We start from the raw sequence: 258,094 nt of genomic DNA on the forward strand, positions 1-258,094 counted from the left end.
CAAAATGACTGATCATCATAAGCAATGTAAAAGAAGAAATTTTAACAAGAAGTAAACCATTTTGCTACTTTATTCTGAATGATTTTATGAAAACAGATATATGTTGCTTGATACAAAAATTGAAAGCTGTGATTAACACAAGATTAAGATATTCTTAAAACATGGGTTGAAATGCAAATAATTCCTGATTTAATAAAAAAATGTATTGTTATATTGGAAAATGGAAAATAATAATATAAAGCATAACTGTAGTTCAGATAATCCATTGCTTTCAAATACCAATAAAGTTTATTGTTGAAATTACATTGATACAAAGTTTTGCATCTTCCAGTTTATTGTTGCTAATACAATCCCATACAATTAGGTTGGGTCTTATCTTAAATGTATTTATTACAACATTAAATAAAGTCCATACAGTCTGAAACGAAGAAGTATAAACCAGAATAAATGTAATTATTAAATTCATATCTTACAAACTGAATTGTTAAACTGTTAATTATAAATATTATGATGTTGAAAATGTCTTGCAAGTTTGAGAACTGGAATATATATGAACATATGACTGATCTTTTGAAGCAACAAGTTTCCTATTCTATAGATGTTGATTTCTGCCACTTTTAACCTGATAAAAAAGACAAGCTAAAATTAAAAGTTTTGGTTCTTCAAATGTAATTTGGGTGGTCTATGTTATCAGTTTACTATTTCATTTTTTCAAAAATATACCTTCCTTAGATTTTGCATAGTATTATTCCATATAGTTCACTGCCATTTTCTAACCAGTAAAATAGTGTCAGTAATTTTTACTTAGTATTAAAAGATAAGCCTAATATCTAGTAACAGCAATATTACTTTTTGCAGAGGTTTTGACATCAAAGTTGTAAATCCATTTTCCTAAATCCACCTTAAATATCACTAATATTTATTGTATCACCACCGTTGTTTTCACTGGAATAAATGTATTCTAATTATAATTATGTAAAGTGTTGTATATTCAGCAGACTATCACAATAATGTAACATTGAAAAATGCCAGAATATTCAGATGTCTGTAATTCTTGGGTCGTTTTAATGCTGTTACCTAAAGCTACACTCCAAATATCTTTGGATATGTGTTATATACCCGGTTTTGAATTAAATTGTGTATCTAATACTTGATATCTTCAAGACATAATGAGTGCTCTGCTAAAATATAGCACCTTAGCCGCAAACAGCATCTCCTATGATTATATACCGAGAAAGTGGAGTTTTATCTTTGATTAGTAATCGTACTACGCTTCACACCAAATAATTAGTGAAACCTTTGATTTATAGTGTGTTTCAAACAAAGTAACTGTTTTTATTTAAATAGTGTATATTGTGGAGCGGATAAAATATAGTTATTAGTTAAAAAAATTTCTCGTCATAATCATGTTTAACAAAACCCGTCATAATAAGTATTTTGAAATAAAAGCAGTTTTCTAACGTGCAGCGATTTCGTGACCGCTTTTGAATTACATTGAACCATTACGTTATAATTTAGATGCTCGTGCTTTTGAACCATATTCGTACTTCGCATATAACTTAAAAAAGTTTAAACGAAAATCAACATCAATCATAAAAGTTAACGATTTTAATTTCTAATGAATAGTTTTTTGAAAAATTTGAATTATTAATTATGAAGAGAAAACACGGCGATTGATTATGAATCTTCGGTGGCTAATCAAATGAGAAGTAGTTTAATCAGTGGGTTAGATGGTTCAAAGAACAATAGAATTATCAAGCAGATATCTTGGTTTATATAGCAATGAGTTACGACTAAACAAACAATTATTTCCAACAATAATTTTAAATGTAAATATGATTTTGTGCACGAACAAGAAATCATCCGAATTAGTCTAGAACCCTAATAGTCTATGTAAACACTACGACTAAATAACACGCAATAATAACTGATACATATCAATCTGTTACATCTCTTCTAGTAAGGGATGGGTCTAATTGATTAGATACTGCTCCGAGTTCTGGATTCATTCAAATAACGTTGGGTTTTAAAATGAATTTGAGTTCGTTCAAAAACTTAATATGTAATTGTCGAAATCGTAGCAACAGGTAATCAGGATGGCATAACTTGTATACTTGAATTTTACAAAGTTCTAAGTATATGCTTGAATGATTGAAAATTGATTTCGGACAAGAACATTTTAAAATTTAGAATTTATCTTGTAGAGTGTTAAGTACTCATTTACGATTTCAAAATGAATGCATCATTTTCATAATAGAGTTGAGTTCATTGAAGAATTCAAAACAGCGCATTTTCACTGAGGTTGACTCAAATTTTATGATTAAATTATGTAATATCATACGAAAACTTGATCGTAACAGAAATTGCATTGAAACTTGTGTTTCATTGACATCTACCTAAACTGAAGTCTCGGTTAAAACAGAATTTAATAGAATTTTAAATCTGCACAATGTTTCTGTTGTCCTTTTTATCAGAAGTGCAATAAGATTATTCCATGTTTGCGCCAAGTCTTTATCATGCCTCATTAAGTCTACATCATGCTCTACGAAAAGTGAAACCTACAACAAGAGTAATTCAAATTTGGATCAACTTATCACCGCATTATTTGTGCGTGTTAAGGAATGAATTATAGCTTACATTACATAAATTATATGTCTTCTAGTCTTTAATTGGTAGTGCCCAGTAAAGACACCCATTAGAACTTTAATGCTGCTACGAGCAAGTCCTAAAATATTCCTGGGTTTGACGTGGTGATATTAATAAACAACTTAGCGTGTGTCATTCCAAGAGAACTGGTCCACACTAGGCGAAATCTCTCTTCAGCCCACAGTCCAATTCTATATTTGGCCATCACAAATGATGTACCAACTGCTGCCTCTGGCCCCATAACGCTTTAGCGCTGCCCTCTCGCGCTAGCTCATCTGCCGCTTTATTGTCAGCAACCTCAAAGTGATCTGGCACCCAGATCAGAGAAACTCTGTTATCACAACTCAGTGTGTTTAAAGTTCTTTGATAGTCATTAACCAGACACCGTTTTCACGGCCTGCAGCACCTGGAGAGTGGCTTGTCTGAGAAAATCGTAGTTGTTCAAAATGTTCTTCACCCCTCTCTCAAGAAGGATTTTAGCACCTACGTCAATAGCAAATACTTCCGCGTGGAATACAGTACAATACGTACCCAGGCTGTAGGCTGGCTTAATCCGAAGTATCTGGCAGTATACTCCTGCCCCGACCCCTTTCGGCGTTTTTATGAATCTGTGAACATGCAAATATCTGCCTGAACCAGAGAATTTTCGTTTTCGATCCAGGACTGCCGTTCAGGTAGTACAATCTGGTATCGAGCATTAATCATTGGTAGTAATCTCGTCAAATCTGACGACATTGATAGCACAGTATCAGTGCTTATAGTGTTTTTCGCAGTCCATTGGTAGGGCATGTCGGAGCAATTTTGGACATATTGCTTTAATCTGTAAATGGTAGTTCTGGCCACTTTCTCTATATGCAAATGCAAAGGAGATAGGCCAAACAGAACATCCATTGCTGGAGTAATCCAGCTACTCGTTGAATTCGTTAAAGTTTACTGATAACTGAAGTTTCTATACCAGGCTGCCACTCCATATTTGTTCATAGGAGTTATATCTTAAATGAAAGCTTAAAATGTTCTCTTCAAAATGAAAAATGATAACTTATATGTTACTTGATAAAATCACTTAATTAAGAAATGAGTAAATGTTGGTCACAATTTCAAAATTAAATTGTTTTCAAAATTAATTTATAAATAAATTTAATAATAATTGTACAAAACTACATTTCTCTTTGGATTATAATTTGAAAGTTGTTATTTGATGGGATTAAAACACCAAGCTTATTTCTAGGTAATCATAAAAATTTAAAAGTTACCTAACGCCTTGCTTAAAAATTCATAGATTTTTATGTTCTTTGATGTTGAATGTAACATTTTTGTGTCATGGTAAAAATTTTTAAGCGTGAAATATCGAGAAACAACCATGCAGAAATTGCGGTTTAAAGTCTATGTTTAACACGAAAGCGAATCGAAAACATTGTTGTAACTAAAACCTATAAATGAAAGAAAATGGGGACAAATTTAATTTTTTTTGCAGACCATTCACGTGTTAATTTTTTAAATTTTAATACATGTTTGTAATCTCCATATGAATTGATTATCGAAAAAAAGGTACACATTTTTGTAGGTGATTTAATTTATGATTGCAGATATTATTTAAATTATCACTTCTAAACTAAGTGTATACAGTGGTATTATTGATACGTAAATGTTTACGTCGTGCTCGTGAATATGATTATAGAAGCGAATAGATGAGAAATAAGAGTCAATTTCTAACGATAATTATAGGATTTTGTTGAAAACCTTCCTTTAACCGGTTTTATTTATGCATTTTAATCCTATTAATTCTTGTTGGTTGTAAAATAATCACGAGGGTTGATAATAATTCCCGATTACATACTTAAGTAATAAGCAGTTTAGTTTTAGACATCGATTAATTTTTTAGCAAAACTACAAAGTTAAAGGAGATAATAAAAAAAATGTAATTGACTTGATGGTGATAATTAAGATTTAAACAGAATAAAATTCTTATGGCAGTATGTAGTAAAAACGTTTCGTAGATGATTCCTGTGTCGTTGTACGTTAGGCCTTAACTTTGAGCGTTAAGACCTAACACAGTTCAGTTCGATCGCTTAGTCGTCCTCTGCAGCTCTAACAGTAAGCTTTATAGGCCGGTTACAGATCGTTTATTGCACGTGCGCTTCGCGAAAATAGAAAAAAATTTATAAAAATTTTTGGCGAACAATTTAAAAATAAAAACCATAAAATTATTTTAAATAAATTTTTTAATTATGTGATTTCTTTTCAATGTTTATTTTGATTTATTTTTATAACTGTTGGTGTTTTTGTGTTTTTCGTACTAATATGTAGTGTGAAGTGGGTGTTTTATTCGAAAATTTTCTTGAAATATAACTTTGCAGGATGCGCAGGTCCAAGTTCGTTTTCAGGTATGCTTGAAAAGAAATCTTTGAGATGAATAATTACAATAAATTCGTCGCTAAAAACAATCGGTCGTTATTTAATATTCATGAGAAAATTTCGGTTTATGCACCATCAGACTTTGATTACGTTTTGCAATGATAATTTCTTTGAATAATTTTGATTGTCATTTCAAAATGTTTATTTTCGTTGAATGAAATTGTTTAGATTTCGTTATCTGTTTAATTTATACTTACAATTTCACTTTTTTTTATTTGCCAACTCCGTGGTAAATGCGGTATCGCATAAACGAAACGGCACTGGACAATCATAATCTGTTTTAATTAAGATGAATTACATTGATGTTGACCTTCCCCGGCGCGATTCTAAACACCAAATGCAAAAAAATTTTAATTGGATAATTGGGTTTTATAAATATTTGATGAAATTAAATAAGTAGAACACCTTATCGATTTTAATACAAATTCATGGATCCGTGAAACGAACAAAATGAATTATTAAACTCGAATTTATACCATTCTAATTTAATCAATCGCATTCAATAAAAATTTAAAGTGTATTGACAGCGCGAATTTATGAAATATTATTAATATTTTATAAAAAGTAAACAAATCAGTTAGTTTAATTTAAAATGTGTAGATAAAATTAAATTTCCTTTCACTTAATTTGTTTATTTATAATATTTGTGAAAAATTTAATTATTTTTATATTTATTTATTTTTATTTATTGTTACATAAGTTTATTAGTAACGCTTTTTCGAATGAGGTTGTTGTGGTCTCGTTCTCTTTGCTTTTCCATTCTTATAACATATAGTTATTAAGTTTTAGATTGTACCTATATCAATTGCATATATTCAACGCCTTGATAATAATAATAACATATTCCAGAACGATTACGTATTCAAATACTAAACCGAGTTATATGGTGTTTATGTATGATCTTAGTAAATGGAATGTTGTAGAAACATGCATTTCTCGGTCACCAACTGACTTCGGTGACAAAGTAACACATTTTGAATGTTATAATTAGTTGGAAGAATATTGATTCAAATGTAACACAAGCCCTTGCTACTATGGATTATCAAACGTGTGATATATTTTGTGAGTCTTCTTTGCTATTGTTTAAACAAGACATCAGTGGCGTCTTTTTGTAAATATCTAGTTGGGCATGATGGGAACTATTTTGCTATTACACTTGATAGGTCGTACATACCTCAAGTTCTTGGTTAATACTTTAGCTCTAACTTAAACTAATCTTTCGAGTTATGTTGTGTTAAAACACTGCTTGACGTTTCCTATGACATGTTGCAATCTCCTTCAGAAACAGGTACAAAGCAGACAAATTCGGTTTACTGGGAACAATATAAACATTAGTAACTAATTAATGAATTAATTACTATTTGCTAATTGCCGATAATGTGTATTTTTATGACATTGAAAACATAAGGGCTAACAAGATTTGCAAAAGCTATAAGTTTAGAGGATTCTAATTTGTTGTGAAAAATATTGTTTTTGCAATAACGGGCAATGTCAGATGTAATAGATATTTATCTATAGATATTGGACAAATATGCGTTTATATCTTGATCTTTGAGGAAGCTTGTCAATTGCCCAAACAACTTTTTTCTGCAGACAGAAAACTAGCTGAGAATGGAAGAGTGACACCATACCGTAATTCTTTCGCTATCTCTTTGTCGTATGCTTTTAATTGATGGCTGAGTAAATAAGAACTAAGTACTATGTAAGAAAATTGTTCACAAGAATATTCACAAGACTTCGCGATCAATTCGTTAGTTGTGAAAATCATGTTATGGGACTTTTCGAGATATGTAACAAGTTTATTTGGGAATAAACCTATTAGATATAAATTTATAAAGTCCAAAATGTTTATTATCTGGAAATTCTTTGCCTTGATCGTAAACCAGCGACATAATATCATGATCTAAGAGGGGAGGGAGACAATTGATAGTAAACGAAGATATTCTGAGATAATGCTACCCGGAGGCACCCCAATTTTAATAGATTTTGCATCGCCGTTCATTTGATTGCTGCATTCTTTTATTTCAGAGCGGTCATGGAAATAAGATCTGATAAGATTTAGCACAACGCTAAACTACAGCTAAACAGTTTTATCATATTCAAAACGATCATAAACCCATTCAATCAGTTTCTAAAGAACATATCCAAAGAGCAACTCCATATTGCTTTATAATAAGCTGAGTGACTAAATTTTATGAGTTTTCTTGAGAAGATAAATACTAATTCCATATACATATTTGTTGATGATGCGGGAAAAAAGAAAAAGAAGTGTGATTTTTCGAAATTTTATAGAGATAATCAGATTGTGCTTGATCCATTACTTGAAATGATCTACTGATTGAATATTAGCTCTGTAGAAATATTTGTAAAGAATTCATCAAAGCGTTTAATAACTCAATTATTTAGGTTGAGTTGGGTTGCGTTTGATATTGAAGCACTTTTTCCTTCCAGTTTCTAAGTTTATTATTAACAATTTGACATATAATTTCAAAAATTTCCTTATTGCTTCCAAAATTAGTTTCAAGGTAAATATATTTGTTAATTCTGTTCTTAGTAGGTCGTCCGGACCCGTCTTCCGTTTCAGTTTACATAATTAAAAGAAATACAAATAAACATTACATTACGTTCGAAGTCTTTAGCATTCTGGGTGAAAACGTTCACTCTATTCCGCATAATACTGGCTCAGGTTCTGCTTTAAAAAATTCACGTGTGAGATTACAACATGGAGTTACCGCAATATTCAGTTGTACTCAAAAACTGAGTGAGGTGTCAAATCTGCAGTAATTATTATTATTACACCGATAAATCTTGTATTTTAATTGCCACATTTATGCTTTAAAAGAACATTTGGTAATGAGCTTGTTATATGTAGCAATATTTAGTCTTGCTAATAGTTCTTTGTGAGGTGTAACTAGTCTTCTGCGACCCAATCTCTTGTAGGCAGTATCTCTTCTTCTGTCAGGAGAATGTAGACTTGTGCAAACAGTACCTACTCTTCTGCAAGCAATATTTAGTCTTCTGACAGCAGTAGTTACTCTTTTGCGAGGAGTATCTAGTTCTTTGTTAGCAATATGTAGTTCTTTTCACACTGTCCACATCAATCCACTTCCCAAAAACTAAAACTTGTAACAATTACATATAACCATTCCCCTAGCCACTCATGTTTTAGTTAATTAGGAGTATTACCTATTTATTAGAGCTATTGTGACATATCTCATAGCTACTGAACACTCATTACAATTACAGCTATTAATTGCTGCTATGTGCAATTATTCATAATAATAGAAATAATAATTATTGCTTCTATCTAAATTTTTCTTTGCTAATTAAATTAATAAGATATATATTTCATAAAAATCATAACTATAACAGAACATAAATCACGTACTATTAATATACAATTTCTTTTCATATAATTTAATTTGAATGACTTCTCTAATTTTAATTGCTTTGACATCAATGGCTTCAAAGAAAATGATAAATTCTCCAAAAACAAACCATTTCACCTAATTTAAATGACCGGACAATTAAATTTATTATTTCTTTTTATAGCGTTACAAAATGTTCTCGGACATTTTATAATGGAAATATCGCATAAATCATAACGATTACGAACGGGTCAACGGAGCGGAGGCGCGTTAACACGAATTTCGTGGACGTTCGAATTATTATCGTTATGCTCGTTTTGTAAACATCACAGTAAATACGAAAAAAAAAAAAAAAATTAAAAAATAGGATCTGTTCGATGTACGTATTCGGTGTCAAACGATCGCATCCAGGCCGGCAATCGAGCGTGAAAAACAGAGAAAGAGTTCGTAATAAGTTCTCTTGTATGTGTGTGAGCGTGTGTGATTTAATAGGATTACGAAATAATGGGGTCTACTGTTGATAAAACTATTTAAAAACTCTCTATAATTTAAATTGATGCTTACAAAAAGTAGGTTTAAATTTTTTTAAGAACAAAATAAACTGAAAAAAAATGATTATTTGAGATAAAAGTATTAAAAGCATAGACAGTTTGGCTCTAAGTATTTTTTTAATTTGTTGGAATAAAAAAATGCTTTTGCTAAAAATAGAATATGTACACAATTTTATTGTATCCATCAATAAAATGTCTTATGTAATAACAGCAACAAAGCCTCCCGCCCCGAATGTACAAATTATTCTGTCAACGTCGCCTTTGTCCCCCTTTTTTTTTCGTTGTTGATTCAATTACACGGTCTCGTCGAACCCAATGGGCCGTACAATAATTCCTACTTTCGGTGTTGCGTTACTTACACTATACCCGAAAACGTTTTTATTCATGACGGCATAAATTCATTTCAAAAACGTCTCGTATGATTTCTTCAAAGAAAAAAAATTGCCACCTGGATGTAATGATTAAGTTATTCGTAAAGAATTTCTTTTAACATTTTATTTAGAAACGTTTTTTATCAAAGGTCCACATTTTTATAGGTTATCCTAAAGTTTAAGATATAAATCGTTTCTAGTATTTGTCCCATTTTTTTTTGTATTTGTTTGTTATACCTCGCATTTTTATAGTTTTTGTTAGGTTGTAATAGCTTATAATTGGCTAAATGTTAATGTAAACCGAATTAAATTGCCGTAGGCGGAGTAACGACCGTTACTATTACGAACGGAAACGAGATTCTTGGAATGAAACAACCAAAAATAGGGCAAGTAAACTTAATAAAACTTCGTCCTTGTTAGCCCATTATATAGCAAGTAGGTATTGAAGGAAATACATTATATTTACGGAGAACATTCGTTTTGATCTTCTGAAATTGTAAACAGTAATGACGAAATAGTAATTCATAAATCCGGAATATTTAAACCATCGTTCTGTTATTATTTTCCGAATTTGTATTATGAGTTACCAAGATCTGAAACATTTCAGTTATACTGCAAGCATGGCAGATCTTATATCTAACACTTCTTAGATGTACTTATTTTACTTTTTTTCCATAATTACTTCATTACTGAGTTAAAGCTTTTATAGAGTTCAGGGAAGAAAGTTATGACTCATGGACGTTCTGCATAAGTGCCATATAAACATTGTGAGGAAATTGAGTGTATTGCAGACTATTCTATTAGTCAATTAGTGCTATCAGGATTTTTAAAAGTAATGTCAAATCTACAATAATGGCAAAGTCATCATCTAATTACTCATAGGAACAGAATACTTCAAACTTTAAAAAATCGAATTGAAACGTTGTTTAAGACGATTGAATTTAAAGCAGCTATTAGTAAACAAATTTTAGTTAGAGAACACCTGAAACGAAGAATACCACACACTCAGAGAAGCCAAAGTCATTTGTACTAAGGAAAACGTTTTCGAGAGAGACAACAAAAAGATTTTGCGTCGCAACCTTTTGAAATATTCTTTTTCTTTGCCTATAACCTTTAGCCTCTAAGTCATGTACTCAATTTATTATCAGAAAGTGAATGGTTTGTGAATTAAAATATCTAGTTCTGAAATATATACTTTGCAATCGCGACCGTTCAAGATAAAATGGGGACGAGATATACACAATTTTTGTGTCGGTGCCGTATCACTTCAATGACTTATTTTTATGTGTAGAGATTATTGTGCAGAATGTTTTTTTGTCTAGGCGATAATTTATCAAACCAATAATATTAAAGCAGTTGTTAAAATACAATGCGATCAAGAAAGCCGGTCCGCTAAAAACTACTTTCCCAAGCGCTTGATACCAATACTTACTGCCCTCGACACAGCGGTCACACCCTCCTTCCACTTGATTTAATAGTGGTGGGGAAATGGAAGGAAACTTTTAGTTTAGTAAACATAACCTTAAAAACTGACACGCACAAAATTAAAAATGTTACTCTCGTTAAAGAAAATTCGAAATAAATTCTCTCTGGAGTTAGATTGGTGGATGTAAATTTAAATTATGATGAAAATAATTAAAAAGGATTAATTAATAAAAAGAAAACCCTTTAAACTATTCTTTTGTAATTAATTTATTTCATAAATCAAAAAAAGATCTTTTATTTTATTATAAAAATAAAGGTTTAGAAGTTTTATTTATTATAAAACGAATTCAAAATCTTGACCATTCTTTTCTAAACATAAAGTGATTCTTCTTTTCATATTATCGAAGACCTGTACAAGTTGCTCTGCAGTTATTTGTTGAACATTGTGTCGTATTGCATCTTCCAGTTCTTCTATGGTCTGTAAACGGTTTTTGTAGACAGAATTTTTGAAATGACCGAATAAAAAGAAATCTAGTGGGGTTAGATCGGGGGAGCGAGGTGGCCAACATCCTCTACTGATTACTCAATCATCATGAAATTCATGAAGGAATCTTTTGTTTGTTCATGCAGTTGCATTGTCATGTTGAAAAAACCCTTCTTTCAATTCATCATCATGTAATTATTCAATGGATTCTTGTAACAAAGCACTTTGACAACTTTCCTAATGTCATGACATAAGGTAATTCAGTACATTTTCCAGGCATGTCTCCCTAAATTCTTCTACACAAAGACTTGTTGAATATTTTCATACCACATTTTGATCTTTTACTCTATTTCGAAGATAAGATTTGAAAAGAAACTTTGAAACTTGTCTTCTTCTAAGGTGAACGGTATGATTTAACCTAAAAATAAATCAACGAAATTTATACCAAACCGATTTAAAATAAAATAATTATTTACCTTAGAGAAAAATCACAATCGAATTTTTGTCTTAATAAAGACAGATAATATTAAATAAAACCGCAATAAATTCATAATGAAATATTGAAAACTCCAAACGCCAAAACCAAGAACACGACTCTGAGCTCAGCTGATCGAAACCATTGAAACTAAAAATCGATATCACCTCGTCGACCAATAAGAACGTTGAAAATTAAAAACAAGTAGAAATGGGAGGAAGCTGTGACGAGGAAAGTAAGTATTGGTATCAAGCGCTTGGGAAAGTAGTTTTTAGCGGACCGGCTTTTTTGATCTCTCGGTAGTTGGGGAGACATCAATATTGAATTTCAATTTCTGCCCTATAAAGGTTTAATTGGTTGCTCTACTTGTAATAAAAGCGAAGAGCTCCATTTAATATTTTACATTACCTATTTTAAGGTATTTATCGTTGATTGTGTTTCGTGACTTTCTTGGTTATGTAGGAACTGTTTAACCATTCCAACATCCACTAACACGTCTTAATATTGAAGGCAGCACCAAGACTGATAGTCATCAATCTCTAAAAGTTATATACACATTCCTCTGAACTTGATGTTCTACTTGTAATAAGGAAAGCTAGAAACTTAGGTGAAGTGTATATTAGACACGTGTAAACTTTACGCTTGTTGAATGTTGTTACCTCTTGTTGCCTTTTACTAGGTGTTACTAGTGTCGTGACTTTGTATATTCCAGAATTGGTGGCGTTAGTTTTAGAACTGCCAGTATCTTTAATTAGTACTATAATACTAGACTGCTATACAATTTAGGCTCATATCGTTGCTCCATGGCACATACATGATAATAAACATTTTTTGAAGGCTACGATTACGAAGAATTTAGAAGAGTACGAAAACTTGTCAAGTCAAAAATGAAAGTTGCTCACCAGAGACTTAAGAGATTGTAGTAAGGGTCTAAGACCCTAAAGACTAAAGACTTCATTTGATGCAAAAACGTGTTTTTGATGTGTTTGGTGGAGCTTTTGTTACCAAATTATTTATGAACTGTCTTATTGATTCTAACTAATTCTGAATGACAAAGCAAATAGTTGGGAATGTTTTGTCAAATAGGAACAAGTTCTAATTTTTTTGGTGAGTGATTATAAATTTGTTTGTAATTTAAGTTTGCAAGACTTTAGTATAAATTAGAGCATCTTTATCTCGAACCTTGGAGGTTGTTATAACTAAGTGCTCTAGAATATTGTATTTCCTTGGATTCAATATGTAATGACCTAAAATGTGTGTTAGAAATCTAACCTGGGTCTACTTCTATTTACATTATTCATAAATAATATCCTATTTCTAGAGTTAAATTCCTAAAGTATGATATACACTGATGATTTGACGATATTCAGTAGAGTAGATGCCGAGTTTCAAGATTGCTCTGCAGAATGATCTAAATTTACGTTGTGACTTGTCACATCATTTAAACAACAAATCTAACTCTTTTTTCTTCTTTATTTATTCATCATTCTTTAAAATTTTTGGCGAAAAAGATTTTACGCAGCATCCAAGATTTATTAGTCTGATCACAAAGTTACTTTCAAAAAGTATGAGTCCATCTTCTATAATTAGATGCACCACGAATTTCCAAAGTCCATTTTTCCGATAGAAAATATACCAAAACGCTATTAATTGATACCATGCGTTAATTGATTTAGTGTTGGCTATTAGTATCTTACTAATTCATTTATCTTCTCTCCCAAAAGCGATAAAAGTAGAAGATTGGTGAATAGGTTTATTTATTGGACCCAACCTTTTCTGATTACTTCGCGCGTTAACTGAAATGATTCTCACAAACTGGATAATTAACACAACATTTTAGAGGATGCAATTTAAAAAATTTCTTATCTAAATTGTGGAATTTCACAAATTAAAAAGATATTTCTGACTAATACTAAATTTGGAACCTTATAATAGACTTAGTTCTTGTATTTTTTTGATTGCAGTGGTTTAACTTACACTTAGTAGTATAAATAAATAAACTAAAACACATCTAAAGGTTCATCACTATCAATTTTATGTTCTTTAGCTGATTCATCGCATAAAATTGTTTTAATTGTGGTAACACACATTAACCCAGGCAAACGATTTGTATACTGCATCTCGAATCGTAATTGATTTTCAAAACAGTAAAAGATCATTTTCGTCTTTTGCAGCGAGGTCTCACGTCATTGTACGCTAATAGAGTGCGGTTTCAGCATTGTGCTTATTTGCATTTGGGCAAGTAATAAAACTCTCTTTAAACTCGTTTGTTAACGTTTCGCAGAAAATCGTAATTTGCAATTCTCTAGTTCCGTGCTTTTCGATAAAACCTTGCAACCAACTTATTGAAAGTGTAAGTCCTTTGATGATTTGTAACATTTCGCAAAATATTGTGCTTTAGCTAACATATAGACTGGATATCGAATTTCTTAGTGGTCTTTGTTGAAATAAACACTTCATTCACACCACTAGTTTTCGCTTAAGAACCATAGTAGGTATTAAAGAAAAGATTACTACGTTTCTAAACATTGCATTGATACATAATAATTTAGTAATTTTTGATAAAACAAATTGTTGGTAGTTACTTCTTACTTTGTTATATTAATTTAAACCTAACAGAAAATAAATGTTGGCATTCTGAAATAAGATATAATTATGTAGATTTCAAACGGTATCATGGCTCGTTTGAGGTTTTATTTTATCGACTAATAATATTATTCAACGAACGTGTATTTATAAACCTTTTCACCATTGTGAAAAATGTCAGACTAAGTGACATTTCTTTGCCTTGTCCTCGATTGTCGAAACCATTGCAAACTTATTTACCTACATACATACGTCTATTTGTATTTTCAACACTAAAATAGTATTTTCATTTTCGTCATGTGATTAGGTATCGTCCAAAAATAAATAGTTTATAGTCGTTAACTTAAAGCCTTTTTATATCACCAACCCAACCATAACATTCAATTTCACTTCTTCTTTATCCGACATTTCTATTTCTATTCACTTTTAGTTTCGTTTTCGTCGAGAATTTCTTGAAAGATTCACGTCAAGCATTGAATTCGCTACATTCCCAGGCAATTAGTCTTCAATGACTTATCGTATCTCATTTGCGGTGTTTACAAGAACGGGTCGGAAGTCTACCGAGATCCCGTTATATCTCATTCATTCTTTTCTATACGCCTCAGAGGTCGAGATTAAGTCCGTCGTCGTCGTCCTTTTTCTCGCTGTCGTGGATTTCTTTGAAATGTCGCCAAATGACGTTTCAAATGTCCATCAGAAGTAAATGAGTCGATTTCTTAAAAGAGAATTGATTGAATTATTTTCGGAATTATTTAAATGTGATGTAATCTCGGAATATATCGCCTAGTTGATTTTCTAATTTAATTTTATGCATAACATAATTAATAAACGCCTGGTTCGCCAAAGCGGTTCGTTTATCGTCCACAAATTGGGTTTAGATTGAAAATTTCTAGTTACCGCGCGGCTTAATTGAACATAATTATAAACCATGTCCTGCTAATAAAACCACACTTTAAAACGATTCCCTCAACTTTGATGATGATTACTTTGTAAAAACATTAACAAGTAAAAATATCATAAAACAAAATTTAAGTAAGCAAAAGTGATTCGTTTCGGTTACTTAAGAACAATCGTCGCCCGTTAAATAATTTTTGAGTTTCAAAGTTTTTTTTAATTGAAGTTCTCTCTGGAATTTCGCTTTAAAACGACGACCTCGGCATCCAATTAATACGGTTCGAGACCCAAGAGCGACCATTAGCATGCCGATTACTCCGGATTTCACGGCATTTGACCAAAGGCCAAGATAAAATCGAAAAAGAAGACTACGTCCAAGTCAATATTAATCAAGCTATAACATGCATCAGATCATTTTAAATTGTTTTATTTGATTCTGATTTTTAATCTAACCTAATTAAACAATCAGGTGAAAAAAACGTATATTTATTTAAATAGAATTGTTACATAGAATTAATTTTAGAATCTCCATTTCATTTGGTTTCGTTGCATCTTAACCCAGTTGAATTGTTTGCCGTGTAAATAAACATTCTCTAAAGACATTTCGAAGACGAGATTCCTTTCAAAATGTTTCTCCTCTTTTAACACAAAACGATCATATGAATGAAATTGAAATTTTATTTACCAATTTTATTGCGTCATCGATCTATTTAAACGATGGAGAGAGTAATTCGGTCGATTGCATAGACTAAACGTCGAAATGTGAAAATGTCGAAATTGTGTACAAACACAAAATAAAAATACGTAAAGAAGAGAAAAAAAAACCCGGAAGTTATTTGGGTTTATTTGTAACGAGAACTAAATTTGTAGGCTTTTTTTTTTAATTCGGGTTCTTTGTAACGACTTGTTTTTATCCACTGGTTTATGGGATTGTGAACTATGTTAAGCGATATAAACATCTTTACTTTTGTTTTTTTTTTTATTCTGAAGAAAAATAAAAGTCTTTCATCGTTCGTCGTTTACAGCCAGCGCGCGGCAAACGATAAAGTAACTGTTGACAGGAAGAGTACGAGCAACGTGTGTGGAAATAAAATATGTTTTGTGATTAATTGTCTTTAAAATGTAAAGATAAGTTAAAGTCTTAGTGTTGCCAACAAAAAATTGCAAACGTGAAAATAATTACTATGTATTAATTAGAAACTTCTGTAAGTGTTAAGAGTTATTCAAATATTATAATTTTTCTTGACTTACAGAGTAGATGCTTGAGAATTATGAATGACATAATATAATCAGTAGTGATGGAACAGGTAGTGATTTTGCGACATTCGGCATCCCCTACAGCCGGATATCCGGTTATCCGGCATATCTATCCGGCCAATATGGTTATAATTTCTGGTGCATTTCTGAAGTGATATTGCCACATTATTGCGATATTTGAATAAAAATGAAATTAATAAGAAAGTTGATAAGATATGTCTACTTATTTGGATCCAAGATACAAAATGCTCCAAAATCCTTCAAGAAATTAATTTTAACTTCAAATATTGTTTTCTCAAAAACTAAAAGTTATTTTTCAAATCGTGTTCGTTCATTGGAAAGAGGATACTTTTATTAACATATTGGGAAATTTTCATACTTATATTCCAAAAAAATCGATTTTATACAAATTATTAAAATTTAATCGGTGAAAATTGCAGCATTTGAAAAAATTGTCGATTATTTCAAAAATTTATTTCTCAAGAACTAAAATTGATTTTTCAAAATGGCTTTTTGCATTAAAAAGAGGATACTTTAGTTAATAATTGGTGATATATCCAAAAGGATCCTTCAAGAAATGAATTTTATAACGAATTTTGAAAGTTATCGATGTTCAAGATCGAAAATTGTATCAAATATTGTTTTCTCAAAAACTAAAAGTTATTTTTCAAAACCTGTTGGTTCATTGGAAAGAGGACACTTTTATTAACATTTTGAGAAGTTTTCATGCTCATATTCCACGAAATGGATTTTATACCAATTTATAAAACTTAATCGGCGAAAATAAAAAATTCGTAAAAATTGTAGATTATATCAAAAATTTATTTCTCAAGAACAAAAACTTGATTTTTCAAAACTTGTTGCATTGAAAAGAGGGTACTTTAATTAATAATTGGTGATATTTCCACAAGGATCCTTCAAGAAAGTAATTTTATAGCTAATTTTGAAAGTTATCGATGAAAATTCCAACATCGAAAATTTTATCGAAACTTCAAATATTGTTTTCTTAAAAATTAAAAGTTATTTTTCAAAACGGGTTGGTTCATTGGAGAGAGGACACTTTTATTAACACTTTGGAAAATTTTCATATTCATATTCCAAGAAATGGATTTTATACGAATTTTTAATCCATGTTCCATCACTAATAACCAGTAAGTTGGTATCACCATGTTCTTCAATATCTGATATGGAACAAGTCAATTTTTAATATAGCTGAAGTTTCAACAACCTTCATGTATAAAACTTCTTAAAGATTTTTAATTGTTTGTAGCACTTTGTCATTAATAACATTGAATATTAGAGCTTCTGTAATATATTAAAACCCCTATATTAGAATCATCGTCAATTACTTTTTTGCTTATTCTGTAAACCAAACGAATGAATCAAGATTTGTTTTAGTTCTGGCCATGTTTTATTTGCATCCACCACTTTGCATGCTTTGGCAGGTATATGATCATGAAAATCATTAAGAGACGTTTAGACATGCTGATTTCAATAGATTTTGTTAATGTGTAACTCTTTAAAGTGTTCTTCAGATCTGATTTCTGGCATTTAAAAATGACTTCAAATTCATACCTGCCAAATCTGGAGTAAAATTGGGTTTTATGATCATCACTTCCTTGATCTTGCCTCTATGATGTTCAAAAAAAATGTCAAAAAAGCATTATAAATCACAGTTATATGTTATAAATCACCCTAATTGAAAATTTATATGAAAGCACACGTTATTTATAATTCCCATTACAAGACCCTAAAAAAATACGTGACTGTTTAGAATTCATCAAAAAGATTCATTACACATTCCGAACACAATAGTCCGTTTTCGTACCCAAAACCGTTAGGTACTCGAAAAATGACGAAAAAAAAATCGTTTGGAAGAAGAACCAATTTCGTCGACCGTAAAGACTATTCTTGCAACACAACCTCTTTGTGTTCGGCCCCCAAAATGTCGAGTTACCAAAAGCGGTAACTTTTTATTTTTTTAATCTATTTGTGCACGAAATTTCTAACATAAAATACTCTTTAAAAAGATTACTTTTTATAACCTGATTCGTTTCGAAGACTAATATTGATATTTTTTTCACTACTCATTCGACGTTGTGCAAGATTAAATGAAAAAAAAACAGTTTAATGACCTTGATAGTAAAGAGCATCTCTCATTAACGATTCAACTAGTTTAGGTAGTTGTAGAAAATTTTGTGTAAATAAAATGCACACAGAGAGAAAATAGATTTTAAAATAGATACGACTCGATTTGATTCGATTCTATTCTCTACATTTTGACAGTTGCGCACGTTTATTCCTATATCTTTACTAACATATGGTCGGTTTTTTTGTGTTGGTTTGAAGACTTTAAAGGGGCACATACTCCTACACACACACTTTTTCTTTCATGCTTTATAAGGACTTCCTTTTTAGGATAAAAAAGAAAAGATTTTTGGTACGTTATGTATGTACATTTGCGTGTGTGGTCTACTCTTGATACCAGATTTAAATTGTAAAAAAAAATCATTTTTCTAAAATACTTTCTTAGAGATTCTTTTACTTTTACATGGAATTTTTTTTTGTATTAGGTGACACAATACTTTTCAACTTTTGAAACTCTCGCAAATACAAAAAAACGTAATTTAAATTTAAATTCTTAAGATTGATTGTAATTTGAATCTATTTGAATGAAAATTAATCTAATCTTCGTCCCTTTTCAATTGTATCTTGTTATAAGCTACCTTTAGAACCCTAAAAATCCATTTAAGCACTAAGTTGACAAGGGTGACTTGCTTAAAACTCGATCTTAACCCGTCTTGTTACCGATTAATCTCAACTCAACCCTTCTCCATAATTAAATTTTTTATAAACCAAGGATATGTTTACACTTCTCATTCAATACATTTTTTTTTTCAATCGATCTCTTCAGGGAAAGTTGGCAAATAAAAACGATTTTAGTAAATCAAATGAAGAAATAACAGTAGATGAAATGTAGTAATAAATTTTTATTGCCGTTATGAACATTGTTAGTGGTTCCCAAACGGATATTATTATATTATATGGGGTCTCCCTCTATAAATTGTTTTAAAATGGATTTATATAAGTCGTAATATCGAAAATGATCCCATTGACATCATTTATTCGACAATTATCAATGGTTATTAGAAGTTTTCACGTTGTCCGTTAACGGTAAATCTGGTCGTAATATCATATTATAACGTTTTCTTTCAAGTTAAACCCGATTATTATTGTGACATAACACGAAAACGGATCGAATTGAGACACATCTGGTTCGCATCGTAATATTTTTTTTTGGTTTGCTATTTCTAGATGGATTTTCCCTTTAACATTCCATACACATTTCATATTTTTTATAAAACTATTTTTTTTTAACATAAAGTGTAGAGTAAAATAATTTCTTGTACATTTCTGAGTAAGAGACAAAATAATCTTGTATATCACAGTCACGTATCTTGGGTTCTCACAAGAAGAGAGAGCATTTGCATATCATCAACAGGAAGGAGAAATTAAAGTCACGGCAATGAGCGCGGGGAATTCAAATATTTGCCAGCAACAGAGTGAGTATAACGCCCGAACGACGTCTGCTCAACGCGCTTCTCCGAGAATGTTCAAATATTTGCTTTTCCGCGGTGGTTGTAGTTTAATGTTTGAAGAAATCTCTTTCATTGTTATCATCATCAAAACAATTCAGGAAGAAGGGTGTCGTAAAACAAGCAAGAGAATTTATCATTATGAGAACAAAAAAGGCGAGGAACCTTAAAAAATGTTCAAAAATTAGTTTGTTTAAAAGACCAAATAACGACGTAATCTGTACGGTATGCGAGTATTTTTTTTATATTTTTCTGTTTTTTATTTTTAAATTTTGGTTGCGAGCAATACGACACTTGAGGACGGAAATAGAACTTTGGAAATAAAAAACACACTCGTATATCAATCGGGGAAGGTCTAATAATTTTAAACGTTCAGAAGAAAAAAATCGGAACTTGTAGAGTTTTTATTGAAATAGATTCAAGAAAAAACCTTGAGTTAAGTCAAAACATCTTAAAAACATAAAGATGAAATCTTTATTGAAAAAAAAATTTCTTTCAATATTTTTATCTATAAGAAACAAACATCTTTTTTTATAAAATTGAAATTAAACAATTTATAACTAATTGTAAGTAAACTGTGTTTTGAGTAAATAAAATAGGCGCTGTAGAATTTGTAATTAACAATGCCAATACAAAAAGATGTTAACAAAGTAATCAGCCCCACAGTGAGCCAGTTAAACTCCAATCAACATAACAATAAAGTAACCCAACTCCAAAGCTATGCAATCCCAACCCCAAGGCAGCTCAACAAACTAATTATAATTCAAAGTTGATACGTGGTTGGGTTGGGGTTGCTTCCAACTATAAACCAGTTCAAGCGAACTTTGCTTTGAGTTCAAGCAATTTTCTATTCAACTGAATCTAACATCAAAACAAACAAATCAAACTTCCATGCAAGCTAGACCAACCTCAAAGCCAGCGAATCTAACTATAAAGCAATACAATTAAACTCTAAAGCAAGCCAACCAACCTTAAAAGAAGATGATCACAAAGTATTTCAAGCCCAAAACATGTTATGCAACCTCCAAAATAATTCAACCGGAAAGCAATACAATTGTATAACAAGCCAACTCAACCAATCATAATTCAAAGTTGAACACAGCTAGTCTAAGTCCTGACCTAACTATAAAGTTATTTAGCTTCAAACTAACCTAAAGTAAACAAATGTAATTTTAAGGCAAATCACGTAAAGCCCAAAGCAACTTTACATGATAGCAACCGAATCTAACCCTAACTAACAACACACCAACCTAAGCCAGCTCTAAGCGAGCGTAGTCACAAACCAAATCAAGCTAACCCAACCCGAAACAAAGACAATCATAAAGTAAGTCAAGCCCAAAGCAACTCAAATGCATGGCAATCTAAATGCAAATGTAAATCAAACCAGCCAACTCAACCAATTACTATTCACACTGGACACGTGTCCAATCCAACTGCTAATTGAATAACACAGTAACCCAATCATAGATATGTGGACTCTCTAATTCATGGTCTCCCACATAATATTCAGAAATATTCTGCAAGGTTTGTCACACCCTAAGTTCTATATGCATGCGTTATAAGTGTTTTTAAAAGCACTAATAGAATCCTGTGTCTTTGCATTTACTTTAGTGATGTTTCTCTGGTTTCTGCTATGTGTGTGGAGATGTCTCCTATGTTCTTCTCTTTTGTAGACTTGATACTGTGACCTCTAATGGCACTCATTCTTTTCAAATTTTTCTTTCTATTTTATTTAAAGGGTTCAACTTTGAGCAAGTAGTCAAAAAGTCCAAGCCAGTAAACCTAAAAAGTTGCCATGATGAAACATTTGTGGCACTTACCTACTGTAGATAGACTTATAGATGAGCCAATCCACATTAAACTCAGCAAGTTAAGGTTGGAGAACTGACAACACACTGGTGCTTAGACGATGGCGGTGGAGGGTAAACGTACCGAACTTTAAAAGAAATCTTCTTATTACTCTGGAAATAATATCTCCGGCAAATATAAGCCCTCGCCATTGACGAGAGTCTGTAATTGTCCTACCATCTGTAAGTTGCTGGTAGCATCATGGACACGTCAAACTTCTGATAAAGGAATATGAGTGGATAATCGAGACCATTTAGGAGAGTAAAGAGAGATACGGTATAGGATGGTACTCTTGCAGATACGATTTGAAATGTTTATCAAATTTATTGCTAATTAAGACTATACTTGGTTAACTAAATAAATTGAACATTGTCCATGTTGTTGGTCACCGCATACGTACGCCTCTGCATACTTGTCTTATAAATCGCTATTCCGTTCAATGCAACATAAAAATATATCAATTTTATATATTTTATATGACAAGATTGCTTTGTTTTGGTGACAAATACAATCAATAGATATTATAGGCCTTTAAGATGTCAAGGTAAATGTTAGTCTCGTGTTACAAATATAAATTAAATTTTATTCATAAACTCTTACTTAAATCAAATAAATAGTTCTTATCAAAGTTTATGCTACAGATATCTCTTAAATAGTGTAGGTGATATACATACATTTAAAAGGGAAAGGAACCATATTTATGTAAAATAGATATTTATTAATCCAACACGTATCGTATTACGCATGTTTTTAAACAGGGTCACATTTGACATTGTGTCTTATACCGGAAGCCCTACCTACAATATACCTATACCTATCTCTGTTATAGCTGAAACTCAAATGCGCACTACGCAATCTAGTTTGTAAAGGTCATTAAACCGCCTAATTTTTACTCGATTTGCATCATGTACCGAGAAGAAATTTAGTGAATAGAAAAGCCCCCATAGGTATGCAACGAGGTGCCACCTCTTTTCCTCCTTTTCTTGCACGTAGGTGCCACTGTCGTCGTCTAATCAACTGTTGTGTTGTGCATATCCGTGTAGGCAGGTGCAGACCTAGTTTTGTCAAAATTCCATTTCTAACGGGTTCGAATACTTCTCGAAACATCAAAATGAAATTAAAAAGAAGCAGTAGTTGTAATGAAATATTTCGTTAATTGCCGTTCTTCGGTCATCAATCAGAATGATGCCGATTTCGTAACGGCATATTATTCGGCAGTCAAAACAGTCTCGGAACATTAATTGTGGACGTCCAACGACGTTAGGCTCGATTCGATTCGACCTGGTATTTGTGATTACCGCTCTTTATTTTCTTTCTTTCTTTTCGTTCTTTTTTTTTATTGTTCCTATTTGCTTTTTATTGGCCCCTCTGGCCGCGATGATTTATGTACTTGGGGAGCGACCTCAGCACCGTCCAATATCCTTTACTATGATTGATTGATTGCCTGCATGGATCACACGGGTGTAAGTCATTTTTAAAACTAGTTACCAATTATTATTGCATTTGTCAAGAGAATGTCAACACTTTTAACTTTTTCTTTGATATAAATTAACTTTCTGATTCTTTACGATATATAGATGGTTGAAAAATTTATTCTAATGAAGAGGGAGCTGCGAAAATATTGTAAATATAATAATTAAAAAGACGTTTCGTTTATACTCTAAGAAGATGTATCCAATTAGACTCCATATACAAATTAAAATCGTAAAACAACGCGTGAGGTCTAAAACCCACGGTCCATTTACAAGACCTAATTCCGACATGCATTCAATTCCATAACATATGTTTCCTTCTTTCCATATAAGTACAACTACAACACCAAAGTTAATATTTCTCAAATCAGATTAAACCTTTAATGCAGTTTACGTTTTGAATACTTGTACGTTTTCTTGACAGGCAGAAACGTAGGAGATCGTGATGGATCGTTTTGTACGATTTTCTTTAAGAAAAGAAATCGTTCTTCTTCTCGATGACTCTTTCTTCAACGGTAACAAGGAGCATCTGTCGAATTATCACCTAGCTAGAAATCTATTTGGCCGTTAGCTACCGGCGGCACGGCAATACATTTTGTGGTTGATTGCTAAGAAGTAGGATGTAAGCCTACCATTAGCGGGTATGGGTACAATTGAGATGCGGGCTTGGATTATAATTTAATGAGACGGTATGGTTACGGTCAAACGGAACGTTATGTTATTGGGCGTGTATATAGTATGTTTAATACAAAAATTCCGGGCCACCGGGCGACAAACGGTTTTACAACTTCATAATCTGATGTATTCATTTATTTAAACCGTATAATTTCAAACCAAAATACTCCCAATAACCATCAACCTATATGTATACAGAAGAATGTCTACTTATCTCAACATCATCATCGTTATATTCGTTATAGTTTTGTTGTGGTTCATTTGCGTAATAGAAACGTAAAGCCGTTCTTATTCGTGTAGTTACCAACACAGGAATGTCATCGTTGAGTTTAGGAGGAAAAAGCAAGAGTCTTCTGCTGAAGAGGAGGAGGACTTGTTGGTATCCGGTTGCGACGACTTATCTGCGGTCGACTTATGACTCGAAAATAATGCGAATGGACACACGAGACTCTCCTCTCGTAGCTCTCATCTGCATACGGCAACTAAAGGGACCGTTTCTCTCGTACGTATGTCCGATGTAATATTATGGTCGAAGAACGCGAACTCACGCAACAACTACTGTGAGTCCCCCCGATTCAGTAATAACAACAACAACCGAAGATCCGAAGAAGGAACGCCCGATCCCATTTCAAGTTCTTCTTAATGAAGTCGTCGATCCGTCTCTCTACTTTATTCTCCGTTTTGTAATTGATTTATAATACCGGCAATAAAATTTATGCGTCATTATGGGACCGTAACTTTCCCAACCAATCTTTCTATTGAGAGTTAAGCGTATTGTATTTGGAATGCGCTATCGATTAATAAAATCATTTGTCATTGGATCTAATTTAATTTCATTGTGACTAGAAAATTAAACGAGAATTATTCTTGAATAGAATTGTATTTGTAAGCAATAACAATAAAAATACTAATTTCTAATTAATTTATCTTTGACATTAAAAGATGAAAAAATATACAAAAATCTAACGAAAAAGAACTAAATTATCCCTTTTGTTGTACAATTACAAAACATTAACTCGGTTTCGAGAAACGAAGGAAGCAGATGTCTTGAAAGCACGTCATTGTCAATTCGCCAGCCAATTTATAGTAAAGACGACAACGAAGAGTAACACAACGAAGTGCTCAAGTGTTAAGATTCGATGTCGTGACTCTACAACGTACAATAACCACGAGAAAACCGTAATGAGCAACGTTAAAAGCATAAAGATACACGTGTTACATTATTTTGTTGTCACATTAACACCGATTAACAACCTTTTTTTCAACGATGAGAAATTGATTCAAGAGAAATTGAAAAAATTGATTTGACATGGTGTAATTTCTATGTCAATGTGAGAAGTTAAAGCAGTGCCATGTGGATGTAATTAAATGTATAAATAGAGCGAAAAGTCGTTATTCCCAATTGTAAGAGATGGACACTTTCATTTTTTGAATTTCCGTTTACGGAATGTGAATGTGGCTCGTCGGCGGCCACAACAAACGGTCTTCATCAGCCGTTTTACACTACAATGGTTTGACCGTAATTGACTAGATTTCTATAACTCTAATAAAAGTATTGATAGGCTTTATAGAATTTCGTTTGTGTAGATCTTTTTTTTATAATAATAATAATAATAATAATAAACGCCTTTATTAATACCACTATCATATTACAAAAATGAAGCAAAATAAATATTTTTCAGTGGGGCTTAATCTAACTTCATATTAAATGTAACATAATAAACAAAAAACAAATACATTTAAATTGACATTATGTACAGGGTGTCCCGTTAAGCGTACGGAGCGGCTGTATCTCAACAACGGTAAGGCCTAGAGGTTTGGGAAAAAAATCTTTATAAGCAAAGTGGGCAAGAGAAATAGCTGAAAATTATTTTGAAGTTCGTAATTCGACCGCTAGGGGGCGTAACTGCCATAGAGAAACATAAAATTCCCGCTATCTCAGAAAGTTAGACGATGAGCTATAACTTTGACAACATCATTTAGTAGCTTGGATAATACCGCATCGCTTTTGTTTTGCAATATTTTTCATATCTGTCATAATAAGGGAGGGGGAGGCCAATGCGTTTTCAAATGTTTACATTTTAATATCTCCTGGACCATTCAACCGATTTGAATATTCAGTAAGACCGCTTGGTTTAAAACAAATAAGCTAGAGGGCGTTATCTGCAGCGGTTACATATCTTTGTGATTTTTGAAAAAAAGTTATATGGAACGGTACTATTTACTTCACAGACCGTTAATCACCATAAAATTTGCTAAATATTAGTGAAAACCGCATCTCGATATCTCCATCCATTCTCGAATTATAAAAGAAAATGTTAAAAATTTGTATATCTTAATCGGATCAAGTTACCTTAGGAAACAAATAAGAGATAACAAAAATTTTATTATCTAGAACCTTCTTTCACACTTTATCCAAGCTTAGAACTGCTTCTAAACTACTTTTGAGGCGTGTTGAAAAGCCAACGGATCAATGAAACATCAACAATGATAATAAAACAAAATAAACCGAAACACTTAGAATAACTTAAATTTTTGGCAAAAATAGTTCACTAATGTTCGAAATGTCTTACATAAACCTCGATGCATTTATTTAATCTAGTTTCGACGAAAAAAAAGCGCTGCTAAGTCTCTTCCCTGGACACTTTTTACTGGTATTTAGTGTTTTGTCATATTTTCCCTGGTTATTGGTTTTTCTTGAAAAGTCAGGTCGTTTAGTCTACCCAATAGATAAAGGGGTGAAAGCAATGTGGGTTTTGCTCGAACCAAGAATGCATATTATGCAAGTTTACATCAGCTTGTGGACAGATGCTTCATGCATCCATAGCATTTGTGATAAAAGGTTTGGATTTGCCCAAATCATATTTAAAAGTCAATGGTAATAGTTCAGTCTGTTATCATAATCGGTATCTGTTAAGGCCTGATGTAAAACAACGTGGTGGAGATATTATTCTCTTGAGAACTCTTGTGGACAATTGTTTTCGGAGTTCCCAGATTATGTGGGATCACATTGCGCACCAATTTGATTTACGAATTCATAGAGACGTCTGAATGGGCTACACGTTGCCAGTTTTTCGTAATCGCTAAGTCAATCTTAAAAACACTTCTAGAGAAAAATGTCTTTCTTTGTCGTAATTGCATTGCACATTTTTGCCATGCAGTTGGATCGTATTCGAAACATTGAAAATAAATCATCATACGCTCTATCATACGCTTCTGCGTTAGTAAATGACATGTTTACAGTTACCATGGTAATGTGATTTGTTTTTCTCAATGAGGTAACTGGATCCGATTGATGGCACTCGAGTTTTTAAAATTTTCTTCTATAACTCGAGAACGGGTGGCGATATCGAGATGCGGTTTTCACTAAAATTTAGCAAATTTTAAGGTGACTAAGGGTCTGTAAAGTAAATAGTATCGTTCCATTTAACTTTTCTTCAAAAATCACAAAAATATGTAATCGCTGCAGATAACGTCCTCTAGCTCATTTGTTTTAAAGCAGACGGTCTTACTGAAAATATCTTTAAAAAGAGCATAAAATGCTCTTTCAAACAACACCGAAAACATTCAAATCGGTTGAATGGTCTAGGAGATATTAAAATGTAAACATATGAAAACGCATTGGCCTCCCCCTCCCTTATTATGACAGATATGAGAAATATCGCAAAACAAAAGCGATGCGGTATTATCCAAGCTATTAAATGATGGTGTTAAAGTTATAGCTCATCGTCTAAGTTTCTGAGATAGCGGCAACTTTATGTTTCTCAATGGCAGTTACGCTCCCTAGCGGTCGAATTACGAACTTGAAAATAATTTCCAGCTATTTCTCTTGGTCACTTTGCTTATAAGGATTTTTTTCCCAAACCTCTTGGTCTTACCGTTCTAGAGATACAGCCGCTCCGTACGCTTAACGGGACAGCCTGTATAAGAAAAAATAAAAAATAAATGAATATATGAAATAAATTCAGAGGGCAGATTTGGGTGACAAACCCCATGTCTTCCCAATTGCCCTTCGGCACTGGCCAACTAGCTTTCTTTACTCTATTACCTAGGTGTGACTTCCACGCTAGTTTGCTATCCAGAGTGATACCCAGATATTTAACCTCTTTAGACAAACTCAGTGGGCATTTATCGAACAAGTTTGTCTTGATGTCTATATTTGTTATGAATGTATATATTTATGTAAATAATTGTTTTTGAGGCAATAAACATTATTATTATTATTAAGAAATACCACGAAATTCACAACACAATGGTGTTCTAAAGTTCATTCCCATATTTCTATTTTTATTGTTCTATTAAATTGAATAAACTCTAGTGTGATAAATAAGACACCCAGCTAATAAGGGGGTAAATTGCAAGAAATGGATAAAGGAAATTCTATAAAAAAAACGTATTAGTACCAACTATTTATTTCTGTTCTAAGCTAAAACATGAATTAATGGTTTTATAAAGTGCGTGAGATTACACAATTAAAATCGTAGAATTACAAATTAATATCATAGAATTGGGTTTGATTGAAATAATTTAATTAATTAATTCTTCATTCTATTCATGATTGATGTCAATTCAAATTACGTTTATGTAATTTATGCCTATTCAAATTTTGATAAAAATGTTTTAAAGTTAATCTTGTTAATCGATTGCATAAAGTTTGTCTACCCAATGACATATTACAAGCGACAATCTAGGTCATTGCTATTTTGGCGAGAGCGTAACTAAAAACGATCTGTTTATAAAACCGTTCGCGAAATCACACGATGTAATTTTCGTATATTTCACGATTTCCACATATATTGCCTGGCTTCCGTTACAGACTACAAATTTGAGAACCCTTTTACACACATGATCCGTCAACGTCTTCGACGACCAGATAACTCCCTCCATGCTTTATTCATCAATTTAAAGTGTTAAGTGCACAGATAGCCGAAAACACTTCACGACAACGACGATTTCTAGTGGCATCAATTTAGTGAACAAGAAGAAGAACAAGATGGACGAAGAGAGAAAAAATTAAATAATTTTCTTTCTACTTAGTTATCTGCATGTATTACGCAACAAAGTGCATGTAACCGTCAGTATAAACTCCAACTCTAAACTTCAACCGTTTGATCTCACAAAGTGTTATAAACGGATTTTAGTGGCCAATAAACTGTTTTGTTAGTTTGTCGAGATGCGTCTCAAGACGTTGCTTTCGGAAATCTATTGTGATGTCTTCTTTCTTTTAAACCAGATGGTCTTTTGATCTTAATCACTTTTCTTAAAAGAATAGTTATTGCTCGATTAGTAAAAACAATGTAAAAATTGATTCAATTACTAAAATTTGTTTATTGGTGATTAAATGAAATTTATAAGGACATAAAAAGAAAACAAATGTATTTTATGCAATTCAACGTTAGTAATGTTCAGTAATGAAACGGTAAAATTGCAAAACCACGCGTCTTTGACCATCATGAAAGCTACTATTGTGCCACTAACGTCAATAAATCGGCATCGTGGATGGGAAAAAATCGTTTTTCCTTGACAGTTATTGACGTTGTACGCAGAGGAAAGTCGAGTTTGCAAATTCTAAATTGCAACAAGATATCATCTATACGCACTGATTTACATTTTACGTTTTATCTAGTTACTTCAATCTGGTTTAAGTTACAAAATGTTCGTAAATTTAAACGAAAATCTTTTTTATCTTATTAACTCCATCAGAATTTAAATGAATGTATTAATATCGTCTTTAAAATAAGACAATTTCGTTTATTTATTTATTTTTTCTTTTTATAATTAGTTGACTAATAGTTCTATTGATAACATATTTTACGACCGTTTTAAAATCTCTCTTTTGCGATAAACGTAAAATTCAATCAAAACAACCGTTAGCCATTTCAGAAAACAGTACACGCATTGATAAAGTCTTTGTATGCTTTCAAAAATTTTTTATTACCAATTAAAATTTAGGTTTAAATAAAAAAAGGAAAATTGTCGCGACCTATTTACATAAGAAGGATTTTTATGCATAAAACCGTGCTGCATTCAATAATACTAATATAGTTATGAATGGAGTTTATCTTATTATACGGGTCAATTAACGTGCTGACTGTAAACTATTTAACAATGCTATGAATATGACGATACTACGGTTTATTAGAAATGAAATTATATTAGCGGTGGAATATAAGAATAAAGGAGAAAGAGGAGATGTGTTTTAGATATTTTATACAAAACGATCTCGCGGTGTTTACATTTACAAAGCAATTTACTATCTGCTATCTAAATTTGTAGTTGATTTCATTTCGAACTAATTTCAACACGCTATGATTATAAACTTAATTGTTTTAAGCGAATAAATTTTAATTGCTTGGTTGTAAAATTGAAATTAGTTCTTAGAAATGTGTACATAATTCTTATTTTATGATATATAACGGTTTAGAAAATTTAAAATTAATAACTTAATGACACAATAAACTAATATTTATGAGTTGTAAACGTTTTTTTGAGTAAAAAATCATGAAATGTGATGTCCGATTATAATGAATCCATCTTTATGGTAACTATTATTGTTTTCGTTTTGAACTTGCACTGAAGCAATAATTTCTTCGGCGGTTAAGGTTCCTCTTCAAATTACGTCTTCATGAATACATCCAATTCTTCAAATTTGTTGTCTAATATTATATTAGTTAAATCAACTGCATTCTCGTCACGTATACGTAAACTTATGTCTCTTTAGTAACATAAAGAAGAGTTGGTGTTTTTTTATTCTTGAACACACTCGGCAACTAATAACACAAAAATACAAAAAAAAAGCAATTACAAACTTTGAAGCAATTTACGCCTTTATTGTGTTCAAAATGGTCAATTATAAACGACATTTAGGTTGGAATTTATTTATTACCTTCACTATAAACTTTTTTCACTGTATTAAAACTTTTAGAACGATCTTGAATAATGATCTTTAAATTTCACTTTCCATTTTGTAACCAATTAAGAATCTATTCACTTCAATATACAACTCAATAATTAAATGCTAATGCATCTGAATAAAGTGCGATAATTGTTCCTTTTATTGATCATTTTCTAACCTTAACGATTAAAGTGTATTAAAAATAGAATACTATTTTAAAGTTCATTTATCATGTGCCTTTTTAAATTATTTGACTGACATTTAAAAAGATTTCCACACATTATTTTTGTTTAATCAGATAAAGAATGTAATAATAAATACAAACACAAAAGTAATTTGATTACATTATGCATAAAATTTTTTTTTATTTATTGTTAAAGGCAACAATAGAAAGTTTAGATTTTTTTTAAGAGATAATAAAAATGTATACAATACCCAATAGAATCTAATCGAATGAAATAATAAGCATAAAATAATAAAAGAAAAAAAATCTTGCGAAGTCAACGACCTAAAATTAAAGTTGAGAGCTGAAATGTTGAAGGGAAAAATGTCAGAGGAAATGTCAGGTTGGTATTATTATTCTAAAAAAAAATAAAAATAGCTAAAACCAGTGAACGTTGCGAAAAATGAAAGAAAGCTTTTAGATGGTTGTTTTGTTCTACCTTTTTTTCGTTTCGTTCTTAGGCGATTGCATTTTTATTTTTCCAGTTTTATTACTTGCCCTTTTGCGAAGATGCGGGCCCACTTTAAAACCATCACGAATACTTACCTTGCAGAACTTTCTTTCATTCTACTACGCCTCATATCGTTTTATTGAGATTGCTCGATGCCGTTCGATGTACTTGTAACGCAGAATTTCGCATTAAGGTAGCTCTAAACTGCATTAACATCACCAAGTATGTTGCCATTGAGGTTAAAGTCTACAACAAAAAATCTAAGTATGGTATTCCAAATTAGCAACTATAACATATTACTTTTCCGCCTTTGTGATTAAATTACCACTTTATCATTTGTTTATAAAACAGAATTCCTTGATAGGAATAAAAAGAACATGCTAATTAAACAGCAATTAGAAATTCTAATCAGTTATATCTATAAATCACATTCTTGGCGCCACACCGTAACCATTTCTTTTGCCCCGAGCCGTGAATGAGTACACGCATAGTGCGAATTATATCTATGTAGAACCGTTGTAATGCGTTTCTCGACCGGTAATCCATCACGTACGTAGATTACCCCGACCAGAGAAGCAACAACAGGCACGTATGAACCTCGGCATGCAACCCACCAAGTAACGCAATTAATAATTTTCGATCGAACATCGACAATGAGGCGGTATCTATTCATCTTCAAGATGAAACGATGAGAAAAAGAGAGAGATACGATGATTGACAATCTCGCGCAAACTGTATATGATCTCATTTGCCATTATTGTTTTGTACACGCAATCGGAATTTTAATTAACTATGAGAATTGAATGCACATTCATTATTATTATTATCATCTTTTGTATTATACTTATTTTAAAATATTATAATGTTATATTGTTTTAACACTTTGAAACGACAGGTATTGAATGCCGATTTTTGGTTTAATGAGTCTGCGTTATCGCTGTATCAAGAAAATCTAAAGGAGTTTTACGTTTTACGTCGCGTTTTATGTGAAGGAAGTAAAATATAAGATAAAAGTATGGAGATAACTTTTATAGTACTTCTACCAGAGATAGTGACATTTTGCCAAAACTATCTTAACTTGCATAGAAGCACAATAGTAACATATCAGAAGCTTCTGTTATGTTTCTCTAAAAAACTTCCTATATCTAGCACCAGAAAATTAATTTAGAATATATTGGATACCTATACTAAACAGTATTGTAGTTACTAGAAAATATTGCTTCATGCTAAAACTGGCATAAACTTGTTTCCATGCTAGAAGCTTTCGATATGCTTTTACTGCTTAATAACAAGATGTCTCATGTACTATGTAATAAGTACATATTCTGAAAAGCAAGCTAATAACCAGTAAAATGCACGAGTATCACATTTTGTCAGAGCTATCTTAAATTATTTAGAAGCAAGGTAACATACCAGCAGCTACTAATATATTTCTATGTGATGTTTTTAATGTGTAATACGTGTTTTTAGTCGAATTTGGGCTTCAAGTATTTCCCGGATAATATTGAACCGCCCGGGATGATATTGAGGGATATCGAGAACGATTTGAGATATTCTAGGAATGATATTGGGGATGCTCGAGAGATGTACTTGGATGACGGGACGAAGTACTTGGAAAGGTGCTTATGTGTACTAAGAATGACACTCAAGGGTGCCTAGGACAACAACTCAGAAACAATATTCAGGGATGTTTGGGACGATGCAGAAAGGCGTCTGATATCATGACATGTGTGTGATAACAAATAAAGTACTGATGGGATATCAGGGTTGATATTACATTGAGGAAGAAGGTTCATCCAGAAAACACCAACGTCATCAAACATACAACTATAAATAACAGGGGGCTCTGTTAAAGTGTGATGTTCTAACTGTTCTCGAAGTATGCCACAATAAAGAGATTTTTAATAAAAAAGCAGTGTTGCTCTGCGAGGGTAAAGTTGTATACCCTCGCAGAACTCAACATGAATGACTTTATGACGAATATTGTGATTCCAAAAAAATGTTGTATACTTACACTTGAAATAAGTTTTCTATTAATATCCGTATATTGATTCAAATTCATAACAGGCGGATTTTTATCAATAGCCGTCAAAAACATATGAACTTCCTGTCTTGTTCTTGTATCTACAGCTGCTAAATTTACATTAAGTAATCGTTCCCGAAATCCAGGTCCCATTTTAGCGGAGGCATGATAAGCTTCATTACAAATAATAAACAACAAACTCAAGCAGTAAAAAGCAATAAGAAATAAACCAGCTTCTTTAAACGATAACCCATGGTCCAAAATTTCTGTTAAACACCCATAACTAGCAACGATTGTGGTTAAAAGTATTAATATGCAGTACATTCCGTACATTCCGCTGTAAGCTTTTCCTAATTGTTGCATCATATGGGATAAATCGACCCACAAGTCTCTGTACTCTGCTAATTTACTAGCTGGATCGTTAGATTCTAACGCGTAATGAAGATTTTGAGCTAAATCTTTAGCCACGCGGCCTTTAGCCGTACAGTTTATAAACCATAACGAACACAGACAATTCAACATTGCCAAAATGTGGTAATAACCGAAGGTGTGCCATAATTGCATGTCCGGTTGCAGATAATACTGGGCGACCATTAATGCTATTCCTAAAGCCCAAGAAAATATGCACAAGCTCCATGTTATTAACGATAAGTTATGAAAAATAATCGCGGTACCCGTTATTCGGTAATATTTTAATTGGAATCTCGTCCACATATTTTTAAACTTTGCCACCTCATTGCCGTTAGTCCACGCAGCTATCGGTAATAAGAAATGAGGCACCAGGATGCTTAAGAAAATTATACCGTAGAGATATTCGTCGAAACGTTTACCTTTTTGAAGAATTAATAGGAGACGTTCTTTAAAAACTATGGTTACAAATACAGTTTCAGCGGCAAATATAACATATGCGTAGATTGCAGTTCCTGAAAACCACCTAAAATTAAAGAAAAAAGTTAAATTACTTTAATGAACCGTTTTAGAAAATTCGTAATTCATATTTATTTATATAATCCGATTAAGAGATTATTCTTGATCTTGATTACCCTCGGTATTATTCGTTTTGCTACAAATCCAGTAACATATGTGACTTAAACCTTATAAATGCGAAGGTTTAAATTTTAAACTCCTCTTTGCACGTCGAATATTATTAACAACAATACAACTTAACAATACAAAACCCACCTAAATGTGGTATTTCCTTTTCCAGATCTTTCAATAGGCATCACCCCCATAATTTGAAACAAAACCAACAAACTCTTAGTCGTCTGATAAAAATTATCGAATTGATCTAGCAATTCCGGATCTTCATCGGTACTTCTCCTCCCATCTAACCCGGCATCCGAAAGACGTTTCGCTTTAATATTATCATCGGCAAGTCGCTGATGCGGATTTTTCGCCCGACGTTCGTGTTCGTAGTCGAAGTAGTCGTCCATTATTACCCCACGTCCTTAACAGCGGGGAGTGAATTTTAACAATGCACCACGACTCAAATTGAAATATACACTATATGAAGGAAGTTTGCGTGACTAAAGCTCGTTAGTAAAGGCGACGAATTGTAATGGGCGATTATGAATTGATTAACATGGTGCTGTATAACCGATAGGGACATTTATCAAAATGTCTTTGAAAGAGAAGGGGGTAATTGGTAACTATGGGTAGGGTTATAATTGTTTTATTAGGAAAAAAGGGTTGTTCATGTATTAAAGTTGGGTATTTTTAAAAATTGTGGGAAAACATATTACAAAAAAAATGTCTATCAATCACAATACCCTTATAATGTACATTCACAAGCTCATAAGCAACTGCACTTATTCAAATTGTTTTTTTTCTCTTGTGTCTTTTTCTTTCTAATAGTTTCGTCTACAGTTTTTATTTCCAGCTACCAAAGTGCATCAATGCCATTTCTTACTACTTTCTTTGTTTAGTCTGATTTTCATTTTGTTAGTCCAGCTACTTTTTATGTTGATTGCTGTTTGTCGTTTAATAGTCGCCTTTTCATTGTTTCTTCCTACTGCCAAAATAGCTGTATCATCAGCAAAAGTGGCAATGATAATGTTTTCTAATTGGGGTATATCGTATATCTATAAGAGTTACTGGCAGCAATGATATCAGTCTGTAAGATGTTCATGCAGAGGTTCTCCTGGTTTGAGTACAATTTGGGAAGATATCTTATGCTGAAAACATTCCAGATTTTTTTACTGTTGCCATTTCTAAGATCTGGTGCTTTTTTACTCTGTTTCGCGTGGCCAACACGATGATTTACTGGTTTATAAGTATTTATTTTCATTGATTGGTTCTATTAACACCTTTCCCTTGGTTGTGATTAATCTTGATCCTCAGTGTGTTTTGCATTAAAATTTCCACCCACTATAAATATATTACCTTGTTAGCTCAGAAAGTGTAGAAAGTACTCTCACTGATAAGTTTTTGCTTTCACGCTGACAAATGTAGCTTGACTCTTCAGTCATATGTTCTAGTTCTTGATATTTTTCCTTACTATTTTACTATTGTTCTGGAAATTAAAACTAGTCTTATAGACTAACTATTAATTTTTATCTCAAATGTTAAAACTGTATACTTGCTGACTTGAGTCTATCCATTGATGTCTTCTAGAACAAGATTTTCTTCTTTTCAGTAAAACTTTTCAGCAAATCTAATGCCTTGAGGCACTATTGCTTTTATCTCTTCTAAGTACGAGTGTCGTCTGGTTTTACTTTGAATATACTGTCCGAGATGTACGATGTTAATATTTTTACATATCATTACATATTACTTCTGGAGTATTTAGATTGTGTAACAAGCCTTTGTGCTAAACTTTTTTGAAAGGCTTGCACGGGATCTAGGAAGACTTCTTGTCTAAGGCCCGTTCGATGGTGTTGGTCATTCCATGTATTTCGTTTATTGTTAACTGATTTTGCCTGATGTGTGACATTTTTGTAATTGTAAATAATTACTTTCCATATTTTTATTTTCTACTTTTAGCTTGAACCCAAGCACTGTATAATATCTGTTCATTATTTGATCTTACATGATTTTCATGAAATGAGACAATGTTTTGTTGTAAGCTTCATTTTCCGTAGTTATTTTATTTTGATGTAGTAGCACAAAAAAGAAATTGTCTTTTTGATGAAACATTCTTACTTTCACAATCAGTATCTTATACAGGGTGTCTCAGCGAGACCGGTCATTAGACGTTTCTGGGGTTCTGGCCAAAATAAAAATTTGAGAATTCAGACTTAAGTATTATCAATTACGATCTCTTCGTCTAAAATATTTTCAGCTTTCTTGCACTTCCGGTTATACCGGAAGTCGCCACCAACTTTATTTTTTTAAATGGAACATCCTGTATATTTTTACATATTTGGATTTGTCTGTTTTCAAGGTTTATAAATAACTTTACTTTTTGCAATTTGATTCAGTCGTTCTCGAGTTATTCGAATTTTTCTAGAAAAATCTGCTCCAGCAGACATTTGTTCAAAAAATCAGAAAACACTCAATTTTTGGGATATCAATTGAGGATTGAGAACACGCTTAAGCAACATGATGGAATATGTTTTGGTGCCGAGAACTGCGGTCTAGAACGTTTGATCACTTTACTATGGCACGTTAACTTTTCAAAATTTGGAAGTACCATAACTTCATTTTTTTAAATGGCACCCCCCATATTTTATTTTTTAGTCGTCTTCGGTGTCTCATTCTACATCTTTCATATCTCATATGGCCCATACCTAATATTAATAGTTTGGGAGATAATTAGGGTTTTTTGAAAAATGCACACATATCATATGGATATTTAGCCTAGTGTGCCATGAAAAACAAGCCTTCTCAATGAGTTCTTGTCAAAGACTCACTTGTTTACGTCACTTGATGCATGCGAGCTAATCATTATCTGTTATGTCCCTTAATATTAGTACTGAAACGAGTTAAAATCGATAACAATAACGAAAGTAATATTTACACAAATCAAGAAATTCTTAATTTATTTTTTTTGCATGAAAAGCGCGGCAAAGTTCGTAGTATGATTCCCAGATCTTCTTTGGCAGCTCGAATTGAGGTGTTTGGACTGGGCTTGAAATAAGCCAAGGTATACACCTCTTCCGTTGCATTATCTACTACATTTTTTGGTCAGTTTAACATGTGATTAATTCGTCCAAAATGCAAAAAATTTGCTTCTATTTCTCTAAATTTACCTTTTGTCATCGGAGATAAATGTGACAAAAAATAAATTATGGATTTCTTCATTTGTATAAACATTATTTATGTTATTAATATCGATTTTAACTGGTATTAGACTCACAAGCATCAAACAGCCTAAATTATACTTTGACGTTTATCAATAAGTCATTAAACATTTGTTTTCCATGGCACACTAGGTTAATATCCATATGATGTGTGAGCATTTTTCAAAAAACCCTAATTATTTCTCAAACTATTAGTGTTAGGCATAGGACATATGGAATATAAAAGATGTAAAATGAGACGCCGAAGACGACTAAGTAATAAAATATGGGGGGTGCCATTTAAAAAAATGAAGTTATGGTGCTTCCAAATTTCGAAAAGTTAACGTGTCATAGTAAAGACACCAAACGATCTAGACAGCCGTTCTCGGCACCAAAACATACTCCATCATGTTGTTTAAGCATGTTCTGAATCCTAAATTGATATCTCAAAAATTGAGTGTTCTATGATTTTTTGAACAAATGTCCGCTGGAGCAAATTTTTCTACAAAAATTCGAATAACTCGAGAATTGCTGGTTCAAATTGCAAAAAGTAAAGTTATTTATAAACCTTCAAAACAGACAAATCCAAATATGTAAAAATACACAGGTGTTCCATTTAAAAAAATAAAGTAGGCGGGGATTTCCGGTATAACCGGAAGTGCTAGAAATCTGAAAATATTTTAGATGAAGAGAACGAAATTGATAATACTTAAGTCTGCATTCTCAAATTTTTTGTTTGGCCAGAACCCCAGAAACGTCTAATGACCGGTCTCGTTGAGACACCTGTATACCAACAATGAATAAAAATCAGTTTAGTTTCAATTGAACAAATACATCTATATTTTAGAAGAGCATTTATTATTCCTTAAATTTTGAATAAGAAATGTAACAACTAAATTAAAGAAATGACTTAATAGTTTTCAAACATAATTATACGGGTTTTACGCTTAAACGGTAAAGTTTTTAGCCATAGGGGACAAATTTACATTTCCAATTTGGAATTCCGCCTTTGCAATTTATAACATTTCAGTCAATCATGTCTGGAAGTAGCAAGAAAGGGGCACCTTGGGGTCAGTTGGTTGTCTAAAGTTGTAAAATGATCTTAAACACACCTTGCGGTAGAGTAACGCAAGTTTTAGCTGGAGGCAACTTAACAGGTTAGTTTCGGTTCTAGTTGGAGTTAAATTGAATATTACACCTCGCAGGTTTAAATAATTCGAAACATACCATTTACAATGTATTCTTAAGATCTCCTTAAATCATAATGTTAAACATTTAATGTCAAAAATTATTTTCTTGTGAATGATTTATGCACGATAAAACGTATGAACGTTTCTCCGTAGATACTAAAAATTCTTCGAAAATTTTCTTTATGCTTATTGATTATTAATTTTCATTTTTTTTATTGCAGGGTTCTTATAGCTTTTATCCTGTTAAATGTTTGCCTCTCCAACGATTCACAATCACCAACCCGCGCTAAATTAACGACAAAGAGAAAATACCCATCGAAAGTAAGTATACAACGTTGAAACCGCTAAAGTTATTTCATTCTTTCTTGGTATATTGTCTCGATAAATCGGTTTTTCGACATCTGATAGATCGGCAAGTTCCGCCCAATCCATTGTCACCGTATCTTCAGGTCTATTGTTCCACAAAAATCAAACACAAGAGACCGGGGTTGAACCAAACCCGCCATATACGGACATTCGATTAAATTACTTATTTTCGGCTCCCCTTTTCTTCTTATTTGACCCGTTGTTAAGAAGGGAACGCGGATATAATAAATTTTGAGGAAGTAAATAAAAGAGAAAAATGAAATGAAAAGATGAGTGTATGTATAGAAGAGGCGGGATAGGATAAATCAAATTATTTAATACAGGTTATTAAATGAGGTGTCGATCAAAACGTATTATTACTACTAGAAATGGGCTGGGGAGATATTTTTTTCTAGCAGAGATCGATAAAGAACTTGTTTATTCAGTTAATAGTACACGATCTATTAAATTTTCTTTTCGGTCAAGGTTATGGTCTACAACCTCCAGCAACATCACCTAAAATACAAACATAGAAGAAGTTTAAAGTTAAGGTCAAGTTCACTTTTATTTTGCACAAAAAAAGAAGTCTTATTTAATCTCACGAACTGCTGTTTGTAGTAGTGTAGTATGTAAATGACTTAGTAGACCACCAGATATCAAAACCGTACTAGATCACGAATCCCAACGTTCTTAGTTCGAAGAAATCGTATATCTTTTCCTCGATATCTCGTAACTCGGGATATCAGTCGTGTTCAGCCCAAGCTCTTGTGCTCGCGTGAGCTTTAAAGCTTCTTAAATCGAAAATATGACGTCGCGTCGGTATCGAAAATGTAAAACCTACCGCAACGGTAACGTTTTTTCTGTACCGTACCTATAGTAGAAAGAGATTAATGGTTTCGCTTTAAACGCAAGACGACGACGACGTTACGCGAAATGTGCTGAGTAACTTCGGTTACGGAAAGAACCGTTTGTTGTCCTTAAATGAAGAACAAACGCGGGTATTGTTTTGTCGAGACGATTTTTTTTAACTCCTTTAATTTTATTCTTAGTTCATGTTGTTACAATAATAACTGTTATATTCTTCCGTCTGTCGACAGGTCTACGAGATGTACAAGGAAAGACTACTTAAGACGAAAGTCCCGAAAGTTGCCGGCGTTTGGTCGGCTTGGAGCCAGTGGTCTTCGTGTTCGAGAACTTGCGGAGGTGGAATTATGTATCAAATTAGGAATTGCGTATCGAAACCAGATTCATCACCCAATTTAATTAATACTACGATAATTAGTGGTGATAGTAAAGAAAAGTAAGTAGTTGAGACTTCTTATTATGAAATTTATTACACTATACCAAAGATTGCAAAAGTCGATAAATCCCATTTGTGAACATTTTTATTCCTCGAGTCTTAGTTTCTAAACAAATGAATTCCAAAAACCTTGGACAAAATGAAAAGTATTGCAAGTGACGAAAGATAACAAAAACATAATAATTTTTGCTTAAAGGTAACCTCTCAGGAAAGGAATTTGAGGTTATTGGTAAACTGCAGTAATGCTATTGATCTGCCACAGGACATCATGACTACTTTTATGTAAGAGCTTTCAATGCCTTTTGTTGAGGATGTCTTGTAGAAGTGTTATGACTGTTCGTTTTTAATGTTACCGATAACGGAGGAAGATGTAATGCCTGATTTGTTGAACTATTCTAACAAACGTACAGCTGGGGAAAATCGGATCCCATTCTACTTAGTTAAGAAACGTAATTATTTATTACAAAAAACAACTCCTCGGAACAATGAAGTTCACCATAGTTGTACTAGTTTAGAAGACAGATCACCAGAATGTTAATTATAGCCCCATTTCCTTGTGGATCCATTGTTACTTATTAACTTGATCGTTTTTACATACTTCTTAAGTAACACCCTTGATACTGAAGACAGGTGGAGTGGCATACACGTATTTCTTCAGAGCATTGGATGTACTAAGTCATGACTTGCTATCGAAGAGGGTAACCTTCTTCTATACCTCTCCTAGTTGTGTTGGGGTTAAGTCTTACTTTTCGGGTTGTCGATGCTTTGGGAATTATAATGGTTACCTACCTCAAAGATCTAATCTGTGGTTATATCTGTTCAATTTGTTTATTAATCACCTCTTATCATGTAGTACAATGTTAACCCGTTCTGTATGTATAACCGACAACAAATATATCAATACGTCTGGAATAATTTTTGCATAAAGTGTCCACACTAATTACATACAAGACAATTAGTTGTTCAATCTATTGAACGGATTAGAGCAGCTAATTTCTTCATGTCTGTAATCAATACAATGTTACTACTTACAATGCTTTTACTACTTAGACTAATGATTAAATAGGTTTAAACTTACTTGCAATCAGGTCCAATTGTCTTTACAGTTTTATAACAGTAGTTTATGTGTTCAAGTCCTATAATTTTCCACTTCTTTATCAGATTCTGATTATGATATCACATAAGAGCAGTTGTTTTGGTCTGATTGTTCCTAAATATTCCAAATTGCTGTCAATATACTTTAATAACTTGTTATATTTTCCAATACCCTCGAATTACTCCAATACCTTTCGATAATTCTCAGTGGCTGCCATTTGCTTCCAATCCTTGCTCAACATTACATGTTACTCCCAATACTTCCACTTGCACTCAATTGCTCCGAAAGGTTCCGAATTGATCCTGAATAGTTCTCAATTCCTTTCAATATCTTTTAATTGGCTGCTTAATTGGTCTTAATACTTACCTCTAAAACCTAACCAGCGGCGCTCATCACTTCTCAAGTGCTACTAAAAGAGATTAAGACGTCATGTGACACTTAACATCTCCTAGAAATGATTTTCTATAGTTCCCAAAACCTGTAAATAGTTTCAAGTTGTATCCAATATCTTTTAATCAACACTTAGTCACTTTCAATTCCTGCTTAATAGCCTTCTATGGCTTCTAATGGCTCTAAGTGACACCCAATACAATTCATTAACATGAACCTGTCTTCTTACAACATCTTTCATTTAATCTTAATGGATCTTATTCTCGAAATTGTGCGCAAAATCTTTTCACTGATTTTTAATATTTCCCATTAATTACTTCATATGGTTCCCTGTTGTTCCAATTACCTTTCAATAACTTTCAATAAATTCTAGCTCTTTTTGGAACGAAGAGCAACTTAATGCCTAGTTTCAGTACACTGAAAAAAGAAATACCATTCTATTTTTTCTAATACCATACCAATCTCTAAACTGTTAGGAAAATTTTATGTACATATGGCTTGTCAGTTTAATATCATATTTGAATGAATCAGTTGACGTAAGCGCATTGGACACAATTAATACAAATGCGCTCGGTAAATATTCCACAACTATACAACAACAAATTGCAAACAATTTTACTTAAATTCCATGCAATTTTAATGTAATAGCATGCAATTCTATATAATACTATAACATTCCATATAACTACTACAAAACCCACAAAATTTTATTATATTGTTATTATTATTGGTCAATTACTCACACTATCTACTCAATTGCTCCCAATATTCGAATGACTCCTAATATTTTTTAATGACTCCGAATGCTCTCAACAAAACTTAATTTTCTCTTAATGGTATTCTGGTTTCAATAAATTTCAATGACTTCCAAATGCTCCATGATTGTTTCTACTATCTCAACAATTATCTCTTCACAACTCTTGCAAATGTTGAGTAATACTTGGGTTGGTAGCTAATGCGAGGGATATATTATAGTCTAGTGCAGCTACACTGCTGCCTTAAACGTTTAATTAGGTTGATGTTAAAGTGTAATTTCTCCTCAATAAGCAAAAATTGTTATCATTACTCAAATTCTCAACTTATATCGAATTATAACTTCAAATCTTGGAAAAGCTAAGTATCACATAATATTTCTTATTTCAAATTTACACGAAAACATATTTTTGATATAACAATTAGTCACTTAACTAAAATTAACTTCAAAGTGGTTTCATTTGCAACGTATGGGATAGTAAATTGCAAGGAAGAAAATATTTTCGTTAATGTTTCAATAAAAGTCTTAAGTGTAAAATGTGTGTGACCTTAGTGGGCAACGCGGAAGCCATAAACGTTGATCTTTAGGCAGTTTTAAAATTACCGTATGACATAACGTTGTCGACGTATGGCGGCGATTATCGTCGCAAAATCACCGATGCGGTATATCAAGCGTAATTTGTGATTAGCCATCATCGAAGCGTGACCATTATTTGTAATATAATTCGTAGCACGAGTTCGTAGCGACGTTGGGTTATTCGTCATCATCCCGTTGTGATTTATCCAATTTTAGCGAAAGTCCACTTATAAAATTACTTTTCATAGAATCCGTTTCGTTTTGAAAAAGTAGACGTTTCGGAAAATAAGATATACGTCTTCAGGAAATGACCCGGGTATGTTCTTAAATCAAAATCCTGATCAGTTAATGCAAGTAAATGAGTAGAAGATCGTTCGCGAGACATGAAACAACCCATTACCACAATTTATGTTGTTCTGGTCCGTCCAATTTCCTTGCCAATCTATCATCCCACTCGATAATTCAAGTAGCCAGGAGCGAAAGATCAATAGCCGATGTTGCCGATTACTGTTGCCGGAGGCCGCGTCCGAGAGAGGAGACCAGCGAAAAGCACAACAAAAACAAATAGGCGACCATTTCGCTCTCTGCCCGTTCGGTTCTATTGTCAGCAAACGCGGCATGCAGCCGATTAAATTGCATAATAACACACTGTTACCATAGAAGAGCGTACAGCACACTCGTACGGTCGTTCGTAATGGGCAATTACCAGTTCAAAAAATCCAACTACTCTTCTTCCTCTTTTGCCATCCTTTTCAGCGGTTGGCTTTCAGACTAATGGCGCTTTCGGTTCACATTTTGCTCTAGCTATATTTGTAACCACGTTTGAGATTGGCCGCTATTTAAAGTGCGTGCACTTTACGAGTTCTCCTTAAATGGCATTTTGTTGTGACAAGTGTGAACAAGTAACCAATTGGTGTTAATAGATTCTCACCTCTAAGAAATTACTTAACAAATTTCTTCCTTTCTGCACAACAAAAAAAAATCTGTAATCGTCGAATAATAAAATTACGACTTTTTCTTTTTTCTTTTTCTAATGAAGTGATCAAGAGAACTGAAAAAGTCTAAAAGCAAGTCACCTCTTAATTAAGCCCTAAAGAAGATAGACGGCGCATTGAAAACCGAAAGAAGATGAAGAAGTCGTCCGTCTCGACGTTGTTCATGACCATCTCCGTCGTGTGTCTCTATTCCCCTAAGTCCTAGCGGAAATATTCAACGATCAATGGGCTCTGTCAATACACAGAGACAAGCGGTAACGAATAAAGGGGCGCTCTCGGTTTAAATCAAAAAACCAAACTGAATACGCCTGGCCCATTATACATCGTCTGTTCCGTTCAATGGAACCGTCTCTATTCCTTAGAGAACAGAAGAATCCCTGAATTGATTAGGCGCCCCTTGTTCGACCGGGGTCTCCCCGTTATTGTACGTTGGGTTAATTTAAATTTCAAAATTTCACAGCATAAATGGATACATAAGTCTTTAAACCTGTCGTTTAAAACGTACTATCGAAAATCGAAAATGTCTAAAGTGAACGTTTATCCTGTCAGGTATGGCGTGTAATTGGGAGCTTTTAACAGTGTTTAAAAACAGGTTATGTCATTTTGGTTGTATAAGCTAAAATTGGAAAAATTTTAGAAAATTAGTATATTATTTAGAATAATTTTAGATAATTTTATGTTATTAACAAAGAACTTATTTTAAAAGTAGACTTTGTTAAAAAATTTTGACACTAAACTTCAAATGAACTAACTTTTTCTCGTTATGTCGTTATTATTAATATAGTAAAAAGTTAATACGAATGTTTCTAGTTGTAGGTCTAGTGGTAGTTCTAGTTTTAATTGTTATTCAGTTGTATATTTTTATTGAACTAAAAGTAGAACTAACACTACGCCTAGAACTAGAAACATTCTGGTTTAGCCGCCTCAAGAGGCGTACGGCTAAACCTGAATGTTTCTAGTTCTAGGTGCAGTGTTAGTTCTAATGATAGTGTTAATTCTAGTTTTAGTTGTTATTAGATTGTTGTATATTTTTCATTAATTTTATATTATGAACCTTAATAGTAGTTGCTTACCTATACGTGACGTCACGAACGGACCTTCGACCGGTGCAAATTATAACGTTTGGCTATAACGGACACTCTCTTCATCGTATTAGTCCGTTATATCGAATATAAATAATGTTTGTAATAAAGAAAAAAGAAAGTAATTTTAAAAAAAGAAATAATAGTAATAATTCACTCTCCATGTATCCTCGATGATTCTTTCTCTGACAAGTCGAGATTTAGTTCCGTCTCATTAGAGTTCTTGAAAAGAAAGCTCTTTCGTTGATTAATGCACGTGATACAGACCGCGAGTAATTTTTCGACATCGAGATATTAACCCTTCTTGTCTCGGTTTTTATTATTTTTTATCCGGGATTCATCGCTCCTCATTGAAAACCAATTTATGAGAGACCTTAATGGTTGGCCCCGGTACAACGATAAGGGATCTGAATTATCCTCCGTGTTAACTTTCAAATTAATCTGGTGGGGTGCGCCTTTGGCGTACGACCCAACCTGACGAGAGATGTGCCGAGGCCAGCCATTTCCTGGTTTACCTTCACGAGTTTATCTCCTATTTATTTTAACCTCCGATTGTCCTATTATTTTTGCCATCGCTTGGAAAATTGATCGGACGGCGCCGCCGGAACGTTGGCTCAAGTCTTTAACCAAGCGTTAAAATTAATTAAGGATCCTATTAAAACCCCCTTAGATGTCTCTTAGATAGAGCGAATTCTGTGGATATCTCGGTAAATTTCTATTAAATTAGATTAGATTCATTAGATAGTTTAGATATTGCAATTAAACTGCAGCTGTTGCAATACTTAATCGATTGATGGCGGAGAATTTCTTGACTTGTATTTGAAATTCTTAATTTTTTTTGGTGGTAATTTGTTCTGGAAGGCATTTGTAATATTTAAGGCCGTTAGAGGTCCTTCTAAAGGTAAGGAGAGCTCGTGCACGCGGTGTCACGCGGAATTTTCAAAGCCGGAAATGACGCTATCTCACGCCCTGACCACTTCAGTGCTCCGGAACAATGCGGCACTAAATCAACGCGACGTCAAATACACCCTACACAGGCCGTTTGCTTAGTTCGTGGACAGTCGATTCTCTTTGGTACCGTGTATTTGAAACCGGCCGCAGCAATGTCATCTCTTCGGTTCTTCTTGGAATGTATCATCTTCTTTCTAAACCGAGATCATCCAGCGCTTGTTACATTGTCTTTTGATTTAACTTTGAACACAAAAAAAAACTTTAATAATAGATTATTTCCGATTGTTTCGAATCTTTGGTTGTTAGGAAATAGAACAATAGTAGTAATTACATTATTTTTTGTTTGTTTTTATTTTAGATTCGCCTATAAACATAGAAAACGACGTCACGAAAAAGTGAAGAAATTAAATCATTGTGTTGGTCTTTACAAAAGAATTCATTTATGCAACAATCAAGTAAGTATAAAAATAAAAAAGTTTAAATTTATAAGTTTAAAATATCCATTAAATTATTTCATCTCGTTAACTTGATTTACTTCTTAACTTCACCGCCTATTTGAAATACAAACTCGTAAAATACGTTAACGGTGCCATATCTCACGGTTTTCTTCTCGTTCTTTTCGTTCCGCGAGGTAAAGCTTTAATAATATAAGAAAGAAAACGATGGTTCCAATCGACCATCGTGGAGATGTCGCTCTCTCGGTCCACATTTTATCTCGTTGATCTGTTAAAGAAGCCAGACCTGAGCCTCCACAAGTCGTTTGCTACCTGTGTTTAATCTGGTTCCATCATCTTAACTTTCTAATAGCCCCCGTTTAACACTATGACGGTCTCTCCTCGCGATTAATTCACCGATTAAGCTATTAATTAATTGTTGGGCTTCGTTGTTTTATGAACGGTGGGCGCGCTCGTTAATTCTTGAGCAACGAACAAATAATAATTTATGGATGATCGTAACTTAAAAGTTCTAAATTTATGATAATTTAGAAAGAATTTTTTAATTTAATTTATTAACACTCATTATAACTTTTATAGGAATGTCCATTTCATAGAGATTTTCGAGCAGAACAATGCGCGAGTTTTAATCATAGACCCTTTAAGGGAATCCCCTACATCTGGGAACCATATATAAAAGGTAAGAATTAAGAATAATTTATATGAAACACTTTTAATTAAAAAAAACACCCAATTCAACTTCTAATACGTCATTTGGGTTGCATACTTGTGAAAATTAAAAGATTAGAATTTATACTCGATTTCTATTTATATCTAACATCCTTTAAGTTTCTTTGATATATTGGTTTAAGCTGAAATAACGTCAATTCAAGCAAAAATATTGATCTCTTAATGTCTGTCGTTATGGTGGCACTGAGATTTCCTGAATGACCTGGATTAATGTTAAAATAATCACAAGAATCTATTTCTTGTTGTTGTCTTTTAGTGACGTTTGTGGATGGGAAAGATTAACATTTTTAAATGATTTGTTGCATAATACATTTTCTGATTACTCAAGTTAAGAAACATAAAAAATATGTCGTTTCAAATTTCAACATTATTACAAATCAAAAGTTTATTGAGGATGAAAGAAAATGAGTGGGAAATCCAAGAACTGGAGGTGCTTTATTCCTATAAATCTTCGGTTTAGGTGATATATTGAGAAGTTCAAATATTTTATTTCTTTCAATTCTTATTAAGGTTTATGGTTTTAATAGTATCTACATAGTATTTTGTATCTTTGAATTTTTTCAGCACAGCAAATTAGAATTTGATGTTATGTCTAAATCAATCGGTGTTCAAGTAATGATTACTAATAAAAATTTCTTTGAGAGTTCTCATCAACTTTAGTTTTTAGCAGACGCGTATAGTAATTCCTCTATACATACCTCTAGTTCTAGAATGACTTTGTAATTGTTATCGTAACATATCTCTAATTTATAAAGTTAATTCTAAGGTTGCAACCAAAATTTTAACATTGTGGGACATTCTTTGCTTCTACAAAAATATTCTAGCATTCTTTACCATCTAATCGAGGAGATATGATGTAGAGTCCTATGAGGTGGCCAAGACTGCCGGCCCATACAGTCACGAAATATCATTGCTGGGCAATACAAGGTCGGGTTCTATCCTGATCCTTCAATGCCCATAGTTTGCAATTACGAGAATTAACACGTTAAGCTCAGGGTGGCATCAATGCCTCACCACGTTTTTAAGAAGCCCTAAGATGGCGAAGTTTAATTTGGTTGAAGAGAATGCCAGGTGCGAAAAGTGATCAATATTATTTCGATATTTCCTTATAGCAGTTTTATTACATATTTACATAAAAAATAGTCAATGTTCATATTCCATTGGTTTTTCAATACCTCCACGATGTCTTACTTTGGTAATAACTGCATTTGGTTATAAATCATTATTAAATTACGTTTATCATCTCATCTCACCATAACTGCTTCTGTCTCCGATTACTGAGTAAATATTTCTTGCTCTTTTTCTTTTTATCAACAACTTCTTTAAAGTTCAACTGACGATTTGATTGCAAGCTATCAACTAAATGTGTTTTTCTTTGTAACTCTTCTTTTTTACCCCTTCCTTCAGATTTGACGTTCGCATCTGCTAATGGTAGAGTTACCATACCAATTTCTATCCATTACAGCGTATTGTGTTGAGGTTGCTTAGGATCACTATACTGTTCTTGGTTGTATTGACAAATTGAAACTGTATGAAGTAATACTAAATCTAGCAAGTCATTTAGGTTCGCTAGAATATCGATACCGTATTCTATCAGTTCTTGGCTCTATCGTCCATCAAGGCTCTTTTATATGCTTTTCCTTTTTTGAAGCTGCTTAGTTACAAAATTTTTTAGCTGTTTGACCATAGGTGCTTCTGACGCAAGAGAGACCGGTGGCACGATTTTGATTTTGTATTTTAGTTACGTTTGTAATGCCTTAGATGGTAGCTTGAAATTTATTTTAAATTAATCTTTGGGATTTATGAAGTGTGATGTACTAACAATTTGATGTAGGGTATCGCAATAACTAATATATTCCTATAGAAGAAAACAGAAAACTACAAGGGAAATCCTTTTTTGTATTAATCATGAATCATTAAACTGTAAACAAACTAATAGTTTTTAATAGATATCAACAAAACCCAACAATTGTTATATTGGTCAATAGTTGTTATCTTCTCGAGATAAGCTCAGAAAAGTAGTCTTATAGATACTTTTCAACACTTCTTTAATGCTTCCAAAGGATATACCAGAAATCAAAGCGAACGATGCAGTGGGCATCTCATACTGAACACATCAAATCATGACTTGTCATGACTTGAATTTGGTAAAAATCGATATCTGCAATCGTTCAATGAAGATACCCTTTAAAACACAAACTTTCTTTTGAAAGACATGGACACGGTTAATCACGAATTCGGATAATCAAGTCTCTGAAAACATTGAATCTTTTTTATCTCCAAAACTCATCATGATTAGAATTTCGATTCTTTCAGTGTCAATAAGTTTTCTTGTTCAAAATGTTGACAAAATAACACCCTGCACAAAGAGTAAACATCTCAAAACTATTCATTTTATTATTTTTACATAATAATAAAACGTTGTAAATGAAAGAAATGGATTCTATTTAAAATATGGTTTATTTTGGCCAGGATGTGACGTAACATATTTGTTGAATGTTAATAATTTTAATTATCTAAGAGAAAATTTCACAATTTTGATACAATCTTAAAACTATCACATTACTAACGTACACTGCGTAACATTTGATATAACATTTGACCAAATTAGGACGTCACAGCTGCGATTTCTAACACTTACAGATTTCACGAATACAAATAAATAATGGTATTAATTTAAAACAAACATCAATTGTCACATGAAGTGTAATTCTGTTTTAATTTCTGTTTCATGCCAGAGGCTAATGCAATTTCTTAACTTTAAATAACTTCAGTAACCCCTTATTGCAAAAGTAAGAGGAAATCTTTTTCCTTGAATTTTCTGTTTAGAAGTAAAACACGTCTACATATTTATTAATAATTCTCGCAGTTTTTTCATCATCATTGAAATTAAATAGAAATTATAATTAGCTCTTTCGTCTCAGGTTTCTTCTTTATTGAATATCACGACCCATAATTTTTATCTTACGTTGTATTGTGAAAACGTTTGAATTACAAGACAACTCGAATGATTTGTTTCAATTTAGAGATTATAATATGCGCAGCATAATGAGAACAGATTTCAATGAAGAACTAATAAAGTCCGGCTCTAACGAAGGAGTCAAGTCAGTTTAAATAATTATGAAATTGTGTTTTTAATATACATATGTGTATTTAACCGATTACTATACATTTTCTAGATTTTCTGGGTTATTTTCGGAAATTCCATCAATTTGATAATCCAAACTGCTTATTTTCCCAAATTAATCCGGATTTTTGACGTTCTACTGTAAATAAATACTTACAAATATATAAAGGACCACCATTGCTCATAATAATATGAAATTTAGTATTTATAATGACCCGCTAATGTTTTGCAAAAGCACGTCGCAGCTTCACATCAGAAATGTGCATTTTTTGCCACTTAGAATACAAAGCTTCCAATATTTACCTTAATAGAGGATCATACCACATCTGATTTTTTCGATTTTAATGAAAGCATTGTTAAAAATCGCGGCCAACAAAAAAAAAACATAATTTTATTTACACCACCTTATTCACGTAGTGTTTTCACGCCAAATATTTCCAGACGACAATTTTTAAATAATAAATTAATGTTTGTAATAAGGAATAAATCCAATTATACCACATAAACCCTTTATAATTAAAATTTAATACACGAACTTGAATACCCTTGAATATCCAAAGAATGTACTGAAAAGATAATGTAAATTTAGCCGGATTTTTCGGGTTGACGAGTTGATTTTCGTTGATGAAGTTCTCTTTATAACTTCAGCACAAAAGTTTTTAGTTCTTAATGAAGTTCTCATTAATCGCATAAGTAGTATAGAGCAACACATAATACTCGTTATTCAATAAATTTGTAGAAGACCAGTTTAGACCAAAAACAATTTTACAGTTTAATTTATCAAAGTCACATTGACTCACTGAAATTACATCCCATGCTTAGGACATTGTTAATTTCAAATCAATATGAGCGAATAAATTTTGTATATGCAGCTGAGCTATATTTGTGAAGGCTGGATGAATGATTGACGGCGTTCTAAAGCTTTATAAATCGATTATATCGACTAATCTCACATTAATCACTTCGAGGATTTCTATATTACAGAATTTAATTGTCTCAAAATGTTCTTTCACTATAATCAAAATCTATACTAATTTTGTTTTATTCTTTTTTTTGTAGAAGGAGACGAATGCGCTTTAAATTGTTTAGCAATTGGTGGTGGATTTTATGCAACTTTTAACCAAACCGTAATCGATGGAACTTCGTGCTTTAAACCAACGACAAACACAGGTAAATCGGCTCCATTAGGAACAAGAGGGGTTTGCGTCGAAGGACATTGTAAGGTAAGATATAATTTTTAAATTTAAATTTTTGATTTATTATTTCTTTTTTTATTCAACAATTTCCATAAAAAAAAAACAAGATCAATACAACATAAAACTTTCTTGTATTTTAAAGAAAAAAAAATCTATGTGACTTTCACAAAACAAATGTAATAAAAAAGAGATGTTTTTCTAAAAAGAATTTATTATCGTTTAAATGCGGTCGTGTATCTTGTTGTAAGATCGGTTTTATCTGACTTATGCCATCTAACCGAAGAAACACCTACATCTTTCTTTTCTACTTGTCGCGAGGGCGGAATCTTTGTGTATCATCAATAGGAGAAGTAAGGGAAATCGGCGTCTTTTTCTATTGATAAGTTACATTTGGTGAGGAGTAAGCAACAAGTAAACCGGGCGGTTCGGCGTCGTGTGGGCGTTTGAAACATCAAAACAGATCTCGTCTGTTATACGTTTTTAACTGGAAGAACTAAAACTAGAAACCCAAAGACCTACATTCTAGAAATAATGTATTTATCAAAAAATGTATAAAACTGGAATTTTTAATTTTATAATTTAAAGATATTTCCGTTATTTTCGTCAACATCTTTGCTTACCTTTTTAAGCTACTTTGTTTAATCACTGTCAACGTCTTAAGTTGGTTTTGAACGTGTCGAGTTCAAAGGGACGCTCTCAAAGTGCGAAATCAGTTTTGCGACGACATGTCCTCAGTTTTGAACAAGATTCTATTTTTGTACGGGATATTTTTGATGTGTTGATTAATTCGAAATTGTTGAGAGACGCATTTTAAGTATAAATTTGAATCAAATTAAAGCTCTACCTAAAATAGTACCTTTAAAGTGGATTAAATTAATTTGCATCCGAATTTATATTCGTAATAATAAATCCTGAGCTTAAAGGTGAAGTAATGATTTTTTTGATTTTCTCCTTATCGAGTCCGAGAGAAATTTTTTTCTGTTACTCAACCGAACGCCATCCATTACACACAACCATAACTCTAATCATAATTCTATTAAATAGTCCCATATTTTACGGTACTTAAACTATTTACGGCCATTCCGATAATGTCGCCGAGTCGTATTTCGATATCGTTTCGTTTAAAACCGAACAATTTTTAAGCCTTGACATAGTCTTTTGTATGCAAACAAATTTTGCCACATAACATAAATAATGTTAAATAAAAATAATAACTTATTAGTTGAGAATATTGTATAATACTTTCAAGGAGAGACTTCCGATTGTCAAATTCAGAAAAATTTTAAACTTTTCCACTTACATATCATAAATTAAATTCTTTTAAAGTTCATTAAAAACATACTAATTTATTCTGATACAACATTTCCCCATTTCATTTTGGTCATCATTATGTTAATGCCATGGGTTCTACAGATCGTGTTGATATGGTTCTAAGCACACTCAACTTGTTTCAAAAAATGTCAAAAAGGTTTTTTTTTCTATATTATGCATAGCACAATTGTATAACACCTAGTAAATACATACTAATTAGTTACTTATTTTTAACACCAAATTAAACTAGATAATGTTTTGCAGCTTTTTCCAGCGGTTCACTTTGCTTTACCCATAATATAGATAAATATTGTCATATTTTTACCGTTTTAAGACCAAAACAAAAACGATACGCGGAACACACGTTTAGGGTATTATTGTTTTTGTTATAATTCCACACTATTGCTCGCGTTTGAATCGACTAGGGCACTAGGTCACTAAATCGAACGGCTTCATCCTCTGAAGGCGACGCAGGACATACTCGTTGTCGAGAAGCTGGATGGCCTCGATGTTGGGATGATCGTAGATTTTCTTCTCATGTTTAGATGCGAATGATGCAATTTGTGATGACACCGATGCTACTTCCAAGTCGCGATGGAGGTCGGTATTTCTTATATACCAGGGTGCATTCTCTTTGCACCTTAGTCTTTGTTCTGGAATCTTTGAATCAGACTTGCATTTGTCTTGCAGGTACAATCCCACAGTTGGATTCCGTATGTCCATTTTGGTTTTAACACTTGCTTGTATATTAACAACTTGTTACTTAGTCATTTTTTGCCAATAAGCCAATATAGATGTCTAAATTTGATCACGTTTTTTTTTTGACGTGAGCTTTCCATTTGAGTTTGGCATCCAGCGTCATACCAAGATATATTGCGGTTTCGGCGTAAGGGACTGCATTACCATTTAGGTGTACTGGGGCATAGTTTACTTTCTTATAAGTAAAGTTTATGTATGCCGTTTTATTTGTATTTTGTTTTATTAGCCATCGTTTGGTCCAGTTTTTTTATTGAATTTAAGGCCAATTGTAACTTATTTGCTGCAATTACTTCATTTTCTGCAACAGCCAAGATCAGTGTGTCATCTGTAAATGTAGCTGTTAAAGTTTCTGGTACCTGAGGAACGTCGAATGTGTAGAGTAAGTACAATGTTGGGCCAAGGTCACTTCCTTGGGGAACTCCGGCTTGTATTTCATGTAATGGTGAATAAACGTTTTCGTATTTTACTATAAAATGTCGATCAGAAAGATACGATTTTAATAGTTGACTATACGTTGATTGTAGTATTTGGTCTAGTTTGTAATTTAAGCCATCTAACCAGACTTTGTCGATAGCTTGTACAGAGTGTCCCAATTTCGATGTCCGCATAGGCTATCTCCGAAACTAAAAGAGATAGAAAAAAGTAGCTTACATGTCATGATCTCGTTTTTCGAGAAAATGCTAATGCCGAAAACTCCGAACAGCTATCGTCTTTTGTTTTCGCCGTATCGGCAAAAACTGCAAATTTTGCGAAAACGACAATCGCGAATATCTCACTTATTATCAAAGATGGAGTATTATAAATAAAACATTATATGGGCAACTTTTTACGAAGAATTCAGTGGCGTAGGTAGAATTTTTTTCCTATCTTTTATTTTCGAGATTTTAGACGTAACTTTATTTTTTTAAATAGAAACCATAGTTGGCTATGACCTAAAATAATTTGTTATTTTCTTCTGATAACAAATATATATAGTTTGTGGGGTATATTTCTTATAGTTATTGATTAACAAAAATTCATTTTGTTTGATCTAAAACTAATGTATGTATTTAAAAGTTAATGTTGCTTTGGTGATAACCATACATACTATGATGGAACATAATGTATCAAATAATTGCCAAAGTTTGTATTTAAAAATTCGATAACAAGTCTGGCATTATGTGCTGGTACGATGCACCAGCATGTTAAGTGTCAAAGTATAACAAAACTGAATAAAACTTTACAATGAATTTCGAAAATTATGAAAAATGTAACATGATGGAACGCTATATGTTATCAGATAAGAATGCCACGTTAGCCGCGGAATTCTATTTCACAAGGTATCCGGAAAGAAGACAACCGCACGTAAGAACCTTCAGCAGATTAGCAGAAAATTTAATAGATTTTTGGTCCTTCCCCAAACCACGTGCAAAAACATACCAAAATGACCTGCAAGAGGATGAAGTCAATGTGTTGGCTTCAATTGCGATAAATCCTTCAACATCTTGCAGAGAAATTAAACAAGACGTCTGACCCAACAGCCGCTGCTCCCGAATATGAAAGAAAAATAAGTATAAACCATACAAAGCGGAGCTTACTCATTATTTACGTGCCGGAGATGTCAATCTAAGATTAGAATTTTGTAGATGATATTTAGAAATATTAAATAATCTGCTGTTTGTGCAAAATGTCATCTGGACCGATGAAGTCTCTGAGTGTTCAAAGAAGATTAGGGTTCAATGTATGGTGTGCGCTTTTAGATAATAGATATTTGGCATATAGTATCTACCATAAAAACTTAAACTCACGTAAATACCTCTATATATTAAGGCAGCACATTGAGCCTTTGGTCGACAATTTGCCATTAAATATGTCTCAAATGATATATTTTCAATATGACGGAGCACCAGCACCTAATGCCAGAGTTGTTAGTGAATTTTTAAATACTGCTACAAACTTTGGCAATAATTGGAAACAATGTTTTCCATCATGGTATGGTTATCACCATAACAGCATTAACTTTTAAATACATACAATAGTTTTAGATAGAATAAAATGAATTTTTGTTAATTATTCAATAACTATAAGAAATATACCCGACAAACTATATATATTTGTTATCAGAAGAAAATAACAAATTATTTTAGGTCATAGCCAACTATGGTTTCCATTTAAAAAAATAAAGTTAGGTCTAAAATCTCGAAAATAAAAGATGGAAAAATAATTCTACCTACGTCACTGAATTCTTCGTAAAAAGTTGCCCATATAATGTTTTAGTTATAATACTTCATCTTTGATAATAAGTGAGATATTCGCGATTGTCGTTTTTGCAAAATTTTCAGTTTTTGCCGATAAGGCGAAAACAAAAGACGATAGCTGTTCGGAGTTTTCGGCATTAGCATTTTCTCGAAAAACGAGATCACGACATGTAAGCTACTTTTTTTCTATCTCTTTTAGTTTCGGAGATAGCCTATGCGGACATCGAAATTGGGACACCTGTACAATATCCAAAAATACGACGAAGCAGACTTTATTTTCTTCCATTGCTATTTCGATAGTATTCGTTATTCTATGCACTTGGTCTATTGTTGCCTGTTTATTCCGAAACCCAAATTGATGTGTTGGTATTAGGGTTTTTTCTTCTATGACAGGTTTTAGTCTTTTTAATAGTAATTTTTCAAACAGTTTTGATAGTAAGAGTAATATGAGATTGGCCTATATGATGTAACATCTGTGGGGGGTTTACCAGGTTTTGGTATCATTATTATTTCAGCAACTTTCCATATGCTTGGGAAGTATTTCTGTTTAAAAGCAGCATTAATTATGTGTAATAGTTTTGTAATCGCCCGTTTTAGCCTACTGATTTCTTTATATTTAGTTTTTATATTTCATAATACAGTTTTTTCATTCTTACACTTGGTATATTACTCTGCTGACCACTTTGAATTATGCTAGGGACACTATTAAGCTTAGTTGTTGGACTGTCTGATGTAAAAGTTTCTTTCAGAGACTCAGCAAATAAATTAACTTTTTCTGAATTGCTCTTAGCCCAATTTCCATTATTATTTCGAATTGGAGGTGTATGTGTTTTTGGAACTTTAAGCTTTCTTGTTGCCTTCCACAGAGAATAATCAGTACTGGCATCGTCAGTAAGGTCTTTTAAGTAATTTTGAATATTATTATCTTATTAATTTAGTTTTATCACTAGGAATTCTATTGATTTGCCATTTCTTTCTTGTTTTCCGGATTTCTGCAATTTCTCTCTAATGAATTTACGATACATATTAGATTTAGGTTTTGGTGTTAAAATTGGTGTTGAGGCCCAGGCTGCGTTTTGTATGTCTTTTAAGAACTTTTCTACTTCGTGTTTTGTGTCTTCGTTTGTTTTCATAAAGCATTAAGATGAATTTTATTATCTAATGTTTGTTGAAATAGATTCCAATTAGTTAGTTAATAATTGCACTTCCATGTCGAGCCGCATTACTCGGGTGAATTGTGTGATAAATATTGTAATGGTTGATGTTTATATACGATTCTCGTTAAAGTGAGTTTCGGAGATAACACATATATCAATATTGTTTTCTTTAAGTATTATTGGTAGTGTGTTTTGATGCTGTCGAAGACCATTTTTAGACATTTTGATGTCTTTTTTGAATCGCTCCTTGGTTTAAATTGCTTTCAACGAAATCTAGACGTGCATATAATGTTTTTATTGTTTCTTCTTGTTGAAGTATTTTTTCTTGTATTAGATCTAAAAAAAAAGTCAGTTGTCTAAAAAGGTATACAACTTTTTATTAAGCTACTATTAACGGACAATAAAAAATTATATATCCGAAATAGCCACTTTAACCAAGAAATTTCAATTAGTAAAGACTAGAAAAGAAAAATCAGCTTGTTACCACAATTATCTTTCCACAACTGTTCCAAAGCAAAAGATTAAATATAATTACAAACTTTGTCTAAATCGATGAAATTTATTTTGGCAAAAAACTTTATAAATCATAATTTTTTATCGCGATCTACTTGATTAATACGAATACATTTTTACATCAAATTTGTCTTGAATCCCGCTCTAAAATTAATATTTTACCGAAATTATCTGTGAACTGCATTTCAAGTCACACGTATCACATTTATCACACCAACCCCTTACCGCCATACCTTGCATATTAAAAGACGGGATTAAAAGGATCGTTTTTTTTCTCCTTTCAAGTGGCTCCGCCCGTCAATAATATTTCAACAACTCAAACGGTTTTATACGGTACGTGACCGCCTAATATTCGAGCCGGACTAACACCAAAAGCAACCTACTTATCGCGATATTACCGCAACAATGGGAGAATATATTTTCCTTGGTTAAGAAAGTCTCGGTGTGTACCTTTATAAACACGATGGGTATTTACGGTGGTTTTCTGTGTGGCAGATGCTCCTTATACTCTAAAGCGTACATTATAGGTACCCTTTAGGTGCGAACAACAAGCTCTTATAGGTCGCTACGTCGTATAACGACCGCACGAGATCATATGTGGAGATTGGAGAGTCCCTATTGTGCTTATATCGAACGTGTGGATCACCCGCTATGGTAATTGGAATGGGAATTCTAGATGCGGGATCATGATCATTTCGCAAGTGTAGTAGTACGCATGCTGCTGTATCGCACCGATTTGAGCTTTCGGTCTCCTATTGTTTTATAATGCGACACGACACTACAATGATAATAACGATGGTTTAAAGATTTTCTAATAGAATCAAAAAAAAGTAGGACACCATTTATGCCTACAAAAAATAAATATTTATGGTTAAGAAACATTGTAATAACAAAATTACCAGTTAACATGATACAACTAACAAATATTTAAAAATAATAAATCATAATCAAAGAGTTATTACGGAAACGTTGCTGATTAGTTTATAATTTCTATGTTAGTATTATTGCAGATGATTAACTTGATGAACAGCTGTCACTAATAATACGAGTTTTACAGTATAATTATTAAATGACGACTGCAATAAATTCTTGCTAATCGCGGATTAAACTAATCACCACATCTATTTAATCACTGACCAACCCAAAATTATAATTTTTTTAAATTTATTCTACCGTATGATTGACATAACGAAACTGAAGTAACTTTCAATTAGAGTATCGATTAATGCGTGGAAAATGAGGAATGAAACAGATTAAAAAATTGAGTCGGGATACGGTTGTAGATCGGTTACATCTCTTAACGACGTCCAACAACGTCTTCCTTGTGGCTGTAGAAACCATAGAATCGTTCGCTTTTGCACCTAATTACCCAGCAGACTTCCGCAAATGTTAACACACACCCGTATCGCTTTCAATTACAGCTCAATTAACGTCAGGAATCGTCTTCTATCTTGCATTGGACGTTAATAATCTTGTAAAATGAGCTTAACGAAAATATAATTTATGTATGAGAAAAAAATTTGACGAGGAAAGTTATCCATAAAAGTAATCACATAAAGTAGATATAATTTTTTAGGTGAAGACATTTTTTATTGTTAAATTTTGAAAGTTTGTTTTACGATGTAGTTACTGACTGGCCACATTTGGTCAGGCTCGTGCTCGTTTGTAATGCGAGTTTACGATGAACGTGGGACTCTGAAATTTTCCAACATTTTATAATACATACGTTGGCATTAATCTTTATTATCTTCTTTTTCCTTTGCTGCAGAATGGCCCATAAACGTAAATTAATAACCAGTTTAAACGATAACTGAGCTCAGTGCACTTTTAAAACATTTCAATTTTCTAAAATGCATCGTACGTTCCAACACGTTTACACCATTTCAATGTTTATTTCAATCAAGCATATTTGGCACTTTTACAAAGAAAATCATCGTTTTGTTAACACATAATAAGATCAAAGGAATATATAATTTTCAATTTTTATTATGAAATTAATTTTATTTATATTATTGAGTAAGATGTTTGTTGACTAATCTTATTAATGCAAAACTAATCGTTAATTAATACTAAAATAGGAATGACTTTGAAGATATTTAATGGTCTCATTTGCTTTCGAGGCACTCTTCAAGATCGCGTACTTCACCAGTATCTTTACGCCGATCAATCACTATTTCGCGATGAATTAAACATCTATTACATTGAAATTTGTTTATCGATTAAAAAACAAATATGTTTAAAAAAAGTTAAAAATTTAATATAATGAAAGTTTACACTTTTTCTGTGTGAGGCGTCATGAACACGAAACCCGGAGAGAAATTATCACGGTCGGATCTATCTTCATTGAAGACTGGTGATTGACGGAGGCACGTCTTACAATAAGAATCAGATAAGATTACCTACAGCGGGTATTTCACAAGCAAAATAAAAACAGGTTAGGCAACAACCAATAAATCTAGAGGGATAATAGATATCATCTGAAAATTGAATTAAAGTGATTATTTTTAAATCAATTTACACAAATTTTTAATAAAGATAGAAATCTTGTTTTGATTAATATATTTATATTAATATATTTTAAAAATAAGTAATAAGAGATAAATTCTTCACTTGCAACATTTTTATTTAGCTTGGAACATGTTTCGGAAGCTCTCCCCATCATCAGCCGAAAAGTCGATTAAGACTATAAACGAAAAAAAGTTATGGTGTTTTGAACATGAAATTCCAAAGAAAAAATTTTAAAAAGTTTTTGTCAATTGCGGCTTCTTCTTTTGCTGATGGTGGGATAAAAATTTGCAAGTAAAGAAGTTGTCTTTTGTTACCTAATTTTATATGAAATATCTTACGTACTTATATTTTACTATGTTGTATCTGCATTAACTAAATAAACTTAATTAATTGAATTTATCATCTGAATAGTATATTAATTCAGAATATCCAGTAAAATATTATGTACTTTCTGAACTTAAAGAATCTGGATAATAATTTTGATGACAACATAATGAACCCAGTTGAACCCAGAACAATAGCTGAATTAGCCGTTTACATGATTACCAATTCAAGTATTGGGCCAGATTTGTTACTGGAATCACAGCATACTGAAACCAAAACTGTATTCATATCATCCCAGTTGAAATCCAATACTGGATATGATTTTTATTAGATTGATCTGAAGAGAATTCATTTATTGACCTAGATTTCTGTCTATACTTACTACAATGTACGGTAGTGATTGAACGGATGGTGATTTTGCGAAAAGCCGGATACCGGATATTCGACATACCCTTCAGCCAGATTTAACTAACGAAGCAACTCTAAAAAGAGGATAATAATAATAATTGGTGATATTTCCACAAGGATCTTTCAAGAAGTGAATTTTATAGCGAATTTTGAAAGTTATCGATGAAAATTACAACATCGAAAATTGTATCAAAACTTCAAATATTGTTTTCTCAAAAACTAAAAGTTATTTTTCAAATTGTGTTGGTTCATTGGAAAGAGGACACTCTTATTAACACTTTGGGAAATTTTCAAACTCATATTCCAAGAAATGGATTCTATACGAATTTTTAGAATCTAATCGGCGGAAATTGCAAAATTCGAAAAAATTGTCGATTATTTCAAAAATTTATTTCTCAAAAACTAAAAGTGATTTTTCAAAACTGCTATTTGCATTAAAAAGAGGATACTTTAATTAATAATTGGTAATATTTCCACAAGGATCCTTTAAGAAATTAATTTTATAGCGAATTTTAAAAATTATCGATGAAAATTGCAACATCAAAAATTTTATCAAAACTTCAAATATTGTTTTCTCAAAAACTAAATGTTATTTTTCAAAACGTGTTGGTTCATTGCAAAGAGGACACTTTTATTAACACATTGGAAAATTTTCATACTCATATTCCGAGAACTAGATTTTATACGAATTTTTAAATTTTAATCGGCGAAAATTGCAAAATTCGAAAAAATTGTCGATCATTTTAAAAATTTTTTTCTCAAGAACTGAAAGTGATTTTTCAAAACGGCTTTTTGCATTAAAAAGAGGATACTTTAATTAATAATACAAGCGAAGAGAAGAAAACTAGACGAAACTGCAACAAGAGATTTTATATATCGTATTGGGATTGTTACAATGAGGTTGCTAATGATAAATTAAGTTGTATTCAATGAAAAAAGTCTTATTGGGGTTGAACTTGATTATTATCTGCACTGTCCAACACCTAAAAGAGATACTAATTTCTGTGAATGGTGGAGTACTGAGTAATAGGTTTTTAATATCCGGCCAAAGCCGGATTTAAAAAAGAAAACGGATAAGCCGGATACCGGATAGTTGCCGGACATCCCTTCCACCATTAGTGTACGGTATTCAGAGTATTCTAGTGGAAATCTGCAATCTGTAAGAAATACTAAATGAGATCTCACTGTATTAAAATATTAGAGTCGTCAGGCGATTTTTAGAAGATTGGGTCTAGAAATATTTGCAGCAGATTTGCTGACAATAGCAGTAATTGAAAGAACAATGCTGCATCATATAGCTAAATATCATATTCCATACAGAGTCCATATAGAAGACTCAAGACTCAGCTACTTGTCGATCAGTGAAGCAATTATTGTGATTTTATGATCATAAAACGTGCTTGACGGTTTCAAGCAACCTCAGTGACGAGAAGTATGTGGGGAGAAACATAGAAGAATGATGAGGATTAAGTGTGCATTCTCTCCCCTTCCAATAATAACAAAACAGGCAGTTCAACAGTTTTTCTTCTTTTAGCGCTACAGCCCGGGGTGGGCCTTGGCTTCCTCCACTCTCCTCTTCCAATCTATCCGATCTTCAGCGACCCTCCTCCAATTTCCGATCTTCAAATCATTGTTCTTTTTTCGTTGCTGTTTAGTTTTCGTAACTGTTTTTGTTTCTACAGACTGAGGTTGTTGGCCTCACGCCCCTAATAGTCAAGAAGACCATTTCTCCCGCTTTCGTTCGCCCTGATCTAACTTTCTATGCAGGTTGTTTACTATATCTCCAGCAAGGTTGCTCAGATAGTAAATATTTCTAATAGTCTTTCGCAGTTCTTTTCGCTTGGTGTTCGTTATTTGGCTTCCTCATATTGGACTTTTTGCTTTTAAGTCCACCCCAGATCACTACCAATATTTGCCTATTTCCTGGATATCTCCTTCTTCAATAGTTTCTATGATGTATACAATTAAGCCTGCTTCATCGCCGAAATTGATCGACTTGTCTTTTGGAAAACATCAGTTCCTTTCTGTCATTTCTAGTATTCTATTAGACTGGTGTGATTTGAAATAAGTTACACTTATCATCATTACAGATCTCTTCATTGTTGGCAAATTTCAATAGTTCTTCCGATATCTTACTAATTCCGTTAGCGTTCAATTCCGTTTAGTTTAATTTTCGTAGGGACTAATGGAGGTTTATCAGGATTATCATTTAGGCATTCCTTGTTTGAGTTCTTTCATCATTTTAGATTTTATCCTTTTTTTCAGATTTTTGCTTCGCTACCTTTTTTTAGCTCTTTTTGATTTTCTTAAGTTAACTTCTGGTCGATTCTGGGTGTGGATCGTTTTCCGTGATTCGAGTTATAAAATCTAGTATAAACGGTGTGGACAACTCAACTTTTTGATAAGCATCTACAGGTCTTACGTCAGATCTACGAAGCAAATTGTTCATATTACACATGCTACAGATCTTGCTTTTGCAAATTCTTGGTTAGAATATACAAACGAAGCTAACCAACTAGGTATTCCATAGAAACAAGTCTTCAACCTTCTTGCATTTAAATATCCTACGAACTTAGATAATCCTAAACTGAACTCTTTCTACAAGTTCACTTAATTCCATTTAAATATGCAACTTATGATAATAATTATAACTTTATACTGTCACTGTGAAAACGAGAATCTAACATTGTAATTGTAAAGTATTTAATGAAGTTTCAGTACATCGTAATGTATCGATTGGAATCCACAATTTTATTGAAAAAAAGATAAAGTGTTATTGTAAGATCGTATTTTTATCTACTTGTGTATACAAAACCCGTTTAGCAAATGTCTAATATGAGAGCCGCCGACACGGTAATTTCCATAAGAACGGGCGTCGGAACACTTTATCGGCGAATTCTAATCGAAGCAATAGAATAAATTCATTCGCGTATTCAGATGCAAATGCTGCATGCGTTCGGAATTGCGGCGCCCCCCAGAAATGAGGACCGACCGAAGGACGAAGCCGGGTGATTTAAAGGATCCACAACGGAACGGAGAAGGATTTACTAGCGACAAGTTAGAAAAATGCCGCGCTTATAGGAGCCGTTTCCTTATTGGAGGAAGCGCATGTAAAACGTTTTGTGTTTCGCTTTCAAATGTGTACCGGTGGCGTCTACTTGGTATGCATTGACGGTATTCCATCAAGACCAACCGCAGATTTTTTTTCAACCTATATCATTGTGTGCTGTTTTCTTCTTTGTTATTTTACCAACACAAAATGAAAATAAACAGCAGATGTTGTCAATTATTTTTGGATGCAATCGTCAATGAATGTAATATTAGCACGAATTTTATTTTATTTATTTTTTAATTGATGTATCTTCTTGAGTCAAGGCAGAACCTGTTAAGTGAGTTCAAATTCGCATCAATAGCTCGATACATACGCATTTACATCTATATCGGAGCAATTACGTTGGGCTTTAATGTTCGCAATTGAAACGAACGTGGGGGCTATATGCCTGAGGCTCTCCTCGCAAAATGAAAAAGGCCGATCGAGAACTAAATGGTAAACACTTCACGAACTGCACACACTAACAAAACCGAGTGCCTTCAAACAGCAGGTAATTGTAGACGTAATTGCAAATTGATGGTTGTTACGTTATCCAGATAATCAGGTGCGGTTGATAATGACTGCTTTTTTTTATTCAACTTGCCCTGATCTTTTATAAGGAGTACATTTAAACTTTTATAAGTGCAAGGACAAACATGTTAGATAATTTAATGTAATTGAATTAATGGTCTTGAACGTAATAATAAATTATTGTTGAAGAGATAGAATTGCAGAGGCGCCAAAGGTCTTTGTTGCACATTTAAAACCCGTTCTAGTAACGATAATAATCTCTCGCGGTCACGATGATGATAAAACTGATCTCGAATTGGTCTAACAGCTATATTCTATATCAGCGTGCGTTGTCGTCGTTGTCCAAAAGCGACGGCCGGCCTATATCGTTCAATAGAAAATTATTGCTTGCGCGCCTAGTTTATAATCGCTTTTATATTAGACTGACGCAAGTCGATAAATCTTTCTAGTCTCGCTACTACCACTACCCGAAAATTGCAACCGACCACTCGAGAGATGATGTGGAGATGTCCAGTGGCGAGATCTCTCGTCCCGGATGGATTTAAAACGCGCGTGAGCCAAAGACGTGATTTATGTTGCATATGAGCTCACGCTATAGGGAACCTTGAAGACGGCCCAAGTCAATGAAATTAAAATTGAAACGACTTCTAAAAGTCAATAGAATGATCTATGGGGTGATGTAAATAAAAGTTTAAATAAAAATGTGAAATTCTTTGAAAAATCACCCTAAGCTCATTTTTATGATATAATTTTAAATTAAAGATGACAAATTCTACTTTATGATAAGCTATTACAATAAAGAGGGTTTTATAAGAAAAAATACGATCATGTTTGATTAAATTTCTTAATAAAATACCAATTATAATTAAAAATTAATTCACCAAACACTCAACATTCAATTAAACCAATTAATTCCTCCAATTAACTCAAACGATCCCATTAGCTAATGAGCTAAAAACAGTAAAATTTTCAATTCAATTAATTAGATGTATTTTTTTATTATTTCTTTTCTAATATACATTTTTAGGTCGTTGAGTCTGAAGAATATACAAGTAGAACCGTTCGTAGTGGAGGATTTTATTCCGTAGGCCCAAATTTACTTCTAAAATCCAAACAAGATCAGGTATATAATTTTTTATTTTTATACGGTTATGGTTTTGAATTACAAAATCTTATTGCATGCTTTTAGACATCGGTAAATAAGTAATAAGTACTTAAAACGTTTCTATTTACATAGAAATCTTTATCTCAATTTGATCTTGTTCTCTTTGAACAATTTCCCGTCGACAACAAGTTGAAATCACATGTTATTCCGACCTCCCGTGTTTCGCCTATCGGTTTACTTACTCTTTACAAAGTGATTACTTTAAGTAGCCGGTAATTTTCGTGCTCGTTCTACTCTCCACACACACAAATTTGCATACGCACGAGAAACTAGCGAAAAAAATCTTTTTCGCAATGGTTTTTCTCGTAACTATAAAGAACGTTTAGTTTTGGTCTAGTTTAGTGTATTTCTTTGTTTTCTTTTTTTTTTTTTTTTTCGTTTGATGTCGTTCCAAAACGGAAAGAAAACGTTCATTCGGACAACGACGTCTCTATATTTTGAATAGAATATCAAAAGCTTTGCTCTCAAATATTTGCCCCTCATAAAAAAGAAGTGTTGTTAGGATGATGATGATGATATTCAACGGGTTTGTTTGAACTTTTTTTTTGTTATCTGGACGGCCTCAAAAAATTAATTCTCGAGGACGTTTTGTCGTCGCACATATTTGTCGATTACGAAAGATAACGTGAAAGAAAAGTGATAAAGTGTTGCACGATTTTTGTTTGAAAAATGTTTAAAAGAAATCCAGGTTCTTTTTTAGATAAACAAATAATTGATTACACGATTAATTGGAATTCTAATTGCGCGATGAAAGATTTTCATTGATTTAAAATTGGTTAAACTCCTCCTATATTTATTTACGAAATCGCTGTAGATCACAACATTTCACGTGTGCGTTTGAGAATTTGTTTGGTAATAGGTGTAATCGCTCTAAATATTTTCGAATTAAGTCGATAATTTTGGTTTGGTGATTTCTGAAAAGTGTTTTAAAAATAACACTTAATCGTTTTTTATTAAAATATCAACGTCAACTAAATTAAATTTGATTTAAAAACCAAAATTAGAATTTTGAGAATCTTGAGACACGAAAAGTCATTTAATACGTCTTTTCTTATTTAGTTTTACATTCATTATGGCAAACTTAACTAAAATTAGACATCAAAGAATTATTATAAGCGATTTGAACCGAAATATTTTATCCTACTTTAATTTTTTCGATTTTTTTTCATAACTTAACCTAATTTAGTTATAATTTCGTCTTATTCTAAGAAAATAACTATTTAACACGCTCTCACAAGATGACATGGTTTATTAATTCGATAATTGCCTTCTAAACTACTCTAAGATCTTAAAGTAGAGTTGAGTGTTGTATTTTTAGTGCAGGATTAACTAGGTTACTGCACTATGTGTATTTTAACAGATAACAATAAATTTAAAGAAGAAAATAAAAGTCGAATCTGAATGGTTAATAATTTTAAAAAGGATTAAGTTAAAACCGTTTTAAACATTGATATATGTACAGAAAAACGCGATATAACGGACCTCGTTAAAAGGAGTTCGGATATAACGGACAAAATATTTTTAAGTCATACTATTAACATTATTTAATATATCAATATATTTAAATACAGATATTAGCGCTCATAAATGGAATCTAACTATTCCCCGAGTTGTCTATATGATGTATAAATTAAGGACGGTAGTTCTAGTTTTAATTGTTATTTAACGCTAGATTGTTGTATATTTTTATTGAAGGAAAAGTAGAACTAACACTAGACCTAGAACTAGAATCGTTCGGGTTTAGCCGTACGTCTCTTAAGACGCCTAATCCATAATGAGTTACATTTCTGAAGTAGAGTAGTAGATCATTTATAGTTATGAAGTAGAATTCTCATTTAATAGATGTCTGAAGACGCGCGGCTAAACCCGAATGATTCTAGTTCTAGGTCTAGTGTTAGTTCTAGTTTTACACTAGCACTATCACTAAAACTAACACAAGACCTAGAACTAGAATCATTCGGGTTAAGCCGTCGCGAAAGACGTGCGGCTAAATCCGAATGTTTCTAGTTCCAGGTCTAGTGTTAGTTCCAGTTTTACACTAACACTATCACTAGAACTAACACAAGACCTAGAACTAGAATCATTCGGGTTTAGCCGTCTTAAAAGACGTGCGGCTAAATCCGAATGTTTCTAGTTCTCGGTCTAGTGTTAGTTCTAGTTTTGCACTATTACTAGAACTAACACAAGACCTAGAACTAGAATCATTCGGGTTTAGCCGTCTTGAGAGACGTACGGCTAAACCCGAATGGTTCTAGTTCTAGGTCTAGTGTTAGTTCAAGTTTTAGTTGTTATTAAATATTCTATGAGTCTAGTGTTATTATTATTAATATTCTATATTATTAATTGTAAATATTCTTTTTTATTATTGCATATTGCGTTTGTGTTTTTTTAGATGAATATTTCAGCGTTCACAATAAAATTAGCCACGGGGCATTAACTTGTGTGACGTAAATTTATACTGCGTGCCAAGAAAAATAAAATCGGTAGTCGATAAATTAGCGCAGAACGTAAACTACACCGCTTTGCAGTTAAAATAGTTGAATTATTAAGGTAAACTATATTATAAAATAGTTTCGCGCTACAACATTTCGTTAGTTTCGCACCGTGGCGGAAAGATTTAGAATCGTTTTCCGACTTGTTAACTCGAATATATTGTATATCGTTTTATAAACACATTTTAAATTTTCTAAATTTAACTTGTCATCATAACTTTTATCTTTTCCCCTTTTATTTTGAGTTTCACCATCATCGTAAAAATTTAAATCGAACGGAAACAAAATGAATAAAAAAATGTTTTTACAGAAATATAAAAGTGTAAGCTGTCTGTCAAAAAGTACGCAGAGCATGAATTGCAAGGGACGGTAAAATTCAGGGGTAATTCTCTCGTTGACTGAGGTGACGTTATCTGACGGTCAAATCTGCAAGAGAAACGACAACGAGGACGAGAACGTACGAATGAATGGCTAAATTCGTCGTCGTCCTGCGGATGTTGTGGGTACGATGGAGATGGGAAATGGTAGGAAGGTCACGACAACCAACGTGGCAAGGTTGCATTCGTTCGCTAAAACGAAACGGATGCTTTAAGTGCAGTAAATACTTCGTCAGTCTTTAAGACTTTGATAAGTTAATTTTGGTACAGGCGATTTTCTTTTTACTTATAAAGTATACTATAAATAAATCAAAAAAATTAACATTATACAAAAAATATTACAATAAAACTGAAATAACATTTACAACATTCAATTTAAGTCGAAATGAAAGTATACGATTTCAATTATAGCACTAATAAATGCCATGGATAATGCGCTGCACGACATAAACGATGCATATTAAAGAGCATATTTCATATTTTAGATTTGCAATTATTTTCATGTTCCATAATTTTATGATTGTTTATGAACATTAACAAAAGTATTACTAATACAATATCAAAATAACATAATTGGAAATCAGAGATAGGAAACCATCACAATTCCTGAGCCACCTCCAAACAGTGAAAATACCGTGATGCTTGACAATTAACGATTTCGACGTTCACAAAGGCGATCTTACAAAAGACATTGAATAAGTTATTGGATTTGGCAGACGCAGTTGTCGATTCCTATAACTGATTTTACAACGGATGACATCAATCAGCACTAAATAAAACTCATAGTTATCTTTAAGCAAATGGCAGAAAGCAGTGCACTTCATAAAACTCGATGGAATAGGCCTGGAGCAGTTCCAAATCGTGGTTGTAATAAACTGTGAAGAATTAAGTTGATACCATTTTGCCATAATTTGGGCGTAGTTTTTGACTATTTCTTTTCGTAATCTATGATGATGCTCCATCATTGCATGTAATTCCTAAAAAATGATAAGGGTAGAGACCGTAGAGGGTAGCGAAAACTGAATTCTAGAATTGTTCCACATAAATGCACTACATTGCATATGCAGGATTTCTAACAATGCCTTCACGGAAAGAGAATTTATTTCGTTATACCGAAAACCGCGATAACGACACCTTTTGTGTGTTACTAGTTTCTTTTGACCTTCCTAGTATCACAAACTTGTCAATTCCTAAGAGATGAGGTGCTGTAAAGACTAGATTTGGTCTACGATGTAGATATCCCGCTCGTTTTCAAAACTCTACATATACTGGATAGAGTCGAGAATTCTGGCATTCAACAATTGCAAACACGTTCTAACCGAAGCAATACGTTAACATATTCAGTGACTAATTTTTCACCTGCAGCTTTATGCGATACTTGCTGAGATTTTTGATTCAAGCTGTGCTGAAAGAAGTTGTACTCCAGGCACTTCTTAATGACGAATAGCAATGAAATCCACTAGACAACACTGCTGGCTTATCCATTCCCAAGTTGCAGCTTCTTGTGACACTTTGGACTTCGTAATCGATTCCGTTTTAAAACAAAAAAATGTTGGAATTTAGCTGCCATTTGGTTTTTTTTAATTAAGCCAGAAAGACAGTCTACAGGAACCGGATACAGAATTATCTCCAGTATTGTAATGAGTACTTCAGCACCCACTGGTGATTTTAATTTTCTAAATAAAAGGTTCGTACAGATCCACATTGACAAGCAAAGAAACACTGCCGATATACAACGATCAACATTCCCGTTGAGTCCAAGTAATTAGAACATCCATAATTGTATGATTAAAGTAGTAATTGGCGGTTAGATTTAGAGACAAGTAGAAACTAAAAATCTAGCTTTTTACTCGGTACTAATTGGGAATATAACAAATTCTTAAATTTCGAATACATTATCTTATATTCTTATATCATATATTTTTTGCGATTTGCTAACTAAATGAATGTAATTTCACACTTGGTTGTAAAATCTGTGAGTAATTCTAAAGTGTGTGCAACAAATAGTTCTTGTCAAATTTAGAGTATGATCAGTGCAAATTCAGACCAGTTTTCGTGCAGTTTAGAGGTTATTGGATATAGTTTCAGTCGTTTTTACAAATCTGGAGTTTCGTCCGTATAATTTCAGGCATTCTTGTAATTAGAGTTTGTTCAATATTGTTGCGATCCAGATTCTGGTAATGGTATTCTTGACATTTTCTTACAGTCTGATATCTGAACATCACAATTCCTAACTCAACTTAATAATCTGCGCTTTGACCAGTATAATTCCAGACTTTTTCTTCAAACCTAAAGCTTATTCAGTGTAATTTCAAACATCTCTTACAGTTTAGAGTTTGGCCATCATAATTACAGATATTTTTTGTAGTTTTGCCAGCGTTATAAATTTGTTGCAAGAGTTATTAAGAATTTTTTTTTAAAACTTACATATATTTTTATCACGAAAATTTCGTGTGTATTATAACTCACTTCTACACTAAACTGTTCTTGGCAAACTATCATCAACATGGTTTTTTCCTACATTTTCTACATTTCTTTTAATAATGACGTCGATAATAATAACGCTTTTATTTTTATTGCAAAATACTCAACGGTGCACGCAATTCGTTAAGTTAATTACCGTAATATTTGCATTTTCGCGGATTATTTGGAAGAAAGTTAGATTTTCCGCCTCATTTACGTAGTTTTCCAAATTAACAAACACAACTCAAAGTTAAAAATACAACTCGCGAACGAAGTGCTGAAATCAAGTAGTTAACGCCATTCAATTAAGAAAGAATTACAATTTTATGTTAACTGGATTTGCTAACTCAACTCAGTTATTATAATAGTGTCTTGGCGAGATAACATCATGACTTCGTACTGAAAGAATTATTGAGGTCCAGCAAATCTTTAACCAATGTTTCACAACAATGTTTCAAATCATCAAAGTGGAGTTTTTGCAAAATTAGGTCACAGACCAGAATCTACTTTTAGAATCAATAATTGACCTCTACAAAAAAAATTCGGCTATTCTATAGAAATTTGCTACATCTTGGAAAATTTTTTCAAGGAGGTTCATGTAAATGAATTTTCAATCTTCTTTTTGTGTTTTTCTAACTGAACCTTTAAATTCTTCTGAATACTCAGATTTTTCAGCGAAATCAACATTGTTATATTAATAAGAATATAACAAACTTCATATCGAAATGGTTTACAATCAATTTGAAGCGTTGAATAATTTTGGTGTATGAGTCATAATGATATGTTGTCATTTATGTATATTCGGTGAGTACTTTTTTTTTTATTTTGAAATTTCGATATCTCTCTATACGGAATGGAGAGAACATTAACCGCCATCCGTTCCGGTCTTTATCCTGTTTTTATTAACATCGCCAAACAGGGGGCCTCAACAGCTGATAAATCGACGTCGAAGCTCGTCATTTTTCAAAATATATACCCTCGATTTTTCATTCGATTTATAACGTTAATAAACGCGAGCCGTGGAACGATTCATAATTTCACACTTCCATACCTTATACATACATAAGAATTCTCCTTTTTTTATTGTTTGATTTGTTATTGTTGATTTACATATTACATTTTATAATCAATGAATGAACCGTTTAAGTATAAATAGAGGAAAAACAATTTAATTCATTGATTCTTAGTTTAGTTGCAATTAGAATATAATTTATGTTTATTTTATGACTTTTACTTTTTTTTGTAATTTTTTTAATTTTAATGTTTATCTATCGGTTAACTCTTGGAATACATTAACTGGAATCCCCATGACGGTCATTTGCAATAAATCTAAACGTCCGACATAATCGCCATCCGTCCTTCCATGTTCAGCAGACAGACGCCAGTGTATGCTAAACGAAAGCGACCAACCGCTCTATCCGTACCAAAAACCAACAGTAAACGTGTCGTAACTTTTACTATGTTAATTTAGGTTGGGTTTTCTTGTCCCAATTTTTCTAATTCTTTATTTTCAACGTTTGAAAAAATCATTTTAAACAAATTATAATAAACATATATGAATGTGCGTCTGAAGATGCACGGCTAAACCCGAAACTTCTAGTTCTAGTTCGTTCTAACGTGGTTCGTTATATAGAGGTTTTACTGTAATAGACATTATAAAAAGTAAAACTTCTCAAGAAATAAGAATTTCTTATTGAAACTTTGAAGATATTGATATATAAAAATAACTTTGGACCATATGGTAATAATAAATTATTTCTTTTTAAATTCTTATTAAATTGTTTTGACATTGGTTTTTGAATCGATCACAAATCTAAAGACCATTAGAAACGCGGTCTCGAAAAAGAATTCGTAATCCACTTAACTCATATCTTTTAACTGCAGAATTTAATTAAACCACTTGTGTGAGTTCTGACCGAGAGGAAATAAAGCTGTGAACGTCATGTTAGTTTTTTTTTAAATCTTCACTTCTTAATTCTCTTAATTCTTTTTAGTGACCCTTCGTGTTTATACAAATTCTTGTACTATTTTACTTTTATTTTATTTTTGGTTGAACCAAAAACGAAGAGGTGCGCTTTGAGATCATAAATATGTAAATCGTTTATTGCCCAGGCGATCATAACGAAAAAAAAATAGTCTCTTATAAGTCCTCCGTGACGAATCGGAAGCAGATGAGACAATTTACTCTCATTGGAATACTTAAAGAGATTAAATAGAGAAGACCAGTTTAAATTCATTACACATTACCCAACATGTTTTAACTAAGAAATTACCACGAAAAATAAGATGTTAAATCTCGTTGTACTAATAAAGAATATCCTAAGAGGATGATGTTTTCAAAATTTAAAGAAGATGTAAAACAAGAAAAGTTGACGTGAACGAAGATGACTAAGTTGGGTCATTTCTAAATTGTATGGCATAACAGTTTTTTTTCTTTCACAAATTACCTCGGATCTAAAAACCGAAACGGGAATAAAAAGATAAACGCTTAATTTGCATTTATGGTCCAGATAGCGGATAAAAAGCTGTGGAGAGCTAAGGCTCTTCGTGGAGGACCCTCGTGACTTTATTAACATAATGTCTTTTAGAGTTAGAGCATGCGATGCGGTGAACCCATTATGTATTATTACTTTACTTTGTGAATTTATGTTTAAAATCAATGATTTTACAGTTCAACACGATTCCGTTTCAGATTTTTGGTTGTTAATAACGAAGAATATTCGACTTAATGAATACTTAATGATTTCTTAACTTTTTTTAATTTTTAGGTTAGGTTAAGTACTACTTATGACATAACCTATAATTAACCTAACCTCAAATTTTTTTTTAAATAAGTAAAAATAAATAGATGTTCAAATATATTACAAGAAAAGTGTTTAAAAATTGAAAATATTTGTGGTGCACGTATGGGAAAAACAGTTTTATTTTATGAATAATGCATAGAACCCAACCGAATCGAAACTATTTCAGCTTGTTTCAGCCTAACCTATTTTCCTTTAATTTACTTTCAGAACAAAAAAAGTTCGATTTTATTGGAAAAAGCTACTATATGCATGCGATAACCCAAATTTGAAATAAACGTGGGTGTATACAACTTCCGAATCGAAAACGGTTAACTCTTTGTAATCAAGATCTTGTAACGAAAACTTAATTGAATGTAAAACCAACTGAGACAACATCTGATAGAGTATTGTTGTATTGTGAGCACGACGCAACAGCAACAGCAGCGGTGCCTCAATATTAATTGTTTCGATCGTATAATGCAGATAGAAAACAACAATCTCAAAGTACTTACTGCGAACGTAGTATTCTTTTTTGCTCTTTTCCTCTCCCTCTCTCTCATTTCAAAGACAAACCCTAATTTTCATCTGTATTAAAACGAAATCGAACAATTTAAAAGTTTACCACAAAGAAAACGAAATACATTGAAATTGATAACCACAAAATAAAATAAATGAAATTAAAAATAATCAAAGAAAGGAGTTATTGGTTTTAGGATTCAAATGACTTTAGACTTTTTAAGTTTTTCCTTTTCTGGAAAGATTAAGGATGTATGGAGATTTTATGCGATTTGAAGAAATTTTGTTAAACTCCTAAATGCAGTTTGGAATCCGATCTGATATAGATACGATGCTGTCTTAATGAACTCTTGACTCTATACAGATTTAATTTTATAAAAATATGATCGTAACTTGATGCAGAAATGCTAGTTTGTTAGAGAGTTGGCGTGGTGTGATAAAGATTTAAAATAGAGATAATGGGGCATAATATATCTTTCAAGTTACAAGGTGCAATGGAGATTTGATGCAGACCTTAAAATTTTGTTGCACATTTAACAAGGACTTTGTAGAGATTTTATGAAATCTTTTTATGCACTCAAAAATGTAGTTTTGACGCAAATATTATAAAGACTTGATTTGATATATATGGAGTTGTCTCGATGTAGATTTGAAGAAGACTTGATATAGGAATAAAAGAGTTTAAGGAAGTCTTAATGGAGACTTAATGTAGTGCTTAAGTCAAAATTCATGATGGAGAGGTAATACACTCCAAGATGCAGTATTAACGCAGTGTTGATGGAAACTTGATTCTGTACAAACTTCATGGTGAAGACTCGATTCAGAGATGAACATATGATGCCAGTTTAACGGGCATGATAAAGATTTTGTGCAATCTTGAAAACGTCGCTTTAAGGCACAACTAGATTTTCTATATCACTTCTTTTATAAATTTTTTGAAAAATACTGAAAATATTTAAAATCAGTTTCAACTTTTCTCAAATTAAATTTTTATAATAATTTGGCTATATTGTTGGTTTTATCAATTGTATTCTGAAGCAAGGTAGTATTCAAAGTGTAACTAAACAGACGTCCCAAATTTCCACTTTAACAACAAAAAAAAGGTAACTTTAAAATAAAATGTCTATAACAACATAATGATCTCACTGGAATTTACGGAATTTACGCAGCTATAAATCATGATAGATTATTGTTATTTAACCACAACTAAGATAAATTACTTTTTCATCTGTAAAAATGTAATCAAACGTAACATCTACATTTCAACAACAAACTATAGACTGTACAAATAGGAACTAAACTACTGAAATTATCGGGTGTTATTCCGAGAGAAATGATTTATCACGTCTAAAACTATGCGCTCACTTTGTTCTTTCTAAAGCTTACAACATACCTAAATATACTTGCATGTTGAGTATATATACAGAGTCACAATCCGATAAAGACTATATTTTTGGTCGTGTTTTTCTTCATATAAACACGGCCTTATCTCGAAACGAAATAAATTGTGTAGATAAAGAAACAAACATGAGGAAACATAGGTGTATGTTTTTTATAATTATCAATAACATCATTAATTAATTCGTAAAATTATCAAAAATTTCAAAAACATTTCTATTCGGGACATATTGGTTGTTAACTCAAGTTCAAAAAAACATGCAGTCATTTTCAGCTTTAAATAATGGTATCCCAAAGAAACTTTAAATCTCTCAATATTGTAGTTATGTTAAGTTTTATATAATTTCAGCTACTCATTTAGAAAAATTAAGCATTTCTATTGCAAAATTAATCATTACAAATATGATAGTGGGATTATTATTTAATGAACGAGCGAAAGGTGTGGTCCAATGATTTTCTAGCAACTTTGACTGAAATCTAAATTCGTTGCAATCGAATCTGACCAACACTGGTTTTATCTCCAGTGCTTTGAAGAACTTTATTAAGCTATATCCAAAGGATGATTGTTGTCTTAATAATATTTCTTCTATACAATAACGCGCCTAAATGTGTTATACATTCTGATCTCCTTAGACCTTATTTACCTAGACTCGCTCTAGAATCTTCTAGAAATTTTGGTCCACAATGCGTTTGCTTAAAGCTAAATAGATGTGAACAGAATATCTTTGTATTAATTGCATGTGGCCATTAGATCGAAAAGTAATAACTAGTGCTTTCCTATAGTCTTCTAGCATGTATTCGAGTTATGTCAAGACTAATACCCTAGTATTTCTTCTTGGGAACCTCTCGTGAGAAGAAGATCGCAAAAAAACATGATGATTGGTATTTACAATGACATGTGGAGTCAAAACCTCCAATTACAGTATTCTACAATAATTCCAAAGTCCTTATCATCATTATCTTGTGCACTTTGAATGTTTATAAAAGCGTGAATTAAAACATTTTCCTACTAGCTAGAACTCTGCTTGTTCCTGTTAGCTAATCCGCTGCTTTTTTGTTATCCACGTTGGTAGTTATTCATCAACGATAGTTACAAAGTCTTCACCATTACACTCCAGCACACTTTGGATACTTACTTTAATATGATGGGAATATAAACACTTTAGCTTTTCGTGTTATCTTATCTACAACTTCATTTTCAAGACTTTAAATGAAATCATGTATAAAACTACCTAACTAATTTTTACCTATTTTTCTTGGCATCTAATAAGACATGTCTGGCTGCATAGATTTGCCATCTACATTGCTTTTTTTGCTTTACTTAAGTGTGAATGCTGTGTTCTACATTTAAGGATACAAAGTTCAGTTGGGTCATTACTTTTGATCGAGTTCAGAGATTCATTGTCAGAAGGGTGCACCTTTTTAGCATCTTTTTGAAAATGACTATTTAATCTTAAATCCACCACAAATTCACTGCCATTAAACTCAAACTCATGTTGTTCTGCTGGAGACAACCCTTGATCTAAAATTAAATAACATTTAATTCATAACAATGAAAAGATATTTAGTGTCTTTGATCATAATTATGTTTACAACTTTCTTCAATGTTGAAAAAACAACATGCAAAAATTTCAAATCATACTTTCAGATGTTGGTGCATCAGGATATGTTTGTTTCTGAAAGTTTGTTTTCAGCAGCTTCGACAAAAAATTCGAACGTCGAGATATATTGAGATGCTACTAATATAAATTGGGTTCTATTTCTCTGTAGATAGCGTAATTACTTTGCGCTATCAAAAAAATCTTGCAAAAATTAATTATTCTTAATTACCACATCTTTTAGCAAAAGTTTTCCGTTATTTTCTGATACTTTCCAAGAAATTTATGCTCAGATTAAGCATAAGATATTTAGGAAGCAAACATTGGTGGAGGAGATTGAGCAGAAAATGAGCAACTTTTTAATTAAAGTGAAAGCTTCCTTTTATTCAGTAGCTATGTATAAGTGTTGATATCTATTTCATTAAAAAAAAACAAAATGTTAAAAAAATATTTTGTTGAAACACTTTCGATACTCAAATTTCAAATTCTTATGATGTAACTTTCCTTTTAATAAAGATTAATCATCTTAACGGAATTTAATCAATAATAAGCAGTTTGCGTTTTCTAAATCGATTAATAAAAATGAAATTGAGGTTTATAAGGATGTCTTAATTTCAAAAAGTATTGGATTTCAGAGAGAACGTTTCGACTACAAAATTGCGCAAAATCGGGAGTAATTCAAAACTCTCAAAAAAATGAAACCATCGATATCTCTCCGGGTTGACGCGGTGTCCTTTTAGAAGAGAATAGTGTAGTTACTATAAACTCGTAGGTAGATTGAGATCGCGCGTATGTGCATGTAGTACCTATAGACTAGAGTAACGGAGGCGCCTCTGCCACCTCACATTTTCGATCTACAAACTGTGTGTGGTGTGTGCTATCGTCTCTCGTTCGTTCGTCGTAACCAAAGTGTGTTGTATTCCGACATAGTAGTAGTCTCTCTCAGTTCTGCCCGAGTCTCTGTTCAGATCGGTCACTTTGGCCTCGCGGAAAAACCAAGTTTTTCAAAAATTATAACGAACAATTTTCCAAACATACAAGTTTTCGATTATTTCAAAATCTCCAATTTCAAACTCTATCTAAAATCCTATCCTTAAAAAAATCTTTTTTAAATTTTCAAAATCTCTCTTAATTTATTTTTTTTAATGATCTCAAAATGACTTAAAACTTAAAAAAAATAAACTTGGTGCATCTCCTTTTGATTGAAAATTTGAACTTAAAAGACTAAAATAAAATGTTGCCGTCTGTAATCTTCATTTTATTGGTAAGTTTCACCAATAAGTTGCTTTCGATTGTCGATTTTGAATGATGTGAGTTTGATTTGAATGATTTTTGCTAGTGTTATTATTTATTTTTTCTTATTAAAAAAATCGAGATGAGTCAGGTGTTTAAATTTAATTTAAATAAATCTGAAATTCCTATATATAAAAAAGAAAGAATTATACGATTTCGAATGGGTTATAAAAATAAATTTGGACAAGAAAAATTGGCGTAATATTTTTTCTTAGTTGAAAATGTTGACGGTTCTTTTGACTTGATTTTAATAAATCTTCTTTAGTGAGCTTTTGTCCTGTCATAACTACTGGAAAAAATCAGTAATTTATTGGGTATTTTGAAAATAATTAACGTTTTATTTACGATTATTTAAGTAAATTATTTTTTTTTAAGTTTTTTGTAAGAAAATTTTTTATGGTTATTCTAGCATCATCGTGTATTTTTATAGCTTAAGTGTTTATGAGGTTTCTTTCAACGGTTCCAATTAAAAACGAATGTAAATTTTTATTTACAACCTATTTGACAATCTATTTCAAAACCCTAAAAATAATTTCTTGCCGAATTTTATCTTTACAAAATTTTGAAGCCTAGAAATGCAAATATTTTAGCACACTTTCAAAATTTCTAATTCTTACATTGATTTTTAAATAATATTTACGATTTAATAGAACAATATTCAGGTCATATTTTATAGAAGAAGATACTTTTTTGTTATTGCCCTTATATTGAGGTCACATTTGTGTAATTTAGCTATGTTGTTTAAAACAAGAGGAAGTGGATTAATTTCTATGATGTTATGAGTATTCATATTGACTTTCTCCACATTCTTTAATAATCTTTTTGAGTTTCATATTTATAATTGGATGCTCATTATCACCAACCCAACCTTTTATCGGCTGCTTAGTCTTATAATAAGGTTTTCCTTTAGATTTTGTTCTTTTTTACTTATAATTTATTAATATTCTGTAAGTAAAATGGGTTTTCTTGAATTTATGGTCCCAATTGTCAGAGATCTTGCGAATTATATTTTATATTTAGGTTCGAGCGTCGAATTCGAAGATAGTACTATAGAAGAATTATTTATGGATTATTATTTTTGCTTTTCGAAAATCTTTATCGTATTATTACCCAATACCATTTCTTTTCTCTCTGAAAATTTATTAATCATTAAAAACCCCGGAATTATCGATTTCCTGATAAGTTCTTATGGAATCTAATCGTAAAATTTAAGACATTTTTAACATTTATATGTTTGGACTTAACCGAATTTCTCTTCTCTTTAATTTTGTGAAGAATCAGTTTCATGGAAACTGTTTATGTAAAATTTTTTTTGCGGTTTTGGATTCATAATACAGGTGTTACATTTCAAAAGTTATGTCCTTGAGCACATCCTTGAACAATCTTCTTTGTACATGCCATTTTACAATACTTAAGCATTTTGCGTATCATTGTTTAACTTTGGCGATGTCTTCACTAATTATGTTTTTGAAGAGTAGATATTAAGAAGGATACCTTACACCATATATTAGCATATCATGTATTATACCATGTTAATGCTAACATGGAGGTAACATTCAAAGTTGATCACTTTGTTCCACACCATTATTGTTGTGGAAAAACTAATTTATTTTAAAGACCCTATTATTCTCTGCCTTGCATGGGCGCAAGATACGACTTCCTTAAGATTGTGCAATTATATTTCATGGATTTTGGACGTTCTTGTAATAAGATTGATCCTGAACAGAACCAACCTCACACCACTAATGTGTCACCCACTGGCTGAAACATAGTCGCAAAGGTGCAACTCCACATTGTAGATTATATTCAACATATTTCGATCAAGGCAGCAACAAACGAATTTCTTAATAAATACTGTTTGATACAGAAAATGTTGTTACATAGGGAATCTTGTATTCATCCTTTTGCATTATATGTATATGTTATAGAAACATTTGAATCATTATGACGATGGTTAAACCTAATCCTGTTTCCTGATTCCGACCACTAACTAGGTTTCTCATAAACTCTTCTTCTTGTCGAGTTCATTAAGGTTAGCTACAACATCGACCAATCGTTCTACTTCCTGCATTGCTCTTAGCAGTGATTATGAATTTAGGTTAGTCCAATCCCTCACATTCTTTAGCCACGAAAACTGTCTCCTTTACCTACCATTATAAGTTTCAGGAATGCATATCTTCTGCCTCTATAATTGCAACCCAGGCTCTTAATACCAATGTTCCATTCGCAATATTTTCAGAATTCTACGCATTATCAACATTCCAAAGGCTCCTCTCCCAGCATCCAAGATTCAGTTTCATCAGAAGGATCGAATAGAATGTGATAGTGTGGGGTTTGTTAGTAAGTTCTTAATTCTGAGGAATGTGCTGCTTACATTTTTTATGCGACATCATACTTCTACTTCCGGATTCAAATTCCTTGTTATCCAGCATACCAGGTATCTGAGTTTGTCAACTTGTTTTATTCGTTTGTTATAGATAGTTATTATCTATTGTTTAGATAGATATTTAATTTTTTATTTTTAAGCTCAAAAATTGCTCTTTAGAATGATGTATATTAATCGTTGGGTTGGGTTATAAAAATATGGAGAAAAACAACATTGAGTTAAAACTAACATTTTTGCTCAAAATAAAAATGTCAAAAAAAGGTGGAAACTTAAAAATTCGTGGATCATTTGTTTATGGAAATAGAAAAATGAGACTAATTTTGTATTAATGCTCAAAGTTTTCTCTTTAAAATGATATATAATAATCGGTGGGTTGATTATGGAAATGTGGAGAAAAAAAATATTGAGCAAAAGTGTTATTTTTGAATAAAATAAAAATGTCTAAAATGGTAGAAATTTAACAATTCGTAGAATCTTTGTTTATGGAAATAAAGAGTTGAGATTTATTTTATATTAAAGCTCAAAGTTTTCTCTTTAAAATGATGCATAATAATCATTGGGTTGCATTATAAAAATATGGAGAAAAAATGTTGAATTAAAACTTACATTATGCTAAAAATAAAATTGTTAAAAAAGGTAAAAATATAAATATTTGTGGAATCTTTGTTTATATAAATAAAGAAATGAGATTTATTTTAAATTAAACCTCAAAGTTTTCTCTTTAAAATGATGTATAATAATCGTTGGGTTGCATTATAAAAATGTGGAGAAAAAATATATTGAGTTAAAACTAACATTTATGCTAAAAATAAAAACGTTAAAAAAAAGGGGAAATTTAAAAATTCGTGGAGGGTTTGTTTAGGCAAATAGAGAAATGAGACTTATTTTATATTAAAGCTCAAAGTTTTCTCTTTAAAATGATGTATAATAAACGTTGGGTTGAGTTATAAAAAAATGGAGAAAAAAAAATTGAAGTAAAACTGTTATTTTTTCTTAAAATATAAAATGTCAAAAAAGGTGGATATTTAAAACTTCATGGAGGCTTTATTCATATAAATAAAAAAATGAAATTTATTTTAAATTAAAGCTTAAAGTTTTCTCTTTAAAATGATGTATAACAATCGTTGGGTTGCATTATAACAATGTGGAGAAAAAATATATTGAGTTAAAACTAACATTTATGCTAAAAATAAAAACGTAAGAAAAAGGGGAAATTTAAAAATTCGTGGAGGGTTTATTTAGGAAAATAGAGAAATGAGACTTATTTTATATTAAAGCTCAAAGTTTTCTCTTTAAAATGATATACAATAATCGTTGGGTTGAGTTATAAAAAAATAGAGAAAAAAAAATTGAAGTAAAAGTGTTATTTTTTCTTAAAATATAAAATGTCAAAAAAGGTGGAAATTTAAAACTTCGTGGAGGCTTTGTTTATGGAAATAAAAAAATGAAAATTATCTTGCCGAACTTCCTTAAGTTATTAGTTAAAACCTTGATTTTAATTGCCTCGTGTTACTCATCGTATTACATATAGAGAAAGCAAATCAATTTGATTTCAATTTTACAAAATTTTTATATTGAAATCGAAAAAAAAGTATCAATTTGATTATATAAATAGATAATATTAGCTGAATATAAACTGTTTGTAATAAATCGAGCGAATCAAAAGTATGTTTTTCTTAATAGCTCAAAGGCCGAATCGTTTTAATTAATCCAGAAAACGAAAACAAACAAATTGCCTCGTCCGGATTATGTACTACTAAACATGAAAACTTATCGTCCAATTAAACATTTAATCGTTAGTGATTGACACGAAATCGAATACACATACACAGAACACAGCATCGAATATGCAAATTTAATTATCCATTTACACGTTACACCATAGCCAATGATATTATGTTTATTATTAGTATTACTATATGGTACATGTTACTGCATAATTACTAAAGCAGATGCATGCTATAACCATTATCCACTATCTTTGCGAACAATGACAATTGATTGACAGAATAAACATTGAGTTTAGCCAAAAATTTAATGAAACTAAATTTAACAGCATATCGTTTTAAGACTTTTTTAATCGATTAGTTATAACTATAAAAGCAAGGTGTTTGAATCCCCGCGGTTTTATCACTCTTAATTAATACTTTTATTAAACGTTTTCCAAGAATGTTAATGGTTTATTTATGCAAATGTTAAGATAATTACTAATACTTGTTTTTGTTATGTTCAAACAACTTATAACTCCTTTTTAAATTTTAAACGAAACAGATTTTTTTTTAAATTAAGAATATCCAAGTTTCAAATTAAATATAAAAAAATAAGAATAGGTAAAGGATTTTTTCTCTTTATAATAAGCTGTCGAAGACAGCATCTTGGCATGGAAAACACATTTCTAACGTGTCGTCCAACAGATTCTGACAAACCGGAACGTCGCGTCGTTCTTGAAGCTCGAAAGATGTTATTGCATCACATTCTTCTCTTACTCCACTACTCTAGTAGTGGAATAGTATAGTATATAACGTGGGTTCTCAAAATGATTCTTATGGTGGCGCCAAACGTTTCAACGCTCAAGAGAAATATAAACGAAAAGACGACTTCTAAATAAAATTTATAGTTAGTATGTTGATCGTTTCTCAAAACTAAATTTCCTCGTTTTGTAAACCGAAATGACACAGTTTGGAGGTTTTGCTGAGCGACGAGTAATTTTAAGGAATAATTTGAATTGTTTACGATGAAATTACTCGAATTTATAAATGTTTTAAATTTAGATAATGACTTTCTAAATCCGGGTGAGCATAACACTAGTTTCTAATGCAAAGTTATACGAGCGTTGACAGGGTTTTATTTTTAGTTGCGTTCGCGAAGATTTTGATTAATTATTTTTTAGCTTGTGGGTTTTGTAAAGAAAATTATTTGAAATTATTTTTAGGATTTTGAAATAGATTGTAAAATAGGTTATAAGTTTATGCTAATTTTTAATTAAAACTGTTGAAAGAAAAATAATAAACACATACTATTCCTCAAGTCGCTCTATTCCATGTTCATAGATAAAGTTGGGGTATTCCCCGAGTTGTTTATACGATGCATAAATCAAGGACGGTAGTTCTAGTGTTAATTGTTATTCAGAACTAGATTTTTATTGAATGAAAAGTAAAACTAACACTAAACCTAGAACTAGAATCATTCGGGTTTAGCCGTACGTCTCTTAAGACGGCTAAACTCGAATGATTCTAGTTCTAGGTCTAGTGTTACTTCTTATGCTAGTGTTAGTTCTAGGATTCGGCTTTAGCCGTCGGTGTTCATCAGTAGAATTAGTGGTGGAGTATATTGGTAAGTGCTAACTATCTTGTGACCTCACCTAATGAAAACGTAAGTGGTAGAGTAGAGCAGTTGGTTGTAGTAGAGTAGAGTAGTATAGTACTGTGATAAAGTTACTTAAAAGTACGCTAGTTACTCTACCACTAATTCTACTGATGAAAACCAGGCATAAGAGACGCACCACTAAACTGTACTACTAATAATTTTTCATATTTTTTTCACAACTTTTTAAAATAACTGCCATTATAATATTTATTATGACTAGATTAATACTGTAACAAATTTAAACATATTTTTCACTTTTCTTTTAATACATGTTAACATTTTATTTGCAAAAAAGAAAAACCTTGTCAATCTGTTCTTTTCGTTTTACTTTTCCATCGTTTGTATAAATTAAATCGACAAACATCACTTGACGAAACATCTATCGTTTACTTTTACGCGAACAAATATTTGCTAAGATTCGCGTACATCCAGTTAATTCCCGCCTTGTATACACACGCACGTTAACTAAAGATAACGATTGGTCAACTAAATGTATCTAATAATGTAACTAAAATCGCAAACAACAATCAACCAGATGGTAAATTTCAAAAAAAAAAAAACACTATTCACGCCAGCAAACACGTCCCAGTGATTTATACATTAGAAAATAACTTGGTACGTAATGGGGCCACCACACAATGAATTATTTTCTTTAACCGTGAAAATTACATAATTAACGACTTGTCCTTTTTTTCTTGTTGAAACGAGATTAAAAACGACCAGAATGAGATAGAAAATTTCTACTCAGGTCGAGATAAACGGTCATTAATCTAATTAGGTCTGGGCGCAGGCAAAGTGATTATCATCGGGGCAACACGTAAAAACACGTGTGTGTGTTTAGATTTTATAGTAAAACAAAGAAAAAACATAACAAACTCAAAAAACTTCTCATTCATGAATCAAAAAAGAATAACACAAATTAATTGAAAAATAGTAATGATCTTTTTGTTTAAATTAAGTAATAAAGAAAAGATGTGTCCTCTCTTGTTCTTTTAACAATCAGAACAAATGAAGACCAACACGGTTCCGTTTTACAGCTGACATAAACGCAAACAACACCGAGCACAAGACAATATTAATTAACCATTCAAAGATCAAAGTGAAATTTCTTTTATTTAATTACTAAATGTTTAATGAGTTAAATTTTAGCCATAATAAATATTGATGAGTTACCAGAATCAGCTCCTCGGGAGGTACGTTATTTTGGATTGAGTTGTTACTCTTCACAACCAATATGAACTCAGCAATATGGTGTTCAGAATTTTAAGAAGGAAATCTAATACAAACAAGATAGCTGGAATTACAGCTTTGATAAGCTTAATGATTGAAACGATTCAAAAATCAAACAAGACCAACAAGATTGAGATGCTACAACCTAACTCTGATTTGCAGGATGATGTCAGGCAAAATAGATATCCCGCAAAGAAATGTATGAACTGAAGAGAAAACATAGATGTAGGAATAGATTAACACAACTAGAACTACTGGAAACTATGAATATCTCAGAACCATCATTAGTAATGATAGTGAGATATATCAAAAGATACGCGATACAATACCAAAAGTAAGTGGAATCTATTATCGAAAAAAAATCTCTTCGTAGATAAGAATAAACTAAACACTAAATCAAAATTACATCTATACAAAACTATCCATACATCCACACATCTACGAGTCAGAAACTTGGATAATATTATACAGACAGAAATCAAAAGTAGAAATAGCAGAGGTGAAGTATCTGCGACAAATAATAGGAAAACCCAGAAGAGACAGCTTACGACACAAGAACCACAGAGAACCTCGATGCTCTTGTAAAGGAGATAGAAGAGAAATAGCTGAAATGGCACGGGTACCTTATTCGAATTTATGTCTGAAAGAATACCAAAGAAAATGTTCACAATAAAACCAGAAGAAATAAGAACATGAGGTAGATCAAGAATACAGTGGCAAAAAGTAATAGAGATTTTGAAAAGGGGGAAAAGTGTCGCCGAAGTACAAAGAATGGCCAAACATAGGAACATCTACAGGAGATGGATTCGAAACGCAAAGCATAAAGTTGAATAATATGCATAAATATGCAATTTTACAAATATGTTGAAAAATAAAAACTAAAACATTCAATTTTGGTGCAATACTGGTGTGAAATCTGGGCGAGATGATTATTCTCGGTTCTGGACGCTTTAGGTTTGAGGTATTTTATGACAGATTTATTATTATCATCGATTAGATGATTCGTAATATCACAGCAGGTTTGTGCTGCTCGTCTTAGGTTGTGTTTTATGGACTAAGGGTTATTACTTCGCTAGATGATTAACTTTCTGAGAATTTGTCAGTTTATAGGTGTATGCGAAAATTGCAAGGATACATTTCAGTTCTTTTTTAATATTTCGGATTTCGTGTCGTATGGAATTGTCGGCAATCATTAGGGATTATAGCCTGCATTTCCTGTTTGTGTTTTTGTTTCATTATTTGTGGGTTGCTGATACATTATAATAAGCTGCAATGTTTACACTCTGGAATAATAGTTATGTAGGTAGGTAACAGTTATAGTACTGTTAAGAAAACTCTGGAGAGTTCATCCTCTCTAAATTTATAGTTTATGATTTTGGAAATGATCCCGTTGTGCGAAAATAAGGTTGGAGTAGAGGAGGCAAGAATGAAAGAAATTTAATTGAAATTTTATATTTCATAATAAACACATACATTTTGTCATCGTAGTTAGTTACGTGTTTGAGTTATCGTGTTTACATAGATACATACGAACATATATACACAGCGATATAAACTCAAACAGACAAGGGTTGCCCTCAAGAAGGTCGAATTTTATCAAAATTACAATACTTTTATCGTTTACATCCGATATACTTAAAAGAAATAATTATTGTGTAGGATTATTATTCGTTAGCAATTTTTGAAGAAATGCACTCCAAATATAAGAGTTTAAATTTTTTAGAACTTTAGAGAAGGATTTTAATGATAGTCTCCATTAAAAAAAAACTTACCTAAATTGATTACATTAGCTGCTTTTTTGGCAAATTCAGATTTTTGCGCTTACAAGTGTCTTCTTATTCGAAAGCATTCACACAACATAAGAGTCATATATGCTGTAATACCATGTAAGTGTAAGCCTACATCTCGGACCTTCTTTGGCAAAAAAGAAGTCATGTCCAGTACTCTTGAGTTTAATGCTTCTACGAGTTCTACTGACGATAACCAGTTATCTGCTATAATGTTTCTGTCGGTGTTTTAAATTGTGTTCTTTTATGTGTTGTGTTCAAACTTTCTTTCCTCAACTCTCTTTGTATCTGAGTCTGCACAGGATCATGCACAAAGTTATCGAAAGCTACAAAAACAGAATCCAAATGTCTAAATTAATAGCCAGTTGCTCACTGGATCTAAAATATATTGTTATTTCTAATGGAACATTCTGTATATTATTAGATAATTTCATTGTCCACCCTACAACTTGCTTAAAATGCTACAATTTGCAACCTCTGCCTTCGGTCTGTTATCTAATTTCTTGCGTAAGGTAGCAAGGTGGATGGGCATAACCGGATCGCACTGTCTATAACTTCAGCTTGTAAAAATGACGAAAAATATACCTTGATGGACATGTACCACTTGTTGCAGAACATATCGCGTCGGTGCAGGTAACAATTTTTTGTACTTTATTTATCTGGCGTATATTAGCAATATAAATTTGCTCAAAAACGAAATCACAGATGTTGTTCGTCGACGGTACATTTTAGAGAACCCTCATATATTTCTTTTATTTAAAATATTATAATAGGATGTTTTATTCAAATGAGAAATGCTTATCGCAAAACTAAAATTGGCTAAACAAAACAGACATACAAGGTTCCTCTGGTTTCAGTTTATCTTTTTACCTGAATATCGGATGAGTTTTGCCCGAAGTTATCTAACAGGTCTTTACTTATACTCGAAGGAGACAGAAACCGCGCAACATTATCTTATCTATGGACCCAGAAGACAGCTTCGAAACGAGCAAAAAAAGACGAGAAGAGAGAGTCGTGCTCTTGCAAACTCCTCGTGAGATACAGTCGAGAATTCAATTGACGTTTTACGAATAACGTCCAAAGTTAAGATAAACAATTTTCAAAGTTATAAAATAAAACGAAACCGATCCAATTTAAGAATTCCTTTAACCTCAACAAGATAACTTTAAATTGTTGAATCGTTTTTCAAATTAAATGACACGCGACCCGTCATCGACTCTTCATTTTTATAGTTAACCGGTTAGTTAGTGTGTTTATTAAGCGACGACACGTTTATTACTTAACGCTGAGTTCTTCTTCTTCGGTTAGCGGTGTGGTCTTTATGTGAACAATTTGCGATGTTTCAAAGTTGTCTCTTCATTAACTAAACGAAAAACATCGTTGTTGATTATTATGGCTATTGTAACACGTTTCTCATTACTTCTTGTTGTTGATAATGATAAAACGGATCGTCCCTTAACTTTCCTATTATGACTACTAATTAGACTGAAAATGCACAGCTGGGAACCGTCACACCATAACGCAAATCGAACGTTTACTCGTCATTACCAAGAGCTACACGACGGTGATGATGTATTATCTACAAGAATAGACGACGAGACGTTGTCATGATTGTCGTGAATTAACTGTTTTTAGAGTTTTCGTGACAACCAATTAACCTTTTGGTACACAAAAAGGAAGTTGTAATAGAATTTAATAAAGAAAAAAAATTCTCGTGAGAAAATACTCGAATGTAATACAATTTCATTCAAACATAATTTTAATTTTTGTACATCTAATAATTTATTGATCTGATTAGCGTTTTATAACATAATAATGGCAGCTATAGCTATAAAAGCAAAAAGAAAAGTACTTAGAGAAGCAGACAGCGTCGATTTACTTCTCTTAGAACATGGACGCAATAAAACGGACGCACTCAATTAGAGCGATTTACTGCTGTATTAATTGCACCTGGCTCTAATGAATGCGATGCCTCATTTGCAATTGTAACCGTGTTCGTTTTGCATAAATCACTCTAAGAGCTTGAATACAACCACAACTCAACACAATCCAAATTACAACAACAAGAAATTTACTGTAAATGATGGAAAAATTTGCATACATTTCCTAAAAGTTATGTCGACAACACGTACTGAGAATAAGGTTAAATTTCAATAAAACTCATTAAACATGTTAATAATAATCGTTCTCCTCACATTTTTGTAATTTTGATCGTGTGGGAAATCGTATAATTTTGAATACTTTCTCACCATTTCATTAAGTTTTTCAATAGATGTCATTTTGAGTTGAGAAGGCAACAACTTCGAGCAGCACCGGTGATTTAAAACGTGTACTTAGCGACTATAAATACTTCGTTGGAGTTTTACATGCATAGCAAAATTACACTGCGACATTTTTGTAGTAGATTTATTTCTCTAATATCCGTTTCGCTACGACAGAATTCTTCCGAAATTCGTTGCGGTTACAAATTCTTCCTTTTGGTGTTTAGAAGTCTTTTGATTTTTTTAATTTTACATTACTAACTTTTTATACTGCTTTTATTGACGTTCTAGCTCTATTTTTTTTCTCTCTTCTCGCCATATGTTTTGACTAAGCGTCAAAAAGAATACTTCATACATTTCAACTACTTTAAACGGAATATTTTTATTAGAACCCATTATGTTTGTCAAAGAAGTCATAGGTACTTCTTTCTCGATTTGTGTTCTTCTGCAACGTTTGTTTTGCATTATGCATGGTGGTCTATACACTTTGTCCCAGCTACGCCTAAATATGCTTCTAGGTTGTAGAGTGCAGTCAAAGTAGTTTTTCACGTACCACTTTTAGGTTCATAACCCAGATATGCAAGAAAACAGGTTAATTTTCAAAGTTAAGGTGTTATGATGTAGTAAATTTTCTAACTTGAAGTATTAACACCTCTTTCTTCTTTATTTAAACCACCTCGCTTATTTATATATACGTTTTTGTCAAAGACCTAATAAACATAACTTTTGATCAAGCCTCAAAATAATAAAACTATTTTGGTGGGAGTTACAAACTGTGTAAGTTAGTCTTAAAGGATTGATTGATTACAAAAAGAAAAGTAATTGTTAGCACAATTATTTACGAAATTCTTAATGTGATTCTGAAAGAAATTCTTAAGTCAATTTACGTTAACACTAGAAGTTGATTTTCTCACCAGATAAATATCTAATAAAAAGGCTCGTTTCTCGCGCGATTATGTAAACGATTATGCCAAGAAAATTCCTTAGTATAGCTAATAAGAACTCATTTCGTACAGTTTATAATAAAAGGGAAGAGTAATTAGTTTTGGAAAAACTTCTCGATGACAGAATGAAATAACCACGGCGATAACTTTTACAATTTACGTTTCACGAAACGTCTAAATGTTTTGAAATCCATTATCAAATGTCTATTTACATTCGCGCATTATTACGTTTATGTTATCTTTTAATTGTAACTAAAAAAAAAACGCAATTTCCTTTTCCGATGAAAACGATAACGATCTTTACAAAAAACAATCTCCTTAAATTTTTATTTTTTTTATGATAAAAAGAAAAAATTACAAGACTTATCCGGCTGGTTGTGTCCTTTTATTAGGGCGGTGAAAGCCGGTTTTGAGTAATTTTTTGTATTATTATTTTTTATTATCCATCCGAAAATCGGCAAAGATAAAGACCGATAAAGTTCCTTTTAAAGAATCAAAAGGTCGGATCTCTCCGATCTTTAACGATGATTTCGACAGCGAACTTAATGGCTGTTATTTGATGGGATTAACTTCGCACCGTTACCGGGAGGGCGGTCTTTACGCCTTCTTCTTCTCAAAATACGGATATTATTAGATTTTTTTGTTGAGAAGTAACGACCGAGAAAAAGTCAACCTTTAATGTTGATAACACCCTTGCAAATCGACATTAATAAATATTATTAAAACCACTTAAAGTAACTTTTTTAATACCAAGAATATTTTAAGTGGCCTTTATATTCAAACTTAAGTTAACTAGTACAGTAATCTTGTTAGAAACTGAAATTGTACAATTGTGATATAATCATTTCGAATACCGGTATAGGAAATTTACATCCCCTCACCCCCTGCGGCGATAATGGTAAACGGCGCGACAATAAGTCCTTCGGTTGAAATGTCCGTAATTTTCACTCAATTTGAAAATCAATTCGCATCGCGATACGCTTTGTTTGGTGGTGGCAAATTGCCGGTTGTCCGATCGAAGAATCCATAACCGTTCCGTGTAGACGACTATCCAGTTAGTTCTCTGGCATAATAAGCTGTAATTTTCTACTATTTCGTTTCTTCAAAGAACGTTTTTCCTTTTTTGACAAGTTAGATAAGAACTCTACTGACGTCAAAGAAAATTGCTATTTCAATTATCACAACAAGATACAAAAAATTTAATTTGTCACTTGCAACTTCCGTATTCAAACTAAACTTTATTAGATATATCATAAAATAGGGAAACAATTATCGGTTTAATAACAAATACGTTAATAATAATTAATCAAAATAAATGTCGTCATGGATCATTAATCATTTTCCTGTAACGTTGCATATTAGGCAAATTTCTTTCTGCAGTATACTAAATTACATCTCACCGCTACTTTTATTCATCATCTTATATAGCAATTAATTTTCTTTCATCTATAAAGTCTTCGCGGAGGAAAGTGTTGAATAGGTCATGGCTACGTGATGTATGCTCTTTAGACGACGGCGCCAAAGTCAAAATAACATTAGTTCCATAGTTTGACCAAACAGGATTCCCACTCGAGTCGTAAATCATGAGGTGCGAAAACCGTTAAACGACGCAAACGACTCACGTTTAATTTTCGAATAATTAAAATTTTCCGTGCTACCAATTTTAGTTTTTATTAAACCATCCGTTTATTAGAAAAGTTTTTAATAGTTCAATGTTGATGTATCTTCTCACTTTAGTGACCCCTGCAATAAATCTCAATGAGGCTTAAATTGGAACCGGGAAGAGAATTATGAAGAAATTAGTTGATTAGAACCAATAGATATAAAAATTTATGGATGAAAAAATGTACCGCAAGATCCAAACTGATTGTGATTTATTTCATTGGATTTGTAACATTATTTTTTTTGTTACGTTGGTACACAGGATTTATTTAGAAAATTTATGTACTTGAACAAATTTCCGCTTATATAGCTTAGACGTGATGTTGGAATAGAAAGAATTTGACCACTTTAGTAACCTTATTGGCAACAGCAGTTCTAGTAAGTGTCAATTAATGAACGAACATAAAAATCTTGTTAGTTCAATTTTATAAATCAGAATGAAATACTCAAACAGTTAGGGGATATTGAAAATGAGAAAGGAACTTAAATAATATAGAAATTACTTAATGTGATTAATAACACTAACGAATGAAGATTTTATTCATTAGTAATAAGGAACACATTTAGTTAATTTATGCAAGATATTGATTCTGGAGTGGTGAACAGAAAATCTTTAGGCAGTCCATCATAGGCTGTTCTAAGGTAATCTTCTATATCATGTTTCACAATTTGATTTTCACCGCATTCGCCGAAGTGTGTCAATGTCTTGCCCCATTTATGCAGAAAGTGAACATGAAGTGCTCGTTTCCGCCTTTTATCCATATCCAACCTAACATCTTCCAATCTATCATCTATTTCCTTAGTTTCTCACACTCCCACAATGAATACTCCATCGAAGTCATCGATGTCTAAACCTTAAACTTATTTTTCCTTTTTTCTCCTTAATCATCCATTTTCTTCAATTCTAACATTATCTGAATTTTCTAAACATTTTAACTGCTTCAATAACAAGTTTTGGTCGAGAAATTAGAATTGATTAGAATAGATCAGCAAAAAGTAATTTTGAACCTAACTCAAAAAAACCAGTTGTTTGAATAAATTGGGCAAATTTACCAGAAATATATATCATTTCTAAAATACTCAAATTTGTTACTACAAAGTAAATTTTAAATCAAGACTCAACTCAGTATTTATTCACTGACAATCTAGGTGGGGGCGAAGTAAACAGAATATTTTTCTTGCAAACGATTAAAAGCCATAAATACAGGAAATAACGAGATACTTTTCATGCTGGGTGTGGTATAATGGAGTAACACATTTCTGCACTGAATTGACTTAGTTTAATAAAGTATACCTAAAGTAGATTTGAGTTCCCTGTTTTAATACGCTTATGAGATCTCATGTTGCTCCATCTATAGTATTGTTACATGTTACGTGTATTTTCGGAAATTTTGTTTATATTGATAGTATTAGTTGCGTTATGTGTAGATTTGATACTCCTACACCGAACCTGATCCCAATTAATTATGAAAGTATTGTTTCCAAACATGTATTACGCCTTGTTTACGGCTCATAAAAGTCGTAAATAAAGCTCATAAATATTGAAACAAGGATGCGATAAACAAAGAACTAGCAGATCCTTTCGCAATAACACGTGGATTAAAACCGGTGGATGGGCAAGCCTTAATTCAATTCCACCTAACGCTTAAATTATTGATCGTAAGACAAATTATTAAAAAAATTGCTGATCAACAAAACAGGCTGCATATGCAGACGATGTAAACATTATGAGTTATTAGAAATCAGGACTAGAAAATGCATACTCTCAACAGAATGGACACGACAAAAGATTGGAGATAAGCATAGGAAAAACAAAGGTATCGTATTATGCAGGGATGGCACGGAAGATGCAGAACTAAACAAAGGAATAATAAAAGCAATTGAAGCTTACTTCGCTTACTTCGACATCGACAAACAAAGATGTATTTTCAATAATGTCACCCTCTCGAAATTTATCACAATACAAAAGCTGAAGTAGGTGAGAAATGCACGAACGGCAGAGACCTGTGGAAAAGTCATGGAAATAGTGGAAAGATGCAGTAAGCGATGACGCACGGGAACTGTTAGGCTTTTTAGGGTTGGAAGGGACCAGCTTCGGGCAGGGGAAGTGGAGGCAAAGGTTAAAGGAGATCAGGACCTGACTTTCTCATTTTTGTACAACATAGCAGAAATCAACGAAAATGAAGTAGAAGAACATTGGAACAAAATAGAATTAGCAACTATGTAATAGAGAAACAAATAGAGCGCAAAAGGTAATGGTTTGATAGGGAGTGTGAAGAAGCAATCAACATGCTGCATAGAAAATAAGTGCAACAAAGAACATGAGAAAGGAAAGAAGAATTCGAAGAGGCGAGGAAAAAAGCTGATATATGTTGGTAGCTTTAGCAAGTTATGATTTTCTTTAGAAACACCTAAAATAACATTTACATCTAGAATTAGTGTATTCCATAAGCTTTTGTATGGACATTACTAGTCGAAATATTTTTAACTATACTTGCACACATTTCTGATATTTTGTACTTCCAAACGCTCCCTTACATGATTAACATGTTTTTACTTTGTGCTTTTTTCTGGTCTCAACTAGACTTCCTACTGAAGTCTTCGAAAGTCTTCTATTATTCACTTTATGTACTGTAATTAATATACTGTAACAAACATACATTAAACATCATCTGTTTATTATAATCTAACTTCAAAGCTGAAAATTTAAAATAAAACATTTTTTTTTATTTCCTAAAAAATATAGTTTACATGTTTTTTCTATCACATCTACTTTTTTAAACATAATCATTAATAAACTGTGATTAAGATCGACAGCACAGTAGCGAACAAGTTTCAAAGAGTTAACGATTTTTTTTGTTGTTGTTAGTTCTGGTTCGTGAGCGCCCGCAGGTCGCGGTATTACATTGGTAATAAATACTAATAAATATATTAGGACTGAGATCAATAACTGTTGATTGGCCTGTTAGATACACGCACTACGGCCACACGCACGCAACAAAAAACGAAAACCCAGAAGAAGAAAAAGGTATAGAAAAACCAGTTTGAGTACGTTTGTTAAATTTAAAACTGTATACAGAGTGGTCGATCAATCTGTTTCTTCTATGCAGTCTAGGTTCGTGTCCATCTCAACTTTCAATCTGAAAAGCTATTTGCAAAGACTTTCAAATCGTACATCTTAAGCTCGTTTTTTCTGGTCTTTGAAATAAAAAAGGTTGAACAATAAGCGAAGAAATAAATTTATGGAAGGTCGTCGTAAATTGAATTGTAAAGAAGTATTGATATATGTGTATGTAAAATAGATAAAGTATACGTACTTACATTCCGTTTGTGACAATACAAATTAGCCAGCACCCAAAGAATTCTTAGGATTGTTTTCCTGTTTAAAACCAGTTTTTTTAATAAATTTAATACATTATCCTAACGAGTGTTTTTTGCAAAATAAATCGATAAATCATCCTTCAATTTGCTTACATTTTCTTAGCGTCCATAAAAGAGTAGATAATTATAAAAAGAGATGATTTAACACGTTTTAACACATTACTTAAATATTATGAGTTACGATGAATTACGATTTCCTATTTAAATTTAGTTTTTGAGTTTCATAACCGATCTTGACCTTCATTTCTATCTCAAATATTTTTTGACGTAAACTAAAAATTTTAATATTAGTCTCGGGCCATGTGCTCCATATTTTTAAAGGCTCAAGGCGAACTGAAATTTATCTTCAGTACGAATTTCCGTCTAAATTTAGATTCGGTTCATTCAGTAAGTGAACAAAAATAGAAAGGATTCGCGAAATATTTGAAATAAACCGTCAAAATCTTGACGAAGCAAATAAATCTTCGGAAATAAAATACTTTTTAATGTAAATATAAAAGAACAAAGAACACTTTTCTTTCAAACCTCTTCTTTGATTTCTTCGTCTTCGATTTTATTATTAGGTAATATCACCTCGGGAGTTTTTCTTCGGATTATCTTATGAATGGATCTATCCACTTTCACTCCGACATATGTTACCTGTCCAGATCTCTTAAATTGATGCATTCTTTAGGACCTTGAATTTTATTATAAATTTATTATTCAAGAATTTTGTATTTGCTAATACACCTTATAGATTTCGGATGTGTGAACTTAATGACAAACGCAAATTAATTCGCTAAAGTTAACACGTCGCGATCGATCGTTTCTCTTGTACATTTTATAAGAGTTTAATCGATCCGGACATGCGTTAATTGCCGGGTTATACGAGAGAAAGATAAGATCTCCCGTTTTCAACGGCAAAGTGTGCGGGTGAAAAGAAACGAAACGTAACGCGAAAAGAAGTGCTCTAGTTCGCTAGGAATGCAACAGCGCAAGAGCTAAAATTAAACTCTCTCAGCGGCATCGGTCCTTTTGATCTCAATCTTTCCTTTTAAGATGATACTCTTTAAAAAAAGATAATTACTCTATTTGAATAGATTGATATTTTTGCGTAAAACTGGAAAGAAATTATTTAAAACAAATAAATTTGGCATTTTTTTGATGGATTCAATCCATAAAATTTAAATTTATTATTAAAATAGTAGTTTCTAGTAGCGCTTAAAGTTAAAATAAAGCAGTTTGATCGTTTGTTAAACAAAAAGTAGCGATAATTTAGGTTAAGTGCAAGTAAAATTTTGTTAATCCTCGTTCTATTGACCTAGAGCCTAAAATACAGCGTAAACATCCTCCTAAATAAATTCGCTTTACTAAACCACTTTTGTTATTGATTTGTATACATCAACTATAACCTAAAAAAAATTTATTTCCCACTCTAAAATCAATAAATTTCCAGAATTTCAATTTTCATCTAACATCTGCTCCTAATCTTTTTTAAACCATCCTTTTTATTTGTTTCCTGTTTCATGCACCTGTTTGAAACCCACACATAGATAACGATTTTGCTTTCCTTCTTGATATCTCACATTCTATTGAGTCTACCGGAGACTTTCTTGAACGGTAACGTTCTTATTTACATAAGTAGGCGATTTTAAATACATGAAGTATTTTTAATTAATTTCTTTGAGTTTAGCTTATTATTTTTCTTTTTTTTCCAGACTATATCTTCAAATGGAATAATAGGTGCTTTAGATGAATCCCAAGAAGAATGTGCAGCTTGTTCAAAAGGGAATTGCAAAAACGTTTCTGGTCTATATACAAGACCAGATTTAACTGACGGCTACAATTTTGTAGCTCAAATTCCCCCGGGAGCTTGCAGAATTCTAGTTCAGCAATTAAAACCCACCAGAAATATTATCGGTATGTCACCAACAGTAATCAATTAATTACACTTTTATTGTTTAACTAAATTTTATTTATTACTAATTCTTATGGCGAAATCTCAATAAATTTTCAATTTTACTGTTTTATCATTTTATGGTCGTTACATAATTTTTGTCCATAATTTTTTCATTTCCATCTCGTTAGAATCCGAAAAGTCATTCGTCATAGTCACAGTCATATAGAAATGTAAATGAACCACCTTCGGCTACAATCGGAACGTAAATCTTGTAATTTTGACACTTTTACGCGCTCAACTAAGGTCATTATATCATCAGTAGTCTCACTTCGAAATGATCTAACTGTTAAAGTTTACTTTTATAATTCAAACAACCCATTGTGTTGGTTGAATGCTTTTTATTAATATTTATAAGGTTAAGTTTAATATGTAAACACTTTTTGCATAGAATTTTTGACAAATATTAAGTTAGTTGTTTAGTCACAGTAGAAGATACTGTGACTAAACACTAAGATAATAGCATGTGATTATCTGGAGTTAGCATGGTGAAACTGCAAAAACGTCTTGGTGTAACATATCATCAGAACTTTATAACAAAACAACGATATTATTTTCAAAATATCGTGAAAAAACGGTATTATGTGTACTCTTGTGCAATAAAACCTTTTTTATGTATCTTGAACAATTTTCTTTCAATTAACCCTTCAAATCATGGTCTGCATTCTGCCCCATCATGTACAAACTATCTTTTTGAATCTTTTTAGGTACACTGCATCTAATTCTAAGATGTGCCCTTAAATACCATTAACAACATTATGTGTACTCTTAAGCAATAAAACCTTTTTGATGTATCTTGAACCGTTTTCTTACAACTAACCCTTCTAATCATGGAATGTATTCTGCCCCACCTTGTAGAAACTATCTTTTTGAATCTTTTTAGGTACACTGCATCTAATTCTAAGATGTGCCCTTAAATACCATTAACAACATTATGTGTACTCTTAAGCAATAAAACCTTTTTTATGTATCTTGAACCGTGTTCTTACAATTAACCCTTCTAATCATGGAATGTATTCTGCCCCACCTTGTAGAAACTATCTTTTTGAAGCTTTTTAAGTGTACTCCATCTAATTCTAAGATTTGACCTTACACTCTTGCCATTTTGGAAGACGGCAATAATTTCCATGATATTAATAAATTAATAATATTTGCAAACCTCAAGGTCAAGGTATTCTGATACTTGATTATAAAAGCATATCCAACTTGTGTTTATTTTATTGACATTATTAAACTTAATAGAAAATAACAAAATGTTTAAATTTTTTAGCACTGAGACACATAAACGGAACTTCGATTCTAAATGGAGACTGGATGTTCGCAAATAGTAAAACAACGGAAGGAGCTGGTACAAAATTCAACTACAGGAAACAGGATGCGACCTCCCTAGAGACAATAACATCACCCGGACCCACGAACGTCCCGGTGGAAATAATGGTGGGTCCCGAATAGTATTTTTAGGTTAATTTATATTTTACGAACCACGGTGCCCGGGTAATGTATAAAAGAGGGGATGTGGAAAAGGAAACAGTTAGGACCCCTCGAGGCTATTGTATTTTCAACTGGGTTTCCATTCGGAGGACATAAATTTTAACCTTTTTACAATTTTAATCCAATTTACTAATTAGAAATTTTTATTTCAGATTGTAGCGTATCAACAAAATCCGGGTATTAAATACGGATATTCGGTGCCGCCGGAAACTGATGAACAAATCGCCCCACCATTAATCCAACAAATGTCAAACGATATCGGTCTTGAACCGAGACGTTTGGATGTTAACCATCATCAGAAAGACGAAGGTAAACCGACTACTCATCGGAGAATTCGTCCACGAAGACGTTTTGCTTGGAAAATAACCGGATTAGGACCGTGTACAAAAACTTGCGGTGGCGGAGTTCAAACCCCTATTTTAACTTGCGTAAGAGAAATATCCCAAACCCCAGTCCTCCAAAAACGTTGCAACCACTTAGAACGACCTCCAACCATCCCAGTTTCGTGTAACACACAAAAGTGCCCAGAAATAAATTGGGGCGGACATTGGGGGCCGTGTACTGGTTCTTGTGGGGAAGGTGTACAAAATTACCTTTTGAAATGTATGGAGGAGGAACCCCAAACCGGACGAATGCTGACTGTTGATGATGGAAGATGTCCACAACCGAAACCAACAGCATCTAGTCGATCTTGTACATTACCGAGTTGTGAAAATAGTATTTTAAATGCACTTCCACAAACTGTTGAGGTTGACAATAGAAAAAGTTATCATAAGTGGCATGTTAGTCCATGGAGTCAGGTAAGAAATGTATTTATAAAAAATAATTTCAAAGTCAAAACAAAATTTTTACCTAAAATTCCAAGAAATTTTTCTTTCTCTCTTTAGTGTTCTGTTACTTGCGGAACAGGTCATCGTACAAGAGAAGTTTCATGTCCTTCAACGCAATGTCGTCCCGATTTACGTCCAACACACGCAGAACATTGCGATGAAGGTCCTTGTCCCGATCCAACCGGAAAACCATCAAATTGGCTCCTAAGCGAATGGTCTCAATGTTCAGAAACTTGCGGTACCGGAAATCAAACGCGACGAGCTCATTGTTACCGCGATAATTGTAACGATGATGACGGAACTAAACCAGAAACTGTTCGAGCTTGTTCATCGGATAAAGAATGTTCAGGACGATGGTTTACTGGACCTTGGGGTCCTTGCTCCGATACATGCGATGGACAAGGAAGGGAAATTCGGGAGGTTCTTTGTGTTATTAAGGTTAAAGGGCAGACGAGATTGGGGGTTGAGATGATGTGTCCTGGTCATAATCGACCGGAAAGTGAAAGGTCATGTCGGGGACATTGTAACCCGACGTGGTATTCAGGGGAGTGGAGCGTTTGCGATGGAAATTGTCCGGAGGGGAGTCAAAGTAGGGAGGTTAGATGTTTTGATGTTAACGGGAGGTATTCGGCCGCTTGTAATGTAGAAGAAATGCCGAATTCAAGGAGGGATTGTGTCTGTAATAAAAAAGAGGATCATCGGGATCATAGGTATAAACCTGTTCAAGATGAACCACCTGTAGATAGTAAGTAAATACAATCTTCTTAAAAAATAATAAAGATTTGAATTTTATTGTAAATTGATCTCACATTTTCGAATATAGTCTGAAAGAAACTTATTACAAAATTAATAATCTTCTTTATTTCTTAATTGCAATCAATTTACCTACGGTATGCAAAAAGAGAAATTAGCTACACCTTTTTGTGTAATTCAACACAGTCGTTCGTTTAATTATATTCAAAACAACGATTCTTTTGTGCGTCTTAAATAATTCGTATCCCTTCTCGTAAATCGTGACGCGCAGAAAATTTGACGATTCAATCATCTTTCTTCTCTTTGATGGTAATTTAAAAGTGACATTCTCAATGATTAAGCTATTTAGAGTTCGATTATCCTACTTTAAAGCTTAGCAATAATAGAATATGTTCAGTAAAATCAGCGATGCGTTCATAACCCTTACTCGATTCAAACTGATTTAATAACAGTCCTTCATTACGGTAACAGTTATTTGTTATTTTTACTCGGGTTTATGACAATGTTTAACTATTTAAAATAGACTTATTTTTTTACATCAAAAATGATGGCAGATTTCATATAAATTCTAAATATCAGGAAAACTACTACAGTTAGATATATGACATACCTATCATTAATTAAAGATAACTTGATGGGCAATTCAACCAGCACACAATATACAGGCTGTTCCATTTAAAAAACTTATGAAAAAGCCATTTGAAAAACAACTAAAGTAACTAAACTTTATGAACACGCTGTATAGTGTATCTAATATCTTTGGATACTATCATATACCTACTGGCTTTGACTATTATCTGAAAAAATGTCGTTTTTACATAGTTTTTAAAAAGATCCTGCAATGGACACATTTTGGAAAAACAATTGCATATCTCTGGAACTATGAACGCTTTGAGTTAGTAACATATACGGTTGTATAAACAAATTTAATTGTATTCATAACATGCTGAAATATACAGGATGTTCCATTTAAAAAAATCTACATACTTTCCTAAATGGAACACCCTGTATAAGTGAAAATAATTTTGCGTAATATAAAATGGTGAGTAAAACAGCTTTTGTATAAAACATTTTTTTCTTTCTCAAACGGTTTAGCAACTATTGTCCGCCGGTATACTAATAACTCATCCTGTATACTGTTTTGTTCTTGTTTGATATTTTATTATCATTTTCTTTTTGATTTTTTCCCATGTTTTTGTGGCAATTTTTCTTAAAACACAATTATAGAGGTGTAATCAAACTTTGGCTATTTAAATATTAATAAAATTAAATATGTAAATTCATTAATATATTCATTATCACATTATTTTTAAAAGAATTCAAGACAATCTTTTTAGAAAATTATTTTTTTTAACAGGAAATTGTGTGGACAAAGTAAAAACTTGTCACTTGGCTGTACAAGCAAGGCTTTGCCGTTACGATTACTACACAACCCACTGTTGCGTATCCTGTAATAAGGCTGGACAAGATCTACAACAGTAAATTGTCAAAAAAAATCGGTTTTTGGTTTGAGAAAAAAGTGTTGGATCAGTAGAAGAAAGAAAACGCTGTGATTGGTTCTTTTTTTTGTAAGAAGTTTTCTTTAAACTTTTAAGACAGGTAAGTTGAGTAAAAACAGTTAAGTTTAAAGAAAGAGGGTGTATTAAAAAAAAACGGTTTTGAAAAGGGGACGAAAAGGAAAAATTACGAAAGCGAAAACGAATAAGCAATAATTAAACAAAATAATACCTTTTTTTATGGAGATATGCATGATTAACAACTAATAATAATTTTAGATGATTAATACAAAAATAAATTAAAATAATTCGCGCACCTTCCCCTTTTTTATAAATTTACTCGTAAATAGTGTAAATCGCTTTGTAAATTTCTCTCGATAATAAAAAAATATACGTAAATGGAGTGGTTATAAAAATCATTTCTCTCAATACTCAAAGATCGCGCCATCTAATGAGTACATACAGAAAAGTGATTTTATAGTGATTCTTTGTAAAAGAGGAATTTACAAAAAATTTTAGATGTCTGTGATTGTCTTATACTATTAACATTTCACTTACTTAAACTAGGTTTATTTTTTTTATAGTCGAATAGCTCTAATTTTTAATGATTAAAGCTAGAAAAATAATAATTGTTAGCTTCCCCCTTGATAATAATTAAATTAAATAAATAAATCAAAATCAGTCGCTAAAACTACCATTAGACTAATGTAATAGATCAATTTCTATGTAGGGCTTGTCAATTATTGTTATTATTACCTTGTATTTAACTAATTATTACCTTATAATTAATAATTTACAATTTGTATTGAATAATCATTACGCGTATTTAATTAATTAATTGTAACTTTTTGCACTGCCATTCTGAGTTAGAATCGAAAGAAAAAAAAAGTACCCAAAGAAACGTTTTTATTTTTTGAGTTTTAGCAATTTTTTTAAGTATTGTGTTGAATAAAATAAAATCTAGAAAAAAATGAATTAAAATAAACCCGACAAGATTCTTTTTGTTATCTTATCGGGTTTGTTTTAAACGTTTTTGGATGTTATAAAATATTAATATGTGCTACTTTTAACGATAATGTCATGAATAAAAGTATTACTAGGCTTCCGTTTTCTGTATTTATTAGTTATAAAAAAAAATATTAAAAAACGTCGATGATTAAATGAAAATAATAATAAAAACGATGTGGATGTTTTGTTTAAAAATTTTATTGAAAAATTCCTCCTTATAAATTGTTAAGGTATGATTCATACCTTAAATTTAATTGATTTTCTTTTAATTTTTTAAGTTTGTAATACTGATACAATAAAAATTGATTGATTGTTCATTTCGTTAGTCATCAAATAAATTAAATTTTTTTTATCACAATGTTTTTTCTTTTGTGGTTATCTTTTCCTTTTTATCACTCATCTCCACTTAAAGTTTTCCTTTCCTCCTCATTTTCAACAGGATGTTGATCCAAAAAAATTAAACTTTTTGGTCTATTGACTCCGATTAATTCCAAAGGTAAACCTTTTTTTGAATTATCCTGGAAGAGGAGAGGACTTTGCAATAAAAAAAATTAAACACAAATTAAAATAATGTTGAGACTCGTTAATTAGAATCATTTATTTACAATACTTCGTATTTGTTTGTAAGCCGAAATAAAAGATGTTATCAGCGACCAACAGCAAATTATACAAGCTGCAACAGTTGCGGAATTTCTTGTTGTTGAGCTGGTTAATTGTTTATAAGGATCCGTGTAATAACCCAAACACAATGCGGCTATGCAAAAAGTATAAGTGATAATTCCAATCAAATTGTGTGTAAATTTAAGTATTACTGGCCGAATATAACCAGAAAATGTGTTTGAAAATGCACCCAGTAATCCCAAAATAAGAGATAAAGAAAGAAAAATCAATGCCATAAGTCCTAAAAAAAATTTTAATTTATTTAAGTTAAACAAATTATTTTTAATATTTATTTACCAATTATGCCATGATCAGATTCAAAGTGCCCGGTTAATTTAGTTCTATTTATTTCAATAGATATTCCAGTAATAATACAAACAGTCCCGATTGCTATTAAAACACCATGTATCCAATATCGAGATTTTTTCTCTAAATCTTGTGACCAAACATTATCTCCAGCGAAAAGTATTAACGATTCTGCTAAGAAGAAAACCTGCCAAAAAATCAGATAATCAAATTAATAATACATCATATCTCACTGAAATCAATATAGATTAGAAATGATTACTCACTGTAAATGAGTAATCGATTAATAATTAACAGAAAAATATTAAAAATAATCATTCCTATTAATATAATTACACCTAAAATTATAATACAGTAAAACCTCGATGTAACGGATTAATATGAAAATGGGAGTGTTTAGTTTTAGTTCAATGAAAAATATACAACAATCTAACGCTAAATAAAAACTAGAAATAGCAGTAGCATTAGAACTAACACTAGACATAGAACTAGAAACATTCGAGATTAGTACTTAAGACGGCTAAACTCGAATGATTCTAGTTCTACGTCTAGTGTTAGTTCTACTTTTTGTTCAATAAAAATATATAACAATCTACTGATGAATCACAATTAAAACTAGAACTAACACTAGACTTACGATTAGAACTAGAAAGTCACAGGTTTAGCCGTGCGTCTTCAGACGCACGTCTAGTGTGAATAACACTGAATAACAACTAAAACTAGAACTAACACTAGCATTAGAACTCATACTAGATCTAAAACTATCATGAATGATAACATTATTATCAACTGCATCGTTGCAGTAGTTATCGTAGTTTTACTATATTAATATTAAGTGATTATCGATATTTACACACTAAATCAATGAGATTTTAAGATAAAATACTAAGATTCTATAATCCATAAAAAATTATGTACATCCAAAAGCAATCCTAAAACCGTTTCTTTTGCAATTTTAAATTTTAAACGTCAATTAAACGTCAAACGTCAAATACAGCTGATTTTAACAATGCTAACATCTTAATTATTAATTTTATTAAGAACTTAATTAATATTAATTTATGGATTTCTTTAAAGATTTAAATAACAAAAAAATTCTATATCGCTTGGTCAAATATTAAAAGGTATAAAACATTTATTATTAAATTGACGTCTAACCTAAAATATATTTTAATAATTTTGACATTTAAAACGTCAAAAAATACAAATCTTAACTTTCTACTTCATTACGTTTCCATGAATTTTTATTTTTAATCTTAATCAAGATAAAATTGTTAAAATAACCAACAAAAATGACTTACACCGATTGTACAGAAAATAATGTGCCCAATAAGTTGATTATGAAAAACAATATTATAATCAATTGGTATCCAAATGGTGAATATAACCACGACGGCTAAAGCTTGATGAAAAAGTGTGTTTAAAATCCATCGTCCACGTTGAACTGGTGCCGACCAAGTGCTACTATTCATTTTTTACCATCAAAATAATAATTGTGGTTTTGAATAAGTTTTGTATTGAGTCGAACGTATTTCTACCGATTACTTGTTTATTCTGAATCTCAAAAAGGTATTTTAATGAATCTTATCTAACGCGTAATGATAATCTATTTGTTCTGATAAAAAAAAGATAAGGTAACAATATCAATGAAAATAAAAATATTGAAATTCCCTCCTTTCTTTTCGCAACCAATTTCAGATCGGTTCCCACCAACTTAAAAATAATTATACACAAACATCCCTAGATTTCACACAGAAAAGAAAGTAATAACACCGGTTGGTACATCAAAATTAAAACAGCGCTTGCGTAATAGGTTTGTTTAGCAGAATGCTAATGACTGCCTAATTTCTTTCTAAATTCCCCCGATAACGAATTTCTTCAATCTTAAAAATTCTCTACCGATTTAAGTTATAAACGCTCCAAGGTAAGTTTCAAATATGGCGATAATGTCCGTTCAGTTGTTTTTAACAACAGCAAAAATAAGGTTATGTAAAGACAAAGTTTGACGATTTCTTTGAGTTAGGTTAAGGGGCTAAAACCTTTTCTTCAACATTCTAATACGATGGCGGACCAACAGCAATTCTTTTTAAAATGGAACGATTTCCAAAGCAATATGGTTACTTCTTTTCGGCATTTACGAGATGAAAAAAGTTTCACCGATGTTACTTTAGCTTGCGAGGGGCAAACTTGTAAAGCTCATAAAATGGTACTATCCGCATGCAGCCCGTATTTTAAAAGCTTATTAGAGGTAAAAATCGTTAAAATTTAATAATTATAGTTAGTTTTGTTAATGTTATTTTCTTTCAAGGAAAATCCTTCAAAACATCCGATAATAATCCTTAAAGATGTTGCTTACAGTCATTTACAAGCAATTTTAGAATTTATGTACGCTGGTGAAGTGAACGTAAGTCAAGAACAATTACCTGCCTTCTTAAAAACAGCAGATCGACTAAAAGTGAAAGGGTTAGCAGAGGCTCCTCCAGCAATAAAACATGAATAGTTTTCACAATTTGACTGTTTAAAGCTTTTTTCTTTATAAAAAATGTACTTTAAATTTAAATCTTACAATGAAATTAGGTTTGCATATTTTCCATATCGAATTACTTGATCATTTATTTTTTTCTTTTCTTTTAGTGATGGTTTAATTATTTAAAGTTTAACTTGTTACCAATAGTTTGTTTTCCACCCAATTTTTTTAATTTCCTTCTCATTGTTTTTTTTTGTTTTGGCTCATTTACACTATGTAATTAATTTTGATTAATTTAAATTTAAAACTAATTAATATTTGTAGCATTTAGAGAAATTATTAACAATTCGTTTTCTTTTTATATTTTTGTAAAAAATTAAGATGGATATTTTATATAGATAATAATGAGAATAAATAATTGTTATTATACATTTTTATACTTGATGATAAAATGAAAATAGTAATTAATTGAAAAAAAAAATGTTTATTTTTCAAATTGTTAATTTAGGGTTTAATTTCTGTGTTTTTTTTTCAGTTATTTTGCATTTAATTAAAATTAATTTTGTCACAAAGAAACAAATTAAAAAAATACAATACTCTAAGGAATGAAATATATTTCTTGTGGAATATAATAATTATATTAGATATTATTAAAATAAAGAATATTTCTATTTAAATTTAATTTGTTAAAATAACCTTAACAGTTATTGTTTCTTTGGAAACATTTATTTGATATAATTCCAGAGAGGCGGGTAGGATTTATGATAGAATGTTTGGAAATTATACAGTATCCTTCCTGCTTGACCTTAATTCAGTTCGTGAAACTTCAAAATTGTTGAAAACGCCTTGATTTTATTGATTAAGATTCAAACTCAAAAAAGACCCACTCTAAGCTCTACTCATTAGAGATAAATCTATAAACATCTAGGATAATTTTACGAAAAGTGAATCTTCGTCACCAAATATTGATCTAAAACCAAATGAAAGGAGAATTCTACGAGCAATGCGAAGGGGTAGCCATGGGATCATCTCTGTCACCTGTAATCGCCAATTTTTACATGAAGATGTTTGAAGAGGAAACTGAAGCTATGGCTCCGTTATGTCGATGACACTATCGTGATCTGGTAACACGGAAAAGAGCAACTCCACAAATGTCTAGATCACCTAAACTCACAGCACCACATGATAAAATTTACCATGGAAACGGAAACTACAAAACAGTTACCATTCTTGGATGTGTTGGTCACTAGGAAGACAGATGGGGGCATGGAACTATATATCAGAAGAGGTCCGTGATTCAAGCCTTATTCCAGCGGGCAGAGAGGATATGTGATAAAGAAAACGTAAAGAAAGAAGACAGTTTTTTACAAGATATACTGCAGAAGAACGGCTATACGATAAGGGATATCCAACAAGCCACCAAACCACGCAAATAGAGGAAAGATTCGATAAGTACTACGAAAAGTACTACGAAAAAATACTACCAGCCGGTTTTATCTGCCTTCCTATCGTGCAGTTGCGGGAAGTATTATGTTGGCCAAACTGGACGTAACGTCGAAAACTGGACTGAATAAAATCCAACAATCTGCAGTCGCGGAGCATTGCCACAAAGGAGGACGCACCATGGAGTTCGACAAAACTAAAGTGCTAGCAAGAACCGGACATTACTTCCAAAGAATGACGAGAGAGGGGATAGAGATTCATCGGCATGGGAATAACATGAATAGAAAGGACGGCTGGAAACTCAGCCGCACATGGAAGATCTCCACCTGGATTTGACAAAAGCAACTTAGTTGACAATTAGACACTAATTAGTTATTAATTATCTTTTTATGTATTTATAGCTAACATTTTTACCGATTTCGTCACTTCGAACTTGTTTCTGAAGAAGGTTGCAACATGGCATTCGAAACGTCAAACACTTTTTCAAAAAACGCACGGCTTAACCCGAAAGTTTCTGGTGATAGTGCTGTAGTTTTAGTCTAAGTAAGGGTTAGTTCGACAACTTTAAAAATCATCATAGCCTTCACAATTTGAAATTCTGCTTCAGCCGATCATGGGGCAGCAAAGTTGCATCCAGAATCCCTAAAAAGGATAATTCAAGATGGATATTATGTCCAGCAGTAAGTATTCATGAACAGTAGCGCCGTGAATTGAAAAAATTCACATTGAATGGTTGCTGGAGAAAAATCTGGCAAAATGTTGTCACATCAGAGAAGGATGATGAAAATTTGCAGAAAGACATTCAGACTACAGTACCTTCAGAACGGTCGTTACAAGGAGATGGTTTTAATGACCATCATCCAACTATCAGATATTGAAGAGCTACTTGAGTCACATGATTCTGCACCGACAGATGAAGAGCTGCAGATTTAGTAACTGATGGTAATCATGAATGCAATGACAGTGATGAAAATAACGAAAACACGTTTCCAGCTTTGTTACTTTTCAAAACAATTAATAAATATTTAGAAATGGAAGAAAGACTAACACATATGTTGATAGAAAAGGATCCTATAACACAAAAAAAGTGAAAGGCACCGTGAGATCCACAGTGCCTTAGCAACGTAGAAGCTGTTGCAACAGAGACTCAAATCTGGCCAAATGTTGTCACATCAGAGAAGGATTATGAGAACTTGCAGAATGACATCAAGGCTACAATACCTTTAGGACGGTCGTTACAAGGAGATTTTAGTGACCATCGTTCAACTGTTAGATATTGAAGATCTACTTCAGTCACATGATTCTGAACTAAAAGAAGAAGATCTGGTAGATTTAGTAACTAATGAATGCAGTGATAGTGATGAAAGTAACGAAAACACTTTTCCAGCTATGTTACTTCTTGTCAGATATTGAAGAGCTGCTTGAATCACGTGATTCTGCACTGAAAGATGAAGTGCTGACAGATGTAGTAACTGATGATAATTATAAATGCAGTGATATTGTTAAAGACATAACGTGGGATCTGTAATGCCTTAACACCATACAACCTTTTGCAACAAAATGAAACAAAACAACGCAGTCACACATTTTTTTATCTTAAGCGCGGGCCACACTAGCCTGTTTGCTAGCCGCAACCAATCAGCAGCAGGCAGTAGCATGCTGCAAGCAGCGGAGGGCAACCCGGTCGCACTGTCTGCTTCTACTCGCCATTTCGTTTAGTCGCTTTCAGCAACCATGTTGTCTGTGGGTCCACGTAAACAATTAATTAAGCATTTGTTAAGGGTTGGTTAACAGAACAGACATTAAACATAAACAAAGGACCACGTGTTGGTTTACTCGCAGCTAATGCGCTGCTTGAGTGGTTAGAAAGCGCTGTTCTAGTCGCCGCTGCTTGACTACCAAAATAGAACATGTACAATTTCACCCAGCTGACAGATACTTGCCGCGCCGGCTGGCGGCAAATTTTATGCTCACACCAAGTTGATTGATGGCTGACAGTAGCGGCTTCCACAACTCGCGGCTGGCAGGCAGCCTAGTCAATCCCAAATTTATGAACTCAACAATGCAGCTGAGAACTAAATATGACCTACTTTTTAACTATTTATACAATGGATTACAGACAACAGTAGATGCTTTGTAAAGTATAAGGCTTTAACGGCTTATTATTAAAAAATAATGAGAAACTTTTAAATCACCTGTGCTGCTATTAAAGCGTTGCTTGACGTGTCGGATGACATGTTACATTTTTCTTCAAAAACAAGTTCAAGAATGCGAAGTTTTAGGCATACACTGTAAATTGGATAAGCGAACTGATTTATATGAAATGATGATGAAGATTATGTTCTAACATACAATTTCTCATAACTACTTACACATTTGGTGTTATATGATGCTTATTATCTCCATCTTATTTCGAAACGAACGTCATATTCAATATTAATAGGAAAAACACAGTGGTACTAACGAAACTAAATTTGACTACCGTCAAAACGAAATTAATTCTAAAAAATAAGGAATGAGAGATATTAAAACAAACAATAATGTTAATTTAATTAAGCCAAATGTATTTTTTGTATACTTAATTAGCATAATTTACAAAAAAGTATAAGAAATTTTTTTATTCCTTAACTAGGTCTTGAAACAAAAAAAATCTTGCTTTCAACACATCATTTTTAGGTATATTTTGCAGCAACTCGATCAAAAGTGACAAATTACAGTAATATAACCTAACTCATCCAAAAAAAAATTTAAATGCCAATAAATAACAATTTTTATCCCTTTACAATAACTCAGTACATTTTTATTCTTCTCCAGCCCCCAGCTTTTTAGCCATCCCCTCCTTCTGTTTCTTATTCTTTTTTGAAGCTTGTTCAAGATCAATTGGAGCAGGTTTAACAAATGGAATAACATCCCTATACATTTCTGGCATAAATTCTTTCAAACAATCCGGTACTTTCACCCCATCTTCACCTTGGTGTACCTCCAATATAGCGCAAATAACCCTCGTTGTCGCACACATTGTTGCGTTTAACATATGAACGTAATCTGTAGCAGCGTTCATTTTTTTTGTTTGTCCATACCGGACTAAAAGCCTTCGCGATTGATATTCTAAACAATTGCTGCAAGAAACCAATTCTCGGAACGCCCCTGATCCTGGAAACCAAGCTTCTAAATCTAATTTTTTCGCAGCTGCGTGATTTAACGCGCCAGAAACGATATTAACTATGCGATAAGGTATTCCTAAAGCTTGATAAAAATCTTCGGCGTTTTGAATCATTTCATCCATCATTTCCCAAGATTTATTATTAAAAGGTGATGTGATACAGAATTGTTCAACTTTTTCAAATTGATGGACACGGAAAATACCACGTGTATCTCTACCATGGCTACCAACTTCTTGACGGAAACATGTTGATATTCCAGCATAACGGATTGGAAGGGAACTTTCTGGTAGCCATTCATCGCGATGGAATGCAGCAATTGGTTGCTCAGAAGTGGCTATTAAATATTTTTCTTCAATTTCTTTATCTTCAGCACGTTCACCTTTGCCAATCACTTTATAGAGTTCTTCATCAAATTGTGAAAGTTGGGCTACTTCTTGCATAATCTCTTTTCGCATAAAGAATGGAGTGTAAAGTGGTTTATAATTTTTTAAATGCAATTTTCTTAATGCAAATTGAATTATTGCATATTCTAAAAAGACAGCTGGACCAGTTAAATAATAACCTCTACCTCCGGAAACAACAGCCCCCCTTTCTCCATCCATTCCATCAATCATACAAATCAAATCAACATGAGAATACTTTTTCTTTATTGTGCAATCACCAAAGGTCCTCTCAACTTTATTTTCATCTTCATCATTACTAACAGGAACAGATTCATGTAAATGATTTCCAACTTCCCTTAAAGCCGAATTCCTTTCTTTTTCTACTTCCAAAAGATCCTTTTCATTTTTACTAATAGCATCATCAATTAATCCTCTAACCTTTTTTATTTGAGACACCGTTAACGGTTTTAAAAGATCACCCGTTAAACTTTCTAATTGTTCAACAACGTTTTTAGGCACTTCTTCATTAGGATCACCTTGAGGCTCCTTCTTTTTCATTTTTTCACCGGTTTCTTTACTACATACATTTTTTAACTTATTCCAATTATCCGCTTTATGTCTTAATTGTCTCCATTGGGTGTCTTTTTCAACCACCGTATTCACCAGGCCGATATCTTTAAACCGTTTCGTTTGATTCGTACGGATTTTATCGGGATCTCCTCCTTTATCGGAACGGAATAAATCTAAATCCAATACCATTTTGAAATTTTCTTAGTTACACAGATGTAAATGCTGATGTAAGAAATGCGGCACTTTACACGTTGAATGACGAATCGATCGATTTATAGGTTAGGATGGTGCATTGTCAAAGGTGAAGTATTAAGGTCTATTCTTATATTGTGATGGAACGATATGAGTGAGATGGATAGGTTGGGTTTATGGGGAAGTGAAGGAGATGGAATTAGTGTAATTTGACGTTTGGTGTGTTTTATATCTATTATGTTGAAAACAGCTATTTGTGGTTATGAAAGGTATTTAAAATAATTTGGAAGAAATGAATTAATTTGAAAAATTATGAATTTGAAAAGTTTATGAAAATGTTTATAAAAAAATTTAATGATAGTGTCATCTATTGGTAGTAAGGTATTACATGATGCTGCCATCTTTGTTTTAAAACTGAAAATAAATGTGCCATTTAACGAGATAAGTTCGCGTTGTTCAGCGCCAGTCGATTGTGGAATAGTAGACCAGCTGACTGGAATTGTCATAAATACACCAAAAAAAAATGTCCCGGTCTCGTTCCAGTAGGGATTCGTCGCGATGGCAATTGTAAGGGCCCCCGGCTTGTCGATCAGCGTCAGACGAACTGTCTAGCGTCGATCGAGACCCGTTCCTGGCCCCAATTTCGGCAAGAGATGGACGAACAGCCATGGATGGGATGGGAGACGCAGTGTTGAACAATGGCAGCTGTGACAGTTTGCCATTCGAGCCGGAGAACCGTCTCGAGGAAATACAAGACACCATCAGGTACACATTCGCTATCTTTAGATAACACAACAATAACATAATCAATTAATTATCTAATTATTTTGGTAGTGAAACCAGTAAAGTTAAGATCAACAGTATCCTTAAAGAAGTTGATACACTTACTCCAGTTGAGAAACTCTTATTATATTTTAAATTACCAACGGAAAAAAGTCTTGTTGATCCATTAAAGCAGCCCACCAATCCATTAGGAAGTCGTGTTGAGATTAATCTTACCATACAGTGGATTAAAACTCATCTTGAAGAGGATCCTGATATTTCATTGCAAAAGAAAAATGTTTATGATGAATACACGTAAGATTTAAATCATTACATCATCAAGACTTAATACTATATGCTGCTTTATTTAATTTTTAGATCATATTGTAGTGAAAATCAGATTAAACCACTTTCGACAGCCGATTTTGGTAAGGTAATGAAACAGGTCTATCCTAGGGTTAAACCAAGAAGGTTAGGAACAAGGGGAAACTCACAATATTGCTATTCTGGACTTAGGACAAGAATTAAGTTGGGAACGCCTGGTCTTCCTGATCTATCTCAAAAACCACAAGTAATAAGATTATTTGATCTCTAAAAAAATGATTTTATGACATCCATTTTTTGTTTTAGTCGACCGAATTTACAATATGGAACGATTCGGATGTCTTTGCGGCCGTGTGGTGTATCATTAAGGAATGGTCAGAAACAAAACTCGGGTCCAAGTTTAATTCATGGTTCAATTTGGCACACTTTCTCGTCAAGAATCATTCAATTGGAGCCGGGACGAATGCTGCCTCTGTGATCATATCTGCCATTCAAAATGAGCAGAACGGTAAAACATTTTGTAGCAAAATTTTTGGGTTCTATTGATTTTATATGATTTATAATTAAATTTTTATTCATTTCCCTATAAATTAAGGGTAAAAGTTGGATTTAGTTCCACATTTTTAATTAATTAACGCCCAAATTAAAATTAAATTTGTTTTTATTGTTATTTATTAATTTATTCTTGGTCAAATAAGTTCAAAAAAAACTCGAACATTTCTTTCGTCAATGGCGTCAAAGGCCTTGCTGTGACGTCATTGGAGGAATTGACATTTCTATATTTTTATTTATATACGTAAATCAACATAAACTCTCTATTTCTTGAGTTTAATAACACATGTTTAGTGTTTAAATTTATAAATATTATTATATTTATATCTAAAGTTACGATAAAAATGTTATAATTGTAGTAATAATTGTTGGTTTAGAAAATAGATGGCGGCACGATACTTTATTTTTATCGAATTTTCTTTAAGTAAATTAAGACAGTAATTGTTGAGAAAGTTAAAACGCCTTCGTTAAACATTAAGTTAAATTGACTATTAACGATGGTACAAATTATTTAAGGCCCTTCACCACCTAACAATAATATACTATATTTTTCCTCCAATGACGTCACATTTCCCACCTTACCCCGCCAATGTCAATTTGTTCGAGTTGGATAACCTTGGGGAGTTTAAGTGTGAAATTGAGCAAAGCACTTCAGCGCAAAGTGTTTTTGTGCATAATTTAGATCTTAGAGAATAGTAATTTATGTATTTTTATATATAGGTGATTTAACAAATGCTGTGAATAGTAACAGACACAAGGAAGCGATAAGAAAACTTCAACAGAAATGCGAGGGAAAAGAGCAAAAGCGGAAATTACAAGTAAATATTTTAAAAGATTTATTATGTATCATACTAAATTAATTGATTTAGGTTCAGCAAGTAAAACAAGAACCAAAATCGCGTTCAAAAAAACCAAAAGTAGTTTTGCCGTCGTCAACGTCAACAAGTCGAGGTTCATCGCCATCGTCATCGTCGTCATCGGCTGAAAACAAGCTGCAAAGTCCGCAATTGCAAGGTCCGAAACAAGTCTGTGATATAGATTTCCGGAACGGCGCGGCCGCAACTCAACAACAGGATGCGACGCCACCGCTCCTGGCGGCCGTTTCGTTTCACAGGCCGCCGGCGGCTGTTGAAGGTAAAGTAGCAATACCGCGCCTTCCAACCGCGTCAAAACAACAACAATTACAATCCCCGCCCGATTCAACGGCGCCACGTTCCAAGAACATGAAGTACAAACACATCCAGCCGAAATGTGATATGAGCACGTACAACCTGCAGCAGACAACCACTGTTAACGTCGCGCGTGGTTCTGCTGCGAACCACCGATCTCAAGAAACTTTAGGAGGTAAGTTAAATAGTAGAAAGTTAAAGAAAAGGGAGGAAACGGTCACCGCAAGTTTCCTTGAAGATGACACGACGGAATTGTTATCACGGCAACGATTAATTAGTGTGGGAAATTTGGATAAGGACGCGTTGGATGAATATTTAGGAAAAAATAATAGTCAAGAAACGGAAGAAGAAATAATGCATTATTATGAAAATTCAAGGTTCGAAGATACAAATAAAACAATACAATTATCACAATTAAGATCACTTTTGGAGCAATCAACAACTGTACAAGATAATAATGCAAATTTAAAAAGTAGTTTAAAGCAAGACGCTCCGGTTGTTTTACCGAATTTTCAAGCGAGTTTGGGTCGACGTCGAGTTAGTTTTGATCCGCAATATCCCGAAGAGGTCCCCCCAAGTCCGAATACGCGTACTAAAAATTATTCTTTTACGCCAATATCACCTGGATCAAAATCTCCAAAATCCTCAAGTGCAACTCCAAGTCCTTTTGTTAGTCCAAGAAATACACCTTTACCAAGAGCAAGAGGCAATTCTCATCCTTATCTTTTAACTAATTCACTTTCCAAAAAACGAAAAAATGTTAAAGAATTCGACGTCACTCAAGTTAATATAAATATGCCAATGTCAGCCCCTCCAAGTCCAAAAGTTGCGTTTTCACATAACACACAACCTACATTTACTTATAATGTATCAACAAATGTTCAAAATGATCAATTATCAGCTGAAGTTAGTAGTTTATTTGATAGTTTACCACCAGCTACAGATCCAATTTTAATGAGATCACAATCTGTTCCAGTGAATGTAGCTCAAAATTTTAATACAATTCCGTTTTATGATTATAATTTTCACGAACAACTACAAACAACAACAAATCAACTAACTTCAGATCAATTAACCTCAGAACAACTTACAAAAGAATTATCAACAAGTGAGCATACTTTTGGGCCTGTTGATAATATTTTAACAAATTCGATTGATTTAAATTCCTTGAAAATAAATCCGTCGCGTTCAGTTCCAAGTACTCCAATTCCCGTTCAACAACCAGAACATATAATAACAAATGCGGAAGTAAATTCATATTCATCGAGATCGTATCCATCGACACCGATGACAAATGAAACGTTTCAATATGGTGGGAAAACTAAGGATTATTTATTAAACGGGCAACCGATTAAAGATAAAAAACCGGATGAGGATATTGCTGGGTTGCCTTTAATAGATATGGAGGGGTTGGAAATTGGTCATGGATTGCAAGGATTAGATGCGATCGACAATAAAGAGGACGGTTTTTTTGTGCAATTGGATGGAACGGTAACCGGTTTTACGGTTAAACAAAACGAGGAAGACTTTGAGGGTATCGATGGTGATTATTTTAAAGGTGTTACTGATGGATAATGAAAAAAAAGTTCTTTTTTGTTTTGACTAATTGATAAGGATAATGATGGTAAAAAACGTGATAGACTTAAAAATCATGATGAGGGTTGTAATTTTTCTTCTTTTTGTTTTAAGATGGGAAGTTTTATTAATTTTTACTTTCTTATTAATTTGTGTTTGAAAAATTTTAATGATTTTGTAAAATATGAGTTGGGCAAATTTCTAAAATTAAGGTTCAACAATTTTTTCAATTTAAGTTGAGAAAGTTTCAACTTTTTTGCAGGGAAAAAATTGATCTTTTTCATTTAAAAATTGTTACTAAAAAATAATATTCGATTTATAGTAAAACCACAACAATCGATGCAAGTCTACAACGACTGCAATAAATTAATCAAAAGTCGCCATAAAAGTAGTATTTTTGGGAAAGTTTTGAATTTTATGGGAAACATTTTTTAGAAACCTTGTTATGATAAAAAATTAAATAGGAATGGAAGTTCCTATAAATTTTCTAAGGAGAAAAGTAATAAAATAACAGTTATATGTATCAAGGCAATAAAGCTAAACTATTTTATAGACGAATGTGCTGATGCAGCTGCCAAAAGGTATAACATGGGGCATTAAAGTCAATACCAAACTGATCCATTTAAAAAGCAGATCGTTTTAAAACTTTGTCTTTAACGTAATAAACTCTTTAAATAGATTAAGTATCGTTAAACCGTTAAATAGTACCGTTAAATTTTGCTAATGATTTTAGCATGTATTTGAAAATGCTTATTTTTATAGAAAATGGGCGATTGTGGTATTTAATCCATTTAGAGGCTTTAATGCAACAATGCATAATTGCAATGGAAAATATAACATCTTTAAAGATAAAAAGTTAGATGCATAATTTGGGTTTTCGCTACAAGCACTATCTTTTTAATTTCTTACGAAATATTTTCAATTTGTTTGGAAAAATGCTATTATTAGCTATTTTTTTCAATGATTTTTATTAATTTAATACTTACAAGTAACCGGTTTAGGAAATCTCTTTATAGTTTTTGAAATTTAAAATATGTAACCAATAGAATAAGGAGAAATACAGCTAAAGTTAATCGTTCATGATGGTTGTTATACTCTGTCATTGTTTATGTTCATCATTCTTTGATTTCTAGTAATAAAGCAACATATCACAGAAAATTTAGACAACGATTAAACAACACGCGAATTTAGAACACAATTAGAAATTGTTTAATGACTTTAGTAGCTTATAGTAGATCATGATTCAAATCGTTACATGCTTTCAATGATGATTTTAAATTACCAAACCAGTTAGCTACTGGATAGCTGAAAGTTTTAAAAAAAATTGACTCTTGAAAGTTGTTCATCAAACCGACTTGTTTAATTGTAGCGTTGTTGTTCAAAATTCGTCTGGTTCGAAGTTGTATCCATACGAAACTATTTTTTTATCTACTTCCTGTATAAAAATCGTTCTTGAGTTAAGGGTTAAACTAAATATTAAGTTTTAATATCAATACATTTTTTGATTTTTTCAATCTATTAAAATCAATATACTTGAACTTTTTTATCTTTTCAAATTTAATAATAAATTTAATAACTTTACTGCGATGCGATGTGACATCAATGAGAATAAAATATACGATCGAATTCAAATATTTTTTATTTCGCATCAAAAATTATACTTTAAGAACATCATTTCGTAATTTATAATCTTAGATGATATAGTTTGAAGCTTATTCTTTGTCTATATGCTCGACTGGCAAAAACTCTGTTTTGGTTCGATTTGAAAAATTCATTTTCAGTTCGATCAAAGCAACTGATAAATTTTCCAGAGATAAAGGACGACTTAAATACTGTTTCAACCCGTGATCTATTTACAAAGGTAGAAATTGATAATAAAAATTCTTTGTAAAATCCAATCTGGTCCAATATAAAACCACATATTTGTTTATTCCACTTATGTTTAAATTATCAATTTTTATTCTATTTAGCTGAGGAGTCTTTTTTATTCTATTCACTTCATTCATCTTTTTGTTCTGATCGTATCTCCACACTGCATTCTCATCATGTGCATGATTGAATTTTGGTGTCCTAAATACCACTTTTAAAAAATCTATAAATGACCTCGGTTTCGCAACTTCCCTCAAAGAGGTTTCTTGTTATACCGTCGTATACAGTCGTAGTCTTGTTGTTTGTCAAAATAGATGCGATAATATTGACCATAATGTGAACAAGTAAATTGTTTATAAAACCGTCTTCAAAAACTTTCTAAAATACTTTAACGGAGTACCAAGTTTATCTAGTTTTGTAAACTTTTATGTCACAATTAGTTTAAATTAACTATAAGTAAGTTATTAATTAAAAAAATTAATTCAAACCTGATTTCTTTGTTTTCTTTTCAGTTAAACTAAGCGGGATTAATAGAGAACAATTAGCTATTAATAAAATTTAATTTTTTATAGCTTCAAAAATTCCAATGACTCCAAGTGATATCATATATCGTTATTGTTAGTTACCTTTATTTGGGATTAATGATGGGTGGGTAAAATAGCTGTATTTGTTAAATTGTAATACGGAGCTATAATTACGAATTTGTTATTAAATTAATTTGGTAATCAAGATTTATTTAGTTTTTTTAAAATTATTTTGAGTCTGTTTATTACGAACCCGGGTTATAACGTTCAATTGGATATAAAGTATGTTCTTTTTCGGTCCCCTTGCTTATAGTATAAGAAGATTCGAACGTCATAAGCATATAAAACTCTTACTTTTAGTGGATAACCATGCTGCTGGCTACCGTAAAATCTATTAAAAAAATTGATTAAAGAGTCGGATGATGGGGAAAATTTTGTATTGTGTTTGTTGGCGCAAGTTTGGAATACAATTGGTCAAGAAATAATTAGAAATTGCTTCAGACCTTAGTTATATACATTTTGAATTTGATTTTTGAACACGAATTTATTGGTTTGATTGATTAACCGTACCTTATTAAACATGATATTTTATTATAACGTACTTCCTGACACAACCTACGCATTTTTAGATCCCGTGAGGGTATTTTATAACCAGAGTCGACTGTATATACATATTCGCACATACAAAGTATATGTGTAAAATAAGAAGTATTGTAATCATATAAAAAAATCGATTTTTATGAAACATTTTGAATATTTTTGTTCTTATATCTGCTTGTATGTGTAAACACGATAACTTAAAAAAGGAATTAACTGCGTTGGTTAACTTCATGGCTATTACACCAAAACTATAGATATGTATTAGTCTTTTGAGTGCAACCAGCCAACCCGAAATACTACTTTACTTGAATACATCTTGAATCATTTTCATACAAACTTCTTTTAAATAGAATGCCCATATTTTATGGGCATTTATACATACAAAGAATGTACTGGAAATCGCAGTACTGGCAGTGGCTTCTGGTACAGCAAAGAACTGTTTAGTTTCCTTATATGGAAATTGTCAAATCCAACGCAAAATGGCCTTACCGATTGTAATTACACCATTCATTACGATATGGTCTTAACTGACTCAAGATTGAAATAAAACTGGCATTTATCGACGAAAACTATAACAATTTTATTATTTGTTTGGTACATTATATTACAAATGGATAATTCCTATAAAATATGTTTCCTATAAAAGTCAGTTACTAAAAAATAATATCAAATTTGATACTTTGATGTTGATCAAAAAATATTTACTAAACTAATTTGAGATTTATCATTAAAACACTAAAGATTGAAGGTTTTACTATAAATTAAAAAATTTCCCATCTTTAAATTAATAAATAATGTATATTATAAAAAAAAGTAATATTTAATAACTTGGTTTGTTAAAAAATTGCGGGCTGTGCTTTTCTTTTCAAAATTAAGAACCTAGTGAGATAAATAAGGAAAAAAATCTTTGATGATTGTAATAAGAGTTAAAAAATGCAGAGATAAAGTGAGAAAGTGTGGGCAATATCATGGAAAAGTGAGTTAAGTCGTTTTTTTTTGTAATGATTTAGTATTTCAAATTGAAATTGAAGCAGCTGAATGAGAACTACATCACTTCTTTACGATATTGAACTTTTTAATTCATTTTTTTTTTTAAATAAAATTAATTTCTTTCAAAACAATCGTTAATAGAATAAAAAATTAGAACGAAAAAAAAAAAGAATAGAATTGAAAGAAAAGAATAATTATTGTTATTATTTGTTATTTCTGTTAGAAAAAAAAATCTATTTTATATATGTGTATAACTTTTATCATTTTTATTTCGCGGAATTTTCAAAAAAAAAAACTCTTCCACTTAATTTTTATTATTATTAGTTATTATTAATCTTTAGCCTTTAAGTGTTATATATCTATTCATCGGTGATATTTGAGTTTAAAAAAAGTGAAATTTCAATATAAACGTTTTAGGAAGAAAAATTTAAAATTTTTAACTATTTTAAAATCAAATTTCTTTTTTAAAATTTTAATTTATTATTTTCAAGCAAAATTTTTTCGTAGTTAGTGAATATCTGTGATAAATCAAAATTTGATAATATTTATATGGCACTAAAAAAGAGAAAAAACGTTTTTTGATAGAATTTCTAAAATTAAAAATGAAATCAACAATTACTACGATATAATAGATACTTTATTGTGTTTATCAATATTTCTTTTCATTTAATAATTAAAAAATAATCTTTTTTTCCATTTAAATCCCACATTTTTTTGATTATTTTCGGCGCTGTATATATTTTTTATTTTTAGTCTTGCTGATTCTATGTGCTGTGTTGTTGTTAGATCTGGATATATTTTTTTTTCAATAAGTCTTTCAATTAAAAAAGTTACTCCAATATATTTATTATTAATAAAAAACAACACCGCTTTCGATCGTAAGGTGTATATATTTTTTTTTTAAATAAATGTCTATTAAAATAAATATATTAAAGTAAGTTATCCAAAACCCTCTTTACCCAACATTTATTTCTGTTTTAATCCAGTTCTAACAACTTTTAGTAAGTAAATAACCAATTTTAGGACCACTTTGAGAACACATTTCATTTTTTTGATTGATAATAAAAAAATGGTTTTAAGAAATAACTTAAAAGTGGTCTAAGCACTGAATGTTTAGGGTTATGTAAATAAAAATAAAAAAAAAAATAAGTAAGAGGTGAATTTATTTGTAATTTAAAAAGAAAAGTAAAAAAATCAGCTACTTAATAAATAAATTCATCTCATAAACAAAAAAAATTAATAATTTTTTATAAATATATGTACATGTATAAATAAGATCCCTGCCTAATACCCGTGCCTAGCTTGTTAATGAAGAAGAAAAAAACAGTAAATTTAAATCACAGCTAAAAAAACCGTAGATGTTTGAGGAAAAAAATCTTTACGTACATCAAAATACGTTTTTAAAATTAAATTTTAATGCGGTGTTTATTTTTTTTATTTAAAACTTCTTTTTTATAAATCATCACGTACTGCTTGAAGCGCTATATTGTTTGTTATTTTACTATGAAATTTTTAAGCTATTATTTCCAATTTTAGTAGTCGTTTTATAAAATTTAAAAAAATCAAAAAAATAATTTGTATCTGATAATAATTTGTTGTGTGTAATCAAAGGCATCTTCTTATCGATTCTGTTTTAACTTGATCTCGCTTTATATTTTTTAATTATTATCTTATTATTATTTTGTAATTTGTAATCATCACAAAAGAATTTACAAACAAAAAAAAATAATAATAAACGAAAATACGAATCAAATTTGTATCTGTTAAAGTAAGTTTATTAATTATTATTAATTTTTAACACTTAAGTTTTTTTTTTAATCTATGTGCTAACAATTTTCTTCTTTTTTTAAAAGGAGGAAATTAAAAAAAAATAATCCCCTTAAGTTATTCGTTATTTTGTTTATAAAATGTACTCAGATTTGAAGAGAAAGAAATGTTTATAAAATATTGTGTAACGTAGAGAAAAAGAAAACATATCTAAAAAGCAAAAAATCTTTTTTGCATTTAATAAATATTTTATTGATAGGATCAAATTTTTTTGGTAATCTAAAGTTTAATTTGATTTTTTATGTTGTAAAAAAAATATTAATGGAACGGAAAAGTCTGAACCGTAAGTCTATAATAATGTATAGAGATCGAAACGTACTGATTTAAGCAAGAAGATAAAAAGGGGAACTGTTGCAAGCTGTGAAGTACAAATTAAATAACTCGAGAAAAAAACATAGGGAAAAAAATTAATTAAAAAAAAAATTAAAAGTAAGCAAACAAAGTGAAAAAAAGAGAATGTGAAAAATGTAATGATGATGAAAAAAAATTTGAAGAAAAAAATGATTGTTTGTGAACTGGTTGATTATATGATTAGGGTTTTTTAGTTAGTTGTATGCTAACGAATGATGTCTTGACGTATGCGTTAAATGTATGATACATTCAAGTGAAATATATATTCAAGTACATTGTTAAATTATTTTTGTTTTATTTTAATCATCATGTTACATTATCAAATAAAAAGTTCATCCAAATGATTATAAGTTCTGATTGGAAAACCGTTTTATTCCATTCTAGCCAGAAACATTTACAAGAGTTTTGAGTAACTAAGAATTATTTATGATGACTTAAAAAAAGTGATTGTGTAAAAGGAAGTCGGATATAATTTTTGACAAGAACTAAAAGTCGTTTTCTTTAATTGAATATTAATAAGTATGTTGCTTTTTAGACTATATTAATTCAAAATTCTTGGATTATTTTATACTGGACGAGCAAATATAAATATAAACCAAAAAGACCAACAAAAGGGCTTATCAGAAGTTATACTCTAGCCTGACTCAAATACTAACTATATTTATTGTAAATTACCATACTATGGATCAATTGCAACTGAGTTTACAACTGAATGTCCTATACACATATGTAAAATGTTATTGCAGAAAATTCCTAATTCATTATTTATGTCTTGATTCAAGAACTAGCCATGTTACAGGAACGCTCAAGCTAACGAATAGGAAAGAATTGCCAAGTGAAATAAAAAAAGTCCTCGGAGACTTGTATGAGGTTGTGTAGAAATAATGAGCAAGATACCAAATATTACATTGAGTTATATAAAATATATTCTTCAGGCAGACTAATATGGCTGTGTAAGCTCTTCTTTTCAGCTTATGGAAATTTGCATGATCAATACCTACATTCTGTATAAATTAGAAAATTTAATTAGAAACATTTCAAGTGTAATTTTCACTTCTTGTTGTATGCTGTATACAAAGGTGAGGAAAGATGCCATCATGGCAAACAAGATCTGGCGCAGGCATTGGGCCTACGTAGCAATAATCAGACCCATGGTCGCCTAGGCCTCATTGGTTTGGTGGCCAAAAACAAAACATAAGACAGTACAGCAACAGCTGGCACAAATCCAGCGGTTAGCATGTCTTAACATAACGGATGCAATGAGATCCTGTCCGACTAGGGTGTTTTGGATGCCCTACTCGGTCTCACACCGCTCCGTTTATATACACAAAAGGAGGCAGCTTCAAGTGCCTTATCACTGAAAATAGTTTCTTCATTCAAGTTGATGCAGAGCAAGCTCAGAGGACACATCGAGATCCTCAAGGACCCATGTCTAAATCACCTGATTGAAATTAAAACTGACCTTATACCGACAGAATACAATTTCAACCAGCCGTATAAGGTCATATTTAGAAGCAGGGATGATTGGGCGAAGGGAGAGCCTCAACTAAAAAGAGGAGCCCTAGCCTGGTACACTGATGCTTCAAAGACAGTTAGATCCGGAGTAGGTATGGGAATCAGTGGACCAAACAGCCATTAAACTGCCCCTCAGCTCGGACATAACAATTATCCAAACAGAAGTTGAGGGCAATGACAACCTGGCTGTGGACTACAAAAAAGCCACCTAAAACAAATAACCTCTTCCACATTGGACAAGCTGAAGATCAAACTTGCCGACTTTGCAACGACGAGTCAGAAATAGCCGTCTAAGACACAAAATTTTCGTCTAAAACCGACATAAAGGTTCAAGACCTCAGGGCAATACTAAGGTTCATCAAGGACCTACATTTACCCTAAACCTTTGGAGTGCTAAAGTTACAATAGATGTTATAGGTCGCGGTAACGAGAGGGGCCGCTCCCCTCAGCTCGGCAGCAATAATAATAATGCTGTATACAACAAATTCAAGATTTACTAAGTTTTTTCGATCTCTTACAAATATTGTTATGAAATTTGGGCCAATCGTCCGTGAACGAATCCAAAAAACCTTTAAAAAAAATTTTGAACCGCACTGTATTGTGAATTTTAATTAATGATGTATTGACCTTCGATCACTATCTTTATCTTTAAACGAAGACAAGACAATCCTGATTCTTGCAGTATTTCCCCAGTTCAATGACAACTTAACACCGCATCGGTTCATACTTATGATACTTATTTAAGAAACTACGTTTAGGAAAATGTTTAAAATAAAAACAGTTTTAACATTTTTAAGTGTTGCAATAACAATAAACTATGTGTTGTGTTGTTCTACGTTTAACAATACCGAAATGAATACGATTTTAGAAGATAAGTCATTTTACAAATTAATTCTAAGTGGATGTATTGAACGAATTGCATTTTATCAAGATGATATACCAAGAAAAATCTCTCAAATTCACATAACGAATCAAAATGTTCCTGCTTTAAAAAAAGATTCGGTTAGAAATATGTCCAAATTGAAAGTGTTTACTATAAAAAATTCTGGATTATCGCGTATTTACCCGGCGATGTTTCGCAACGTTCCAAGGATCGAAAAGGTCAAATTTTATGAAAATAAATTGACGGAAATTCCAAGTGGAGTCTTCGATGGATTTACGTTTAAAGAAATTTCTTTGCATAACAATAAAATTAATCTAATCGAAACAAACGCTTTTTCATCGATGGAAAATTTACAATCGTTAAATTTATCTCATAACGACTTAGATGCAATGAGTCGTAATTGGTTTTATAATCTTCCAAATTTAACAACAGTTGATTTTAGTTATAACAAAATAAGAACAATACCAACAAAAATCTTTATTCACGCACGAAAAGTTAAATATATTTATTTAGATTATAACGATATTTCTGAAATACAAAGAATCGCTTTCGAAGGATTGCCGAATTTAAAATATTTGGGATTAAAACATAACTTATTGAAGAGAATTAACGAGAATGCTTTTCATTCGAAATTTCAATACGTCGATACGTTATGTATAAATTCAAACCGATTTTCGTATTTACCTGAAACGTTGTTGCAAAAAATTAGTGTAAAAACGATTAATTTGGATGGAAATCCTTGGGAATGTAGTTGTTATAGAAAAATTATTAAATACCTTGGCGATAATGAGGGAAGAATCGTTCCTTCTGAAGAATGTAAAAATTATGATGTTCCTGTTTGCATCGTTCCTACTATTCCAACAGACTCTTGCGATGAAGTAGAACAAGATGATGTCGTTCGAGATTTTTATAAACAAGTGGAGTTTTTAAAGAAGACTGATTGTGTTCGATTTTTAGAAATATTGTAATTGATTGTGTTCTATTTAGAATGAATATGAAATTATTTATCGGTACAAAACGAATAATTATTTGTGCTGTTCATAATAAATATTTGGAATTTTAATAAAAAAATTTACAGGTTTTTTTTAATCCATTAAATTGTATGCTTTTTTAAAATTTTAAACACGTTAGTTATATTCTTTGCATTCTATTCATAATTGGTTTTTATGTACATTTTTGCCATATAAATGATAAAACTAAGATATATCAACCTATTCCAGAGATACTGGGCATGGGAGTTTTAAGTGAAACACTTGTATAGTTTTGTAATTTTAAACTCTTGCATTTTTGAACTGTTTAAATATAATCTAAGAACCCTGCTACTATTTAATGGCGTATTAATTGAAAAAGAAACAGAAATAAGCTGATGTGTGTTCCAGACAGGACGTCGCGCCTTTATTGTACTTCAATAAACAAAAAAAGGCGCGACGTCCTGTCTGGAACACACACCAGGGCCATCTTTTCCGTGTGGATGTAAAGAATAATTAACCGTGGAAGTTAAAAAATTAGAAAAAGGACCGGAAAAATTTTGTAACATTTTTATTTTTAATTTTTATTGAAATACAAAATAAATATGCGTCTCACTTTATTGAAATATTATTTTTCCTGTCGAAGCTATATTATATTTTTTATGTAATAATTTTTGTATTTGCTAAATTTTTTTAATATAATTTTTTTTAAATTATTTTTTTCTCAAATTTTCTTTAAAATTCCATGACTAATAACTCGCTATTACTTTTTTTTTTATTAATTAATTATTAATTATCATACTGAATCCGTAACAACTGCGTTTTTTTTAATTATTTATTTCCATTTAAAATATTCGAAGGCATTCTAGGTACTAATTAATAATAAAATACTATTATAATAACACTATTTACAAATAACGGATTTTTTTTTGCTTTTTTAATGTTTACATGTTTATTTATTATTTATTTTATTTATTTATAGAAAGTAGGCGGTTAATTATTAATACTTAATTAATTACCAATAATTATTTTAATTCAACTAGAATTATTATTAAATAACAATTTAAGATATTTACCGAAAATTTGGCTTTTAATATTTACATATTTTATTGTTTTTTTTAGTTAATAAGAAATATTTTAATACAAAAGTATTTCTTAATAACTTTAAATCTAAAAAAAAATCTATATTATTTCTTAATCTATATCAAATAGATGAGGATTTTATTATTATTTGATATTTTGTCGAATTTTAAAAATTTGATTTACACATTTTAATTAATTACATTTTGATATGCTTTTAGAACTAAATAAATCACAAAAATCAGTGTAAATCAAAATCTTAAATTAAATATCTATCATGAGATAGATAAAGAGAATATCACAAAACTTTTTTAGGTTATCTTTTCGTTTTCTTTTTTCTATTCGCATATTATTATATTAGGAAGGGAATTTTTTTTCTTAAATATAAATATTTACAAGCGTATCTACAAAAAATCATTACCAAGGGGGAAGAAGTTTCTATTTTAGTCTCTAGTCACTAAAAATTTACTTATTACTTGATTTAAAAGTTTAAAAGTGGTGTGTGGCCCCTCGTGACCTAATTTTATACCTAAAAATCTTTTTTGTTTCTTAATATTTCTTTCAATTCGTATAAATTAGCTGAGAGATGTGCGCTGAGATTTTTTTTGTTAATATTTTGTTTAGTTAATATAGTTTTGTTTAGTTAATTTTTTTTGAACGTGTAATAGGAGGAAGATCTCAAAAATTGTTATAGATTCAAAAAACTAAAAGCGACTACCGAATTCCGCAATAATTGACACTTTGGGTTGTTTGTTTTTTTAATTTCATTAAAATTCAAAAATAAAAATAATTCAACCAATATAAAATTTAAAAAAAAATCGAGTTATAAATAAAACATTCACTAATTAACAATTTCTTCTAAATTTCTTTTCTAATTATTGTTTTGTTGCTTTTTAAAATCGTTAATTTTCTTATTTTACAAGCGACTACAGTATACGGAATCTCTAAGTTTCTTTTTAAAAATGATTGTACAGCGGTATTTTTTATGTTTTTTACCATTTTTATGATATAATTGACATCATATCTCCTGTTTTTTTTTTGTTTTTTTGAAATCATCTCTTTTAAATATGAGTTACATCTTATAACAATATTCTTTAACAATATTTTATACAATTAATATGCGATTTATTTACAAAAAATTACAAATACATGATTAATCTAATCGATTTTTTTAAATCTTATTTACAATAATTTTTTATATTTAAATTCTTCATTTTTTTTGAGAAGGTCATTTGTTAAATAATAATGGTTTTGTTTTAGTATTAAAGCATTATTATCTAACTAAAGGCTCAATTTCATAATTTCTTAAATTTGATATTTTAACTTTTTCTAAAGGTGAGGTTTGATTAGTTTAATTTATTATAGTAATATTTTTCTTAATACAGTAGAACGTCAAAAAGTTTTTGTCCCAATTCTAGGTTTGTATTCACATTTAAGACCAGACGACATCGGGCGTTTGAATATCATTAAGATATTTGGAATTTTCAATGAATTTGTGGCTTACCTAGAAAAGTAGTTTAGGAAATATACGTGAATAAGCCCCTTTCTTTAAGTGCACGGCAGCAACACTCGACATTCGCAGGACACAATTCTGCCATGCCAAAGAATGATTACGCGGCATGCCGCGCGAGGACGGCCAGACACAACACAATGTTTGGACACACCCCTAACGACTAATTAGTTTGTCCTGCTGACTTTAGAGCCAGGTCCAAATGAAAATTTCAACTCAAGACATGGAATAAGAGAATTGACTATTCAATGGGAGGGTTTATCTTCGGACAGTATAGCCGCAGAATCTTTCAAGAGCAAATTTTTTAATTTTGCGTGGAATAGTGGCTTTGCTGGTATCTCTCAATTGGAATAAGTTAGAATACTTTGGTTTGAAAGTCCTTAGCTTGCCGCCGAAAAAAAGCTACTCCTGGTTTTAAAGTAAGTAAGAAATGAATTATAGCAATAGTTTTTGCAAACGCTAGTGATGACCAAGTATTGCCCTTCGTTATTGGATAGTATTAGTGGATAGTGACTTATAGAGCACAGAAAAGTGCCTGGATTCTAAATTGTGATGATGATTTCCAGCTGTCCTTTCATCTTGTCGGTGGTCTTCTGGTATTCGAGCACCTACCGATTTTGCCTAGCACTACATACTTATATATTACTTATTCTAACCTGCTTTTATTCATCCTCTTCAGATAATCGTTATCCTCTTCTTCTTTATCTCCCCCATCTCACCACATATAGTAGACCACATTGTTCTCTAATATATGTATTTCTTATCCAGTCCAAGATATTAGAACTGACTTACTTGTTCGATGGGTCTACCCCAAGTGTAACAATTGGATCTTTGGCGATTGTCATGACTTTTGTTTTGTCGATGGATAATCATGTTTAGTTATTGGCTTAGTTTATAGAGTTTAAAGAGCTGTGTTTGCCGATCACCTTCCGTTTCTGTCATGACTTCTCCATTACGTCTACGTACCATATCATACTGACTTTATCGTTTTCTGACTTATCTCGTGATTTTCCGAATTTCGCAATCATTCGGAAATTACAGCGTTGAAGAGACCCTATGCAGCTTTAAAGATTTAAACGCTGCGAGGATGTCATTAGAAACACCAGAATTTACGAAAAAATGTGTAACATGATGCCAAAACTTTAGCTTCCAATATTTTTGAATAATCCTGGTTCAAAAACTAGATCATACTTTACAGATTACATTGCCGTTCGGTTTTTTTAATTTCTGATAAGCAGAACGTTTGCAATCGTGGTCACTGCAAAACACTATTTTTTGAAAATGAGTGGTTAAGTTGTACTTTAGCAATAAGCGATGACATCGCGTTGCAAAAATTATAAATTTCCTTCTCGAAGTCCTTCTTCATATGAACGAAGCAGATATACACGGATTTAACTTTTTTAGCGATTCACTTGATATAGCAGCAAAACAACGTCTTATAACCGAAATAGTAGCAAATGATGTTACTTTAGGAAGGCAAGTCGATTTGGATGTTGATAATGAAGATTACTTTCTTGGAGTCACATGATAAGGAGCTTGCTTTGGCTGAGCTTATTAAAATGCAGTAACAAAATGACGTTGAAGAAGATGATGTTGGACTAGCATAATCGGAAAAAGCCCTAACCATTGAAAAATTGACAGAAACTCTTAATTGCATACAAAATGCTATAAGGATAGAAGAGAAGAATAAGTGAAAAGAAAACGAATATCTGAGTATTTTCCATATTTACTTCTGTGCTCCGTATATGTTGTGGTCTACGTTATCGGTAAATTTAATCTAGTGAATTCTTTTAATGGTCTTGATTCGTAGGTTAACCTGATTTCTTGTTTCCACATTTATAATGCGTTGGTCTTCTGTTGGGAGCTATTGCAGGTTAGATAGCTTTTCCAATTTATGCCTACGAGTGCAGTTACTTCTTCAGTAGCAGAACAGAGTTCTGGCTTCGCAAGCAGCAAGCTGTATACAAGTTTTAACAAAGTAAAGAGGATCTTGGACATGACAATTGTTATGACTAGGGCACGGAACTTTTGTAACGGAACGATACGATTTACCCCCACCACTTGTTCTCCTAGAAAACAAGGTGGTGGCGTCAAGTCAACTCACCTCATCGGTTGTTGTTGACGACCGACAATCGGTTTATTACACGTCAGTGTCAACTGTCAGTACGATTTGAAAATATTTAAAAAAAATATATTTTATAACTTTAATTCAAAAAAACATGATCCGATTTGTAATATCAATCACAAATCGGATACGGATATAAAAAAATTACTGTTAACGCATATTGAAACAACCATCCCTAGATTTTCTTCTGTAAATGACGTTCTAGTTGACGTTAAAATGAGTTTGTACCTAGAAAATAATCTTTCAACATCACAAATAGAGCATAAATAAAATACTGAGCTATTGAACCATATTTTTCCTTAAGAGTTAAAGGTATATTGTTTTCGGCAATTTGTTGAATAATTCTCAAATCCGAACAACAATTTTACCACAAAGGGAAACTAAAAACAATTCTTAAAAAAAACAATAATACGAACTCAAACAGAACTCCAACTTCCAATTAAAGGTAACTAAAGAAAGATAAATAGCAAATTTGACGAAATTATGCGGATGAAAAGCGTCGAATACTGCACATTTGGACAACAGTGAAATCGTACTGACAGTTGACAATGTTGACATTGATGCGCAATAAAAAACCGATCGTCGGTCGTCAATAACAACCGATCATTTTCTAGGAGAACAAGTGGAGGGGGTAAATCGTATCGTACCGTTACAAAAGTTCCGGGCCCTAGTTATGACAGTTCCTCTTCACATGCTGAAGTGTTCACGTCGTTGGAGACAATAATGTCTAAATACAAAACGCAGATAGTTCAATGTTCACGCACTCAAAAATTAATGATTTTTTGAAATAATTAAGTGGATGGACTGGATTTTTGACATTCTACTATAATTTTACGAATAATGAGTAACTCAAAGTATTCTAAAATTTGAAGAAATTTTAAATTTCTTTTGAGGAAATTTATGTTTAAATTATAAATTTATCAATGACTTTTTAATGTAATAATTATAAAATCGAGCCTAATAACCATATTCAAAACCTCAATTAGAATGTATTCACTTTACCATTTCTCTTAAACCTATACAAGAAATCGACGAGAACGAGAAAAATCCAAAATGAAAAAATCAAATTTAACACTCTCCTACACTTTTCTCTAACAGTGACCGTAAGTCACTATTCAACGACTTCTAATCAGCTATTTTGTTCCTCTTTGGCGACTAAAACGTCTAAGTGGGACTCGCTTGGAGTCTTTCTTAGTTTAGCCGCCGCCGCAGCTGCCGCCGCCTGCTCCTCTTCTTCACGATATTCTTCACTCTCTCTATGCACTAGCACGTGAACAACCGTCTCACTTTGTTGTCTAAGGAGCGGCGGTTTGGGATTCGGTGATTCCGGTGACGCCTCCGTCACTAAAATACTCACATCCGGTTGAGTAGGTTCTGATTCCGGTCTTCTTAAAGATTTCGTTTTGAACGAACTCCTCTTCCTGCGGATAATGCTCCCTCGAATCTTTTTGGAATCTTCCGCCATCGATGGATGAAGAGTGGGTGCCGATATGGGGATGAGTTTTTTGGGCGCCGGCGGTGACGGTTCGTTGTCGTCGACGACGGCGTCCTGGTGTCTGAGAAAGAAGGGAAAGTTGTAGAGGCTCTTCCTGCGGATGGTGTTGGTGGCGGCTGCCGCCGAATGTAAAATTGGCGTTGTTGGGGCGTCCGGAGTCGCAGCGCTAACTTTGACGCTAACGCAGCCGCCATCGGCGGACTCGCGCCTCGCGTCCAAATCCTCAGGGTCCATGTTGGTCGCGCTGGACAGAAGCAGCAGCGGGAGGTTCAGCCATGGGCCGCCCAATTCGCTTAAGTCCGACGCGTCCGAGGCCCTGGAGGACTTTCGAGATGAGGCACGACTCCCTCGATGCACGTGCAGGAAGGCCGACAGCCTTCCCTTCCAATCTCCCGGCGAAGAAGTTTGAGTTTGACCATCTTCTAACTCTAGGGCTTCGCGTTCTTTCTCACGTTTACGCCTATAAAGAAAATCCAATTAAAATTTTATTTTCAATTCTTCAATTTTTGTTGTGTGTTACATTATTTATCGTTTACTATTTAATATCTAACCAGTAGAAACGGTTGTGAGGGAATTTAACAAGTGTAAAAATTGAGTCTTAATTATGACATAATGGTGAGTGTGGTAAATGGTAAGTAATGGTTAAAATTTAAATTGTTGATTAACTTTGATGGATATTTGCGATTCAAATCATTTTAACTCTCAATAGTAAATTAAAAAATCACTTTTTATAATTAAATTGCAAACATCCATTCGAAATTAATTAATTAATTAGCGTTTAACTGATATTATAATGTCTACAACTGCTTGAAGAAGCATTCAGCTGCTTGCTCTGCCCAAAAATCATAGATAATAATAGTTGAAATGAGAAATTGTTTCATTGCGGTGCTGTTGTTGCGTTCGCAGCCATAAAAAATTGAGAAGGAGCTTATCTACGTTTAACTTTAGCTGGTTTTGTTAATCCTACCTAAAGTGTCCGTAGATGATTGGCTCAGAAAAAGTGAAAGGTCATTTTTAGAGGGCGTCTTCACAAAACGAAAGAGAATAAATAATTCTCTTCATTTTTCTCGGGTGCACTAAATGTAATTTTTTTGCGCTCGATCTTACTCAACCTAACTTACATTTTACCAATTTACTGTCTTTTTTTTTAATTACTTACTTTACATAATTCCTGTATGTCCTTTGAATTAATCTCGCCGCTTTATCTTGTCGTTTCCATATTCGCGTTGACGAAACAATTTCGAGTTCTTTCCTTGTTGGAAACTGCTTTTTGAATTTTATATCCATTTGTTCTTGAAGCTTAAAATTTTATGATACAAAAACATTAAGAAAACAACAATAATTGATACATACCTGTCTAAAAGTATCCGTTTCCTCAACATGCCCCAAAACATGTTTAACCAAAGCGTGTAAAATATCTAAACAATGTATCCGATTTCCTTTCGCAATCGGCAAATTAAAACTGACCAACGCAACCGTATTTGGCTTTGAAATACCTAAAGGTGGATCTAAAGATGCTATGAAATCGGATAATTGCGAGAATCGGATGAATTGGGTTGCGTGAGGATCGTATCTAAAAAAATGTTAAAACAAAATTTGTATTTAATTAATTAAAATTCTTACTTTGACCATCTAATATAAAACATTTCTAAATCGTCTTCAACAATTCCAATTTCTTCTTCTTGATGCGCTTGGTTAAAATTTTCCAAAATAATCGCAATATACATATTAATAACAATCATATAATTGATAATAATAAAACTGGTGAAATAAATAATCGCCAGAAGTGGATAACCGCAATCACCATTACTTTGTCCTCGATAATGTCGATCACAATCGGGTGGTTCCACCATTAAACTTTCCAAGACATCGTTCCATCCAGCCGAGGTAATCAATCGAAATAATAAATGCATAGATCGTGCGAACGTTTGGAAGTTAACCATATCATCTAGGGCTCCTTGTTGGCGTACGTGTCCAAATAGAAACATGCCGATGATCGCGTAGATGAAAGTGATAAGAGCGAGTAAGGCGCCTATATTGAATAAAGCCGGAAGAGACACGACAAGCGCGAAGAGTAGTTTTCGGATACCTTTCGCCGCCTGAAAGAAGTAAGCATGATCTTTCTGCTTGATAATGACTAAGCTACGATATGGTACCTTAATGAGACGCAAAATGCGACCGATACGGAAGACGCGGACCACGCGAAGAAGCGTTGGAGAAACTGGGAAGTCGATCATTATGTCTTCCATCAGGATACCTAGGATCGATGCTAGGACTAAAAGGAAATCGAACACGTTCCAAGGAACCGTAAAGTAATGATATCTTAAACCAATTATTTTTACTATTGCTTCTATAAAAGAAAAGAAGAAAATATGTTTAATTTTAGAAGAAATAGGTTGATGAAGTAGAGAGAAGAAAATAGAGATTTTAAACGTCAAAAAATTATAACTTTGATAACCTCAATTTAAATTATCAAAAAAAGATTAAATACATCGAAGTAAAGCTACTAATAGACTGTGGATATAAATATTATGTTTATGTACATTATATTAATATTATTGTTACATTAATTTAAATGAATGACGAAAAGTAAGTATGTTAAATTATCGTATGAATACTTAGGTTTTTACATTGTCTGATATTTCAAAACGAATGAAATGCTAAATATGTGTTGCTAAACTGTCCACTGTCTGATGATCTTTTTGGTTTTCAATCCATTTCGACTATCTCAAATTAATAATTTCTATCACTTATTAATGCCAAAAGTATAGGCGGTCGATAACTGGTACAGAAATTACATAGGCGGTATTTTTTTATTTTATTTTTGGCACTCTGTTCAGAGTTCTACTTGGTAGCAGAACCACAGAATAACCAGAAAAGATACTGCCCCCAGTGTCCCGCACTGTTTTATCCCGTCCAAACTCTGTGTGGCGACGTCATGTTTTAGAAGGAGCACCTTGTTGTTATTGGTGTGCATTTAGCTCCCTCGACGGTCTGGCATCGTCGCTCTAGTCGCTTCTCTCAAAAAAAGCGATGTTGTATTTAGTCGAGGTCAAAAAGTGAGCTTGTATGTCAGAAATGTTATACAGGTTGTATCAAAAATAAATGCACTCATTCAAAGTAGTAAAAGAGGTGACATGAGTTGGCCCTACCTAATGTTATTGTAGATAAGATCAATAAAAAAAAACAAGAATTAACAATACTAATTCACATATGTCTTTAAATTTACTACATTTATTTATGTTACACCTGTGTATGTTTGATAATACATCATTGGTCCTCACTAATGATGGAACGGATAGTGATTTTGCGAAAAGCCTGATATTCGGCATCCCCTTCAGCCGGATATCCGGTTATCCGGCATATCTATCCGGCCATTATGGTCATTGCGATATTTGAAGAAAACTGAAATTAATAAGAAAGCGGATAAGATATGTCAACTTATTTGGATCCAAGATACAAAATGAACTTTTTTGATGCTGATTTAACTAACGAAACAACTCTAAAAAGAGGATACTTTAATTAATAATTGGCGATATTTCCACACGAAATCTTTGGAAAATTGCAACATCGATAATTCTATCAAAACTTCAAATATTGTTTTCTCAAAAACTAACAGTTATTTTTCAAAACGTGTTGGTTCATTGGAAAGAGGACACTTTTATTAACACTTTGAGAAATTTTCATACTCATATTCCAAGAAATGGATTTTATACGTATTTTTAAAACTTAATCGGCGAAAATTGCAAAATTTGAAAAAATTGTCCACCATTTCAAAAATTTATTTTTCAAAAACTAACAGCGATTTTTCAAAACGGCTTGTTGCATTAAAAAGAGAACACTTTAATTAATAGTTGGTGATATTTCCAGAAGGATCCTTCAATAAATGAATTTTATAGCGAATTTTGAAAATTCTCGATGAAAATTGCAACATCGAAAATTTTATCAAAACTTCAAATATTGTTTTCTCAGAAACTAAAAATTATTTTTCAAAACCGGTTGGTTCATTGGAAAGAGGACACTTTTATTAACACTTTGGGAAATTTTCATACTTATATTCAAATTGATTTTATACGAATTTTTAAAACTTACTCGGCGAAAATTGCAAAATACGACAAAATTGTCGATCATTTCAAAAATTTATTTCTCAAAAACTAAAAGCGATTTTTCAAAACGGCTTGCTGCATTAAAAAGAGGATACTTTAATTAATAATTGGTGATATTTCCACAAGGATCCTTCAAGAAATTAATTTTATAGCGAATTTTGAAAATTATTGATGAAAATTGCAACATCGAAAATTTTATCAAAACTTCAAATATTGTTTTCTCAAAAACTAAAAGTTATTTTTCAAAACGGGTTGGTTCATTGGAAAGAGGACACTTTCATTAACACTTTGGGAAATTGTCATACTGATATTCCAAAAAATTGATTTTATACGAATTTTTAAAACTTAATCGGCGAAAATTGCAAAATACGACAAAATTGTCGATCATTTCAAAAATTTATTTCTCAAAAACTAAAAGCGATTTTTCAAAACGGCTCGCTGTATTAAAAAGAGGATACTTTAATTAATAATTGGTGATATTTCCACAAGGATCCTTCAAGAAATTAATTTTATAGCGAATTTTGAAAATTATTGATGAAAATTGCAACATCGAAAATTTTATCAAAACTTCAAATATTGTTTTCTCAAAAACTAAAAGTTCTTTTTCAAAACGGGTTGGTTCATTGGAAAGAGGACACTTTTATTAACACTTTGGGAAATTGTCATACTGATATTCCAAAAAATTGATTTTATACGAATTTTTAAAACTTAATCGGCGAAAATTGCAAAATACGACAAAATTGTCGATCATTTCAAAAATTTATTTCTCAAAAACTAAAAGCGAGTTTTCAAAACGGCTTGCTGCATTAAAAAGAGGATACTTTAATTAATAATTGGTGATATTTCCACAAGGATCCTTCAAGAAATTAATTTTATAGCGAATTTTGAAAATTATTGATGAAAATTGCAACATCGAAAATTTTATCAAAACTTCAAATATTGTTTTCTCAAAAACTAAAAGTTGTTTTTCAAAACGGGCTGGTTCATTGGAAAGAGGACACTGTTATTAACACTTTGGGACATTTTCATACTCGTATTCCAAAAAATTGATTTTATACGAATTTTTAAAACTTAATCGGCGAAAATTGCAAAATACGACAAAATTGTCGATCATTTCAAAAATTTATTTCTCAAATAATAAAAGCGATTTTTCAAAACGGCTTGCTGCATTAAAAAGAGGATACTTTAATTAATAATTGGTGATATTTCCACAAGGATCCTTCAAGAAATTAATTTTATAGCGAATTTTGAAAATTATTGATGAAAATTGCAACATCGAAAATTTTGTCAAAACTTCAAATATTGTTTTCTCAAAAACTAAAAGTTGTTTTTCAAAACGGGCTGGTTCATTGGAAAGAGGACACTGTTATTAACACTTTGGGACATTTTCATACTCATATTCCAAAAAATTGATTTTATACGAATTTTTAAAACTTAATCGGCGAAAATTGCAAAATTCACTTAGGAGCACATCATTAGAGTGCTCCTGAGAGCTTTGCTCTTCACCACTGTAAGGTCGTCTGCACGCCTACGAAAGTTTTTTCAAACATGCAACTTCATGGTTTTGATGTTTGGACAATCGAGAGTTGTTTTAGTCAAACAATAATCTATTTGTAATATAATTAAGTGTGCACGAAGTAATTTGGTGTGATCAAATTTGTTGTGTCTGAGAGAACTTTACTAAGAAAAAAGATGCATTTCATGATTTTTGTAAATGGAGGTTAACGTTGTTATTTCTTAACGTTTAAAAATAGTTTAGTGTAGTTTAAATATTGTTATACTTACCCAATCCAAATACAGTGGTGAAAAAAGCATTACTAACTTCGAGAACAAAGAAAATGGCATGCGGTTGATCATAGTGTTCAATGCCCATGGTGAGCATGTTTAAAAAGATCAAAACGAAAATGGCGATTTCGAAACGTCTGGAATTCGAGAGATCGTAAAACATAGCTAAAAATTGATTCATCGGTCTCTTAATGACTTTTTGAGGCTTTTTTCGTCCAAGTTTCTTCATTGCGGTGTAATAATGTTTTTGGCTTTCAGTTAAAAACATTTCTAAAACTCCACCCTCATACTACAAACATACAAAAATTAGCAAATAAATAAATAAAAAAAATTCTAATCACACCTTTTTTTTGAGCATATTAAAATTGTCGATAATAACTCCAATGAATAAATTAAGGGTAAAAAACGATCCGCAAACTATGAAAATAACGAAGTAAATGTATGCGTACAAATTGGCTTCTCTTTGAGGTTGGAGGTCAACACCTCGTGCGTCTACAGCATCAGCCATAACCTCCATCCAACCTTCAAATGTCGCGACTTGGAATAGAGCTAAGTAAGCTATTCCAACGTGATCAAAAGAAATTTTTGAATTGACCCATGTATAATTCTTATAATGGCATTCGTCTTTTGTGTCAACTTCCTAAAATTGAAAATTTTTGATGAAATAAATGAGACAAAATTTGAAAGCTTACTGTTATTGGTAACATAGCACCATCGGCATCAATACATTTAAAAAATTTTCCACTAAAAAACTGCACTCCCATTATAGAAAAAATCAACCAAAATACAAGGCACACGAGTAACACGTTAAAGATACTAGGTATTGCGTACATAAGTGCGTTTACGACGATTCTCATTCCCTGCCATCGACTTATTGCTCGTAAAGGTCTCAAAGCTCTCAATGTTCTTAAAGAACGCAAAACTCTCAAGTTTTCGTTTTCTTCGATTAACAAACTAAATAATGACACCTAAAAGATTAATATTTTTGTTGTTGTATTTTAATCGATACTTTTATACTTACAAAAACTATAAGAAAATCAAGTAACGTCCAAAAACTTGTAAAATATCGATGAAAACCTAAAGCAAGCCATTTTAAACCCATTTCAATAATAAAAATAATAGAAAACACTAAGTTAGTCCAATACAAAACGCTTTTCAAGTTTGGATTATCATCCAAATGGATGTCTTCGAAACACAAAGTGACACTTGATGCAAAAATTAAAACTAATATGAACCACTCAAAAGCTGGGGTATCCACAACGGAAACAACGGCCGTTCGCATTTTGGTCCATTGTTGCCCGATATTCGTTTCGATACATTTATCCAAAAACGGACATTTGTCATAACATTGCGGTGGAAAACAATTTGGGGGTACTTTAGGTTTTTTCTTTTTCCCAAAACCGGGAAAACTTCCCATACCATCTACGTATTGACCCTTTGAATTTCTTCTACCACCAACGGTGAGCTCGTCTACATAAGAAACTAATGTTTGCCATGGTCTATCTTCATCGCGTGGATTTTTTTCTTTTTGATTTTTCGAATCTTTATTCTCTGGGCATAATGCGGATTCTTCTTCGTTTTCTGTATCCGCGGAAATTGTTCGGTTAAAATTTTTTAATTCTACACTTTCCATTGAGGTTTCATCTAATTACAAAAAGAAATGTATTAGGTTAATAGTCATTTTTAATTTTTATTATTGACCTTTACTATCACATGTTGTTCCCAAAGCTGATGATAATTGAGGAAGAATTTTTTTTTGAATTTTTGGATCTTCAACAGCAACCGGAACATTATTGTCATCTGAGTTTCCATTTATTAACGTTGAGTGCCTTTTATTAGGTAGTTGTGTTTCTGCTGGTTTTTCAAGAATAACTTCCTAAACGTTAAAATAGAAATAAAATTATTATTAGAATTGAATGATTCTGATGGGGTTTACTTGATAATCAGGTGGATCATAACTAATTATTGAAATCGGTCTATTCATAGCCTCTTGATAGCTTCTTTTGTCCCTTGGAAAAGCGACGATGGTTTGTTGTACAGCTTTAGGAGTAATGCCTTAAAATGATAATAATAAATTTTTGTTGGAAAAGAAAATATTATTACCTTTTTTAGCAAATGCTTCCTCTTCAGCATGTCTTTGCATAACTTCTCTAACGATTTGTTCCAACCTGGAATTATTTTCGTTTTGCTGTTGTTCCTGCACTCGACCGAGTTTCTTTTTCCTGACGATGTCCCGTATCCGATCGAAGCTTTGAGCCAGTTTGGATTCATCACCAACTTCCTATTACGAACGGTACAAGTTTTGCTATACACCCAATACATATTATGTTTTGACGCACAAAATAAAAAATAAGGAATAATTATTTTTAAGTAACTATTACTAATATACTTTTTGTTTAATTATTTTATAAATAAACGAATACACGAATTGTTTTATAACTAGAATACAAAAATATAACAAAACATGCTTTTGTATTTTTTTCAAGCAAAAAGCTAGAATACCGAAAGATCCAAAATTATTGTAATTTATTTTAAATGGGTTTAAAAATATAATAATAAATAACATAAACATTACAGGGTTACTCAAAAAGTTATGACTAAACAAGTTTTCTTTAATGGAACATCCTGTATATTATTCCATATTGCGGTATATTTCTCAAACATTCAATACGATTGGGGAAGAAATTGACTTTTAATTTTTTTAATAATTGTTAATTATTACACTTAACCTCGGCTAATCACAAAGAATCTGATAGATCTATTAATCAAGTTGGGGTGGATATGGTATTGTAGCGTCTCGGTCGCAAGCGACCTTGGCTTATATTAAAACAGAAAATCCATGGGTTTGTTTAATTAAGCCGAGATTGTTTGCAGCCGATGCGCTATAATTAACATCATATCAACCCGACATTTGTCAATATATAGCAGCGCCTCGGCCGCAACCAACCTCGGCTTAATTAGCTGAATTCATAAATTCTACTCTAATATTAGCCGAGAACGCTTGCGGCTAAACCTCTACAATTTGGGTTGATATAGCAATTGTAGAACCACGGCCGCAAATGACCTTGAATTCTTTGCGATCAGCCGAGGTTGCTTGGGGTTGAGCCTCTACAATTTGGATTGATGTATTAATTATAGAGCCACGGCCACAAATGACCTCGGCTGCTCGTAAAGAATCTAAGATGCCGTCTTATAAAGCAGTTGCGATGTATTAATCAATTTGAGGTGGATTAATTGCATTAATTATAGCGACCTCGGCTTATATTAGGATAGAGAGTCCATGACTTCAATTGATTAAGACGAGATCGCTTGTGGTCGATGCGTTACAATTCATATCATATCACTTTGAGACTTTTTTTGATGTTTTGTTCAAATAAACTTTTCTAAAAATAGATTTTTTAAAACCTCGATTAATTTTTGAGTTGATCACATAGTTTTTAGTGTTGATTTCAAATTTTCTATCCTAGGTTATATATAAAACTAAAAAAATAAAACTTGTAGTACCTATTTATTTAGAATTCTTAGACAAGTTTAATGTGATTTAACGATTTTCACCATTAAACTTGTTTATTTAATGGTGAAAATCGTTAACAGAATACTTATACTCATTTTAAGGATAAACAATTGTCAAAAAAATCGATATAAATCGGGGTTCTAATAAACCTTTATGGAATTATTATATGTAAATAAAATCGTAAGCTTTTCAACGAAAAAATTTTCTATTTTGCATTAATCATAGAATGGTATTTATTTAAATTCTGACCTTAACCGTAACGATCAATAAGGATAAAGTGGGGCTTTATATGCGTTAAGAATCAAGGAGGACGCTGAAATACGAATCTACAACTTCATAAATTCTGTCCTCGGCGCTCTACCAATTAAACCACATCTAATCCCTTGTAATATTGGGCTATTTAAGGATACATGGAATATATGACGATGTTAAGAGAATCAACGTCAATGGAATCCAGGCTTTTGCAGCGCGGTTATGAATAGATAAAGATGAAAAGATTAATATTAATGCATACGAGTCAAGTCAAAGCGGAATAAAGCTGAGCTTTATATGCATCTAAAAACAGATACGTAATGCTATGATCTCAGTTATACTATAGCGTTTTAAAATATAGCCTTATTCATCTTTAATTTTACCATCATACATCTAAGATTATTACAACAACGTTGAAGCATTTTCGAATGTTCATTGTTGATCACCAATATGCGTGGAATCAATTTCGAATTACGATAAATAGTAGTATGCTTAAAAAATAAGACCGTAAACGATTTAATGATACAAGTAAACGGATAAAAAGACGAAATTTTTTTCGCTTGCTATAAACTGAAGGGTTGGACCAAATACATCATCAATTCTTTCAAGTGTTATGGGCGAATAGCCAAGACAGAAACGCAAATATTATTGAAAGGATACAAAATCAATCTGCGGGAATCCACGTCGTGTACTTTTCTAAAATGAAAGTATTGAAAGAAAATTCGTTGGTCCTGATTTAAATGAATTTAATTTATTACGTAGCTTATCATACTTAAACGATAAAAAAGGATTCTTACCATACTATTACAAGAACTTTTAAAACAAAATTAACAAATTTAATTCCCTTGCAGAAAGTAATTAAATTTCATTTTGTGTAAAGGGATGTAAAGGGCCGTCCGGATAAATTCAATATTAAAATGATTCCGGGAAGAGAATGAATATTTGATATAAATTTGTTTATTTATCGTTGATTCATCGCGTATATACACAGCGATATTATGGAAAAGTCCAATTTCAATATAGTTTGCAAAATAAATTGCTCAAAATACGGGATATTTAGCTGCAAATGTTGCGTTGCAAATCGATTGTAAATGTCATAGCAGAGAACGTTGTAAAGCAAAGGGGAAATGTAAGATACCTGGAAAAGCCTTTTTGAGAGCTGAAGTTATAAAAGCAGTAGTTTATTTATTCTACTAGGAGCGGCCGGAAAGGGAGTCTTATTCAGTTTGTACAGAAGTCCTCTGTTCTGCGTGGACTTAATTGTCTTCCCACCATTAAAGAATACTGTGATGTATTGTCATTTTTTGTAGTGTGCAGCTTGCAATTTGAAATCAGCGTTGAATTTAATGTTCTCGTAGTTTCGTCATAGTCATAACTGATCTTCGGAAATCATGGTTATAGTTTGATTGATTTGATCGACATTGAATATCAATAATGGTAAAAGTTCAGAAGACACTTGAAATCCAGAAACAAAGATTTTTTGGCAGTCAAAATGTTTTTATCCACATAATCAATTAGATATGTTATTGAAAAACTCAATCTATAATTAAATTAATTTTTGTAATATACCTAAGTATTTGAAATAAATTGTTTTAAATAATTTTTGATAATTATTTAAATTCCAGTGAAATTTGATGTTGTGGTTTAAATTATTTATCGTTCCTTTAACGATCTATTATTGCAATTATGTTAATGATTTCGATGAAATTAATTTTAATACTTTAATCAGCATTAAATTATATATATTTTCAGCTTTATAGGATTACGCATTTAAAAGTTATTGAGTTTTGACCAACAAAACAGCGTTGTGCTCCAGTGTTTGCCGTCAGAACCAGAAGTGGAAACTATAACGTTCAGCGTTCTGTATTTAAATAAAACCAGAAAATGAAAAGAGACAGTTGTACATGCATTCACTACTGATATAATCCTATAAAATACATTAAAACAAAACGAATAGATTAATATTATTATCAAATTTGTCAAACATAAAAACTAATTTAATGAACATTTTATCATCACAATTATTTTGAATCTTTCGGTAAAAAAATAGCTCTACATAATATACAAACAAGCTCTTTGTTTTAGCTATTTACTATAAATACATCTTAATTAGAATACATTTTATAAAAAAAATCAAAAAACGTGTCCGTACAAAATACTTATAAAAAATGAGTTAAGTAATAAAAAAGAACAAGGTACTATAACGTTGTCTACCACCGCAGGGGACGTAATGCATCGAAATTGTAGTGTGGCAGCACCAGGCGCGGTTGTAAAAACTTTTAAAGCCCCCAGAGAATAAACCATGTCTACTTTTTAGCATTTTTATTATTTACTCTACTAAACTGTCTCCCATAGGATCGAAAACTGTAGGTCGAAGGGATAAAAGGGGGTGGTTTTTAACGAGGCTTTTCGCAACTTTTTTTTGTGTTATTTCGTTAAAAACCGCTGGTTAAAATTTATCGTCGCAGGGGAAAGCTTTGAAAATTTACACCTAAACTCTCCGCGCCTCGAGCTTTGATTTACCTTATCACTGCGTATGTTATGAAAGATGAGACGATGAAAACGTGGAACTAGAAACGGGTACCGAAAAGGGGCTCAAAAAGTTTTAACATTAATACTCATCCCAATGAGAGTTTTTAACGGCGTAACTTCGTTAATATTAATTGGAAGCAAAATTGAATTCAACGTTGTAGAGAATTAAAGTTTAAACGAGAGTGGTAACTAGTTAATTTTATATTTTGCATGCGAACTGTTAACTTATTCAAATTATCAAAATAAAAAATCATGCAAAACAAAATTGTTCATGCAATGCTTTTTCATTCACATTCAAACTTGTTAACGCATATTCTAGTTTACACAACGTTGAACATAGGTGACACAAGTCCGTGAGGTCCCATTTACAAAAAAACAGATTAAAAATGGAAAGACGTCAAAAAAGACAATTTGTTAGGGCTCATTTTTTGTTGTGATTTAGATTTTTTTGCCACGCCACGTAGACAACAACACAATAATTATAATGATTTATACGCATTACTTTTTGTGTGGTCTCATCATGCAATTCTGTTTGTACCTCCTTCCTGGTCTTCAGTTCTTCTGAATTGAAACTATTGAGCAACAAGGCTAAGAACAAATTCAGTACCATGAAATTGCCCATTACTAAGGTAGGTAAGAAAACTGCTAAACAAACTCCAGGACTCTAAAATAAATGTTTTATAATTTTTTTCTGATAATAATAAATATTTTTTGATATACTTCGTGTGCTTCTGCTCTCATACAATCCCATAACGGTTCAATCCATTCACCACAAAGTATACGAAAAATCATCATGAACGAATGAAAAAAATCTGTAAAGTTCCATCTAAAAAGAATCAAAAATAGTAACAAAATAAATATTGAAACAAAATCATGCACCTTGGTACATCGTCTGGATAAAATTTGTCTGGTGAATAGTCCTTTGAAAATAATTGCATCCCAATAACGGCGAAAATATAAATAACAATGACTAGTACAAAAGTTAGATTTCCTAAAGCTCCTATTGTACTTATTATGATACTTAAAAGCACTTTCATCGTAATCCACGATTGTGCCAATTTTAAAACCCGTAACTACAACAATATCGTGATTAAATCCTTAAACGGGCAAATTATTTAAAAGAACTACCAGTCTTAAGCCTCTTAAAACAGACAATCCGTCCACTAACTCGAAAATCAGATCGAGCAAACTCGCCGAGACTATTATCAGATCGAAAATATTCCAGCCGCACTCGAAAAATTCCTTACTGAGTGCCATGAGTTTTAGACAACATTCGAATGTAAAAATGGAAGTAAAAACCTTTAAAAAATAACTATTTAGTACCCCAATTAATTTTTTTATCTTATTACCTTATTGCCTATATCTAAAGCACGTAATACAGATTCACTCATACCATGATGTTCCATAGCCAGAAACATAGTATTTAAAACAATGCACACCGTAATTGTTAATTCAAACAAAGGATCTTTCACAATACCATACAAGGCTTGTTGAAATTGCAACCATCCAGCGTAATCGATACAACATTGTTCACAACCACTACAATTTCTATCTGGGATGTCATCTAATCACAACAAAATTAACTCTTTTCACTTTTCATTAAAACAAAAAATCAATTTTCTTTAACTTACCAATTACAACGATGTGCGATAAATAATCAGGTCGAATTGTGTACATGTTGTGTTGTTTCTTCTTACAACTACCTATACCGTTACACTTAATCACTTTAATGTCTTTCGGACTTAAAGATAAAGTCACTGGTGTCACTTCAACTCGTCGCACTATTTGTGTGGTAGACATTTGCGTGGCGATTGTTGTGTTTACGTCTTCAGAGGTAACATCGCCGTCTTCGTGATCGTCGACTACACCGGAATCGTCCAATGAAGATTCACGGTTGTTACCTTCGCTGTTACTACTCGTTTGTCTACTTGATGGACCCAAACGATTTGGAGCTAAAATAAAAGTTATAATAAAAATTAATCGAATGGAAATAATAGTTATGTTATTTTTTTTATATGATAGTAATTACCTACAGGGAATTTCACTTAAGATGTAATATACAAAAATATATTTCCATAAAAATCAGGGTGTACCTATTTACTTTGTCCCACATAAAATGTAACATGTCAATAATAATCGTCTTAACAGACGTGCGGCTAAACTCAAATGTTTCTAGGTTTAATGTTAGTTCTAGTGACAGTGTAAGTGTAAAAGTAGAACTAACACTATACCTACAACTGGAATCATTCGGGTTTAGCCGCATGTCTTTAAAGACGGCTAAACCCGAATGATTCCAGTTGTAGGTATAGTGTTAGTTTTACATAGTAACAGTGCTAGTGTAAAACTAGAACTAACACTAGACCTAGAAATAGAAAGTTTCGGGGTTAGCCGTGCGTCTTCAGAGTGTTAGTTCTAGTTTTAATTGTTATTCAGCGATAGATTGTTGTATATTTTTATTGAAGTAGTTGAAAGGAAAGTACGAAAAGTAGAATTAACACTATACCTAGAACCAGAAACATTCGGGTTTAGCCTAAACTTTTTCTTATTACATGATTTCAAATACAAATAAAAACACGAGTTTATAATTGCTTAAAAAAATAGAATTGACTTCTAATTTTATAATATTATAATGAAAATTTATTATTATTAGTTGGGGAAATTGTAGTTCATAATTGGAAATTGTCCCAGAATGATTATTATTTACTTCGCTGACGTTTAATTGAGCATAAATGTAGATGAGTATTTACCGTAAACACACCGGAACTGATAAATTGCTGTAAACACCTCGTTCGAAGTGCACATAAACTAATTTAAACATAGAAATTAAACGTAGCTATCGAACATTAAAATTAACGACCGATAATTTATACGATTGAATAATGATTTATTTCTCCTTTAGAAATCTGTACTTGTAACAATACAATTTTCTATTATCTCGAAATACAATAAGTCGATACGGTGTGCAACAATTTGTTCTTTAAATGGAGAATTGTCCGTGCGGAAGACCGATTGAAATTCAACTGATGGTCGATTTATTTCTGGCAAAGAGCCGAAAATCTAGAATCGTTTGCCGTTTCGTTCTTGTCCTTTGATGTTTCTGATAGCGAGGTTTTCGGTGGTTGGGTCTCAATGGTGACCGTCTGACGTTTTTGTTAAGATTTAAACGAAACACATTTCAATTTTTTTTTCTATTAAAATATTAAAAAGTGTTTCGAAAAATACAACCCGTAAAAGTAACTAATCTAATAAAAACTTGGTTGAATAGGAGCTAAAATATTGATACGTTTACGTCAGTTAAAAAGAGGTCGCAAAAAATGTTTACGAGCGTTTAACAATTTATTGAAAACTCGCTTACCTCACAAATTTTATTACAAAGCCAAAAACATTTATTTACAAATTTTTAGCCCAATTTTTTCACCAAAGAAAATTAAATAATAAAGGGAATTTATTGTTTCAAATTAGATATATGTTCTTTCATCGATTTATATTTAAATTTGTTTTAACCAGATCAACCCATTTTCAAAACAACGTAATTTAATGTTTATTTAAACCGAAATCTTACGTTTTACTCAAGCTGATCATTGATTGTTTATTTATTTTACTTATACAAATACTTAAGTATCTATTCAAAAAAATAAATTCTTTTATTCTTATTTCTTTTTGACTACGTACTATTTGTAAGTATTTATTTTTTCAAACCTCTAAAAATAAGATGATTCTACACCTGCGATTCCTAATTAATTTTACCCGTGGACCCCGAATATACTTTAATGTTTGTCTATACCATAAAAGTATAGTAGGTAGACAATATGGTACTAATAGTAAAGTAGACATATTTCGGAAACCCCCAAAGACATTCTAAAACAGCTTAAAAATCGGAAAAGCCCGAGATACCAAAGAAATGCTGAAATATGGAGGAGAAACCTTAGAAAATGAGATATTAAAACGCTTCGGAAGTATCATAACCGAGAAGAAAATACCACATGAATGGAAAAGCAGCATAACGATCGCAAGATTCAAAAAGGGCCCAAAAATAATCCCTGATAATTATCGAGGAATAACAGTTCTTATTAGCACGCTCAAAGCATTCACAAAAACAATCCTAGGAGAATTGTATAAAACTATACAGATTTGCGTAGAATAATAAAATGGATAATACTTATGTCCATCTTGTTTGCTATACAAGTCATTGTTGATTCTGAAGACAACTTGCTAAGACTACTCATAACGCCTAACTACTTACAAGCCAAATGGCCAGTAACATCCAAAGAACTGGTAAGATGCAAACTGAAGGATCATAACATCATTAAATAAATGAAGCAGATTAAATATGTGGGAGCTGATATCAAGCTATGGGGATCTATATAGTGAAGTCCAAGAACATACAAGGAAAGCATACAGAATGTCAGGCCGCTTAAGATACTGTGATAATATCGTCTTTCGAAAATGAATAAAAATACTTTAATTAAATACAATAAATAAATAACAATCTTTAATAGAAAATAGAAAAAATACTTTACAATCAAAATTATTGAAACGAAAAAAAAAGTCTAACACGAGACTCTACAAAAAAAAATAACGAAAGTAAACGATCTCAGGGTTTGTTTTCTAGGGCTCATGTAAACGAAACACAGTTGCTCATGTTTTAAAAAAAAACATTTAAGTTAATCTATAACTTTCAGCTCTAAAACTTCTTAAATAAATTGATTCTGATAATTGAAATAATCAAAGTGATCTGAAATAATTGATTTTGATTCGCTCTGGATTACACACGAGGTAAGTGAGTTATTTTTTTAGAAATGGTATATCGAAAATAAAAATAAAATCTTAACTTCTTTGGTTTTACAGATGTTGGTGGAATTGATTGAAATCTTGATTCCTCCCTGGTTTGAACTGCTCCTTTTTCCCCCTTGGTGGAATGTGCTGGTACCCCCTTGGTGGCTTTCCGGAAAAACTATTCCGATGTCTTCTTTCCCAGGTTGGTTATCGTACTCTTCTTAATTAATTTTATCTTCTTTTCTTCTCCCTCAATTGTGAATTTCTTTGGTTATGTTTTTTCTTCAGAAATTTATCTTCGTAGGATTTCACGAGCGTTTTCAAATAGATGTTTACTCAATGATGATCAGGAAGCGAATCTTAGCGTCCTCGTTCTTCATTTTTCACCCTTCTTTCAGCAAAAATCGACAAAAACTTCTCTTTTTTGTCCATCACCCTCTTTGATACCACAAGAAAAAGTGTAAAAATTTGTATTTCTGAGCGCCATCTCTTATTGACATTTGGTTTTTCTTCCAAATTTTCAAAAATTACTTTTTAAATAAACTATATTTATTGAAATCCTTCAATGTCTGAATACTCTGAATTATGTCATTCCCCTTTGACACAATTTTTCACATTAATTCTTCTTTAATTCCAAAATTTATATTCCGTTTCTTTCAAAATCTTCACATTTTTAATTTTCAACATTTCGGTTTTAAACTGATTAAAATCACTTGAATCTGATGTAATTCATTATAAGCTTTATGTTTTTAGGTATTTCAAGAAGTTTTTTTGGCTGTAATCACTAATCACCCATAAATTGAATACTTTAGATTTGGAGGTTATGTTTCGTTTTTTTTGTCGCCTCTTTTTTTAACTAAATACAAGAATATTTCTTAATCTACGACGGAAATACGAACGGATTTATCATTGATTAAAACATCTTTACAAATAACGACGAAATCAATGAGAACTATAACAAACTTTTATGAAATTTTTCAACGATCAGCTTTAACTATCCTCGGTATATCAACTTTGATATCAATACGTGAGTTGTTCTTTATATTTTAATTATAATATTAATTTGAACGATTTGAAGAAGTACTAATAAACTCTCTAGGGTCTCGATTTACAAGGATTTTTGTACGGAATGTCATTATTTCCTCTTTATTGTAAATTTATTTCTTATAACAAAACTATTGTTTATTAATTAATTAATAAAATTATGAGTGGAACCCAATATTATTACAATACATTATATGGACGAGCAAACACTTTAAAGTGGAAAGCAACATAAGAATCTGCAAATCAGCAAGAAGACTTATAATAACATACGCGGCTTAAACAAGACCAGACACCTCCAAGACACAGCAAATGTTGCGAACAGTCAAGATGAAAATCGTGATAGATGACGATAGACTTGCAAAAAGTGTTTTCTGTTTCTATTATGACCCTTATTCCTTGATCTATCTTGTATTCTTTTTGTTTGGTGATTTTTCATTTGTACCTTCTTTTCTTTTGTGTATTTATGGCTGCCTTTAAGTTTAGAACACATATTTATTTAGCCGAGAGAGATTTAGCCGACATTGCCTGCGGGCTAGGCGTTGTAATGTAGCGTCTCGGTCGGAAGCGACCTCCGCTTAGTTTGAACTGAAAAGTGAATGCACTACCATTCATAGTATAATGAAAGACAAGATAAGTCATAATTTAGCACCTCAGCGTATCAAAAAGAACAGCCGAACCATCGATACGTATCGATATACCACGGCTAAGCTTCCGTTGGGGAGTGCATGATTTTGCTTGATTAACCCCAGATATTTATATTCATGCCATATTAATACAATATTGGACAAGGCATAATACAGCGCCTCGGCCACAAGCGACCTGTGTAATAACATCCTAAGATGTTTTTCTTATTCTAGTTAAGCAGAAGCTTGCATATCGACGCTTTTCGATACAATATTGACAACCATATTGTAGCGCCATGGCTGCAAGCTTCTAAAGAAGCTCGGCATAGCTTCTTCTTAACAATCATAGTGAGATTTTGTATTGTGCAGAAATCCAACAATCTTCTTCCATTATCGTTTCTTGTTTTCTTTCCATATCTGCCTTGTATACGTCCGTGTTTCAATTCTCCATCTTCTCTGCCCATTCATTCATCTACCATCTCTTCATCGTTTATTTTTAATTTTTTTCAATTTTTAGAATTAGGCCCCCACTTATAATTATAAATAAAAAATAAAATAATGATCTTACCCAATGTATTTGATGGTCTTAAAGTATCCGGACATTTTGGATCGGCGAGTTGAACATGTTTCGGTACTGGATTTGCCGCCAAAGGAAGAGCTTGAGGCCTCGATGAGACTCGGCTTTTCGGCGAAGGACTAGGACTCGGTGTAACACTTCGACTTCTCGCTTTAGGCGACGACTTAGCACTACTATCTTTTCCTTCTTCTTGTTTGGACATATTTCCCGATGGAGTTGGATGAATGCCGCTGCGTTGTCGTTTTCTTCGACGCGTTTTCTTTCTTGTATACGACGAAAGTAAAACGCCCTTACGAGCGTCGATTTTCTTTAATTTATGCTTTGAAAGTTTTTTTACTTGGATACACGTTGGATCGAAACTAAACGTTGAATCTTCGCGGTGATCTACTAATTCCTTTTTTCTTTCCTGCAAGAGAAATTAGGTGATATAAATAATGTAACTTATAATGTGAGATGATGAGATGAAGGAGATACCTCTTGTGTAATTTCCGCTTCTTCTTCGTAACTAAGCGCGACTACGGCTAACATTAAGTTGATTAAGTAAAATGAACCAAAAAATACGACAACTGTGAAAAATGATACACTTATTGGGCCACAAGATGAAAGAACCTAAAATAAAATTAGTCAAAAATTTGTAGGATATATTTTTGCATGTTTTTGTTACCATGTTATACACGTTTTCCCAATAATCTAAAGTAATTAATTGAAAAGTGGTTAGCATAGACCACAAAAAATTATCAAAGCTGGTGTATCCATGATTGGGATTTTCCCCAACACATAAGCAAATATGAGTTAATGGGCAATGTCTTGAACCAGTAACGTTCCCGCATAATAACGGTTCGTCTGTTTCGTTTTTCACGAGCCAGTTCTCTGGATTTCTTGTCCAACTAAAAGCACCGGAAAATAATACCAAAAAATTAAAATTAAATTATAAACTTACTTGTGCCATGATTCATGGGTGATGTTATCATCATATAACCTAAGCACACATTTATTCCTGAGTTCTCCTTTGTAGACTTGAAGGGCAAACAGGGCGAACACCATCAAACAGAAGATTGTCAATGTCATTACTTCGGCTAATTGCTTGAAAGAGTGTAACAAAGCGTTGATGATCGTTTTTAAACCTAAAAAAATGTGAAATCTAAGAAAGTATTTTTGGAAAAACAAGATTGATATGCGGCTATCATCTTCTGAGATCCATTTCACATTTTCTCTTATCTGTGGAAAAATATGATCCGTCAGGGACGGTGTTAAGGAAGGTGTATTTCCTTTGGGGGAAAGGTGAAATACGAGATGGTGACGGTACAATCTCGGATTCTTGCCGTGAGCCAAAGATGTCAATATGTCCTGGTTGGATAAGGAGTTGAGCGAGGTCGCGTTATTGAAAATTTATTAAAGAAGGATTTCTCTAACGTCAAGTACCGGTTCGTTTCACCGTAGAAAGAGAATCAATCAAATATGTTGGCAGAACAAACAAAAAATAAACAAATAATCTAGTTTATTAGTTACTTAAGGTAAATAATAAAAATATAGTCTTCTAATCATCACAATGTTTGAACAAAAGATATTACAAATAAAATCATATTGATACATAAAAAGATTTTTTATATAAAAAACATTTTACCCAACTACAATCAAGAAGAAAGAAAAAAGAATTGAACCATACCTTTCATAAACTTATACTCCCAAGAACCCTTTAATACTCTTTGAAAGATCCCGCTTTATGTTTGTACCTCGTTAGTAAATGTAAACAAGATGGAACGCTTTTGATCTAAATTCTAAACGTCGTGTTGCCGTCGTGCTAAAGACGAACATTCAAACTAGATATTGTTAAATAGGACAATTTAAATGATTAATATTAATCATTTTTATACAAGATTTGACTGTAATAAAGTTTTTTTTAACATTACATGACAGCTTTACATAAATTCACACAGAGCGCAAAACGATGTCAGAGAAAATCTAATTTAAATTCAAATTGTAGCACCAGAGCAAGCCGAGCGAAAGGAACCTCGGGTCCCTTCAAACATAGTCTCCATTTCCTGTTTATTTCAACGTTTCGGGGGCGACACTTTGAATGCCAATTGCCCTTTAAAATAAACCGTCTGTTCTTTTTAAATGGACAAACAAAAAAAAATTTACCATTTAATTCTAATTTTATTGAAATGGTTTTATGGCGGTTTAAGAATATAATATATTTTTAGCGTTGGCTATTGGGGTCAGCTCACAAGAACACAAATTGTGTGGACAGAATTATTGACTTTATGTAAATAGAGGGCCCCGTGGTGTGCGATATACGCTCTCGGCAATCCAATACCTTGTTGCCCTTTGGAAAATATCGCGGACGCGTATAGCATTTGTGCCCTTTCGCTGTGTTAGATAAAGATTGGTGAATATAATATAAAAATATGGTTTGTTGGAAACGTACCAGGCAGTATGGATATCGTTTTCAGAGCGCGCAACACACGAAACGTCCTCAATCCGGCTAAATTACCCACTTCCATACCAATCGTTGCGTAACCACTCGTTATTACAACAAAATCTAACCAATTCCAAGGATTTCTTAAGTATGTGTACTTGTTTAGGATGAACCCTTTGGCTATTCCTTTGATGATCATTTCAGCCGTGTATATGGCTAAAAAAATATATCTGAAATTAAAAGAAAAATATCATTAAAAGATGCACGATATTAATAGTAATCAAGATCGTAACACAAAGGATCCTCGACATCAAACGCGATTCTATCTCAACGACGGAAAGTCTTGGTGATTTAGTTATCTTAATTCCTTCGGTTAATGTCTGGTAGGGACTTTTGAGGGATTTGCTTTGTGAAAATGTAGGTTAATACTTAGGGGATGAGTTCTGTTGGAATGTTAAAGGAAGAGATTAGTGATAAAATTGAAAACTTTGATAATACAAATGTTCAAAAAGTTGGGTTCTAACAAAAACGATTAAAAGTCACTTATGTTTAAGCAAAAAACTCCTAAAATAGGAAATTAAAAGAAACTTGCGAATCGATCTCCCCTCTCGATATCCCATCGTAATTAGATCGCATTGCTGAAACTGTGTTACCGGGCTGGAGGACTTCCTGTCGTTATAGGAAATTCGGTTGAGCGATAGCCCAATAGGGATCACCGTCACATCTGTCAAATTACCAAGGCAGTAATTGATATCGACCGCCAATAAGGGGTCGTGCTTAGGTAATACGAGTACTGTGTCATACCAGAAACGCACTAATAATCCGGTGTATCGCCCTTCCTACTGCTCTCTAGAAATTATGACCTCTAAGACTCAAAGGGGTTCCAAATCTCCAAGGAGGAAACTTCCAAGATATAGCGAATACTAGAGAGATTCTATAAATTTATTAACTAATTTATTATTATAGAACATTTTAGAGAGAGTCTTGGTCTTAAAGTTATTGTGTTCTTGTATACGGTTATAGACCGCATTAAAGAGTTAGATTTATTATAAAAGATTACCAAAATTATGGACAAATTTTATTTTTATCTACTTTTATCTTGATCTAAATTATTAACTTGATAAACGTATCGAAATGAGATCTAGGAAACCTTACGTTGGGTTAAAATCCTGAGTGGAAGTAAGGATACACGTAGCAAGAAAAAGAGGTTTGAGGGACCAAAAACTTTTTAACGAGGAATTTGTTTATTCGTGGGTTGTACTCCAATCTTAGAGAATAATAATAACCGGAAGAATGGCTTATTTAAAAGAAACTTTTTCCTATAAATACGTTTTACTCTATTTTCTATCTTATTTATTTATTTTTAACGTTAAATCGACGCTTGCTCATTAAATTATGCTTAACATTATTAATGTTAGTATATAATTTATCTGCCATAATTATAATTTATAATAATCCAAACAATTTTGGTTATGATTACAAAATTTCGTTGATTAAATCTAGCCCCTATTTCAACTTCCTTATTATTCACAGAGTATACTTTTATAAATTTACTGACTTTAGCTAGCAGTCAAAACCTGTGTAAATTACATAGCAGTCAAAATCTTGCTCGTCATTATTAGTGGAGGAACGGATATCCGGCAATTATCCGGTATCAGGCCGGATTTTAAAAAATGGCCGGATAGGCAGGATACTGGATAGTTACCAAATATCAGGCTTTGGCCGGATATTAAACACCTATTACTTAGTACTCCACCATTCATAGGAATTAGTATCTCTTTTAGGTGTCGGACACTGCAGATAATAATCAAGTTCAACCCCAATAGGACTTTTTTCATTGAATATAACATTATTTATATCAGGTTTATCATTAGCAACCTCATTGTAACAATCCCAATACGATATATAAAATCTCTTGTTGCAGTTTCGTCTAGTTTTCTTCTCTTCGGTTATAATTCATCATCCTATTCATTACTAACAGAACTGTCGCTGTTATCACTTTCGATTCTTAATTAAAGTATCCTCTTTTTAATGCAACAAACCGTTTTGAAAAATCACCTTCAGTTCTTGAGAAATACATTTTTGAAATGATCGACAATTTTTTCGAATTTTGCAATTTTCGCACATTAAGTTTTAAAAATTTGTATAAAACCCAGTTCTTGGAATATGAGTATGAAAATTTCCCAAAATGTTAATAAAAGTGTCTTCTTTCCAATGAACCAACACGTATTGAAAAATAACCTTTAGTTTTTGAGAAAAAAATATTTGAAGTTTCGATAAAATTTACGATGTTGCAATTTTCATCGATAACTTTCAAAATTTGCTATAAAATTAATTTCTTGAAGGATCCTTGTGGAAATATCACCAATTATTAATTAAAGTATCCTCTTTTTAATGCAACAAGCCGTTTTGAAAAATCACTTTCAGTTTATGAGAAATAAATTTTTGAAATGATCGACAATTTTTTCGAATTTTGTAATTTTCGCCGATTAAGTTTTAAAAATTCGTATAAAATCCATTTCTTGGAATATGAGTATGAAAATTTCTCAAAGTGTTAATAAAAGTGTATTCTTTCCAATGAACCAACACGTTTTGAAAAATAACCTTTAGTTTTTGAGAAAACAATATTTGAAGTTTCGATAAAATTTTCGATTTTGCAATTTTCATCTATAATTTTCAAAATTCGTTATAAAATTAATTTCTTGAAGGATCCTTGTGTAAATATCACCAATTATTAATTAAAGTATCCTCTTTTTAATGCAAAAAGCCGTTTTGAAAAATCACTTTCAGTTCTTGAGAAATAAATTATTGAAATGATCGACAATTTTTTCGAATTTTGCAATTTTCGCAGATTAAGTTTTAAAAATTTGTATAAAACCCAGTTCTTGGAATATGAGCATGAAAATTTCCCAAAGTGGTAATAAAAGTGTCTTCTTTCCAATGAACCAACCCGTTTTGAAAAATAACTTTTAGTTTTTGAGGAAACAATATTTGAAGTTTCGATAAAATTTTCGATTTTGCAATTTTCATCGATAATTTTCAAAATTCGTTATAAAATTAATTTCTTTAAGGATCCTTGTGGAAATATCGCCAATTATTAATTAAAGTATCCTCTTTCAGCATCAAAAAAGTTCATTTTGTATGTTGAATCAAAATAAGTTGACATATCTTATCAGCTTTCTTATTAATTTCATTTTTATTCAAATATCGTAATAATGTGGCAATGTAGAGTATCACTTCAGAAATGTACCAGAAGTTATAACCATAATGGCCGAAAAACGCATTTTATAACAAGTATTTCTGAAGTACTGAGCGAAGGCAAACAAACATGAACTAAACAAAATAACCAACAAAATGAAAGATACGATAAGAAACAAAAATAAATTAAGATATAATCTAAGAATAGAGAATATAACTGAAACCATAACGATCTTAGGGCAAATAGCGAGAATATGTAGAAGAAGGAAATAAACTTTATAAAACATATAGTAATGGAAGAAGAATGGCCAACTTCTATGAAAGAATTTTTGTGAACAATCATTGTATAATACTAAAGATAAGAGTTACTTAAAAAAGCTACACTTGTAAAAATACAAAAAAGTATTAAGAATATCTAGAGATATCATTCAAGAAACAGAACAATTTCATAGAATGCAAATCAAAAGAAAACTCCTCCATGAAAATTTTAGATAATAGAACCACAAACAACATACGAGATGGAAATATAGACCAAAATAAATAAAAATATAGGAAATATAGATAATATAACGAGAAGAATCAGATATTTATTATTAATTAGCAGGCAAATAAAACAATCAACAAAATAAGAAGAAAATAATAACGATTATCTATATGGTAAACCATATTGTATCACTTAACGACAAAATGTATGCCTTTTTAACTTTTATGAACAGAATTTAAACAACAAATGAGGTGCTAAAATTGCCCCAAACTCAATATAAGTACACAAATAACCACTTAATTTTGCACTAAATCACCAAGACATAATGCTACAAAGAAAAAGAACAAAACGCCAACCCTACGGCGGTGTTGATTAGTGCCCGTAGCTGGATAATTGCGGGTTTGCGGTATGTTCGCGTGCATCCTAGAACTTCCTGCGGATGTGAACTTTCCACGTACACGCCATCATCGTTGTGTTCCCCGAGTTGAGAGATAAAAATAACCGTGTCTAGTCAATGAAGAACGCGTGTAAGTTGGTAGACAAACGGGTTTTTGGAATCCGGAACTACCCGGAGATATAATCAATTTCGTTTTATCAATTACCTTCTCGTAAAGCTCACCTTTATTTATATGTATACCCGTATAAGTTAATAAACTCGCTTAATAGCGCATAAAGCTATTAGTACAACAATTAAATGACGCTTAACTTTTATGGTATCATCCATATATTTTACTACCAGTAATAACACTTAGGTAAGTAAAGTGGTATTAAGTGAAATGAGATTTTACTCATATGTCTGTGTCGAATGATGAATTTGTGAAGATAGTAAAAGATGAATTTTATTGAACAATGCTAGTGTTATAACCGGAACGTGTAATTTGCATAAATCGAAGCTCACCAGATGTGCTGCACATGGAATCGAATCGAATACTCGAATGTTCGCTACGTTGCAATTTTCTTTTTATTATCGACTTGTAGATTCAGTTTTATGGAACTAACCTTATATCCCCAGTTCCGATAACCGCATGAAAATTGATACTTTTCCTCTAAAACTAAAAGCTTTGCCGGTTTCAACTCGTTTTCATCTCAAAATCGATTACTTTTCCTTCATCATCAATAACTAGAATCTCAAATTCTACACACGATGCTAACTTGTTGTTTGTAGTTGACATGATGAAAGAAAATACAGACAGGAATTTCAGAATGTACAGACATATCACGTGTGACGTTTGCTGAAAGGATGAAACAAGAGGAGGTCCTGAAATGAGGACGTCGACGTCGTCAGGCCGGACTGAAAGTTTCTGATGGCGTTATTACAAAGAAGAGACGCTCGATGAAGAAGGGGTTGGAGTTTTATTTCGGCGTAAGAAAAGGGGGGGAACCAACACAACGCAAATGATTCACAGCCACCCGTCCCCGTAGGGTGTCTCCCGGTTGTAATGAACGACCAACTTGAAAAGTTTCCTCGAAAAATCCCTCCCCTTTCCAACGTCAAATTACGGAAACTTTAATTCATTGGTAATTCCAGGGTTTGGATTACCTTCGAAAGACTGTAAATCTAGACTGGATAACGACGTTTACGGCTAGTTACAGATTCTCTCTTTATTACTTTGCCAACCGGTAGACAGAGAGAGAAAGAGATACGTAGAGAATTGATTGTGCTTCGGCACGAGAAGGAAATTATCGTTGCGACGACTTCGGCGATTAATATCAAATGCGGTGTGTTAATTTCGAGGTTTAATTGGATTAAGTTTGGCGTAAAGTGTAAACGGATCGGTTTTAATTAATACTGGTGGTATTAAAACCATCAGGGAAACAAGGAGATTTTTCACGTTGATGACTTTAACTCGTCCGTGCTTTCCGGAGTGTGCTCTAGAAAATCTTTTCTAAAGGGAAGAAAAATCGATTTAAAATTCGTTTTCCGCAGTGTCAACTCTTTTGAAACTACTCCGCAGTGCGAATTTCACCCCGTGTTTGTTTTAGTGGTACTGTGAAAACGGTCCACAAACTGCTACCGTAAAATACTATTATCTATGTAGGTATCTATCTATGTACCAGATAGAGAGTAATTTCAACTTGCCCGAAGGCTCCACTCTACTACGTTATCCGTCATTTTCTCCGAATTACGAGACGATTTGTTTTTATGGTTCGCATGGAAATAAAATTTATTGGTTTCGAACTACACCTTATGGCTAAAAGATCTACTTTATTCAAAATGACTCATAAACGTCCGCAATAAACATAAATGTAGATAATGAAGAACACTTTTATTACATATATTTGGATGGTAAATATAAAATTAAAACATACTCTGCTTCTTCAATTGTTTCTGTCATGGCAAGGAAGACGCAATTGAGCAAAATGGTGGCCATGACGATATAGTCAAAATATTGATTGGTCGATAGGTAGATGCATGCTTTGCGTGTGCGACTCCACGGGCTGAACAGGAAAAACGAATTGGTCGCCGTAAACCTGTGGATGTAGTTCTTCCTGAATCTCTTCGAGACTACGCAGAACGTCTGAAAAGAAAGAAAAAAAGTTTTATTTGTAAATTAGAAGCTAATACTTAGGTATATGGGGAGGGAGTCTTTGTTATAGCCAAAAGTCTGTTAAACGAAAAAAATTTTAATTTGCACTTTAAACTGTTTGAATGACTACTACAATTTCACACTTTGAAAATGCTCAATTTGTTCTATTCGTGTTTTGTAGTGTTGGTAGTTTGAGACTTAAAGTTCATAATATAAAATAAAGATCATGATCGAATTTAGCGTGTCTCTTAAGACGGCTAAACCCGTGTGAATGTTTCTAGTTCTAGATCTAGTATTAGTTTTATTGCAAGTGTGAGTTCTAGCTTCAGTTATCATTCTGCGTTAGATTGTTGTATATTTTTCATTGAACTAAAACTAGAACTAATACTAGAGCTAGAACTAGATATATTCGGATTTAGCCTTGCGTTTCTTAAGACGCTAAATCGAATGTTTCTAGTTGTAGGTCTAGTGTTAGTTCTACCTTATAAATATACACGAATCTAATGCTGAATAACAATTAAAACTAAAACTACCATCCTTGATTTATACATGGTATAGACAAAAAAACAAGCCAGACAAAAAATTTTGTAACGAACGCAAAACAAATCACTGTCGCAATAAAAAACAAAATCAACGAGACGACGTATATTGATTATACGCTAACATTATACAGAGGTTTATTATTTTTATTTAGCCATCCGGAAAACGTCGCTGGAATTAATTTTGGAAACGGCAGGATTACGTGGGGGCTTAATTAACTTTCCGACCTTTTAAATGTCAGTGGTTTAAAAACGTTCCGACATTAAAATTTCCGTGTTTTATTCACTTTTTTGCAAATTTCGTAATTACAAAAATCACGTTGCAAGTATAATTGCAAAACAATCAAATTATATCGATGCTATTTCATAAATTGTTCAAGTTGTATTTAACAATAGTCTCTTAATGAGACGAGATCTTGGTGGAAGTGCGGAGACACCAAGTGCACAATAAGTGACGTTGGAATATGGTGTTTCCGGGAGACACTTGAACTCGAGGCAGGAGCAGTGCTTCTCACTGTGTGCGAGTGTGTTGGAAAAGCGAATTCTCCAACTATTGACCTCTTTCCGCGAATAGCGATGGGATATCACGCGGAACGTCAAAGCTGCACAGGTACCCAGGTATGCTTCCATTCATTTCAACGTTGATTGTAAGGACGTCGTCCGCAAAAGCTTTTCCAACAAACGAACTAGATATTCCCGCCTGCTGCCAACCGGAGCAGATGAAATTTCTTTCGAAGGATTTTCAAACACAACCACTTTACTCATAAATTTAATTTACATCCACTAGACATAACAAAATCAAATACAAGGCTCATTTAGTTATGCTACTTAAAAGAAATTGAGATTACTATTTAGCTAAATTGAAAATATAGTACCAGAATGGTGCATCACGTGAACGTTTTATGACGTTTATTGGTTGGTCGGTGTGCCTTGACCCCGCACATGCATATGTATAGAAAATTAATAAATAAATAGGACGTATCGATTTTTATATCACCCAACAAAACGTCGGTTTTTGTAAGTAGGACCTGTATTATTCTTGGCGTGTTGTGCATGATGCCGACCAAAGTTTTAGTGGAGTTTGGAAAAAAAATAAATGGAGTAGGGAAAATTACAAAAAGAATAATCTATTTTTAGTAAATAAAATATCAATGCAAAATGAACGAGAAACACCCATTGCATAAATATTCTATAAAAAGTTGACCATGAGCTTATTTATACTGAATAAGGAATACTGTTAAGTAAAATGTATGGGATTTTTCTAATAAGGTATTTTGTAAGCAACTTACAACAATTTTTGACATGTTAACTTCAGTCTAATTGATCAACTTCATAATCGGACAAAAACTTGATGTAAACTATGACACTACTAACTTGATGTAATATAAACTCTTAAAGAAATTTGGCGTAATTTGTAGAATTTGAACATAAATTTGAGTAAAATATTGCAGCGAAATGATTATGTCATGACTTTTCGTCAAACTTTTAGGAAAAACTATGTTCAAAACAATTATAGTTAGTATTTACTTGCTTAACATACTCGTAACATTTTATAAGATTATTCTTATATATGGTCAGGCTAGGTTGTGGAGATAGTTAAGGCTATGTGCATGGAAATATCGGTCTGCAAAGTTGTTATGGGCAATGGACGCTGTAGAATGTGTTAATCAGTTTTGGCAGAATATGTTATTAATTAATTGCAACCGATCCGCCACTAGCAACCTCAATTTAATTATTATGTTAATGTGTTAATAATGTAATTATATTTTAATTATGCGTACCTCTGAGATCACACTAATTAATATAAACTCTTAGGTACTCTTGGACTCTCTAGATATTAATTATAGACTTGGAAGCGACGACGGCTCATTCAAGCGAAGTCATAGAATCTCTCTAAGTATGGATGTATATGGTATTTATGGCTCTTCCAATAGCGATCCCATGTCTTAATCATACAAAGTCATAGGTTCGTAGCAGTTAGATAAGCTGAGACTAGTTGCAGCCTAAGCGCTGCATCTTTGGATTTATGTGGTATTAATTGAATAGACTTTACTATCTATTAATCAAGTTTGAGAGAACATGGTGGCAATTAGCGATCTCGGCTTAATCATGCGAAGTCATAGGTTCTCAGTCAAAAGATAAGCTAAGACTATTTAGGCTACAACGTCTCGATTGCAACCTCGGCTTGATCAGGCGAAGTTATAGAATCTCCGTTCTAACTTTGACTTGACTAACTTTAAGATTATATGGCAATCATTGTAAAACCTCAGTTGTAAACACCCTTGGCTTAATCCTACTAAATCAAATAATCCACACCATCAGTTTAGACAAGGTTGCTTGCGATAGTACACCTCGGTCTTAATCCGGTTTGTGTGGATATGGTATCTCGGCTGCAAAGAACTTCGGCTTGATCAGGAAACGTTATAGAATCTTCACCATTAGTTTAGCCAAGATCACTCGCTGTTGACCATCTTGGGCCATATGGTGTTAATTGTGTAACCTTGGACGTTATAGATTCATAACCATTTAGCCAAGACGCTATAACACGTGTTGATCAGGTTTGAGAGATGATGGTCCTCAGCTTAATCATACGTAGTCACAGGTTCTCAGCGGTAAGATAAGCCGAGACTACAAGCAGCCAGAGTGTGTTGACCACCTTTGAGGTCATGTGATACTAATTATAAAGTCTCAGCCGCATACAACTTCGGGTAAATCATTGAATGGCTTCACCTTTTGTTTAGGCGACGTCGCTTAAGACCGAAACGTTGTAAAATATGTTGTTTAATTTAATATCGGATTTAACTCAAAAGCTCAAACTAATGGAATACAGAGTATGTATAAAAATTATTCTTGTTTATCCAAAAAATCATAATCAATTACTGTATTCGTTTGATGTTCTGAAGTTACTCCGAGCTGCTTGACATCGCGTTAGTGTTATAGTAGGGCTTGAAATCTTTCTTGCCCTCTCAAGCATCAACTAAAATCCTGGCACGTCAAGCTCCTGGTACTCGCATGGAGTACTATATCTATTGGAAAATTGGATACACAGAAAATTTGTTCTGTCATGTTCTTTTATTTGTAACGTTATTAGTGTTGTCATCAATTAAAAAGATTTTTACGCACCCTACCCTAAAATACGTGCATTATAGGATTTTTTCCAACAACTCCGGAGTGACAAATCCTGGTTCTTCATGCTCTTAAACCAAATACAGTAAATAACTTATTCAATCAAACCTATCTTTGATTTTTATGTAGCTGAGCATCGAAAACGTATATTCAAATAGTTAATAATAAAAACCTTAAATTTGTTTTAAATATTTTTATTCTATTTGTAGTTGAATTTATTGACTCACTGCTAAAGTGCGCTCCAAAGTGCTTTTAGAATGTTCGACTGGATACCGTCGGCGCAAAATTATTCGATCAATATGCGTTTTATGCTTCATATGTTTTAGGTAAACGTCATCTCCCATCTCAAAAAAATACGCTGCTTGGTCAATAATCATACAGCTTTTATTGAATACTAAAATGTATGAAACACTGGATAAATCAAAATCCACTTGACTTATCACAACACTTCTAGTAAACAATCATATGCAACAATTCCTTTGAATATTATTCCATCTCTACGTGAAATTGATTAGTGAGAGAATATCAAAGCTGTAATTCATCGATTGATCTCGAAATTGAAGGACGATCTGTAAGTACGGTCCAATGTGATACCGCAATTACGACGTCGCATACGTCGTAAAGCCCTAATTGCCGCAACGCATGCATTATGCATAGGTTACACTGCGCCAAAGCTCACATACAGAGAAACCGAACGTTTACGTAACACCAGAACAGAAGCGACAACAAACTAAATGGTCATTTCCTTTGTTGTCGATGCGTGTATTTCGTCTGACATCTATCAACAAGTTCAACGTAACATGTAAATTCAGGAAGGTTAATAAAGTTGCCTTCGGATGAGAGATGTTGTCGTTTGATTTGATTGATGGCCGTTAAGTTAATTTTAACGTCGATAGATTATGGACGATTATGATTGATTGCTATTGGTGTCAATATTTGGGAAGATGGTCAAGTTTCAAAATACACCGTATTGGTTGTTGAACAAAAATGAAATAAATGTCGAGAAGATTTGATTTGCGATGTTATAACGATTAGATTCATCAATTTCTCATTATAAGATATACAAAGGGGCGTTGAAAAATTTCGAACCGTGAGAAATTAGGTCAGACATTTCCTGGTATACACACAATGAGAAAAATAAAAATGATAATAATTTAGAACCACCCGTTGGGTCGTTTGTTTTAGTGACGCGCCAGTGACTTTATCTTTATTTTCCCAGAGACTGTGTAATTAAGGGAAAATAGAGGCGGAAAAACGGGGCATTTTACGTTTAATGACCGTGTGGCCAAAGTTATTTAAAACAAAAGTTAAAAAAAAAAGGAATTTTCGGGAACATATTTTACTTTCATTACGAGAATTTTTACTTTTATAAGACAAAAATACCTGCAAATTTCTTATTAATACAGATGTTGATATTTATCTTAATTTACTATTGCAATATTATCATTTCGTTTTCGTTCTTAGAGTTCTTAACGAATCAGAAACCTACAATGAAGAAGATAACGAAAACGAAGTAGAACGTTACATTTTAAATAGTATAGAATTAAACTTCTAATCACCTTCTAATGATAAAAAATGTTATAAATGTCAAAATTTCTAATGAGTATTATCATGTCTCCTATACGAGAATATGTATTTGATATCATAAGTCACCACAAAGTGTGGTATTATAAGAATCAATACAAAACTTTGGATTTACTCGCAAGAATGAAGGATACAGTGGCAATTAAGCGAGGGAAGATAGAAAAGTAAGGGGCATACAAATAAGGAGAAGAGTAAAGTAATATCAATTAAGTTGTAAACTTAACCTCACTTATAAACTTTCTTACAATCCTGAAAATAAGGCTATGCAAGCTTGAAAGTTCGACAACATAATAAAGGCTATTTATAGAACTGATTTCGTCTTAGTTTCTTAAACTTTGGAGTGTTGCACTCGTTGCGTGTGAACAGTTGCAAATTATTAAAACAGTGTTTAGAGTACCGGAACCAAGGTGGCTTCTAACCTTGTTTTTAGTAGAAAGTTCCTCTGCGAAGGCTTCAGACACAAAGTTTTCTTAAAACTATAATATAATATCAAATGGAAGCATAATAAGGGAGCGACAATATTTTATTAAACTCATGTCACTTGTAATCAATGTTAACTTAATGCAAAATTATCAAGTAATGTTAAAATGATTTTATTTGAGAAATTAAACTTTGTCAAAATTTGTTGATGAAAACTGTAGCATGGTGACCAAATAATACAAGGATATCATAATTTCAATAATACAAATGTACTAATTAATCTCACTGCTGATGTCAAAATAAATCATTCTATATGTTTAACATACGACAATCTCGGGTTGAAGTTGTCACCAAGGTTCCAGACACAATATGATCTTTCCAACTCTATACTATTAACAGAATAAGTTGAGGAATAATCACGATATTTACCTGTAAAATACACAATATGACACTTGTCTACATGCACTTGTAACTTATTCACGTTGCAAGAGTCAGATTGTCAATTTTAATCATTCTGTAGAACAGCCATTCCAGATTCAGCATCAATTCTGCTACATATCATCAAATTATGAATTATGAGAAAAGTACACTTTAGTGCCTTAAGCCACACCTGAAGACATTTCATGTTCTATTGAATAAAAACCAATATAGAACATGTAATTATGCAATTACCAAGGTGAAAACAAACCGTTTTCATCTTTCCAAACAAAATGTGATGACATCCAGTTGCCTCCCATCGACATAGCCAGAAATATGCTTCACGAACACAATCAAATTACTTAAAGTTGAGTGGTTCCACATAAAACCATGTTACATGGGAAAGGTCAATGGCCCAATTGATCGAAATATTCGAGCATATACAACATATTCTTAAAGCTTGCTGATATTGGAAAGAATGAGTGATATTTGTTTGTGACATTCCATAATATTAGAGTCTCTCCATCTGTTTGATGATTACGCCCGGTGGGTCTGGGCAGGTTACTTATAAGCACTAATTTTGGCAGTTTGTCATCTGGAATTCTACGGGCGTGGTTGCGCCAAAATCTCTTGCGTTGTCTTCTCGGTCTCGACATTTGGTCATTAATTAGATTGTCTTCAGGATCTTTATTTGTTCTAGTCTTAACATGCTCTTAGATTTATAGGTGTGGCACGTATTTCAATGCTATAAGTCATTATTGGGCTGATGCAGATCTTATATATTACTATCCATGAATTTGTTCAACCAAAGAGTATCTCGTATGACAGACGCATTGTTAATTTGACTTCCCAAATCCTTTGCGGGATCGTAATAGCTTGAAATGTGCACACCCAAGTAGGAAAATTCTATGACTTGTTTGCTGGGGGTGTTGTTAACTACCAGCTTACATCTTATTGGCTCCTTTGCAAACCATGAGTTTAGTTTTTGAAGTAGTTCAGGTAGTTCAAATAGTATGTTCAGGACTTCGTCCGTTTGAACCTGTGTTTCTGAGCCTATCCTCAGAAATACGTCAAGTTATTAAGGTTTTAGATAGAAAATCATGTTTATTTTAATATTACGCGCAAAAAAGACAATTTCTATGTTAACTATTTTATTGAACTTATAGGTACTAAAAGAAATATAGTGATGAAATAAAAACGTGCTATAAAACTTAAAAATGCCTGTTGGATTATAGTTAAAATGTGTTTTTCTATTTGGAATTTTTGTTTGTGCTACTAGTTTTGAATAATTGAATAATCTAATATTACTTAAGATGACCCTGGAGAAAACGCTTGCTTTTATGGAATGTTTTCGTCTATGATTATGGTTGATAGTGTAGCAAAACCAATACCTGGACCGAGTTAATTTCAAGAATGTTGGGACGATGGCGTAGAAGATCACAGCTGAGAATCCGAATTTGAAATCAGCTGCAAAGTATGAATAATTTTAATGCAAACAAATTTGTTATACACGGTGATTTATTAGCTCACCATCAAACTTTGACATATGATAGCTAATCCAATTACCAAAAAAAAATTTTAATGAACATATGTCCTATTTCAATTATTTACAAAATTATAACACTGTAATATGTCAGTTTGCTGTAAGGTTTAATTATTACATACAAGAAGAAACTGTATAAATTATACATGTAATAATACATATGTTACTGCGTAGTCCTTCACGGATGGAGAAGTATGTGTTGCTGTGGTCGGTCTGAGATTTCATCCGTTCTTCCTGTTGGTTTTGCCCCTGTTGCGTTGGATTGGGTTGGGTTGGGTTGAAAAAAAAAGTGGAGATAAACCGGCAGTTATGCCTAAATACAGAAGAAAGAGGAAGAAGAAGAAAAAAGTTGTTAAATTATACAGTTATATATGTGCAGGCTGTATCTGAATGATGTTCCCAAAGAGGGTGATTCTTTAGCCAATTTTAAGGGTACTCTCTTATATGATGTGAGCGACTTCGACTCCTTTTTACTTAAAGTTAAATGGTTCCACATAAAACCATGTTACATGGGAAAGGTCAATGGCCCAATTGATCGAAATATTCAAGCATATACAACATATTCTTAAAGCTTGCTGATATTGGAAAGAATGGGTGATATTTGTTTGTGACATTCCATAATATTAGAGTCTCATGATAGACGCGTTGTTAATTTGACTTCCCAAATCCTTTGCGGGATCGTGATAGCTTGAAATGTGCACACCCAAGTAGGAAAATTCTATGACTTGTTTGCTGGGGGTGTTATTGACTACCAGCTTACATCTTATTGGCTCCTTTGCAAACCATGAGTTTAGTTTTTGAAGTAGTTCAGATAGTTCAAATAGTATGTTCAGGACTTCGTCCGTTTGAACCTGTGTTTCTGAGCCTATCCTCAGAAATACGTCAAGTTATTAAGGTTTTAGATAGAAAGTCATGTTTATTTTAATATTATGCGCAAAAAAGACAATTTCTATATTAACTATTTTATTGAACTTATAGGTACTAAAAGAACTATAGTCATGGAATAGAAATTTGCTATAAAATTTAAAAATGCCTGTTGGATTATAGTTAAAATGTATTTTTCTATTTGGAATTTTTGTTTGTGCTACTAGTTTTGAAACAGCCATATCTTTAATAAAAAGGAGAATTCTCTTATCACTGCAGTTTTCATCTTCGGTTGAAACTACAAACTAAAAGTTTAAGAAACAATCTTACATCTCCAGAACAACACGTGCTCTTAACATCGCTTCTTTCCCGACTTGCTTGTACTTTTCTTTTAAAGCTATCTTAAACTTAAGAATAACTTTTAAAATTATTGTTTCATTTTAAACTTTTAATTTGTGGAAATATGTTTGTAATGATGAGAGGGTTTTCTTGTTATTTAGTATTACATTTACTCAACATGGTACATTTGAAAGAAATATTTAGGCAACGCGTCCGTAGGGAAATTCCAAACCGAAGTAGCCGATGGGATTGTAACAAATACGATATATTGCCAAAGAGCTCGGTTTGTTTTTCTCGCTGGACGAACGACCTTAGAAGTCCTTGCGAAAAAGATACAGGTAGAAAAATTAAGGTTAAAGCTGAGTTTAAAGCTTTTGATCCCTACAAGATTTTGGTTAAAACAGTCTACGAGAGACTACGATTTAGTCGGATTTTCGCCTTTTTTTTCACCATTTTTTTCTTTAGTTTGTTTTTTAACGTTCCGCTAGAAAGTAGTACATGCAAATTTACTTTAAAACTACGCCAGAGGCAGCGTTGAAATGCACTTTCAAAAATAACTTCTGCAGCACAACTGTTGCTGTTTCATCTCGTGAATTCACGGATAAATTTTAATAAGATTAGATTATTTAAGTTTCAACATCAACAACAAAAATGTCTAGAATATTTTTTTTTATAATTTTTTTGTTAATTATTTAAACTTATCATGCCTTAACATAAACTCCGTGGATGTCAAAACGTGGGTTACAAACATTTAAATTATAAATGAAGGCAATTAGCAAGTAGGCACGAGCCGCCGGTTAATGACTAGCACAGGAAAGAGGCCGAACCTAAAACTCGCAGGCTTTAAAGCCTCTCACGGTATCGAGCTTTTAGAGGGGGGAATGTCGGAAATAGCCCCACGAACGACCAACGACTTTTACGAGCTTAAAACGGTTCAATATAAATAATCGACTTGCTGTCTATTTATTATAAAATTATACACAAAAAATTATTATTTTTGATATCAACTCACTCATCTTTTTAATGTAAATCTGATAGAGAATTAAGTGAGATTATCACGTAACACCATTAATTTTCACATCAGAGTTTAATCGATCTACGTTAATCAATGCCATTTAGTAGCGCTAGTTAATACTCAAGGGTATCAAGGCTACTTACTCTGAGTTTGACCCGTAATTATTGAGTTGTGTTAGTTTGGCAAACGTGCGCAATAACGCAAGATTTGATTAATATCGGTCTCGACAATGCTTGTGTTGGACAATGTATTATTATGTGTATGTGTTCGTGTATACACACACATCATACTATAGCGCGAGATAAATTTTCCTGGTTACGATTATCGATGTTTACGGAAGATGAATCGTTTGGTTGTAACCCTCTGTCTCTAGGTCGTATCCAACTATTCGTATCTCTTGGTCACATAACGTTTTGTTATTTATTACAGAAAGAGATATGAAAGAGAGAGAGAGAAGGTGAGTTCCGACGTTGCAGATCCATTGATTCAGCTTGGTTGGTTTGTGAATTATGGACAGCTTCCGGTTTTAGGGTTATGATAAAGGTTTTGGGTTAACTAGAAATTCAAAATTTAGTGGTTATTGAAAATTTATTATTAACGGGATGGGAATTGAAACGTTTGTTATTCAAAAACGTTGCAGATTATATGCAATGACCTATATTTTAGAAAAAAAAAACAAAGTTATAAATCAATTAGATGGAACAAAAGTGCCGCAGTCATTTTATTATTACACTCAATTGTTAAAAGACCAATTTTCTAATATCCTTTCGCTTATAAACAAAATAATAAACGGTTCCATTTCAAAATAATAACTGTTAACAGTTTCTAAAGAAAACCAATTTTGTTTTAAGTAAATATTTAATAAACGAAACCGCAAAAAGTTGGTTTATTTTTTTACAATTCTTTTTAAGAAAAAATTTTAACGGATGAAAAGAAAATTTTACTTTGTCAGAGAAGAAATAAAAAAAAAGTGTTTCCATCGATTTGTAAACGATAAACAGAAATGAGCTGGAAATGGCGGTTGAGGTCAAAGGGAATCATTAATCACGATCAACTTCTAATGTATCTGATATCGCGACGTTTTTGAGGGATGAAATAAAAAAAGAAAGAAGGAAAAATGAATATTTCAAAGCTTGTGTTGACACTCTTAAAGGTATCATTTATGAGGAGGTAAATCATTTTAGACCCCTTTCATAATCACGATTTTGAGCGAATAATATTTTATACTTATAATATAACATACCATTATTTTCTACAATCTTTATATAAAAGTTTCTCAGGCAAATTTCAACTTAATACAAATTTATGATTTCCAGATATTCCAGAAAATTGTTAGTTAAAGCAAATTTTTAAACATCCTGTACATGACAAATTAAGCAGTTTCGGACCCATGATTTAAAAACTTTTTATGTTGAAACATAACATTGAATGAAGTGTTGAAAATTGGCTATAAACAATAACACTCTGTGTAAACGTTATAAAATTTAGTTAAAAGTATACTTTAAAGTTGCAACACTACATCACAATAATAAATTAATATTAAGTGCATTTAAACGCATATTTTTAACACTTTATAATGTTTTAAAATCATGTATTTAGCTTTCTACAACGCTAGGTAAACTCGCGTAGCATACTTTATGCTACACCCAACACTTATCTTGAGCACAAACTTCAATTCCAAATTATGATTTGGATTCATTATCTCAATATTTCTTGTAACTAACGATAAACTATTGAAATGTAAAAATGCGGTAAAATCTCATCCTTTTTATTATCACATTGATATTCAGCATACTAAACGCCACAAAACTAAAGCAAATTTATTCAAAAAGTTTTTGTCGTTTGTCTGTGTTATTCTTGTATTGAATTCCAGTCTGTGGTTTTTAATTACCATATCTCCCAATTCAAATTTCATTCAATTCTTAATTAATAATAGTGGCAAAATATACCATTTTATAGATATTATAACGTCGGCGTTGAATAAATCTATTATATCAACACAATGTACTATACAAAGCTCTTAAAATACAATTAGGCACGTTCAACCAACGGAGAAATCTTTTGGTGGATAAATTTCATGTACTCCTTTGGTGAAACGTGACCTCTCCACTTTACATCCTGTTCGCCGGTATTTCATCTCATTTTCCCTTCGGTATCGTTTCAAAACGAAAGAAAAAACACGGTGTTTCCATTTATTTTTTTTTGCTGCTCTGACGGTTTAACATTAATAATTCATTTCAATCAGAGAGACGAAGAAACGGGATGATAAACTGAAATTTTAAATGTTTCTTTTAAAACGAATCTGTAGGTAAAGTCATTAATTAAGCGATTAGGATTTAATACTTATTTATTATAATTGACTTTTTCTGTGAAATTATTGAAAACATGTAACAACGTATGTACAAGGAAAGATATGTTCGGTTGATTAAGAATAGATCACGGGGGATTTACCGGAGCAACACTACGAGGGTTTATATTTCGCACGAGCAATTTTCGAATCACCTCAATTATTCACAAGGTCAGGGCCTTTGGTGTCTTCTACGCCATTTGTAAAGGTTTTAGTACCTACTCTGCTTCGGAGTTAAAGTTAAAATAAACCTCGACACCGATTCTAAGTTTAATTTGAAATATTTTTAAGTAAATCAAGGTTGGGATATAAGTTTTAAGAAAAGATAAATAAAAATTGAAATTGAATTAGTTCAAACAAGAATATTGTTTATACCTCGTCGATTTATCGCCGTTTATAACACAAGCTAACACCCAAAACCATACGTTCTCATAAACAACTCGTATTTTTCGCATTTTTTTGTTTCCTAGGCATTGATAGCGACGTCCATTTAGCTTTGTACAAAACGGACGTTTTACTAAATGGTTCGAGAAGAGTTATTTCCCGCTCGGGAGTTACATATTGATCAATTTTTCCGAAAAATTATTGCCTATAAATCTACGTACACAGGATTTTTTGATGCAAAATATCATGCATGACAAATTTAATTGTACAATTAACTATTTTATTTACATTGATTTTTTCGTTTCAAAACAATTACGAAAAAAAATGAATGTATTTTTGTGTAATTGCTGTTATTATCAACTTATTTATTTATTTTTGTTTCTAAAATATAATGTTTGTCCGTTATTGTTGGGTTTTAAACTAAACACAAAGTACTCGAAACGCATAACAAAACATACAAAGCCGGTAATATTTGTTTCAGGAAATTAATACTCCGCGCGCAATTTCCTTTGTTCCATATTTAATGTGTACTCATGCATATATTAACGCGTCGCCATTCGATTTTTCCACACTTACAGTTAACTTTTTTATTATTTCATGCACTGTTCTGTTGATTTTCCATATCATTTTTAATTAACTCGATCCAAATTTTGAATTTTATTAATATTTTCTCATTAATTTCACCAAAATTAATGTTATTCTAATCGATGAACGAAGGCGCGGTTCAAATTGGGCTATTTACACAGCGTTTACTACAAATGAAAAGTGTTGATTTTTGGTATTTTTGCGGATGATATAAATTTTCAGGCAGTTTTTTTTCTATCTCCCCGGTTTTTCCTGTATTCCTCGATATACACCGGTAGATATGTTGAATATAGGCTTCAGGGTAGAGTTATGTAAAGTTTTAATTCACTTTATTTTCAGTAGTGAGGTATGATTTTTTTCCCATAAACCAATACATTCTTCTATGGATGAGTCCCAGTAGGAGCTTTTTAATCCAGATATCCTTTCCCCACTTTAAATGATTAGCTAAATGGATCCCCAACTATATTTTTATTTTAATAGGGAGTGGAACACCATCCATGCTAACAAACAAAAAAGCTGTCGTACATTAACTCTTTGGATAGAAGATTTCTCTCGCAACTTTCAACTTTTCTCAAATGATGCAAGTAAATCATTTGACATGTAGGAATGGAACCTTCACAGAAGATAATATCAGATTATTACAGAATTTGAGAAATAAAGCTAAGGCGAGCTGCTCATTGGGATTATTACAAACAATTAAGGAATTATACAACACTTGCGTTACGTAATGCAAAGAAAGCCTATTTTGAATATCTGCAGTCTCAGACCAGTGGTGGTAAATTGTGGAGTGCCATTCCATCTATTAATGCTGTGTGAAATAATAAAAGGCATATACCAATCACATTAATGAATACTTCTGAAATTAATGCTGCTTTTCTTGATGGTGTCCCCATCATAAATAATGATGACAATGGTGAAGATGAACTTATTGATAATTACAATAATACCGTATTTGACAATATGGGTATGAACTTTAGGCTGGCATTCGTTGATGAAGACACGGTACGAAAAATAATACTAAGTATAAAAAGCAAATCTGTTGGGTCGGATGGCATTTCCATTGACATAATTGGGATGACACTTTCTTGTATACTTCCTTACATCACACATATAATGAACAGTTGCATAGAGTTTAATTACCAAAAAATTCTTCGCCAACAGCTTATAAAGATCTGCGTCCTATAAGTCTACTACCTGCTCTCAGTAAAATATTGGAAAAGATTATTAACCTTAATAATATTCTGCCTGATTGTCAATCAGGGTTCATCCCTGGCCGAAGCTGTACAACTGCTTTATTACATGTTACGGATGACCTTATAAGAGCAAAAGATGACAATGATCTCAGCATATTGGTTCTTTTGGACTTTAGCAAAGCGTTTGATACTGTCAACCATCGTGTATTGTTGGTAGTTCTTCGAGATGTTGGTTGTGATGAGTCGTTTATTGAGATGATGTATTGCTACTTAACCAATTCTAGACAATGTGTGAAGTTGAATGGTGAGTATTCTGATTTTTCAGATGTGACAAGGGGTGTTCCCCAGGGTTCCGTATTAGAACCATTACTTTTTTTATATCGATACGTTCTTGCTACCCAAGCGTTTTAAATTTTCTGATGTTCACCAATACGTCGATGATACTCAAGTATCCTTTAGTTTTCCTAGAGACCAGTTAGGCACAGCAGTAGCTAGTATTAACGAGGATCTGCTTCGTCTGTCAGATTACGCAACAAAGCATTCATTAATTTTGAATCCAGAAAAGTTTGGTTTTGGTGTTTGGTAAAGATAGAGTAATAGAATCTGTGAGTCAAAATGTTGATATTACACTTGGTGGCATGAGTATCCCGATTGTGTCGCAGGCCAAAAACAAGCAATTCTTTCAGATACCGCAATTATATTTCTAAAATAATTGGTATAGCTTATCAAAATTAAAAATTGTTGTACTATTTTAAAGATATTTTTGGTGTCAAATTGAAAACAACTCTATGTGAGGCTGTGGTACTTTCGTTGTTTAACTACTGTAGTCCGGTTTACGGGCCATGTCTTGAAGCGGTTGATATTGGTAGGGTGTAAAGGGAGCAGAACGCTTGCTTGCGATTTATTTTTAATATACGAAAATTTGACCATATTTCCCATAAATTGAAGGAATTGAAATGGTTTAGCACCCGTGATCGTTTCGTTTTGCAGTCCTTAACATTGTTTCATAGAGTAGTAGTTTTCACAGATAGTACATTCATAGTATTAATATTCGTAGAAAAAATCTCATCACATTGCCTTCCCATAATACAACTTTATTTAGGAGATCGTTTACGTATAATATATATTCCATGTACAACTCTCTCCCTCAAGATGTTAAGAATAAAAATATTGAAAGGTTTAAGGGTGTCCTATACAGATATATTTTTAACAACAATGCGAGGTGATAGTGACTTTTCTTTCTTATCGTTCGGTCAAATGTTTAATTTCAGTTTTTTTTTGTTTTTATTATGCTTTAGTTTGTTTGTGGATTGTTAGGATAGGTAGAATAGGCATTCAAATTGCTTGTATTTTAACATGATTTAAGGGTTCGGTTTAAAAGCAGGGAATGTCTTACGGGACATTCATCAGAACCGCCCGTTGAGGTTCTGCAAATACATAACTGTACTGCAACTAGCATTAATATGTATTTGTTGTGTAATACGTTATGTTGGAGAATAAAGACATTTATTATTATTATTATTATTATTTCTGACGTAAAATCGCGGGAGCAAGCGTTTTATCTACATAAAGAAATAAAGGCGCGACGTCTAGTCTGGAACACACACCAGCACCATTTTTTCCGATTAGACAGAACCCCTCTCTCCCTGTATGATGCAATTATTTGACATATTTTGGTTTATTTTGGTTTTCGTTTAGTTTTCTATCACGACTTTAGACAAAGATTTTCCTGGCTTAGCTTTTACGTTTACTGAAATGCATTATTTTTCGTTTTTATTAATTCTGATGGCAAAAAGGGTGTTCTCTTTGGTTGTAATAAAATTTTGACAATCTCCTCGTTATGTTTTAAAAGAAGCCATCAAAAACACTCGTTTTGAAACGGTAACGGTCGAGACAAACGCGACGCACCCCGTTCTCATAAATAAGCCTCAGTAATTTCCTGCAAAATGCCATCGTAGCCGTCGGGGAAGCGCTCTGGTAACAGCAGGTTCGAACACGCTAATGGATAATGTCAAACCTCGCCGTATTCACAAAGTGTGTAAAACGGACGATTCCAAAAAGTACTTGAACTGAAAATTTATGAACACACAAACTTTTAATTTGTTTCTGAACTTTTTTTATCGAGTTGAAATATCTTTTTTTATTTCCGCTTTTCTTTAAAACAGAAAATAAATGAACTTGTGGTTTAGGGTTGTTAATTTTCTCTTCTACTGTAATAATTTTATTGGTTTTATTTTGGGGGGAGAGAAAATGAATGGTTTAGAATTGACCAGGGGGGCCGTCGCAGGTGTTGGTCTGCAATGCGGCTCGGAGTCGCGACGTTTCGCGTGACGCTGATGTCGACCCCTGATTAGTGCGGTGCCCTGCGACAGAGTCAACCCTTTGTACCTCCCACAATAGTGTCCCACACACACAGAAAATCGCCTACCTCTAATTTTCACAAATAAAAACAAATCGGCTCAGTGAAATAGTTATACATAAAAACGTTTATTGTGTATTTGAATTTAATATGAAGGTGTTTCACTTTTATTTTTAATTATAAAAATAAATTGATGGAAAATACTTGCAATTAGTTAGGATTTAAAAATTAAATCGGAGTGGTTTTACATGGAAATTATGATTAATGGTGTTCTAAAGCGAAAATTGCATGTGAATTGATCATCAGAAATAAAAAAATAAAGTTAGCTTATTTCCTTCTTAATTTGATGTTACATAGAAGCCTAAACTTCAAAAACGATCTTAAAATTGATGTTAACGGTTATGTTTTAGTTTTACATTAGTTGATTGAAACCGGGTTTTACATGCGAAATGAAAATTAAGATGTAAACGTTGAAACGAACTTTTAATCCTGTTTAAATCCAGCTATATCTCAACGGAATAGTTGTAAATTCCTGCCACATAAAAGATTACTACACCACATAAACTATTCCATCACAAATACATTTAAAAAAAGTATACAAAAAAATCCTTCCAAACACGTTCATGTCAAGAAACTACTTCTTGGTGAATCCTTCTTCGGGGTACGAACTGAATTATTCAGGGTACCTATACCGAGTAAAATCAGGTCCGATTTAATGTTTATGATAAAGGTTATAGAGTTGGTTGGAAAGGTTATAAGTTTGATAGAAATCGATTTATAAATTTTTTAAATAAACGTAATGAAATTATTAATAAAAGGTAATTTCACGACGAAAAACACAAAACTAGAATTGTAATAATGGTGTATAATGGTGGACGATGGTAATAAACTCATAAATAGAGATATTGTAGTGGAATTATTCAAGACAATAATTATTTTAATCAATACGATGGTTTGTAGTATACCTAATAATTCAAAAGGTAATGTGGGATCGTTTAAAATTATTATATTATAAGGTAAAATATATAAAAATGAGGATTGATTGCGATATTAACGATCGATTTAAAAACATTTACTACGATTTGAAACTTAAATGTAAAGTTTTTAACAATTTGGAGTTAAAATCAATCATTTGATTGAGGCGTTTAATAACAAAAAACTCCTATTCCAAGTATCGAAAAAAGTAAGCTGAAGTAGAGGTTTTATGCTTTGAATATCCCTTTTCGCATTTTGTTTGATCGCAAATACTTGTTTTCAAAAATACGCTTTTCTTCTAAGAAATGAAGTACTGCTAAATAATGAAGTGGAATTATTTATTACGGCTATCCAACAATCTGCATAGGCTAATAGTACAGATATTACTTCAAGAATCGAAGGTATAACTGCCTGAGCAAATGATTGTCAAACGAATATCTCAAAGCCCGATTTCGAGAATCTTACCTAGGAGGAAGATGAAATCAACAAGTTAATTACAAGAGAAAGTTTAAAAAATTGTAAAACATGTCTATCTTATTAATGCATCTTTTGGATCAAAATTCTGAACTGATTATGATTCTTAAACCTGAAAAACCACAAAATGAAATTCCATCCTACAGGCTAATCTTTACTCCCTATAATTTAAAAACTATTGGATGTTCGGGAATCGCTGGAAGAAAAATTTATTCTTTTATATTCTTAGATATAGCTCAAGCATTTGATTATAATTAAACAAGCTCTTACACAGTCAGTTTTCACAATTGCTGAAGTCTTATATTTCAGATCAAGCCTTCAGGGTTAATCAGGAAAACGTTTTTTCTTAACTTTTAGCAAATTAAAGCAAGAGTACCACAAGGTAATGTACTAAGACCAGTCCTTTACTTTCTATATACTAGTCACATTTCCTACGATACTGCTATAATGGCTGTGGATTAACATCACAAAGAAGCAGCAATAAATTTGCATTAGTTAACAAAATAAGCAACTGAACCAAGCCATGGAGAACCAAATTAAATGAGTCTTATTAAATAAATCTACATCTGCATATCTACAACATCCAAGTACCATATGTATAACACTAAATGCTAAACTGTATTGGACAAAACATATAAAAAAAAAGAAATTCTCACTTTAGAAGTAATCCAACGATACCAAAACTAAGTGTAAAGGAGCATTATCAGTGCTCTTTAATATTGCAGAAATACTGACCTAAATAGGGACATGGAAATGAACACTATTAGTCAGGGTACTTCATCACGTTAATGTCGAAGCCATCGAAATTGTTGACAATAAGAATCTGATCTGTCCGTGGAAAAATCTAATCATAAGCATCCTTTAAAAGTTGTTATTAATAATTTTTTATGTCAAATAATTTGGGTTAATAAAAAATAGATATTTACGTATTTTGGCTTATAACGATACGTCAACCAATTTCAAATTATACAAGGGGGTTTACTTTTGAAGTAGATTTTTAAGATTTTAAAATTTAATTTAAAATTTTTAAGTTATTTGCTTATAAGTAAAAATTCAGTGATAAATCATTATGCGCGCTTACAAGGACGAAATTGAACTTTACGCATTGGGTTTGGCCAACATAGTATTCCCACACTTGTATAACTTCTACGCCATTTAAAGGAGACTTTATATTTTACTTTTGGCAGTTGGTTCTGGAACTTAACATCCGTTTGCTGAAAATGCCTATTTTTATGGCGATCTAATCATCTCAAAAACTGAAATATAGAAGTTCCATAAAAATTTAGTAACTAAATTATGTTTTTAATTCAAGCCACAATGAAAAAGTGGCATCATAATATGAAATGTTTCGTCTTGTAGTTGAAAATAGTCTAATTGATACTGCACCAGAAAATATAAGATGCGGCAGGAAACCAAAGAAAATTGTACGAAATAAGTAGAAAAAATGTGTGCCAGAAGAACTAAGCTATGATAAATCTAATAAATATTGGCCAAGATGATGTTGCTTTAATAAAACAATAATAGTACTAAATAAATTTGATATTTGCAATAAACACAATAACTAATTGACCAGTTTTGGGTTGCTATGGTATTTTTGTTATAACGCAGCCATACCTCTGCTTAATTAAACGATATCGTCTTAAGTTTAGTTGAAGAAACGTATAGACCACTTTTGGAGTGATATCCAACAAGTTATATGTATCTCACATTCTCCATCCTATATTTAATCAAGATGTAGCAATATGTGTTAAGCAGTTTTAGGTTGATATAGCATTAATTGTAGCGCCTCGGCCCCAAGCGACTTCGGCTTAAATGAGCCAGGCTATATATTCTCCGTTGTATGTTCAAGACGCTGTAATATGTTGTGGTTTTAAGTTGACATTGGTATTTCTAGCAATTACAGCTTTCAATTTAATTTACAACTTTGAATAAAATTACAAAATAAAAACTTAAAATGTAGTTCCTTAGTATTCCAACCCAACCATCCAGCAAATTATCATGGCTGTCTTTATTTCAAAGAGTAGGTTGCTCTTTCAAATAAGATCCCAATTTAATCCTCCAAATAATCTCATAAGAAATTCAATAAAGATTATTTGAGTTTTGTGCTCTATATTGTTTTTAATTTTCGATAAGGTCAAAATATCCTTATTGACATATCGCTGTTATAGACTTAATTTTTTGCATAGATAGAAAATAAGTAATTACTTACTTTGTATGAGTTAAATTAGAATCCAAATTGTTGCTCCATATTTTATGATATTTATCAAGTCATAACGGTTAAAAATCTTAAACTACATATCTCAAAACTTAATTTCCTGTTCTTGTTCGACACGGTATAACTTTCCCAACTTCCGTACCTTATCCCTAACTGTGAAGATATCAAGTTACCTAATTTACTTACACCACCTGCAACAATTTCCTCGATTTGCTTTAAGTATTACTAGTGGTGTTATCGTATTCGTTCCCAATGACGAACTTTAATATTTGCATATTATGTAGGACCAATCGTAATATTCATGGTTAGGTACTACTTTTGTAATGCAGTTGGCGTAGTAACGTTATAAATAATGGGGGAAACGTGGCGAATAAATACGCGGTTGTTCGTTGTTCGTGCGGCGGGTAACGATCAACAGAGGGGTATTAATTTAAACCATGGTGGATGTCATTTTAGTTGGAAAACCAACCGCATTGCTGCGAACTCTAGCTTCAACGGCTTGGTAATCGTGGCTGCTAGAAAATTTTGGTGCATTGCGAAAATATCATATTTAATTAAAATTTGTAATGAAACATTTATCTTAGCGTATTTTTTTCTTGTTAAATTTGAAAGTATATTTTATGTATAGATATAGAGGTTCACATCGATTTTCATCCCCGTCGCTTCATTCGGCGTTGTTTTGAATTATTTCCGGTAATATGGGCTCAGTAGTCCGGGTATACACGGGTGGCGTCAGTGGCGTACTAGAGGAAGCATCTTTTATTCACCGACTACACGCTTCCTGGCCAATTGCAACATTTTAATCAGACGGGAGACTCAAAACTTGGATCCTTTCCATAAACCTACGTTTTCCTTTTAGTTTGTTCATATCCCTATTCTTTCAAATCTCTTAGAAAATATGCAAATCGACGAATAACATTACTTTCAGCATCTTTTGTAAATACAAGTTGCTTCATTATGGAAAAAGCTTATCTTTGAGAATTCTTGGTGACTAAGAAAAAAAATTCAATTTACTTAATAAGCAGATTATGTTAAATAAACTTGGAGATAGGATCGATGGTAAACCCTATGGAACAAACCGTGTAGGTAAACAAACACCTTTAACACTTGTTTACCTTGTTCCGGGATCCGCTTTAGTCACAACTTACCCTCCTGAATTCTACCGTTTGAAAACAATTCTACGATCAATACCCTAACGTACGCATTTTTAACATCACATCATTTTAATCTCACCAAAAATGTCAAATACAATACCGTTACTTACACCACCATTCATAAATAACATCCTCCTGTCATCACTTTAACCCCAGAAGTAATTCCCAAAAGCAGCTTGTAAACACCTTTGCAGTCGTGGAACGCAGTGTTCTGTGGTGTTGTTGCGGAAATTCCCGGAGAATTTCCGAAAACGTTTATTCGCACAGTTGAGACGGGAACTTTGTGGCCGTTGTGAAAGGAGAAGGCGTTGTGTTAAAATGCCAAACGGACCGTGGAGCCACAGCGCACGTAGGTTTGAATAATTAAGAAAGGCGTGAATTGTTAACGACCCTGAAGGTGCCTCCGGATGACTTATGACCGAGAAACCGGTTTGGGGGGATTTTCTTGGGTAACGATGGATTTCGTAGGCCGGATGCCAACTGTTATATACATAATGGAGAGGTTAACGTGCTTAAGTGAAGTGGTTTTCAAGAAAATGGAGTAGAGGCGAAACATACACCAAATGGAATTTGTAGGCGAGTTGGTTAACATAAATAACGTTTAATAAAATAAGTTTTTGATGAAATAGCACATCTGGTAACATTTTTAATTAATAATTTTGTTATCCAGAAACTTTCAGAAACTATAATCTGTTTTTTATTTAAATCAATTGTCAAAGTGTCGTCAAGTTGGTATTGAAAGTAAAAGCGCATGTCGTGACTTTTACTTTAATTGTGTGCCACCACTGTCTATCAAATTTGTTAAGCTTGATTAAAAAACAATTTTCATATAATTTTTTTGCTGCTAAATCTACCATAAAAATGTTAAGACAGGGGGAACGGGATGTCAACTGTCTAAACGCGAAAAGAACTCTATAATTAGGTATTGTGAAGAAGTACAGACGGAGACACCAAATACGAATTTAAAATATATATGTGATAAAGCTTTACGTGATGAATTAATTAATCTGTCGTGTCAAGGAGACTTGGCAAAAAGCTCTTGGTCATTACACTCCGGAGATGTGGGCAAATAGTGTTCGCCACTGTGAAGAACTAATTAAAAAAGATTGGACAACATTAATGGGAAATTCATTAATAATTGATTTACCTCCTGTCATCATCTAACTAGCGGAAGTCTCAGATTCTTCCAGTAATTCTGATTTTTAAACAATATTCAAATTTTAATTATAGCACTTAATTATGTTATCTTAATATATTGCTCACGAGTTTTAATTTCAAAACGTAGATATTAGCCAAGTGACGAGAGATTAGTGGCTTCGTCTTTAAAGTGACAATCAGTGACAACTTCGTTTAGAATATAAACAACCTTACTTATTATTTAGTGGAAAATATTATAAAGCATGACCATAGAACATGGTATCTAGGGTGGTACAGACCGTTTTTTTATAAAAATTTGGCAATGACAATTGATTTAAATAAAAAACAGATTATAGTTTAAGTGACAAAGTTGGGAAAAGGTTTGATAACATATATATTAGTACTATAAAATTCATCATGTCAATATATCTGAATTCCACTAACCTTTGGCATTCATTATTCTATCTCTTCTCATCGTTGGCTGTCATTGCATTTCTTTTTATGCGAATACACCTACACTATATACGTCTCTAACATTGAAATATTTTATCAATTTCAAAATGGGAATGAGAAAACGTTTCTTATTTCAGTGTTTATTCCAGACTTTCATATTTCAGGATTTATTTACTATTGCTTTCCTCGAAAATACAGTACTTTGAAGTATTCAAATATAAATGTAGTTAAGTGTTAGATTAAACAAAACATGAAATAAGTGGTGAAAAACCGGCGCATCCACCAAAAAACACATCATCGTCAATAACTTCTCGTAGTGGAGTCTTCCAAGCGGATAATACAAAGGAATGGGTGTGTACAAAAGCCTAAACCTCTTGTATTGGATGGTATCCGATAGATCCACATCGGTTTTGTACGGTAGAGAGGGTATAGAGTACACGCTTCGAGAGGATTCCATGTAACTATAGACAAGAACCAAAGGAGGGGATAATTTCATGAGCTTGAACCGGAAAGATCTACTATGAGGAGAATTTCAGTACCCGTTTCAAGAGGTTTGTTAATTTTATGAATGTAAACAATGATCAGAAACTACGTCATTACATCAAGAGTCGTTTAAAACCGGATGTGAGGCATTTTTATGGATACTAAAACATAAATGTTGGTGGATTAACCGTGAAAAAAATAAAAATAGACTAAAGACTGAACACCATTGTGTTAGTAGCGTTTTAGTATTTTCATGTTATATTCACATAGAGAATAATTTATGACGTGTTAATATTAATACAAAGCGGCATTTTTAAACTTTCACATTTTCAACTAATTACACAACAACAACTGGAAAATTGTTTTTAATTAAATATACAGAGTGATATTACGCGAAAATTTACATTTTATGAAAATTATGGTAAGGCATATACAAATTATACAACGTGAAGAAGCACAAATTAAATGAAAGCATTTATTTCAAATTTATAAATAGAGGTCTACAAAAATGTTATAAAAATTTCAAAAACTAGGAATTTAGCCGCAGGGACATAAAAGTGTGAAAAAGTGAATATGGTCCAGGTGCAGTAATCCTCTGCATTTTTGGGAATAGGAAAGATTAAATATTTATAAAGGGGGATTTTAGCGCAATGAACCTAAGCATTAAGGCATTCAAGTTGAGTTGTTGCGTTTAAATTTTTCTATTTCGTAGTGTTCATGTAAATTAAGCTTAAAGCTTTGTTTTAATATTACTACCAAAATTGCAATTATCGTTATGTTTGATTCTTGTTTAGCCACGTTGTATGTGCGTTTAGCCATGTGCCACGTTGAAATTTCTAAGCACCACTTTAATCCAATAATCTAAATTTTATTCTTATCATTAAAAAGCTTTTTTTCTGAACAGTATTAGCATTTTTATGCAGATATCTTGTACTTTATATTAATTACAAAACATCAAGTCATCTTCAGCATCACTGCAGTTTGACGTATTAGCATAAAGCGCTATATCACAAAGAGTATATATTGTGGCAAATGAGCTTTCATTCAAGAAGACAGTTTAGCTCATCCTTTACAAGAGTATATATCTTCTAGGAACAATAGTTGTTTATTTTCGGGCCATAAGAATGCAGCTACTTTATAAACAATATGGTTAAAATTTTATGTCAAAAACATTACCCAAACAATGACGAATAATCATTTGGTCATCAGTAGTAGTTTCTTCATCCTATTACTGGAATTAGCTTTTTTTCAAAATGTGCATGTTAAATGAAATGATATTATCTACCTCAAACAGTAAATGGGTAAAAACGTGAAACGCACTCTTGTCTTACTGTCGTGTCTAACTTCTGACAGTTAAAACACGAGTGGCTACTTCTTCTAGTACGACTGTTTTTTTAAAGTGTTTGTTAAAGTGAGGTTCAGAACATGAACAATACAAATAATACGCGAAGACTGTTTCAACGCTTTTTTTGATGTTAGAGCTTTGATCAGCAATAAAAAATCAGTTTTTCAAGTACAATATCTTATAAATGTAAGATTACTTTCTCTTCTAACGTGTGAAGCATGTTGGTACCTGCTTTTTTTAATACATTTTGGTCATAGAAGAAGGATAATGGGAAAGTAAAAGTGGCGAGTGAGGAAGAAATAAAGAAGCAGCGATTTGACAATCAAACTCACAAATAAATTAGTAACTATGAGCCTTTGGGTAATGCATCGAACTCAAAATGGCAGGGGCAGGCTGAAACGCAGGATATTCATGCTAATGTAGAAAACAGCCATCTAGATGATTATTTTCCTATTCCCAGGTTATCGTAGATATCTACAACCAGACGTGATTTTTTCTTACCGTGAAACCAAAGAAAAGCAGAATATCAATAGCAGAAGTACTTCAAACTTACTTGAATGGAAAATAGAATGGGCAAAAGCCACCGGCTACTTCAAACTTGATAAAAGTTATTTTGATTGCATGGCTGAAACGGTAAAAGCTGCAAATTGAAGTGGGCGCCAAAATATTTGCAACAATGAAGTCGAAAGAAGAAATATTAATTTTAACGCTATGATTCCAGAAGAAAAGCTTTTGCCAATCAACCAGGTTATCAACATCATCACATGTACCACAACCACATTTTTATCAAGAACTATATCGTTCACATTCTATACAAACAACAATTTCTACTCCTACTTTAATACCTTCCTACCAATTATTGCACGAATTTACGATTTACCTCGTCCCTGTGACAATTCCTCCTTCTTTTGAGAGTGCTCTTCGTAAGGAAGTTTATTAAATAGATGATGAAATTCTGCAAGTTTAACATTTAAGTCCGATTCTTAAGCAGCAGATCAATTTCTAACAATAACTAGGTAAGATGGTTTCGGGAGCTTTTGGGGTGTAATCCTATTGGCCACATCGCCTGTTACCACTAACGGCTGCATTGAAACCGTTACTCGCGGTTTCAATATGGCACTAAACCATTCACGGAATTAAATCTCGTTTGGTATTCAACCCAACCAGAATGTACACCCGGTGATATGTGGGTGAGGTGGTACAACTGTAACATAACATAACCTTCCATTCCTGCAACAGTTGGAAGACCCACTCTTGCATCATCAGTATAATACCCAATTTGCAAAATTTCGTCGATTTTTCGCCCATTGTGTTTGTTTAGGAAATTATTGGAAGAAAACTGAGAAATTTGCTACATCTAGCTCAGACACTACAAGTCTCTTTTTAGCACATAAATAAAAGATTATTTTAATTTACAAATTAATGTTTCTAAGTTTATATTGAAATCCAACTTTATACTCGATTTACTTTTCCATTTATTTTGTGGTCTTGATGTACAAATAACCATTTACTGAGTGGTATAAAAAAGAACGTGAAAGATTTGAAAAGCGCCATTTAAAACCCGTCCCTGTTTTTAAAAGCCTTCGTTTAACAGCCTCGTTTTCATCGGTCACGATTATAAACCGAGCATAATTTCAACGTCATTGCGGTTCAACCGTAATGATCGTCGGTTTTGGTATCCGACAAACCATGCCATTTTGACCGTAACAATAACGGTTATCCATTAAACATCAGGTAAAGGTTTTAGAGTTACGAGTATTCGAAAACCATTTTAAAACCCCTTTATTTGACCATGTTGAAACATTTTATTGTCATTTTTTGTTGCCGTTTTATTACAAGTGTTTTTAATCAATTCTTTCTTTGAATAAAAAACGTTTAAGCTAAGAATAAAGATAGGTAAAGAAAGCTATTATTAATAGTACCCTTTAATTAACGATTAACGTAGCCAACCGAGAATAGAATGGAAGGAAATCCAGCGGGTAAAAGAAGGGGTTAACTTTTCACGTCCGGTTTGACGAATTAGTCGTAAGCACGTAAAGTGCCCTGCTTGCTGCTTTCGAGGTTTGGGTTTGTGGAAGTTTTCGACGCTCGATAGTGGTGACGGTGATTTGCATACTTGTTTTAACTAGTATACTATGAGGGGCCATGGCCAACCAACTTCAAACTAAATTCGATTCGTATGCCGACGAAAATCCCTTTTATGGAGAGAAAGAGAGAAACTTTACGGTGTAAGCTTCAGGAAGTTTTGTGGTAATTGTTCGAATACGAACTAGTTTTCCTATATTATGATTCTTGTGAAACTAACACTAGGAGAATTAAATTGTATGTTACCTGAATTTACAACTATAGTTATATAGGTATAAAGAAAGGAAATTAACATTCAAATTGAAGTTAAAATTGGATTTTAAAATGAATTCACATTTACATTTAAGCTAAAAAGCAAAAATCGCATGTAAAACAGATTTTGTGTAAATAATCATTGATAGGATTTGGATTATACATGTTCCGGGTAGATTTCTCGGAATACAATTCATATTCGCGTTCCAAATACCAACAAAAGGCGAGTATCACATCAAAGCCATAGAATAATGAGACACCAGTCGTCGGTTGTTCTACCCATTGTTTCTGGCATTTATCAAATTTAATACAGTACACCGTTTTCCATACTAGAGATAGACAGTAAGTCAACTTCGTTTATTATACGTGTGGTAGCACCGATGTTTTGTCGCAAAGAAATCAATTTTATAAAGCATATTTAACATTAACACGATGTGTTATTTTGAAACGAAAATTTTGGTGGAAAAAATGTTCGTGGGTATAAGGGAGATATTTACGACCGTACGAAATGACTTATAACCAGATCGTATATATTTTATGACCTAAACATTGGGAAGGAATTGTTTGATAGTTACTGAACAGAAAAAAAAATACGACTTTCGTCTGAGTCTATTAAAGTCTATGAAAAGAATATTAAAAATAAAATAGCAGGTTAAATATCGGTCGTTAAATGTGCTAATGGATTTTTATGCAACAAAAAGAGTAAGGATTAAAAAAATTCCTAAATCAGTCTACAAATTTCGCAACGTGTGAGTAATTATTTGTGTGTAAACGATTTTTCGTTATATTACCCAAAATACGTATCTTATGGATTACTCTCATTAAAATAGTATACAAATTGAGAGGTATTTCAAAACATTATCTGTATACAAATAGGTTGAATATTTTTCAACTGTATAAAAATATCGTGAATTTAGAAATTGATTTACATAACATACATTTTTTTCGGGCTAAATACTCGGTGTTTATTTGGTTGCTAAAAATATGTATTTTTCAATTTTGATGACCAAAATTATATTTTTTTTGTTGGAAACTATGGAAATATAAAGCCGCGGATAAGCTTTTATCGGGGGCAAAGCAAAAAAGTGTTATATCTGGTGTAATGTATCAAAATGTAATACCTATGTTATAAAGCTGAACATTATTTTTATATTCACTTCGATGCGTTGCTCCCAAAATCGACCACCTTACATTTGTATGTAATAGGAGTGAACACATTCCTTGCACAGTTGTGCGAAACGTTATGTATTCAACGCTCTACTTTTAATAAAATTTAGAGATTTTAGAGAAAATTTATAACCTAATATGATTGTATACAGGGCGATTCTCAACATATACGCATAAACTTGTGGATTTATTCCTCATGACAAATAATGAGTAATAGGTGGAAAAAAATTGTAGCAAAAGTTTTGTAGTTTCCTAGGTATCGATGAAATTTACTTTCAAATCAAGAATATATATTAGATTTTAAAATGACATCAAAGCAAGTGTTCCAAGTTGTTTCCAATATTTTCTATACATAATTGGGCGTTTGTATCTGATTTCGCAATCCTTGCTCACTATTAACTTCCTCAGTATCCACTTCCTCAGCTGCAATGTTAAATGCCTGTGTTAACCACTGTATGTCATCCTCAGTATCAGCCAAGAGATTTTTAAAAGATCCTGCTCTTATGTTATGTCCAGTGTTTATAATTCAATCCCAATGAAATTAAGTTGGGGGAGTGAGCAGCGTTTCAGGCATAAACTTAAGGACTACTTGCTGGTTCGGCAGGTGACAGCAGCGGGTTGACCTTTTCAAATATTTTGTAGGGGAATAAGTGTCATAAACAACTATTCCTTTGTTTTTTTCTTTTTTTTTTCAATAATGTTTAGTTATTTATTGGCCCTGTATTTCATTTGAGCTTGTTTTTGCAAACAAAAATATTGAAGATATTTTAAAAATTGATATATGACCTTGCAAATAACTGTAACGTTTTAAAGATTTCGCTTGTCTCAAGTTAAAAGGAACATATTATAAATTAAATCATTATTTCAACTATTCTGGACCGAAAGCCATAATTAATGTTCTCACTGTGTGAGCAAGTCGGCTTGGCATATTTAACGGCGAATTTCCGGTTATGAATACCTTTTTATTCTGCTACCTAACACAATGTGAACGCTATAAATAGAAATTCGTTTGCCTCACGTTAAACGGAGCACCTATATAAAAAAAGCATGGTTGCTTACCACTTCATCATCATCCTGAATAATGGGGCAAGCGCAGAAGCTACTTTATACCGTATGCTTTACTACCATGATAATATTTACACTTGCCTGTGGCATAATGTCAAGGGGAATATGTAAAAATGCGTTTAAGTGAGAATAATTTTTTTGATTATAACAAGTAATCCAACATAAAGAAAATTCACCGTAACTAAAATTATCCTCAAAATTCTTATATCTACATATTTATGTTTAATTTATGTTTTCATTATTTTTTAACTTTTGAAGAACCTATTATATAGTTTAATAATTCACTGATGGTTAATGTATGACGCTAGTAATAGTACATTTGAAACAATAACCATTTGTGAATATAATAGGTATAGAAATGCACACCCCTATTGAATGATTCATTGGTATCCAGTATTGTTCAATATATCAAATAGCTCAAAGGCATTACACCTGTATTAGAAACTCGATCAATTCGATCAAAACGAATTAATCTCACCTTATCAGTATGCGATTTGTTTCTTATCATTAAAAGAAATCATTAAAACAAAATTTAATTGTTCATAGTGTTAATTATTAAAATATATACATCGTCCATAATTTTTCCATGCACTGTATAATTGCAGAAAAAAAGAGAATTGGAATATCTCTTTGATTACAGTAAAACAGGGGAATAAAAATTTATCGTTTTTTAATATCCTTCTGTTTTATTTCTTTTTTATTCACCGATAATTTATAATTACATTTCCTTTAATGTCACATTTCCAGTTTGAATAATAATCCGAACGTTGATTAATTTTCTATTCAATTTGTAAATTAATAAATATCCGTAATTAAAGGACCTAAACTAGTGAACATTAATTGAATTGATTGTATATTTTATGATTCATTGGTTGACAATGCTTTTAAAAATTTTGCCTATAACCCGAAAACGTGCAAACGCAACGTAGCATTTCAATATATGTCGAAAAGAATGTGTTTCATCAAACACCATTAAAAAGTACTACGACTAATAAATGGGATAATAAAACAGTTTGAACCCCTGAAAATATCGATGACAACAATTTTCAATTAAGTTCTTGGATTATCCATTCAAAATACGGGTTGTGTGATATCTTAACCCGATTCGGTAGATTACGTTTGTCCGACAGGAAAATCCATTTAGGCATAATGGTCAGGAGAGGCAAGAACCAAACATGATTTGCATGATATTTTTTTGTCCTGCAAAGCTTTTATAGTAGTTTTCAGTTCTTGGTACAACAGTATGATATGCTTTTGCTCATATCTCTTAATTAATTCCATTATATGTTCAAATTTAGTTTGTTGTCTTTTGTTCATACAACTTATTTCCTTATCTGGAAATGATGACTTGCTCAAAATCTTTTTATTTGTTATTTCAAAAGTATTAAAGTTGATGATCCTACTGATTCACTATACATATAGCACTAACATCTCAAGCACAGATACTAATACTATAGAAGTATTCTTATATTTGTGCTACCGCGTAAAGTATTGAGTGGTCTAACTGTGCAGTATAAAAACAACACCTTGCCTAACTCTAAATTTTACACTGGCTGAAACACAATATGTTTACATTGATAGAACTTGTAGAAAGTAAACACAACAGCAGATCGTTTTTAAGACAAAGTCAAAAACGAAAAAGCGACTGTAATTAATACCTCTCCTAATGCGTTGGCCCATTTTGTTTACATTTCTAACCCGAGTTAAGCGCAACCCGTTCAAGCATGTAAACCTATTTAGACCAATCTGAGGCAACGAACGGGCGGCACGAGATGTTTACAAGCCTGTCATGATGATTAAGTGCTGCATTTCTTGAAGATTTCTATAATAGATTCGTTCTACACTCTTTGGCGAAGATCTCCAAACTACAGCCCAATGTTCAGTGCTACGAAAACTATTACTACAAATTAATTGTGAACCTTAATTTGAATTGGATTCAGAATTCAGGAATTTAAATTGAAATTTGCATCCAAAAAGTGTAAGCTTTATAGAGTTTTAAACGAATTTTTTTTTATACAATTTTAAATTACTGTCTTAAAATGTTTTTTAATTAAATAATTCACAACATTTTATCTCAAAGACTTTTATTTCTTGACCTTTCGTATATTTCCACAAAGATATCTTAATTAATTAACGTCATTTCAATTAAATTTATATTTTTTTGTTGATGTTTTCAATTATATTATTTTTACTTAAACTATAATAGCAATATAGTCTTTTACTGCAATTATCGACCATCTTAAATTTGGCAGGAAATAAAACAAACAAATTTTTCTTTTAGCATATTAGACACGTTTGAATACCCCTTTAAAGGGAAGGCTTTGGCTTTCATAAAGTTAAAATGTTCTTTACATAATTAAAGAAAATATGTATTTATGTAAGCAGATATATTCAACATTTAACACTTTGATGATTTTGTTATAATTACTTACCTCATCATAAATAAAATTATCAATTTCTTCCAAAGGTCTACCATAAAGTTTCGGCGGAAATGGTTCGTATTTAGCCGGCAATCTAGATCCATCTTCAACGCTCAATTTCCGCCTTGGTTGAAACCCGTATTCGCGCACCAGTTGCACGGTTTTCCGCTCTAACCTCTCCAATGACTCCTTCGTGAAGGGCTTCACCTGCGCCTTAACTCTACCACTCGGCGGTGGCGGTGGCAGCAAAGGTGGTGAAACCGGGGGCGCGGTTACCGGAACGGAATTTCTTTTTACCCCAGGGTCAAAACCCTCTGGGGGTGCAGTTTCTGACGCGCACGGTGGATACGATACCGGCCTTCGAGGACGGCCTAAACCGGTCGCCCCAACACGAACGTCTTCCTCTTCGTCAACACCAACCATCACGTTTTAACTATTTTTTTTTCTTGATTTGGTTCGAAGATATATATATTTTTTTAATTTTAGAGATTACTTTATTTATTGTTATTTCTAGAAATGTGTTGAAATAAAGATTAGAGGTAGGGTCGCGATGGCCGAAAAGGTTTCGCGAACGCGTACAACCGTCATGTCGCGTGTTCGTCGGGTAACTGGATGTCGTGACCTGGCGGCGGCGGCGGCGTCGGTGGCGACGGCGTCGTCGGGAGTTTGTTGCGTCGCTGCCGTGTGCGGCTCAGCGTATCGCCGCCGATTCTGCGATCGATGTCCATTTTATAATTTTTCTTAGCTTTTATTATAATAGAACCTCTCAAAAGCGTTTTCTTATTTTCCAAACTCGGAATTCAATTCTGATCGTTGTACCCCTCAGTCCAACTCCCGACGCCTTCGCCACAATTGTTACGAGCCGCTGTCGACTCGCGACCACATCAAAGGCGACAATTTCGTTTTATAACTGTGTGACCTCAAAATAACCTTTCGTTAAATAAAAATAAATTTTAAATTTTATTACATAATAAGTATATCATTATAATTTATTTTTCTTTTCCTTGATTATAAGTTGAATTTACTATGTAATGTTAAAAGTGTTTCAACCATAGATATTACCTAAATAACATAAAATAACATCCACACGTTCCATAAATAGAAATTGGCTAAGGGTACACCTACAGGTGCTCGCATACAGAAGGTCCTGGCAAAAGATGGCAACACTGATCTCGGCCAGCTATGCAAAAAAGATGGACAATATACTAAGGATGCTAAGGAATCATTGGAGCTCCTATTGAGCACAGATTTCCCTGTCCCAAAAGTGTCCCCTAATGCAGCCGCAGATTCCAAAGTCTTAGATATCACCTGTCTGAAAAAATTCACATTCAGTAAGGTGAACTATTTCTAATTTGAAGAATTTAAAATCTGGATGAGATGGAATTTAGCCTATTTTTCTGCAAAAGGCATAGAACAGCTACACCCAGTACTAACACAGTATTAACACCTACAGCTAAAGCTATAGCTACCTATACCTAGATTATGGAGAAAAGTAACGGTAGTCATAAGTTTCACCTAATTAATGCAAAAAGCCTTACAACATATTATCACCTGGTGCGGAAATAATAGGCTCAGCATCTATTCGAAGAAATTAGAAATACTCTAATTCCATTGAAGGTAGTGCTATGAACCTCAAAAGAGAGGTCAAATATTTAGAGGTAAAACGAGATAGTAAATTAATCTGAAATTGCCAAGATAAGGAAAAAGGCGATCATGGCTAACCTGATCTGCCGCAGACTCCTTCAAAAGAACTGTGGTCTTAAACCACGAATGTATCACTGGGCCTATGTGGAAATAATTAGACCCATGGTGCTATTAAAAACGAATTTAAGAGCGAGGAACTTAGTGGTGTTTACAGAATAGATTATCCGGACTGTAATAGTACATTAAAAAACAAGTTTCGTAAGACACGTTTGAAATGCACGAATTCAAGTTGAAAAACGAGTGGCGAAGCCACGAGTTTTTTAATGAATGAGTGCTTTAAGTCTTATGAAACGTGTTTTTATGTTTTTTTTTTGTAATTCTCGTTTTTATCCTTTTTTTTTTCTCAAAAATAAAATAAATTTTGACAATGTAGGGAAATAGGTATGTAGCAGTTGGTAACAACGTAACACTTGAAAATAGAAATTTGAATGACAAATAGAAACTGTCAAAACACAAAACGTATTCACCTGATAAAAATGTTTCATGTACACCTCCCAAAATAAGAGAAATTGCTGAGTTCAATGTCCTCATTATTGTGGACCTTGTATTCGATGATAAGAACGTGTTTAAAGACAAACATTGCCACATTGACAACCAGAAAAATTAATGACCCAATGTCACCAACTTGAACTGATTCCATAAAATGTTACTAAAATCTCATTACAGCATCGGATGCTGCAAAGAGTGTCATTACAGCACCCGTTTGAGTACTGTAATAGCTTTCATTACCGTCGCGAATTACAAAAAAGAACTTACATCGGCCAAACGGGACATAATATTAACACTAGATTTAAGGAACATATTTTCACAAATACCTCAGCAGTCCACAAACATATCAATAAATTTAATCATAATATTAAGTTCGATAATGTAAACTGATAAAGAACATTAATAAGTCCAAAGAGATGGATCTCTATGAAGAATTCTACATTAATATTCTTAACAAAAAAGATCATCAATGACACTCTACATTACAACGTCTTCAGACATTTTACTATGTTCATTTAAATTCACGCTTTTATGTTTTTTAAATTTTTGAATGATACAATTTCATGGAGATTTCTTTATTATCTTATCTTCCGATCATGCGCTAAACTGTACTTGTACGCCATGCGGTTCTTTACATTCAGTTTGTCTTTAACTTTGTTAATTTTTGAAATTTAAACTTTAGAGATGGTTCCTATATTCTATACTTTTTCTCGTTATCGTTTTTAGAATTTTTTCTTTCAACCATTACGATGAACCTCGAATCAAAGATCGCAAGACTACTCTTAAATGGTTTGGTGACCAAAACAAATCACAAGATAGCGCGTCAACAGCGGACACAAATCCAGTCTTAATACAAAGGGTGCAATGCATCTTGTGCTCTTAAAGCCCTACTCGGTCCCACACCACTTCATTTGTGTATACAAAAGGAGGCAACTTTGAATGCCTTATCACTGTAGACAAGCTCTTCACTTAGGCCGATTCAGGGTAATCTCAAAGGATGTCTAAACCACTTGATTCAAACTAAAACAGATCATATACCGACAGAATATAATTTCGATCAGTCATATAAGGTCATGTTTAGAGTAATGAAAAGGCGGACAAGTTGGCGAAAGAGGCAGCATGGACACAGACAGGCGAGGAGTATGATAACCCCATCACCGGATCTAGATTTAGAAGCTTTGAATAGGATAAGTTACAATAGATCTAAATAACCCCACTTTGAATTTGATCGATATAACAATGGACCATATGTTCAATAAATATTGAGAATTGATTTTTGTGCAAAAAATATTTATATATAAAATATTGAATGGCTGTTTTGAGCTACCTATAATGTTGCTAAATAAGAATTCAAAAGATTAGCAACCAAGGGATCCTCATTTTAGTAACTTCTAAGTACTTCGAAGCCAGAATGTTCTCTCCAAATCGTAGTCTTTCAAGACTTTAAACATCCTGTTGATCATCATGCTATACTCGTGCTCCGTCTTATATGAATCAAATCTTTTCGAAATATAGGTCACTTTGGATACTTGGAATGAGTTCATTTTTTAAAATATTGGTGTTGAGAGAGAAATCTCGAAATGGGGATTTTCAATTCTCAAATACATGAATTCTATTTATTATTATTCGTCGCTCGCTTCCCCTCTCGTGGGATGAGCCATCACGCGGATTTTATACACATTTGTTCGTTCCAGACATATACAGTACCCCCTAGCGCCCTCGCTCTTCTATTCCAACGTTTCTAAACCTCAGCGTGTTTATGTTTTCGAAATAATTACAATAATTCAAAATGACAACTTTACTTAGAATAATTATCTCTATAAATTAGTTTTAGTCCAATTTAATCCTTCATAATCCATTTTTGTTATTTTTAATAAAATAAATGATATGCTGAAATTGTTTACAAACAATCACTTGTTTACTAACATTCGGTGTATATTAATGAGATAGATCAAAACGGGTTTCGAGAAGCGAAGCAAACAACATTGTCGAATCGGTGGGTGTGCTCATCCGAATTAAAGTGAATATCGTTGACCAAACCACATTAACATCAAATTCTTGTATGTCAATCGTTCCCATTGTTGATACGATAATGATAGCAAAAAAGTCTTTCGGTTGATTCCGAGCTGTTTGTTGCTCAAGTTCGTCTAATCAATGTTCTTGAGCTATGTTGAAAAGATTATGTAAAGAAATCAATATTTTAATGAATTACCTAACTTAGAAGACGTCAAAGAAGTAAAGTAATTAAGTTTTATCCAAGCAAATTAACTTAATTTAATCAAAGCAACATAAAAGATTTATTATGTATATATTCCGTTGTGAAATTTCAAAGTGCAACAAGTGTGGACAAATATTATCTCCTAGTAAGCCAGCTAGTTTCGGTAAGCACCGCAATGATCCCCTCAAAGTTACACACGAAATTGTTACCCATTTCCCGCTATATTACACCGTTTCAAAGACACAACGAAGAATACTTCAAAATTAAATTACTCTTTTCTTCGAAATGAGAAACGATTTAAATAAAATTGATATTTCTGTTTTTTTAAGTATTAGCAAACAACGAATGCATCAAGTTGCAAAAAAAAATTATAAGAGTACTTCACTTTGCCATCTTTTAGCTTTGAGAACCGATATTTGTGAATTTTTTACGACCGAGAGCGTTGAATTTAAAAACGTTGCGGGCACCATGCAGCAGATTCTTATGAAAAGTTCCGGGTGAGATATTTACATAATTCATACCTGTTCGTGCTCATAAATGTCTTTCATACATCCGCGTATTGCCACAAAAGTGTCTTTCGTTATTTATTGTGGTGCATTTTTACATAGAAATATTTTCCGGAAATAATAAACTACTCACACTTTAAATCGGATTATGTTTTAAAATATCAACAACTAGATACTTCGCATATAAGCCTTTCCATCGATTAAATTAGATAACACTCGCAGCAATACCTTGTTAAGCAAATATGAACAAACTTGTTTAAGCTTAATGTTCCTGACGGTAACTTTAAGTTCTACAACTTCAACAGCTGTTCAATACAAACTCAATTGCGATAATCAGATTAGTTAATTTAACAATTTAAAATTTTTAAAATAGTTAATTTCCATTTAGGTTTGAAAATTACATTTTGATAAAACCGATGAGAGTGAAATGTCAGTATTATACAAGGCATATAACAAGGTTAAAACCAATAACTGTCAATATTTTGTGCGCCCCAATACTCTGCCCAACATTTTGTAATCTGTTTAGTTATTGGCAAATTTTAAACTTCCATCAATTGATTTAATGTATGGTAATAATTGGACGAATTGATCTAGAAATAAGAGAATTCTAGAGAGTGCAACATTGAGGACGTAGGACTATTAATAAACCAGAATAAAATCGAATATATGAAGATGTCAAGAAGAGGAACGGATGTTGAGGAAGAATTTGGAGTCGGGGAAAGTAGATTTAAGACGACGGATGAGTTTATATAAATACTTGGGACCACTTAACGAGAATAATTCAGTAAGTAATGTAATAAAGGCAAGAATAGGAAAGGGCAATAAAGCTTATTTTTCAAACAAAAAACTCATGTGTTCGAATATACTAGAGGAAAAACTCGTAAAAGATAGTTGGACAATGTCAAGGATGACTTGAGGACGATGGGAGTAAGAGACGGGAATGGCGTATAATTGTTGAGAAGGCCAAAACCCACCAAGGGTTGCAGAGCCAAAGGAGGAAGAAGAAGAAGATTACATAATTTAATTGCTGATAATTGCTGACGTCATACAAAATTATTTATTAAATATCACCTCATCGTTAGTCTTCTAAAAAGAGTACGGAATTCTCCTTTATGTAATTTTGATCTATAATTCCAGTATTTCCTTTTTGTTTTTCATAGTCATTAGACATCGATGAAGAGCAGACATTCATTTTCATTTTCATTAATGCATCGCACTGTGTCACTCAACTAAGTTAAACCTGTTAAAAAGCGAATTAAAATTTAGCACTACTTCAGATGTCTCGGTTATAACCATGGTTTTCTAAATGCGAGAGACCTGAGAAGACTTTTTAAACAATACAACGATACTACAAGCTGGAAGTTCTTTCCAGCGTAGACTGCCTTTAAGGCCTCCCAACTATTGATTGTTTTAAGTGGCTTTTTTGTAGTCCACAGCCGGGTTGGGGCCCAATAAAGTGCGTTTTCGCTGCCTCTTTGGAAAGCTTGTCCGCCTTTTCATTGCCCTTAATGTATTTATGACCAGGAACCCACCATAGAGTAATATCATTACCCCTAGCAAGTTCTCTCAGGTTAATGGGACACTCTCTGATCAGAGCGGAGTCACACGTGTACCTGAATTGCCTTCAGGGCAATTCAAAACGGTGCAGAAGTTTATGGCAAGAAGTTCTGTTTGAAAAATGGTTATGTCCGAGCTGAGAGGCAATTTGGTCTACTAATGTCCATAGCTACTCCGGATCCAACTGTCTTTGAAGCATCGGTGTACCAGACAAGGGCTCCTCTTTTAAAGTGTTTAATTAGTTATTCACGATTTCTTAGTTACCTTACTCGCTAAAAATATCTTGTTTTTATGATTATTTTGAGAGTGATTTAAATTTTTTTTAAATAATCTTCCGACTAGCTATGTATAGCAAGAAGGGTACAAACCCGCTTATGGTGTGTAAATGTTAACCTGTTTGTGTTTATCGATCTGTAAAACGTCTGCGGCTACCATTGCGTCATTGTACGTCATAAAAGGTGGCACGTCGCGTTTTATCGGAAGGTCGAGGCCAGTTTATGATGTAGACGTGAAGGAATAAGACCTGAATTTTTTTTACCCTTTCTTTATGGGTGAAGTGACCAAAAATGTATGTGCAATCAATAGGAGAAAAATGTATTCCTTGCTATTAAAGATATCAAAAGTTGTTTATTTCTTCTTTTTTAATCCAAACATTGTTATTATTTTGTAATACAAATAATAATAAAGTTTTTAAAATTGATTTACATCTCGTTAGTGCCATCTAGTTTTAACAAGAAAACTCTGTAATATTAACGTTTTTCATTGATAGATGGCGCATAAATCGAATTGATTTTTACAATTACAAATTTTAAACAATTTATAATAAACTAATTTAATCCAAGTCGAAATAATGATGTTGATGTTAAATTAATTGATTGTTCTTTGGATTATCTACAATAACGTACGTGTATTTAAATTTGATTAGCCGAAATCAATATATAAAATCTGAAATGGTCTACACTCAATATTTTTGTTGTTTGCTATGATGCCTATAATCATAGTAGACTGACAAATAAAGAATTGAGTATGTTTATGTACACAATATCAACTGACAACGTTACAATATTCCCAGAGAATTAACTTCATTATTTTATCAAATATCAGACTGATTATCTATATGATCATTACATTATTATTACACTGTACATAATGACTTGAAAACCCTAACGATTCATTGTAAAATTTGTTTTTAATTAAATTGCTGTCATCGGCACCTTAAAAAAACTTTCTTAGAATTCTTAGGTTTGTGGTTGACGTTTTAATACCCCATATTAAATTGAATTGTAAATTGGTTATTTCAGAATAATGTAAACCGATTTATGATGAAAATAGTCGAAATCAATAGGATAGATAGATGGTGGTGTCGGCGATGCGCGCCTTGAAACCGACGCCACAGACGCCAGATCGATACGATAAACGGCTCACTACGATTGGTCGGACAAAATCAATAGAGGTAGACCGATTTTATCGATTTTCTTTCGCCAATCCGTGCAGCGGGGCACACACCAGCCTCCGGCGTAACCGTCGCACCAGTACCTCGCGTGAACTCCACGCGGACGCAAAAAAATCAGTTTCAAAAGAAAAACGAAAACATTTTCAAAATTACATAGTTGTCATCAACTCCAGCAAACTATACTTTGTAAGTAATATACTAGAATTAGATTATTCATATTATTTTAATCCTATTTCTCTTTTTATAACTTGAATCAAGCCGTATCGATTTTTATTGTATTACATTATAAAACTTGAAAACGAATTCGATTAAGTTTTACTGATGTTTTGTTGTGATACGTTAAGATGGCGCTGATAAATGTACAGTTAGTGTTTTGTTTATATGAACTTGCTGCATGGAAAAAAGATATTTTCCATTCAGCTTGGTGCAAAACAGTCTCTGGAGAGTCTATTAGGTGGGTGCGAAATTATAAAATATTGTTCTCACCAGTGCGAAATTAGCTACATGGTTCAACATCACTACTCATTATTAGAATTGCCAGAACAAGTTAAAACAAGCTCAACAACTCATTCCCGCTTAGTTTGTGGTAATATTAGTTAAATATTAGTTAGTATTTTGATTTAAAGCTGTAATTTCTTTGGAGATGATCAACGATATACAAAGTTTAGAGTTCTTGTAAACAAATTTGCTTTAGATATTTATTTTCAATAGTATTAGAATTTAATATATTCCACAATAAATACCATATGAACTCAAAAGTTATCAATTATTTACCTCGGCCAGACATATGCCAAAAAATATATGACTTCGTCTGATTTTGGTGGAAATATATGATACTATTTGATTAAGCTGTGGTCGCCCTCGGCTAAATTTGAAACGAATTATCTATAACTTTGTTTGATTGTGGTAGAAATATATGATTTCGCTAGATTTACGGTCGTAAGTATGACTTCTTCTAATTATGGTAGAAATATATGATTCTGTTTGATTAAGTCGTGGTGACTTACGGCCAAAGCTCAGCAAAGATGCAGAACACACTGCAACACCTTTGCTAACTTGAGATGGAGAATCTAAGACTACGTTTAATGTGGTCGAAGTATATGTTTTCACCAGATTGCGCCGAGGTTGCATGTGATCGAGGCTCCTTAATTAATACCATATGAACCCAAAAGGAATCAACACATTGCAACGCCTAGGCTGTAAGCGATCTTGGCTAAAATGGACTAAAGCGTCTGTGGCATGTTCTGATTAAGGTAAAAATATATAATTTCACCTGATTAAGCAGAGGTCACTTACGACCGAGGTTCTACAATCCGGAAAACTTGTAAAGATATTAAAAACACTTCGGAGTCTTATCCAAACGTTTCGATCAGATTTATCGACGAATCAAGTGAGTTTGTCAATGATATACAGTGTGTCCCAGGATAGATGTTACAAGAGGTATAATGACTTAAAAATTTTTGAATTTTATTTTAAGGCTGAGGAATTAAGCCCTGCTTGGTATGGAGAGAATTTTAAGTATATTTTCATATTTTGAAAATCAACTCGGCCTTAATAGTGAAGCGAAAACTATTTTGAATTCAGGTAAAGTACGCTTTTTGTTCATGATATGGCAAAATATCATTAAGAAAAGTTGTTCAGAATGAGAAATTAAGGCACTATGCTAATTTAGAAAGATCTACCTACATTAATTAAACCACCATATTTTATATTAGATCAGAGTGAAGAAAAAAAAAACAATGAAAAATGCCATAAAAAAAAATGACTTAAGTAGTCGCAAGTATTGACAAATAAATTGTATTATCCTTCAGTTTTAGTTCACATTTCAATTACTATACAATATTTATGTTATTTCACTAAAATGTGATGGTTCAACCAAAGTAGGTAGATCTTTCCGAAATTTAGCATAGTGCCATAATGTCTCATTCTGAACAACTTTTCTTAATGATATTTTGCCATATCATGAACAAAAAGCTTACTTTACCTGAACTCAAAATAGTTTTCGGTTCACTATCAAGGCCGAGTTGATTTTCAAAATATGAAAATGTAGTTAAAATTCTCTCCACACAAAGCAGGGCTTAATTCCTCAGCCTTAAAATAAAATTCAAAAATTTTTAAGTCATTATACCTCTTGTACCATCTATCCTGGGACACACTGTATATACCGAATACTGGGATCCCGCCCGATGTTTGAGCAGTATTGAAGACTGGTATTGTCACCAACAGGGCAATATTGCCAGTTCCGCGCTTGTAGCTGCGTCTGATTGTGGTCGAAATATATGATTTCACCGGATAGAGCCGAGGTTGCATGTGACCAAGGCTCCTTAATTAATACCATATGAACCCAAAATGAATCAAGGAATCAGTCTAGGCTGCAAGCGATCTCGGCTAAAATGGTCTGAAGAGTCTATGACATTTTCATTTGACCGAGGTTCTACAATCCGGAAAACATTTAAATTTATCATATTTTGCTCTCTTTGGCTCACAACTGCACTACTTTTTCTTTGATTTCTCGATGGAACTAAAATACGTAAACTACCACACCACTTTGAAATTCTTAGTGGCGATTACAAGATTCTCTGCTATACTGTAATGCCAGTGTTATTTTGATTAAATTGTTTTATTTGGTCATTTATTTGTAGGCTATAGCTGTGTATTGTTATGCAGCATCTAACGTTCTTCATTGTCAATCTTACCAAATCTGCCTGTTTTCTAGAGATGTTCATACTATATAAAGCATCATATAGCTTGGCTCGTATGATGCTGTCATAAGCGGACTTGAAGTCAATGAACATATGGAAAGTGTCGATGTTGTGTTTTCCATGATTTGGCGTGGAACATATCTTTGGTTCACTGCATGCAATTTTTTTTCACTTATTTTGAAATCCATCTGATTTAGCCGGTGCTTTATTCGTCTTCTGTGTCAGAATTTCTATCTATTATAATCTTAGATTCTTCAGGAAACAGTTAAATTTTATTAAATAACAAATTATTTTCCGAATTCACGTAGATTTACATAGGTCCTAACCTTTTTTTATTCTATTTCAGAAAATGGATCCAACAACGGAAAATTATCAATTAAAATGGCATTCTTTTGGCACACATCTCTACACATGCATAGCAAATCATTATAACAGTGATTCATTTGCTGATGTAATACTTCTAACTATAGATGGCCATCAAATTCTTTCCCACCGGTTAGTTCTTTCGACTTGCAGCCAATATTTTCATCAAGTTTTGAAACTTCATTACAAAATCTCAACAACCCTTCCATTAATGATAGTCCTTCCGCCGGAAATAAGTTATAAAACCATGAAAATTTTAATTCAATACATGTACACCGGGGAAACAACAGTTTCAAAAAATGTTTTGGAAAATGTTCTCCGTGGTGGTGATTTGCTCAAAATTCAAGGATTATGGCGACCTCGTGACGAATCCGCGGATAAAAGATTGGTTAAGGTTCATCAAAAAGTTGATGAACAATTAAAAAAGAGTCCGGGTAAAGAAAAAATACAAGAAGTACGGCAACAGGAAGTGATTAAAAGGGCTGATAAAGTGATCGTCAGCGAACAAATTAATGAAAAACCTACGGAAGTTAATGGAAAACGTGAAAAAGGTAAAGAAATCTCGGTTATCCAAACAAAACCTGGCACAGCTACCATAAAATCGACGATGAATGACGAAAATAAATCGGTTTCTGATATCAGCGAAACTGAAAAGGATAAAATGCAAGTTTTAGTGATTAAAGAAGAACCGTTGGATTGGAATGAAGAATGTGAAATGGAATTAGTTGAAGAAGAAGATGTTTACAATTCTGAAATAACAATTAAACCAGAAATTGTACTTGAAGATAATGAAGATCAAAGTGAAACCTCAAAACCAGCGACAACAGACGATGAAGAACTGTATTCGCCACTAATGTGCGAATTATGTTCGGAAACATTCACAATTCCAGCTGAATGGGTTAAACATATCCAAGGACATACTGATATGATGCCAGCTAAAAGAAAACGAAGAGGAAGTCCTAGTAATGTAAGAATATTACTCAATTGTAACACGTTATTTATTTAGTTATTTTTTTAAGGATGATGATTCAGGAACATTTCCTCCATTACATTGCGATATGTGCCAAAAATATTTTCCGACACCCGCCGAATGGGTACATCATATTCAAAATACACACACCGAATTCGAATTGAGATTATCAAATAAAACCTTACCGTTGAAACAGGTTAAAGTACCGAAACAGGTTGGTTCAACGTTGAAAATATGTACACTATGTAACAAAAAGTTTCCATCGCACGCTTCCATGATAATCCATAAACGAACACACACTGGTGAAAGACCATATATGTGCGAATATTGCTGCAAAGGATTCAACGTTAAAAGTAATCTTTTAAGACATCTAAGAACTTTACATGATCGTATTGTTAATTCGAATGATGTTGAAACCAATGTTGTTGATCAAGAAGCAGGAAGTAGTGAGGGTGGAGTTAAAAGTGAAGGAGAGTCGTCTTAATTTCTCTTTAATATTAAAAATGTATATAGATAAGAAGGGAGGGAAAATTTTTGATTTGTAACTTTTTTTGATGAAATAAATTAACTATTTTAAAATAAAACTGTTTTATCTCTTTCTTTTTTATTCTTTTGGCATAAAAGAGCATTATATAGTTCGATTTTGTGACGTCTGCAAATAGTTCTCTTATTATTTAATCATTTTACTTCAGTTTAGTTCACAATGTTGGATGAAAGCAAGAATGGTAAAAACTAAAAGGAGTGCAATCCAGAAAAATGACAAAGTGTGAAATAGTAGTTGCCTACCTAAGCGTGACGTCACTAACGGGCCGTCAAGCTGCACACCTGTTCCTGAGAGGTAGCAGTCCTCTTAGTTTCTACCGTCCTTGGGATGAAGGTTAATTTAGATATTTAAAAAAATCTTTAACCTGTTAATATTATATATTTATTTTAAATACATATTAGGGATATACCAAAAATCTATAACATAAAACTCTTTAAATAGCGAATTTTGCTTATTATTCGTTTATTTATGATTGAAAAGAGTATTAAAACCAAATAAACCAATAATTCTCAAAAAGCGGAAAGTTTTTACCCAAGTCAATATCTTATTCTAAAGATTTGTATATCCAATAACAATATATTGATTGAAAATTAAAAAAAATAATAAATGTAAGTATTAAGCGAATTTTAAAAATCATAAAAACCAAGCAGATTTTAATATAAAAAGGAAGCAGTAAAAGAATTATTTGTTTTCTTCAAAAACCAAACTAATCTTAAAAAACGACAATTATAATTTTGAATACTTTCAGATAAATTAGATTATTAAACAAAATACATTGATAAACCTCTGCTCATATTATCTTTAACTTTTAATCGATCTTGAAGCCGTTCCAAATTATTCATATCAATAAATCTTTCAGTTTCAATATAAACTTTAGCGCGTGCTGCAGCTAAATGAGCATAATAAGTGGGAGTTGGATAACTAACAGAGCGATTACATCGAGCGAATAAATGACATAAATAAAACGTTAACTGTTGAATTTCATCCTCAGTCATATCGGCGTCATCCCAAAGTGGAAAATATTTCGTTGGTTTTGCAACTCCTTGAATACTAGCGTGACTAACCAGATAAAAATCGAAATTAGTTGGGCGAGTAATAACTGTATCAACGCAAGTCCCAGCGGGAACGTTGCAGTTCCTATCCTCAGAATCTCTTGAATCCATTGGAAATAGGCGGGTGTGGTGCCTTTTTTGAACAATAAAAAATGAAATTTGCGGTTTGAAATTAGGATTTAATTTAGTGCAAGCGCTACGAATAGCTCTTAATTCCGATGACAGTACTTCGTTGAATTGTCCATCAGAAACACCATCTCTAAAAAATATAATACGATGTGGTTCGGCTTTGTTGCAATTTCTAAAATGTCTCAATTGTTCCATTACAATAGCTTCTAAATCTTTGATAATTTCCAATTTCGGTTCTTGTAAACGCCAACTGAAAATGTATTTAAATCCGTGTCGGTCATAGGAACAAGTTACAGCAGCTACACTGGGAATATTTTGAGCATCTGGACTTGGATGTGTTACGTCCGCTCCCATTATAACAACTGGTTTCTGGAAAACGGTCGGACGAAAATCTCTACTCAAAATATGGTTTGTTCCGTTCAATTTCGCATTAATTTTTAATAAGATGTTATCAGTGGTTGATGGACTCAATCTTCCTACAGTTCTACCTCGAACGCATTGCGTTAATGTACCAACAGCTATTTCTGCCGCTTGTTTTACGCATGAATATGCTGTTTTTGAATTATCTGGTACAACAACAACTGTTAAATCATATTTCGTTTTGTTTAAATAATCGGCAAGTTGTTGTTTCATTCGTTCTACGTTACGCTCTTCTTGCATTACTAGAAAATCACGACCTCTATCTCTTGTTGCAGGTGGAAATTCTACACCAACTTTTCTACCACTACTGATTAACTGTAAAAAAGAAAGATTTGTACATATATAATAAATGTGGTGGGCAAATGCGGCTTGATGAGCCGAATGGGAAGGGACAGTATATTATACCTAATATAAAATTTATTCAAAAATTATTATTTTACGATATTTAGCTATGTAGCTTTTTGCGATATTCATCAAGTTATTATTATAGTATAATAAAAAAGCACATAATGAGGGCTATTATTCACTAAAGTTAAGTTAATAATTAACCTGAGTGAATAATAGCTGTGAGTAGAATACTATACTTTCTCCATGACTACTATTGAAATTGATTCCATAAATTTATTTTTTTAAATAAGCTTTCGAATAAAGTTTAAACGTCAATGTGACACAAATTCAATGTTACCAACTGTAATCAACTTCACAACAATTTGTCAAAATTAAATGTCAATTTTATGAAACGTCATGTTTTTTTAAGAAAATTAATTAATTTATGCTTAAATCATACGAAAAAGGGAATTTGTTTACGTTTTTTTAATGTCAAACTTCTCCTAAATAAATTACATTAAATTGACGTTTTTTGAAATTTTGACGTTTCAAATAATTATTAATCTGTCAAGTTTATTACCCGTGAATAATGATTATTGACGATAAAGATGTTTTCGTGACGAATTGGAGGATACAAAGGTAAATAATTGCCTTATTTGCAAAAGTACCATCGCAATCTATAAAATAAGTCAATTAAGCAGACATTGTGAAGCATCCGCAGTTTTCCAAGTTCAAAATTGCGAAAAGAAAAATTAATGTCGTTAAAAAATTGTCTCCAGAAACAACAAGGCCTCTTAGCTTCATGTAGTAACGAAGATAACAGGAAAATTGAAGCTAATTTTATTATATCTTGGATTAGAATATTGCCCATGAAAAATGCCGGAATGTTGAAGGATAACTTATTAAAAAAAATTAGTAGACGTAATTAAGAAAATTAACATTCTGAAAACAGCTAATGAAAAATTGCAAAAACTGATTACCCAAAGTCCAACATCACTTCGTACAACAGAGCGTCGTATTTCAGTAATAAATAAAACTATTGAAAATAATTTGAAATATGATTTAAATAACTGTACTGCATTCAAAATATTCCACAATTAGCGATTTTTGTCTGCCACGTTTCTGAAGAAATACATATATATAACACATATATAAATACTATATAAAAAAAGAATGCTAGATCTTGTAACTCTTACAATTAGAGAAACAACTCGCGGTATCAATAATCTATTGACAAACTTGTAAGCGTTGCGACTGATGGAGCTCTTGCAATGTTACGAAAAAACGAGGACTTATTGGTCTTTTGAAAAGTGATCGAAAAATTCCTAAGACTGTACCAGTTCATTGTATAATTCATCGTGAACATATAAGTAATTATTTAAAATTTGAAAACGTGTGGAATATTGTTTTGAAAATAATAAACTTTATTGGTGTAAATGCAAAAAGTCATCGTCAGTTCAAGAATTTTTTTAGAAGAACTGAAAGAGGAAGGGGAATGATATATCATTTTACTGTATTGTAACATGGTTATCAGTTTATAATGTTTTGAACCGATTCAATGAATTACTCACTCCCATTTGTATATTTTTAAAAGAACAATAAAGGCAATGTCTAGAACTGGAAGACAAAAACTGGCTTCAAGATTTAACGTTTCTGACTGACACCATGCAGCACTTACAAACTCTCAATTTAGCTTTGCAAGGAAAATACAAAAAATACTAAGTATATTGTCTCCAACTGTATTTAAATTTCTTTTTCAAAATAATCTGAAGTCAAAAACATTTAAACATTTTCCTCTTTTAAAAGCACGTTTTTTTTAATATTACGGAAAATAAAATTAATGAATATCAAGAAAAAATTGAAGAGTTGAAAACTAATTTTAAAACCAGATTTCAAGATTTAAGAAATTTCATTTTATTTTTGGTCAACCCATTTACAATTGATATAATTCAAAATGGTTTTTGAATTTCTGATAGAGTGTTATATCCAACATAGTAGAAGTACTAGAAATAAAGGAAGATTATAAATTCAGCACAAATCTCTTTCCCTGCCCGACTTTTGGAAACTGGTGCCAGAAACAAAACATCCTAATTTAAAAAAAGCAGCTTGTCGACTATTTACATTTTTGGTACAACATATTTTTGTGGGAGTTTATACTCACACATGAAGTTAGTTAAAACAAAATATCGCTTACAATTAACTAATCAACATCTAAAAGAATTCTTGCGAACCGCCTTGATAAATTGTACGCTGGATTTTAAAAAATTATCAAAGGAAAATTGACTGAGTTTATAATTATTAAATTCAATAAATATTCCCTTAACTATTGAATCTAATTTTATTAGAAATATGACATGGCTTGCAAAAGAAATGTATAAGGCTCTTGTTGATCTCACCTCTGCCCACCCCTGATATATGAGTTTTCAAATTAAATACTTACACCTCGTTCTAATTCTTCCATTTTTCTTCCATCAGTTCGCCTATCCAATGAAATAATCGTCCATGACCCGATTTTAGCACCACTTTGAAATGGTATTCCGTTCCAAGCACCTCTGCTAACTCGAACGATTCTATTTGAACCATACTCTAATGTAGGAGCTTCAAGAACTCTGGCTTGGATTTCTTCTGGTTTCCCAGAAACGGTGATGCCAAATTCCTTAACTTCCGGACTCTCATTGAACCTGGCGTTGTTCATTGAATTTTGTATCTTCTTCAAACGCTCTGGAGCGCTGGTTGCTGCGTGCTTAATCATCGCACGCGTTTGCATTTCTGTCATTTTTTTATTGACCGCTTGACCTCTCAAAATTGTACATAGTTCTGCAGGAATCAAAATTTTTTTGGTTTTTGCCCCAACCCATAAGGTCGGCCATTTATTGTATTTTATTCTATATCTTTTTTCCTTAGCGTAATATTGTTCAACAGATTGCTCAACACCATGATCATCTTTGAATCTAGCTCGACAGGCTGGTTCATCAATGTTATTTATTCTAAATACACGTTTAGATCCAGGGACATTGGGGATTTCATACTGTACTTTTAATTGCTTCAGATGTTTTCCTATAGGGTCTAAAGTCCAACTTTGCAAATAATCACCTGGATTACCTCCTTGTGCAACCTCCTGCATAAAATCTATTACGTTCATTGCCATAGGAAAAGCTTTATGGGCAACATCCAAGTTTAAAAATGGTTTCCAACCAAGTACGGCAGATTGATAAAAACCATTAAATAATTCTGTACCATCACCCAATATTATTGGAGCTCCAATTGGAGTGTTGAAAAATGATCTACCTGCAGGGATACAATGCAAAGCTGGCCCGCTACGTAAAATTACATCAATACATTGAAGAGCTTGCATTGGTTTATCACCAATGTTAGTTTTACCAACCATGTCAAAATAAGTGTTTAAAATTGATAGGTCAATATAAGCTACTGGTTTTATTGTTACTTTATATTCACGATCACGATCATCTTCTCTAATCTAAAAAAAATGCTTTCAAATGCGATTTTTTTTTCATTAATAATATAATTACCGTTACGGTTCCAGACAATTCATTCGAACATAATTCCTTAGCACTGTAAAGATTTTTCGATCCGTCAAAAGCTGGATAACGTTGTGGATAATAGGCGGCACGAAAAGCAGCCATTACCTCCCTGAAAAGCTTTTTAGGGCGATCTGGAGTGATGTCAACATCATAATGGATAGCTCTCGTTACTTTGCCCAAATTTAATGGGAAATGATTTGTTAGAACATTGATCTTTTTACGAACTTTGTCCATAGTCCCACCTTTACGATAATTCGACTTTTGTTGTGGTAGAATTAATGGAACAGATCCCCCTGTAATTTCAAACATAATAAAAATAACACCACTAGTAATTTTAGTTACAACAAAAGAAAAAAAAACTTCAATTTTGAAATGAAGTTGAATTATACTAATTGTCAAAACATTTTCCATTCTTGTTACCTCCATGTTTAATTGCAATCATTCCCCGATCAGACCTTGCGGAATCACCGGCTCCAATTTCTGGTCTTGGAGACTGTGTTTGTTGTCCAGCAACCCCAGATGGGGATCTAACTTGTACGGGTATTTGAGGTTGCCCAACACTAGGTTGTTGAACACCACCTCTTTGTGATTGACCATCACCTCTTCCAAAACCTCTTGGTTGTTGACCACCACCATGTTGCTGCTGTCCATCTCTTTGTTGTTGTCTACCACCTCCTCTTCCACCTCTGCCACCCCTTTGCTGTCCGCCACCTCTTTGCATTTCATCTCCACCTCTAGATAGTACATCTGGAGTTCTTTCACGAGATTCTGAAGGTGTTGAAAATGGAGTGCTGCGATCACTACTACCTGAAGAATCTTAAATATATATTTAAAAATATAATAAGATTTGTAATTGATAAAATCGAATTTCTTTGTCTTACATTGTTGTTGCACTGCTGGAGGAGTTTGCGGTTGTGGTGCTCCTCTTGGAGGACCCCATACGCCTATTATTTAATAGAAATAGGTATTAAAAACAAAAATAATACCGAACGCAAGCAAATCCCAAGCAACATCAATTCACATAACGTGTCCCAGACATAAACATAGTGCTTTTGAGCTAACCAATTTTCGCAGTCTTAAAAGGACTATCTAGTACCTAAAATGAAGGTATCCCCATTTTTTTTATTCCAATGTTCTTCAGAACTTTAACTCATACCCGCCAATGTCTCATTTTTAGCACGCATATTATTGAATTGTGGCGGGTAATGGGTTAAGTAATGAAATAAATCAGATAGTGCAGAACAAGATTCCACCACTGTCGAAACTAACCAAGATATAAATATAAATGTGGATATTAATATATAAGCAATGATAATAAATAATCGCGCCCAAAGGCTTCCATCTTCGATGTGAACATTTGAAGGAAGTTCTATAATATAGGAGTTCCTTCAATAATGACTAATATGTATATTATATTGGCATTAGTCATCAGAAATTGTTACTCTAAAAGCGTTTCTTAGATAACTTTTTATGAGATGATGGATAATTTGAGATACAACATATTTGAAAGGTGTTCTCTGAGTACTTGTAGTGAGGAGTACACGCAAATGTGACTTCTAAGCATAAAGGAAGTTCAATAATAGGAGTTCCTTCAATAATGACTAATATGTATATTACATTGGCATTAGTCATCAGAAATTGTTACTCTAAAAGCGTTTCTTAGATAATTTTTTATGAGCTGATGGGTAATTTGAGTTACAACTTAGTTGAAAGATGTTTTCTGAGTACTTGTAGTAAGGAGTACAAGCAAAGGTGATTTCTGAGCATAAATATGAAAAGTGTTATAGAAATAGTGGCTCACACAGCTTTTTTATGGTGCTGTACAACACCTTCCAATCCCATAACGCTTTCGTTTATTGCAGGAATACCATAAACTATGTCAGTGTATTTTTCTAGTGCAGATTTACTTTTCTATGTTATCATAGATATCACCAAGTATATCTTTTACCGCGAGGTAATTGTATAAAAAATAAACTCCTTACAAAATTTTGAACCTTGTTTAATATCACCAAAAGTAACCTTAGACGTATATGGTGTCCTTTGTTACATTTATGTTTTATTTTATTAATACTATTCATAATCTCTAGCGCACTAGGAATATTTCCAATGTATATCTGAACTAGAATTTTTTTAAATCTAGGTTAATTGATATGGAATGGTTCAAGCCCATATATCTCTGGCCCCCATGAATAAGCAAATAAGTCATCAAATTTGCACAAACGAAATATTCCTATATTATTAACAATATGCATTTTGATGTTAATGCAAATAGCAATATCCTATCTTATTATTACATACTTCAGTTGTAAAAGTAAATAATAATAATAAAGTTCTTATAATACTTTTACTATTTTGGCTCTTTTGTAAAAGTTAATAAAAGCGACTTATTGCTTATTCCTTGGGGCTAAGAATAAAGAATAAATTTGGATGATGTTATGATATTGGAAATGGATGAGTGTAATAATCACTAAAACTGTTAAAGTGATGATCAGATGTGTTAGAGGCCAAATGTGATTTATAAGTTTTTCCCAGCTAGTTATATATAGCTATATATCATAAGACAGTACCAGCTTGTTGTATAAATTGCGGACGTTGTACAAATTGTGGACGTTGTTGTAAAAAAACACGTTGAGCGCCTAACAAGATAAAAAACATTTTTAACAAGATACTAAACAATTATTGACATTTATACAAAAATAACCTTGTTGAGGTTGTAAAAACTGAGAGGGATGCTGTTGCGGATACTGTTGTGGAAATGGTTGAACTTGTTCAAAAAGAGAAAAACATATTTCTTGATCATTTCTATGTTAATTTTTTTAATAAATTACTTACTTGGTGGTGGTTGAAACTGAGTTTGTAAACCTTAACAAAAAAAAACAAAATTAATTTTCTTCACAGCACAATTTCTAAAATAAAAATCTACCTGGTGGTGGACCTGGCTGGCGTTGCGGCTCACCTCTTCCAGCTTGTCCCCTCCCACCTTGCTGTTCGTAACCTTAAGCAAAAGTATTCAAAATGTTAAAAAAAAATATGGGTGTAAAGTTATAAATTTGAGAAATGATAGTATATTTTAAATGTATTCAGTTTTTGACTCCATCCAGAAAACGTCTTTGGATGGCATGATTCTTAGGATATATTATATCTTTATTATTATATATCTACTTGTTATTTACATTGACTATAGAGTGGGGTTTGAGTTGTATGATAATTTGTATCCTCTTGCTTAAACCAAATCCCTACTGGGAATACAATAAAGTTAAAATTATTTTAAACCTCCACCACTCTCATTTTTGCATTTAAATCAATGGTTAACTACACACATAAAAGAAGAAGTATATTCAATAATACTAATAGAAGATACAACACCTCTTCCACCTCCTCTGCCTTCTCCTCTACCTCCTCTTTGACTGCCACCTCTACCACCTCTTTGACCTCCCTGTTGTTGAAATTCTGGTTGAGTGAACGATTGAGGTTGCTGCTGCTGACGTGGCGGTTGTTGTTGTTGCTGCTGCTGACGTGGCTGTTGTTGCTGCTGCTGACGTGGCTGTTGTTGTTGCTGCTCACGTGGCTGTTCTTGTTGCTGCTGCTGCTGTGGACGTGGTTGTTGTTGTTGCTGCTGCTGACGTGGCTGTGATTGTTGTTGCTGCTGCTGCTGTTGTTGCTGCTGTGATTGTTGAGAAGGGCCAGGTTTAGATTCAGCATCCCCCGAGGGTTTTCCTTTTAAAAACAAAATATTTATACGTAAAAATTAATCATTTCAAAATAAAAATGAAGAGATTTATTGTATTTAGGTTATTCTGCAATTTTATAAAGAAAAATGAACATAAAATGTAAAATTTGTTATGATATTGTAGTGTATATTACGTCAGCGTCGCGACAGTCGGGCGCGAGAAGCAGATGGGAGGTGGCCTCTTAAAAAAGAACAGGTTAAAACACGTTCGCAAAGAGTTGCTTTACAACCGTTATAGAGAACGGATGCACACTAAATAATGTACTAAACAGATTGTTATTTTCTTTTAAAACTTGTATAATTGCTAATAGAGTGATTAAACCATAACATAACAGTGTTTAATGTAAACCCACAATACCACAGATATGTTCTACACACAGTCATTTCATAAAAACGTTTGCTATTGCACTTCTTCCATGTTGTGACAGCTTATTTTAGCCACATTAAATAGTAAATATTTAATAACAAATTAAATATTCTTTGCAACTATTCTTTAGTATACTATAGGCACACTATAACACCGTAAAAGAAAATCAAAGGTTAGATAAGGAAATTGAAAGGAAAAAGCTAGATTATTCATTGCAATGTTTATCAGTTCGCAAATATCATATACAACCAGGATTACCCGAAAAATGACCAACATTCTTCGCCGAAATTCATTAACTGTGTAACTACTTAAAAGAGTAACTATATTAAAAACTCACCTTTTCCTCTTTTTTTACCCATCTCTTTGTCAAAGTGAGCACAAAATTTGATAAATACACAAGCTTTTGTGAAATGTTTATTCTTAAATCGCAATTACCTTATCAACATGAAACAAAATGGTAGGAAAAGCATAAAACAGCTGTTTATATAGCGAAGTTAACGCCCCTCGCCGGATAAATATAGTACTAACATATGTTGGTGGGATAATTCTAAAATGATTTTAAAATAAAGTTATCTTTTTCTAGAGCAAATTATATATACATAATAATTTTGCTTAAAAATTTAAAGGAATTAATCGTTTTTATAATAATAATATTGCTTGATATAAAATCTACTTTAGAACGCATGTTATTTATGCTACTTGTAAACAGATGGATCTGTAAGTACAGTATGCAAAATCAGTTGTAGAAATTTCAAATATTTTTGTTTAAGGTTTAAATGCTATGATCAGTTAAATTTACATAAGCGTGAAGTTAGCCCCTACCTTTTTATTTGCCTTCTTCTATTCACCTTCTTTTTGACCGTGTAATAAACGGAATTATTTTTTATTTCTACAGTGAACTCTAGAACTCTTTGGGGGGTTATCAGAACTACGATCAGTGTTTTGAAATTTTGAAGAAGGGGTGTCAAGTTTACACATAAAGATGACAGCTCCAATAGTACGGCAACGTTCAAAGAATGAGTATAGGAAAAATGCTGAAGAAAGCGATGCAATTGAGTCCAACAGAAAGAAGAAGTAGAAATCTGGTACCAGGGGACTTGGAGGATCACAAATCGTGAAGATTTGAAATCGGAAGGCGGAAAACGCTATAAACCGAAATGATATACAGGGAGTATCTGAATGACTACAACAAACTTCACGGATGATTCTTTAGTAAATTTTAACGGTACTTTAATATATGAACCCCTTGAAGTTTGTTGTAGTCATTCAGATACACCTATATATAAAATCAAGATTTCGGACTCCTGCCGCTGAAAAACATCACCATATCATCACCAAACTTCCACCGCGTTTGAACGTAGGTATAAGATTATGTTATTATGTCAAATTCTTACTTATCCAGTCGATATTTTTATATTGAGTTTAGAGTTTCCAGTAGTTAACATCCTTATTTTGGCATTTTTTGCCATTCCAAACCGTTTTCGTTTGTAATCAGACTTATGAATGACTTTCTAACAGTATACCGACTTTTAAAACCAAGTTTTTAATGTAATTTCGCACCGTTGAAGGTTAACACGAACATCAAAGACCTGTTCAAGACTGTTGTAGAGAGTGCCACACCACTTACGGTAGGATCCTTAGGGATTTGATGACGTAGGAATGAATGATTTCTTCTTGTTAGCTTCGATCGATTTACATTTTGTAGTGCTTGGTTAATTTCACCTGTCTTTTTATAATTCCGCACTAGGCATTGTGTAGTAGAAATAGTGAAGCGCAGCACGCTTCACTATTTTTACGATTTCAAGCAAAGATTTACGAAATTTTATTATTTTTCTTTGTTCATTTGACAGATCAGCTAACTTTTTACCCATTTCGAATTTTCTACCTCTTCCTCTTCCTCTGCCTTGAAAATTCATTTCAATTATAGGTTTGTTCCAACCAGCGGTTTGACTCGTCGTGGACTCGTCAAATGCAATCGCACAGTTAAGTAATGCAATGAAATCCGCTGAAATGTGACATTACTTGACATGTGCGATTCATGCGATTGCATTTGACGAGTAACGGACGAGTCCGACCGCTTTTTGGAACAAACCTTATCTGTACATCAAATAATTCTAATAATATATAATTATTGTTGACTAACACTTTTGCCAATAAAATGACATTTAAACATTACTATTCTTAAGCCAACTTATCTCGAAAAACAAGTTTAGACCACAAGATTTAAAGTTTTTTTTGCAATTTTATTAAATAAACCTTTAAAAATAATTTGATTTAGAAATAAAAACGAAAACATACGGTACACCAACGTATAGTTTCGCTAGATTATATTAGATGGCCCTATTATATTTTAAATTTAATCCGAGCGATAGGTAATAACAACAATGATTTAAGCATTTTAAACGTTATGAACCCTTACTAACCCACAAATTACAAGTAAAATAACTGGCACTAATTTTAATGTGTCTATTTCAAAAGAAATGTTTTCTACTATATCATAACAAGTGTTGTTCAAAAACAAAACATTAAGTAAAATCGGCAAATAAAAATAATATTTACATAAATATATAATGCAGAAAAATGTGCCTATTCCAGGGCTAAAGTGTCTAAACCCCCTCCAAATAAACCCTGCCCCCACTCTACTACCATTTTCCAGCATTTCCTCGCTCGAAAAGCCTTCGCTTAGTTCTGTGCAAAATCCTGCAGGAGTGATATGCTGCAGTGCGGCACTCCAAATATATCCACGATCGAAAACGTTTAGTATAAAAAATAAAGGTAAGGGAATAATCCAATTAGACTGAACGTAAAATAGCTAAAAAAATGATCATTTTTCTTTTCAAAGTGAAATCTAGTTCGACGTCCGACAGGAATCACCACCTGTTGAAACTTTGAAATGAGCAGTACGAATAACACCAGTTCGTTATCGAGGTCTTCGTCGATAAGATCCTCGTCTAGGAGATCGGTCGCGTCGACGTCTTCGAAGATATCGTACGGTTCTTCGACGGAAAGTGCCGGCATGCCGAAAAGTCCGACCTCCTTTTATCAGAATCGGGGTAAAAATTCGGATTTTTATCCGAGTTCGCCGAAATCTCCGAGCTTCCACGTTAGCGGACCCCAACAGTTTGATTTTAAAACGCCGAAATCCCCCGTTCGTTCGCCTCGAAGCCAAAATGATAACGCGAAAAAAGAAGAAAATTATTTTGATTTTGATTTAAAATCGCCACCGAAACCGATTCCGACTAAAAATTTATATCGCCAGCAAGCTTACCAGTCCTCAAAAACGGACTCCTCCGGATCCGCGAAGTCAAGTCTTGAGTATACGTCCACGAAAAAGCATCCCAATCTCGATTACCAAGATATTGAGTACAAAGTTTGTAACAGTCTCGATTCGGATTCTCATCATAGTTCCGATTTTTATACCAGTGGTTACGATACGGATTTAATTAAAAGAAGTCGACATTCGTCGATTAAAGATAAAAAGTCGAAACGTTCCTCGATTAATATTCGTACGAATCCTGGTTACGACGAACGATACTCTTCCACTAGGTCAATCAATGCCGCCGCCGAGAGCTGCAGAAGTGCAAGCGATGACAAAAAAGAAAAAAAATCGTTACAAAGATGCCGTAAGTCGACTTCCGATCTAACTGATATGACTGACGACGGCGGACACACAACAGTTACTTCGTTGAGCAGACCATCATCACCCCGACGGAAAAGCTCGATTAAGGGAGGTTTAGCTTATTTGGCATCGAGGCGAGGATCGAGAGATTCGGTCGCTTCAAATATGTCTAATGTATCGAATGAGGATATTGGACCTTTAAATTTTCAAAATACTGCGAGAGGAAGACAGAGAAGAACTTCGAATTTTTTGGAATTACCAGGTAATTTTTAAATCTCAAACTATAGATTTGAAAGTTTAGTTATTAATGACCATTTCTATGAAATGCTGTAAGTTTGGAGAACAACATATCAGGATCATGAAAAAAATAAGTATTGTATAAACAAGTCTTAATTTAACAAAACCATTTATATGGTAACTGTTAGAGATCATATTAATAGTTAAATATAAGTTATCTTTATATCTTACATCATTTTTAGACCATTGGAGACTACGGCATTACATTTGAATATCTATTGTTAATTAAGACATAATGATGTCTCTTTACTGGGATGTAAGTTTCACCATATATTTGTTTTGGTAAATAAAAATGAAAGATGCCGCGAAATAATAATCGTTAATAGAATGTAGATGCGACGCATAATATCATGATGATTGAGAACACTTCTACTTGAATTTATCCACTACAACCTGTCTGGTGGGACGATTATCACGACTGCAAATTGGAATAAGTCCTCTTAGAGAAAATCTTGGAAAAAGAAAAAACTTGTAGCAAGTTGCGACGAATAAATATGTTATCCCTTGGCGCTTTGACTTGACAGATCATGAAAAATATTCTACCTTCGTTATATGCCTTAATTTAAATTTTATTAAATTCACTTTGGAAATGTTTCATTAAAGTCCGTTCGCTTATTTAATATAACAGTATATTATAGCCTGTAATGAGTTGTAGCTAAATCAGCTTAATAGTTTCCAGAATGAAACAATACACTCCTGTAAAATAGATCCATTAAAGGATAGCGGAACTCGTATTTGTTCAAAGTTACAATAGCGGTAATCTCCTACTCAACTTATCTATTTCCATTCAAAAACATAATTACAAAAACCCTCTTAATTACTTACATCAAATTCAAAACAATCAATATGAATACCACGTTATATAATAATTTTATTAAGTTGTGTAAATTTTCTCCATTAAGTCTACGTAAACAAATCCCATTGTTATGCAAACGGGTTAAATCCATTATATGCCTTAGGTATACGGATGCATATTCAGGTATTTGAGTTGTCTAATGAATAGAATATGGATATAGTATATGAATATTAATTGTATTACGCAACGTCATTGTTATTATTATTATTATTATTAGTTATTGTTGTTGCTATTTAGCTTACCGAAAACTTGTTGACCTGAATTTAATATTATATTTTATCTGAACAGGTGGTCTACATGATTGAACATGAATTAAATAAACAGGTATGATGTAATCAAATTTATTGTAGTCGGTATGAATAATCGACATGAATAAACAAAACTGAAAACATGCCAATCAATACGGTATGCTGACGTTATTAAATTTGAAAACTAAAAATATGTTGCTTGCTATCTATTATACGTTTTTCTATCGGTTAATCTAAGCTGGTTTTGAATAAGCCCGATAGCATTCAATAGGGTTGTATTCGACGGAATTTTGTGATTTTCAACGAAATACCACTAGGTATACATTTCGAAGTCCCACTCTGATTAATTCCAAAATACACGTTTGGAATAACGTGCACAATATCATTTATCTTCTCTATCACCTGTATTCGCGCCGCATGTGTTGCTAGCTGATAATGATTTTCAATTTCGATATTAAACCGAAATTCCAAAAACAGAAATAATTTCAATTTATTTTTTATTTCAGTGCCAGACCATATAAGACCGAGAGTGTGTTCATTACCGGAAAAACCGTACAACCCCCGTTTAAGCGACGATTTGTATAGGCTTCGCACATTCAGCATAACGAACAAAGGAGGCGTTGTGAATTGCGGCGATTCGATTATCAATAGAAGGTCCAGGTCGAACACAAGCGTCAATTCGACCACCAGCAAGTAAGTTTGAATCGACACTTTACGTTTCGAGATTTGGACACGGGTTTTATTTGACGCGACGGTAGCGAAGTTTTGTGCGACCTTATAAAATTTTACAGCCGTTGGAAAAAATTAGGTACTCCTCGAATTCTTGAAATCTGAAACTTGAAAAGTTTTTATTACTTAAATCCGTAAAAAGTTCTTATAGCGCTCAAGTGGAAAATAGGTATTGAGATGTTTATATTTTATTAAGTTTTGGGAGTTCAGAACATTAAAATTCAATTTTCGTGGAAAGAACTCTGATAGATCTATCCATTTCTTAGACTGTTCTTAAATTCTACTGTTACGATTTATTTTAATGTTTTAGTATTGAATTGAGAGAAACAATTTCAAAAAATGTCTTTTGACAATCTGACTAACAAACATGTAACTAAAATATCAGAACTTATTTCTAACTTATTATTACCAAAGCTTATTATTTCCGTAGATAATGTATGCAACGATTTTATCAGCTTATTAAAATCCGCCCACTCATCCCACATAATACAGAATACGTAACACTTGAACACTGAACAATTAAGGTAACACTTTTCCCACTACGTGAAACAAATAGTGCTACAATGGCGTGATATTGCCGTTCTCGATAAGGGTAAATGCGTTTCGCATTTCTACTTTGAAGAGCGCGCCGCAGCAAAGCGATTAGTATACAACGAGTCCTTTAACGTTAATAAATCAAAAATAAAAGTAATAAAAAAATGATAGAGATTAGTGGTGGAACCGATATCCTGCAACTATCCGGCCATTTTTTTTAAATCCGGCCGGATACCGGATAGTTACTAAGTATCCGACTTTGACCGGATATTAAAAACCTATTACTTACTACTCCACCATTCATAGGAATTAATATCTCTTTTAGGTGTTGGACACTACAGATAATAATCAAGTTCAACCCCAATAGAACTTTTTTCATTGAATACAACTTTATTTGTATCACGTTTGTCATTAGCAACCTCATTGTAATACGATATATAAAATCTCTTGTTGCAGTTTCGTCTAGTTTCCTTCTCTTCGCTTGTAATTCATCATCAAATTCATTACTAACAGAACTGTCTCTGTTATCACTTTCGATTGTTAATTAAAGTATCCTCTTTTTAATTCAAAAAGCCGTTTTGAAAAATCACCTATAGTTCTTGAGAAATAAATTTTTGAAATAATCGACAATTTTTTCGAATTTTGTAATTTTCGCCGATTAAATTCTAATAATTCGCATAAAATCGATTTCATGGAATATAAGTATGAAAATTTCCCAAAGTGTTAATAAAAGTGTCCTCTTTCCAATGAACCAACACGATTTGAAAAATAACTTTTAGTTTTTGGGAAAACAATATTTGAAGTTTTGATAAAATTTTCGATATTGCAATTTTCATCGATAACTTTCAAAATTCGCTATAAAATTCATTCTTGAAGGATCCTTGTGGAAATATCGCCAATTATTAATTAAAGTATCCTCTTTTTAGAGTTGCTTCATTAGTTAAATTAGCATCAAAAAAGTTCATTTTGTATCTTGGATCCAAATAAGTTGTACATATCTTATCAGCTTTCTTATTCATTCCTTTTTTATTCAAATATCGCAATAATGTGGTAATGTAGGGTATCACTTCAGAAATGCACCAGAAATTATAACCATAATGGCCGGGTAGATATGCCGAATAACCGGATATCCGGCCGAAGAAGAGCCGGCTTATCGCAAAATCACTATTCGTTCCATCACTAATAGAGATATGCTACAAATCGTTGATTTGCTCTATGCTGCTGAACGTCGGTTTGGGGCAAGTTGGAAAGCCAGTTTACTAAGCTATTCGCGATGTGGTCATAAATATCCACATCAAACATTTTGCTAAAATCCAACATCACTGAATACCTCATTGAGCTCTCTAACTCTTAATGTGTTATGGCACAAATTCTTATCTATACTTTACTGAGCAGATCTGTTTGTTTTTTAACGGCCCCATAATTGACTCCTCACCACAGTAACATATCTTCCTCGGCTACTTCTTGTCGAATGTTATTTTGTAGAGCAGTTCAATAATCTTGGTCATCAAAAAAAATTCTCTCATCTATTTTCTAATATTGGTATTTTGACTTCTTTCCATGCTTTCCAAAATTGTGGATTTTGAATTGTAATTTTTTAATTTTTCCAACGTCCCTTGTCTACTTATGTCTTCTCCAGCACCACTATTAGTTGTTAAAATTATTTCCTGGTCCATGGGTTGAATAATCGATGTGATATTTTTCGGCAAAATCATACAATTACGTTATCTTTAACGTAATATATTTTCAAATGGATGAGAAGGTGCGTTATATTAAAGCAGTTTTACATCATCTGGTAGCTTTTTTTCCTGAAATTTCCTGACTAAAGGTATAAATTCTTTGAAAATTCAATCTTGTGTTTTGCTGTGATCTACACCTTTTAAGAATTATAGTTCAAAACGGGAAGATTATTCATTATGTTTCCTAAAACTCTAGGTTTACGAGATTTTTCCAACGGTGACTGGTCTATGGGCTTAATCAGCGTTAACACAAAGCTAATATTCTTTCTTTGCCGATTTTTCTTCTGGTTCTCGATTTATTCATACCTAAAGGTTTGTGTGTTTTCAGGTAAGCACGCCATAACAGACCAGTTTCGTCGACATTATAAACCTGGGATTACAATAACATTTTATGATTCATTGTACTAATTTTTGTCAAAACGCTCAATTTCCAGAAGCTTTTAATTCTATGTGTTTTACAGATCCATCAATTACGTTTACATGATTTGCTAATTTAACATTGAACCTCACAAAAGATTTGTGTTAAGATGTCAAGAAACATTTCTTGTTTATTTTCTTGGATTAAAGTCAATTTATAACACAACCTCGATTGTAATGCACTACAAATTAGTATAAATGGAATTGTCCGATATGTTTATCGTAAATTAACCTAAAACTTACCGTTACAAACTTGGAAGTGATCTATAATAGGATTGATTCAATTTGCAAATAGGAGGATCCTAGCTTAATAGCACAACAGTATGATGATTTTAGTAGGAGGCTATTCTCGGAATTAGCAATTCTAGTTGTAGTAGCCTGAGCCACAAGTCCGGATGCTTCGGACTCTGCACACCTCGAAACTCATGAATACGGTAACGTTACGGAGAAACGTTATTCTACTTAAATTGATTTTCGAAGCAAATTAATCCTTTATTATCTCACCGTCTCGTCGTCTTCCCCCAAGAGTAATTTGTTACTTTACAAGGAGTAAACATCCGCCTTTCCGAAATCCTTCAAGTTGAACGATGAAGGTGAACCGAAACTTTCGAAGCTCCGGATCGATCGTAGAATTTGTGTAAATAGAATTTTGATACTACAATGCTTTATTTATTTTAAATAATGATGATTATTCACGTATTGTATGTTCAGTTTTAAATTTAATATTATCAGAGTTCTTTAATTAAATAATCAATAAAATAATACACGGTCTTGTTTTTATAAATAAATTTAATAACAAAATATACTAGTAATTTTCAACATGAAACCCAATTTAAAAATTTATTTCGTAATCTATCAAAAAAGAAACGTCAGATTAAATTACATATACTGGGAATATTTTATAAAGTATTTAAACTTCATCGATCATAAATTAAGGGAGTGAAAACTTCCCCGAAGTCACGGAGACCGAAATCCTCCAGGAATTAATTGGGATTAATGTTACCTCGCAGACAATACCTTTCCCTGATATTGCAAACCGGAAGGGGTTTGAAATTCTAAAGCCTAGGCTTCTAACTGCGCCGGTGACATTCTCAAATAATGAATAAATCCCCCAGTGGTATTTTATTACATTTCCCCCTTCTCATTATTCCATCAAAATAAACAAAAAAATACAACAAAACAAAAAAATAAATCTGTTATTCGCCAGCATTGGAAAGCTTAGTGTCAGATCATCATCATATTTTAATACTTCACTTCGTGTTAAAAAAGAAAACAAAATAAAAGAATTTCATTTGAAAGATAAAGAAATCCAAATTTAAATCTAAGTAGTAAAAGTTGTTCACGAACACTTTTCGTACTCGTATTTCCTTTTGCAAAAGGAAAAAACGTTGACCGACTATGATGGAAAACTAGTGGAAGATTAAAAAAGGGTTTTTGTAGGAATTCATTTCGTACAAAAGCCACCTGTTACACCCCGAACAAGAACTCAAGAATTCTCACCTGTTCGTATTCGCCATGGTTACCCTCAAGGAAAAAAAAAGTAAAAGAAACGAAAAGAAATAAAAATGAGAGAAAACTCACTCGGTCCGCCGACGTAGACGTCGAATTGATCCAGATTTGCTGCTGTCATAGAGACCCTTACTTTTAACAAAACAGGATGGAAAATTACTTTTAGATTTTTCAAAGATTTATACTCAAATTAGATAAAAAAGAAATAAATGAAAAACTTTCTTTTGTATCCTAATAAAGTAACACTTTTTGACCTTCTTTTGTAATCTACGTCACTTGAAGTTTGGGTCGATTGCGGGGCGAAAGCCCATCGCGGGCTTGTGCCAAGTCCCCAAAAACTCAACTAACTAACTCTAGAAAACGAGTAAAAGATCAAAGTTTCTAAAACGCTGATACCCGAGACCATTATGTGACAATTTAAAACCGCCCGTTAAAACGTTTCGAGTGCAGCAGAGCAGCGGACCGAGCTTCTCTTATTAAAATTATCACCTCTCTCATTTCTTCATATAAAAAGAGAAAAAAATCCTTCGATGAATTTACCCGATTTAACCCTGTTTTTTTTTTACTTAATTCCTCCGATCGTTGAGGCGAATCTGAATTTTTAGCGTATTTACTCTTGGGAATTAGGAATTTATAATAAGATTCTTTTATGAAAAAAACATTGTAATTTAGTTAGATATAAACATCGCTATTTTGCTTATTATACAATGTATAATAAAAAGCTGCACTACAATTTTCAATATCACACATAGGATTATGGATCAACTGTACTGCTTTAGGTGTTTAGCACTCGTTTTTCGTGAAAATCGTAACCCGTACTCATTTTTCAACATCATACACAGCTACCAAAGTTTTAATCTCCTCTACTTGCTTTAAAACGTGGAGCATTTTTTGTCGGCAACAAGCTAGCTAATCATTTTCGTGGCAGAGCTTACTTATTTATCCCAGTTCCGTCATAGTTATAAACGTTCAGTTTAAAACTATCAGTGTGAGAAAAGCCATCATTGGCCAAAAAAAGAAAAAAATGTGATCTTGAAAGATTCTGCCCCAAGACTGTCCGAAGAAATACCCTTCTCTTGAATATTCAATTCCCTTATCCCATGTCTTGACTTAAAATTTTTTAACCAGCCGGTATTAAAAGGGCTTTTTCGTATATCAAGGATCCTGACACGGGTTTACCAAAACTATATCTGTCTTGATATCTGACTTGTCTTCTGCAGTCTGTTGTTTTCCTTCGTTCAGATCCATCATCTGAATATAGCTTAGATTCAAAATTCAAAAAAGCTTTGTCTTGTTTCCGGTATTGTAACCTTTCCTACTTCGTACATTTTCGCAAGGTGCGTTTTATGACGTTCTACTCTATTTGTTTCCAATCAATATTACTAACTTAAGTAGAAGAGAGGAGAAAGTATTTAGACATCCAACTCATTCTATACCCCTCCGTTCGCTGATTTCTAATCCTAATCTAGGTCTAATTGGATGGACCATTTTGAAATCCTTCAACTAGTGTTTCCAGTTCAGTACAATAGAAGATGAGATGACAGGATGGTATCCTGCGCCCCTTGATTTTCCTAACAATAATGGACTGGAGAATGAAATGAACAATAGATAATATATCAAGTATGAACTTGTAAGGTTTTGCAAAATTGAAAGATTTAGAATCTGCAGATGACGTTTTCCTAATAATATGTACAACAAAACAAATACAATACAAATCAAGAAAATTAAAAGAGGCAGCAAATAAGATTGATTTCAATATAAATACACAAAAATCTAAACTACTTAGCAAAGAAACTAATCAAGGACAAGAGATAATACTACAAGGCAGGAATATAGAGCAAAGATAGGATGAGAAACGTAGGTGGATGGTCTGTGGGTGGGGTAAGAGAGTGTTTGGAAGGGACATCAGAAAGAGAAAGATTATGTTTGATGGGTTGGTAAGGAGTGCAATGATGTATGGAGCGGAGATTTGAGGATGGAGGAGGCAGGATATTCTGGAGGACGTACAGAATCGGTACTGAAGGTGGATTCTGGGTTTGGCAAGGGAAACACCTGGGTATATTGTGAGGATGAATTGAGGGTGGAGGCGAGCAGAAGAGCAGTTAAATCAGAAGAAATGATAGATAGAAAATCATACTGCAGGATCCTGGGGGAGTGTTGGAAGGAAGTTAGGGAGTGGAAGATTAGATATGGTAAAGGAGAGAGGAGGGAATGTTACAAAAGTATGGGTTATTCGGAGGCAGATAAATAACAGAAGAAGGGAAGGGGTGGACATATGGGGGGAGGTAAACGACAGGGATAGGGACTTTTTCAGCAGTCTTTATACGCTTACCATCACATCTTCATAGTTGTAATATAAGTCGGTGAAGATTGATGTAATAGAAATCATTATGTAATTTCGTTTTTGAGCTTGGCCACGTTATATTTGCATCATGTAGATTAGATCCTGTCTTCCACCAAAGCTTATTCTATGGTATTGTAACAGTTGAAAGCAGTAGGCTCGCCCATATGGTAGTGCACATCGATTATACAGGATTACTATTTCTCTTGGTTAATCAGCGTCAGCCAAGTATTTGGCATAGCAAATATTGTGTGTTCAAATCTTTCAAAAATATTGATCGGTGTGGATTTGCAGAAAAATTAACATAACAATCATTTCCATAGGCAGATATTAGGCCAAGTCTCATTGAGTTTTCGTTAACATATACAATATTTGGTTAAGATATCAATATAGACAATTTTTCCACTCATTCAATAAGACGCTGATAGTATTCTTTTTATTGAAATATTGCTCGAATTTGCCAGCATCCATAAATAACAATGGCAAGGTCTCTTGGACTAGGCTCTTCGGAGTTGTGTTTTTTGATACAGTTCTAAGTTAGACTTCATAAATATAATAGTTGCTGATAGGTGCCGTAAGGTTTGCCATAACAGGTAGTTAGGTTAAGAAGGTGTATTAATTGATTTTTACATCAACTATATCATGTAAGTGACAGTCACCTTAGTTAATGTATTTTTTAAAAGAAGCACTCAATTTACTTTTAGATGAGATTAGCCTACACTCTAAACTTGTTTGTTGAGGGCTTAGCCTTGGTTAAGGTATCTGCACAGTGTTTATAAAAGGTAACATAATAAACTGGTTACCCTTGAATTTCCTTTTTTATGCAGGCTGCCACTTGTAGGCATCGTAATTTCAATTATGTCACATAACTCAATAAAAGCCACTAACTGAAATAAAAAAGTGATTTAGAAATGGAACTGTTCATCTTAAATTTCTTTATAACTTCAAAATAAATTTAATATAACTTTCTTATAATTTGAACTGATTTTGTTTTTCAACTAACACTTTTTTAAAAAAATCGTTAACGAATCGTAACCAAACAAACGATCAATCTGGGCCGTAGAATTTGATGATCGTCTTGACGAGACGGTTAAGTTTTCATCAGAGGCGACCATTCAATGGAACGAACGTCTCTCTTCACCTTGCTGTCCCATCATCGAACTTGAAACAAAGACAAGCTTACCTCAATACGACCCATTATGTTCCTCGGTAACGACGACGCCAGCGACAACGACGTCAGTTTCTCTTCGTTTCTCTGCTATTAGGAACTTCAGACGACGCGACGTCAGTTACTCTTCAGTTTTGATCCCTTAGGATTTTAGAGGTATGTTCGCTTGATGTGAACGTCAATAATACAAATTGCTTATAAATATATGATATGTATGAATAACACCACACTTTTATTTTCCATCCATTAAGGAATTAAATAAAAAATACAACGTGGCAACAAAAATGTTGGTACGAATGAAGTTATAATGTAATTAGAATGGATTGATATGAGAAAACACTCCACTTTTGTATTGAAAGGTATATATGGGTTATTTTTCAACATTCCCGCGTAACCTGTCAATAAAATCAAACGAACCCATTAGTAAATGAACATCATTTATCTCATTTTACAATCAATCAATTTATAGATTACAGAGAGTGTTTTAGTTTCCTATTAATTGATGTTTCTTTTAATTTAAATTAATATTTTCCCAAATAATATTTTTAATATAATTACAGACTTAATTTTGTTTAGTGTTATGATTATTAACACGAATTTAAGTTTTGTTTTTATTTTAAACTACCGTCATAAAGTTTATTATGATAACCGTGCCACTAGAAGCGCCCCCCATTTCCATTAACCTCGAAACCCTTCACTTACCGTTTTAAATTAAGGGAAAACCTTGTATATTTCCACCTCTGACGTCTTTCTCCAGAACGGAGGCGGCTCCGGTGCTCGTTACCACGCTTACGGGCTTATACCATGATTTATATTTTTCATTCGACAAATTACTTAATGGCCTCATGATCATAGTTCTTAATTTTTAAACCTGTTAACAAATTTTTGTTATGTTTTTTAGAAATCATTTTTTAATTTCAATCAGCTTTGAAGCAAATTCAACATCAATATTGATGTATCAAAAACTTTTTCCTTTTGATGACGTAAAGGTATTGAAAAATTGTGAGAGGCAATATTTACCGTTTAACCGATGGAAAGCGATGAGGGAGAAAGAGCGAGAAAATCTTCATCCTGTTAGGGGGCAAATTGGCACACCACTCGCTGTTTGCACAGTTCTCCGGTTTGTTTGATTAACCGCCGAAGATATATATATATATGTATATCTATATATTCGCGTCGGAATAAATTGGATATACCATGAGCCGTTGTCCTATGCGGCAGTTGCTTCTACGATATGCCCTTTTGATAACAAAATCAATAAACGCCCTATATATATACTATCTAGTAGCACTCGGTAAAGTACATCTATAGTAAATTCGGATGCATTAGAAATAATAGGGAGAATATAAGGGCTATATTCTATTCATACGGGGAATATTTGCAATGTTTTGTTCGATTCAGAGAAAATTGAAAGCACTAAAAACACAAAGAAGAACAAGTTTTTGTATGAAAGCTGGGATAATTAAAGAATAGCAAATAAGGATTCTAAGAATTCTTTCAAAGAAAAGTAGTGTAATGAGATAGAACTTGAATAGCTAGAGGTTTTATTAGAAAGAGGATCTTATTTGGATCTTTTCCAAGAAATACGGAAAAAGACTTAAAAAGTTTCTTTCATGGTAGTAAAAATAAAGCATTCTCAAAATTTAAATGCTTAATTAGGGTTTCTATCCTTTACGCTCTTATCTATGAGAGAATGATTTAGATGACGTTACTCGTGAAAAAAGAAATTATCCCATAAGTTGTTGATTAACACAGAAGTAAAACGTCAAAATAACGTTGGGCGTTTAAATTTCATTCAGATGTTTGGGATTTTCAATTAATTTTAAACGTCGGATGTCGCCTAACGTTGAATCTGAATGCACCCTAGCGATAAATAATAGTTAGGGGACCCCTATTTTATGTCGGCGTTTTTCGCAGCGCGTTGCATTATTTCTATTACGGCAGCGTTCACAAGAAAGACATTAGAAATGAAACGTACATTTGAAAGATGACGTTTTCAATTTTGCATGCAAGCTACATTCAAATAGATCCAAATGAAGGAAAACAATAGGGACTCCAAAAGACGAATGTATAGAACCCCCTTTATTTTAATGAACAATTAGGCGATCTTGCTGTCTTTCTTGCTGCCACCACCGCATGGTTAAAATTTAACTCAAAACATGTGATGAGGTATTCACAGGGAGAGTTTATCTTCGGACTGCAGAACCTTTCAAGATCAAATTTTTGAGTTTTGTGTCCAATAGTGACTTTGCGATAGATTACGTTTCCAACTGTGGCCACATCGGGAAAAGTTGTAAAGCTCTGCCTCGTAAATTCTCATCTTGCTGACGAAAAAAAGCTTCTCCAGATACTAGCCGATTCATGGTACTTATTTATTATAAAAAAATCTAAAAAAAGGATTAAACAATAAAAAGCTTTGGTCTAATAATAAAGAAATTGGACAAGAAAAAAATGAAAATGAATCCTTCACCATCAAGAAATAGTGAAATGAGCATTGAATTGGAATTTTGCCAGGAGAATGAAGTAAATTTGAATGTCACTCAAGCAACCTAAACATTAAAGCATGTGTCATTTCAGGAGATAATAATTTGAGTCAATATTGAATATCGGGTTTTCTAATTCTAGCCATTCGTGGAAGATGCTGTATTAGTATTCCTACAGATACTACAGTCTGGTCAACTGGTCGACTGGAAGGACAATTAGAATTAGGTTCTGAAGACCAGTGTCTCGTTGTAAGGCTGAGGAATGGGAACTCCTGGGTGGTGCGAAGTCGGTAGGATTGTCTATGTCCGGATAATAAAAAGTCATGTCATTAATAAAGAAAAGAATGTGAAGCGGCACTAGATTAGAACCTCGACGCTAAGTCTAAGTAATAGCTCAAATGAGACTTGAGTAGATTGATAGACGAATCATTATAATTTATGAAGTACCAACGATCAACTGGGAAACCACAAATCTTGAAATACCCTGGTATTATTCTGTACTTAAACTTAAACAATTTAACTTACATCCTAGCCCATCGATAATCCTTCAGAAACCCATGGTTCCAAGTCCTAAACAGCTTGTATAATTTCTTAATTCGTAATTCATGCTATAATCATTACAACATATCTTCCTCGGCTAATTTTTCTCGAATGTTGTGTTGTACAGCAAGAACTTTTAATCCTTCTGAATCAATGTCTATATCTTCATCACCAAATAAATTCTTCAACCTATTTCCTAATGTTTGGACTTTGACTTCTTTCCATGTAATCGCGAAATTTAAAATTGTGGGTTTTAATTTGGATTTTTTTAAATTTTCTAACGAGCAATAAATATTTTACATCATCTGGTCATATTGCAAACTTCTCTTCCTGGAATTTCATAACTGCAAGAATAAAGTTGTTAAAAAACATATCTTTGAAAATATTCGCTGTGAAGTACGCTTTTTGACACATAACGCCTTTTAAAACTTTAGGTTTACGAGATTTTCCAACGATGACTGGCGTCAATTTATACGATCCTTCGGTGTTAGCACAAAGGCTGATATTCTTTCTTTCCGATTTTTCTGCCTGAAGGCTTATGTATTTTCAAGTAAAGCACGTTCTAACAGTCCAGTTCGACCGCACTAGAAATCTGGAATTGCAATAACATTTCATGATTTATCCATCGAATTATTTTTTGTCAAAAAGGTTCAATTTCCTCTTTCAGTGTACTTGAAGCTTCGCCCTGAATTTGCTTTAAATGCGACACATTTAAGTTCAACTACTCGAACCGGAACCACGCAAGAACAACATTGGCAAGTGAAGTTTCACATTTGTCTTTGTTTTTCTTAAGTCTGAAAAAATTTGATTTTGTTTGCAATATTACTCGCATATTCCAAAAACAGACACTCAAGACTCTAAAACTCCAGAACTTTTATACTCGAAACAGATATAAAATTAATAAAACGATTTAATTGAAAAAATGGTGGAATTATTAACGGATGGATAAATTTTAATCAATCTTTTTCAAACAAATAATCCCCAAATATAACTTTTTGACCCCCAACGGGATCAATACGTCCCGGATTTCGACATGGGTAAAGAATGCGTTTACAAACTGGCATTCAAATCAAAATTCGTATTAAATGTGCGATCACAAAAATACTCCTATCCTTCTCACACATACAGATATATCCGAGGCAATTTTGCGGAAGTAACAAGTTCTAACGGACGACTGCCTTTCGGATATTAAACGTCAAGTGAAATTTAGTTGCACTTTTTGTAATGTCTTTTTCAATACTTTTCCTCGTTCAGTTTAATTTTTTTATTTCAGGGCTACTTTCTTTTGTAACGTCAATGAAATCATTCTTTTTTGTAGTTTACTTTTTAGCTTTCATTACATAAATTACATTTGAAAAAAAAAATGTGATTGATAACCCGAGAGTCATTTTTCAAAAACACAACTCACACGATACACTTCCGAGTAACTTCCGGTTTATGGTAACCTGGCCCAGAAAATACACAATAACTCCCACAACTCGGTAGGTTACCATTATCATTATTGATCCATCCCAAATAAATTGCGAAAACGAAGTTTTTTTTAATTTAACGTTATTTGAGTTAGCAAGTTCTTGTTTTGAATCCCTGATGAATTTCCTCCTTAATCCTAAGTGCCGTAAGCGTTGTTATGTAAAATTTATGCTAAAGCATTTGGAGTACGTACTAAATAGGACCGAATACGGTTAAATTTTAATTAGAATGTTTGCTAACATGTGTATATTTTACGATATAAAATAATAATTATATCATTGAGATTTTCTCTTTTCCTATTAATTGATATAAAAACATTTCCTTGCAATAATTTAGTGTATTCACTGAAAACAAAGATCTAATTGAGAAGCAAACGCTCAATTTGCGAAAACAATAGTTTAGAAACCGCTCGGAAACGGCAGATATTGGGGATTTTAGTTACTGGGGCAACGTGTAATTAGCTTTTGCGAGGTGATTTCGCGTGTCTCACCCCGTGGAAAATTAGTTGAACGTTAACCTCTCGGAAAATTGCAATTCGAAATGCGAACAATTCTTGAAACTGAATAAACCATTCGTCAAAGACAGATTTGAAATTAAAGAAAACAACTTTGTTGGAATAACTTGATAAAGTGTATACTTGCGATTGGAAAATTTTTATACGAATAAAAAGTTGGAGATAGTTATATCTACATGTTCCCGTGAGAACTTATAAAGAAGATACGCTGTTTCTGGAAAAGAGATGATAAGGACATTCCATCGTTCATTCCTGAAGCAGATGTTTTACTTAGAATTAAGTTTAATTTCTTTTAGTAAATTCTTTTCCATTGTTAGGAATTAGAATTAGTTTAACCTCCGACTTGTTAAGATCGTTATAATAAATAAAGTTAATTTTTAAAAAGAAACTCTTGCGGTGTTATTAGAAAACTGGCGCAGTCAGCAGGATTATCGAGATTGGTGTATCGTACAACAATTTTCGTATCTTCGATTAATCGGTAATTCGAACAGTGATATCGGTGACCGGACATTGAATCGTTCAACATCTGGACTCACGGATTTCACGGGATTTGGAACATCATCGTCCACATCCGCAGGAAGGACCCCCAAACCAATCAAGGCACAAGGCAATTTCCTATAGAAACACCGTTATGAGAATCACTTTAGTTTTGTAAGTACATTTCATTTATGTCAGTTGACGATTTGCTCAATAATTTACAAAGACTCACACTGTCTTCAGAAGAATTTCTTACTATAAATTCCTTAACAAATTCCGTAATCACAAACGTTACAAACACTCCAAATTTAAATTTAGAAATGGCTTTTAAACCAGAATATTTAAATTGCGTTCCTCAATTTGATGGAAACCCGAATGAATTGAATCGCTACATACAAACTTGTCAAAGTTTAATTACCGCATTTTATGACGTAAGTAAACCTAACGATTTTCAAAATATTTATTTACTAAATTCTTTAATTGGTAAATTAACTGGAAATGCTAGATTAGTAGTAAATATTCAAAACGTCTCCACCTGGGAGTCTTTAAAAATCACTCTTCAACGTAATTTTGCAGACCAAAGAGACGAAGCTTGTTTAAATAGAGACCTAGTTATGTTACGACAAAATAATAACGAACAACCCCATCAATTTTATGACCGTTGTTTATACATTTTAAATTTAATTTGCTCGTATGTAGACATGCATGAACACACGGAACCCGCGAAAGCTTTAAAACGAAATCTTTACAATAAATTAACACTCAAAACATTTTTATCTGGATTAAAAGAACCCTTGGGAACCACTATACGTTGCATGCGTCCTACCACCCTAAACGAAGCTCTTCAATTTGTGATTCAAGAAAATAATACACTTTATTTTCAAAATCAGACCATGAGACCAATGAGATTACCTGATTCTCAACCGAAACTGGTACAGAAACCGCAATTTCCTAAACCAGATTCACAACATTTTAAATATAACAATCATTATCCACCTCAATTTACACACCAATTCTGGGGAATGAATTCACATCAACCACCACATTACAATCAACAAAACTTTCAACCAAGACAATCAAATTTTCCCTCACAACCGATCAATATAAGACCCAATTTTAATCATCAACCACAAAGATTTCCGACAAATGCTCAAACCTTTGGTAGACCCCAAAACGCTTTTCGACCAAACCAAAACAAAAATTTTCCTACACCGACTCCAATGAGCACTAGCACTCATCAATCAAATACTTTACGAAATAACCCATTAAAACGAATGAGAATGTTTTCTGTTGAAACTGGTCAACCTAACGACGAAAATATTTCACCTGAAATACCTGAAAACATCGAATTTAACAATGACTTTCAACCTAAATTTCAATCAGTTGAATCGGGAGATACCGATAATGACAATATTTACGAATCTGATACACAAGAATATTATAACTATAATGACGAAAATTTTTACAATCTGCCTCAATCAACCAATCAAACGTAGAATTAGAGGAAATTTTAATAAATTCCATGTCTAGTTCTGACACCCTATCTTATATCACCTTACCCGAACATAATCTTAATTTTTTGGTAGACACCGGAGCCTCAAGATCTTTCATAAATCCGGACATTGCATTTAAACTTTATCCGAAATTAATTCAAAACGATCCTTTTATTGTTAAAACAGCTCTGCAGAAATCTACACATAAATATAGCACTTACATGCCCGCCTCAAAATTATTTAAATTACCGGAACAAAATTTACTTAAATTTTATTTATTTAAGTTTCATGACGTATTTGACGGATGCATTGGCTTAGATAACATTCGATTATTAAAAGCTACCCTTGATTATGATAAAGGCATAATTTTAACACCTTATGCACAAATTCAATTAAAGTATTATCAATCAGAAATACTTAATAACAATAACATAATTATTTCTGAGAGAACAGAACAAATTGTTAAAATTAGAACATCTATTTCTGACGGAGAAATAATAATTCCATACACCAAAATTCAAGATTGTGAAATTCCTGAAACTTTAACTATCGCAAACCAGGGATTAGCAATAACTTCCATACTTAATAAAAATGATCATTCAGTTTCGTTAGATTTAACTAAACCTCTAAAAGTAGAAAAATTCTGTGAGAAAGATTTAGAAACAATTCAATTTAATCATGTCGTAAGTTATCATCACGACAATACAGACCAACACTTTGACTTATCTAAAATTCGGACTGACCACCTAAACGATGAAGAAAGACAACAAATTTTAGAACTTTGTAGAGAATATTCAGATATATTTTATAATGAAAACGACCGTTTGACGTTTACTAATCAAATTAAACATGCTATCAAAACGACAGACGAAATCCCAATTTATACGAAATCATATAGATACCCTTTCATACATAAACTAGAAGTAGAAAATCAAATTAATAAAATGCTCGATCAAAAAATTATCAGACCCAGTAATTCCCCTTGGTCTTCTCCAATTTGGGTAGTCCCCAAAAAGATTGATTCCACTGGAAAGCAAAAATGGCGTGTAGTCATAGATTACCGCAAGTTAAACGAAAAAACAATAAACGATAAGTACCCATTGCCTAATATCACAGATTTGTTAGATAAACTAGGCAAATGTCAATATTTTACCACCTTAGATTTGGCTAGTGGATTCCACCAAATCGAAATGAATGAATCCGACATATCAAAAACCGCGTTTAATTGTGAAAATGGACATTATGAATTTTTAAGGATGCCATTCGGCTTAAAAAACGCACCCGCCACTTTCCAACGCGTAATGGATAACATTTTACGTGGTATTCAAAACGAAAAATGTCTTGTTTACTTAGACGATATAATTATTTTCTCCACATCCCTACAAGAACACCTTGATAGACTAAAAACAGTATTTAACAGATTAAGACAATCAAATTTTAAAATTCAATTAGACAAATCAGAATTTCTTAGAAAGGAAGTCGCGTATTTAGGTCACATAGTTACTCAGGAAGGTGTAAAACCTAATCCAGACAAAATTTCAGCAGTAAAAAAGTACCCGATTCCTAAAACCACCAAACAAATTAAAGGATTCCTTGGATTGTTAGGTTATTACCGCAAATTTATCAGAGATTTCGCGAGAATAACGAGACCCCTTACAAAATGCTTAAAAAAAGGAGCAAAGATTGAACACAATCAAGAATTCGTTAATTGTTTTGAGACTTGTAAAAATCTGTTAATAAATGAACCTTTACTTCAATATCCCGATTTTTCAAAACAATTTAATTTAACAACCGATGCCAGTAATGTAGCTCTTGGTGCTATTTTATCGCAAGGACCAATTGGTAGCGATCTACCTATAGCTTACGCATCGAGAACATTAAATGACTCTGAACAAAATTATTCGACAATCGAGAAAGAATTACTTTCGATTGTCTGGGCAACAAAATATTTCAGACCCTACCTTTTTGGAAGAAAATTTAACATCATAACAGACCATAAACCACTCCAATGGTTATTTTCATTAAAAGACCCTCATTCCAAATTACTTCGATGGCGTATTAAACTCGAGGAATTTGACTATAACATTATTTACAAAAAAGGTAAATTAAATACCAACGCCGACGCACTTTCGCGAATAGAATTAAACACTAAAGAAACATTCGATATCTTAGCATACATGAATGACTCCAATACCAATATTACTTCCGTACCTGTCGATGATAATGACTCTATTCAAGTTCACCCAGACGACGAACCTTTAGATATCATTGACTTAGATAATATTCCAGATTTAGATGACACACTTCATTCAAATGACGATCAAAATCCAATAGTTGACATACCTATTTCCGATACCCCTATTAATCACGGGTATAATCAATTAATAATATCTTCTGTTTTACACAGTCCAGCGAAACCCAAACATGAAAAATTGTTTGAAAATAAGCAACGAATTTATGTACAATTCTCAAAATCAAACTTAGAGACTGAAATAATAAATTTTGTTAAACAATTTATTATACCCAACATTCAGTATCATTTGTATTTTGACGACAAAGATTTGTACGAACCTTTTTGTGAAATCTTTAGACGAAATTTTAAATGGCCCTCCTTTAAATTTAAACGTTGTCTCCAAAAATTGATAGATGTTACCGACCGTAATGATATACGTGAATTAATTCAAAATTATCACGAAGGTAAATCCAATCATCGAGGAATCGATGAAACTGAACAGAGAATAAAATCAAAATATTATTGGCCAAATTTAAAAAATTCTATACAGACTTACATTAATGAATGTGAAATCTGTCAACAAGCCAAATATCAAAGGAACCCAATAAAAATGGAATTAAATATCACCCCTACTGCCATAAGACCTTTTGAAATCATACATATGGACACGTATACTTTAGAAAAATCTAAATTTCTAACGATTATCGATAGCTTTTCAAAATATGCTCAAGCATATCCTTTAAATTCTTTAGCTGCTATAGAAATCGTAGACAGATTATTAATTTACTTTTCACATCATGGCATACCCAACCAAATCATAGTTGATAATGGTACCGAATTTAAAAATAACCTTTTTACCGAACTTTTGGCACTTCATAAAATAAAACTACATTTTATCACACCTCATCATCCTCAATCTAATGGTGTTATAGAGAGACTTCATTCAACTCTTGCTGAACACATTCGTTTATTAAATTCTGAAGGTTTTGCAACCACAACTATACAATCCAGAATGATTTATGCAATACTAGCTTACAATCAATCATTACATTCTGCTACTAAATTTAAACCAGTAGATGTAATTAATGCCCATATAAATAACGGCGACCCTTTCGATATTAATGTAAATACCCATCTTTTGAATGATTATATGCATCAACATAAAGAAAAAGCAAAGTTAATGTACTCCAGAATTAATGAAAATTTGATCAATAAAAAACAAACAATTATTGACAACATTAATAAAAACCGTGACAAACCTACATTATTCAAGCCACAACAAAAAGTGTTTATTAAAAAGCATGAAAGGAAAAAATTAGCGAATAAATTTGAGAAAAGTACAAATATCTTAACATCTGATCTTAATAAAAAAGTAATCTCTACCAATACGCAAGGTAAAATACATATGGATAATCTTAAACGACCATTGAAAGAAACGTATGACTTTAGTACAAATATTTCTTAAAATTATAGGTTACCCCTCGTCCTCGGACTACCGGACAAAATCGTAATTCGAAATTTAGAAAAGAATTCCGGAATAATACCCCTTCACTTAGGAAATGCTAAAGTAGAAGAATTTTCTCACACGCTCATACATTACCAAGACTTGAATCCAATAATTATCGAAACGAATAAACTTTACCAAAAATCAAAAACAATTATCGGACTACTTCACAAAAATTATGAACATTCATTCGAAATGTCGAATTATTTGAAAGTGTTAAGATTAATCTGTATACGTACCGAAAACAAATTAAAGGAAATTATACCCCATCCACAACGTACAAGACGTGGATTGATCAATGGTCTAGGTTCAATATTTAAAGCTGTCTCAGGCAATTTGGATGCATCAGACGGAGAACGTTACGATAATTTAATTACTCAATTACAGAAAAATCAAGATAAATTAAGTACTAGTATTGTCACCCAAAATTCGATTTGTTTCGATATTATTAATAAATTCAATAAAACAATTATGGAAATTAATCATAACGAGAAAGTATTAGATTCAAAGATCGATCAACTTTCGTTAATAATTAATCATTCTGAATACGATCGAAACATTACGTTTATAAAAGATACTTTGATCCAAATGATAAATTTGTACGAAGTGATACAATCAGTTTTGCAGGATGTTGAAAATGCAATTACGTTTGCTAAATTAAAAGTGATGCACCCCAGCATAATCACAGTAATTGATTTATTTAGATCATTAAAGCAATTGACCAAACAAGTTAACGTTAATCAATTACCTATGGAGTTAACACTTGAAAACACTTTGTTTTTCGAAAAATTAATTGAAGTTGAATGTTACATTTCTAACAATAGAGTAACGTATTTAATACACATTCCTATAACCTATCCATACCAATTTGAATATTTTCACCTGTATTCCATCCCAATACTAAGTAAGAATCGTCTAAAGACAGTGATTTCAAAAGATAAATATTTGATAAAGAATGAAATGTATTTTGGATTTAAAAATCAACCATGTAAACGGATGTTTCCACAACTTTATATTTGTAAAAAATTAAATCTTGAACAATTCACTGAAGAAAGCCCTTGTGAACTACAACTATTAAATGGGAAACGTGCAAACAATTGCAAAGAGACAGAAATAAAAATTGCCGAATTAATTGTGAAGCAATTAGACAACACCAACCAATGGATTTGGGTAATTCCTATACCACAATTCCTAAAATTGGAGTGTAATTATCAAGATGAAACCATAAGAATGCACGGAACTTACCTGTCCGAAATACCTATGGGATGTAAGATTTCATTCAACAATAGAACCATAATAAATAACGTCCAAACAACTAATGAAACGAAATCAATATTATTTCCTGAATTAGAAGAAACACTAGATCCGACGTTACCATATCTTAACTTGACTCTACATATAAAAGATATTGGTTTAGATGAACTTCATGAATTGAAATCAAGGATCATCGCCAATAATCCATTGATAGAATATGGGATTACAAGATTACCAAACGCATGGACAATCATTATCTATGTAATCGTAATATTGTTCATTGTGTGTTTAATTTATAGAAAAATAAGAAAACATCAAAAATCGAAATCCCAGGTTATCGATTCCAATAATATTCAACTTCCGTCCCTCTGAGTTGAATCTAATGGGGGAGGAGTTATATCTACATGTTCCCGTGAGAACTTATAAAGAAGATACGCTGTTTCTGGAAAAGAGATGATAAGGACATTCCATCGTTCATTCCTGAAGCAGATGTTTTACTTAGAATTAAGTTTAATTTCTTTTAGTAAATTCTTTTCCATTGTTAGGAATTAGAATTAGTTTAACCTCCGACTTGTTAAGATCGTTATAATAAATAAAGTTAATTTTTAAAAAGAAACTCTTGCGGTGTTATTAGAAAACTAGATGGAAAACTTTTTATCTTAGGTATAAAAGAAATTGAGTAATCAGAAATTTCTCGGGAAAAATGATATTTAAAAATAACCTAAAAAATAAAAATGAATTATAAAAGTAATGAGTTAATTTCCGAGTTGAGAATCAAAAATATTGCAATAAAATCGATTTTTCCCGTTTCTAAGCATTAGGGGAAAACTCGTAACGATAAAGACGCGACAACGATCTTTAAAGGATGTTTGCTTGGGAATTTGTTACACCATCACAACAAGGACGCTTTAAAATTGATTATAAACTCTCCTGTAATAGGGAGAATTTGCGATTCACAACCACTCTTGGAGAATCGTAAAATTGTTTATTACGTTTATTTATTCTCCAGTACAAATTTAATTTAATGTGTATTTTAATGAAAACTGAATTAAAAAAGTATTGGTAAATTAAAATTGATACTTTAAAGTTTAATTAAAACCATCGATGAAAAACTGAAAGAAACTGAAAACTTGTAAACAATAAAAAAAATGTCATCTATGGATCTTTTATGGTATTGTCATCTAAAGATCGATAGTTCTTATTCCTAGTAAATATTAACAAATTGTTAATAACAAAATGTCCATTAAAACTTTAATTGAAATTTGGTATTGAATTTTACAGTTCCCTTTAACCCTTTGTGTCCCAAGAAGTCAAACATTTTGAAACTTTGTGACAGAATCAGACAGAATTAAAACGCTATCAAAATACACTCAGTAAAGGCCTTTGGAATAAAATTTTCAAAATATGCAATCCCCCTATTTTCGCATAGTCTAAGTGTCAAAAAAGATGCTAATTCAAAAATTCCTGGAAACCGTGTTTATTGAAATTAAGAAATAAAACTTATTTTAAATTGAAGCTTGAAGCTTTCTGTTTAAATCGATGGGTTGAATTAAAAAAATATTGAGAAAAAGAGTATTGAGTTAAAACTAACATTTTCGTATAACCTAAAAGTGTCAAAAAAGATGCTGATAATTTAAAAGATGATTTAAAAATTCCTGGAAGCCGTATTTATTGAAATTAAAGAATGAGACTTATTGTAAATTAAAGCTCAAAGCTTTCTTTTTAAAATGATGTATAATAATTGTTAGGTTTGATTGGAAAAATATTGACAAAAAACATGTTGAAACAAACCTTACATTTTGGTTGGCACCTAGAGTGCCAAAAAAGATGCTAATTTAAAAATTCCTGGAAGCCGTATTTACTGAAATTAAGGAATGAGACACATTCTATATTAAAGCTCAAAGCTTTCTCTTTAAAATGATGTATAATAATTGTTGGGTTGGATTGGAAAAATATAGAGAAAAAAAAATTTGAAACAAAACTTACATTTTCGAATAATCTAAAAATGTTAAAAAGATGCTAATTTAAAAATTCCTGTAAGCCGTATTTATTGAAATTAAGGAATGAAACTTATTTTAAATTAAAGCTCAAAGCTTTCTCTTTAAAATGATATATAGTAATTGTTGGGTTAGATTGGAAAAATGTAGAGAAAAAAAAAGTTGAAATAAAACTTACATTTTCGTATAACCTAAAAATGTTAAAAAGATGCTAATTTAAAAGTTCCTGTAAGCCGTATTTATTGAAATTAAGGAATGAAACTTATTTTAAATTAAAGCTCAAAGCTTTCTCTTTAAAATGATGTATAATAATTGTTGGGTTGGATTGGAAAAATATAGAGAAAAAAAAAAGTTGAAATAAAACTTTCATTTTCGTATAACCTAAGAGTGTCAAAAAAGATGCTAATTTAAAAATTCCTGGAAGCCGTATTTATTGAAATTAAGGAATGAAACTTACTTTAAATTAAAGCTCAAAGCTTTCTCTTGAAAATGATGTATAATAATTGTTGGGTTGGATTGGAAAAATATAGAGAAAAAAAATGTTGAAACAACACTTACATTTAAAAGAGTCAAAAAAGATGCTAATTTAAAAATTCTTAGAAACCATGTTTATTGAAATTAAGAAATGAGACTTATTTTAAATTTAAGCTCAATGTTTTCTTTTTATAATGATCTGTAATAATCACACCTAATAACCATTTATCAAAGAAATACAAGAAGGTATTTCAACAACAAAATTCAACAGCACCACTTTTCACTAAACTTTTAACCTCACATCTGGATGAATAAGTTTAAAGTGTACCTAAAAATCCTACAATGCGGATTGCGACGTTTTTTATACAGATTATTTCTTGTATACACTTGTATAGTAGAAAGTACAGACAGCTCTAAATGCACCGAATAGATAACTACAATTTAAAATGAGTGTTTAAAATTACCGGTACTTTAAAGTACCGTCGGGACATAAAGGGTTAAAAAAATTAAAAGATACTTTGTGCGATCTTTCCAAGGTCCTATAAATGAATTGATTTAGGTTGTGTACACATTAAACCATATTTTAGATTTAGACTAGACATTTTACTATGAATATAAAGTATTATGCATAAAAGTTGAAAAATTTGTCACTATCTTCCTGAATTCTTATGATCAACGCAATAATGTTCTACATGTTAAGTTTTAACTTCTTTGCTATCCTCTTTAGAAGAAGAAAAAGATTTAGTAAATCCTTAGTTCTATTGCGGTCCACAATCTCTGCTCACAATTAATTTTTTTCACATCAAAGAAAACATCCGATGGAATAGAAGTTGGTGAAGTAAATTCTTCTATTTTTTTCTTTTTACGTTTGAAATCTTGTTATCTAATAAAATTAATTATATAACTTTTGCAAAATTAAATACTCCATTAGTAATATTAAGGTTTCCAACCGAGTTGTAGGGCGGTTACTAAAGTTTGACCATCGAAGTTTCCGTCCATTCGCGGAGATCCCAACACCAATTAAATGGTCGATCGAAATTTCTCCCAAATGTTACACATAATCCTAAACTACAGTTTGCTTTAGCTAGTTTATAAAGTTTATTGAACATAAATAACTAATAAATCAATACTTGAATATAAATTTAAATATATTCATTCAAAATCGAATAATTAATTTTTAATCATAAACTTTGAATCGCAAATTATGTCCTGCTAATTTTCAATCTATCGCTATCTCTGTCTACTTCAAATACCCCTTTACGGTTACTTAATCTATCTAATTACGCGGTGTATGATTAGAACCTCGGTTCGGGTATGTCAACCGTCAAATTGTATTAACGTTTCCAACCAAATTCCCATACAGCAGCTGATCGTTATTGGAATTTTGCAATATTGCCCTTCGATTTTCAGATCGAAAAAGTTTTACGGTTAAAGATGGAGCATAAATTTTTTTACGGCTTCTTTTACGGTCAAAGAACGGAAATTGTTTTTTTTTTCTTTTTAACTCTTTTTCGTCGTTAATATTTTTATGTACTATTACAGCCGAAAAGGATTTTTCTTTTAATTTTTTTAACTTCAATACTATTTTTTTAAACGAATAAAACTTTACTAAATGGGAGTCGCGTGGAGTTTTCCCATATTTCATGATCTCGTAGACATCTAAAAGGGAAAAAGATAAATAGTTAAAGAACATTTAATTTATTTATTTTTGTAACTTCAAACGAAAGCGTTTAAATAAGAACAACTTTTTATTTACTTTCACTTAAAACTTGTTTCGCAAGAACATCAATATCAAAATATCAACACAGTAAAACCTCGATATAACGGATCTCGTTAGAACAGAATTCGGATATAACGAACAAAATATATTTAAGTCATACTATTAATATTATATATTTAACATATCTGTATATTTAAATATAAATGTTAGCGGTCATCCAACTCGGAGTATTCCCCGATGATGTACAAATCATCTTGTATATTTATGATATATATGTTAAATTGAAGCTTAACGATTCTAGTTTATGATGTGATATAAAAGTTATAAGATAATATTATTGAAATTCCCAGAAAAAAAATATTAAAGAACAGATTGTCAAATTTATAAACAAAAATAACGAAATTTTCAAATAATCATATCGCCTGTATATTTAAGAATTTTGATGTGATATGCATGTTAAATTGTAGCTTAATGATTCTAGTTTACGATATGATATAAAAATTATAAAATAATATTATTGAAATTCCCTGCAAAAAGTTATTAAAGAAGAAATTGTTAAATTTATAAATCAAAAATATTATGAAATTTTCAAGAAATCATATCCACCACATTTTTAAGAATAAAGATATGATATGTATGTTAAATTGAAGCTTAAAGATTCTAGTTTATGATATGATATAAAAATTATAAGATGATATTATTAAAATTCCAAGGAAAAAGTTATTAAAGAAGAAATTGTTATATTTATAAATCAAAAATAACGAAATTTTCAAAAAACCAAATCGTGTGTATTTTTAAGAATTTTGATATGATATGTACGTTAAATTGAAGCTTAATGATTCTAGTTTATGATATGATATAACAATAATAAGATAATATTATTGAAATTTCCAGACAAAAAATATTAAAGAAGTAATTGTCAAATTTATAAACAAAAATAACGAATTTTTCAAAAAATCATATCGTCTGTATTTTTAAGAATTTTGATATGATATGTATGTTAAATTGAAGCTTAAAGATTCTAGGTTATGATATGATATAAAAATTATAAGATGATATCATTGAAATTCCCGGGAAAAGTTATTAAAGAAGAAATTGTTAAATTTATAAATCAAAAATATTAGAAATTTTCAAGAAATCATATTCACCACATTTTTAAGAATAAAGATATGATATGTATGTTAAATTGAAGCTTAAAGATTCTAGTTTATGATATGATATAAAAATTATAAGATGATATTATTAAAATTCCAAGGAAAAAGTTATTAAAGAAGAAATTGTCATATTTATAAATCAAAAATAACGAAATTTTCAAAAAACCAAATCGTCTGTATTTTTAAGAATTTTGATATGATATGTATGTTAAATTGAAGCTTAAAGATTCTAGTTTATGATATGATATAACAATAATAAGATAATATTATTGAAACTTCTAGACAAAAAATATTAAAGAAGTAATTGTCAAATTTATAAACAAAAATAACGAAATTTTCAAATAATCATATCGTCTGTATATTTAAGAATTTTGATGTGATATGTATGTTAAATTGTAGCTTAATGATTCCAGTTTACGATATGATATAAAAATTATAAAATAATATCATTGAAATTCCCGGGAAAAGTTATTAAAGAAGAAATTGTTAAATTTATAAATCAAAAATATTATGCAATTTTCAAGAAATCATATCCACCACATTTTTAAGAACAAAGATATGATATGTATGTTAAATTGAAGCTTAAAGATTCTAGTTTATGATATGATATAAAAATTATAAGATGATATTATTAAAATTCCAAGGAAAAAGTTATTAAAGAAGAAATTGTTATATTTATAAATCAAAAATAACGAAATTTTCAAAAAACCAAATCGTCTGTATTTTTAAGAATTTTGATATGATATGTACGTTAAATTGAAGCTTAATGATTCTAGTTTATGATATGATATAACAATAATAAGATAATATTATTGAAATTTCCAGACAAAAAATATTAAAGAAGTAATTGTCAAATTTATAAACAAAAATAACGAATTTTTCAAAAAATCATATCGTCTGTATTTTTAAGAATTTTGATATGATATGTATGTTAAATTAAAGCTTAAAGATTCTAGGTTATGATATGATATAAAAATTATAAGATGATATCATTGAAATTTCCGGGAAAAGTTATTAAAGAAGAAATTGTTAAATTTATAAATCAAAAATATTATGAAATTTTCAAGAAATCATATCCACCACATTTTTAAGAATAAAGATACGATATGTATGTTAAATTGAAGCTTAAAGATTCTAGTTTATGATATGATATAAAAATTATAAGATGATATTATTAAAATTCCAAGGAAAAAGTTATTAAAGAAGAAGTTGTCATATTTATAAATCAAAAATAACGAAATTTTCAAAAAACCAAATCGTCTGTATTTTTAAGAATTTTGATATGATATGTATGTTAAATTGAAGCGTAATGATTCTAGTTTATGATATGATATAACAATAATAAGATAATATTATTGAAATTTCCAGACAAAAAATATTAAAGAAGTAATTGTCAAATTTATAAACAAAAATAACGAAATTTTCAAAAAATCATATCGTCTGTATATTTAAGAATTTTGATGTGATACGCATGTTAAATTGTAGCTTAATGATTCTAGTTTACGATATGATATAAAAATTATAAAATAATATTATTGAAATTCCCTGCAAAAAGTTATTAAAGAAGAAATTATTAAATTTATAAATCAAAAATATTATGAAATTTTCAAGAAATCATATCCACCACATTTTTAAGAATAAAGATATGATATGTATGTTAAATTGAAGCTTAAAGATTCTAGTTTATGATATGATATAAAAATTATAAGATGATATTATTAAAATTCCAAGGAAAAAGTTATTAAAGAAGAAATTGTTATATTTATAAATCAAAAATAACGAAATTTTCAAAAAACCAAATCGTCTGTATTTTTAAGAATTTTGATATGATATGTACGTTAAATTGAAGCTTAATGATTCTAGTTTATGATATGATATAACAATAATAAGATAATATTATTGAAATTTCCAGACAAAAAATATTAAAGAGGTAATTGTCAAATTTATAAACAAAAATAACGAATTTTTCAAAAAATCATATCGTCTGTATTTTTAAGAATTTTGATATGATATGTATGTTAAATTAAAGCTTAAAGATTCTAGGTTATGATATGATATAAAAATTATAAGATGATATCATTGAAATTCCTGGGAAAAGTTATTAAAGAAGAAATTGTTAAATTTATAAATCAAAAATATTATGAAATTTTCAAGAAATCATATCCACCACATTTTTAAGAATAAAGATATGATATGTATGTTAAATTGAAGCTTAAAGATTCTAGTTTATGATATGATATAAAAATTATAAGATGATATTATTAAAATTCCAAGGAAAAAGTTATTAAAGAAGAAACTGTTATATTTATAAATCAAAAATAACGAAATTTTCAAAAAACCAAATCGTCTGTATTTTTAAGAATTTTGATATGATATGTATGTTAAATTGAAGCTTAAAGATTCTAGTATATGATATGATATAACAATAATAAGATAATATTATTGAAATTTCCAGACAAAAAATATTAAAGAAGTAATTGTCAAATTTATAAACAAAAATAACGAAATTTTCAAAAAATCATATCGTCTGTATATTTAAGAATTTTGATGTGATACGCATGTTAAATTGTAGCTTAATGATTCTAGTTTACGATATGATATAAAAATTATAAAATAATATTATTGAAATTCCCTGCAAAAAGTTATTAAAGAAGAAATTGTTAAATTTATAAATCAAAAATATTATGAAATTTTCAAGAAATCATATCCACCACATTTTTAAGAATAAAGATATGATATGTATGTTAAATTGAAGCTTAAAGATTCTAGTTTATGATATGATATAAAAATTATAAGATGATATTATTAAAATTCCAAGGAAAAAGTTATTAAAGAAGAAATTGTTATATTTATAAATCAAAAATAACGAAATTTTCAAAAAACCAAATCGTGTGTATTTTTAAGAATTTTGATATGATATGTATGTTAAATTGAAGCTTAAAGATTCTAGTTTATGATATGATATAACAATAATAAGATAATGTTATTGAAATTTCCAGACAAAAAATATTAAAGAAGTAATTGTCAAATTTATAAACAAAAATAACGAAATTTTCAAAAAATCATATCGTCTGTATATTTAAGAATTTTGATGTGATATGCATGTTAAATTGTAGCTTAATGATTCTAGTTTACGATATGATATAAAAATTATAAAATAATATTATTGAAATTCCCTGCAAAAAGTTATTAAAGAAGAAATTGTTAAATTTATAAATCAAAAATATTATGAAATTTTCAAGAAATCATATCCACCACATTTTTAAGAATAAAGATATGATATGTATGTTAAATTGAAGCTTAAAGATTCTAGTTTATGATATGATATAAAAATTATAAGATGATATTATTAAAATTCCAAGGAAAAAGTTATTAAAGAAGAAATTGTCATATTTATAAATCAAAAATAACGAAATTTTCAAAAAACCATATCGTCTGTATTTTTAAGAATGTTGATATGATATGTATGTTAAATTGAAGCTTAAAGATTGTATTTTATGATATGATATAACAATAATAAGATAATATTATTGAAATTTCCAGACAAAAAATATTAAAGAAGTAATTGTCAAATTTATAAACAAAAATAACGAAATTTTCAAAAAATCATATCGTCTGTATTTTTAAGAATTTTGATATGATATGTATGTTAAATTGAAGCTTAAAGATTCTAGGTTATGATATGATATAAAAATTATAAGATGATATCATTGAAATTCCCAGGAAAAATTATTAAAGAAGAAATTGTCATATTTATAAATCAAAAATAACGAAATTTTCAAAAAACCAAATCGTCTCTATTTTTAAGAATTTGAATATGATATGTATGTTAAATTGTACTTTAAAGATTCTAGTTTATGATATGATATAGCAATAATAAGATAACATTATTGAAATTTCCAGACAAAAAATATTAAAGAAGTAATTGTCAAATTTATAAACAAAAATAACAAAATTTTCAAAAAATCATATCGTCTGTATTTTTAAGAACTTTGATATGATATGCATGTTAAATTGAAGCTTCAAGTTTCTAGTATATGATATGATATAAAAACTATAAGATAATATTATTGAAATTTCCAAGAAAAAAATCTTAAAGAAGAAATTGTCAAATTTATAAATGAAAAATAACAAAATTTTCAAAAAATCATATCGACTGCATTTTTAAGAATCAAAATATGATATGTATGTTAAATTGAAGCTTAAACATTCTAGTTTAAGATATGATATACAAATTATAAGATAATATCATTGCAATTCCTTGCAATAAATGGTTGAAGAAGAAATTATAAAACCTATAAATCACATTTTTTTATGGAATGATATGAAAACTATAAGATAATATTATTGAAAATTTGAAATATTTAACATCTAAAATAACGATTTTGTAGTCTACTTCCGGTGGATTTGAAGTAGTGACAATATTTTAGATCGAAAGAACATACTATATAAACAAAATTCTGATATTTTGTTAGCGTAGGTAAAATGAAACCAAAAAAAAGCAGGGTGTTGTTGAAAGAAGATTTTTCTAAGAAGTTTTATTTAACGATTTAAGGTTTCCCGTTTTCTTTAATACCCAGCGCGCGGCATTCACAATTAACGAACCTTATATAAAAAAAATGAAAATCCTTTAATAAGTACTTATTAAAGATCGCCTCCGGAGTCGGGATTGGAAAACGAGTTTTTTTCCTTCGTTTTCTCAATTTTCCAGCCGCCGTGAATTAAATTGGAACTTATGTTCCAGGAAGTCACTTTGTCGTCTTAAAAAATCGTTGATGAAAATTGGAAATATAAAAAAAAAAACACCATTTTCTTGTGGTTTCAATCTCAGATTATTAAATAATATTTTAAGTTTAATTTTTTTTTAAGGGCTAGTAATATATCCGGTGAAAGATCGCCTTTCGACGGCTCCTGTTGTGGTTCCGGTTATCACACCGTCGATTCCACTCCGTTGGGTTCACCGGAAGAAATCGAAGTACCAAAATATCGGGTGGTTATGCTTGGTGATTCCGGTGTTGGAAAAACTGCGTTAGTTTCGCAATTTATGACATCCGAATATATGAATACTTATGATGCAAGTTTGGGTAAGAAATGTAATTATTTTCAAATATTCTATTATCTTTTTTTTTATTGTTAAATGAATTCATATATCATACAAAACGTTTTCAAATATTTTATAATAAACCTGACGCTTTTTGGCATTTTTAAATCCAATTTAACATTTATATAGGAAAATTTGCAATGGAAATCACCTACAAACACATCGTGCATTACAATTTGACCTCAAATCCGAATGTTAATCCTGTCCTACACGTTAAATCATTAAACGATCAAGATTTTCGACGAATCGTAAAATATTAATCGGATTATGCAACACGATTTTAATAGGATTATTATTTTATTTAAAGTTTGAAATAAATATAAATCACAAAAATATTGATTTTGTGATGATTTGTTAAATTTTATTAATTTGAACAAATTGTTTTGGTTTTCACAAAACAATAGTCACATCCTGTTTTTAAGAATACTTTTGTCTAGAAAAAAAGTACACTTTGCAGAAATATAATATTATTAGTTCTTATCCTACATCCAATTAACAGTATTAAAGCTGCTAAAGGACTGGTGAATGGATGTGGGCGGCCATGAAACCCGAACATTACATATTTGAAACCACCACAGTTGTTTGATTATCTCGTGTATCCTTTTGGGTGATTTTGGGGTCTATATGGTTGCTGCGAGAATAAGTACAAAGGACTTTGAGTATCCATCTACTTTTGGGTTATTTCCTCATAAATTTGTTAAATTCATATCATTCTAGTAGTTCAAGTAGACTTTCATTATACTTTTCATTATATTTAACTTTCATTATATAACATTTGAATGTTATTCTCATCGAAATCTCTTTTTTTTATTTAATTCTTCTATGAAATTATTTTGATTTTAGCTAAAATTTGTTTCAGATGATGAATTTGGTGAAAGAACAGTTTCTGTATTGCTCGATGGTGAAGAATCAGAAATGATATTCATCGATCATCCATCAACAGAAATGTCTGTAAGCACTGTTTTGTTTAACTTTATTTTTTTCATTTAATATAAAAGTGAAAGAATCTTTCTCCTGGGAATTGCTGTGGGCTTTATTTCGCCGAGTGACTCCCCAGCACATCAAATCGGAACGAGGAGGACTTGTTGTTTGAGTTGTTTTCGTGGCATCCAACATTTTGTGACATGCGATTTATTATCGGGAAAGTGCAGAAACTCCAACACGGATATACTTTATCCTCCCCGCGTCGACTAAAAACCATTTAATCAATCGACTGTGTATACAACAAAAAATAATCATACTATTTTTTTATTTTTAGTAAAAAAAATAGATTTCAAACCCACTTTATCACTTTGTATTTGAATAAAAACGTTTTGGTTTATGACATAAACTACTTCGTCAGTTTAAGTAATGATATTGAAAAAGAATAACAATATCAACATGCTTGAGAATTGGTTGCTAATATTTTACACTCGGTGTGGAACGAAAAGAAAAGTAAAAACCCTTTTACGGCGTGAACTAAATTGAATACACGGGAAGGCGGATGTAAGAAAAATAACTCGCCGGGGAAATTCGTCTTCAAAGTCCCTCTTTTTCATTTTCTCTTGATCTACAGAAAGTAGAAATATTACATCCAGTTATCGTTTTACCCACTACAAATGTTTCAAATTCCAATTGATTTCAAATTTATTATTTTATTCTTCAACAAACTATTCCAAGAAAATAACACACCAGTATATGCTTTGAACATGCTGTATCTGAATGATAGTCTTGTTGTTGTGAAATAGATTTGAACCCAACAAAACACCGACACCTTTTGGTGTGATTTCTGCCGTTATAGAAGTATTTCATAAGATCCTTATTAGTTAGAGGCAAGTTATCGTGATATTTATACCAAAAAGGCTTGGGGGAACGAATATTTGGAAGAAATTTGTGCAGGCGGAATATAATGTTTGATGGATTGGTGTGATAATGTATGAAGCAGATATATGAAGGTGGAAGAAACACAGGTTGGTGGAGAGATTTTGGACTCCGGGATATATAGTGAGAGAGGAGTTGAAGCTGGATGATCCGGGGTGGAAGTAAGCAGAAGGTCAAAAAAGTACAAGGATGGGCTGGAGCAGAGGAGGGATGATTCAACATTATGAAAGGAGTTACAGGGTAGAGATAAAGATGTTGAAAAATAAAAACGACATGCTCAGGTGAAAAAGGGAACATACAATAATGATAAAGATATTACCTATAATCACCAAAGAGCTTCATTCAGACATAAAGGCCCTTTTAACACTATAAATTATGTATGCAATCGCTGCATTAAAGATTTGAGCATAGACTTAGTTCGCTTCCTCTTCTTACAAACTTCACAGAAAATTTGTGATGCAGCCATAAACAGGGTAATAAGACACGTTGGGCAGGCTTTCAACTCTACAAAATTGGTTAAGATACAACTTAAGAAATCCACTGTAACTTTTATCAAGAAAAAAAGCAGTATTTTTCAATTATATTAGCAATTAAATAACGATTTTTAAAAAAGCAATCATAAAATTAATACAAAAAACATGAAATAACTAATAATGTTATTTGAACTTTTCCAAAAGTAAAGTTGATAAATCCAATATCCATGGAAATATTTTACGGTACGCGAGGTTATCTCATCACCGCAATGTAGTAACAAGTTTTAATTAAAACAGTACTCTCAGATAATCCTGGTTAAATATCAACGACGACGACAACAGCAACGGCAAATTTGTAATTACATAACCGTTTTAGTAACATTTTATAATAAACGTCGTCTGGCTTTAGAATATAAGCACAGGTAAGATCGAAATAAACGCGCAGAACAAAGAAAACGGAATGAAACGAAACGGAAACGCCAAGGTATGTTGAAAAACGCGAAACAATGCGGAAACGGCAACACAACAACGTTATGAAGAATGTCGAATTCATAAATTTCGTGTTTAAATAAACAGTGACGACGCGGCAGCGGTAACGAGTTGACTCCGTGTATAGGGGGAAATTTCATTTTTAGCACGATTCGTATAACCACAATAATAGGATTTTGTTTTCCTACATTTTTATTTCTCCCTGTTATTGTGAAATCTAATTGATTCAGCCGAAAATATACGTACAATCAGTTTTATTGACATGAAAAGCGTTTGATGTTTATCTCTTCTTTTAGGTTGAAAATTCGTTAAGTACATACGAACCGCATGCTTGCGTCGTAATTTATTCGATAGTTACCAAGTCAAGTTTTCAACACGCCGAAGAAACACTTAATTATTTGTGGCGCGAGGGTTATACTCAGGAAAAAAGCGTGATCGTGGTTGGGAATAAATCTGATTTAGCCAGAGCCCGGGTTATTTCAGCGGACGGTGAGTTATAAACGTTTAACTAAATTAATTTTGAATAAGTTAGTTTATTAGAGTGTGAATGTCGGAGTTTACTCAGAATTAATACGTAAGAGGACGAATACATACGAGAATTAATTTCAGTAAATTACATCTAAAATTACTTAAAATTAATTTCAAAGGGCAATAATTATCTTTAGAATTAATTGCAACTATATATATAATATAAAGTAAAACCTCACGTAAAGCTTAACGTAAAGAATGATTCTAGTTCTAAGTCTTGTGTTAGTTTTAGTGATAGTGCAAAACTAGAACTAACACTAGACCTAGAACTAGAAATATTCGGGTTTAGCCGCACGTCTCTCAAGACGGCTAAATCCGAATGATTCTAGTTCTAGGTCTTGTGTTAGTTCTAGTTTTGCACCAGGTCTAGTTCTAGGTTCTAGTGATAGTGCTAGTGCAATACTAAAACTAACACTAGACCGAGAACTAGAAACATTCGGATTTAGCCGCACGTCTCTCAAGAATGATTCTAGTTTTAGGTCTTGTGTTAGTTCTAGTGATAGTGCTAGTGCAAAACTAGAACTAACACTAGACCTAGAACTAGAAACATTCGGATTTAGCCGCACGTCTCTCAAGACGGCTAAACCCGAATGATTCTAGTTCTAGGTCTTGTGTTAGTTCTAGTGATACAGCTAGTATAAACCTACAACTACCTCTAGACCTAGAACTAGAAACATTTGGATTTAGCCGCACGTCTCTCAAGACGGCTAAACCCGAATGATTCTAGTTCTAGGTCTTGTGTTAGTTCTAGTACTAGTGCCAGTGCAATACTAGAACTAACACTACACCGAGAACTAGAAACATTCGGGTTTAGCCACACGTCTCTCAAGACGGCTAAACCTGAATCATTCTAGTTCTAGGTCTTGTGTTAGTTCTAGTGATAGTGCTAGTGTAAAGCTAGAACAAACACTAGGTCTAGTGTTTTAATTGTTATTCAGCGTTAAATTGTTGTATATTTTGATTGTACTAATACTAAAACTAACACTAGACCTAGAACTAGAAGAATTTGGGTTTAGCCATCTTAAGAAACGTACTGCTAATCCCAAATGTTTCTAGTTCTAAGTCTAAACATAAAGTGTTTGACAAGCAAAAATCTTTTTAAAATACAAAAAAAAAACTAAAAATCACTAAATTTAAAATATAACATCAAACAAAATTTTGTTTACTATATACGAGTACGTTAAATTGATTTATCTCCACAATTCCAGGCCGTTTAGTTTTAATTTATGCTATAAATCAATTTCACTGTCAGCCTCAAATTTATTAAACTCATCAACCTTTTGATTTTATAAAATAAATATTAAAGTATCGATTAAACACATAAACAGCCTTTGTTGAATGGAAATTTTGTGTGGTATGATTGAAAGCGTAAAAGAAAAACTGATAACATAGAGGTTGTCCAACGCGGATGATAAATGGGGATCTTTTTTGTTCTCTTTTATTTTAGATGGAAAAGCGTTGGCAATTTCAAGAGATTGCAAGTTTATTGAAACATCGAGCGGAATACAACATAATGTGGACGAGCTTTTGGTTGGGATTTTAAAACAGATACGATTACGCGAAAATCGCGATAAGAAAAAGGCGAAAAAGGATACGCAAAAATTGCACGGTTCGAAAACTAGCCTTAGTTTAAATATTGCTAGGGAGATTTTGCAAAAAATTTGTATGAATGCCGATATTAGTAAGTCGAAATCTTGCGAAAACTTACACGTTTTGTAAAATTACTTATCGAGTATTTCTAAGACTGGTTTAAATTGTTTCACTAATTATTTAACTTGTGATATTTTTTATATAAAGAATGTACTGTTTTATGAATATCGCTATTTTCTAATCGTTTATTTTGGATCTCTCTTTAAAATATAGACTGAAAAACATTAAAAAAACTCAAGCTGTGTAGTAGGAAAATTTAAAAACATTTCTAATTCCTTCTTTATAATCTGTAAATAGAAGTTAATAAAAATAAATCTGTTTATTTAAAAAAAAAATTATAAAGTGTTGATAAAAAAATTTGTAGTTGAGGCCTAATAATGTAATTAGTTAACTGTTGCTGTTAAAATAATAAATGTAACAGTAGACTTTAGCCAGTTTTTTGATGTGATTTAGAATATTATCAAGTTTAATGAATTAAATACTCATCTTGTAAAAAATAAGGCGTCAAAGTTACGGAAATATAAAGAATTTAAAAGGTTTTGCGAAAACCAAATATAATTTATTAATTAAATCTCAAGGTTTATTGAAAATTATTTCTTCGTTATATCTAATTCGACTTAATTAACTTACGGAGAATACCTAAAAACAAATAAAACGAGTACAGTACAATGAAGATTGATGATTCCGTATTTTAAATACTTACCGTCAATTTAACACAATCTTTATTTTAATTTTCTTCCTTGAGGTGTAGCAGCAACACGATGCAAACACAAACACCCATCAAATAAACGATTAATCTAGCTCAAAACAGTTATTTAAGATTTGTTTATCTTTTCCTTCCGAATCTAGACATGGTTAATATGTTTTCATTCGCCTACTCCGTCAGCAAATTGTTATTGATTTCAAATACATAACAATACGAAAGGAATGTTTATACAAGAAATCTAAAACAACTTTCTCGAAGTATGTAAAACCTGTGATCTTTGTAGTATAATTCTAGACTTCCCTCTCGCTTGGAATTTACAATCAGCGGAGTGTTATACCGGACTACTTCTTACATCCAGAAATCTTATATTTATCCTGTACAATTTAAACGAGTTCAGGCACCTGAAACTAGTATAACTTCAGAGTTCTTTTCTAGGCCTGTAATTCTAGACTTTTTATTGCACTCTAAAATATGGGATCTGAATCTGAAAGTGTAATTACACTTTTGACTCTTTTTCTTCAAGAAATTTTCAAATTAAGATGAAGATCTAAAATGTGTGTAAGGGGACCAGAAGTGATTAGAAGCGGTGCTATTACTGGACAATATGTTAATTAAAATGCAACTTCTTGAATCAACGAGAATCATTAACCCATACTTAGTTACAAATTATGAGGATTGACCATCATACAAGGCATAAAAAGAATTTAGGCTCAATAAATCTTGAGATTTCTTTAATTTCTTTTATATGGCAATTTAGAACAGTGTTCTTGAACCTTCTTTAATTCCTGCAGAATTTTTTCTTATTAGTGATACAAAAAATAATATGAATACGACTTTAAAACGAATGAATGTGATGATTAATTAATAACTTTTACTCAATGCTTATATCTTGCTTAGACCAACTATAGCATACTTTATCCACAGTAGATAAACAATACTACCTAATGTGTTTCCTCTTGCATTCATCTTTACTCCGTGTCGCTGTCATCTTTGTTATTCAGTCCTTCCTTAGTTTAGGCCTTCCTTGTTTCCGTCTTCCTCGAGATTTGGCATGTATGATCCTTCTCGGAACATACGAATCTGGTGCTCTTTCCACATTGCCCACCCATAGTAAGTAAGTTAAACATCAAGAAACATTTTTGGAAACAATTTCGCATCGCCCAGACGGCTACTAAGTGAAATAATCTTTCTTTCCCGGTTTTGGTGCAACATTAATGTAATACCTTTCTTGCTAGCGTCGATTTGCTGATTGAAGATTACGCTTGTAATTGCCGATTTATCAACTGCTTAAAAACGTATCTCAGGCGTCAGTCACCTCTTTAAATTTGTTTTGCCCATGCAAAAAATCAGTCAGTGGGGCAGAACCCGACATCAATCCACTTACCAGTTACGCAAACCCCAGAACCTTCTTGTTGGTCAGACTAGTGAGGTTTCATCGGATGTTAATATGTGTTTGCAGGCGTTTCACTCCACCAGATGTAATTCGACTGGATAATCAATGGTTGCTGCACTTAATTGACATTTTTCTTGAGACATATCAAACCCTTCAAAGAAAAAGTACAGTTGTTTGAGGTGATCACATAAATTACTGTACACAATTATATCAGCCAGGTATGCCACCATCTTTTGGAAGGTAACGGGGGAAGTTTGCAATCCGAAAGCATGACGGCGTTGTGAATACTGAGAGAGGCCGAAATTCTTTTTCAAAGGATCAAAACAAAATGTTGTCTTCTTTGTTTGGCAAGATTTTCAAGATTTCTTTTTGGCCTTAGTTTGTCAAACGAGCTCTAATTTGTGCTCTCTGGTCCTGATGGTATCTTTATGGAATCAGTAAATAGAGTAAAAT

General features: G+C 32.1%; 11 protein-coding genes and 3 long non-coding RNA genes across 27 annotated transcripts; 7 read left to right on the forward strand and 7 right to left on the reverse strand.

The window, feature by feature from the left end:
* Positions 1-4,643: 4,643 nt before the first annotated feature.
* LOC111424501 (thrombospondin type-1 domain-containing protein 4) lies at positions 4,644-103,701 on the forward strand. 2 transcript variants are annotated; one of them, XM_023058053.2, is made up of 12 exons: positions 4,644-5,030; positions 39,287-39,386; positions 40,508-40,710; positions 46,913-47,009; positions 47,589-47,688; positions 51,925-52,088; positions 65,928-66,023; positions 97,700-97,901; positions 99,209-99,375; positions 99,582-100,229; positions 100,317-101,004; positions 102,370-103,701. In XM_023058053.2, exons 1-12 carry the CDS (start codon positions 5,005-5,007, stop codon positions 102,492-102,494), a joined length of 2,616 nt encoding a protein of 871 aa, XP_022913821.2. In that variant the 5' UTR covers positions 4,644-5,004; the 3' UTR covers positions 102,495-103,701. The 2 variants fall into 2 exon arrangements, with proteins under 2 accessions (XP_022913821.2, XP_022913822.2); XM_023058054.2 differs by lacking the exon at positions 65,928-66,023 and having other exon boundaries at positions 4,650-5,030.
* LOC139430826 (uncharacterized) lies at positions 11,026-12,055 on the reverse strand. Its single transcript, XR_011641198.1, has 2 exons — positions 11,737-12,055; positions 11,026-11,678 (listed from the first exon to the last, which is right to left on the reverse strand). It is a non-coding gene; the product is annotated as an uncharacterized lncRNA (long non-coding RNA).
* LOC111424473 (gustatory and odorant receptor 22-like) lies at positions 31,740-35,088 on the reverse strand. The gene is made up of 3 exons (XM_071198255.1): positions 34,838-35,088; positions 33,647-34,589; positions 31,740-31,878 (listed from the first exon to the last, which is right to left on the reverse strand). Exons 1-3 carry the CDS (start codon positions 35,086-35,088, stop codon positions 31,759-31,761), a joined length of 1,314 nt encoding a protein of 437 aa, XP_071054356.1. The 3' UTR covers positions 31,740-31,758.
* Positions 41,376-44,603, reverse strand: LOC111424504 (uncharacterized). Of its 5 annotated transcripts, none has more exons than XR_011640859.1 (5): positions 43,927-44,603; positions 42,940-43,849; positions 42,173-42,613; positions 41,789-42,126; positions 41,376-41,714 (listed from the first exon to the last, which is right to left on the reverse strand). It is a non-coding gene; the product is annotated as an uncharacterized lncRNA (long non-coding RNA). The 5 variants fall into 5 exon arrangements; XR_011640858.1 differs by having other exon boundaries at positions 42,173-42,284; positions 42,337-42,613; positions 42,940-44,603; XR_002707613.2 differs by having other exon boundaries at positions 41,789-41,948; positions 41,997-42,126; positions 42,940-44,603.
* LOC111424502 (uncharacterized) lies at positions 103,699-106,097 on the reverse strand. 2 transcript variants are annotated; one of them, XM_023058055.2, is made up of 4 exons: positions 105,784-106,097; positions 104,474-104,669; positions 104,122-104,417; positions 103,699-104,034 (listed from the first exon to the last, which is right to left on the reverse strand). In XM_023058055.2, exons 1-4 carry the CDS (start codon positions 105,952-105,954, stop codon positions 103,909-103,911), a joined length of 789 nt encoding a protein of 262 aa, XP_022913823.1. In that variant the 5' UTR covers positions 105,955-106,097; the 3' UTR covers positions 103,699-103,908. The 2 variants fall into 2 exon arrangements, with proteins under 2 accessions (XP_022913823.1, XP_022913824.1); XM_023058056.2 differs by having other exon boundaries at positions 103,941-104,050.
* Positions 106,098-106,228: 131 nt separating this feature from the next.
* On the forward strand, positions 106,229-107,626 carry LOC111424503 (lola like). Its single transcript, XM_023058057.2, has 3 exons — positions 106,229-106,406; positions 106,506-106,730; positions 106,791-107,626. Exons 2-3 carry the CDS (start codon positions 106,545-106,547, stop codon positions 106,980-106,982), a joined length of 378 nt encoding a protein of 125 aa, XP_022913825.1. The 5' UTR covers positions 106,229-106,406; positions 106,506-106,544; the 3' UTR covers positions 106,983-107,626.
* A 3,309-nt stretch (positions 107,627-110,935) lies between these two features.
* Positions 110,936-112,834, reverse strand: LOC111424510 (Seryl-tRNA synthetase). Its single transcript, XM_023058062.2, has one exon. It carries the CDS (start codon positions 112,696-112,698, stop codon positions 111,193-111,195), a length of 1,506 nt encoding a protein of 501 aa, XP_022913830.1. The 5' UTR covers positions 112,699-112,834; the 3' UTR covers positions 110,936-111,192.
* A 298-nt stretch (positions 112,835-113,132) lies between these two features.
* LOC111424472 (uncharacterized) lies at positions 113,133-123,527 on the forward strand. The gene is made up of 6 exons (XM_023058010.2): positions 113,133-113,466; positions 113,536-113,778; positions 113,842-114,034; positions 114,094-114,295; positions 115,060-115,157; positions 115,209-123,527. The coding sequence occupies exons 1-6, from the start codon at positions 113,369-113,371 to the stop codon at positions 117,081-117,083; spliced, it is 2,709 nt and encodes a 902-aa protein (XP_022913778.1). The 5' UTR covers positions 113,133-113,368; the 3' UTR covers positions 117,084-123,527.
* Positions 123,528-125,455: 1,928 nt separating this feature from the next.
* On the forward strand, positions 125,456-127,326 carry LOC111424573 (leucine-rich repeat-containing protein 15-like). The gene has a single exon (XM_023058163.2). It carries the CDS (start codon positions 125,522-125,524, stop codon positions 126,608-126,610), a length of 1,089 nt encoding a protein of 362 aa, XP_022913931.2. The 5' UTR covers positions 125,456-125,521; the 3' UTR covers positions 126,611-127,326.
* A 4,064-nt stretch (positions 127,327-131,390) lies between these two features.
* LOC111424491 (Na channel protein 60E) lies at positions 131,391-193,186 on the reverse strand. Of its 5 annotated transcripts, none has more exons than XM_023058042.2 (25): positions 192,611-193,186; positions 160,441-160,649; positions 154,458-154,678; positions 152,970-153,153; positions 152,694-152,916; positions 152,504-152,638; positions 152,021-152,435; positions 146,641-146,961; positions 146,359-146,573; positions 146,138-146,308; positions 145,889-146,082; positions 145,730-145,835; positions 145,548-145,673; positions 140,815-140,992; positions 140,648-140,766; positions 140,413-140,587; positions 139,733-140,355; positions 139,404-139,679; positions 139,055-139,351; positions 138,712-139,000; positions 134,977-135,170; positions 134,444-134,919; positions 134,174-134,393; positions 133,980-134,119; positions 131,391-133,280 (listed from the first exon to the last, which is right to left on the reverse strand). In XM_023058042.2, the coding sequence occupies exons 1-25, from the start codon at positions 193,019-193,021 to the stop codon at positions 132,455-132,457; spliced, it is 6,744 nt and encodes a 2,247-aa protein (XP_022913810.1). In that variant the 5' UTR covers positions 193,022-193,186; the 3' UTR covers positions 131,391-132,454. The 5 variants fall into 5 exon arrangements, with proteins under 5 accessions (XP_022913810.1, XP_022913809.1, XP_071053849.1 ...); XM_023058041.2 differs by having other exon boundaries at positions 145,512-145,673; XM_071197748.1 differs by having other exon boundaries at positions 134,444-135,170.
* Positions 149,566-150,558, forward strand: LOC139430579 (uncharacterized). Its single transcript, XR_011640983.1, has 3 exons — positions 149,566-149,785; positions 149,858-149,987; positions 150,539-150,558. It is a non-coding gene; the product is annotated as an uncharacterized lncRNA (long non-coding RNA).
* Positions 193,187-200,590: 7,404 nt separating the features above from the next.
* On the forward strand, positions 200,591-205,144 carry LOC111424583 (zinc finger and BTB domain-containing protein 18.3). The gene is made up of 3 exons (XM_023058179.2): positions 200,591-200,711; positions 203,574-204,557; positions 204,610-205,144. Exons 2-3 carry the CDS (start codon positions 203,577-203,579, stop codon positions 205,042-205,044), a joined length of 1,416 nt encoding a protein of 471 aa, XP_022913947.1. The 5' UTR covers positions 200,591-200,711; positions 203,574-203,576; the 3' UTR covers positions 205,045-205,144.
* Positions 205,145-205,770: 626 nt separating this feature from the next.
* Positions 205,771-215,115, reverse strand: LOC111424470 (Argonaute 2). 3 transcript variants are annotated; one of them, XM_023058005.2, is made up of 11 exons: positions 215,009-215,115; positions 213,941-214,291; positions 213,498-213,569; positions 213,407-213,436; positions 213,276-213,338; positions 213,142-213,210; positions 211,456-211,518; positions 210,995-211,390; positions 210,563-210,867; positions 209,473-210,510; positions 205,771-207,020 (listed from the first exon to the last, which is right to left on the reverse strand). In XM_023058005.2, the coding sequence occupies exons 1-11, from the start codon at positions 215,028-215,030 to the stop codon at positions 205,866-205,868; spliced, it is 3,564 nt and encodes a 1,187-aa protein (XP_022913773.2). In that variant the 5' UTR covers positions 215,031-215,115; the 3' UTR covers positions 205,771-205,865. The 3 variants fall into 3 exon arrangements, with proteins under 3 accessions (XP_022913773.2, XP_022913774.2, XP_022913775.2); XM_023058006.2 differs by lacking the exon at positions 213,142-213,210; XM_023058007.2 differs by lacking the exons at positions 213,142-213,210; positions 213,276-213,338.
* A 1,828-nt stretch (positions 215,116-216,943) lies between these two features.
* LOC111424575 (uncharacterized) lies at positions 216,944-255,972 on the forward strand. 2 transcript variants are annotated; one of them, XM_023058165.2, is made up of 7 exons: positions 216,944-217,446; positions 217,514-218,552; positions 220,198-220,384; positions 250,311-250,534; positions 251,402-251,493; positions 253,661-253,853; positions 255,340-255,972. In XM_023058165.2, exons 2-7 carry the CDS (start codon positions 217,565-217,567, stop codon positions 255,609-255,611), a joined length of 1,956 nt encoding a protein of 651 aa, XP_022913933.2. In that variant the 5' UTR covers positions 216,944-217,446; positions 217,514-217,564; the 3' UTR covers positions 255,612-255,972. The 2 variants fall into 2 exon arrangements, with proteins under 2 accessions (XP_022913933.2, XP_022913934.2); XM_023058166.2 differs by having other exon boundaries at positions 216,945-217,446; positions 250,311-250,525.
* The last annotated feature ends 2,122 nt before the right edge of the window (positions 255,973-258,094 follow it).

This window comes from Onthophagus taurus, chromosome 7 (assembly GCF_036711975.1).
Source record: "Onthophagus taurus isolate NC chromosome 7, IU_Otau_3.0, whole genome shotgun sequence".
Classification (NCBI taxonomy): domain Eukaryota; kingdom Metazoa; phylum Arthropoda; class Insecta; order Coleoptera; family Scarabaeidae; genus Onthophagus; species Onthophagus taurus.

What these genes read in the sequence shown, in the direction of transcription:
- LOC111424501 (XM_023058053.2), top strand. Translation starts at nt 5,005, where the DNA reads ATGCGCAGGTCCAAGTTCGTTTTCAG. An exon ending in ACCCACCAGAAATATTATCG is followed by an intron (nt 97,902 to 99,208) that starts GTATGTCACCAA and finishes TAAATTTTTTAG; the next exon opens with CACTGAGACACATAAACGGA. An exon ending in ACGTCCCGGTGGAAATAATG is followed by an intron (nt 99,376 to 99,581) that starts GTGGGTCCCGAA and finishes TTTTTATTTCAG; the next exon opens with ATTGTAGCGTATCAACAAAA.
- LOC111424473 (XM_071198255.1), bottom strand. Translation starts at nt 35,088, where the DNA reads ATGGACGACTACTTCGACTACGAACACGAACGTCGGGCGAAAAATCCG. An exon ending in AAAGGAAATACCACATTTAG is followed by an intron (nt 34,590 to 34,837) that starts GTGGGTTTTGTA and finishes CTTTAATTTTAG; the next exon opens with GTGGTTTTCAGGAACTGCAA. An exon ending in ATAGAAAACTTATTTCAAGT is followed by an intron (nt 31,879 to 33,646) that starts GTAAGTATACAA and finishes TTTTTGTTGTAG; the next exon opens with ACTTTAACCTCAATGGCAAC.
- LOC111424502 (XM_023058055.2), bottom strand. Translation starts at nt 105,954, where the DNA reads ATGAATAGTAGCACTTGGTCGGCACCAGTTCAACGTGGACGATGGATT. An exon ending in TTATTTTCTGTACAATCGGT is followed by an intron (nt 104,670 to 105,783) that starts GTAAGTCATTTT and finishes ATTTTTTGGCAG; the next exon opens with GTTTTCTTCTTAGCAGAATC. An exon ending in ACAAACAAATACGAAGTATT is followed by an intron (nt 104,035 to 104,121) that starts GTAAATAAATGA and finishes CTCCTCTTCCAG; the next exon opens with GATAATTCAAAAAAAGGTTT.
- LOC111424503 (XM_023058057.2), top strand. Translation starts at nt 106,545, where the DNA reads ATGGCGGACCAACAGCAATTCTTTTTAAAATGGAACGATTTCCAAAGC. An exon ending in ATTTTAAAAGCTTATTAGAG is followed by an intron (nt 106,731 to 106,790) that starts GTAAAAATCGTT and finishes TTTTCTTTCAAG; the next exon opens with GAAAATCCTTCAAAACATCC.
- LOC111424510 (XM_023058062.2), bottom strand. Translation starts at nt 112,698, where the DNA reads ATGGTATTGGATTTAGATTTATTCCGTTCCGATAAAGGAGGAGATCCC.
- LOC111424472 (XM_023058010.2), top strand. Translation starts at nt 113,369, where the DNA reads ATGGATGGGATGGGAGACGCAGTGTTGAACAATGGCAGCTGTGACAGT. An exon ending in AATGTTTATGATGAATACAC is followed by an intron (nt 113,779 to 113,841) that starts GTAAGATTTAAA and finishes TTTAATTTTTAG; the next exon opens with ATCATATTGTAGTGAAAATC. An exon ending in ATCTATCTCAAAAACCACAA is followed by an intron (nt 114,035 to 114,093) that starts GTAATAAGATTA and finishes TTTTTGTTTTAG; the next exon opens with TCGACCGAATTTACAATATG.
- LOC111424573 (XM_023058163.2), top strand. Translation starts at nt 125,522, where the DNA reads ATGTTTAAAATAAAAACAGTTTTAACATTTTTAAGTGTTGCAATAACA.
- LOC111424491 (XM_071197747.1), bottom strand. Translation starts at nt 193,021, where the DNA reads ATGGTTGGTGTTGACGAAGAGGAAGACGTTCGTGTTGGGGCGACCGGT. An exon ending in ACCCATGAATCATGGCACAA is followed by an intron (nt 152,917 to 152,969) that starts GTAAGTTTATAA and finishes CGGTGCTTTTAG; the next exon opens with TTGGACAAGAAATCCAGAGA. An exon ending in TTGATTTTCTTATAGTTTTT is followed by an intron (nt 139,680 to 139,732) that starts GTAAGTATAAAA and finishes TTAATCTTTTAG; the next exon opens with GTGTCATTATTTAGTTTGTT.
- LOC111424583 (XM_023058179.2), top strand. Translation starts at nt 203,577, where the DNA reads ATGGATCCAACAACGGAAAATTATCAATTAAAATGGCATTCTTTTGGC. An exon ending in GAAGAGGAAGTCCTAGTAAT is followed by an intron (nt 204,558 to 204,609) that starts GTAAGAATATTA and finishes TATTTTTTTAAG; the next exon opens with GATGATGATTCAGGAACATT.
- LOC111424470 (XM_023058005.2), bottom strand. Translation starts at nt 215,030, where the DNA reads ATGGGTAAAAAAAGAGGAAAAG. An exon ending in GGGTAAAAAAAGAGGAAAAG is followed by an intron (nt 214,292 to 215,008) that starts GTGAGTTTTTAA and finishes TGTTTTTAAAAG; the next exon opens with GAAAACCCTCGGGGGATGCT. An exon ending in AATTGTCTGGAACCGTAACG is followed by an intron (nt 210,511 to 210,562) that starts GTAATTATATTA and finishes CATTTTTTTTAG; the next exon opens with ATTAGAGAAGATGATCGTGA.
- LOC111424575 (XM_023058165.2), top strand. Translation starts at nt 217,565, where the DNA reads ATGAGCAGTACGAATAACACCAGTTCGTTATCGAGGTCTTCGTCGATA. An exon ending in ATCCATCAACAGAAATGTCT is followed by an intron (nt 251,494 to 253,660) that starts GTAAGCACTGTT and finishes CTCTTCTTTTAG; the next exon opens with GTTGAAAATTCGTTAAGTAC. An exon ending in CCGGGTTATTTCAGCGGACG is followed by an intron (nt 253,854 to 255,339) that starts GTGAGTTATAAA and finishes CTTTTATTTTAG; the next exon opens with ATGGAAAAGCGTTGGCAATT.